The sequence below is a fragment of the Schistocerca piceifrons genome, chromosome 4, assembly GCF_021461385.2.
Source record: "Schistocerca piceifrons isolate TAMUIC-IGC-003096 chromosome 4, iqSchPice1.1, whole genome shotgun sequence".
Taxonomy (NCBI): Eukaryota; Metazoa; Arthropoda; class Insecta; order Orthoptera; family Acrididae; genus Schistocerca; species Schistocerca piceifrons.
In genome coordinates this window covers 489,301,423-489,589,780 of record NC_060141.1, presented here as the reverse complement: position 1 = coordinate 489,589,780, position 288,358 = coordinate 489,301,423, and the positions used below count along the sequence as shown (strand labels likewise).

General features: G+C 40.1%; 1 protein-coding gene and 1 pseudogene across 1 annotated transcript; one reads left to right on the top strand and one right to left on the bottom strand.

Moving 5' to 3' along the window:
- The first annotated feature begins 198,898 nt into the window (after positions 1–198,898).
- Positions 198,899–199,016, top strand: LOC124796801 (annotated as a pseudogene).
- Positions 199,017–212,425: 13,409 nt separating this feature from the next.
- LOC124795940 (putative gustatory receptor 28b) lies at positions 212,426–212,992 on the bottom strand. The gene has a single exon (XM_047260021.1). It carries the CDS (start codon positions 212,990–212,992, stop codon positions 212,426–212,428), a length of 567 nt encoding a protein of 188 aa, XP_047115977.1.
- Between the last annotated feature and the right edge of the window lie 75,366 nt (positions 212,993–288,358).

Below are 288,358 nucleotides of genomic sequence, written 5' to 3'. Positions count from 1 at the left end.
AGTGCCTATCCGCTGTAAATCTTCCTGAATTTCGCTGCAATTTTCTAATGCTGCAACTTCTCTGTATACTACAGCACCATCCGCTAAAAGCCGCATGGAACTTCTATCTACTACGTCATTTATATATATTGTGAAAAGCAATGGTCCCATAACACTACCCTGTGGCACGCCAGCTTTAAAGAATTTGCTATTTTCCTCGGCAACAGCAGCAAATTTTTCCTCTTATTTCGTTCCTGTTCGGCTTCAAGAGAATCGAATTTCGTATCTCTTTCCCGATCTCCCTGCTCCAGTTTCATCATCGGGAAAGGCGTCCCGAGATCTAGCCACAAAGTCGCGGGTCCAACCGTTTCAGAATTTTTCTGCGTTCATTCAGTTAACTACGACGAGACGTAACCTGACGTCTCGTCATCTCGATGTAAATGTGACGTGGATTCTTCTACGTCGGCTTCACCTCCGAGAGCAATTTCTACCTGATTTGCCACTGGAATTGTATGGATATCTGAACTTTTAAATTACACTGGTGTCCAAAATGAAACCAATAAACCGGTATTTCCCCGTCCTGTGCATAATTCGCGGTATAATCATACAAACTGTCAATAGATGTCCGTACGATCGCGTCCCGCACGGAAGATTTTTCGGTCGACGGACAACTACACCAACCATGATGTCAGGGCACTATCAAACGGGGTAGAGTTTGCCGTGTAGTCCCACATCCACAGTTGCTGTGTACCCAGTCACAGAGGGTGCAGTATGGTGCAGAGGAGACTCCTACCAGGCTCTCTGCGGTGAATTGCCATAGGAAGAATGGAAACAGAACAGTCGCAAATTGATGTGGCCCGATGGCTTCATGTGAATCGTTCTGTTGTTTCTAGGATGTTTATAGAGACCGAAACTGTAATCCGAAAATCAGGTCAGAGCCGGCCACGTCTGACATCAGACGGAGAGGACCGTTATTTGGCTGTAAGAGCACGACGGTATCGCCCTAGTACTGCACGGCAACTAGCATCCGACCTCCGAGCATCCATTGGACGCGTTGTATCGAGGTAAAGTGTGTACAGAAGGCTTCTGCAGAGTGGCCTTCCTTGTCGGAGAACTGTTGTATGTGTACCTCTGAGGCGTCTTCACAGAAGGGAACGTCTGGGGTGGAGCCATCCACATCCCACCTCGACGGTCGAAGAGTAGGCCAACGTTCTCTTTACAGATGAGTACCGATTTGGTCTGGAGAGTGATTCTCGACGGATTAGCATCTGGAAGGAATATTGAACATGATTTCGGTACCCGACCATCGTGTAAATATACCAATATCGCGGAAAATCGCTAATGATTTGTGTAAGGATTACGTTGACCGTCGAATACATCGTCATGAACTTAACACGAGTGAATCGGCAAGATTTAATTGCTGTCAGTTATTGTGACGAGATCTTCGGACCTCATGTGTAGTTACTGCGAGTTACCGTGGGCACAGATTTCATATTAACGGATGATAATGCTCGACTTCCTGTAGCACGGATGGTTGACGTTTTCGTGGAAATGATATTGCACGCATGGTGTGATCTGCTCTTTCTTCCTCTTTGAATCACATAGAGCTTGTCTGGGGTCCACTTGGGGGACAGTTTGCACCACGTCACCTTTCAACAACCACTCTCCAAGACTTGCGAGCAACTCTGCGTGAAGAATGTGCGTTATTGCTCCAATATGAGATTGATGACATAATTCAGAGCATACACTAACGTTGTCAGGCCTATACTGCTGCCAGAGGTGGTCAAACTACAATCTGAGCACATTAGCCAACTGTCGAAATGTGTCTTCAGATCCGTTAAGTAGGAAAATACTAACTTTTTTGTCTTCCGTTATGCGCATTGGAGTTGTTTACGTTCTGTATACTTTATATTATTTCTGATGTAAATAACTATGTGATCAAAAGTATCCGGTCACATGGATGAAAATGGTTTACAAGTTCATGGTGCTCTCCATCATTAATGCAGGAATTCAGTATGGTGTTGGCCCACCCTTAGCCTTCATGAAAGCTTCACTCTCGCAGGCATACGTTCAATAAGGTGCTGGAAAGTTTCTTGGGTAACGGCAACCCATTCTTTACGAAGTTCTGTACTGAGGAGAGGCATCGATGTCGGTCGGTGAGGTCTGGCACGAAGTCAGCGTTCCAAAACATCCCAAAGGTGTACCATAGGATTCACGTCAGGACTCTGTGCCGGCCAGTCCATTACAGGGATGTTATTGTCGTGTAACCACTCCGCCACAGGCCGTGCATTATGAGAAGGTGCTCGATCGTGTTGAAAGATGCAGTCGCCATCTCCGAATTGCTCTTCAACTGTGGGAAGCAAGAAGGTACTTAAAACCTCATTGTAGGCCTCTGCTATGATAATGCTACGCGAAACAACAAGGAGAGCAAGCCCTCTCCACGAAAATCACGACCACACCATTACACCACCGCCTCTGAATTTCACTGTTGGCGCTACACACGCTGGCAGATGACGTTCACCGGGCATTCACCATACCCACACTCTGCCATCGGATCGCCATATTCTGTACCGTGATTCGTCATTCCACACAACGTTTTTCCAATGTTCAGTCGTCCAATGATAACGCTCCTTACACCAATCGAGGCGTCGTTTGGCATTTACTGGCAACATTTGTGGCTTATCAGCAGCCGCTCGACCATGCGATCCACGTTTTCTCACCTCCCACCTAACTGTCACAGTATTTGCGTGAATCCTGATGGAATTTGGAATTCCTACGTGATGGTCTGGATAGATGTCTGCCCATTAGACATTACGACCCTCTTCCACTGCTAGCGGTGTCTGTCAGCCAGCAGACGAGGTCTGCCTCTACGCTTTTGTGCTGCACGTGTCCCTTCACGTTTCCACTTCACTATCACATTGGAAACATTAGACTTAGGGATGTTTAAGAAGGTGGAAACCTAGCGTACAGACGTATGATACAAGTGACAGCCAATCACCTGACTACATTCGAAGTCCGTGAGCTCTGCAGAGCGCCCCATTCTGCTCTCTCACGATGTCTAATGACTACTGAAGTAGCTGATATGGAGTACCTGGCCGTAGGTGGCAGCACAATGCACGTAATATGAAAAATACTGTATATATTTTTGGGGGTGTCCGGATACTTTCGATCACTTAGTGTAATTACGGAGGCATATCCCTACTTCAGCTCACATACGAAGTTCTATCATCCTATCTTCTTCAAAGAGCACAAGAGCAGCTGGAAAAGAAAACTGGTGAATACCAAGGTGGCTTTCGCCCCAGTAGATCCTGCGCAGAACAAATTTTCAATTTAAAGACTGTTTTAAAACACAAAACAGTGAGAAACAGCCCAATAGTTTGCACGTTTGTTAACTTAAAAAGGCATACGGTTCAGTTGACCGACAAGCACATTTTAATATTGGAGCTATGAATTAAACAACGCCTTCAGGCACTACTTTTTCGTGTTTTAATTACACGATGCATTTCGGACCCTTTGGATCCATCATCAGGTGTACTTTGTTTCAATACATGTTTTATTTCTTCTCCTGAATGAGGGGAAATGCATACTCCTGTGACGAAAAGGTTTAATGTTAGGTTATGAATTTCGTAAGTCGAACACCGAAAATTTGTGCAAAATAGTGGAAAATGAATAGTGTCAACTTACCACGTAATCCAAGGAAAGCATTTTCAACGTTATAGTGCTGGCAAACATTTTGTTCTCCTTCATTTTTTCACATGTCACTTCATTAGGGCGTACATTTGCACACACATGTTTATAAACTCTTCACAGATGTTTTTCTACCTGGTATTGTCAAAGATGAATCTATAGGTAGTACTAAAGATATAACTACAAACAATTAACATATGCAAGGAATAACTTTAGAAAAGACCTTTAAGATTACTGAAATAACTATGGCTTGCGAAATCTGTTTGTTCATTTTACATAGATTCTGATTTTGTGGGGGTATATCTCCAGTTGTTCTAACAGACTTAGGTTCGTTATGTAGTATTACCAAATTGTTTTCTAGACTGCTGATGACATGTTTAGTTTCCAACATATGTTGTGCAATGACTGATTTTTCGAAATGCTTGAAAGCATTTACATGTTCAGGAAAACGGGTCTTGAAGTTTCTGCCTGTTTTCCATACATAGTAGGCAGGACAACTAGGGCATGATACTTCGAACAATCCGATGTTCTTGTATGTTTGTGTATTTGACATTAAATTATGGGTGAGTATTTTTTCGAACTTATTACTGGTTGGGAATGCAACTGTTACAGTTGTTTTTCTGCCAAAGTTGGCAATTTTTTTTGATAAGGGGCCCAGATATGGGATACTGGCGAATATTTTCTCTTCTTTCATAATGTGTCCATTCGTTGTCTTGCTTTTGTGTATTTGTTTGCTTATATTGTCAATTGTTTTGGCTGTGTAGCCATAGCTTATGGCAATGCTCTTTATTGTATCTATCTCATTCTTGTCAGTGTTTTCTTCTAAATCAAGGGAATGTACTCTGTGTAGCATGGACCTAAATGCAGAATGTTTGAGTGTGGTGGGATGGTATGATGAGTTGTCCAGTGTCATGTCTGTGTATGTGCGTTTTCTGTGAATGCTGAACTTGTGCTTTTGTTGGCGGTTGGTGATTTTGAGATCCAGGAAGTTTATGCTCTTATTGGCCTCATGTTCTATTGTCTATTTTATGTTTTTTGTGGAAAGAATTGAATACTGCTAGTAGTTCTTCGAGCTCATCTTTTGTTCCACCAAATAGCAACAAGGTGTCATCAACATATCTCCGGTATTATACTAATTTACTTTTGAGTCTATTGTCTTCATTAAAGAACTTACTTTCCAGATGATTGAGAAATATGTCTGCAAGAAAACTTGAAATGCTACTGCTCATGGCAGGACCCTCATCTGTTGGTAAACTATACCATTAAATGTAAAGTAATTGTGAAACAATATTAGCTCTATCATGTCCTTGACTTCTGATATTTCAGCAATTGACAATTTTGTATGTTTTATTAAGTTTTCAATGATTATGTCTATTGTTTCTTCAGTTGGTATATTTGTAAATATGTTAGTTACAAAATGGTCAAAAAGACTCAGAAAAAAATTATCATTACTTGTTTAGACAGTAAATTTTTGTGAAGGAAGAGAGACTCACTAATAACAAAATGATTCAAATGGCTCTGAGCACTATGGGATTTAACTTCTGAGGTCATCAGTCTCCTAGAACTTAGAACTACTTAAACCTAACTAACCTAAGAACATCACACACATCCATTCCCGCGGCAGGATTCGATCTTGCGACCGTAGCGGTCGAGCGGTTCCAGAATGTAGCGCCTAGAACCGGTTGGCCACCGCGGCCGGCTAGGGTAGTTATATGAAAAGAGTCAAACCTGGCACCTGCAGGAATATTTATCTCCGTAATTTCAGTTGATACTTCATTTGTGTTCTTAACTGAGTATGATTTATCAAATGGGTAGTACTACTTCAGAATTTTATTCAGTAAGTGGGAGACTTTGGAGGGAGGTGTGTTTCTAGAATTAACGATGGGTCGTAGTGGAATATGCGGTTAATGTAATTCAATGTAATGTAATGTGTGTAATATGAAAAAAAAAGATTCGGATTCTAGCGAAGAAAGCGAAACAGATATCGACAAATTTATAAAGACGATTTTCCACACGAAGAGGTTGTAAGAGAGCACAGTGGTGGTCGAATTTACAGAAGATGGATTTAAAGTTTTATGGTTCTTTAGGTAGCACTATTTTGGTGCTGCCAGATTTGGTCGATAAAGCAAGACGTGAAGATATTTCCAGACTCCTACCCAATAGGGGGCTAGTTTACATATTTTTGTTACATTTATTGAATGGAGAAAGAGATTAAAGTAGTTAATTCAGAATTCGTGATCACGTTAGAGTAAAACATCAAAAAATTTATGAGAATTTAAAGGGGACCGAATCGTTTCCCTTAAGCACTAATAAAAAGTCAGCTATTCTATCTTTCCTATAACGATTTCGAGGTGGTCACTGTTTACCACCTGAAAAATTAACACAAAAGTCGACCAATAAACACGAAACGAAGATAAATTAATTAAATTCGACAGGAAGATAATTTAACTTGAAACAAAGATAAATTAAATTCGAAATGGCAATAAAACTACCAAACTTACACAAATGTTATGCAGAAGTTGGACATCAAGCTAAAGATGAACACTAACATAAATTTTAACGTCCAACAACTGTTTAACGTTTAACATCCAAAGAACGCTAAGGGGAGCGTATTGCTCCCTTTTGAACTTTCTAATTCTTTAAGAAGATTTCTAAGGCGTCGGTCGTAGCTACGTACATGTATTGTTCCAGGTATCTAAATTTTTAGGCACCTAATATTCCATTCAAAAATAATAAAATTTTTATTAGTATTCTAGGCCAGCCGGTGGGGCCGAGCGGTTCTGGGCGCTTCAGTCTGGCACCGTGCGACCGCTGCGGTCGCAGATTCGAATACTGCCTCGGGCATAGATGTGTGTGATGTCCTTAGGTTAGTGAGATTTAAGTACTTCTAATTTCAAGGAGACTGGTTACCTCAGATGTTAAGTCCCACAGTGCTCAGAGCCATTTGAACCATCAAAGACTTTTGTATCAAAGCCAGGCCACTCCATGAGTTGTGGTGGTACTCAAGAAGATTCTTTCGATGTGCTGCGAAAAGCTCTGACGACTGACCCTGTAATTGGCCTGTATGATGAGAGAACACCTACAGAACTACACACAGATGCCAGCAGGTATGGGATGGGTGCAGTTCTGATGCTAATTTCGTATGGAAAAGAGAAGGTTATAGCCTATGCTTCTAAGCCGAGAGAAACTACTCAAGTACAGAAAGAGAATGTCTTGCTATGAACTGTGCCATGTGCAAATTTCGACAGTATCTCTATGGAAAGTCATTAACAGTTCTTACAAACCATCATTCACTTTGTTGCTTGACAGGTCTTAAGAATTCTAAAGGACGACTCGCCAGGTGGCCACTACGTCTTCGAGAGTATTACCTAGTTTAAAAAAGTGGAAGGAAGCACCAAGACGCCTACCGTCTCTCAAGAAACCCTGTGCAAGACCATCAAGACTTTCATGAAGATAGTGACTGTCTCGCTGCACTCCAGGATTTCTCTACTGAGCAGAAGAAGGACGCCAAGATATCTCAAATTATGCTTGCCTTAAAACTGTCAGAGGATGTGAAAGGACAATTTAAGGTATTTGATGGATTACTTTGCAAGAAAAACTTTGATCCCTTTGGAAGGGGATGGTTCCAGTGATTCGCAAACACATGCGCTTAGATGTTGTACAGCTATCCCGTGACACACCTGAGGGGCGACACTTAGCATTTATTAAGACATACGATAGAACCCCCAAGAGATTTTTCTGGCCAGGTTTATTTAGATGTGTCCGTCACTGTGTGCCGCACTGTCGAGAGTGCCGGAGGAAAAAGGCAGTTCCTCAGAAACCACCTGGTCGTCTCATACCAATTCCACCAGCCGAAAAACCTTCCCTGCGTGTTTTAATTGTCCTCCTCGGACGATTTCCAGCGTCTGCTAGTGGCAATAGACGGAATATTGTTTGAACATTATCTGACACGCTATGCCATTGCAAAAGCCGTGAAAACCGCAGAAGCATCCGAGGTAGCCAAATTCATCGTGGAAGACATTGTACTAAAACACGGTGCCCCATCGTCGTTAATTACGGATCGAGGGAAAGTTTTACAATCGAATCTTGCGACAGAGATATACCGTCGGTGCAACATTAATCATTACATGACGACTGCCTACTATCGTCAAACCAACGGGCTTATTGAACGCCTAAATAAGACCTTGGCCGACATGCTATCAATGTTCGTCAATGTTGAGCAGAGCAACTGGGATGAGCTGCTACCTTTCGTGACGCTTGCCTACAACACCGCCAAACAAGACACAACAGGATTTACGCTATTTTTCATGGTGCATGGGCGTGAGGTGACTACGACGATGGACACTGTGTTTCCGTCGCATCCTGATGACGTAGACGTCGACTGCATCGGCCAGGTGTTGACGAGAGCTCAGGAAGCTCGGCAGTTAGCTCGACTCCGCACGCTGCAGGCTCAAGAAAACGACCGCCAAATGTATGACGCGACCCACCACCCTGTTGTCTACCAGCCTGGTGACCTCGTCTGTATCTTCACTCCTGTTCGTAGGTTGGTCTCTCTGAGAAGCTCCTCAGGTGCAAGGTTGCACCTTATGAGGTTGTAAGACAGTTGTCTGATGTTACTTATGACGTTGAAGATTTCTTCCCCGACAGAAGACGACGAAATATCAGAGATACGGTCCACGTCCTTGTAATGAAGCCCTATAAGGATGCTGCAAACCAGGGTAAATTCGAAGCTCCAGCGACAGGCAACAAGCGGAAAGATGACGAAGAGCGTAGCGGCAAAAGAAGTTCTAAGAAGATCACCGTCAGGGCGAGAATCCGTCATCAGGAGTCGGAGTATGCAGGAACGAGACGCTACTCTGTTAAGGAGGGAGCAATGTCGCAGAAGAAGCTGCGTAGCTACGGGATGTAGTGGTTATGATACAAAACTGCTGCACGTAGGATCGTGAGTTCAAAACTCCCCTGGAGAGTACAAATTTAATTTCTATGTTCGGTTCGAGTACATTCTAGAAGTATGCACAAATGTCAGGAATCATTGTTCTGGAATGTTCTGTAGCTGTATACATACTGTATGTTTTCTGGCCGGAGCCAGTTCGCTCCGCGCTCTTGTTTGTGCAAGTGCTGAATAAACCTCCGTTACGTGAAATTAGTGTTCCTCGGTCTTCTAATTACACCTTCTTCTACGTTACAAAATTATAATGTAATTTAACTGGGATATTTAGACATAGTGATCCTGGATTGTGAGGAGTGCCTAATAGTTAGTCGTAGAACTAAGTACTCTGGCTTACTACAATTTTCATAGACGAAGGTCAGTTCAATCGGTATTTGAGTGTAAAGTGAATTTACATCATTTCAAATAATCAGATGTTAAAAATTGTAGCAGATATCACAAAATCAGACCATCGTCTACGTTTTCTGAAGTGGAAGAAGGGATAGGGAGAATTATAACACTGAAAGAGAGTAGGGACAGGTTTATATCATCAGGCTTACTGCAACTCTAGTCATCAACTGTGTTTTCCCCATTTGCGTTTAGCAGCAATAAAATTAGATGTTTCATTTTGTTTATGACTTTTTGAATTAAAAAATGCCTTATGAAATCACTATCTCCTTTTTCTCATCGTTTATTTCTAAAGTAATATTTTGTAATACTGACTTAAAATCAAATGTTATTCATTATGATGTTTTTGCAGCCTTCAGTCTGGTTTGATGCAGCTCTCTGTGCTACTGTGTACTGTGTTAGCCTCTAAATCTACGGACGACTACTGAAAATTACATCCTTCTGAATCAACATACTGTATTCATCTCTGGGTCTCCTTCTACAAACTTTCCCCCCCCCCCCCCGCTTCCCCCCCCTCCCCCCCGCCACCCCACACACACGCACACGCAGTTCCCTGTGTTAGCCTCTACATCTACGGACGACTACAGAAAATGACATGCTTCTGAAATACTGTATTCATCTCTTGGTCTCCTTCTACAATATTTACTCGCCCCCCCCCCCCCCCCCGCTTCCCACCCACCCCACACACACACATGAAGTTCCCTCCAAAAGTGAACTGTTCTGTTGATTCCTTGATGTCTGCAATCCCGAAGATCCCACTATGGTTCAAATTTGATGAAGTAAACTGGAAGATACCCTATATTATAAGTCATATAATTAGCTAGAAATTCATTTAACATCAATTCCTGCAGTTTCGTATGTAATCACCTATACCAGCAGTCTTCAAGCACTGAGCTAGGTGTCAGGCGTACTGAGAAGCCTAAAGCCTACCTCTAACCACGTCTACTGTTATTCATAAGCTATACGTTCAAGCATATCCAATAGGCGGATTTTTGTTTTCGAGCGTGTAAGTGAGTCTAGAACTTCCATCATATTTGAAGACTTTTTAACCACAACATTTATGAAACAGCCGACACTGAATAACATTATCTTGTATCACACCCGTTTCTGTCCACTCGGCCATTTTCAAGTGTTAAGAAATTCTTCTTGCACGCTTGTGAAAGACTTACTTGTTCTAAGCGACCATAATACGAAATTCTGTTTTGCACATGGTCCATTACTTAATCCAATAATTCTCGATGTTTCTCTTCTCTTTCAGGCCCAAGAAAATACATCGGCGTTAAGATATCAAACGACACTGGGGGGACATAACGAGACTAGATAGCGAAGAAATTTATTTAAGAAGCACCATATCTAGGAGCTGCGTAAATGGAACATATTAAGCCCTCGTGAGTATATTCAGAGTAAAGGCCAAATACACGAATTTTGCAACGGATGGTAGCTAGTGTACAGGGAGAGAACAGAGAAGCCAGTTCAGGGATGTCAAGTACGAGAGAATGCGACTTTCAGTTGAGTTAACCGAGTGTCAACGGTGATGTGTGGCCATGCGTCGTAACTCCTACAAATTAACGGTGAGAAAACTGGGGTGCGTTTCTCAATTAACTGAGTAATTAATTAATCTGGACAGGACACTACTCTTGTTATTTTAAGACAAATAATAACAAAAATTTTCAGTATTAACTATATTCTTGTGGAGACGACCGTACTACATATTTCTAGCAAAATTAATTTCAGTTCACTATAATGAAAGCTTATTTACTCAAATATCCGACATCTTAAAAATTAGTCAATAAGCATACAATTTTCATCAATTTTCTCGCGAGAATTAACATCATTAATGATCACTTGTCTTAAATATATGTGCAGTTCTGTAGAAAGAGTTGCTAACGACAGTTTCTTCAAAGGAATCCTTCCTCAAATACCTTTAAAATATTTTCTCCTTCCTATTTACAATTAATGAATAACGACATACAGCATCTGGCTGCCCTTAACAATTAAACAGTTTTCTTTCACATCCCTTGGATTAAAATTCTTTTAAATGACAAGTACTTGAAGTATATTTAAAAAGTTAATACTTACGAACATAAACATATTCATAAGTATTCAAATTCGAAAAAGGGAGTCTGTGATTTCACATTTAAAGAACAAAAATAAAATTTTTCCGGAACGTTAAGTCTTGGAGAATGAATTTTGTTGCTAACACCGATTAATCATCCCTGTGTATTTGGTAAGTCTGAAGACGGGTAGCGGTTTCTAAAGGAATTTCGTCGTTTTGATTCACTGTTGCAGTAGCTTCCCAGTGACTACACTGAATTTTAATGGCGAAGAACATTTTCACTGTGTGTGGCGTAACGCGGTTTTTAACTTACAGCGCAGCTGGTCAAGCAGTGTTATTGTACAATATCGTTCTCTTGGACAGTGCGCGAACGATGCAGTACTAGTAGTAAGTTACCCATCAATTTAATTCTTTCCTGTTATCTACTGACGTTATTGCCGTTTGCTTAAGTTTTTATTGACCTTCTGTACAGTCCATCTCTACATCAACTCGTAACTGCTATGACCTGGGTCTTGTGATGTCAAATCCTGACTGTAAAGCACGTTCCGCTCCAGATTAATTATTGGTTTGTCCCATTCGAGAGTTTCCCTCGGACTTCTATGTCCAATTAGGCCGAGATCGTAGGTCCTCAGGAGCAAGAAACAGCAATGCCTGATGTCAGACAAGCATGCTAGCTAATCGATGGGGAAAAAACATGAGTATGCAGCACGGTATGAACCATGGACCTTACCGTTGGTGGGGAGGCTTGCGTGCCTCAGCGATACAGATGGCCGTACCGGAGGTGCAACCACAACGGAGGGGTATCTGTTGAGAGGCTAGACAAACGTGTGGTTCCTGAAGAGGGGCATCAGCCTTTTCAGTAGTTGCAGGGCAACAGTCTGGATGATTGGCTCATCTGGCCTTGTAACACTAACCAAAACGGCCTTGCTGTGCTGGTACTGGGAACTACTGAAAGCAAGGGGAAACTACCGCCGTAATTTGTCCGAGGGCATGCAGCATTACTGTATGGTTAAATGATGATGGCGTCCTCTTGGGTAAAATATTCCGGAGGTAAAATAGTCCCCCATTCGGATCTCCAGGCGGGGACTACTCAAGAGGACGTCGTTATCAGGAGAAAGAAAACTGGCGTTCTACGGATCGGAGTGTGGAATGTCAGATCCCTTAACCGGGCAGGTAGGTTAGAAAATTTTAAAAAGGGAAAAGGATAGGTTATAGTTAGATGTAGTGGGAATTAGTGAAGTTCGGTGGCAGGAGGACCGAGACTTTTGGTCAGGTGAATACAGGGTTATAAATACAAAATCAAATAGGGGTAAAGCAGGAGTAGGTTTAATAATGAATAAAAAAATAGGATTGCGGGTAAGCTACTACAAACAGCATAGTGAACGCATTATTGTGGCCAAGATCAAGATAGACACGAAGCCCACGCCTACTACAGTAGTACAAGTTTATATGCCAACTAGCTCTGCAGATGATGAAGAAATTGGTGAAATGTATGATGAGATAAAATAAATTATTCAGGTAGTGAAGGGAGACGAAAATTTAATAGTCATGGGCGACTGGAGTTCGAGAGTAGGAAAAGAGAGAGAAGGAAACATAGTAGATGAATATGGATTGGGGTAAGAAATCAAAGAGGAAGCCGTCTGGTAGAATTTTGCACAGAGCATAACTTAATCATAGCTAACACTTGGTTCAAGAATCATGAAAGAAGGTTGTATACATGGAAGGATCCTGGAGATACTAGAAGGTATCAGATAGATTATATAATGGTAAGACAGATATTTAGGAACCAGATTTTAAATTGTAAGACATTTCCAGGGGTAGATGTGAACTCTAACCACAATCTATTGGTTATGAACTGTAGATTAAATCTGAAGAAACTGCAAAAAGGTTGGAATTTAAGGAGATGGATCCTGGATAAACTGACTAAACCAGAGGTTGTACAGAGTTTCAGGGAGAGCATAAGGGAACAACTGACAGGAATGGGGGAAAGAAGTACAGTGGAAGAAGAATGGGTAGTTTGAGGGATGAAGTAGTGAAGGCAGCAGAGGATCAATTGTGTAAAGAGACGAGAGCCAGTAGAAATCCTTGGGTAACAGAAGAAATATTGAATTTAATTGATGAAAGGAGAAAATATAAAAATGCAGTAAATGAAGCAAGCTAAAAGGAATACAAACGTCTCAAAAATGAGATCGACAGAAAGTGCAAAATGGCTAAGCAGGTATGGCTAGAAGACAAATGTAAGGATGTAAAGGCTTATCTCATTAGGCGTAAGATAGATACTGCCTACAGGAAAATTAAAGAGACCTTTGGAGAAAGGAGAACCACTTGTATGAATATCAAGAGCGCAGATGGAAACCCAGTTCTAAGCAAAGAAGGGAAAGCAGAAAGGTGGAAGGAGTATATAGAGGGTCTATACAAGGGCGATGTACTTGAGGACAATATTATGGAAATGGAAGAGGATGTAGATGAAGATGAAAGAGAAAGCTTTTGACAATTTTGACTGGGATACTCTCTTTCAAATTCTGAAGGTCGCAGGGGTAAAATACAGGGAGCGAAAGGCTATTTACAATTTGTACAGAAACCAGATGGCAGTTATAAGAGTCGAGGGGCACGAAAGGGAAGCAGTGGTTGGGAAGGGAGTGAGACAGGGTTGTAGCCTGTCCCCGATGTTATTCAATCTGTATATTGAGCAAGCAGTAAAGGAAACAAAAGAAAAATTCGTAGTAGGTGTTAAAATCCATGGAGAAGAAATAAAAACTTTGAGGTTCACCGATGACGTTGTAATTCTGTCAGAGACAGCAAAGGATTTGGAAGAGCGGTTGAACGGAATGTACAGCGTCTTGAAATGAGGATATAAGATGAACATCAACAAAAGCAAAACGAGGATAATGGAATGTAGTCGATTAAGTCGGCTGATGTTGAGGGAATTAGATTAGGAAATGAGTCACTTAAAGTAGTAAAGGAATTTTGCTATTTGGGGAGCAAAATAACTGATGATGGTCGAAGTAGAGAGGATATAAAATGTAGACTGGCAGTGGCAAGGAAAGCGTTTCTGAAGAAGAGAAATTTGTTAACATCGATTATAGATTTAAGTGTCAGGAAGTCGTTTCTGAAAGTATTGCAACAGTTCTGATACTAAATGTAACTGGGTTTTCTCTTTTGATGCTAGTCAATTGTCAGGATGAGCATTCTAAAGCATTATGTCAGGGTGAAAATACTACTGCTGCGGCAGCGACGGCGTCTGATTACGTGTGGCAGTGTGTATCTCGTGTCGCCGTCTCGCCCAGCTGACTGGAGACGCGCAGCGCGAGGTGGCCCGTTTAATTATTGCGAGCGAAGTCGTGCATCGGATGGTGATACCTTGGATGTGGCGTCCCAGTATTCCTCTTCTCTAAGCGGCCGCGTGTGTTGTGCGTCGGCCAGCGGAGCGGCGCGGCGGGGGAAGGCCAGTGTCCCGGACTCGAACAACGGACTCCCGCTTGCCAGTCTTCGGCTGTCAGATCTTCATCCCAGCTCACAGGTGACTGCTGATGTGAGGCTGTCTCCTTCCCGTCCTCACGAGTCACCCGGGTACGTAAAAATCAGTCTTCAAATACCTTTTAACTTCTGTCTTCTGGCGCCGAGGCTGCTGCTTGCTACTCCATTACAGCGGCGGACTTGGTGCGTCTGTGCATGCTGTAGTCTCTTCTTGCATGACGGTCTTCAGCACCGAAACTGACTGAAAACTACTGCTACGCTTCTTCACTTCTTTGTCTTCTTCGTCTCTCGTCTCGTCTGTCGGGCCCACTGCGTCTCGCGTATTTATTCACTTCAGTTTACTGGAGGTGAACGACTTCACGGTCATTGCCTCTTCTGTCACGTTGAAAAGCTTCTCGAAGAATCTTCTTAACGTCGGTCATTGGCTCTTGGAATGTAGGCGAGGGCCTTTGATCACATGTGACGACTGAGAAACACGTGAGCCGGTCATTGCCTTTTCTGTCAGGTTGAAAAGCTTCTCGAAGAATCTTCTTAACGACGGTCACTGGCTCTTGGAATGTAGGCGAGGGCCTTTGCTCACATGTGACAACTGAGAAACACGTGAGCCGGTCGGGCAATGCCCTGATGGCTGAATCGACAGCGTCCGCTTATGTGGAACTTGCTGACTTCATGGTCATTGTTTCTTCTGCTCTGCTGTTCTGCCCGCTGTTTGCCAGTGTGTAATTCTTCTAAAGTAAACTAAGTTTCTCATTTATATTCTAATTTCTACTTCACTTTGATTTCACTAATTTATTTACTTAAGTACCACTCAACAGTATTTGTATGGAGTGTAGCCATGTATGGAAGTGAAACATGGACGATAAATGGTTTGGACAAGAAGAGAATAGGTTTCGAAATGTGGTGCTACAGAATAATGCTGAAGATTAGATGGGTACATCACATAACTAACGAGGAGGAATTGAATAGAATTGGGGAGAAGAGGTGTTTGTGGCACAACTTGACAAGAAGAAGGGACCGGTTGGTAGGACATGTTCTGAGGCATCAAGGGATCACAAATTTAGCATTGGAGGGCAGCGCGGAGGGTAAAAATCGTGGAGGGAGACCAAGAGATGAATACACTAAGCAGATTCAGAAGGATGTAGGTTGCAGTAAGTAGTGGGAGATGGAGAAGCTTGCACAGGATAGAGTAGCACGGAGAGCTGCATCAAACCAGTCTCAGGACTGAAGACCACAACCACAACAACAATGTAGTTGTATGCATTTGTACGCGAGAGCTAAAAAAATCTGAGAGTTTTTTTTAACTTGCAAATAAGCTAAAGCAAAATGTCTTAACATGTCCATTGAAATGTAATAATATTTCCGTGTGTGTTATATATTCAATGACATCTACGTCTCGGCTTCCATTTCCAATATCTGTTTGTATGGTAACTGATGAAAATATGTTTGTGACATCGAGTGAGGAATATTCAGAATGTCCTCAGCGGTGCAAATACACCCGAAGTACGATATCACGTTGGTGAGACCTGTTTGTGTAGGGATGTTTAGTATTTGTAGAGACACATTTATAACTAAGCAACTGAGATTTTCTTCACGGTATTTTGTTACAGGTAGGGAACTGTAGCACGATCATTATTCTGTAAACAAACTAGGAGGAACGAGGTGTACTAAAATGGTACTTGAACTGACGCCATGAAACACAAACAAAAACGCCGTGTCATAGCTATTGAAGATAAAATTAAGCCATTTTCGCTCGATTCTAAAGGACAAACTTCTTCGTAGTTCTACTTCGTACTACTGAGATGACGAGTACAAAAATTCTGAGAACTGGACTACATTTATCTGCATAACTCAACAGGTAGTTAACGTGATTGAAAACTTCTGGGAATCGTACAGTTACTCCGATACATGTAGCAGTGACAGACTATACGATCTTCTAGGCATGGACGACCCCACGTTGCCGGACCCGAGCACACTTCCAGATGATGACGTGGGCAGGCCACGGCACTAACCACGAAAGTACTAAAAGACAATCGATAGAGCCCCCAACCACATACCATAGGAGAATCACGTGCTTGAAAGAACGCAGAGGGACACCCGTGGTCTAGGAGATACATTGGACTGCAACCAAGACGGATTCCACCAGATGCCTCATCCGGTGGCCATCCCTGAGTTGTTTCAGAAAGGAAACGCACCCACCCAACAGACGGAAGTGGACTAAACACAGAAAACGACACTGAAGGGCCGCCCCTGCAGCGGCGGAACGGCGGAACGGTGTCGAGATAAGTCAATAAAACAAGCAACTAAGCAGGTGATGTGGAATGTGATATGTCGGGTGATGACATGAATGAAGGAACGACAAGAAAATACTTGGAATCAAGTGTCATATGAAAGGGGTAGCTACACGCCTGCGTGTGAGAAATGTAACAATGGCCACAGGTAAGGGCATGAAGACGCTGTCTCCCTTCAAAGAATGATTCCGGTACCAGCATAGAAATTAGTGATGGTCGACATCAATAATATAAGTATCTGCCTGAAGCTCCAGACTTTACATGACATATTTTACGCCAACGAGTCAGACGAGTTCTACTACAAGAAATGACAAACGTAGATCTCCACAAGATTTGTAGATGTACAGCTTTCACTCCTCCACGAGCTGTACAAAACCTAAGGACTGCAATACTTACAAAGGAATGAATATTGGCTAAAGACGTAGAGTACCTGGTAACAGCCCCAAGTATTGTGCTCATTATGCAGGACACACGATTCATTGACGTCTATGCGCCTACAGGCTCCTGCAATAAACGGAAACGGATGGAAGTTTTCAAACAAGAAATTTCCCCATTATTTGACAGCAATTGCGACCAAATTATCTTCCGCAGTGAAAGTAAGTGCGTACTGTACCCGTAAGACCAGACACCACGTTTTCACAAATTGTCTGGACCTGATAAATATAATACGTACCTGAGTTTGGGCGATACTCGAGAGCACACAAATGGCTATCAGCCAGGATTCACACATGTCATGAACGACTCAGTTAGCCGACTTGACCACATTTACGTGACTCGTCTTTAAGTCAGAAAGTTTTGTATACAGAGATATGGTCGACGGTTTTTCTTCTGATCACACGGTGTACTTTTGTACGATAAATCTCCAAAGACAAGGAATGTACCTCAGGAGGGGAGACTGGAAGTTAAACATCTCTTATTTGGACGAACCGGTATGTCATGAAATATTTGACATGACAAAACCTTCCTCATTATCCCTAGGCGCTAGACTGATGGTTAAATTCTGCAAAACCGATCATCAAGAAGCCCCCCTGAGATACTTCGGTGAGAGAATGGTATAGTACAACCGCCCTGTGAGCATCTATTGCCAGGTCCTCCACGACTTATTCCGGTCGGAAGCTTCGGTCTCCGACAATCAACAGGAAATACAACGTATAAAGGCCACAATAACGCAATTCACACATAATAATAAAGTAGGGGCTCGGAACAGAGAGCGACTTCGAGACGGGTTTCAAAGTGAACGACTTCCACATATCAGGTAATTAAGGAGCAAATAGGTAGCCGAAGGAACCTCATCACCGAACTACGAACGGCGGACGGACAACAGCGAGAGATAATAGCTGTGCTGAAAACATATTTTATCTTTGCACAGCTACACCTCTGGACCGGGCGGCGATGGAAGAACTACTGTCGAGAATATGCTTCAGTATCTATCAGGTGAAGGACATCCGTTTGCTAACTGGCGGAAGAAGAAATAGACGACGGTTTTGAAAGAAGGACTGGAGTAGAAACCACTTGAACCAGATTGTATACCGGTGGAATTCTACAGCAAATTTAAACATCACCTATTACCGAAAATAAAAAGGAACTGATGGGGCCAGACATACACACACACCACAAAAATTTAGCGATGTAGCCTATGGGGAAATTTGCAGTATACCATTGCCCTTGAAACGTCTTAAACATTGACTATGAGGTGTTGCTATGTTTTTAGTTGGGAGGGTAAAACCGCTGATGAGCACAGTCGCCGTCTTGGAACAAATTAGTGGAGGTAAAGACCAACACATTCTGAAAGCCCGCAAGATAATCGAGACATAATCGCGGTCTCCTGACACAACCCTTACACCAGGCTTACGCTGGATTTTGACAAAGGCTTTGACAAGATAAACAACGAGTATTTAGTAAATACCATGCAGGCAACGTACTCCCCAAACGTTTCCTGACAATTATCGCACGTGTTCTGCGAAACTCACAGTCCACAACACTTATAAACGGTCGACCGGTGGGCCCGATAACAATCATTAGCTCACTGAGACCTAGGCTGTCCACTATTCTCTGTAGCCATCGAGCCTCTGTTAACTGTGTTGAACAGACAGCTCCAGGGAGTCATGAGACGGGATCGTCAGTTCGTCTGCGGCACCTACTAGTGTGACGTGGCCTTTCTGGTCAGAACCACCACTGAGATACGTACGGCGAGGCGACATAGTAGAGTAGTGTACGAACCCGGCGGGAACTCAGATTAATGTGGTGAATTCCAACGTCCTAAATATCGGCGGAGGACTGGGAGCTCCCATACAAAGACACGCAAACGAGATGACGGTAAGGAAATGCGTGGGAGGGAAATTCATATGAGACATTCGACGCACGGCTCCAGTGAATTACCAATATTTACTTGAAAAACGTCAATATGCCTTTCGATCTATGGCCTTCGTGAACGTTTACCTTATTTCGAAAGTAAACTACATGGCTCCAGTATTCCCACTATCCTGACGATAGCAAAGAAATTACTAGCAGCCAACGGTCACTCTGTTAGCCACGACCACATTTTCAAGTTCACATACTCTACGTTCACGCTTCCAACTGCAGCTGGCCCACTAAATCGGAACGATGTACACATAAAGGCGCACACTGTGTATGGAAGTTCCACGTACAGAGTTTATAAGCATTCGCCGAATACTGTCGCCGCCCATTTATTGAACGAAATAATGCCTGCCCAACGCTGAAGCGCCGGCGGACGTTCACCAGACACCAGATGACCTCCAGCGTATCAAATATCTTTTGGATGAATACAGCTATAACAGCATGGGGATGCCCGAGACTCAGCTAGCCATAGTCCGAGCAGTGTGCAAATATCAGATCACGGCGCACGCCACAAATGATATGGAATGTAAATACCGTGAGGTCGATAGGAATGTTATACGGGAAAGTGTCTAACGCCTACATTAGCCGAAAAGTGCTAGGGCCTTGTGGTATTAAGTGATCAGTAGGAAACTCACTATGAATTTCCAACTGCATGCGACGTACCTGGCGGCCTCTCCCCTCTGGTCAGCTTGTCGCGTGCATGATACTGATGAACACAAGTCTGTGTGGGTAACAGCCCATGAAATATGAAAAGCGGTTACAAACCTCTCATCATTTCTCCAAAGTACGTCACCACACACCATCAACCTTAGTTGAGTATTATTCCCGGAAGACGAACTTTATTCTAATGCGAACAGAAACGTCGTTCTGAGTGGAAGATCAGGCAGTAAACAGGTATTACATTATTTCCAAAACGTAATTAGTATTGGAGATTTTAAGACATACCTGAAATTACAGCGCTGTTGACTTCAACACCTTCCGCATTATTTATTTTTATTTATTTATTTATTTATTGTTCCGTAGGACCACATTTAGGAGAAGTCTCCATGGTCATGGAACGAGTCAATACATGAAATTATAACACGATTGTAGAAACAGATAAAAATAAATATAAGAAACAAATTCAGGCGACAAGTCGTTAGTTTAAATAAAGAAAATCAAGAATGTAACACTGGAATTTGCTTAATTTTTTAGCTCTTCCAGGAGCTCCCCGACAGAATAGAAGGAGTGAGGCATGAGGAAACTCTTCAGTTTAGACTTAAAAGTGTTTGGGCTACTGCTAAGATTTTTGAGTTCTTGTGGTAGCTTATTGAAAATGGATGCAGCAGAATACTGCACTCCTTTATGCACAAGAGTCAAGGAAGTGCATTCCACATGCAGATTTGATTTCTGCCTAGTATTAACTGAGTGAAAGCTGCTAACTCTTGGGAATAAACTAATATTGCTAACAACAAACGACATTAAAGAAAATACATACTGTGAGGGCAATGTCAAAATTCCCAGACTATTGAATAGGGGTCGACAAGAGGTTTTCGAACTTACACCATACATAGCTCGAACAGCCCGTTTTTGAGCCAAAAATACCCTTTTTGAATCAGAAGAATTACCCCAGAAAATAATACCATATGACATAAGCGTATGAAAATATGCGAAGTATACTACTTTTCGTGTTGAAATGTCACTTATTTCAGATACTGTTCTAATGGTAAATAAGGCGGCATTTAGTTTCTGAACAAGATCCTGAACATGGGCTTTCCACAACAGCTTACTATCTATCCATACGCCTAGGAACTTGAACTGTTCCGTCTCGCTTATAACATGCCCATTCTGTCTGATTAAAATGTCAGTTCTTGTTGAATTGTGGGTTAGAAACTGCAAAAACTGAGTCTTACTGTGATTTAGCATCAAATTATTTTCCACAAGCCACGAACTTATATCATGAACTACATTATTTGATAATGTTTCAATATTACACACAAGATCCTTCACTACCAAGGTGGTGTCATCAGCAAACAGAAATATTTTTGAATCACCTGTAATACTAGAAGGCATATCATTTACATAAATAAGAAACAGCAGTGGCCCCAGCACCGACCCTTGGGGAACGCCCCATTTAACAGTGCCCCATTGAGACTGAACATCATTACCACTCTCAATATTGCGGAGGATTACCTTCTGCTTTCTGTTCTTAAAGTAGGAGGCGAACCAATTGTAAGCTACTCCCCTTACTCCATAATGTTCCAACTTCTGCAGTAATATTTTGTGGTCAACACAGTCAAAAGCCTTCGTTAAATCAAAGAAAACACCTAACGTTCGCAACCTTTTATTTAATCCGTCCAAAACCTCACAGAGAAAAGAGACTATAGCATTTTCAGTTGTTAAGCCATTTCTAAAACCAAACTGTACATTTGACAGCAAATTATGTGAATTTAAATGCTGCAGTAACCTTGTATATACAACCTTCTCGATAACTTTAGCAAACACCGATGGCATAGAAATAGGTCTGTAATTGTCAACATTATCCCTGTCTCCCTTTTTATAAAGTGGTTTCACTACCGAGTACTTTAATCGGTCAGGAAACCGACCACTCCTAAAGGAAAAGTTACAGATATGGCTAAGTACTGAGCTAACATACGTGGAACAATACTTCAGTATTCTACTAGATACCCCGTCATATCCATGAGAGTTCTTGGTCTTTAGAGATTTAATTATTAACTCAATCTCCCTCTTGTCAGTATCATGGAGGAGCATTTCAGGTAACAGTCTCGGAACACTTTTTTCTAAGAGCGCTATATGATTCCCTGTTGGGACTAGGTTTCTATTTAGTTCACCTGCTATATTCAGAAAGTGATTATTAAGTACTGTACATATATGTGACTTATCAGTAACACGGACATCCCCACTACGCACTGATTCTATATTCTCGACCTGTCTCTGCAGACCAGCCACTTCCTTTACGACTGACCATATGGTTTTAATTTTATCCTGAGACTTAGCTATTCTATCTGCATACCACATACTTTTTGCCTTCCTAATAACTTTTTTAAGCACCTTACAATACTGTTTGTAATGGGCTGCTGCATTTAGATTTTGACTGTTTCTAACGTTTTGATATAATTGCCACTTTGTTCTACAAGATATTCTTACAGGGTTATATTCGCAAACTTTCTCTTCAAATCAATTAGAAAAGACGACTTAGGAAAGTATAGGAAGGAGAATGACCGTAAAACGACGGAAAGAAACCGGGGTGAAGACAAAGCAGCCTGAGAGGACGAACTTCTAAAGTTACACTGGGGGAGGGAAACGGGGGGGGGGGGGGGGGGAACACGATCAGATAGCAGAAGAACATCAGACAGCGAAAGGACATGAACTTATCGGTGCTTTCGAGACGGCGAATCAGATCGTTTCGTTTTGAGAGGCGGCAGTAATACGGTGATGTTCCCGTCCCCCTCTCCCATTTTTCTTTTAGACTACATTTTATTACTCATTTTCATACACTATAGGCCACGTAAATTTCGACACTGCCGCTGAAAAAACGAACTACAGCCAGTAAGATAGCCAAGGAGGGCAAAAATGTAGTCAGCGAACATCGGACTCTTGTTTAAAGCGCCCGTGTTCAGTTAGCGGTATTGGCGGAGATTTTTACTTTGTGCGAGGACTTGAATGACGACAACTCATCCTTGTGAGGCCAACTGAGAAGCTACTTAAATGAGAACTGTAGGTTCCAAGCTCTGCAACGTCGACAACGGCCTGGATAGCAGTGCGCTGACCGCACGCCCCCGCGCCTCTTCACACCGCATCCACATAAACCCGCATGCAAACGATGACACGGCAGCTAGCCGACATTGAGGGCCGGATCCCGGAAGATTGTTGTTAAGTGTTTAATTTACACGTTTTGAGATTGTAACATAGTAAAAGTTCACATTATTTTAGTTATTTAATCATACATGCCAATCAAATGATGCTATCTGCGAAGTCAAATTCAGTACGATGGCGGGGACATAAAATTATTTTGTGTTATTTGTGTGTAGCGATGAAAAAATTAATTACACGAATATTACATACATTAATTTCCTCCAAACTTACAATTATAATAAAAGGTGCTATTTAGGAAAATCGCAGCTGACCATCTGATCTCCTTCTCACAATTTCATACGTCTTTCGGAACTAGGTGGACGTTTAGTGAGTTGTAAGGGTCTGAAACACTGAACAAAAGGTTCCTTCCAGCTGACACACTCATTATCTCGGCCTTTGTTGTCAACATAACTGCAACAGATAAATCAATATTCCCTCGAAACTCAAGATACATCTGCGTTTTGTCTCAGTTTGTGCATGTTTGAGCGGACACGGTCGGCTGCAATTTGACGATCACCAGAGATGCATGCACTCCACAGGTTATTTAGTGAATTTCGGATTATCCTGTGCCTATGTAAAATGTTAGGTTGTGCTCCAATTTCCGTTAATAGAGAGCATATGCGAGTAGTAGTGTCTATGAAGGCTAAATTTTACAATTTATCTCTTGCATTGGTGTTTTTCCTTTTGTCTGTTTATGATATAATGCATAGGCTCATTGACCTTATCTGGTCCCCAGACCCTTTTACAAATTACTGTTTCTTCTTTAGCGCCGCTTTTACAACAAGTTCATGCTTGATATTCATTCTGTATAGCTGCACTTTGAAACAAGGAGATGTTGATGCTTTTTGTCGCATCACTGTTTCGATAGAAACATTTATGTATGAGCGAGTAGGAACAGAGAACTGGCATTTCAAATCTCTTCACAAATGGACAACAATCGCACTAGCTATATATTGGACCCTTACATACAGTGTGTATCTTTGGATTAATCTAAACTCATTGGCTTTGGTGCCATTAATGCGTGTTCTTTTCACGCATTCCTTGTTGAATTTCGTACTGGTACAGTTTATTGTTTTTAACATGGTGGTGAGAAGTTGGTTTGGACAACTGAATATGTATTTACTTCAGTGCTTTAGCATGTCTTCAGAAGGCGACCTCAATGTCAGACTTACAGAGGCACTACAATCTTCCTCAGTAAAGAAAGATACACAACATGAAGCCCATGTGATTATCAAGCAAATCCATGTACATGAAATGCCAACACTTCCTAAAGCTGAAATACTTTCAATTAGACCACATCAGAATACGTCAAATCGCGTCGAAATACTACTTACGCGAAATACACTCCTGGAAATGGAAAAAAGAACACATTGACACCGGTGTGTCAGACCCACCATACTTGCTCCGGACACTGCGAGAGGGCTGTACAAGCAATGATCACACGCTCGACACAGCGGACACACCAGGAACCGCGGTGTTGGCCGTCGAATGGCGCTAGCTGCGCAGCATTTGTGCACCGCCGCCGTCAGTGTCAGCCAGTTTGCCGTGGCATACGGAGCTCCATCGCAGTCTTTAACACTGGTAGCATGCCGCGACAGCGTGGACATGAACCGTATGTGCAGTTGACGGACTTTGAGCGAGGGCGTATAGTGGGCATGCGGGAGGCCGGGTGGACGTACCGCCGAATTGCTCAACACGTGGGGCGTGAGGTCTCCACAGTACATGGATGTTGTCGCCAGTGGTCGGCGGAAGGTGCACGTGCCCGTCGACCTGGGACCGGACCGCAGCGACGCACGGATGCACGCCAAGACCGTAGGATCCTACGCAGTGCCGTAGGGGACCGCACCGCCACTTCCCAGCAAATTAGGGACACTGTTGCTCCTGGGGTATCGGCGAGGACCATTCGCAACCGTCTCCATGAAGCTGGGCTACAGTCCCGCACACCGTTAGGCCGTCTTCCGCTCACGCCCCAACATCGTGCAGCCCGCATCCAGTGGTGTCGCGACAGGCGTGAATGGAGGGACGAATGGAGACGTGTCGTCTTCAGCGATGAGAGTCGCTTCTGCCTTGGTGCCAATGATGGTCGTATGCGTGTTTGGCGCCGTGCAGGTGAGCGCCACAATCAGGACTGCATACGACTGAGGCACACAGGGCCTACACCCGGCATCATGGTGTGGGGAGCGATCTCCTACACTGGCCGTACACCACTGGTGATCGTCGAGGGGACACTGAATAGTGCACGGTACATCCAAACCGTCATCGAACCCATCGTTCTACCATTCCTAGACCGGCAAGGGAACTTGCTGTTCCAACAGGACAATGCACATCCGCATGTATCCCGTGCCACCCAACGTGCTCTAGAAGGTGTAAGTCAACTACCCTGGCCAGCAAGATCTCCGGATCTGTCCCCCATTGAGCATGTTTGGGACTGGATGAAGCGTCGTCTCACGCGGTCTGCACGTCCAGCACGAACGCTGGTCCAACTGAGGCGCCAGGTGGAAATGGCATGGCAAGCCGTTCCACAGGACTACATCCAGCATCTCTACGATCGTCTCCATGGGAGAATAGCAGCCTGCATTGCTGCGAAAGGTGGATATACACTGTACTAGTGCCGACATTGTGCATGCTCTGTTGCCTGTGTCTATTTGCCTGTGGTTCTGTCAGTGTGATCATGTGATGTATCTGACCCCAGGAATGTGTCAATAAAGTTTCCCCTTCCTGGGACAATGAATTCACGGTGTTCTTATTTCAATTTCCAGGAGTGTAGTTGCACGCTTCTGAGAAAGCTACGGGCAGTGTACAGCCTCCTGTACCAAGCTGTAACAACGCTAAATAGTGCTTATGGTATACAAAATCTGATTGTAATAACCTGCTGTCTTATGAGTATTGTCATGTACATGTACGCAATTACATTCAACTTGTTCAGTTTAAGCAATGGTCTGTACGGAGACAGAACACACACTATAGTTAGAATTTCACTATGGGCTGGCCTGCTGGTTTGGAGGATCATCGGCATATGCTACAGCAGCGAGGTGGTTATTCGGGAGGCCAACCGTACACAGCGGCTGGTCACCAAACTTCAGATGCTGTCGCTGCCTGCTAGCTGTGGTGTTCAGGAAGAGCTGCAGCTGTTTGGGGAACAGCTGGCATGCAGTCCACTCCACTACAGCGCAGCTGGGTTCTTCACTCTGGACTTGACATTGTTGAAAAGCATTGTGGCGGCTGTGACGACCTATATCGTCATTCTCATTCAGTTCTCTCATAGTGATACAAATATGGAGTTAAGTTGCAAGTAATACTTTCGATTACAAAAAACAGATTATCACTATATTTTCAAGCGTATTTCTGTTTGTAATGGACGTATTATTTTTGAATCCAAAACCATCTATTAAATGTCGATCTTGTATTCAGAAATGTACTCTCAATTATTTTAGATCGAAGTAAATGGAGATAACAGGGAGAAAAAATTGATATTAAACTTCATTTTCTACATGTTGTTGTCGTGGTCTTCAGTCCTGAGACTTGTTTGATGCAGCTCTCCATGCTACTCTATCCTGTGCAAGGTTCTTCATCTCCCAGTACCTCTTGTAACCTACATCCTTCTGAATCTGTTTAGTGTATTCATCTCTTGGTCTCCCTCTATGATTTCTAATCTCCACGCTGCCATCCAATAGCAAATTTGTGATCCCTTGATCCCTCAGAATTTGTCCTACCAGCCGATGCCTTCTTCTAGTCAAGTTGTACCACAAATTTCTCTTCTCCTCAATTCTATTCACTATCTCGTCATTAGTTATGTGATCTACGCATCTAATCTTCAGCATCCTTCTGTAGCACCACATTTCGGAAGCTTCTATTCTCTTCTTGTCCAAACTGCTTTCGTCCACGTTTCACTTCCATACGTGGCTACACCCCATACAAATACTTTCAGAAACGACTTACTGACATTTAAATCTATACTCGATGTTAGAAAATTTCTCTTCTTTAGAAACGCTTTCCTTGCCATTGCCAGTCTACATTCTATACCCTCTCTACTTCGACCACCATCAGTTGTTTTGCTCCCCAAATAGCACAACTCAATTACTATTTTAAGCGTCTCATTTCCTAATCTAATTCCCACAGCATCATCCGATTTACTACATATGTAACTGTAATTTCGTGTGACATATGTCCACACACTTTCATTCGCTGATATCAATTTTCCTATCATCAGATTTTCACGTTTTATAAAGAGTGAATCAGGATATCGTATCAATACATGCCGGCGTATTTCTGTTCTTCTCTTATTTGGAATTCGTAATATTCTCAGTAGTGTACTACATAACTTGTAATTAGAAGTACTGATAGGGAAAACTTGCATATGGTATTAATGAGATTCTTACTTTTGTGTTATGAATAGGAAATCTCATACGCCACCATCAATATTTGAATAATTTTCAACGGTAGCAGAGGTTCTGACTTTATTTTGTGGCACAACACACTCATCCGCAAAATTCATCTTCCTTCTCTGATGTGATACTGTAATTAACCCAAAAGCCGATGTGAGTGTGTGAAAACAATTATGCTATTATTTGCAACTAATGTGAGAAGATATCTGTAACTGTTACAAACAATTTCAGAATAAATTGCTTACTGTAAATTTAAGGTGGAATAACTAATATCCTGCTCTAGTGCTACTCATTTTACTAGTCAGTTTTTGACTAACTAGTCTTTGGCTTATTGGCCCATCTTCAGGAAACAACTGCCCAGCGACAGCAATTTTATGAGCAAAGAAACAATCCACTTGCACACGGAATGTTGTGCACCAAACCTTTTTAAAGTTATAAATTACACTTTACACAATGGACAGCATTGAATGCAACATATAACTAATCTACACAATATTAAAATCTTACATGTTATATGGTTATAATGCTAAAGGCTCTGAGGTCGTGACATTGGTTAAGAAACTGTCAAATTGAGCACACTTATTTTACATTGTGAGCCAATTATTTTAAAAAATATATAAATTACATTTTGCACTATGGACAATATTAAATGCAAATTATAATTTAGATACACAGTATTTCAGTATTTTATGTTAACTGGTTTTGATGACATAGATTGCGAAGTGTGGCATATGCTGAGGCCTAACTGAGAACTAATTACTCATGCTATGCAACAAAATCTTTTACTTTGTAAAATCCGTTTATGAAAGAGGAACTATTAAACACAGCACATTATTAAAATTCACAATATTAAAAAATTACAATTGATATTGTTATATTTTGAGGTTCATGAGGTAAGCGAGGTAAGTAATACAAAAGTCTATTACGTTTTAATTTTGTGTAGCTGTATGTGTCATTGTAACGATCTGGGAGTATGCGACTGGTTGATTGTGCCATGTGAAGTTCAGATGTGCTGAGCTGTAACTGATCATTTAGAAGCAGCTAGAAATTTTGTGCTAAATGTTTGTTTGCCTCAAGTGTTTCTAATGGGCTTAGTTTTTATCTTTTGTTGGTTACATATAGAGCTTCTGTGTGGATTTGGTATCTGTGTTCTCTTCCAGCACACCTTCACCAAACGTAGAGTAGGACTTATATAATCTCCAGCTGGGTTGCTGTTCAATCAGCCTAGTTGCTGTATAGTCCAGTCAAACTGCAGAAATACCTTGCAAAAGCTGGTGTAGAAGAGCTTATTTTTTCAACTCATTCATACGGTTGGAAATATTAGAAAAACAAGTTTTGCCAACAAAATTTCGCTTGGGAAAACTTTCTGCAGTCAAAAAACTTGGAAAATTTTTTGCTCGAAATTTGAAAAATTGATATTTTTTGACACGCTGTAGCGCCTTAGATATTGGGAGTAGAAAGAAATGGTAAAAATCAAATTTGTAGAGAATTTTGTGCTCTTTAAAAAAGGAAATAGACGTCAAAGCGATAGGAGCAAATGCAACTGAGATATTTTGAAAAAACTGAAAAAAGTCCGAAATTTTCAAGTTTTTTGACTGCAGAAAGTTTTCCCAAGCGAAATTTTGTTGGAAAAACTTGGTTTTCTAATATTTCCAACAATATGAACGAGTTAAAGAAATAAAATCTTCTACCCTACCTTTTGCAAGGCATTTTTTCTGATAGTTTCACTGGACTAGTAGCCTTACCTGTTTGACCAATACAGTCTGTTGCAGTAAAGTGATTTTATAAACACCACTGTTACTTATTCTTGCTGTTGAGTGATTTATGAGCTGTAGAGTCTTTTGATAAAATAAATAACCTGATCTGAAAGATCTTATGCTTTTTTCTGCCTTAGATTTGGAATACTGTTTCGACTGATTTTATTTATAAATCGAGGAAAGGAATATGAAAGAAGCTCGAAATTTATAGCTGTGTACTGTGTCACATAATACACTTTTCATTCATAAATTGCTAATCGCATCACAAATGGCGAGTAGCGAAATGGCTACCATTATGGTAGGATAGCCTCACATGCTTTCCTGCTCTCCTACCTCCTATTACAGTATTCGACTCCAAATTTCTTTTAGTAAAACTGTTGTTGTCTTAGAAGTGTGTTTCCACCCTTTAGATTACAAGATGTATAAAGAATGATATTGCAACAAGGCTAGAGGTCTGATTGCAGTACTGAAGGAAACTAGGGTTTTATGGCTAGGAAGTAGTAGATGACAAAAGTTTGTGAGCAGTATCGAGAAGAATTTTAGTTCTGAAAGTACAGAAAGATAAAGAGCGCTGAAATATTGTAGAGACAGACGTAACAGAATCCTTTGTAGACTTTGGTGCCTTCAGGTCTTTTAGAGATGGAAATGATGGCAATATAATAACCTTCTGAACTGAAAGGGTGACATTTGTAGGTATGAATTATAATGGGTGGCAGATTGTGCGTTCAGTAAATTTTCTGTCATACATGAAAGATGCTTACAACAAATGTCAGCAGTGACCAATCAAACGGAATCACCGTCAAGAATATGTACACAATAGTAACGTGCGTTAATGTACAGTAAAGGAGGTGAATGTACTACCAAACATGAAAATATTTGAGACTTAATACAAACATGAATGTGGAACGAAACCTGGTGACCTAATTTCCAAAGAAGCACTTGCTGTTGGTGATTTATTGCAGCAAGCGGTTACCCAACTCCAGTCAGCTTGTAACACAGAAAATGCAGATAAAATACCTTCTGCACTAGTCAAATTTTTCCACATTTAATATCCGTTGAGAAGTTGTATTGTATCTCTGACCCTCAATCTGTTACAGTTATTACGGAAAGTGTATTGAATACGTAGTCGGTGTAACAGTGTATTGATTTATGACTCTATATAATTGATTGTAAATGTAATGTAAACTGCTGGACAGTAGCCATGGGAACTTTATTTAAATGTATAGATAGCAACGACGAAATGGCAGGAGCTGTGCCGTTGTTTATCTTTGTGTATGTAGAGCAGAGCAGAAAGGAGGCAGAGCAGGTTGAGTCATGAAAGAGTTTGTTGGGCGAGGGGTGTCGTTATGATTGCGCCAATGTAGGAGCGCCTAATTCGTTAGGAGCTGACAAGCGGAGGACACTGCAGTTCTAACTATTGCCTGTTCCACAATAATCCGTGGCTCAGACGACGTGGCGTTCTCATCCCTTTTTTCACCTGTGTGATTCGTGAGCGATTGCACTATATTCCACCGATTTCAAAATTATCATGAGCATTTAGCTTACGTACAGAATAGATTATTCCTACAGAAGAGCCTGTTGTACACTTTTCTCCAACTAACCAGTGTTATTTTCCTTCGGTAACGGTAGCCTTGCACATTGTAAAATTTCAACAGCCTTTGCGATCACGGTCAGTTATATCGCAGTCCAGTAGGCCGATTAGGAAGGAGGAAGGTACAAGCTCACACAACCAGTGTAATACAATTAAAGGCTAGTAACGACAGAAGGTTACTAATCACACTGCAGTTAACTAACAAATCTGGAAAATACGAAAACAGTTTTTTTCGGATGTACATAACAAAAATATACAATAAGTGGATTGCGTAGACAGACCTCCAGGAAAATGATATTGGAACTCAACAATTAGCAATTCTCAGCAACTCACATCTCACATTTTGCAAAAAATCCCAATGTGTGGCAAATATTAGCAATCTCTCAACTTTACATCAAGTATTCATCAGTTCTAAAGTGAAGCTATCCCTCTCACTTTTCACTATACCAAGGCTAAAAAAATAAAAAGTAAAAGAAAACTATCATTGAAAAATAACAGCAATTATTTCGTTTCATACAAATTTTTAAGTACTGTAATGTAGCAAACTAATATCGAAAGTGACTGCATTTCCTGGTTTTTATTACTAAAACGTAATACTTCCTCCAGTATGAGTAAAGAAAAATGATAGTTCACAGTAAGACAGGATATTAAAATGCACCATCATCCTATTTTAGCTATCAATGGCAAATTACTTTATAACATCTCTACGTAATGTTAATAATTTGTGGATGATAGGTGTGGGAGGGTTACATAATATTCACTGAACATTAGTTCTTACAAAATAATAGTTAAGTGTGAGTTAAATACACAAAATGTTTTGTTAAGATAGACTGCTATATTATTTTAATACACTCCATCAATGAAACACTAACAATCTATTTTGGTACTATGAAGTATTTTAACTAGAAAATATAGGCACAGAAATTTAGAGGAGCTCCTAGTATCTTGTGGACAAAATATAGTAGAATAGTACTCTGTCCATTGACAAGGTTTAATTTAATTAGGTTTGGAGAAAAACATAAATTTACGTTATTTCAAATGATCAAATTAAAAAAAATTAGCAGAAATCCGAATCAGACTATCCTCTTATGTTATTTGAACTCTATATAAGAAGAGATGAACAGAATTAGAACAACAAAGAAGAGTAATGACAGTCATATATTACCAAATTTACTACAACGACAGTCTTCAGTTGCGGTTTCCACATTAATTTTAGTAGCCATTAAATTAGGAGTCATAATTTATTTATGACTTTGTAAATTAGAAGATGCTTTATGAACTCATAATCTCTTTCTTTTCATGATAAAGTTTTGTTATTCTGACTTCAAGTCAAATGTTGTGTAGTATGTTGTTGTCATGATCTTGAGTCTTCACGGTTTTGATGCGGTTCTCAGTACTACTCTGTCCTGCACAAGCCTCTTCACCTCTCAATACCTACTGCGATTTACATCTTCTGAATGTGCTAACTGCTTTAATGTCTTGGTCTCCCTCTACAGTTTTAACCCCCACACTTTCCACCAGTACAAAGCTGGTGATCCCTTGATGTTTCAGAGCATGTCCTGTCAACTGATTTCTTCTTCTAGTGCGGTTGTGGCACAAATTTCTTTACCCCTCAGTTCTGTTCAGTGTCTCCTCATTAGTTACATAATCTACTGACTTACTCCTCACCAATCTTCTTCAGCACCACATTTAAAAAGCTTCTATTCTCTTCTTTCGATAAACTGTTTATCATCCATTTCTCACTTCCACATTTGGCTACATACCACACAAATACTTTCAGAAAAGACATTCTGACACTTAAATCCATTTTCTTTCTTCAGAAACGATTTTCCTGTCATTACTGTCATTACCAGTCTACGTTTTATACCATCTCTGCTTCAGGATCATCAGTTATTTTGTGGCCTACATAACAAAACTCGTCTGCTACTTTAAGTGTTTCGCTTCCTAAAGTATTTCCGTCAGCATCACCTGATTTAATTCCACGACAATCCATACTCCTTGGTTTGATTTTGTAGACGTTCATCTGATATCTTGCTATAAAGCCACTGACCATTCCTTTCAATTGATTTGCTGTCTCTCACAGAATGACAGCGTTACCAGCAAAGATCACAGTTTTATTTCTTCTTCCTGAACCTTAATTCCTACTGTAAGTTTTTTCGTTTATCTCCTATACTGCTTGCTCAGTTCTACAGATTGAGTAGCTCCCTCCTCAACCACAGCTTCCGTTTCATACCCCTCGTTTCTTAACTGCTGTCTTGATAATGTTATAACTGTAAATAGCCTCTCGCTCCCTGTGCTTTACCTATGCTACCTACAAAATTTCAAACAGACTATTCCACTCAACATTGTAAAAGCTTTCTCTCTAAGCCCACAAATGCTGTAAACGGAGGTTTAATTTTTCTTAACCTATATTCTAAGATAAGTTGTAAGTTCAGTATTGCCTCGCATGTGTCCACATTCCTTCGGAATGCAAACTGATTTTCCACAAGATCAGCTTCTATCACTTTTTCCATTCTTTCACAAAGAATTCGAGTTGGTATTTTCCAGCCATGGCTTATTAAACTGATAGTTCGGTAATATTTACACTCGCTGTCTTAGGAATTGGAATTATTTATTCTTCTTGACGTTTGAGGGTATTTCGGCTACGTCGTACATCTTGCACACTACATGGAACAGATTTGTCATGGCTGGCTCTCCAAAGGCTGTCAGTACTTCTGACGGCGCGTCATGTACCCCCAGAACCCTCTTTCGTCTTAGGTCTTGCAGTTCTCTGTCAAATTCTGGCTGTATCAAATCTCCCATCACATCTTCATCTACGCAGTCTTCCATTTCTACAGTATTGCCTTCAAGTTCATCTCTATGGCATAGACCCTCTATATACTCTTTCCACTTTCTAACTTTCACTTCTTTGCTTATGACAGGTTTTCCATTGGAGCTCTTGGTAACCATACATCAGCTTCTGCTTTCTCCAAATAGCTCAACCATTCTTTAACCAAAAGGAGGGGGAGCATACACACTTCATGAGGAAATATGTTAAGATAGTCATCGAAGATTAAGACAAATCATATTTTAACTCTTCAGACAACACAATTAAGTTCTCTGTTCGTTTGGAGCTCGACTTACGCAACATATGGCCATTATAACTACGTCGAACTATATACATTCGTATCTTGAGATGCTTTCCACTTGAATGCAATCGATAGAACATGGGAGGGATTTAATTATTTTTAGCCCATCTAAAGATGATATTCTGATTCATATTTGACAACACTAGCTAGAATTCAACACTTTATTGTAAAAATCACATCATCAGATCAGTCCCTGCTGCATCATGTATAGTCTCCAGTACGACAAGTCTTCACGCCCTGAGTTAGATGTGAAGGGTACTGAGAAGTTTCTCTCTCAAATAGTCTCCTTTAATTAGTCAGTTATACTTCCAAGCATATCCAGTATTATCGAACTTGTAAGTGAATGCAGTATTTTCATCATAAACCAAAACATTTATAAAGCAGCTGACACTGAATAAAGATATTTTTCATTACGTCCTTTCCCATCCATTAGGCCACTTATACGTGTTGAGAAATTCCTGAACACTTGTGAACGACATACATGTACTAAAAGAAGGTAACAAAAAATACTGTTTTTGCAGAGGGACCAGTTATTTATTCAAATAATACTGGATGTTTCTCTTCTTATTCACTTTCTATGCACATCTAGGGACGTATTTAGGAATTACGATTGTAAGTGAGATTGGGAAAACATGACGAGACTAGGTTGGGAAGAAATTTATTTAGGAAGGAACGTACCTACGAACTTCCCAAATTGAGCATCTTACATCCTTATATGGATACTCAAAGATAAGCACCTAGGAAAATAATTTCACAAAGGATAATGGTGCAGTGCGCAGGGAGCGAACAGAAAGCCTGTTAACGGTTGCGCATGGTCAAGTACAGAAAAGGGCGACCTTCAGTTGAATTACCAGAGGGTCAGCTGTAATGCGTAGCCATGTAACGTAACATCTACTGGTTAACTATGGGAAACCCACTCAGCAAGTTTTCGATACTACTCTCTTACGTCTCTTCTGAGATGCAATAGCTTTAGAAATCAAAAATTTTGGAAAGAAAAATTAAGTGATTATTGAAAATGCAGGCGGGTGGGTTACAATTTCCTTTCATCTTTCAATGGATCCATGAAATGTGGACGCCATGTTCCAAATTTACCACCGGCCGCTGTGGCCGAGCGGTTCTAGGTGCTTCAGTCCGCAAACGCATTGGAGTTACAGTCGCAGGTTCGAATCCTGCCTCGGGCATGGATGTGGGTGTTGTCCTCAGGGTAGATAGGTTTATGCAGTTCTTCAGTCTAGGGGGCTGATGACCTCAGATGTTAAGTCCCATAGTGCTTAGAGCCATTTGAACCATTTGTTGAACAAAATTTACCTGATTGTCTAGGATAAGCATTTTATAATTAAAGTGCTAATTTACGGTTGAATATAGTAGGCCAGTCTCCCAAAGTAAAAGTGTTTTATTGACATAGGTCAAAATCGATGAAGACCCATATAACTTCCAGGTTATGGCTCTCTCGACGGCTGATGAGCCTGAAAATCTTAACCAGGGCTGCACTGAACTTGAGGCGTTGACGAGATTGAAATGTAATAAAAATGATGAAGCCTACCGATTGTGGGGAGTGGCTTAAAATCAAGCCTGAACAAAATCATCCATATCTATGGCAAAGATATCGTCATAAGGTAAAAAAGTGTTCTTCATAAGTGAATCACATACTTTACACTGAAAATATGGTAACTTAAACAAATGGATAACGAGATCGCTATAAACATATCAACAGATTATTCTGATATGTTGCAAAACTGCTGTTACATAAAGGTTGATAATAACAACAACTGTCAATGCTAATCAGTTTCACCTGGATATAAGAATATTACATACTTCCAGTAAAATGAATTTCAGGCTACTGTAGTAAATGTTTACATACTCTAATTTCTGAAATCATTTAAATTAATCGATAAGTACACAATTTTCCTCAACATTTTGATGACTATAAACAACATTAGTGACGACACTGCTCAAGAATCTCTGTAGTTCTCTGTAAAGAGTAGCTAACAAAAATATGTCATTAACAGTTAATTAGTTTTGTTGTATATCATCGAGATTAAAATTATATGTAAAGTAAGTAAGTAAATAAATAAAGTATTATGAAAAGTCAATAGTCAGGCATCAAATATATCATTGATAAATATTCAGACTCGTAAATATGGCTCTATGTTTTCACCTCTAAAGAGTATTTAGTCTTCAGGGAATGGATCTGAATGCTAATCATAATTAAGGGTCTCCTTTAATGGGGGGGTGGGGGGTACTTAAAGGAGTGACACACGTTTAGAAGGAATTTTTGTGGCTTTGATTGTCTGATGCAGTAGCTTTCCACTATCTGAACTGAAGCCCCTTGGGGAAGAACATTTCCAATGTAGTATGCCGTGACGTGTTTTTTAATGTCAAAATGTACAATGTTATTGTATATTATCGTTCCTTGGACGGAGGATGAACAATGCACTATCTCTTCAGAAATGGTAATCAGAAACCAGTGAGTCTAATTTTTCATATTATACACTGAATTCATTGCTGTATGTTTACATTTTAATGTACAGTCTGTCATTATACCAATACGTATGTGCTAAAACTTTGGTTTTATCACATTAAATGCTGATTATACAGTGTGTTCCGCAACAGATGCAGTAATGGTTTTTCCTTTCGAGAGTTATCCTCGTGCTTTTATAGTCATTTTGGCAAGGTTCATAAATTCTCAGGAGCAAGAAACCGCAATGCCTGATGTCAAACAAACATGCTAGCCAATGGATGGGCAAAACCAAGATTATGCAGCACACCATGTGGTTGTGTGCATTTTTATCCGAATACTACAATAATTTGAGGGTTTTCTCCCACTTTCTAATAAGATAATTCCAAATGTGTAGCATGTCCACTGAAAGGAAAAAATAACATTTCTACAAGTGTTATATATTCCATGATATTTATGTATTCAATTGGATTTATAGTCTCCGTCTCCTTGGTAATAGCTGAAAATAGGTTTCCACTATCTGGTGTGGAACATGTGGAATATCGTCTGTGGTGTAAATACACACAAAGAAGGATATCACATGTACAAGCCATTAGTCTGACAGGATGTTTAGTATTTGGAGAGTATATTAATGAGCAAACGCTTGAAATATTCTAAACGGTATTTTGTTACAGGTAGTAATCTGTAGTGCTGTCATTATTCTCTATGCAGGAGCAGTGCGGTATACGAATATGATATGTCAATATGAAATATAAACTAAAATGACGTATCAAAATTATAAATTATAAACGTAAGTCATTTTCGATGAGTGATAAAGAATAAACTTATTCTTAGTTGTACTTCGCAACATCGAGGTAATACATGCGGATTCTGAGAATTGGGCAGTATATCTGCTTCTAACTCAATAGGTTGCTAACGTAATTAAGAATTTCTGGGAAACGTACAGTTATCCCGCAAAAGGCCGATACTTGCAGCAATGACAGACTTAATCATCTTCTAGGCATTTACACGACTAAGTCAGTACTTTTACTTTGATAGGTAGAAACAAGACAATGTACAAGGTGATGACATATTAGACTGTCACAGAAAATTTAGTTTTGCAGCTTAATTGAGCAGCAGACGTCTAAATTTACAGTTAAAGTAAAGTTATTTATTCTTGGGTATTTCCGTCATTGCCAGAAGACAATGCATCGATTACCTTCCTTAGTGGGCGTTCCTCGATTTAATTTGTGCTCTGAAGACGACGCACTTAGGGACGGTTATTATGTCGACGCATTACGTTGAAATATCGTCATTAGTACTGAAGTACACTACACTCATTCAATTTAATTTCCGTAATTAGCTATGAAATAAATTCAGCATGACTGACACTGAACGGGAACACACGATAATGAATATTAACTGTTTGGGGAAACACTCCCTCAAATTACATCGTAGTTGTTCGAAACACAATTTTTTACCAGAGCATTTCTTCTCATAACCGCAGTTTTTAGCATATAAAATAGTGGACACTTTGAAAATCTGAGGTACTTTCAGGAATTTTGAACCTATCGGAGTAAACCTAAGCTCAACACCGCATTAGTGGCAAGAAATGACTTCAGTCTACTTGGAATCGACTGGAGACACCACACCTGTGTTGCTGAAGACATAGAGACATTCTAAGTAATTGTGAACACGTAGGATACAAAATTCCTTAAATAATTTGTCTACCATCCACTTGCATTCACAGTATTGTCACCTCATCAGTACACTCAAGTCCAAATTCGAAAGCAGGGTCGTCAATGAAATATAACACTTAGCACTAAAATCACATTTATTACAAACACCAATGTACAACAAGAACAAAGCTAAAATCCTGGACGGAGAGAGGTAATTTTTATAGAAACATCGAATTTTCTAGAGTATGCAAGTTTACAAATATAATAAATTTCGAGAACCTTCCCGAAATGATACATACTGTATGACGAATAATTGTGAATGGAAAGTTTTCAACTGTTGACTGGCAGCAGCGGTTCCAACTGCTAGGCCACACCACATTCACCAAAGCTCACAGCAATATTTTAATTCTCTTATCTATAAAGGGACATGATATTTTCAACACTGTCGATCAATTGTCGAGGATTAAAGGTAATGATGCTGGTATAATGATTATCATTATAAAACATCAATTCTTTACCAAGATGACTTCGATAATGGTGATGATGATGTTTGGTTTGTGGGGCGCCCAACTGCACGGTTATCAGCGCCCGTGAAAATTCCCAACCTTTTCTCAGCCCAATCTCGCCACTTTCATGAATGATGATGAAATTATGAGGACAACGCAAATACCCAGTCATCTCGAGGCAGGTGAAAATCCTTCACCCCGCTGGGAATCGAACCCGGGACCCCGTGCGCGGGGATAGCTTCGAGTTGTACATTTGATAGGCAGTTACTAAAATCACACAGACGTAAATAACTATTTTTGCCCGAGTCTGATAAACATAAAATACTTCTGCATGAGATTCAGACACTGGGCTCGAAATAAATGGAAGGACAAAACAAGATTAATGTTCAACTTACTGTTGTAAACAATGTTTTTACTAGAGCCCGGCTTTTTAAGTTTCTAAAATTTGGATTTGTGCCTTTTATTTTCTTGAAAATGCCTTGTTTATATTTAAACGAATTATTGTAACCCTTCTTAGTCTTTTAACGAAATATATAATGAACACTTACACTAACATAGCAAGGTTTATTAAATTTAGAAGAATTATTCTAGGTATTTGTGAAAAATAATCAGCTATTTTCTATGCTGGTACTCGGAAAATACACAAACAACTGAAATATTTAACTGTGATAAAATTATTTTCTCATTATAAAACATTTTAATGAAAAGCCTTTTACGGAAAATTTTTTTCATGTGTCATTCACACAAAAATACACACAAAGCATGACCACATTACAACTAACAAGAAATTTTATATTATATTTTGGTGTCACAGAACACAGTTAACCATATTTATAAGTTTTGGAAACCGAAATTATTTCTACTTCCTGTCAGCATATTTTTGTATGTTGAAAAAGCTCAATGGTGCACAGTTGATCAACACACTTGCTTATGGTCCCCAATACGGCCCGTTTTGGAGTTTCTCTCCCTGAGTAATGGCAGACGCTTTCTTCACATCTTCATATCTGTGACCCGACAGAAGAATACACCTTCATTTGTTGACACATACTGTAACCACTGAACCAGGTGCTTCTTTCAGATAAATCTGCGCATTGCGACAGCCAGATGTTGGAAGTAAACTCTGAAAACGCAAAGGCAGCAACATTCTTCTTATTCATAAGGAAGACCGTGGCTTCATCAACAGTAGTTGAAAGACACGTCCTCGAAGGTGTTCTTTAAATTTTAGTAGCAGATGAAAATATGGGCCCAAGTCGTGACTGTATGAACGATGATCGATGGCAGTGAAGCCAAGACGTTGGACTGCTGTAGATGTCGCTGCATTGTGTGTGGTCTAGCACTGTTATGCTGAAGGAGAGAATCCTCTATGTGTTGAGATGTTGAGTGATACTTTCTAAGGAGTAAACTAGTATGAAATGGGTGCACCGTCGATATCGATGGTTAAACAATTTTATAGTAGCATGTGACTATCAATTACTATTCTGTACAGATAACAAGTGTTTACATTAAGTGCTGCATATCCCTAGAGAGATGGGCACGACAGTGTAGGAAAAACTACCTCTCTAATTATTAAACAATAAATGAAAATGAGTATAATTATTTTTAAATGATCTTCATAGAAGTGATTATTGTTAGCATCTGAGCTATATTAATATGCATTGAACGATGTGACTTGGCGAGGAAACGCTTTTGTAGCATACACAATTTTTTCTGTTAAGTGTAGTAAAAAACCTAAAGGATAAATTGTGGAGCGGGATTTTTCCTTAAGATGAGGTCATATTATCTTATCATAAATTTCTCCTCACTACTGTTAAGACTACAGTACAATAGAAAGAGGGTTTTTCCTCTTTCCCTGGGACATCACATTCCAATACTAAATATCTTAATACAACATTTTAATTAAAATAACATACTACTGATCTGATAGTACGATGTGTTTCGATCTGTTACAAAGCGAAAATTTTCCTTAGGTCCGCTGTCGGTAATAGCTAATGGTCAAAATTCAGTGTGTTCTTACGTATTTACGTAATACATTTTGTCTTGAAATCATGTGACTCTCAACCGCTGCCTGTATATATATATATATATATATATATATATATATATATATATATATATATATATATATATATATAAGGAGCCTACTTTCTGTTGTATTTCATTCTCCAATTCCTGGTACGTATGGCATTTTTTTATAGATCATTGACACATTGACCGTCACCCTACATCTCAACCTGTTTCATCGACCCAGCAAATTCAAGTGAATTTACTTCCCTTATTCTGAAGACGGAAATACCTGTCCGTTTGAAGAGGTTCTTTTTATTCTCCACTAAAACATAAAAGTGTAAAAATTTCCTTTTGTTAATAATTTAATGAAATATTTGTTGCAAGTACACTGCAAAGAACATCCGAGCCGCCGTCCAGCTTCGCATTTCTGGGGAATGAAGTGCTTGGGAGACTGGTGTGGATGTGGCGGAGGCGCAGAACAGTGATACGGGAACAAGAGGTACAGCACACACAGTCAGCCATCGTTTTCACAAGAATCAAGTTATACATGGCTCTGCAATGTGTCCATACCCGGACTGACGTGTTAATAGCTGCGGCAGGATAAAGCTATTGCAGTTATTAATGTGCTCAAAAACTGTCTGGAATTTTAATACCATAAGACATATTGCTTGCGATATTATTACGAAAATATATTACTTTGTGTTCAGTAAAGTATTGTTTCTTTTTTTTGCTAATTGATCTGAGGTTAAGGTGTTCTTATTTTAATTTCAATCGATTTGCGTACAATGCTATTTTTGTGTCCTTGCATGAAAGTACCACAATTGCATGATCTCTGAAAAGAGCCATTTTTGATTCGATCGATGGTTATCGGTACCAATAGTGGAATAATACTTACTTCAGATACGGTCTGATGCTAAATGTAGGGCCCTAGTTATGAATTTTATATTCGTGATGTAAGTTTCTGAGCGGAAATTTTTTACTTTGGGTCCTTAACTAAGCGGTTCACCGAAGTCAAATTATAAGAAGTAACTTTAGTTTTTACTGAACTTTTGTGCTTGGGATTGGAGGCAAACTTAAATAATATTTAAATCAATTTAGTCATCATTGAAAAATACTGGCAGTGAGCCACCACAACATCTGGACTGAGAAGTTCTACTTTGGGCGTCTCAAAGACGATTTAATGGCTTTAATGATCCAGGATCAGAAAAATCGTCTCTCGGCAGGCTATATCTTAAAGTTAAACCAACTAATTTCGAAAATAGCCCTTTTTCTACGTAAAGCGAAGAGTAAATTACGAAGGGACCCTGTAACAATCAATTAATACATTTGTATGCGTACACATATATTTAGAAGGTTTCATTGCTATGTATACCTTGAGAAGACGTTTGCCTGACAATTTTCAGTGGCATTTGGTGACTTTTCAAACCAAATATATAGAACAACTCCGTAATTATAAGAATAAGACAAGATCTGTATTTAGACATATTCGTAATCTTTTTTTTAGGAATGGTCAGTTACTCAGTAGTAAAGCTGCTTTGTAAAAAGGGAGAAAAGGACAATGTAGATAATTTTAGACATATTTATATACGATCAGTGTTTGCAAAAGTTATTGCAGATGCTGTGTATGTAAGGATAATTGATCATTTTATATCACACGATTTGCTATCAAATGTACAGTTCGACCTTAGAAGTCGTTTAACAACACAAAACGCTATATTCTCCTTTAATAACTATTGCTCCAGAAATTCGACCATTACAGAATACAGGGAGTACCTCACAATTGGTTCACCTCTTACTTTAGCAACAGGCAGCAAAAGGTCATTATTTAAAATGTTGATAATGGCTGTGATGTGGGGTCTGAGTGAAGTACTGTCAAATGAGTGATGCCCCTGGGATCAGTACTGGGACCACTCCTGTTCCTTATTTATATAAATGGTATGCCCTCTAGTATTATGGGTAACTCTAAAATATTTTTGTTTGCTGATGACACTAGCTTAGTAGTAAAGGATGTTGTGTGCAACATTGCCTCGCTTTCAAATAGTGCAGTACATGGCTTGTAGAAAATAAACTAACGCTAAATCACAGTAAGACTCAGTTTTAACAGTTTCTCACACACAATTCAACAAAACCTGACATTTTAATTTCACAGAATGGGCATATGATTAGTGAAACTGTACATTTCAAATTTCTAGGTATTCAGATTGATAGTAAGCTGTCGTGGAAAGCCCACATTCAGGATCTTGTTCAAAGACTTAATACTGCTATTTTTACTATTGAAACGGTATCAGAAGTGAGTGAGCGTTCGACACGAAAATTAGTCAACTTTGTTTATTTTCATTCACTTATGTCGTATGGTATTATATTTTGGGGTAACTCTTCCCATTCTAAAAGAATATATTTGACTCAGAATGGGGCGGTTCTGGCAATAAGTGGTGTGAGTTCACAAACCTCTTGTCGACCTTTGTTCACGAGTCTGAGTATTTTGACATTGGCCTCTCAATATGTATATTCCTTATTGTCGTTCCTTGTTACCAATATTACTTTAAATTAAGCTGATTCTTATTGTATTGTTGATAGTGTTTACTTATACTTAAGGACTGACTTTAAGGTTCATGAACATTTATTTTTATCTGTTATTACTTTTATGTTGTAATTTCATGTACTGACACGTTCCATGACCTTGGAGATTTGCTCCTCAATTTAGTCTTACGGAACCTGACGTGTAATTTAAAAAAATAATAAAAAAATAACGTTAAATAACAAAAATTGGCAGTTTCAGAATTCAAACGACATATACCTAGGAGTATGGAAGTCGGACAACAATTTCAGAAAAGTGTTGAAGGGATACATTAAAAATGACATTTGAAATAATTAACTAGGAGAGAGAGTAGAGTGGAAGTTGTAGAGGAAGATCTGGTAACACTGATTGGAGAAACAGTAACGTAGGGGCTTACAAGGGTCAACCCTTGTGTGACTCTGACAGATAAGAAACAGTGGACCCTGAGACAGGGACAAAACGTTATTTAGATGGAAGTCGATCATGACAGAGAATAGAAAAAACATATGGAACCACAGAGAATTGACCATTTAACAGATAGGTTGTTGTAAGTATTGCCACTGGAAATACATAATCATAAATATAGCATCAGCTAAAAGGCAGACTGTGAATAACGTGTCAGTGAACAAAAATTCAGGGGAAAGTTTTGTGGCAATCTTTTGTAAACTTAAACTCTCACATCTCCTGTGACGAACACAATTTAAACAGTGATGTAAAAAGCAAAGTAGAAACTAATGAATACATTAACAATGATTTTAGAGTCTGTTACCTGATACAGAATAACTCTGCCTCGACCTCCATAGCTGAGAGCTCAGTGCAGCTGATTGCTATGCAGAGTACTAAGGTTGTCTTCCCCTTACTGCCACGGATTTTTTTCTTGGTGGGAGGACCGGTCTGGGCCTTGTGAGGCCAACTGAGGAAGCACTCGACCGATTAGGTGCGGTTCCAAGGTCAAGAAACCCGTCAACCACCGGAAGAGCAGAGTGCAGACCACATGTCCTTCAATAACGCATCTAATTAAACGATTGGCGGAGGATGACATAGTGGTCAGTGGGGCTGATCGGCCAAAATAGGGCCAGAATACAGAACCATTATATTTGCCTTACAGAATAATTATAGAGGTTTCAAAATTTATTATTTGATCAGGACTGGTGCTGTGATGTTTATAATGTTGATGGCCTATATAATAATGAAGTGCTGCTACCTGTCAAATAAAGGATGATGCATATAATGGGGAGTTTTGTTATATTACAGACGAACCTTCACAACTATTTGAATTTAATGATGATGCATTGACAAGGGGTAGACGCTATTAAAGTAAAAGTTGCCAAGATATATCATCTACAAAACACATACAACCTTACTTAGATGTAGATGATGATGATGATATTTGGTTTGTGGGGCGATGAACTGCGCGGTTATCAGCGCCTATACAAATTCCCAACCTTTGCTCAGTCCCGTCTCATCACTTTCAGGTGAGGACAACACAAACACCCAGTCATCTCGAGGCAGGTGAAAATCCCTTACCCACCGGGAATCGAACCTGGGACCCCATGCTCGGGAAGCGAGAACGTGACCGCGAGACCACGACCTGCGGGTGTAACAGGTGGGCCTCTCTTAGATAACTAGGACGGCAATAGTGAGAAGTGTATGTGTATAGAAACTGTAGGGAAGCAGCCTACTCACACTGTAGTAAATTCACATCAGTCTTTCCATTGTGTGCCAGCCAGTCTGCTGTAACTAGCTCTGACGCCATAAATGTTGCGCAATACATTAAAAATCAAGCAAAGAACCTAAAACTTTTCTGGCATGTCAGAAGTAATACTAAATTAATATGTGTTAAATATCAGTTCGATAACTTCACCCATTTTCGAAATTTGGACGTTTTTCTGAAAAAATCATTGGCGCAACAGAAAAGAGCTAGAGACTTCAAAATTTATATTTAGATTCATCTTTCAGAATGATTTAATAAAAACAGTACTTTGGATTTCACAAATTAAGATTTTAGTGGAAATTCATGATTTTCTGGTTTTCGTCTCAAAACTGAAGGAAGCAAGATAGATTAAGTAGGCTAATAAATAAGGCTAGGATTTTTAGATTTAAATAGGTTGGAGGTCCGCTATGCCTATGAAGATGTGAAAAGTTTCTTTTGAATACCTATAAAATTATAGCGATAGCGGATCTCAAAAGGGCCAGTTCAGAGCTCATCTACTGTGTGCTATGTAATTAAATTAATTCTCTCGCCCAAAATATTTAACTTAGCCACGTCAAAATTTTATTATTAATACTTACCTGCGTGCTGAATGCACGTTTAAATTAAGAACTTCATCGGCCATCAGCAAAAGAAGCTATAAATTATTATGTAACTTGAAGTGGTGTGTTACTAGCCCAGCGGCTAGTCGGGAGAGCCGATTTGATCAGGCGTTCCCTTAGCCGTCCGCACCGCGGCTTTATATATAAGAACGTTGCGCGAGGAAGCAAGGCCCCAGTTCTCTCCAGACGCTGAATAACACGCCATCTGTGTCGGGAGTCGCGTCGCATCGGTATCACTGCTACAAACAGCCTCGGGTGCCGTATTAAGTTACTAGAGATACGCGGAACCATGAAATCATTTCAAGTGAAGGGTTAATTCTGGGATGATTTTCATTATCTAGCTTCAGTCGTATTTTCACGTGCCGTCGTGGGACAGACATTCTACCAATTATTTAGCGTGGCGTTTGATGAAATACTCTCATCAAATTATGGCGAGCATTCTTTTTAACATTTAATTCGGACATTTATAGTTGCATCAGTGCATTAGACTCTGAACTGCTCTGTTAGTTAGGTTGTAGGGATACTTGTGTTTTTTATCAGTGAATTTCAGAATATACTCAACTATTTTGGAAAATCGTTTTTGATTAGTAATCCCGGACAATCTCCTAATTCCTCAGAGCTATAAGCTGCAGCTATTATGGTATTCTCAGATGAAGTGGGCACTAGGAACTCTAATTACAGGCTTCACGTTTTGTTAAATCACTTTCTGGGTGCTAAAAAAGTAAATAGAGAGCCAGTGTTGAGAACGGCGAAAGACAGCATTAACAACACTCTAAAAGCCTGAAACGGATTCAACATTTCAAACATTTGTACTGCAACAGTTAAACGATTCATTTTTCTAACTGCCGCCCCACAAAACGTCAGTTTATTCATGTGAAAATTGGCAAAAGTTAGATATATTTTGCACTCTGTGTATCCAAAATTTTGTCTCTAATGAAAAAGGCAAAATTCGAGAAAATTAGAAAGCTGAAAAAGTAGGGAAGTAATGTGAGCTGCTGAGAACGGTGTAAGGCACAGTGAACTCTCACCTTAAATATTTCCGCATTTACATGTAAGTAATCCAAGGGTGATCAACCTGATGCCGTGTTATGGAAAGTACTGTCCTCACCTAACGTGAGCATTAGTTGGGACCATACGTGTACGTACCCACTTCATTTATTGCTGTTTTGAACGGAAGTTTAGCTTGGAAAAGACTGCTTGCTTGGAGAATGGGCGTTGCCCAAAACTGATCACTGACTAAATAAACAACCATTGTAGTAGCAGCTCCGGCTGTATCTCTTTGCATTATATATAATCTCCTGCATTATAACTCTGCTAAATATGTTTGTTTTTTGATAACAAACAATGTGGAAAATAATAGCCGCTGCAGCATTCTCATTTATGTAAGTTCAATTAACATAGAACTTAGTGTTAACTTAGACAGAGCTTCATTCTATAAAAAACCATAGCTTTTTTTTATTTTGAGTAAGCCCGGCATCAAAAAGTTTATCTTTACAGAGTCCTCTTAATTGTCATTATTGCTTACATTTCACAGCTGCCTTCATCCATTGACAGTTCAGTTTATTGTCGTGTTTCACTGTACAGGCTGACATTCTTTCGTCTGTCACCGTATTTTACTGCATTGTAATTCCATTTCATTTTAATACGTGGACATAAAACTCCATTATGGTGACCAAAATGCCCACTAAATTCCATTTGACACTATTCAGTGACAGCTAATGTTGGCTTTTTGAAAACAAAGACAAGTCATCCCCAATTTCTTAAACCGCTTCTGTACAAAATGCAGATTAAAAAAAACTTTAGCGTAATAAATTGTGCAGGCTACAAACCAACAAGGAACGGACGCAAACAAAACACAGTTCTGTGAACAGAATATGGTCTCAGTATCGATTAATCGATATTACAGAACGTTTTTTTTGAAAGGTTATGTTGGGGCACTTACTAAAGCAATCAACCTCAATCTAACAAAGTAAAGGATGTACTGCGTTCTCGAACACTCTTCTGACATTATCAGCAGTGCCAGTAGTTACTCTAATGGAAAGTGGGCTGCACAACTCACTATCGACAAGATGACTGCGATGCAGACGTTGCATAGAGCAGTACAATTCCTACCAAAAATTTCGAAAATGCTTGGCACTACTCCAGTTCATTTCGTACATAAAAAGCAGAAATTTATTGTTTCCGTTGGTTGTAAACGTTAATCTGCTCTTGCGGCTTCACTTCTTATAAATTTTACATTTTTTTTTGGTCATCAGTCTACTGACTGGTTTGATGCGGCCCGCCACGAATTCCTTTCCTGTGCTAACCTCTTCATCTCAGAGCAGCACTTGCAACCTACGTCCTCAGTTATTTGCTTGACGTATTCCAATCTCTGTCTTCCTCTACAGTTTTTGCCCTGTACAGCTCCCTCTGGTACCATGGAGGTCATTTCCTCATGTCGTAGCAGATTTCCTATCATCCTGTCCCTTCTCCTTATCAGTGTTTTCCACAGATTCCTTTCCTCTCCGATTCTGCGTAGAACCTCCTCATTCCTTACCATATCAGTCCACCTAATTTTCAACATTCGTCTATAGCACCACATCTCAAATGCTTCGATTCTCTTCTGTTCCGGTTCTCCCACAGTCCATGTTTCACTACCATACAATGCTGTACTCCAGACGTACATCCTCAGAAATTTCTTCCTCAAATTAAGGCCAGTATTTGATATTAGCAGACTTCTCTTGGCCAGAAATGCCTTTTATGTCATAGCGAGTCTGCTTTTGATGTTCTCCTTGCTCCATCTGTCATTGGTTATTTTACTGCCCAACCTCCATCCCCACTCGCTGCTTCAGGTGCAGTTTCAGGTGTGAGTAATTGGAATAGCTACTCTCACTCTTATTAATTTGATTGAGTACTTAATTAAACTGATCAATTAATTAACCTCTCATCCACTGGTAAACCCCTCCCCCCAGAAAATGAGGCGAATTTCAAATTCCATCAGGACTATGCAGCACACCTCTAGTGACCTAAGAAAATGGCGGGAAAAATGGTCACCTGGGCTAAGTCCACCAACCTGTCATCCGACCACCACCTCTTCCTAGGGACTGGCGGAAAGTTGGGCTATCTCCACTAACCTCTCATCAGACCGCCACCTCTTCCTAGAGATAGGTGGGGAATTTGAAATTTGGAGGGAAGATAGGTCAATAGAGCTACCTCTAATAACCTAAGAAAATGGTGGGAAAGAATGAGCACTCGGGCTACCTCCACTAACCTGTCTTCTGACTGCCACCTCCTCCTAGGAATTGGCAGGAAAAGGACGCAGCCTGTGCTGGATAGGATGGGTGTAAGTCTTTATTTTGCAGACAATATTTATTTAAATAATTTTAGGCAGTACTACTATCCAGTGTGTCGACCATACGGTCTGGGGTCCTACTGGCTTAGTACATTGTACCACCACCAGAATGTGCTGTCATCCATTATGAGACGTAGCCCAAGATAGTTATCTGGAGGAGAAAATGACTCAGTCTGAGCTGGGCTTCTGGAGAGAGGAAGGAGTGTACTTTATTTATTTTGGAACAATTTATTTAGGGATGCATTTTGAGAGATATTATATTTATCACACTGATACAAAACACTCACCCTGAAAAGCTTGGTGTCACGCCACACAGCCTATAGACCTGTAAACCACTTGTAAATTACCGGAGTAACAGACTACAGACATACAAAGAACTTCTAATTTACCGAAATAATTTCAGCACACAGAACACAGACATGAAAACTCCTCCTAAATAATGCAGTACACGGATGTGCAGAGACGAAATCAATTCGCAAACTGTCCAAATAACGCGTGGCACAGTCTACACACCTTCTCGCAAAGTAACACAACAGACACGCAGTTAATGTGCGCAAGCACCGCCCACTGCCCCCTGTCTTCTGAACTGCACGGGAGGCTACTGGCAACCCCCTCCCCCCCCCCTCCCGCACACACACACACACACACACACACACACACACACTCTGCGAAGTTACGCAGCCGTTGGCTGCCAAGCAACGCACAGGTCCCTGTTCGGGTCCCTCAAGCATGATGCGGCGTCATTTCTTTTATACCTGACACCTGAGAAATTCTTCTAGAAGTACGTGATCACATAGACACCGTTGCAGACGTGACCGAACGAAAGTGAAGACCTATTTGCAGAGCGCCGATGCTGCAAGGGCGCACGCGCGTCGACCCCACCAGCAGACGCAAGCCAGCGCAAGCCATCGCTCTCACGCCGCTGCTGCCTACAGTGAGCAGGTGAAAGTCGCTTCTACTTTAGGGTAAACGGTTAGAGTTCTTCAGGTCTTATACTGACGTCACAGGCCTCCATGGTGCGCTCACGCCGGTCCCATATGCGAGGCGCCTCTGCTCAGCACGTGTGTTTACCATTGCTGGTGCGATACCTATGGATAATGACGTCACAGTATAGCACGGAGCATGTGAGGTGCACCTAGCCATGCACACTTACCCAGCATGGCTGAGACATCATGCGGAATGTTCATCCTGCTATCAATATATGTCTTAGGAAGGGTAAACGTTCTCACCTCTATAAGCCTGTGCACGCTAGCGAAAACACCGTCAATCATAAAAGCATTCTTGTTCTTTGGAAAGAGGGCACTGTCTAAGCACAGACGGGGGGAAATGAAAACAATTGTGTACACAGAATTCGAAGCACTGCCTTACAGAATAGAAAAAATAGTTGGAATTTTCGGTATCCTACAGATACAGGTCTCGAGATGTCCTAATGGCACAGAGGTGGATGAGTGACGGCATCCCCACCAGAGATGAATGGTCTGCTTCAACTTATTTTTGAACATTTGCTTTCACATTACTTCCCGTACATATCTTGCCTCCATCTTGCTCGAATCAGTCTGTAGATGCTCCTACGTCCTGGCACAAAGGATGTATGGAAGTGAATGAATAGAAAATTATGATTGTGATTGTCTTTTATACGGATCACCATATTGCACCTACAATTAAACCCTGACATCGTCAAATACGGAAAGACTCTTACTCAGTTCACTCCTCTCTCACTGAGCACAGCAGCTTGAATATTAGAGCACAAAACAGTTCTCCAACCCAGGAATATATCACCGCATACCACGTCAGTGCAGTAAACATACAATTAGTATCCAGCGTCATACAAAATCAGTCGTTTTACATCATTTGTACATATACCGCACAGACAGCACCGTATTCACTCGTCGCAGAACTAGATATTTCCCTCTGAGGTCGCGGTCATCGTCCCCCCTCCGCACAAACGTGTTACAGTTTCTGGTCCGGACCTGCTTGCTTACTTGCTCTTCTACATCCACCTCCAGACTCTGGGATTACAAGAACACATTTATTTTCCCATGGTTTGCCATAATATTATACAAATTTCGCAGTACTTCTCGATGTCAAGCACACAGCAGTGTACTACCGATCGCTTGCGCAACATAATTCGGAAGATATCGACTTGAAACTATTTCTCTAGAAAGCCGAAACTTTAGCTAGGTGGGGCGATCAGTAAACAACTCACTAAGTAGAAATCTGGCATGTCAGTGAGGACATTTACTCGGAAACCCGTAAAAAAATTGCGAAAACTGATATTTCCACTCACGAATACCGATGTCAGTGATGTAGCACATTCCAAATCATCCCTATAATTTACAAAGGCAACTAAGGTGTTTCTCATGTCTAGAGACTGGGCAAATGTGTCTTCCACATGCTAGATGCACACACCATAATGGATTTTCTCTCAACTAAATAAAGGTGCGGAATGTGCAGGAGCAATCAACTGAACAATTTACATCAGAGGTGATAAAGGTCCCCTGCAAACACACCTCATACTTTCACAAGCTCTCTTTGTTCTACAGGTGCACTCAAGTATCCATTTTAAAAACTATACTTGCCTTATAAATCGAGGTACGACATTACCTCTGAATGAGGTGGTCTTTTGTCCAGACAAATACCGAGACGGTGATCGCTGGCGTGTATATTATCAGACCAGAGGTCCGGTTACACCTTGCCCAAGATGCAACCTCGTGATAACATCACTGAATTTTGAAACTGATTCTGCTATGGAACATGGTAGATAAGCGGTATTTTCGACTCCCTCACGCCACCCCAGCTAGATATTGCTATAATATTTCTAACGTATTCTGTCTCGATTCTATGTCATAAGTTCTGTGAAATATCCACTTAGTTATAGGCGATGACTGATTGAGAAGGATCATAAACAGTAGTAGTAGATGGTGTGCTGTATCAGGTCATAAGAAAATGTACAGTAGCTTTTCAGATCGCTAGTGTTGCGCTATCCGCTAGAAATGATGTCTGTGATTTGGAACCGTGTCTTTCTATTCAAGCACACCTCATTCAGAGATAATGTCGTACCTCCATTTATAAAGCAAGTATAGTTTTTAAAAGGGGTAATAGAGTGCACCTGTAGAACAAAGAGAGCTTGTGACAGTAACATAGAGTAGCTGTTTCGATCGGGTTTTTTAGCGTAAGAGACGATTACGCCTATCTTTCTAAGACACAGTGGTATCACTCACAAGAAAAACTTATTAGACATGTCCACCCATCGCTGATTTTCTCTCGGTATTATTTCGTATCAGAGGCAATCAGTTACTGACGAAGTATTATACTTAGTAGTAGTAGGGGATGCGTGATAGGATCACCTTGAGCATCAGGCTTAAAAAGTACGTGTTTGTGTTCTGACATGTACAAAAGAGATGACTGTGGAATAATGTGATAGCAGAGGTAAGAGTATGTCACGTCATAAGAATGGTACAGATATTTCTATATTCACAGCCACAGCCGTCAGCAGGATGTATTTCTGATACTTCATTCCTTGTCAAATGTCATTCAACTGAAACAGCAACCTTAACATTTAATTGTAAGTATAGCGATCAAATATATATGTGAGCGATTTCGTAGGCTGATTCCGTCTATGTGTGCCCTGTAGTGGAAATGATTCATGTTTCCAGCTAACGACAGAGGCCGTCCGAATGGAGACAGCCGAATAGGAAACTAATACTTAGTATGCCTTTGATAGCTTTCGTGATCGCGTGAAAATTGGAGAAGATTGAATATGAGGTGTGTTTGCGCGGGACCTTTATCCCCTCTGATGTAAATTGTTCAGTTGATTGCATCTGCACATTTCGCACCTTTATTTAGTTGAGGGAAAATCCATTGTGGTGTGTGCATCTAGCATATGGAAGACACGTTTGCCCAGTCTCTAGACATGAGAAACACTTTAGCTGACTTTGTAAATTATAGGGATGATTTGGAATCTAATACATAACCAACATCGCTATTCACGTGTGGAAATATCAGTTTTCTCATTTTTTTCCCTATTACCAGGTAAAAGTCTTCACAGACGAGACAAGTCTCTTGTAAGTTATTTACAGATGGACCCACCTAGCTAAAGTTTCAGGTTTGTAGAGAAATAGTTTTAAGTCTACATCTTCCGAATTATTACGTTTCAGTCCTGACTAGCTAGTATCCTTACTTTACTTTAGGACCACATTACACACAGATTGGCTGGATACTGTCTATCTACAGAGTGATAACTTTAAGGGTTACATAGACTGTCAGGTAAATTCAATACGTGTGTTACAGATAGGGCAGCTAAACATGAAAGAAAATTAAGGCTCAGTGCTGGCCAAGATCATAACTCGCGAAAAGCTAACCAATCGTACTCACAGAAAACTTGTTTGGTTTGCTAAATATTAATGTTTACAATGTATTGCATAGCACTATAACTAAATCCTTTTCTACAACTATTTGTGGTAACGTAAAATGTATAAGTATACATAAGGTGGGCGACTCTAGCGCCTTCTCATTGAACCAAGATTGCTATTTTCTGACTCCAAAAGTAATGGAAAGATATTTTCATTAATTGTTCGTCCAGTTTAACTACTAGAGACGACATATCTTGTAAGAAAGTGCTCACATCGCAAAATCTTACTTAGATACATAGATCTATGTTATGGTTTTTTTACCTTTCAGTCAGAATTTCAACATCTTGAAGAAATAGTAGTTTCCATATTACTTAAGTATTATGTCTAAATGTCTTGGAGAGACAAGTCTTCTCATTATGTTCATCAATCAACATGGTGAAGCTACTTATCATCCTTCTAACACTTAGGCTCCATTCCACTCCATACTGCCCAACTAACACGCTCAACATTTTAGTGTTTGTGTGCAGTCATCCCACAAGTACTATTTACGTAATTACTTGCATCTGTTAATAATATAATACGTTAGGCAGAGTAATGCGATTAGTAGTGCTCACTTCAACTTCTCTAACATGGTCTTTCTCCTGGAACATTTAGCTACTTTCGCTATGAACATCTTAAGTCTTTCCTTAGTCGATACAGATACCCTCTCAAATATCATCAATATTTTTGTCATTAACACTAGCTAATTCAGAATCAACTCATAACTAGTTGTACTAAGTACTAAAGATCAATAAAGATAAGCTTGTTTTTACTTATGAAAGTATATGTTCCGCTCATGATGGACATACAACCTCTCAATCTTATTGATTTTAGAGTGTCCAAGAAGATAACTCCCTTCATGCGAAATACTAGCAGTCTTAAAGAGACCTGTGTATAACAGTTGCAATTTGCAGACTTTTTTTGAAGAAGTTGTGACTTTGGGTCAGTTTTCAACGAAACATATTCTCCCAGCAGGTAATTCTTTGCTCAACGTAAAACTAAAATTAAATTCTCCTTACCTGATTAGCGACCTCTGTTCTCTTGCCGTTCCGAAGGGCAGAGTAGGTGTGGTGGCAATAGTTTTTGTGGGGATGGATTCCCATGCTATGTTGGTACGATTTAATACCAACAGGTTTACTTACGAGAACATGAACAAAGCTCAACAATAAATCTCTCAGTTCTCCTTGTTGCAGTGTATCAGTGCTAGTGGACTGAGCAATCCTACCTTTCACTATATTTTCTGTATCTTGAACTTGATCACCCTCTGTAGATCTCTATCTTAGACAATTTTTGGCCTAAGTAATCTTGCTCTTATATCCTGATATTATTTACCACATTCCCACTGGTTTTTTTTTTCTTTTTCAAAGCTACTACAATTATCTGGCCATCAAAGTTATAAGTACATTTCTTCATAGGAGTCGATAAGTGTATCCTTCTCACATAAGAAATCTATGCCCAAAATGTATTTTACCACTAATTTACACTTGATTCGAAACAGTTGTTTTACCACTCCACTTCCTAAATTCGCATCCACTTGTGACCGTTCTTGACATTTTGTGACTTCACACCAATAGCCCCGGTAATCCTGCAGTTTTGTACTCGATAGGTTAGTAACTAGTCTCATGTACTGTAGTATTCTAAATTAGATAATAAACCACATACCACAGCACCCTCGTCTAGTACCACTTTTGCTGGTATGCTGCCTGCTTCTGCGTGAACTGTTGCCCGTGCAATGTTTTCGTTAAGATTAAGGCATTCAGAATGATCTGTGCTTAATTCCTCTTGAATGTCGATTTCATCAGTAAGATGTTTACTTTATGGTTTGCGTTACCCCCAACCAATTCCTTCGTTCAAGCAGTTGTTTGTTCTTGAATGTCAGTTGGTGTTTATAATGATCAGAGCATGGTCCTAATCTGGGATGACAGTAACTGTTTGGGTTTCTGACAAATTTTATTGCATTAACGCGTAGCGGACAGCACTCAGTGTGTCACATGTAACACAGCGGGGATGTCATCAGTTGGATCACAGGATTGACATTTTCATCTCATGGCATACCATGGCATGGACTGCAACCGTGGCGTACGTGAATGCTCTGCACCACTATTATTATTGTAGTTCTTGTTGTTGTGATTGCTTTTGTGAGTCGAGAACGCCAGAAATTGTTCTTTCTCAACACGTATCCACAGATCAAAAACAATGTAAATATTGCACGCCCCCACTCCATGAAACCTATGTGTGGACGACTGATGTGCTTTCTCCGTCTCTCTACTGTTTTGAGATCCATAGAGGCACCAATGTTTCCACTGCATGGAATAGGCATATATTTCAGTCAGCCTTGTATTGTTTTTTTTTTTTTGCATTGGACTGATCTGGATGTACACTGCTGATTTACATTGTGTCATTTCGATTGCTGATGCATCTAATAACATTTCGCTTAAGGCACGCTGAGATAGATCAGCTTCCGGTTCAATGACCATTTCCAAACTGTCATTTTGTAATATAGGCTGAACAGTGGAAGACTGTACTGCACATACTTGTTTCAGTTCTGTTTTCTCATTGTTGTGAATTGAATTATTGATATTTGATTGTTTATAAGGTAAGCCATTATAAGCTTCCTCCAGATCCATGACATCAGTGGCTGATGTGCTAGAGTGTAATCTCAGGTTTGACACTGTCGTACTCAAGATGGAAATTTGAGAAGAAATACCCTTACATGAGGCATACATTTTAATATGTAAGGTACTTAACTTATTCTACACATTTCATCAAGCAACGTAGACATTTCACCCTGTGTTTGAGATGACATCAAATTTAATATTTCCGCTAAACTATTAAGTGTTACTTGAACTTGGCGTTTGTTTTGTGGTGACACTAACAACACGATCTATCGTCTTGTTTTCAGTTCGTGATTCAGGTTCGTGAGGTGGACCATCTATATCATGTACAACGATCTCACAATGTTCTCAAGCACATCATCAACAAAGTGCAACAGTCAAGCACCGCTATGTCACTACGCGTATTCGTATTATGATTTCAACCATCTCGTTCAGCTGAGTTAATACTATTGCTACGGCTAGATACCATTAAAAATTTAAAGCAGAAGCCAAATTTTGCCTGAGTACTCTACACTCAGAAAAGAGGAGGAGGTATACTCTGTGATCAAGTAAAATAACAGACTAGATACTCCTTACCTACTATTTTATGATGACATGTACACATTGAACAGTTTTCCGATTTTATATTTATGATTCAAAACTCCAATTTTGTTGTTGTGTAATTATTATCTTTACATCCTACTTTCATGTATCTGTATTCTTATCTTGATCATACTCCCTGAATTGTCTCCTTGAAAAGAAATAAGAATTATTCCAGCAATGTGACATGAAAAATTAGTTTTCTGAAATTTATAGTGCCCGTGTTAAAGAGATCCTGTTTCGGTATAGGCAGTGCAGCTCACCTGATAAAAAAACGCGGGAGGAGATGGAAGCTGAAATGTTTTTCATATTATTTTAAGAATTGAGAAATTTACTAATGTAGCATTTTCTGAATGCTAATTTTTTGGAGACTTTATAGGTGCTTCCCATCCTTGGGATCTGTGGAAGTGGGTCTACCCACTCGTTTCTTTTTCATTCTCAGATCAGTAATTAAATTGATGTGTACTGGTTAGAGGCGTGTGGCAAAGTGTTGACTATTTGTTCGAAAGGTCATAGGTACACAGCTGTTTTATATCGTAAATATGAATGAATCGTTTAAATTCTCTAGATTTCTGGCCATGGCATTTACATCTTGATGAAATTTTAGAACAAAGTTTGCTTTGTATGTTTCTCATGTGGGAATGCTAACCATCTTGTATTAGTAAAGTTACAAGCATTGTCTGACAGTAATGCATCAGGCTTACCAATTCTTGTTATACAATCATTTTTAATTCTTTTAATAAATGCTGCTGTAACTTTCTTTGTGTACAACATGATACAGTCAGAGAATGCATCATAAAGTGTACCCAAGTATTTTACTCCACCAGAAGCTTGGGGGAGGGGTCATAGTCATCAGTCGACCAAATTAGCAGTGGTTTTGTTGGCAATATCGAATGTAACTCTGTTTCGCAGCATTTCTGACAGATGCTTCAACGTTGCTGCACTCCTTTTCACATGTCTCGAATGTAGCAGTAAAGATTGATTTGCCTCAAAAACTTTGCAGCACCATAGTATTCCTATGTGTGATGAGTGTAGCATGTTAGATTACCCTGACAGCCAGTGAGAATGCACACACGCCAGATATTCAGATTGGGGATTACATCTAAACAATAACACGTCGTTGTAGATTCCGTAGCGTACTCATAGACTATCATTGGTATTTTGTAGTAGTAACTGTTTAACTCTTTTCCACCTCTCGTAGCATCGTGGAGAGTTCCCATACTCCAACAAATGTATATGTAATATTGCCTGTAATTCTTATCTTTCATACGCAAGTTCCGGTATTCTGAAACTTGGTCAACTAACTCTGAAAATTCTGGGAATCCTTGTGAAAGGATAAGGGATCTGCCACCATATCACTTTCTCCTGTAACATGGTTAATTAAAAGTCTTACTCTTGCAAAAATAAAGGCAACTGCACTAGGTGGCAGTGTAAGAATTTGTAGCTTATAAGAAAATTCAAAGTCTAATAGTCACAACAGATTTTGATACGATTTCCACAAACATAGTAATGAAACTTTTTAAAAGCCCAGACAACAGCAAGTGTTGGTAACTCAGTGAAAGAATATGCTCGTTCACACTCAGAGAAAATATGACTAGTAAATCCATGACACAATCTTCAGCGATCTGAAATAAACAAGCTCCAAATCCTTAGCAGGAAGGGCGTCTATTGCAAGACAAAAGTCATTAGACATATCAGGATGGAGCAGCAGCTAAGAATTCATTAAGCCTTGCGTAACACAGTGAAAAGCTGTCTGACATTCTCTCGATCAAAAACATAGTGATGTTTGACTCAGTATCTTCAGTAGTGGATCATTATTCAATAACATACAAGAAACTAGGATAAGCCAGAAATTCTCTGAGTTATTTCGTCAACCTAGATAGATTCCAGTAATGTAATCAGCAACTAGTGCCACTCCTGTAGGAGAAATGACATCTTTGCAGTAACTCCTGTCTCAAACAACCTCTGTGAAACGTTTTCGAGTGAAATGAAGTGTTCTACCTAAGGCAGAGTTTCGGTGAGTAAATCATTGACGTGCTATAGTTAAGAGTTCAGGTCCCACAACCGTGACTAGTTCAGTAATAAAGATGTCCCAGCTGACTTTCAAGCCCAAAGGCGGAACACAAAATTGGTAACTTCTACCTGCAAATATAGACCCCTTTATTTGAGAGATTCCTCTGTCAATAAGAGCTGCCAACAGAGGTCTCATATCAATGCATGTTAAAAATTTTGTCATATCAAACGTTTGTCTTTGTTCATCTATGTTCTCATACCCAGTACATAAAAGAACAATAATTAGATTAATTGCGCTAGCATCGATCACAAGCCGAACAGTACCACCAAGTTTCGCTACGGCTAAAGAGCAGCTACAATATGGTGAGAATAAAGTTCAAAGGTCTTCCAAGATTATATTTTGCATATTTCTTTCGTACTGCGTCTCTATAGGATAAAGGGATGGAGTAACACTTATGACAATCGGTTTCGTGAAGAGTTACCTCCATATGATACTCATAGCATCGGGTGATACTTGGTTTCTCTTAAAATATGTCTGAATGTCTTACTAATAGTTGAACAAGTTTGGCTTGCGGCTGTGAATTCAAACACCTGGACATTGCCACTTCGTCACTAACACTATATTTACTAGGATACATCTCCATGCAGCAATAGTGCTGATTGCTGATATGCAGTACTATTGTTTTTAGAAATTTGACCTTCATATCTTGATACAACATGCAATGTCTGTTTTTATATCAATAAATGTACAGTAACCTTCTCTCCATCAATACATAGGCAGTATTCGCCATACGAGAGGTTGTGCAGCTCGGCTGTTGCGGCAATCACCTGTTCCGCTTTGACTGTTAACATGATTACTCAGCAGAATGGACTGGCCAGTGCCATTGACATTATTCATTTGAGAATCCACATCCAATCTTTATACAATTCCACAAACGGGTCAATAGTGTGGCTGGTTTCCCCAAGTTAACTCGTCAACTTTAGCTTGCAGTTTCGTTTCGCCAGATGAACGCTCTACATTATCAAGTGTCACATCAGGAATTTCGCTGCCGTCCTGTCTATCTTTACAATGTCGCTGTCTAAACAGCAGTATCCAAAGAATAATTGCTCCATCAGTGAATTTTCAATAAAAAATATGGAACTGCAGAACAAGATAGCAACATAATTCCATACTATTGGCACTGCGCACGAAGTCGGCCATTTTTCTAAAGATAATTCCAGGAATCCTAAGTAATTAACAAATCAGAATAATAGATTTCACAAAATATGGGCCATGAACTATCAAATTGATTGAGATAATTTTATCACATCTACATCTACATTTATACTCCGCAAGCCACCCAACAGTGTGTGGCGTAGTGCACTTTACGTACATGAGTAGGCAGACGAATAAACATCGATATCCTTATCTTAAGTGAGGTGGCATACTTCAGATAACTGAAGAAATGTTCCTGGAGAAAATTTTATCCAGGCAACCCTTTAATTTCTTTTCTTCAGATTATGTATTCTTTCTCAACTTATTCATTTGTTATTCCCTTCGTTCCTCCAGATTGGTTAGTTTCATCATACAATTTACGTGAACATAAAGAAGAATAGAGTTCCTTGTTATATGGCTACAAAATTTGAAAACACATGACATTCAACAAAATATATAAGTCCTAAGGAGTGGTCGCCAATTAAAAAGGTTCCCCAGATGTAAAATGGTAGTATTTTACATTTGTGTGTATCACGAAGTTTGAAAGGAAAGGAAGTCACTTGAAAGGCCGTAAAAAAGAGAAAGGCAAAATTATTGTCATTTACAGTTAAATTTCTTATAAATTCTTACATTCCGAATTTTGCATACAGTCAGAATTACAGAACTTAGCGCCAAAAATAATTGAATTCAGGCGAAGACGATTTCTATTGGTTAACAGGGTGCTTGGTAATGAGAACCATGTACGTAGTTAGAGTTATTACAAAAAAAAAGTTTTTAACAATTTAGTCAGTCTTCATAATAGATGGAGATTCGACTTTCAGAAGATAAAGTAACTAATGATAGAGCACTTACTGCTCACAATTGTTGCGCCACCAAAGAATACCATTGCAACTGAAATTAATTGGCCAAAAAATCACAACCTTATATAGTTAATACAGAGGAACTGAAAGGTTGATAATTTCACACAAGAAAACACATTTTTGAAATAAAATTATCAAATTAATATCGGCCAAAAGTTCACAAAATAACGCACTTACATCCTCTACCGTGCTGTGCCGAAAGGCGCAGAGGGAGACGTTGTTTTTTACGTTTAAAAAAATTCAGATTGCCCAGGACAAAGTTTAGTATTACATACGAAGTAATTTTTATTTGTCTTTGTTCACTTGTAAGTGTAGTTTATTACTGTTCATTTAGCCTAGCTATCGTAAGTTTGCAAACATCTTATTTAAAATGATATCAGGAATTATGACAAAGAAGTCCTTAAGCAGAAATACACTGATTACACTGATTTCGATCGTGCCATTTTGCAGTGCACGGTATCTTTAAGCATGGAGACAAGTAAAATGTTTCAAACGTAGCCTTTTCGAAAATGTCTCCGTCCTTGACCCGAAAGCCAATGATCATGCCCTTTTGGAAGTCATATAAATCACTCCATTTTCGCATTACGACAACGACTGCATTGGTTTCCGCCTTCCACCTCCCCCCCCCCCCCCCCCCCCGTCACAGTTTATATAGCCTCCACTACTAGTGCTGCCATGCATCAAACAATCATGCCAAAGGCGTCGTCAGTAGTTAAAATTAAAAAAAAAAATAATTCTAGCTAATGACGACGCGTTTGGCACGATTGTTATATGCATCGCCACTGCAGGATGTAATTTTATTATATTTTTGCTTCTGATGAAGGTATAGTTAGATATACACGAAACCGTAGTCAAAGATTTCAATAAAATTTTATTCTGCAACTGTTTGGCTGTTATCTTTTACCGTGAAGATTTTCAACAGTTACTGCTGCAGCCATGTTTAAAATTTTGTAATATTATTATGTCTATCTGAATAGGGAACTTCGGTTTTTGATGTATATTATTAAACAGTGCTAATAAATTTCCTGTCTCCTCTTCTTTACAATGAAATAAAACATTTGCGTCATCCACATACCTTCTGTGATACGTATATATTACTTTTTTGACAATTTCTGGTTGACATTTCGTGATCTTGTCCTTTGTAGAGCCCATTATACTATTGGACAGAGGCCCAAGAATACAGCCACCATTGCATAACACCCCTTGGTGTCTGAAAAAAAGAGCTATTAAACGAAAAAGGATTTCTTTAAAGGATAGCATTAGGCCATCGGCGAGTACATAGATCATTGGTAGAGGTGTGTTCTTGTGGTAAATCTCTTCTGGCTGGTTCAACAGATTCAGTTACTGGAACATTCTGTTAAGGTTCACGACATCTAAAGAAATGAGCCCAGCTTCAGTGGGGTCACTAAATTATTTTTCCTTTCTCAGTAATTTCACATATGTTTTTAAGCATGTAAGAATCTTTGAAGATATTGTCATGTTTTTCTTTTCCGTCTTTCCTTTAGTTGCTTTAAATTCTTGGAGGTATGGAACGTTCATGCAACCAATTGAAGGCAGTTTGTTTGTTGCCATATGCGTTTCCCTTCATTTATTTGGGAAGCATCATCAGTGGCATGTAATACATGTTTCCATTTTCTGCATATAGTAAACGTATTTTTTGGTAGATATAATATGCTGCTATATTACATTTTGTCGTGTCTTTCTCTTGTTATTAGGTTGAAACCCACTTTTGTAGCACAAAGTCCGTAATGTTAACTTATTGTTACGTGTTACATACGATTTTCAGCGCATACATGAGTTAACAGCGCTGGAAATCGTAAGTAACATCGAACCATAAGTTCACATTACGAACTTTGTGCTACAAAAGTTAGTTTTAACCTAAAAAACTAGAGAAAGACACGACAACATATAATATAGCAGTATGATATATCTACCACACGATACGTTTGCTGTGTGTAAAAAAGGAAACATGCATCACAGGCCACATTGATGCTTCCCAAATAAATGAAGCGAAACGCATGTGGCAACAAAAAATCTGCCTTCAGTTGGTTGCATAGACGGTACACACATCCAAGATTTTGAAGATATATTTCTCTCTAATGACTGAGTGCAACTTTTGACTCAGCAAATATGTAGGATTGCTGATAAAATTTACATTTGGTGGAATTTGGTTTGTTTTCCTTGTGGGTTTTAGGTTGAGTACGTAGTTTGGGGTCTAATTGGGTTATCACCACCAAATGTTTCTGCTCCTATTCGTCGCAAAGGAGCAATTCTTCACAAAAGTACAGGCCTTTTCTTGAAATTTATGTGCAGGATCTCTGTCGTCACCGAAAAACTGGACAACATTATTATTGTAATCGCATGAATACATGATCATTGTTTAATTGCGTTTGTCCGCCTCCACTATTAAGCTATCACAGTTCTCAAACTTTTTAAACTGTCTGTGTCTGCTGCTTGTTCTGTCTTATAGCTACCTTATCTGCTATTTATTTATCGCTATATTTGTATCTTTTAGTTGAATTTCGAAACTTTCTTTGTCAACGAATTTTATAGCCTATTGAGTCATTCACTTGATCAGTACCAACTCTTGTATGAGAAAACTCTTAATATGTATTGGTCTAGCGAAGTTGAACTTCAAGCTTCCTTGTGAGCGAAAAACATCGTCTTTAGAAAACACTGTGTTTGTTAATTTAACTAACTCATCATGAAACTGAGAACTGGGAACAACAGGATCTACACTGGTTCACTTTTCTGTTTCATAATTAATCTACTAACTTTTGAACTGTTTTTGTCTTAAATAGCAGTTTCTCTTTGGAGACGTATAACATATTCGATGACGCTAATCATTGTATTTTAGTCGTTCAGTTTTCTCATTTGTAGACGAAACGCATACGTTTCCATTTCCAACAAAGCTAATATCCTCTGTTGTTCCCTTAACTCATTGGTCCATCACATTTATCATTACAATCTTTCACTTACTTATCCACATTACTGTTTTATTTTATCTTCACTGTGTCGAAATTTAGAACAACATCAATGGCCATACATTAGTTAATTAAATAAATCGTTTGCGTGTACTTCATAAATTTTAGCTCAAAACTTTGGTAAGAGGAAGCTATCTGATATTTATAATCACGCACTGTTATTAAAACATTCATTAGATGACTGTCTACAGCTGTTAGTCAATATCAAAATAGCGTATTTGTGCCACCAGCTGTACAGCTGTATACTTTTTCACTACGATTTCCAGCCAGAAAACAATCGTCAGAGGAAAACTGTAAGGTACAAAAGAGAGACGAATACGAAATATCTGAGGAAAGTAAACAGGTTTTGTAGAAATTTAGTACATACACTGTTTACAGTACATCAATGTTTAATAATACACTTTTGACAAATTCAACACAACCAGAAGCAGAATTTACACTATTGTCATAACAGTCAGTCTGAACATAACAGATATCAACATGCTGTACATTAGCACAATTATAGTAACGTATACTTGCCGAGAACTTCACACTTAATAACTGACACATTAAATTTTAAAGGCACAAATACCATGTGATCGTCGAAGACATCTGTTGAAACGTATTCATTTTTTGAATACCTACACAGTTATAAGTGTCCTTTGGCCTAGTTAAAGATAACAGTAACAAAGAATAATATTGAAAAAGGTGTCCATACTCTGAAGAATCTAGATATATGACGTTATTAAACTGAAAACCACCATAGAGACTTTTAATTGTACTATATTCTTCAGCGTTTAACATTCAGTGAATGGATGCAGAATGGGTAACTCTTCCTGTTAATAGAGAGTAAATTAGCCTATACAGTTACGTAAACAGATATATGAAGTTATATCATTAAGTACTAGGACGCCAGCATTTCCTTAGCTGAAATGGAATGAACAGTAACATTCATTAGAATACCAAAATTTAATACCTGGACTAGAGCACTGCAAATGTAGATATTTTGTACATGATATGTACTACTTAATTCATACAAGGAGATTAGAACTAGGAAATCTTGGAACTTTTGTTGCAACAGATACGTGTGTAGTTTGGATTACAGCAGGGGCATAGACAATGTGAATTAAAATAACTTCATTTTGTAGGCACTGTGATAAGGCAAACGTGAGGCAGTAATAGAACTGAATTGTGAAGACTGATTCATAAGGCACTGCCTGAAGCATCAGCTTCCCGATATATAGCTAAGAAACGTAGCTACCAGGGATACATTTTTATAGCATATCGTTTGTATTTCCAAAAGGTCACATACATGTCCTGTGAAACATAATTCTGTTCAAAGAGTTACTACTAAATAAAATGAAATTGTTAAATTAATGTGATGGTGCCAGCAAATATCCATGAAGTGGATCGACCATCCTCTGTTTGATTTGGTACGATGTGGTACTACTAATTCACGTTTTGCAGTATATTGGGTGTTCCTGGAGGAATGATAAACATTCCAGGATATGATCCGAACGATCATTTGAAGCAAAAGGGTCACGTAAATATTGGTTGTAAACTGCATACATAAGGAGCTATGAAAATATGTGCATTTTTGCTACTGTGAAACATATCTGTTCTACTAAACAAGTGCTGATACCTCCTTCTGTCTGCATTTTAAAGCCTATGTTTAATAGAATTCTTTGTATAGAAAGATTATTCTTGTCACATCTCTGAATAGTAACCATTTCTATTTGTAATTTCCAATTAAATTAACTTTTTGTTCCAGAATTAATGAAACTTATTTGTCATAGTAATAGATATAAAACCATTTACATTAACGGAACTCTACTGTCCCGAAAACGAAAACAAATGTACGAAATTTACAATTCATCTCCTAATGGTCAGCAATGTTTTTACTCAGCTGTAGATAATTTTGCAATCACATACTTAAACACAGTGTATTGCAGTCGTTTGAGCAGTCGATAAAAAGCGGGATCCACCTGAGGGAAAGATTTAGAGAGGTAATGACTTGACTACTGAATATACTTTCGAGTTACGTGATACCTATTTGGATCAGTTAAACAGATTTTTTATATTTGTAAATATACAAATCGAAGATACTAATTGTTCAAAATTTGTGTACTGATGACTGGGAGTACTGAACGTTTCAACGAAGCAGTCTAAATGTTCGATCGCCTGCGCTGTCCATCTGGAAGTAAATCAGATTCGTTTGTTATTCGAATGACGCTTCTAGTGGTAGCAGAGATACTCTACTCGCCACAGAAAGCCAGACTTTCGTGTTCATTGCAGTTCGTACTACCGTCAATGAATTTTACAATCCGTAGTTTACAGGCTTTGAAATTAGATGTTTGTAATTTTAGTCTCTACCACTGCTCACGATGCGTAATTTATTAATCCTGGAATATTTCCTACGTTAATGTACACATTTTTGATGAATTTACATTTATTATTATCATCGATTTGTGCTTAGGATTAACGATATAGACAAATACCAACTGCCAACAGCTTCACACTATTCTTTAACGATGCAAATTCTAGATGACTACACAATATGATATTTCTCTAAGGATTTATTGAAAAGCATTTCATTTTATGTCATTGTGCCAATGTCTTGGAGGTGGCAAATCTTTTTTCAAACTCTTATCCTCCAGTGTGATGTCTTACAGAGTAATCAGGAAACGTTTCCTTTGGTTATGTTGCACTCTCTCTCTCTCTCTCTCTCTCTCTCTCTCTCTCTCTCTCTCACACACACACACACACACACACACACACACACACACATACACACACATAAACACCCAACTGTAGAACCATTGCAAGATCCGTACACCGTGTAGATACTTAATCTAATATTTTTTATTCGATGAAAAATATTTCTATCATTATTACAAGTCGTATTACAACAATTTACTGTAAAGGAATTTTTACTATTTACTGTTATTAGTCTCATACTTCATTTCTGAAAATTCTTTTTGTGTGAATGAACAGAAGGGTATATCTTTGAGTGACTTTTGTCGATATGGTGGCGGAATAACGTTACATCGACTGGTCTGTACAAAAATAAGGTAAACAAAAAAAATTACATCAGTGTCATACACCGAACATCAGAAAGTTGCTATGATAAAACGTGCTGAATGCTACTGAACTGTTGCAGTTTGTAAGAAATCACGTGTTCACCTATGAATCATCTTTTTCCATCTTATGTACTTAGACTACAGTGTGTTATTACTCTCAACATGGTATCTGAATAAAATACGTTAGCATTGCTCAGCAAAATCTGTAGTGTGTACTGCATTTTGCGGTAGTCTCAAGAACTGCAGTTATTACTTTGTTGCCTACTGAACTTTTTCAGAGAGAACTGTATGAGGATCACCAGGTACGTAGTGATGGTGGCCACACAGCTGGTTATCAGCGACCTGTCAATGGTGAAGAGTCCAGCAGCGCTGTAGCTGAGCCGGCTATGGTGCAGCTGGTGGGCGAACTTCCGCAGAGCCTTGCGGCGCTCGTAGTCCCCATAGGACGGAAGCAGGAGGAGCTTGTTGACCAGCTCCAGCGTGTGATTGGACTCCTGGACGACCGCTTCACTGCTGCACGCTATGATGGCCAGCCGACAGATTGACATCACAGCCCAAGGTAGACACGCCAATAAAACCACTCCTGTCAGTGGACCACATGAAACTGCTCCATTCCGAAGAAAGTGAGCCAGCATGACGTAAGTGTTTATCACAATGTTCAAAAAAGAAAACGTTACCTCTGCGACAATCTGTACGCCAAATGCCTCACTGACACTCCTTGTCATGCCATGAAGGAGGCAATGAACCCTCCGTATATGAGAGACAGGTACGCTACTCTTAAACTGTAACGTCATTGGTGCTGCTAGTCCCATTTTACGTGTAATTCTATTTTCTAATAGCTCCCTTCGTGTTAAATTGTATGAATCTTGCGAATACAGTTTACATTGAAAGTCTGGAACATAATTTCTTGTATTTGTCTTCTTCAAAGGAGAAATTACATGATCAAGATCAAACTCTGAGTGAACGCAGAATATATCCAGCAAATGTTTATTCAACTGCAGAAACTTTCGGTACAGAATCATGTTAAATGCGAAAAATTGAAGTGTGACTGCATACCTTACACCGTAACAGAAATAAAATGGAAGTAGTAGGTCAAGCTGAAACCGGTATTCAGGGAGCCACATATATCCACCAAACAATACAAGTGATAAAAGCATCACCACGAAAAGCATGCGTTGGAGAAGTTTAGAGGGTCTGAAGTATTCAGGTTCACTATTTCTGTGTAGAAATATATCAACTGAAAGTAGATTCAAGCACCACATATCAACGCATCTCTGCTTCAGGCTAATGCTTCGTAATATTAATACAATACCTGAAACATCTCCGAGAAGAATATTAAAAGTGTCGATAGGTAATACAAAGTCATCCATAGTTATGTGCAGTTGTGACATTCGTCTTTGCATACCGCAGTATATCAGTACTATAAGCAATGAAGTGACAATGGCAGAATAACATTTCCAACCCAAGGAAACAATAAATTTCCCCTTTTTATCTTTGAAAGAAAGCGGAGCAGTGCCAAACATTTTGCTAACCTTGAGCAGGAACTGTACCGCTCTATGCATCGTTCGCATGGCGTCCATCTTGTCAACTGTTCGTTGCCAGATTCGACTTTCATTGTAAGGTGTACAGGTACATTTCAAAAATTTACAAGGCAGTTAGAGGAGACAATACGTCCCGTTACTTAGCTAAATTAAACTTGATAGACCTCTGAAGTGCCCCAGCAAAGCCTTAGTGAATGATGTTCTGTAATTTCGGTTAATCAATGTAGAGTTAATGATGTATATACAGATTAGTTGCTTTGTATGCCTTATTTTCTGACTCGCTTTAAGTCGTGTAGAAGTAATTTGTCATTTCTTTTAGAGAGGACCAGATTTTTACAGAAACGCTGCGTCATTGTTTCCATAGTACCAGCAGAAGAAAAGGACACGCATCAACTGTCTCTGAAAATAACAATCCGCAAATAAGACCACACGAGACAGAGAGAAGACAGTTTTAGCTGGTGAAAAGGAATTACAGTACATAACATGAAAAGAAAACGGAATTAAAACGCCACATAGCACGAAAAAAGGTGAAAGTAAATCAACCCGCATAACCAAATCCAAAAATACATGTGAACGATACGATGAGAAAAAAATTTTGGGATCGGAGGTATGATGTTGCTTTCAAGGAGATATCGAAGAATGACCGTTTCGTGCTGACAATCTTTCAGTTACAAATCTATTATATCTCGCTTAATTAAGATTTTCTGCTGAACAGACTAAAGACGACTATTCATTTTGAAATTCTTGTTACTGAGAAATAAACACACTTAGCTGAAAGAGAGCCACGAAAAATTTTCGTTGTGTGTGTGTAAATAACATTTTAAGTAGCGTTACCCACTTACTTATAGCCAAGGAAATATTTAAATTTGTTTTTCATACACTTGACTAAGTAGCATTAAATTTGTAGAAATTAAAGTACGCTAGCTAGAAATATTTGTCAATTACTTGGTTTCGTTTTATAAGGTATGGGCTCAATACAGTTTAGTTATCAATCGTTTACTGGTCTTGTATGAGCTTGCACGTGTGACAAAACCCTTCACGACCCATTTCTGTCAACTGTAATAATGTGACATACCAGTCGCAATGGTATCTGTTACGCTCTATATGTTGTAACTGAACAGCGTTGTTAACTAATTTTTGTAGTGTTGTTTGGTCCAGCAGCGATGTAATGTATTTTACTTGCTCAGTCTAACGCTCTCAGATGTCAGTTAATGCTGTAAATCGTACGCACTGAGAATAATAACGTTTCTCCTGCAGTATTGGAGCTAACACAAAATGGAACTGAACTGATTTTTCGAAAGCCTGTACCAATGGAGTTTTTTTCAGTTTTGTTATATGCAACTGCTGTCATATTTGTAAACAAAGAGAAATTAAAGTTCTCCTTGTCCCACGTGTTCTGCAACACAACCATGTGGATATGAATGTTTCAGTTTATGGTTGTACCACTGCGTGATGTTCTCTCTGTGTGTCTTTTAGATCTGCATTTTACAGTAATCGGTAACTAACAGAAGTCCTTTCCTAATAAGATCAGGAGGAGGATTCTTCATAAGAAAAGTTATACATTACAACCTAACGGAGAGACTCATAGCACGCGGAAACTACTCAGCGCCGGCCTTCCACATATAATGAAACCTCCAGGAGAATTTAGGTGCATTGTGCATGAAACACCACTGTACGACAGGACGAAGATGATAGCGGGTTAATACTATCAGATAGTACGACAGGTGAACATCGGAAAAGGAGGGTAGTAAGTCAGACACAGCTACACTCCGGAAAAAGTTTACATACAAGTAAAAGCCGCATGACAAGCACCTCCCAAAATAAAACTTGATTTCTGGACGATGTATCAGTAAATTATTTTCTAACCCCGTAGAGCAATGGTGACGTTCGGTGCATTCCGAGCAACAAGGACCATTTCTTTCTGTGTGGAGTGGGTTCTAGACAGTAGGAAGTCTGGTCTGAGTGCCAGGTTTTAAACGGAAACCCATCGTAAATGGTGTCAACCATGTCTAAGATTTGTTTCAAAAAATACATTACAACCATTTCTAGTCCCTGTTTCCATTCCTGTGATGTTTACCATTATTTATAATACGAAGAAATTATGACACTACGCTAAACACGAACATTAGTCCTTCAAAATCTTTGTCTGGCCAACTAATCATGGGTTAGATCTGGCCACACTTATAGCAGACGCCAGAATGGTTCCTTTGAAGACGTCACAACTAATTCTTCCTTTGAAGACGTCACAACTAATTCTCCTGGTGTCAGCGTGCTTACTGCCTGTAAGACTTCGCCGCCCAACAGGAATCAGACTCTAATTTTCCTCTCTCACCTACGTAATAGCTGCAATTACGCCTACTTATGAAGAATCAGTAGTTGGATCTGTCAATCAAGAAGCTCAACTGGAACAAGCTCCTATCGCTATAGATATGGGTCCAGCCACAGTGAAAGATTGGAAACCCACATTGAAGTCTAGGAAAACTGAGACTTAAGGCCTTGATATTCTGGGGAGTAACGGTTCTTCCTCGCGTTCGCTTACCACACACTAAACTGGTTCTAACTCCAGTTACACAATCATCATAAAAAGGTCACAGCTACTTCCACTGTAAAGGAATGCATGTTGTATTAGATTCACATCGAACCAAAATTCGTAGGGTCCTGGAGTCTAATATCGAGACTTATCCTTAATATAAAACAAATATAAAGTGCTCACGACGCCGGTACCCACCTAACTTCATCATACGACGTCCTAGACTTATAGACAAACTCACCGTCAAAATATTCCTGAATAGCTCGACACCTCCCAATCCACTTGCACGTTCGCTAGTTCTTAAACTGTCCTAAATTTCTTTTCTTCTTGAAGAAAATTCAGATCCAATAGGGTAACTGAAAAAGCCAGTGACAGAACCTATTAACCTATGCAAAACAGTCCCTAAAGCAAATACCCTGCCTTACAAAAAAACAAAGCATGTACCCCATTAAGCCATTGCAAACAAATATCATTACCTCTGCTATTCTACGCCTCTCCCAGCACCTTCTCTTTGTACTGACAATGAAATTCACTTCAATATATCTTCGCAAAAGACGCTGAGTGGCACCGTGGTGTAGTGGTTATGATGCTAAACTATTGCATGGCGGGACGTGAATTCAAAACTCACGTTGACTGTACTATTTTAATTTCTATATTCGGTTCGAGTACATTCTAGAAGTATCAACAAATGCCAAGACTCATTGCACTGGAATGTCTTGTAGCTGTATGTATATTGTATGTGTTCTGGCCGGCCCGACTGCTGTGGCCGATCGGTTCTAGGTGCTTCACTCCGGAACCACACTGCTGTTACGGTCGCAGGTTCGAATCCTCCCTCGGATATAGATGTGTGTGATGTCCTTAGGTTAGTAAGGTTTAAGTAGTTCTAAGTCTCGGGGACTGATGACCTCAAATGTTAAGACCCATAGTGCTTAGAGCCATTTGAACCATTTTTTTTGTTCTGGCTGGGGGCAGTTCGCTCCACGCTCTTGTATATATATGTGCTGAATAAACCTTCGTTGTGTGAAGTTAGTGTTCGTCATTCATCTTATTACACCTTCTTCTTCGTGACATTATTTTGGTGGAGGCGGTGGCTGTTGGAACTTGTGATAGCGCACATTATCGACGACACAGTGGCTCCCATCAACAGATCGCAATCTAACAGAGACAGAAGAAGAAGAGGACCTTACAATCACAGCAAGTGTGTGCCACCATGGGAGACATCCTCCCAGGTTCTCTGGTGACGATAGCCAAGATCCAAACAAGTTGCTAAAGGTATATGAGCGTTTAGCCAAATTTAACAAATGGGATGACACCATGTGTTTGGCTAACGTTTTTTCTACTTGGTGGGCACTGCCAAGCAATGGTATGAGAACAACGAGGTGAAGTCCACCAACTGGGAAGTATTCCAGGTGGAACTGCGCAAGTATTTCGGCGACACACCATGACAGAAGTGCAAGGCTGAAGATTAATTAAAGTGCAGGGCACAGCGCTCAGGAGAAACTACAGTATCCTACATTCAAGAAGTCTTGGAGCTGTGTAGAATAGTGGATACTAGAATGAAGGAGGGAGATAACATTGCACATCTCATGAAGGGTGTTACTGAGGACTTGTATCAAGCCCTACTCCTGAAGTAGGTTTCGACAGCAGACGACTTCATAAAATGGTGCCAGTATATCGAGACAATGCATCAAAAAAGAATTACACGCAAGAAGTTTGAACGGCTTCCAAATGTCGTATCGACATCTGTGATGGAGGAAGAAACTGATTTCACAAGTGTTCTTCGATATACAGTGAGAGAGGAAGTTCAGAAGGCACTTGGATTGCACGGCGAGCAAAAAACCGAGGCGCTTCAAGAAGTCACAAGGGAGAAAATGGAACAGACGTTGAATCCAATCTCTGGCCCTTCATTTCCCTTTATAACGGTGAAAAAGTCGAGACCCAGGCGGAGTTACGTTCCTACAATGCCGCAAGAGGAACCTGTTTGAGCTCCAAGGAAGACTGACGTCTGGAGGATCCAGGATAACTAACCAGTATGTTTCCACTGTGGACGACCGGCACATGTGGTGCGCTATTGTCGAGAAAGGCGCCGGGTATATGATGACGCCCGCGCTAGACGACAGCCGACCGATCTTAGTCGACGCCAACTCCGGGACGACGAAGATGAACAAGATGTTCTATGTACTGACTTGGCAGAAAATTCTAAGAAATTTTGGTCTTATGTCAAAGCGGTAGGTATATCAAAGCAAAATGTCCACACACTCTGTGACCAAAATGGTACTGAAACAGAGGATGACAGACTGAAGGCTTAAATACTAAATGTCTTTTTCCAAAGCTGTTTCACAGAGGATGTCTGCACTGTAGTTCCTTCTCTAGATTGTCACACAGATGACAAAATGGTAGATATCGAAATAGACGACAGAGAGATGGAGAAACAATTAAAATCGCTCAAAAGAGGAAAGGCCACTGGACCTGGTGAGATATCAGTTCGATTTTACACAGAGTACGCGATGGAACTTGCCCCCCTTCTTGCAGCGGTGTACCGTAGGTCTCTAGAAGAGCGTAGCATTCCAAAAGATTGGAAAAGGGCACATGTGATCTCCGTTTTCGAGATGGGACGTCGAACAGATATGCAGAACTATAGACCTATATCTCTAACGTCTATCAATTGTAGAATTTTGGAACACGTATTATGTTCGAGTATAATGACTTTTCTGTAGAAATCTGCTCTGTAGGAATGAGCATGGGTTTCGAAAAAGACGATCGTGTGAAACCAGCTCGCGCTATTCGTCCACGAGACTCAGAGGGCCATAGACACGGGTTCCGAGGTAGATGCCGTGTTTCTTGACTTCCGCAAGGCGTTCGATATAGTTCCCCACAGTCGTTTAATGAACAAAGTAAGAGCATATGGACGATCAGACCGATTGTGTAATTGGATTGAAGCGTTTCTACACAACAGAATACAGCATTCTCAATGGAGAGAAGTAAGAGTGATTTCAGGTGTGCCGCATAGGAGTGTCGTAGGACCGTTGCTATTCACAATATACATAAATGACCTTGTGGATGACATCAGAGGTTCACTGAGGCTTTTTTGCGAATGATGCTGTGGTATATCGACAGATTGTAACAATGGAAAATTGTACTGAAATGCAGGAGGATCTGCAGCGAATTGACGCACGGTGCAGGGAATGGCAATTGAATCTCAGTGTAGACAAGTGTAATGTGCTGCGAATACATAGAAAAATAGATCCCTTATCATTTACCTACAATATAGCAGGTCAGTAACTGGAAGCAGTTAATTCCATACATTATCTGGGAGTACACATTAGGGGTGGTTTAAAATGGAATGATCATATAAAGTTGATTGTCGGTAAAGCAGATGCCAGACTGAGATTCATTGGAAGAATCCTAAGGAAATGCAATCCGAAAACAAAGGAAGTAGGTTACAGTACGCTTGTTCGCCCACTGCTTGAATATTGCTCAGCTGTGTGGGATCCGTACCAGTTAGGGTTGATAGAAGAGATAGAGAAGATCCAACGGAGAGCAGCGCGCTTCGTTACAGGATCGTTTGGTAATCGCGAGGGCATTACGGAGATGATAGATAAATTCCAGTGGAAGACTGCAGGAAAGACTCTCTGTAGCTCGGTATGGGCTTTTGTTGAAGTTTCGAGAACATACCTTCACCGAGGAGTCAAGCAGTATATTGCTCCCTCCTACGTATATCTCGCGAAGGGACCATGAGGATAAAATCAGAGAGATTAGAGTCCACACAGAGGCATACCGACAATCCTTCTTTCCACGAACAATACGAGACTGGAATAGAAGGGAGAACCGAAAGAGGTACTCAAGGTACTCTCCGCCACACACCGTCAGGTGGCTTGCGGAATATGAATGTAGATGTAGATGTTGGTGCAGGATGACGTAGGTCACCATCGCCTTAGGCTAGTCGTTGGAGAGGACGCTCCCCAACACGCCGATCAAGCTCTCCATCGCCGTTTAGAAGCTCCAGCCGATCACCAAGCCGGCGCAACCTGGAAAACTAAAGGGTGCGACCTTCCTTGGAGGTGAGGCCGTCGAAGAGAAAAATCCTCCGCCGTCGACCACTACAAAAATGATAGGAAACTACGTCGATAACCTGATCGATGGCCGACCAGCCCAAGCTCTTGTGGACTCTGGAGCGTCATATTCAGTCACTTCGTATAAGTACCGTTGCCAGTTGCAGAAAACTGTATTCGTCGCCAGCAAAACAGCTCTCCTGAAGGTGGCTAATGAGAAATATGTAAAACGTACAGGAACATGTACCATTCGTGTGGGTGTAAGTGGCCATACAGAGACCTTAGAATTCATCGTCTTACAAGAGTATAGTTATGACGTCATTCTCTCTTGGGACTTTCTGAAAGCTCCTCAGGCAATTATAGGTTGTGGTCGCTCGAAGATTATGATAGGCGAGATGAGATACTGTGGACAGGAAGATGCGCATCCGAGTGTGTGGAGGTTATGTGTGCTGGATGAAGTGATTATTTCTGCAGTCAGCGCTAGAAAGGTAACTGTTACGTGTCATGCCATGCCTCTAACCCATGGATCTTCTGGTGGAATGTAAGAGAAGCATACCACTGAAGAATTACTTGTTCATCCCGGCCTCTGCCGTCTCGTTGAAGAACGGATTCGGTGAATTGTGGATAGTTAACTGTCGCCGAGAACCGCAGATCCTTCCAAGATGCGTGCGCGTAGCAAACACTGAGCCGTTAATTGAAGAACAGCTGGGCATCATAGAAAACTCCCATGCCGATTGTGTGGGCGAAATTAGCGCTACCACTACGAGACAAGATCTTCTAGCTCGATTATCACCAGATCTCACTAAGGATCAACAGAGGAGGTTACTTGCCATTCTTCAAGAGTTCCCTGAATGCTTCAATCCACAGGTGAAGAGCAAATAAGACAAATCGACGGTGAAACATCGGATTAACACGGAGACCATCAACCAATAAGCCAGAGAGCATACTGTGTGTCAGCAACGGGATGTCTAATAATTCTCGACGAGGTAGAGAAAATGATTAAAATGACATCATTCAGCCTTCGCAGAGCACATGGTCGTCACCAGTGGTCCCCGTCAGGAAGAAGGATGGCTGTTGGCGCTTTTGTGTAGATTACAGGAAGCTTAATAAGATAACTAAAAAGGACGTTTACCCTCTTCCGGAGTAGACGATACACTAGATTGTCTGAAGGGGGTTAAGTGTTTCTCAACCATGGACATGTACTTGGGATACTGGCAAATCGAAGTAGATGAGGCTGATCGTGAGAAAACTGTATTCATCACCCCTGAGGGCCTGTATGAGTTTAAGGTAGTACCGTTTGGTTTGTGTAATGTACCAGCAACTTTTGAACCGATGATGGATAATCTTCTAAGGCACCTGAAGTGGACGATGTGTCTTTGTTTTTAGATGACATTATAGTGTTCTCAGACACATTTGAAGAACATATAAAAAGACTGAGAGCCATTCTTAAGTGTCTCCAACAAGGAGGACTGAAACTCAATCCAAGAAAGTGTCTCTTTGGAGAAAAAGAAATCAAAATACTTGGACACCTTGTGTGAAACGAATGTGTGCGGCCAGTCCCAGAGAAGGTGAGGTCTATAACGGAATTTCCTATTCCTAAAAGTATTAGTGATGCAGAAAGCTTCCTCGGATTGTGTTTTTATTACCGTCGTTTTATCAAAGACTTTTGTATCAAAGCCAGGCCACTTCAAGCGTTGTTTCGATGTGCTGCGAAAAGCTTTGACTACTGACCCTGTACGTGGTCTGTATGATGAGAGAGCACCTACAAAACTACACACAAATGCCTGTGAGTATGGGATCGGTGCTGTTCTTGTACAAATTTCGGATGGAAAAGAGAAGGTTATAGGCCTATGCTTCTAGGACATTTACAAAAGGCGAGAGAAACTACTCAACTACAGAAAGCGAATGTCTTGCTGTGATCAGGGCCATGTGCAAATTTGGACAGTATCTCTATGGAAGGCCGTTCACAGTTGTTACAGACCATCATTCTCTTTGTTGGTTGACAGGTGTTAAGGATCCAACAGGACGACTCACCAGGTGGGCACTACGTCTTCAAGAGCATGACATTACCATAGTATACAAAAATGGAAGAAAACACCAATATGTCACTGTCTCTCAAGAAACCCTGTGCAAGGCCACCAAGACTTTGATGAAGATAGTGACTGTCTCACTGCGCTCCAGCATCTCTCTGCTGAGCAGAAGAAGGATGCGAAGATATCTCAAATTATGCTTGCCTTAAATCGGTCAGAGGATGTGAAAAGACAATTTAAGGTAGTTAATGGATTGCTTTGCAAGAAAAACTTTGATCCTAAACACATGCGCTTAGATGTTGTACAGAAATTCCATGACAGACCTGAGGCCGGACATTTAGGATTTATTAAGACATACAATAGGATTCGTAAGAGATTTTTCTGGCCAGGTTTATATAGGAGTGTCCGTCACTATGTGTAGCACTGTCGAGAGTGCCAGCGGAGAAAGGCCGTTCCTCAGAAACCTCCTGGCCGACACATACCAATTACACCAGACGAAACGCCTTTCCATCGTTTTGGGATTGACCAACTCGGACGATTTCCTACGTCTGCTAGTGGCAATAGATGGATTATTGTTTGCGCTGATTATCTGACTCGCTATTCCATCATAAAAGCCGTGAAAACAGCCGAAGCATTCGAGGCAGCCAAATTCATCGTGGAAGACATTATATTAAAACATGGTGCCACAAGGTCGTTAATTACGGATCGAGGGAAAGTTTTTCAGTCGAATCTTGTGACAGAAATAAACCGTCGGTGCAAGATTTCTCATCACATGACGACTGCCTACCATCCGCAAACTAAGGCCTTACTGAACGCCTTAATAAGACCTTGGCAGACATGCTATCAATGTTCGTCAATGTTGAGCAGAGCAACTGGGATGAGGTGCTGCCATCCGTGACGTTTTCCTACAACACCGCCAAACAAGAAACCACAGGACTTACGCCATTTTTCCTGGTGCATGGGCTTGAGGCGACGACGACGATGGATACTGTGCTTACGTTACATCCTGATGACGTGGACGACGACTACATCGGCCAGGTGTTAACCAGAGCTGAGGAAGCTCGGCAGTTAGCTCGACTCCGCACGCTGCAGGTTCAAGAAAACGATCGCCGAAGGTATGACGCAAGCCACCGCCCTGTTGTGTACCAGCCTGGTGATCTCGTCTGGATCTTCACTCCTGTGCGGAAGGTTGGTCTCTCTGAGTATCTCCTCAGGCGCTACTTTGTACCTAATAAGGTTGTAAGACAGTTGTCTGCTGATACTTAAGAAGTTGAAGATTTCGATCCCGACACAAGACGACGAAAGATCAGAGATACGGTCCACGTGCTTCGAATGAAGCCCTATAAGGATCCTGCACCCCGGGGTAAATTCGAAGCTCCAGCTACGGGCAACAAGCGGAAAGGTGACGAAGAGCGAAGCGGGAAAAGAAGTTCTAAGAAGATCACCGCCAAGGCGGGAGTCAGTCATCAGGAGTCTGAGTACGCAGGACTGATGACTTTTTGCCCGACTGTTCTCTTAAGGAGGGAGCCATGTTGCAGAAGAAGCTGAGTGGCACCGTGGTGTAGTGGTTATGATACTACTATTATGGACTACGCCTTTGACTCCTTCATATCAAGGACTCCATGCTTCTCTTAGAGGAACGATCGTCATGTTGATTGATACGGATTGTCTACTGCAGAGACCCATGTATGCATGTAAACATACAATGTGAATCAAGAGGGCCGAGCGGTTCTAGGCGCTACAGTCTGGAACCGCGCGACCGCTACGGTCGTAGGTTCGAATCCTGCCTCGGGCATGTATGTGTGTGATGTCCTTAGGTTAGTTAGGTTTAAGTAGTTCTAAATTCTAGGGGACTGATGACCTCAGAAGTTAAGTCCCTTAGTGCTTAGAGCCATTTGAACCATTTTTTTGAATCAAGAGCTGAAAGAGCTGGTAGTTGGGTGTCAGATGATAACTGAAAGACATGACGGCATTCTAGTGGGATTGCTACGAAAATCTACCACCTTTGTGATTTTGCTAAAAGTGTGATTGGGCCATATTGTATGCACAACATGGTAGAAGTATCAATTTCTTTCGTGAACGTATTCTAAACACTTACATGTTAGTAGCGTATTTAATAGGGATAGCAGCTTATTAAGCTGCTATCTACTTGCGGACGACGGCGCTACTGAGTTGACGATGGGTAGTGATGTCTTTTTTCTAGCTGAGTAGCATATCACATAGCAGCGACGCAGTTATCCAGGAGGCCAACCGCACTTAGCAGCAAGTCAAGGAGCTGTTGCTATGAATAGGCCGTAACGACCACACGGAACTGTGCGTGTTTTCTCGCCAACCGCGCCGTGGCCGACTCACCAGCAGTGCCGCAGGACTTTTCGCTATTGACGGACCAGTGGGGACAAGGTGTGTGGCTTCCATGACGACAGGATTGGTCATCGTTGTACGGTTTGACCTCTCTGTCGTAAGTACTTGGCAGAACTGTACATGTTACTGTTAGTAACTGTCCACTTCTAAATGGAAGTTGCAAGGCTGTTGTACGCACACTGCTGTACACTCTTTTAGAAGTTTCCAATTCCTTCAATATTTATTGGTACAACAGTACATATGGAGTACACTGAGGCGTAGCGCCATATGACGATCCTGCCTTGGAGGCGGTTAAGTGGGAGGCGTGTTTCGGAGCTGGAGAGTGACAGATGGTGACGCGAGACTGGACGCGCACGTAGTTTATGTATCAGCCGATAGACGACAATATTGGATAGGGGGACTGTGATTTTAGTTTTGATTGTGCCCACTAGAGTGCACTAAAGTAATAGAATGTTTTTCATAAACTTTTATAGTATTTTCATAAAATGTTATTATGTCTTGTTGTGTATGTAAAATGTTATAAATGTGTTTTAGCAGTATGAATGATGCGTGAGTGTGGATTAATGTTAATATGAAGATAATTGTTTAACGAGTTATGTAATAGGATTTAGTGTGGGAACATTTCGAAGAATCATGGATATGGACAAAGGGGATTTTTGTGGAATAGATTTGTAAAGTAAGTTTATGGTAAAGGGAAAGCTAATTCAGGTATAAATAACAATAGTAAATAACTTTATGCATAAACAAAACTTCAGCACATTAGATAATTACGTCGGTAAAAAGTGCAGTCGTGAGGTCTACTATTTTGCGATTGGTTATGGATGAAAAGCGCGGACTGACGCGGGAGAATGTTGTTTTGCTATTGGTTGTTAAGTAAACTGACCAATGGTAAAGAAATATTCTTCGCGCGCCTTTCTCTGCTGGTAGAGAAGACTTACAGTATTCTAGAGAAGAGTGGAAGCCTAGCCATGAAACAGATCGGACGTGTGCAGTAGTAGTTCCGATGGAGATGATAACTTGCCTGATATAGCAGTGTTTCATACATCAGAAGTGTTGGAAAGTGACGGCATAACTGTTCCGATGTGTGTGTAGAAATTTCGGAATTTTTCAGTGAATTTTGTGACGAGAAAAGACATATATTCCGCGTGGCGTATTGAGCAGGTCGGTGGCTAAAAACTGTGACTGCAGTTGCTATCGACAGACTTAATATTTGGCGAGCATTATCATTCAAAAACAATCAGTATTTTTGTTGTTGTGTTGTGGTCTTCAGTCCTGAGACTGGTTTGATGCAGCTCTCCATGCTACTCTATCCTGTGCAAGCGCCTTCATCTCCCAGTACATACTGCAACCTACATCCTTCTGCATCTGCTTAGTGTATTCATCTCTTGGTCTCCCTCTACGATTCTTACCCTCCACGCTGCCCTCCAGTGCTAAATTTGTGATCCCTTGATGCCTCAGGACATGTCCTACCGACCGATCCCTTCTTCTAGTCAAGTTGTGCCACAAACTTCTCTTCTCCACAATCCTATTCAATACCTCCTCATTAGTTACGTGATCTACCCACCTAGTCTTCAAAATTCTTCTGTAGCACCACATTTCGAAAGCTTCTATTCTCTTCTTGTCTAAACTATTTATTGTCCATGCTTCACTTCCATACATGGCTACACTCCATACAAATACTTTTAGAAACGACTTCCTGACACTTAAATCTATACTCGATGTTAACAAATTTCTCTTCTTCAGAAACGCTTTCCTTGCCATTGCCACTCTGCATTTTATATCCTCTCTACTTCGACCATCATCAGTTATTCTGCTCCCCAAATAGCAAAACTCATTTACTACTTTAAGTGTCTCTTTTCATAATCTAATTCCCTCAGCATCACCCGATTTAATTCGACTACATTCCATGATCCTCGTTGTGCTTTTGTTGATGTTCATCTTATATCCTCCTTTCAAGACACTGTCCATTCCGTTCAACTGCTCTTCCAAGTCCTTTGCTGTCTCTGATAGAATTATAATGTCATCGGCGAACCTCAAAGTTTTTATTTTTTCTCCCTGGATTTTAATACCTACTCCAAATTTTTCTTTTGTTTCCTTTACTACTTGCTCAGTATACAGATTGAATAACATCGGAGAGAGGCTACAACCCTGTCTCACTCCCTTCCCCACCACTGCTTCACTTTCGTGCCCCTCGACTCTTATAACTGCCATCTGGTTTTTGTACAAATTGTAAATAGCCTCTCGCTCCCTGTATTTTACCCCTGCCACCTTTAGAATTTGAAAATGTCTATTCCAGTCAACATTGTCAAAAGCTTTCTCTAAGTCTACAAATGCTAGAAACGTAGGTTTGCCTTTCCTTAATCTATTTTCTAAGGTAAGTCGTAGGGTCAGTATTGCCTCACGTGTTCCAACATTTCTACGGAATCCAAACTGATCTTCCCCGAGGTCGGCTTCTATCAGTTTTTCAATTCGTCTGTAAATAATTCGCGTTAATATTTTGCAGCTGCGGCTTATTAAACTGATAGTCCGGTAATTTTCACATCTGTCAGCACCTGCTTTTTTAGGGATTGGAATTATTATATTCTTCTTGAAGTCTGAGGGTATTTTGCCTGTCTCGTTCATCTTGCTCTCCAGATGATAGAGTTTTGTCAGGACTGGCTCTCCCAAGGCCGTCAGTAGTTCTAATGGGATGTTGTCTACTCCCGGGGCCTTGTTTTGACTCAGGTCTTTTAGTGCTCTGTCAAACTCGTCACGCAGTATAGTTTCTTCCATTTCATCTTCATCTACATCCTCTTCCATTTCCATAATATTGTCCTCACGTACATCGCCCTTGTATACACCCTCTATACACTCCTTCCACCTTTCTGCTTTCCGTTCTTTGCTTAGAACTGGGTTTCCATCTGAGCTCTTGATATTCGTACAAGTGGCTCTCTTTTCTCCAAAGGTCTCTTTAGTTTTCCTGTAGGCAGTATCTATCTTACCCCTAGTGAGATAAGCCTCTACATCCTTACATATGTCCTCTAGCCATTCCTGCTTAGCCATTTTGCACTTCCTGGCGATCTCATTTTTGAGACGTTTGTATTCCTTTTTGCCTGCTTCATTTACTGCATTTTTATATTTTCTCCTTTCATCAATTAAATTCAATATTTCTTCTGTTACCCAAGGATTTCTATTAGCCCTCGTCTTTTTACCTACTTGATCCTCTACTGCCTTCACTACTTCATCCCTCAGAGCTATCCATTCTTCTTCTACCGTATTTCTTTCCCCCATTCCTGTCAATTGGTCCCTTATGCTCTCCCTGAAACTCTGTACAACCTCTGGTTTAGTCAGTTTATCCAGGTTCCATCTCCTTAAATTCCCACCTTTTTGTAGTTTCTTCAGTATTAATCTACAGTTCATAACCAATAGATTGTGATCAGAGTCCACATCTGCCCCTGGAAATGTCTTAAAATTGAAAACCTGGTTCCTAAATCTCTGTCTTACCATTATATAACCTATCTGATACCTTTTAGTATCTCCAGGGGTCTTCCATGTATACAACCTTCTTTTATGATTCTTGAACCAAGTGTTCGCTATGATTAAGTTATTCTCTGTGCAAAATTCTACCAGACAGCTTCCTCTTTCATTTCTTACCCCCAATCCATATTTACCTACTATGTTTCCTTCTCTCCCTTTCCCTACTCTCGAATTCCAGTCACCCATGACTATTAAATTTTAGTCTCCTTCACTACCTGAATAATTTCTTTTATCTCATCATACATTTCTTCAATTTCTTCGTCATCTGCAGAGCAAGTTGGCATATGAACTTGTACTACTGTAGTAGGCGTGGGCTTTGTGTCTATCTTGGCCACTGTAATACGTTCACTATGCTGTTTGTAGTAGCTTACTCGTACTCCTATTTTTTTATTCATTATTAAACCTACTCCTGCATTACTCCTATTTGATGTTGTATTTGTAACCCTGTATTCACCTGACCATAAGTCTTGTTCCTCCTGCCACCGAACTTCACTAATTCCCACTATATCTAACTTTAACCTATCCATTCCCCATTTTAAATTTTCTAACCTACCTGCCCGATTAAGGGATCTGACATTCCACGCTCCGATCCGTAGAACGCCAGTTTTCTTTCTCCTGATAACGACGTCCCCCTGAGTAGTCCCCGCCCGGAGATCCGAATGGGGGACTATTTTACCCATGAGGACGCCATCATCATTTAACCATACAGTAAAGCTGCATGCCCTCGGGAAATATAACGGCTTTAGTTTCCCCTTGCTTTCAGCCGTTCGCAGTACCAGCACAGCAAGGCCGTTTTGGTTAGTATTACAAGGCCAGATCAGTCAATCATCCAGACTGTTGCCCCTGCGACTACTGAAAAAGGCTGCTGCGCCTCTTCAGGAACCACACATTTGTCTGGCCTCTCAACAGATACCCCTCCGTTGTGGTTGCACCTACGGTACGGCTGTTTGTATCGTTGAGGCACGCAAGCCTCCCCACCAACGGCAAGGTCCATGGTTCATGGTGGGGGGGGGGGGGGTGAGGGGGGAGGGAGTATTTTTGTAGCTATTACGTTTTCGGGAAATGCAATACCATCAACTTGCTAACGTGAGTGAAAGGGATTGTGAGTGACTGTGTTAATACTAGCACGCACTTTCAGTGATACTTGTTCACCTAAGTTTCAGAGTATATTAATTGAGGAAAAAATGTCCAACCTTTCATTTCGTGTTTCTCCCGAAACGTAGATTAGTGACTTTAATTGCAGCCTGGTTCACGTCGAGGTGCAGTAGGTTTCACTCGGCTTTCCTACTGATGATCTGCTGAGACAATGTTCACAGGTAGGTGCAGGTCAGTCGTAAAGGTACGGAAAGAACCGTGCCACCGAAACCGAAATGATTACATTTACAGATCAATATCACAAGAGGTTCTGAGGTACCAGGTATCGACCAATGCTGAAACACACACGTTAGGATGTGGTGTAGCACCCAGGAGCGGCATACAGGTGTTGACTCTGGCATCAAGTCGATGGGATTTGTTATTCCGCCCCTGCTCGACCTTTTTGCGTAGTTCTGTGACTTGCTGTTTGCTGAGTTTCACGAGTCACTACTCGTTCCACCATACTCTACATGTCCTCGACTGGATTCAAGTCCAGAGATTGTGCTGTCCAGGGAACTTATTGCAACTCTTGCAGAGCACATTGACTTTCACGGGCAGTGTGCGGGCGAGCAGTCATGTTGGAACACCATAACTCTTTTTGCTGCAAGATTGGTAAAAGAATGGATCTAACAACATCCTGCACACCATAACGCTGGTTAGCGTCGCCTCTAGAAACACCAAAGATAAACAAGAACAGTAGCTTATCGCATCCCACACCTTACTTCTTAGGATGGGGCCAGTGTGTCATGGCCAAATGCAGTCTACAAGACAGCGCTCACTATCTCAACGTCGTATGGGCAGATGACGATCACTTGCATCCAGGCAGAATCTGCTTTCATCGCTGAAGACCAAGACGCGCCATTCCATCCTCCAAGTGACGCTGTGTCGGCACCAGTCGAGCAGTGCAAGTCGATGTTGTGGCGTGAGTGTAAGACATACTAGAGGTGTACTTGCTCGTAGTCACACTGCTAACAACCAGTTCACAACATTTCGTGTTGACAAGTCTGGGCTCACCAGCCATCTTATCTGTGCTGTGAAGGCTGTACAATATGCTGCCCTTACAATGGCCGGCGCCCATGCTGTGTGGACATCCAGAACCTCGTCTATGGGTGAGATAAAGTTCACGTGGCTTCTGTTATCACCATCGCTGCACAACTGCCGCTGCACGTTGAACTCGTGTGGCAATTCTCTGAAAGCACAATCCCGCCACTAGGAAGGTATCATATTGAACTCTTACAAACTAGCTCAGTTGGCTGTAGGTATCACGAGTGCGTCTCCATAACATAATTGCCTGCTTGCTTCACATGTTTGAACCATATTGAGCCTTCTGGCTGTGAGCGTTCCTTATTGAAGGGTAGACACAGAAAGCACTCTGGAAACTATTTAAATACACTATCTCTTGGCGGACGACGAGGAAACCATTATCAGTACATCAACTATCGCCTAGCTGTCAAATTCTGTCATCGGATCAAAATCAACGTCTCTTACCGGTGTACTAACTTTTTTCCAGCAGTGTATTAGATTACATAACAGACGCTTACACGTGCCCACTGTGTACTTCCTACATTATGTATATAATCTTAGACATCATTGCCCTTAGGAGATCAGCAACCTGGTACTAGTGTTTGCTTAAAATAACAGTCTAGAGAGAACGGTACTTATTAATTATGAACAGTTTCGACTTTACCTTGAAGTCCTCTTCATTATGCGAGCCCTGCAATTACGTCAGCGCCACCCAATGGTTAACGTTTCGCAAAAAGTGAAATGTCGGTGTTATATGGAATTTATAAACTAAGTTCTCCTAGGCCAGGAACGAATATATAAGAAGGCAAACCATTAGACAAGTAATTTTTATGCTGAACATAGGCGACCTTACAGAATGAGCGAGGAAGCAGTATCACCTAGTCACATAAGTAAGAATGACCAAAACATAGTCGTTATCAATATTTTGCAGATAAAAAAATAAACTAGAAAAATATAATTACAGGCACATGCAGATATTATATAAAAATATAACTAGAAAAAAATTAATTTTAAAGATGCACCCATTAAGATATATGTCGCTCGTCTGTTTCTTACTAGACAGTGTATATACGAAAATGACGTTATTTTCAAAGCAACGCAGATGACAAGATGTCTGTCATGAAATTGCAAAAGTGTGTACTTGAAGGGACGCCGTTTACATGGTCACGTAGAAACCAATATGGCAGAGGTACAGATGGGGACACCGAATGTAGCCGTGGTAACGATCTAGATCGATGTCTTCAACGACGATTCTCCAGACAACTCATAACATTGGTTAGTGGAAGAACTCAAAACCATCGTTCTCATGTGACGGCTTGTGACTGAGAAACTGGCGTAATATTAAGAAAACAATATAATGACAAACTAGGTACTAAAACGGAAATAAACATATTACAAAATGTTGTAAAACTGTTACATGGCACGTTCTAGTGATGCATTAAGCTCTGGACAGGGTGCTATTGTCAGGGTGCCATGGTGACAAAAACTGCGGGTAGAAAAATAGAAAACTGCACTCTGTAATGACGATTTTGGCCATGGTAACGACTGAAAGTCGATGTCGCAGAGATCTCTGAGTGGAAGTTTTCATGGCATGGACTGCTAGGTAGCTGAATACATATATGATGACTTGTCACTAGTAATCAATCTGATGATAAAAACAGAATAAAGAAATCAAAGGCCAAACAATGCTTAGCAGCAGTAAGATGCAGAAATCTCTTTTATTAATTTAGAGAAATAGAATGATATAGGGTTAAAACGATAAATATATGAGCAATGAAAATTAATCTAGGTAGTCCCAAATTAAATGATAAAACGTTTGTGTGAAATTTTAGAAAAAGGAAAGGAGAAATTGTTAGCAATCAAGAGATAGAACTCAGAAAACGTATCACGTATCAGTGGGTAATAACGAAAGCAAATTAATGCAATACCCTCATTGTAATTTCCAGGGATGGTTGTATCTCGAAAGTTACAACTTCTTTTTCGAGAAACTAATATCAATGAAATAAATGAAGACACACTTCCAAAATTGCAAGCAAGAATTAGAAGACTGATTGATGAAAAGGTAAAATTATTTTCGCAAAAATCCAAGCAACAACTAAAAATAATCGCTCTGCCTTTTCCAAAACTTAGGACCCAGACAAAGCTTCATAAACAAGATTGGGCCATTTTCCACTAGTGAGTATTATTGTTTGCCCTTCATGTTATCTCAACAGAAAATGGCATGAAATTTTGAAACAATTTTAGATTTTCGAAAGCAATATCTCCGTTAACACAGTTATGAAATGGCAGCAAGTGTTTATACAGTTCCTGTTTTTCCAGGTGCACGCTTAGTTTCGCTTGATGTAAAAAAGTCTGTACACAAATATCCTCGCAGCTGAAACTGTTCGTATCTTCAGCGGAGAAGTTGTTAACAACAAGCTGATTATCATGGTGAAACCTCTGAAATAACTAAGCTTCTAGAGCCATCTTTTGGTTTTGATTACTTTTCCTCTAGCAACCTCATGTTTTTTTTAAATAAAGAAGGCCTAGTTATGGATAATGCCTGGCTGGTGTCACTGCCGACATTTTTGTTAATTACAATGAAATATCATTTTTAGAGACTATCGACATACTCTTGGAAAAGTTGTTTATTATAAATGTTATGCTTATAATAATCTCCTTCTATTTCATTGCTCTAAGAAGAACTTAGTGATCCGACTGATACGTTGAACAATTTTGCACCCAAACATTGTTTTTACTGTTCAACATAAAAACAAAAAGTTATTAACTTTCTCGATTTAACAGTCTCCAATACTGAGGGACAACATGCATTTGCTGTATATAGAAAACCTGTAACGCCCGATGCAGTAATTCATGCTAAGTGATTTCATCCACAGAAATGTAAAAGAACTTCCTTCTGTTCGGTATTAAATAGAATGATTAAGCTACCGCTCTCACCAGATCAAAAACGCAGAGAAGCTTCTGTTCTAACAAGTTGCTGCTGCTATTGGCTATGATTTTAAAATGTTAAATACATTTATCTGAAAAAATGCAGTCAAAACAACTTCAGGTAACTACGGAAAAGTATTTCTCCAAAATGATCTATATGGGAATCGCTTTTGATAGGATGTACAGATGGTTTAAGACTACCAACACGTCGTTAGCACTCTGTGTCACAAATATATTTGCAAATAAATTGAAACACACTGTTGGTCATTTTAAATATCCATTCTCAAGATTAATATACATAAATAAACTTGTAAGGATTGATATAAGATATACAGGGTGGTTCCAATTCAACTTAAACTTTCAAAACGCTGTAGAAATAACACCACTGGTCAAAATGATGTCAAATTGCAACGGAATATTATCGGAGAACGTGGAAAACGTATGGCAAGAGAAAAAAATTGATCAATAGATGGCGTGAATGTGTCGCAATACGTAAATGAAAACACCTGTCATGTGTACGACTCACTGAAGTTGGTATAAGCACGCCGGGTACACGGTTTTTCCTCCTTTCGCATCTGCGACGTTCGTCATGACTGTCTCAATGTAGGATCGCGCTCTGCTTATAAAACTGTATTACAACAATGATGACTTTGAACATGTCGCTCTGCAGAAGTTCCGGACTCTGAAGGGTTTGAAAAAAAGGCGTTTGGTCCGATGACTGCCGTGGATCGGAAGATTATCCGGAACTTCGAAAAGACGGGTTCTTTTGGTGTGCAAACTGGTAAAGGGAGGAAACGAGTTGATTCGACGTCAGTGGCAGGAGATAACGAATGGTGGTGTGTAAACACGTAGTTCACGGAGAATTGCCCGAACATTGGACATGTCGTTGAGCACGGTAAGTAAAATGCTACGTAATATCCTTCTTTGCTATCGATTCAAAATTTCCTTTGTGCACGAATTGCTCCCAGTAGACCTGCGAGTAAGAGATACCCTTACATTAGAATTTCTTGCTCGCATGGAAGTGGACAATGATTGGCCATTTCGGAAATGCTAGAATTATCAGCGGCCATTTGCCTACAGCCTAACCATCTCGATTACCTAAAATTAATCCATGTGACTTCTGGTTGTGGGGCTATCTGAAAGACGTTGCGTTCCGTGTTCCAATTGCAGACTTACCTGCATTGTAGGCACGCATTGCGCAACACATTCTGAACGTGACCCCGCAAACACTTCTATCAGATATGGAACATGCTGTTTCTCGATTTCAACTTGTTACAGAAAACGGTGGACAGCATATTGAACATGTTTTGCGACACAAGGAAATTAATAATGCGATTTGATTTAGATTGATGCTTGTTATGCGGTTTATGCCGTCAGGACAATTAATATCAATGTGATTGATGCTTTTGATGCTATTTTTGTCCTCAGGACAATTAAAGACCGATGTGGGTGGTGCTTTTTATGCAGTTTTTGGCGTGAGGACAATTAAAAACCGATTTTCCCATCCGATATGATATGACCTTGCTGTGGTGGATGGACTTATATGACGAATAGAATCACACCTGTACACACATCCACGCTGAGTAGTGCAGTTTGTTTAACGTCGGACATACAGCTTAGGCATTATTGTATGTTTCATTTGTCATTTGCAGTCGACCACTATTAAATTAGGATACTTACAGCGACATCTATTGCTAAATTTTGTACCTAGTTATTTTTCTTGTGCCACACGTTTCCCCCTTTTCCGATAATATTCCGTTGCAATTTGACGTCATTCTGATCAGTGATGTTATTTCTACAGGGTTTTGAAAGTTTAACTTCAATTATATTCACCCTGTACATTGTGCAGACTGGTGGAAGTCTTAAAACAAGATTTAAATAACATATAATGGGTGCACCGTGTAACTAATCAGTGACTGGACATCATCTGACCGTGGATGAACATTCAGCATATGATGCAGAAAATGATATGCAAATCCTACATACTGTCCAAAACTGCTTTCTGATAAATACCTTAGAAGAACTTGAGACTTGTTTCACCGAAAAAACGATCCGTGAAGCATACGTCGATGTGTTCGAGAATATAATTTGAACGAAGGACCCTGGCTTTCCCTTCTCGACCTACGATTTTGTCATGTCTACCATCTCGTCTTTTTTTGTATGAAAATCGAACAATAGTACAATTTTATTCACATTTTATATGTATTTTAATGCTGTGTTTTATTTTACTAACAAGCCTTCTCTATCTCATAAACATTTTATCATTTACTTTGAGACCATCTAGAGTAATAACTAATGGCGCAAATATTTATCGTTTTAAGGCTTTATCTTTTCATTTCTGTAAATTATTAAAAAACATTAGCGTAACATAACACTATTTAAGGTAGTTCCCATATAGAGCATTTTGGAGATATATTTTTTCGTGGTTGCCTGAGGTTTTTGTGGCTGTACTTTATCGGAAAAGGATACCTAACATTTTTAATAAGCAGCAGCAATTTGTTTGCGAAGTGATATTTCTCTTTGTATTTGATCTGGTGAGAGTGGTAGCTGACTCATTCTATTCGCCGGCCGCGGTGGCCGAGCGGTTCTAGACGCTGCAGTCTGGAGCCGCGCGACTGCTACGGTCGCAGGTTCGAATCCTACCTCGGGCATGAATGTGTGTGATGTCCTTATGGTAGTTAGGTTTAAGTAATTCTAAGTTCTAGGGGACTGATGACCTCAGCAGTTAAGTCCCATAGTGCTCACAGCCATTTGAACCATTCTATTTAATATCGAACAGGAAAAACTCTTTCATTTTTGTTCAGCTGACACGACTAAGCATGACTAATTGCATCAGTCGTTACAGGTCTTCTACATATAGCAAGTATATGCTGTTCTTCAATATTGGAGACTGTTACAGGTAGAAAGTAATTAATTTTTGTTATTCATGTTGAACAGAAAAAACAAGATTTTGGTGCATATTGTTCAATGTATTAGAGAGTAGACTAACCTATTCTTAGAGGCATCAAATAGTAGAAGAGTAACGCATAATGTTTGTAATAAATAAATTTCTCAGAAATATGTTGACCCGTTAAGACCAATTTGGCCATTAATTTTTTTTTGTGTTCTGTATTTATCACCACATACATTACTAATGGCACGTCGTCATGCATGTATTTAGCCGCGAATGCCATGGAAACGTCGACACAGAGGTCACTGAGGATATCGACTTTCTGTCGTTCCCACAGACCAAAATCGGCATCAGTGGGTGCAGTTTTCTGTTTTCCTAGTCGTAATTTTTGTCACCATGGCACCTTGACAGCAGCATCTCGTCTACTGCTTAATGTTTCACTAGGAGGTACTATGTAACAGCTTTGCAGCATTTTGTAATATATTTGTTTTCATTCTACTACCCACTCTGTCATTATATTTTCTGTGCAATATTTCGCCAATTTTTCCATCGCACACAGTCACATGGTAACGATGATTTTCAGTTCTTCCAGCAACCTGTGTCACGATTCGTCCGAACAACCGTAACCCGGCCGCGGTGGTCTCGCGGTTGAGGCGCTCAGTTCGGAACCGCGCGACTGCTACGGTCGCAGGTTCGAATCCTGCCTCGGGCATGGATGTGTGTGATGTCCTTAGGTTAGTTAGGTTTAAGTACTTCTAAGTTCTAGGGGACTGATGACCACAGATGTTAGGTCCCATAGTGCTCAGAGCCATTTGAACCATTTTTTTTGAACAACCGTACAGTCGGCGTTCTCTTCTGCACTTCTTTGGCATCCAAGGTGCCCTATTGGTTTCTATGTTACCATGACAACAGCGTCCATTTCAGTACACACTTTTTGCTTTCATCGCTGCCATCTTGGCCTCTGCCTTGCCTTGACAACGGCGGTGTTTTCGAATACGCAACAGAGCTCACTGTCTAGCAAATAGAAGATGGCATGTATATATTCTAATGGATGCATCTTTAAATGTAATTTGCTTCATAATTATATTTTCACGTTATATATGCATGTGCATATAATTACTTCTGCCTAGTTCATTTGCTTAGCGGTAAAATAAGGATAAGGACGAAGTTCTTGTCAGCGTTCCCAATGTCACTATGTGACACTGATTCCTCTCTCATTCTGTAAGTTCGTCTATATTTAGCTTAAGAGACTACTTGTCTGGTGATTCGTAAGACACTGTGGCTTTGTATACATTGAAGCGCCACAGAAATTGGTATAGGCTGGCGTATTCAAATACAGAGATGTGTAAACAGGCAGAATGCTGCGCTGTGGTCTGCAACGCCTAATAGGAACAGAAGTTTCTGGCGCAGTTGTTAGATCGGTTACTGCTGCCACTGGCAGGTTATCAAGATTTATGTGAGTTTGAATGTGGTTTTATAGTTGGCGCACGAGCAATGGGACACAGCATCTCCGAGGTACCGATGAAGTGGGGAGTTTCCCACACGACCATTTCACGAGAATACAGTGAATATCAGGAATCCGCTAAAACATCACATCTTCTTCGTCGCTGCGGCGGGAAAAAGATCCCGCAAGAACTGGACCAACTGAAGAGAATCGTTCAATGTGACAGGAGTGCAACCATTCCGTAAATTGATGCAGATTTCAATTGTGGGCCTTCAACAAGCGTCAGCGTGCGAACAGTTCAACGAAACATCGTCTATATGTGCATTCGGAGTCGAAGGCCCACTCATGTACCCTTGATGATTGCACGAGACGAAGCTTTACGCCTCGCCTGGGCCCGTGGACACCAACATTGGACTGTTGATGACTGGAAACATGTTGCCAGGTCGGAAACGTCTTGTTTCAAATTATATCGCGCGGGAATTGAAACAAATGAGCCCTCGGCCACAACATTTAGTCTTATTAACCAGGTTTCAACTTTTCTAAGAGTGCCTTCATGAGAATTTAACCGTTGAAAGTGGCCTGTAACATCCGTTGGAATGTCAGTAACAACAGTGGCTGTACAAGTATGAGCAGCCCATAGTGTCTCGCCTTCATGTACTCTTTTAAAAAAAATTTGTGACTAAAGCCCTATTGGCCGGTTATTTATTTTATACGTGACATGTAAGAACTGTCTCTGTCTTGTGTTGTTGGTCAGTACTTACACTTTTATATAAAAAATTTCTTTTCCTATAAATTTCTAATTGTGTTATAGGCCACTTTAAAAGTTTAAATTCTGATGAGGGCACTTGTGGGGCGGCGGGTGGAATTAATTGGTATAAATGTTCCAGTTATTTATTTATTTAATGCTGTTGTTTGCCGTTCTCCACACTGGCTCTCTAACTACAATATTGGCAACCAGAAAGTGATTAGCAAAACGTGAAGCCTGTAATTAGAATTCCTAGTGCCCACTTCATCTGAGAAATACATTTATAGCTACAGCTTGTAACTCTGAGGAATTAGGAGATTGTCTGGGATTCATAATCAAAAACCATTCTCTCTAAAATGTTCACTATATTCTGAAAGTCACAGACCAAAAAGAATCCACTCAATCCAACTACCAGAGTAGTTCAGAGTCTAATGCGCTGATGCAACTATAACTGTATAAGAAAATGCTCGCCATAATTTGATGATAATGTTCATCAAACGCCACGCTAAATAATGGTAGAATGTCTGCCCCGTGGCGGCACATGAAAATACGACATACGCAAACTGAAGATAGATCATTAACACTTCACTCGAAAACGATTTCGTGGTTACGCGTATCCCGAGTAACTTATTATGGCATCCGAGGCTGTTTATAGCAATGATACCGACGCGACGCAACTCCCGGCACAGGTGGTGCGCTAATCAGCGTCTGGAGAGAACTGGGGCCTCTTCTCTCTCGCGCAGCGTTCTTATATATAAAGCCGCGGTGCGGACGGCTAAGGGAACGCCTGATCAAATCGACTCTCCCGACTACCCTCTGGGCTAGTAATGCACCACTTTCAGTTATTGGGTAAATCATTGCTTCCGTTGCTGATGGCCGATGAAGCTCTCAATTTAAATGTGCAATCAGCACACAGGTAAGTAATCATAGTAAAAGTCTGATGTGGCTAAGTCAAATATTTTGGGCGAGAGAATTAATTTAATTACACTGCACGCAGTAGACGAGCTCTGAATGTGCCCTTTGGAGATACGCTATTGCTATAGTTTTATAGTTATTCAGTTGAAACTTCTCACATCTTTATGATTGTAGCGGCTCTCCCTTCTACTTAAATTTAAACATCCTAGCCTTATTTATTTGCCTACTTTATCTATCTTGCTTCCTTAATTTCTAAGACATGAACCAGAAAATCATGAATTTCAACTAAAATTTTAATTTGTGAGATCCAGAATACTGTTTCTACTAAATTATTATGAAAAAGGAATCTAAATATAAATTTTTAAGTTTCTAGCTTTTTCTGTTGATTTTTACAGAAAAATGTCCAAATTTCGAAAATGGTTAAAGTTATTGAACTGATATTCAACACATACTGATTTAGTATTGCTCCTGACATGCTAGAAACGTTTCAGGTTATTTACATGATTTTTAAAGTATTGCGCAACATTTATGACGTCAGAGCTAGTTACAGCGGACTAGGCTGGCACACAATGTAAAGACTGATGTGAATTTTATACGGCGTGAGTAGGCTGCTTTCCTTCACACTCTTAGAAGTGTTGAAATCTGGTTCATAAGACAAAAAATTGTGACTGAGTGCTCATTTGTTTGAATTTTAATTTATAAATGGTCACTGAACCAAGCAGGCACGTTTAAAACTATTTATCGAACGGATTGACGTGTACGGGTATGGAGACAACCACATAAATCCATGAACCCTGCATGTCAGCAGGGGACTGTTCAAGCCAATGGTGTGGTGCGTACGCAGTTGGCATGATATGGGGCCCCTGATACATCTAGATGCAACTCTGACGAGTGACATGTTCGTAAGCATCCTGTCTGATGACCTGCATCCATTCGTGTCCATTGCGCACGACACTTGGGCAATTCCAGCAGGACAATGCGACATCCCACACGTCAAGAATTGCTACAGAGTCGCTCCAGGAACACCATTTTGAGTTTAAACACTTCCGCTGGCGATCGGATTCCTCGAGTTAAACATTATTGAGCATATCTGGGATACCTTGTAACGTGCTGTTCGGAAAAGATCTCCCCCTCCCCCCTCGTACTCTTACGCATTTATGAATAGACCTGCAGAATTCATTATGTCATTTCGCTCCAGCACTGCTTCAGACATTAGTGGAGTCCATGCCGCATCGTGTTGCGGCATTCTGCGTGCTCGCGGGGGCCCCATACGATATTAGACAGGTGTACCAGTTTCTTTGGCACTTCAGTGTATATTCGGACCTGGTCTACGAAGTCTTTGTTTGCAAATTTCATATAACACCGCCGTTTTACTTTTTGTATAGCGTTTGACTTTGCCTGGTGTTGACGTAAGCCATATTCGGCGAGGAAATTCCTACGGCCATCAATCGCAGCTACGATCGTGAAATCAGTATTGTAGTATCCACATAAATCCACTATATGTTATAAGTGATGAAAGTATCACTCAAGATAGCATTATCCACATAAGTTTTCAAATTTCTGGGTATTCAGGTTCATTATTTATGTATAGAAATAAATTAAGTGAAAGTAGATTCATGCACTGTATATCAACGTATCTCTACTTAAGTGTAATAATTAAGTCATATGACACAGACACTTCAGTTTTAATCAGAGGATAGGAATGGCAAGTACTTAAATTGTAGAAGAATGGATTCTAAACACGTTGGAATAATCCGAAACAGGATATACAACCCTCCTGCACAAAAATACTCAACAGTACATATCAGGATACGGGAAGAAGGAAGAACAAAATATGTTTGTGGCCAATCACATCTGTCGACTCTATGATTGCAGTGCTGACACAGACTGAACAGCAAGCAGCAGTAAGACTCACTGTTGAACCCAGAGATGGATGTATTTGGTGTCGTATCAATTTAGATGCAAGAATGATGATGTCAAAACCTCGTGAGAAATATTAACCAGTATGATGGAGCCAAATATAGTTTTCACACACATGTTAAATTTCAACTCCCTTGCAGCACCAGTTTTGAAATGTATTTAGCGGAGCATATTTAACTCTCGCTTGAGAAGTTCATTACAGGAGTTCCCTCAGAGTATGACAGGAACACATCTATTCTCCATGTTGGCTCTATTAGTTTCATTGCCAAGCACAATTTGTTTTGGAAAATTTGTGAAATTCAGCACATAAATTCAGCAGGAAGATATTGGGCGTTGTGAATATAATTTGTTTACACAAAGCCAGTTTGGTAATTGCTTGTAAGATGACAGACCCCTTCCCTGTCCTCTGCTACAATTTGCGATGTTTGCAACTGCAAAGCCAACGGCCATGCCACTGTGGTAACATCAGATCACAGAAATTGATTGCTTTCAGGCTTGGCAAATACTGAAATTGGTGACATTTCGGGTCTGCAGAGTGTTGTTGGCAGGCGTAGTGCACACAACCACCGCGCGACTGCTACGGTCGCAGGTTCGAATCCTACCTCGGGCATGGATGTGTGTGATGTCCTTAGGTTAGTTAGGTTTAAGTAGTTCTAAGTTCTAGGGGACTGATGACCACAGATGTTAAGCCCCATAGTGCTCAGAGCCATTTGAACCATTTGCACACAACCCTCATGAGGCCAATAGAGGAGTTACTTGATAAAGAAGTAGCGGCTCCGGTCACAAAAACTGACAATGATCAGGAAGGTGGTGTGCTGACTGCTTATCCCTGTATGTCCACATCTCGTGTTGTCTATCAGCTGAGTATGGCATGATAGCCAGTCGGTACTGTAGGGACTTCCAAGGCCTGTTTGGACAAAGTATGATTTCCATAGCTGCACTTGGAGAGCGTTCACCTTCCAGTTAGGAGGCAGACGAATATGTGCAAGAACAGATAGAAAGCCAGCAGTCTGCATGCCGACTCACTGCACTGTCTAGTGAAGCTATATGCACTTACAGGCGCACACAGAGAATAACGATTAAGCTGTCAGTCAAAGTGCAGCCGTGTCTTTACGAATAGATTGCCGCTTGTGCACCATTAGCCCTATAGTAATTCTCACTCGACTGTACAGAAACTATTAAGTTACTTACAGCTTTACACGTCATTTTCATGGTGAAATTTTCATCATTCCGTTAATGGTCGTAGTTATTATGATATGTAACATATAAGCAATATTTTGCAAGAAATTCGAAAATGTAGCAATGAAAAATAGCGGTCGCTATGAAATGACATTTGATGCATAGTAGATCATATATTGCTGCATATGAAATGTAGCTAACATTTTTAATTTTTCTTTATACTTGGTAGAGGGTCAATATCTGCCTCCAGTCTCAAGAAAATGACATCATGCAAGGAGGAGAGTATTTTGCCATATACATACAAACGTGTAACTTTCTTATCTGCAGCAATATATTCGTAGCTACAACTTTTTCAGTGAAATATTTTAATTTTTTGAGCGTCATTAATAGTTGGTTAAATTATCGTTACGGCGGTTTTGCAATAACGAAAGCAAATACATTACACTTTTATTTTATCACAGAAGACGTGCTTTTCCAAAAAATACTGAACTATCTTGTTCTTACTTTCTTACTCAATAAACCACTCTTTCAGTATGTTCAATGCACAGAAGGAGACAAAAAGTTATGAATAAACGTACCAAAAGAGAATACTGAAAAATGACTGACTCAGAAAATTAAAAAATCTAAAATTCGCCAGTGAAGCGGTTCTTCAGGTTTTAGTGAACTGTTGTGTTGTGAGACATCAGGGAAACATGTGATTGTGAAGAAATGAAAGGACAGTTAAATGAGTCATTGACTGAGTATTTTGAAAAACTCTGTTCTCAATATTAAAAAGGAAATGAAAAGTCAGTCACTGGTACTAACCATCAACTATCATAGAGCATTGACTTTAGTTCAACTTTTTACCAATGTTCCTACTGAAGTGATTCCTCTCCCTCTGACCCCTTATAGCTAGCTTTTCAAAACCCATTCCAATTAAAGCTTCTGTATTAACCATTTTATAACACGACATAAGCTGTGAACATAGATGTGATTATCAAAACAGTCTAAACTATGAAAAGTTAGAGGAAAGTAAATCATGAATTCCATTGAATTTCAGGGGAATCCTGTTATCCTTTAATGTTTAATCATGACAAACTTATCCAGTGGATTTTCTTTCTACACTTATGCAATGACATAGCAAATAGTGTACCACCTTTCTACTGAATCTTCTTACTGCAACTACCTATTAATTCATCTTTGATATTGACTCTGATGAATAGTTGGCAAGGTTCTACAACTCATGAGTGTGTTGACTGCTTCAGAGTGAATGAAGAGTTTAATTAGTTGAGTTCTAGTCTGCAGCAAAAATGCAGTATTACTTTGTAAGAAATAACCATTATGTTGCCTGTTCATCTATGGATAAAAAGGTTACTAAAACATGATAATCATAACTTTTTGAACCACATGAGACTACTCATTAATGTTAAAATGCATTATGAATGTATGTGATCTATGTTTAACACATCAAAAGCAAATTATCGAGAAAAAGGACACCATTTCAGTTTCAATGATGACAGGGAGAAAAAGATGGCATTTTATTTGCTGCTAATTATTTTCATGTTTCTCAGATGAACAGGCAGAAAATGCTTGGTAAGTTTCCATTTCAGTCATTCACGGTTATTAATATGAAGGGTTAGAGGATTCCGCCAAAACTGCAAGAGAACTGGCCATTAATTTTTGATCGAATTTTTAACCTTTTCTCATCTGACGAGAGGGCACCACCACTCATGAGTAACACCTATGTGTGTCTCTGTGATAGTTTTAATTTTGCTTCTTTAGTCAAAGCGTGTTGTAATTTGCACACAGTGCAGTAGCTATTGCGACAGAAGCGTGAAAGAAAATCTCTCATTGAATAAGCAGCTGGTGAGCAGTGAGGTCAGTAGCTTATGGGAAGCCTCATTGTGTCAGTTTATAGTGACATGAGACAAGAAACTTTTGAGTCTTAAAAAGTTACAGTATTGGACTGAAAGAAAAGGAATATAGCTTTTGCTGTCTCACTGCAGATAAGAAAGTTCTGTATGTTAACCATATGGAAAATCATTCTCCTCTTGTGGCAATATAATTTGCCAAAATCTCGATTCGGTATCTTTGAAGGTTTACGGAAGACGAGGAATGTTATGAGCATTTCATTCTCGCTCTCAAGTGATCGGAAGTGAATCCACTACATAAAACCCATTTCCTCCAGTTTGGTAGCAGATATTGATCCCCTACGAAGGCTCAGCCAAAATTATAAATATTAGCTATATTTTATATTCAAGTAATATACGGTCAGTTCTCTCAAGATATCCTATGTAGTGTAGTCGAGAGCTTTTCTTTCAAGAAAATTATTTATTGCGCAGAGTTTTAAAGTCGCAGCTGGAACTTGTTTTATGGCTACGCACAAGTCAGATTCGTCTTCCAAAGTATTAAAAATATTCCATACCACCAAGTCTAGCCCCCCTAGACTTCCTACAAACTATCATAAGGGCGCTCTTCATTGACTGTAACCCCTGTTTTTCATTGGAAGGTTTTTGAATTTCATACAGTATGTTACTTGTATATGAAGTATCAGAATATCTATGATCATTAGTGTAATGATGGACACTTCACCAAGAAGCCAACATATAAAGCCATAAATAACGTAAAAATCAAATTTTTGCGTAATAATTTGCAGCTTGTGTGCCTCTATTCTGTTAGCACAGTGCGCCACCAATCGGCGTGCCGAGAGCGGACAAACCTCGTTCATTCCGCCTCACGCAGTCTGCGCCTCCCACAGGCTACCAGTGTGTTCTACCTCATTACGTAACAAGGGGATAGTTTCGGTGCTTGTTGCAACCGCTCTCTATCAGCCTCCCTAAGCATTCAATCTACTTTGTTTTCGTGAGCATCTTGAGGTTACAGGGTATTGACTGGGATCAAAATGGACCAAAATTCTCGTTATGTTCAATAATTACCGTTGTTCCTATATATAGAGGCACCAATAATTGAAACTGACCCTGCGACAGTTAGTATTAGAAGCGTTCAAATATCCAACAACTTTTAACGTTTCAATTCGCAAAATTATTTTTCTCTTATGTAGGGGTACAGAAACGGACTGAACACGAAGGCCTAACACGACAGTTCGTGGCAAACATCAGTTGCAAACAATAATTTTATTAGTAATGTATGACAAATTTATAAAGAGAGTGATTATTATAGATTTACTTAAGTTTTTAAATTGCACTGTAATATGTGATGTTGCGTAGTTTTATTGTAAGCTCTCTATAAAAAAAATATTATCTGTATGTGAAAATGACTGATTTCGGAAACTTTTTCCTCATGTACCATGTACTTCAGATAATGTACTCAACTTCTGAGAAAAAATGACTGTTGGTTGTCCCTGTATTGCGCGTGAAATAAAACTTTTAACCTCATCAAATGCAAAACTTGAGATAAGGAAAATAAATCTAATTGAAGGCCGAAAGAAAGTAATTATGTGCTCAGTGAAAACCACGTACCCAAAACTCAGTACTGAAGCACATCATGAATGATACATAATATGAAGTGCAATATTAGACTACGAATACCAACAAAAAATTAATTACTGCTCTAATTCAAAGAAAATAACTGTTTGAAATTACCAGTACTGTTTTCTGGAAATTAATCTGCTTGCCAGCACGACACCTGAAAATTCTTGTTACACACTGTCTGCACAAGAATGTATAGTGAGATCTGACTTGAAATATGAGTGATTTATGTATTGCTCAACATGATGTTGTTGTATCTGGAATACTAACGTTTTCGGAAGCAAATACAAATACTCAGATACACCAGCAAAGATAAATAATCTACTCCTTTTTTTTTTTTTTTGCTTGTCAGAAATAATCTGTTACTGCTTGTATCCTTCCTACTTTGTCCAGAACTTTTGTTAATTTATTGAAAAAAGCGTAAACACTATCACTGGGAGATCTATACACACGCAAAATGATTACTTTCTTGGTGATACCAAGCCCTGTTAAATCAATAGCTGATATTTCAAAGTGTTTGTCTTCAGTTACTGGACTGAGGTCGTGTCGTGATTTTAAATGTATTCCTGTTCTGATATAAAGGCCCTCCACCCCTTGAAGCAGTTCTGCTGTAAGAGTTTGCCCTTTCATACAATGATAATACTACATGTTGGATTTCTGAGTCTCTACACCAGTGTTCAGTAACACAAAGTACTGTGCAGTTCAAAGATTGGAGCTCAACTTCTAATAGCTGTATTTTATTTTTTATTGATTGCATGTTTTTCTGGAGGATTGTTAAGCCTGTAAAACTCCCCATGTTACTCTTTCCAATGGCTTGTTTTTCTTTGTGACATCTGGTATGTGAGATATTTGAAGTGTTAAAATCTGTCTTGTGAGTGATTGTTTCAGTATTTTTTAACTGCTGGAGTTACTCTTTAGGCAGGGGAACATTTTTGTCTGGATTTATCCTAAAATAAGCCGACTTTTCCTACCCATGACAACAGGTATTTGACCATGTGTGGCCAAAGATCCACCCCTATATTTTTATAAGTCAGCTGCATCAATCGTCCCTTCCCAGTCCTGTTTAGGTGTAGGCCATGCATAGTGAAACCCCATCTGTTGATAATCCCGACAGACACCAGAGAAACGTGAGTAAAGTTGGCTGTCCTCAGAGCCATCCCCAATCTCTCATTGATTCTCCTCATAGTTCCATCAAGGTGTGGTCGATCATGATGTCGGAACAGCTCAACAATGTGTACGTTGGTGTCATGAGTCAGGGAAGCTATCTTGCCAGGTCACTACCTATGTCATGTGCCCCATCCATGTAGAAACTGTCTCCAGCCCCACCCACTATAACCACATAGTCCTGTTTTGCAAAGTCCTATCACACGACTTATCCACGCTTTTGGTTTGAAGATACAGGTGGCCTGGTACGCTGCTCCAAAACTTTCCTGTAACTGAGGAACTACACCTCGCCCATGGCTACTACCTAGTAGCAGCATTTTCTTCTTCCTAACGCATTGTACATTCCTAGGCTTCTTGGCCTCAGTTGAAGTGTGCTGCACATTTCCTGCTCCTTGTCCTACCTGAGGCTCTACTCCACTTAACTTTGGCAGTGTAGATACCTATTTTTGGTGTTGATGTTAAAAATGTACATATATTCACAAAAATATCACATCAGAAAAACAGTACAGCCGAATTCATTGTCATATACATATACAGTAAACATGGCACATATTTTATCACAAAGGCAGTTCATTAAAGTATCTTATCATACACATATACAGCAAAAAACATTACTCTAAATTAGTAAACAAAATGATGAACACATTCTTAGTTTAAGATAAATCATAGACAACAGTTTCATCATGAAAGCGATGCAGCAACTAAAGCCACGTATGATATTACAAAAAGGCACCATAAAATGCCATTAAGAAGTCACTGGCAGAAGATGTGTGGCTGCACCAGTAAATGAGTACTGGATGACCTCACAAGAGGCAAAACCCATGATAAGCAAAACCCATATTAAGCAACTGGATTACAAACATTTCACAATACTAACCTAAGCCATGGCAGGAAAATTAATTAACAAGTGCAAAAATGCAAAAACAAAAAAACCATTAAAATGCTCATTTTATCACAAAATACATCTTTATTTCGCTTAATGATCTTCTCGTTCATGTTTTCCACGTTTGCCTAGGGCCATAATAAAAATTTGTTATTCAACAGTGAATCCTCTGTGCAATTGTGTCTCATAAATCTGGAATAACAGTTAGTAGCCAAATTCATTTTAATATACATTTATCTACTACTATCTCTGTCATTACCTGCCATAATTTTTCAACAGTGTATCATCTGTGCAATTGTGTCTCATAAATAGGGAATATAAGGATAGTTGCCAAATTCTTTTTTATGTATATATGTGTATCACTATCTCTGTCATAATCTGACCTGAAGACAAAAAGGTATGTAGCTAGTTACAGAAGCAAATGTACATACTTCAACAGTATAATATTCTCATATGCAGCAGATTAAAAAAGTCACAAAACATAGTACATAAATATGTCAGAAATATATGACATACCCATTGCAGCTGATGAACCAACAGACTTCACATGGAAAATACAACTTACCATTTCAGATCTCTGCTGTGCTACCAGATATATTTTTGTTCATTACCTTTGTTTCACTACATGCAAGCTAATGAAATATTTATATGAAGAGGAAGACGAACTTCTAGAAAAACAGGGTCCCCAACATATGCCCTAACCATTAACTACTCATTCCTCAAAATACATCAAAATTCCTAAACATTGCATCTACCTATCATATTATCATCATTATATTCATAATCCTCATCGATTATCATTACTACCTTCAACATATTTACTCAACTGTATCACCCATCATAACAATCTCAGATCTCATCCTCAGATATTGTAAATAATCAATAATTAATAATCCCAGCTCTATTTCATCCAGCAGTCATTACATGAGAAACACTCCACAGTCACATTTCACAACACTACTGAGCAAACAAACTTTCATTTCTGTACAACTGATTATGAGAAGAAAATCACAAAAATACATGTTACCTGGGACATTGATAATTTCCTACAGACAACACAATCTTACCTTTATCAATATGTAATTTTTCTTCAAACTGATAGAAAATCCTTCATACACCAGTAAGTCATCAGTACCACAATTATTTGCCTAACTGACTTTCTATTTGCACAACACAACTGTAATCTCAATAATACGTACCGTACATGTCATTAGAACCGGTACTAAAGCTTTCATTTTGTAGCTCATGATTGCTACTGCTGTATGCAAAAAAATGATGGCGCTGAAAGCTGTATACTTGTTTCGTCAATATGTGTTCCACTTCAAAAAACTGTCGTATTAGAAAATGTTTACTGAAAGTACAATACATATCTCTATTTTTTGTGGTGAGCAGTTTAACTTAATGCCTGGGATGACGAATAAGATGTTTTAACTGAGGCCGACCTACAATTAAACCTAGGAAAATGCATGGAATTCTGATTGACACTTCTTTTTGTAAATCCTTTGCTCCAGTGCAAAGTAAAGCAAAGTGCGGGCTCTTCACTGTCTTGTCTGTGGGTTTTTGTACAAGATAATAATCGTACAAATTAACAGTATGAACACGTTTGGAATCGTATCTGTAACCTTTCTGTATCTATTAAGCGTCTCTGGTAAATAGTCACGGCCTGTGAACGTAAACGAGACATGGTTTTGCATTAGCCCCACCACGTCATCCTAGCTCTCACCAAGCGAACAACGAAGATCAGAATTGTAAGCCCAGTGGGAAAGCGCTATGTTACACCCTCGTGCAAGTAAAGTGAGTTAAGTACCAGACAGGAAACGGCTGACATTCGTTGATCACCTAAAGTTCCTATGAAAATTTGTTTAGTTATGTATGAAAAATGTTTCCCCTGAAAGTTATGTATATCGTTTTTCCGTACTGCTGTTTTATATAGTGAAATAAGATGAACTACGGGGGTATGAAGTGAAATCCAAAGCGTCTATAATAGTTCCCACGGGAAATATTTGGTGTAATTTGTAGATGAATGTTAGCTAGCCCTATTCGCGAATGCTCTGAAATGGGCCGGAAATAAATTATATGAAGAGCAGTTATTTATACAGAGTGTAAACCAATAGCACTATGTGGGAAATTGGCTTTTGTCGTAGTAATGTTTGAAGGAAGAAGAAAGGAAGATTGGGTTTAATTTCTCGTCGACATCGGGGTTATTAGAGATGGAGCGCAAGCTCGGATTGTAAGTAGCATGAGAAAGCAGTTCGGCCGTGTCCTTTAAAAGTAACCATCCCTCCCTTTGCCTAGAGCGATTTCGGGAAATCACAAAAACGTTAATTTGGTTGGTCGGGTGCAGGTTTGAATCGTCACCCTACTGTATGCGGGTCCATTGTGCTGACCACTGCATCGTAGCAATGTTCGATACAGTATTAACACACAGCATGTCAGTTGTACTTTGATACATTTTTTTTACCAAACCTTTTTACAGAAACTTTATCACACCATTATATTTACAAAAGAAGATGTGATTTCAGAGCGAGAAAGTATTAGGTAACCTAAAAGTTAGTTGTCAGTACCCTGTATCTCCGGCGAAGCACAGACACCCATAACTGCTACGAGACCATAGTAATTTCCGACTTGGAATTAAAAAGTCTTACCTGTAAGTTATATATTTCTATAACATGAGACGTCAAATGGCCTCTGTATTGTTTCATATGTTTACACAAAAGTACCAAAAAGTTGCTAATTTCTGAATTTAAGCACCAGTATCCACGCAAAGAGTAAGAGCAGTGATGCTGTATGTTGGAATTTACTATAGTTTAATCATAGTGTGAAAGACATTTTAATAACACAGGCGACTATTGAACTACATTAAAAGTAAATTTTGTTTATGCCTAATACTGTGGTGATTTATTTTTCACAGTTTTTTTAGCTGTCTCATATCGTTAACAATTATGTTAATGATTTGTTGAAAAAGATAGGAATAGATACTTCTAGATGGTGAGGACCTATGTTAGCCTATCATGTGACATGTAAACTCTATTCCCTCTCTTCTTTTATGATGTAATGACATTCTAAGATCAAAGTTATTAAGATTTTATCCAGCAAAGACTATTCAACTATACACTAGTAAATCACAGACTGTCATAATTCTAATCACTTGAAGCAAGGCTCCATGATTCTTTGCGTGCTAGTCCCACACTCCATCTGACAACTTTCTTCTTTGTAGTTTTTGATGGACTGGAATTTATCGAAAGTAGAGTTGGTCATATTCTACTAGAGTCACACGTCACAAAATACCAGTTGTGATTAAATTAGTTAATTTAAAAATTAATTTGCTGCACACACAATCTGTAGCGTAGCCCAGGTAATCGGTACTAGGTTCAGATGTTTGTTTTCAAATCAGAAAGTATGTTCAGTGTACCGTTCGAGCAGCAAGCTGTTGCTACAGTCAGGCATATATTCTTACAGAGTTACTAAGGTACATAATCCAGAAGAGAGCGAAAAAAGGCAATGTATGTGTATACAGTAAGTTTGTTTTGCTATCTACAGTCTCAGCTTGCACTGCAACACTCAATGGGTTTTGTACTTCATTGTTCATACCTTACGGACAGGTTCTATTTTGTACATTTTTAAGTTATGTGGGTAAACTTTTAATATGTTGTTTATAATTTTTGATAAATGCATTATTATTTATTTCTTATATGTGTAACAAAATTAGAACGCCGAGATGATTCTCAGTTCTTGATTTACTGATGTTGGCTACTGAGTCAAGGGGTTATGCAGATCTACTCAGATTTCTTCCCTGCTTTCCTTCATAATGTAGGCGGTAGTGCTTCAGCCCTGCCCACATAATCCTCACCTGAACAGTCGGAGAGGAATAGTGAAATATGTAAGCAACTCATCCATAGATATCTGAATACTCAGTTTTTCTTTTGATAACTTGTGTTTACTTAGCATGCTGTTCTACTTTTATTTACTTACTTAAAATTTATCTGACATTCACTCTGCCCTTTCCTGCCTTAATTTTAAATTAACAATCATCCCTCGCTATTGTGACTACTATCTTCTACTTTACATTATATGTGTACAACATACAATGATACAGTAACAATAGTCATAAACCATTTAGTTGTACCATACACTACTTTTAGGTTTAGAAGTGCTGTTCAAGCAACAGTTTTTCTTGTATTGTCTAGTACACATTTTTTTTGAACTTTTTCAGTTAGTATATGTGATTAGTTTCTTGCTGTCATTAGGTTTAGGGTAGTTTAGCTTTTGTCCATCAGTTGATCTAATACCTTCATCTGAATACTTATATTACTATTCAGGGGTGGTCTCAGTCAAAACTCTTCATGATTTGAAACACATAATTTAACTGTATTAGTTTGGCTTTCGCTGAAGTGAAAGTTGGGATATACTTTGATTTCTGGTCGTTTCCATACTCATGATAATTACAAATTATTATATTAGAACAAAGAAAGCTTAGTATTTTATGTCCTGTTGACAGCTAAGGCTATAAACGATCGAAGTGGGCTCAGATGTATTGTTACCCGAGGGAAGGAAAGCAGTAGTGGCCTTACCAAGAAACTATCTCTGTACTAGCTCTAGTGATCTGAGAAACCATGGAAAACGCAATTCTGGATTGCCAGCTGAGGGGCTAAGCTTGTGTCTGCTATATTATCAAGAGGCATAGTGTAAGAGACTAGTTATTTACAAAGTAAAAATTAAATAATGTCTTATGTAAAGAGTTCAAATCCACTTTTAAATTTGCCTAAGTCTGTGGTGCTTAGGTTTCTGATTTGTGAAAACAGACAGCTCCTTGCCAAACATGTAATAGAAATGGCAGCAAACAAACAGTCATTAGCTTACGAACTCTTTGGCCTTCCACAGGAATACAAACACTTGCACCTTGATAAGGACTGTACTTACCTGTTTTTTGTGTTTACACCATACCCTGTAACGTAAGCAGTAGTTTCTCTTCAAAGTCAATAACGCCTTTATGTCATCATTCAATGTTTTTGTTGCTACAGGTCCAGACTAAGATTCTAAAGACACACTTAATAAATATTTATTGTATTGCAATGAAAATTATTGACTGGAGCAGTATATAAAATAAGGGAAAGGCAATCACTGCCCTAGAACAGCTGATGCATGTTTTCTGCTGAGTCTGTGTTCCATGCTCAGTCCGCTGCAGGTGAGTGGTTCCCTTTCCCTTATTTTACATATAAGTCTTACTGTGATTAGAAATGCAATATGTAGGAGCAGACATTGTTTTTAATAATGCAATGAATGTAGCTGCAAAATGATTTAGTAATGAATACTTAACAATAACTCCAAATTTTCATTTCTTAAATTAATGTAGGTGGATTCGCCGTGTCTAACATCCGTTCTACAGTGAAATGTGCTAAGTTTCTAACCATTTCGCACATCGAATTCTATTTTTCTATGGGACCGTTAATGCTCATTTACCATCAAGTCAGCTTCATTGTTCCAATTACTGCCAAAAGGGTGTAATGTCCCGATAGAAAATACCCTCTACCACGCACCAATTAATCATTGTCAATCAAACCATCCACATTCATTCACTCTGGAAAAGTATCTGATCTGATTTTCTCGTAACATATGCGGCGACAGCTCGACGACGCCAAAGTATTTTCTAGTGCGTTTATTCTTTGAAATAACAGAGATGCATATATGCATTCTCCATGGTTGTTAGAGAGGGGTAACTAGGACAGCTTCTGGAGTATCGATTGAGGGATTGACGTGTTTCTGAGAGATACATATTCTGCTTTTCTTCTCACTAATGCGAGCCAATTAACATTTGTGCCGCTAGCGGTTTTTTTGAATAGAAAGAGACTGTAAACGGAAAAAAATTAAGACGTGGAATCACCGGAGATCCGGACATGTAATGGAGATGCATTTAATACACAATTTCCTTCTTAAATAAGGTTTGTGACTTTTTTGTTCCGGAGTGAATGAACGAATGAGTTTTTTCTGAATCATTTGATGATCACGTTGGCCCTGTAATTAGTGGGGAAGTTTCAGCTGTGTAGAAGAGAGCCTGCAATCACTGAGTCTGTGTTAAATCGTCCAAAAAGGCTTCGTACACATCTGGAATTCGCAATCTTTCGTAAAAGGAACAAATTGTCCACACGATTGATTCTCCCGACTGAATGCAGTGTTTAACAGTGTTAAAATGGCCAATCCGTGACAGGACACGTTTTTGGACGTTGCGAAAATAATTTTGTTCTCTGTTTCATTTCAACTACGACGAGCTAACCTAACTGACGCTTGGAAAAGAGAGGAAAGACTCGCAGGTGATATAATTGGATATACCAATAAAGCCGAAAGACAGCAGGCTGGGCGCAGGGTAAAGGTAAAGTCTAAATTTTTATTATTAAAGCTTGCTCGTATAGTTGAAGTATACGCTTCTCTGTTTGGTGTTATTTGATATTGGAACATTGATTAATTGAGTTCATGTTAGATGTGATTGACCTGTCCCAGTTGCATTTATCTGTATATGTATATTAAGAAAGTAGACCCAGAAGTACTCTTGGGTGAACGGAGTTACATATAGTGACAGTAGAAGGGAGTTATATATAGTGACAGTAGAACATTTATATGGTTTAACTAGGGAAATGTTTAGTATGAGTCAAGCAGAGCATAGCAGCACGCAACAGCCTTCAGCTGTTAGCACTGATAATAATGATGCAATAAGAAGTGTTGTAGGACCGATGGCTACAGATAGCGCTATAGAACGCACTGTAGACACGGCTGGAGGTGTAACAGCAAGTACGCAGCATGGATTAGATCCGTTGGTAATTATCATGAGACAGATGCAGATGATAACCGAGAGCATGAATACTTTGAAAACCGACATCAACGCGAAATTAGTCTCAGTTACTGAAGGACAAAATGATTTGAATACGAAATTAGCCTCAGTTACTGAAGGGCAAAATGATTTGAATACGAAATTAGCCTCAGTTACTGAAGGGCAGGAAAATCTGAAAACCGACATTAACGCGAAATTAGCCTCAGTTACTGAAGGGCAAAATGATTTGAATACGAAATTAGCCTCAGTTACTGAAGGGCAGGAAAATCTGAAAACCGATATTAAAGCACAATTAGTGACAGTCACTCAAACTCAAGAAGAAATGAAATTAGTCCAGACTGAGATCAAGCAGCAGTTACAAGACAGTTTTTCCGAATTAGAGCAGCGGATAGAGGCGATGACCAAGGAACTCAAAGATCAGGCCGAAGAGACGGAACGAGAATTAACTGCACAAATGTAATTGGTGAAAGCACAATGTGAGGAATCTACTCACCGCGTACGTGTCGAAGGAGTATGTGGCTATTAAGATAGATACTGTACGGGAACAAGTGGAAATGTTTCCGCATTTGGTACAAAAGCAAGACGCCATGTCACGTGCAATTGCGCAACTTCCTGAATTGGCACGTACACAAGCTAACCTAAAGGAAAGCGTTGAACATCTGACAGAGCGTCAATACGTTATAGACCACCAAATTAATGTATTAACGGGTAAATTATCCGAAATCACATTAGAAAACAAAAGGCTAATGTGTGAAAACGTTAAGCAAAATGTTAAGGCAGCATTCCAGAGTTTATCTGGCAAACAGGAAGAGAATTTGTTTGCGAAAGGACTTGAGGAGGTGCGACAGCAGTTAGGTGCTGATTTGGAGCATTGGAAACAAACGATAGAAGAGTCGATGCACGCTTCACAACAAAGCTCAGAACAAATGAATACAGGGTGGCAGCAGAAGTTGTCAGCGACTATAGAGCCAGTTACTGCACATTCCCACACAATACCGACTTGTGTAAGTAACTCAAAAATTAAATTCCCACAATCTGGTTGTTCGCGTGAATTCTTATCTAACGGAGATTACGAAAGCCTTTGCCATGCCGAAGAAAAAATGATTAAGCATCGGCAATTCCAGATTTTTAACCCTGACAAAAGGGGGGTCCATCCAATTGTTTTTATTCGAAGTTTCAGAGGAGTGCTACCCAGAAATTGGTCGGAGTGGCAGAAGATCAGTTTTGTTACAGGATATATACAAGGTTTGGGGGCGATCTGGGCTTCGGACATGACTTCTGTTTGCTCGACATATGACGATTTTGAGAAGGCGTTTTTAGCAAAGTTCTGGTCAGAAGGGGTACAGGAACGCCTAAGGCAGAAGGTGCTCTACCCAGAGCCTTTCTCCTTTTCGAAAGGAAGCCTTAGAAAGTATTTCGAAACATATATAAATAAAACGAGATACTGGGACAGACCTATGCCCTTGCCAGACATAATAAACATACTTAAGGCAAGACTACCAACTAGCATCCGGAATCAATTGATTTACGGCAACGATAAAGACTTGGAGTCGTTCCTCACGACGTTAGACCATATAGATATTATCGAAGAGAACAACCAGAAAGCCCGTAATAACAGATTCCAATATAGGGAGATAGAACCTCCGCCAAACGGTAGGCAAGGTGGAAGTATGTGTTATACCAATGGCGATCAATCGACACTTAGAAGGAATGAACAGAGATCGTTAAGTAATGGAGAAACCCCTCAAAATCTCAATAGTAATCCCGGCAATCGTCTTGCGAGGGGCTATTCAAGGAACAACAGGAACGGGAAAAGATACAATCCCGTGTGGGGGAACGAAAGAAATTTCAGACCCCAAGCCTGGAATAATAACAATAATAGAAATTGGAATCAACCGGGAGGAATGAATTCAAATAGCCAACATCAGTCGGGACGGACATCTGCGAATCAACCGGTAATTACCGAAGTGACGGATGATGTCAACCAGCAGAAAAATCAAAATCCAACAAACTTGTAAGGACCCACTCGTGCCCCGGAGGAGCGGTCAACAATTGGTTGAGGGGCAACAGGATATGTGTACTCATGCTAACGTATAATGATGGACGATTACTGGCAGATGAACTGACCGAGGACTTAGAACCACAAGATGAGGTTAAGGAACAGGTGGCAGTAGCCGAAGTGCAAGTCATTATGGAGACCATACCTATAGTGGCGGTTTTAGACACAGCTGCAACCACAAATGTTATTTCGGAGGCACTATTTAACAGGATCAGAAATATAAGACGAGTACCAATTTTTCCAGTTCAAAATTGCAGAATAATAGGCGCCGTTGGGGCTCGATCGGCTAATGTAAAGGTGCAGTCACTACTTGGTGTGGAATTCGGAAATGTAGCAATATTAAGCACATTCCTTGTTGTGAAAAATTTGGTGGTAGATTGCATTATCGGAGTCGACAGCCTACGTCAATACGGATGCAGAATAGATTTTAAAACAGGAGAAATTTGTTTGAATGTTAATAAACAAGAAATTGAGTTGGAGTTGTTGAGAAAAAATGCGTTACGAGAAAATATAATTGTGGGATCAGTGTGCAAGTAATTAGGACGGTCCAAAATTCGAAAGAGCACGTAATTAATGAGTTCCAAGTCAAAGAAGATTTCGGTCAATTAGTGTTTGAAAAGTTAAATGAATCCAACTGCATTATCGAAGATCAGAAGAAGCAGCTCAATGAATAACTATTAACGTATGAAAACGTTTTTGATGAAAGGCCTGGAGTTATCAAGGGATACATATACCATCTCTACGTTAAGCCGCACGAAACGTATTGTAGAACTTTCTATCCTGTTCCCTGGAGGTTAAAGGCTCAAGTTCAAAAGGAAATAGATCGCATGTTGAAATGGGGTTTGTTCGAACCCTCTGCAAGCCCATACTGCTCCCCATTGCGAGTGACAGAGATGAACGCTTGTAGAAACATAATAATAAACTGTGTGTGTTTAGTGTTAGAAAAGTTTAAACTGAAATATTTAATCAGTGACACAGATTGTAGAAATAGTGACTAACTATTACTATCGAGTGCTGCAAAGAAGACAGTGGAGATAGACTTCACCTGTGTTTAGGTAAACATGAAACTTTAGCATTGCTAATGTCATCAAGAATTATAAAGGATCTGAATGACCTTCAAGAAGAAAGAAATATCTCCCGAAAATGACGCTGCATAATCAAAAGAGGTTCCCAGAGAATGTTCATATATAATTTCAAGTGCACGCTTAGATGTGTAAACGTGTGAAGTGATGCGTTTAGGCAGTGAATCATGAGTGACGGTTAACGCCGCAAAGATAATTTCCCGCGCAAAACAATTGACGTCGGCGCGAGAGTTAGAATCGATATAGACGACACAGATATGCTTTGTAAGAGACTCGCACCAAACGCGAGGGGAAACTGATTGATGTTGAACTTCAAATTAGTGTCATAATTAGACGTTAAGAGTTCTTGATTTATTGTTGACTGTCAAAAGAAACTAAGATTCATAGAATTAGTAGTTATTTAATGGGTCTTGTTCACTTTGGAATTTTGTTTGAAAATCCATTTCCATATATGCATGTATGAATGCCGGACGAATCAGAGAATAAATGAAAGAAGTGAATCCACATTCCTCACTACTAATAACTTTTACATTACAGCAATCAAGCGGAGAAATATATGTATTGAGGATAAAAATTTTACCAGTATAGATAAATGATATGACTTTTCAAGGAAATGATGGATTATGTCTTTGTATAAAATGAACCACACTTTCCATTATTCGATGATTTGAATCCAAAATCTACTGCAAGTTGCATGAATCCTTTAAATTACGAAGAATAAATCATTGACAGAAAATGTGTCAGAATTTTTGGACTTACAAGCACAAGTGATGATGCGAAGTCCAAAAGAAAATTCAAACTAGAGTAAATATTATGATGTTTTCGGCAACAGCATTAGTCAATGGATAAATGGAAACTTTAAGTCAATGGCTAAATTCCTTGCAGTACGTCGTAAGAAAAAGGATGCATGAAGCCGTAGGGATTTTGTTTTCAAAAAAGAGAATCTTGGACGGTGCAACCTAACCAGTTCTTTTACAGGAAGAGTTTCCCTTTCGGCCATTGCTAATTCTTTTGGAATGAATGTTGCATGTGAAATCTGGTATCCCTGTCCCTTCTACTCTTCCCATTGTGGGCCGCGTAGAAGACCGACTACAAATGTGGACGTCGGGGACATGCAAGATCCGGGGGAGTTTCAGCATCGCAAGATGTTGTCCTGGGAACAAGATTGTAAAAAAAAACTCGAGTTATTTATTGTAATTTCTTTTTTTTTTTTTTTTTTGCTAGAGGCACAAATCACTCTTCTCCAAATCGTTGTATAAATCGATCCCTATCTTTCCTTTAGAGATCAATTTCAAACTTATTTTTCCTCTTATGTAGGCATTCCTATCTTCTATGTACCGTAGGCTGCGGGTCTAGGCTTAAGAGGTTTTCCAAGGTTTCCCTGCTTAAGAAAGTTCCCGAATGGGTAGACCCTGATAACAGTTTCACGAAAGATCATCTTCCTTGGTTGTGCACAGCAAACATAACACATTGATGCACGTAAAAGCAATACAGCCGCGATACCTGTCTCTTCATTTCTTCTGTTTTCAATGTTTCTTTTCTTCGTCTGTCTTAAACATAATTTTTTTTTCAGTCGGAGGACTGACACTCATCACTTCCGGGTTACCCACACTAATAGATAGTTCGCGAAGTGTGTTCGGTAAATAAAAATTAGGCTCACAAACTTCGCTCGCTGCGAGGGGCATTGTAATGTCCCCATTGAAAATACCCTCTACCACGCACCAATTATTCACTGTCAATCAAACCATCCACATTCATTCACTTTGGAAAAGTATCTGATCTGATTTTCTCGTAACATATGCGGCGACAGCTCAACGACGCCAAAGTATTTTCTAGTGCGTTTATTCTTTGAAATAACAGAGATGCATATATGCATTCTCCATGGTTGTTAGAGAGGGGTAACTAGGACAGCTTCTGGAGTATCGATTGAGGGATTGACGTGTTTCTGAGCGATACATATTCTGCTTTTCTTCTCGCTAAAGCGAGCCAATTAACATTTGTGCCGCTAGCGGTTTTTTTTAATAGAAAGAGGCTGTAAACGGAAAAAAATTAAGACGTGGAATCACCGGAGATCTGGACATGTAATGGAGATGCATTTAATACACAATTTCCTTCATAAATAAGGTTTGTGACTTTTTTGTGCCGGAGTGAATGAACGAATGAGTTTTTTCTGAATCATTTGATGATCACGTTGGCCCTGTAATTAGTGGGGAAGTTTCAGCTGAGTCGAAGAGAGCCTGCAATCACTGAGTCTGTGTTAAATCGTCCAAAAAGGCTTCGTACACATCTGGAATTTGCAATCTTTCGTAAAAGGAACAAATTGTCCACACGATTGATTCTCCCGACTGAATGCAGTGTTTAACAGTGTTAAAAGGGTCTTCTTTGTCAAATATGAACTTGCAGGAACATCGAAGTTTCATTCTCAGCTGGCATAACTACTTCAGAAAGTCGTAAGACCTATGAGCACATAATTTGAGAACAGTGATGTGTTTTAGCACTGAAATGTTTCATACTGTTTACATTACACTGTATATCACAATCAACTTTTACGCCTGTCGGTCGCATTTTTCTCCTTTTTCTCCTACACAAAGTACAAGCACGGAATTTTCATCAGACGCTCAGTATAAAACATGTATGTGTCTTGAGAAAGTGCAAAATTAAACAGTTTTCTATTCAGTAAATTCATGGATCAGTTTTAAGAGACTGTGTTAGACTTTAAGAGTGATTTAGTGTTCATAAATTATTTCTAGCAATAGCTGAGTATCTGTTCTTTTAAGTGCATGGTCTCGGGTTACAAACAAATTACCTTTACCATCCCTCAGATTACTCACCATTAGCCATAAAACATTTTCACAGTGGTCGTACATTTATTGGAAAACATTAGCAAACACTTTCTGCGGTGTTACCCAAAGCATTGTGGTCACATAGCAGCGGCAAAGCCTAAACCTTTCAGGGCTCATTTAAGGCAGGTAAAAAGAAAGAAATCTGTTGATGCCAAAGCTGTAGAATAAGGAGGACCTTTATGAACAGTCATTGGCATTGCGTGAGAAAGTTGACTACACAGATGTCGCGGATATTTATCAATGCATGACCATGGTCTTGGGAAAGATATCATGAGAAGCATTTGTTGACTGTCCAAAGGCTTTATGACCACATTCTGAAATGTGCTGTAGTTAATGGTGACTACTCTGAAAGCCACTAAGGGTAATTTATTTATAATTCTCTTTTCCTTTATTTTCCCAGATCATTCACTGAACTTTCCATATATACCTTGCACTGCTATAAAAAACAGTTTTATTTGGACAGAATAGCACTGAAAACAAATTTCGTATATTTTCATTGCAGGGAGTGGTCAGATTAAATTTATTAGCTTTCTTGTGTTATATACATTGAAAGATACATAACCGTACATTAATACAATGAGACATAAAAAAATATGAAATGGAATATGCCTCTCATGCAGGGAGGCTGATATACACTATTGGAAACTGAACTGTTTAAAATATTGGTCAGTTTGGAATCCCTGTGTGATGATCTGGATAAGTGTCCCTCTGTTACACTTTAAGTCCGGTTTCAACTGTCAGGGATCTCTGTCAGTTAACAGACGAGATAGGCCAGTATACTTTTGTGCTGTACGTGTCCCTTCAAGTTTCCACTTCACTATCACATCGGAAACAGTGGACCTAGGGATGTTTAGGAGTGTGGAAATCTCGCGTACACGAGTGACGCCCAATCACCTGACCGTTTTTGAAGTGCATGAGTTCCACAGAGGGCCCCATTCTCTCACGACGTCTAATGGTTATTGATGTCGCTGATATGGAGTACCTGGCAGTAGATGGCAGCGCAATGCTCCTAAAATGAGTGTTTTTTGGGATATCTGGATACTTTTGAGCACATAGTGCATGTAGTAAACTGTTGCTGACAACAAGCAAGAGATGAAAGTCAAAACATCATTGTGACTCCTCCAGCACATTCCATAGCAAGTGTTATAGCCAGTCCGAATACAGACACATCCCGCTCAGAAGCCACAAATCTCTAATCAAGAGAAACGTCCTTGAGCACAAAAACCTATCAGTGGCAGAAATAATTGAATTCTTGGACCTATTTGATTAAGTATTAAGCCATACAAAAATCTGTGCTGTAAGAATCGCTATAAACAAAATAACGGTCTTAATGTGAGTTCAAGCATTGCTGGAATTATGTCTGTCATTTATCCACAGAAGCGCCAAAGAAACTAGTATCGGCATGCATATTCAAATTCAGAGATATGTAAACAGGCAGAATACGGCGCTGCGGTCGGTGGCACCTATATATAAAAGAGCAACGTTTGTTAGATCGGTTATTGGTGCTCCAATGGTAAGTTATTATGATTTAAGTGAGTTTGAACGTGGTGTTATAGTCGGCGCACGAGCGATGGGACATAACATCTCCGAGGTAACAATGAAGTGGGAATTATCCCGTACAACTATCTGACGAGTGTACCGTGAATATCAGGAATCCAGTAAAACATCGAATCTCCGACATCGCTGCGCCTGGAAGAAGATACTGGACGAACAGGACCAAAGACGACTGAAGAGAATCGTTCAACGTGACAGAAGTGCAACCCTTCCGCAAATTGCTGCAGATTTCAATGCTGGGCCATCAACAAGTGTCAGCGTGCGAGTCATTCAATGAATCATCATCGATACGGGCTTTTGGAGCCAAAGGCCCACTCGTATACCATTGATGACTGCACGACACAAAGCTTTGCGTCTCACCTAGGCCTGTCATCACCGACATTGGACTGTTGAGCACTGGAAACATGTTGCCTGGTCCGACATGTCTCGTTTCAAATTTTATCGAGAGGATAAACGTGTACAAGTATGGAGAAAACCTCATGAATCCATGGATACTGCATAACAGTAGGGTCGGTTCAAGCTGGTCGGGGGTCTGTAATGTAGTGGGGCGTGTGCAGTTGGAGTGATGTGGGACTCCTGGTACGTCTACATAAGTCTCTAACAGGTGACACGCACGTAAGTATCCTGTCTGATCAGCTGAATTCTTTCACGTCCATTTTGCTTTCCGACGGACTTGGGCAACTCCAGCAGGAGAAAGCTATACCTCATACGTCCCGAATTGCAAGAGAGTGACTCCAGGAATATCCTTCTAAGTTTAAACACTCCCGATAGCCACCAAACCGCCCAGATACGAACATTATTGAACATATCTGGAATGCCTTGGTGCTGTTCAGAAGAGATCTTGACACCCCCGTACTCTTATGTATTTATGGACACCCTGCAGGATTCATGGTGTCAGTTGCCTCCAACACTACTTCAGACATTACTCGAGTCCATGCCACCTTGTGTTGCAGCACTTCAGTGTATTCACGGAGGCCCTACGCGAAATTCGGCAGGTGTACCAGTTCCTTCGGTCGTACAATGTATATTTCAATCCGAATGTAGGGTATTGCTGTGTGTATGTGAGCTGTAATGTTTAGTAATCAGGTGTTGTGCTAAGTTTGTAAAGTAATAGTTAAATTTGTGAGCCACTTCCGCGGTGTCGGTTATTTTATTGTTATTTTCATGAAGTTCTACGTTTTCGTGGTCTAATGATGTAGTATCTGTTACTTTATGGTGATATTCGAGGTTTATTTAGTTTTGTTCCTGCAATTTTCTATGCGTTTGTCATTTTTCGTTTTCGATATAACTTTTCTAAGTATTTATTTATATTATTTAAAATAATTAATACAAACTAGATTTGTGTGTCCTCTGAGTATCCATTTAACTTTCCTTTATTCTGGCATGATTTTTTATTCCATCTGTGATCCGTTTATTTGCAATGTGTATGGAATTTATTACTGATGTTTCTTTAGGAAAAGCTGCTTCAAAGAAATGTTTGTATGTGGCCATAAATTTATGGATCTTGTCATCTGTGTCGTTTGAACTGTAAACGTCATCCCTGTTTCCTCTTTTTGAGAGAGGGAAAAGTTAATCTACATTTTTATCATTGAACTTCCTGACATTAGTCATTAGCTCTAGAGTTTTGGTTTTATGTCTCCTGGAATAGCTTTTGTTAGTATTTGGGCGTGGTAATTACCATAACCAGTGTTGAACGTTTGTATGTGGGAGGTATGGGTATCAGTATTTATAAAAACTTGATGAACAGTTGATACAGAAGTACTAGTTATATGGGTTGGGTTAGTAGCAATTGGTTTTAAGTTAAAGAACTTCAGCAGATCTTTAATTTGATCTTTAAATTTATTGGATTTGGAGAAATCCAGGTTGAAGTCTCTGCAAATGAAAATTTTTTTTTTTTTTGAGGATAAAATTCTCTAACAGTTCATCCATATTATTATAAAAAGCTTTTTCATGGCCACCTGGTGATACACACACACACACACACACACACACACACATATATATATATATATATATATATATATATATATATATATATATATATATGAGAACTGTATTCTGATTTGGCAGTTCTACCACTGACAGTTCTACTACTGACAGTTCTATGTCTCTTTCTCTGAATAAGCTATCAAATTTCGGTATATTATTGAAATCTATATTGTCTTTGATATATATGCAGCTACCACCATGCCTGCGTAATTTTGTACAGAATGTGCCTGCTAACCCGAAGTGAGGTAGGTGTGTCAGTATTAATAAAATAAAATACAGTGAAACGATTTAGTTCTAGTTGGACTAAAAATTAAAAAAGAGCCATATTTCCTTACAATTTGCGGGTATACTAGTCAGCAAATCTGTGTCATCATATATACTATAATCAACTAAGCGGAAGTTATATACATGTAAGTCGTCATGTCCAGAACACACATTTTGTAGGTCATAGTAATATAGGACTTCATTATTTTAAATTAAAATAAGAATACTTTCCAGTCTCAGTGAAAATAATGGACATTACGTTCACTGGGCCTGAGATTATGCATATTTCTTCAATTTCAAACTGGAAATCATACTTTCGAATGTAAAACCGAAGTTTTCAAAAATTTTTTAAGATTGCGGACATGGAACTTTTCATTAACCTATTCCAATATCTGATTTGGTTTTCGCTGTGTCTGTAACAGTTACTGAGGCAATCAATACGAGACTTGGTAGATGGCCTACGTAGTGTGATTGTTAAGGCATTGAACTCAAAATTGGGGAGACTCTGGCACATTTTTAAGCTCTCCCATAACAATTTGCACACGACAAGGTTTATTTAAAAGTATTGCAGCTGCTACGCTATCCTTATTCCTTTAAAACTGAATTAGTGTCACAGCCTAGTATGTTTACCACTGACAGTATGCAGTATTTTTCTCTTATTTTCATCGCATTTTAACTCCAGATTGAAAACTGATCTCCTGTAAGGAATATTTCACTTATTATATGGTAAATTTCAGATGATGTTACAACGCCTTTATTTGTAATTATGGATATTCTTGGTCTTCAACCAAGATGACTTCTGCGACCTGCCAGGTTATTTTGCCTTCTGTTGGTTACAAGACATAAACAGGAATGTAATTCACATGATTTTTTCTTAATTGTCCTGTAAAAAATAGAAAGACTGTTAAAGAAAATACGCAGTTTTCTTCTCTCTGTAAATTATATTTGCATTTGTGCCTTACTTACCTTCACTAAAATTCAAGAAATGAGATACGTCTGCTGATTACGTTTTCATCTTTTTCATCTTTTCATGTATTGCTTCAAGACCCTCTATTATTTTACAAGGTGACCTATTTCAAAAATCTGTATGAAGGGTTTCAATCCCAATTATTAGGTCATTGATTCCTTTGTGTCGAATTTCCGCCACATGATTTGTTTCTGACATCTTGTCTTCAGTTTCATGAGTTATCTCTTGTGTGTCTATGGATTTCAAATTATCATTTAGCCCTGTACCAGTTCGTGACACACACAGAGACTCTAGCCAATTTTCTCAAGGTTCCTCCCCAGTTACTATGAAATAAATAATTTTATGTCAACAGTTAGTATTGACTGCTTCCATATCTTTCTCTAACAGGTGAAAGGTACCAGCCCAGTGTATATATGTTTGCAGATCTTCCCAGTATTGTCCAGAAAACAAGTACAAATAAGTACAGCCATGTTTATTATATAATAATGGTTCCTTCTCTCTTCACTGGTAACCAAGAGAATTTCTCCGTTAACCTTGTTTATTTGTGACAGTATTTCTGGTGAAGGGTTCTTAATGGGTTTACAGAATGATCTGTGATTTGCTCTGCTTGCAGCATCAAGGAGCGTTCTCTGAAAATACAAATTCACTTTGGTGAGAATAAAATCAATCATCTGCACCACATTGAACGCTCAAACTCTCTCAAAAATTTTGTCTTTCAAAACCTTCATAAATGAGTCACTAATATTACTAGTGAAGTGCCTATTTATCAACATACCCACATAAAACGAAATTGCCAATTTCTCCTGCCTTGCCCAATACTCTTCTAAGTATTTAAAAAATGTTATTTGTCACTAATACGTGCTTTAGCTACTTTATAATTAGCCTCACCTTCATTTATTGTTTGAGAAAACATAATTTATTGGAAATTCTGGAAGAGTTTAATTTGTTTTCCTTATGGTATACCATTTTGTTGATTCAATAAGTCACCACCACATTGCATGTTGCACATGAAATACGCACCAAGTTTTTGAAGCTGGATAACATCTGTTAGCATTTTGATCTAACTGATTGTCATCAATGAGAAACACGCTTGGCCCATAGAGGATTAACCCAAAAATATTTTTTGTTCCTGCCTCTCTCTAACCTGGAAGCCTATTTAACAAACTTCACAGTTTTATGATGAAGTCCCTATAAGGCACAGTGGCGTGCCACCACACTCCCTATGGGTAAGTAACACAAAAACTGTGCTACCATCATGATCCAGAGAACGCATGGAATTTTTAAAAACCATTTTGGATGCAGCCATTCTGTGTAAGGGCCCTTTCCGAATCAGTGATAAACATATGCTGATAAGAAAATACATTAATATTCATCATGTCCGAATCTATGCAAAATACACTTGATAGACTATAGACAGCTGAACATGCTCTCTTACCATATTATGTAATCATAACCATCAACCTTCAACCTATCACCATATGATGCTTGCTTGAACCATGTCCTAACCAGTTATTAAGAATAAGAAAGGTCATTCAAAAGTTAAGCTCTGTCGGGCTTGGCTTGCCCTTGGATGAGTCACCGACCAGGTCTGCTGTGGCAAACAGGGTGCACTCAGCTCCTGTGTGGCCAATTGAGGAGCTACCTGCTTAAGAAGTAGCAGCACAGGAAACGAAAACTGTAAACGGCCAGGAGAGTGGTGTGCTGACCACATGCCCCTTCACATCTGCATCCCGTGACTTCTAAGGGCTGAGAATGATGTGGCGGCCGGTACATATTGTTGGGCCTTAGAGGCCTGTCCAGATGGTGTTTGTTGTTTTGTTTGTAAGTAATATCGTTGCTAGAACAATGTAACGACTTTCGCAGTACATTATGACCTTCAGATACTTGAGGCCCTACCAATGTTACTTAATCAGATGGGACTCCTTAAACATAATAATGCTAGCGACCCTTTCAGGCTTCGCACGTGTTGTGCTACGGCAGAACGACCTGTCAGGTGGAGCAATAATAAATTATACACACAAACCTTCCTCATAATTCAGTGTATCTATTAGTGAAACCTGTATGGAAATCTCTACAATAGTTCCTGAGAGTTGCCTACACTTTTTTACAAAAATGAGCTCCCACATAATAAGAACAACGTTGAAACACTTACAGTATTGAAACAGTAAGTCATTTTAGAAAAGTACGGGTACAAGAGGGATTAGAAAATAATGTGGTGTGTGCGGAGGAGTTGAGGATAGAGGAAATAATCCTCGCTGCGCTATAGTATTTATCAAATGAGAATGCTTCCTGGGTCGCGCAACAAGGAGATCACTTTATCGTGCTCACGCTTCAATGTTTGGGTTCTTGCTTGGTTAGCCCATTTTTTCCTAAGCTGTGACAGGTGAGCGCAGCCAGTCCCATGTCTCCGTGTGTGCTTCAGCGGCCACCTTGCGCTCGGCCGTGGAGCGATGTGTGACACAGAGGGAGGGGCTCATCGATTGACCGCCTGTATCTCTATTACAGAAAGCTTCAATCTCAAGGAGTTCTGCCCACTGAGGAGATGGATGGCTGTTGATGTGGTACAGTCGCTAGCGGTAAACATCTGGGGAACTGGCCACACCTCGCTAGTATAAGGCTTACCCAGGCAGGCATGGCTTTGCGTAGTTGGCCTCTTCTTTCCCTGCCAGCCGTTGTGACCGAGTGGTTCTAGGCGCTTCAGTTTGGAACCGCGCTGCTGCTACGGTCGCAGGTTCGAATGCTGCCTCGGGCATGGATGTGTGTGATGTCCTTGGATTAGTTAGGTTTAAGTGGTTAACACATAACCCGCAAAGAGACCTTTTGTGTCCCGTCTACCTCCGATGTCTTTCAGTTCCGCCACCAAACCACATCCTGCAGTGAACTACATGTTCGTTTAGAGCCACTTTCAATGCTTTTTAACCTCTTTAGGGATATTGGCACATACGTGACCATTAACCTTATGCTGAGTAAATTGAAGACAATGAGGTCCTGTAATGGACAGTGGTTACGTTTGTGGCCATTGTGTGGATAGTCAGAGGCTGCCTGTTGTTCAGTACGTGCATTTGAAATCATAATGTACACTTTTGTGCAGGAGAATTTTTCGTCTACAATTTTTTATTGTTTGCTTTGAACATTTATTATTGCAATGTTACTGTTGAAAGTGATATCTGGGAACTATTTTGTATAAATCGACTGTTTACAAACGTACACATTTGTGGAGACAGTGCAATAGGTAACATAACCCGAAATACAACGTATCCACCAGTGTCTCAAATATAAAATACCGTCTTTGTCATTTTGTTACTTTCATTTATTTTACAGTGCTTCTTCCAGCATTATTAAAAATGAATCGAAGGAAAACATTGAACCCAGAGGAAATTTTACTCATTTTAGATTCTGTAGGTAATGCCAATTGTTCTGATTTGGACGTAATTACAAGTGATGAAGACAGTGATATTCTTCATGACGATTCTGATGATGATAGTGTTGATATTGTTTCTAGTCGTGATTTAGCCGTTGATAGCGCAATTCAGTCAATGACAATGGAGACCAATAGTGCAACTACAAGTAAAAGTTCCACAGTTTCGAATTCTCCAATATCTTCCCGTATTATACGGTATCCAAACAACGACAGTGACTTCCTTGGTAACATTCCTGCATTCTGTGGCGTTTACAAAAATAATAGTGATCCTTCACTAGAAAAGACACCATATTTTTACTATTGCAACATGCTCACTCCTGAAGCACTGAACGTGACAGAGAGACAACACGGTATGCTTTTTCAAATGGTGAATGCAATTTCTCTGTCTCAGTAAGTGAAATTCTTTGCTTCTTAGCGATTAATTTGATTATGACACGTATAAAGTACCCAAACTATCGTATGTACTGGTCAAGTAACCCAGCTTTGAAATGGATCTTATTGCTGACATTATGTCACTAAAGAGTTTTGAGAAAATAAAAACGTATTTACATTTTGTGGACAACGACGATGTCCCTGAAAAGAACACTGACATGTTTGTGAAGGTGAAACCCACTTTGGACATACTGAAAGAGACATTTTCACGGACAGTAATCCTACTGAATATAAATCTATAGATGACATGATTATCCCCTTCGAGGGTAGAAGCAGGGCAGAACAGTAATAAAGTCTACACCCAAAAAGTACAGATGGATATGTGACATTTTTTGAGATGTACCAAGGGAAAAAGCAGGAACTGGATAACACATTGGATTCTAACTTTCGTCCTATTGGCAACACTATCGTAAGATTGTGCAAGGGGCTAGAAGGAAAGAATCACATGATCATTCTTAACAATGTATTCATAACAATCCCATTGCTTTTGTATGTGAAGCAAAAGAAAATCCATGTATGTTGAACCATAACGTCGAACGTACTGAAGGGTTCAGAGAGTGAATTGACCAACAGCAAAGCTCTAATGAAATCAGGTCGAGGTTGGATGTCTATTGTTACTTACAATGGTATTATTACAGTTGAGCGATGAGTGGATAGAAACATTGTTCACATGGTATCTACCTTTACTGGAGGGACACCAACAGATACTGTCAAAAGATGGAACGTGAAGAACCATGCTCGCTTAGGTATAGAGAGACCATATGCTTTACCATGCTACAACAAATTCATGGGCGGAGTAGACATAACTGACCGGATGGTTGCACACTACCCTCACGCAGTGAAGAGAAAGAAGTTTTATTTGAGAATATTTTTCCTCTTTTATAATGTTGTACTAGTAAATGCACGGATTCTTTACAAAAGAGACACTGAAATAAATATTTCTTTTGTGGAATTCACGGTATCAGTTGCTACAACAGTTATGGAACTTGGAAGCCGGCAAAGAAAGCGTGGCAGACCATTAAAAACACCCCTAGCCATGCTCACTTCAAGAAAAGGCAACGCACTGGATGTTCTTTAGGTATAAGACTTAATGGAATAGCCCATTACCCTGAAAAAAGGGAATGTAAGAATCCTCCTAGGTTTAGAGATAAAAACTACAAAAAAAGAACAAGATACATTTGCAAAAAATGCAAGGTTCCTGTTTGCCCAGAATGTATGGACTTCTTCCACAATACATGATGTGAACAATTTCTTGTTACGTAAATTTTGCCATCATTTGTCTCATTTTTTGATTTCTTTATGTTTTCACCACGTTTGCTCTCATGCAACGTGCTATGCACCATGTACTCAAATGTGACCGCTTCCTATATCTTTGTTGTATTGTAAATTGAAGCATTTGTTGAAAAAATATATTTGTAATGACTTCCTTACATCTTAAATGTAGTGTTAAAAAATAATTTTCAAAATTGAAATTATTAAAAAATCCGTCACTGAAGAGGTTAAATAATTTTGTAGGCTGCATAATAATATGCATTCGAAAAAGCTATTAGATAATTGTCTTACAGGTGCAAGACACAATGTATTTCTTATTCTATTTGTCTTAACATGTATCGAGTCTTACGTGCCATCTTCTGTGAGTGTCGATTTGTTGCTGTAAATATATTATATAAAAACTACAACATGTGCATCTTTGTATTTTGTTTTGATTACTAACCTGAAACTATGCTGATTATCAAAGTGGATATGTACAGATCGGCATTTTATGCACCTCTCCGTAATTTGACAGCTTGTCATCTGCAAGGAATTCGAAACAATTTCATTAAAATACTACGATTTTTTAAATTCTTTTGTGAGAGTAATACTTCTGTAGGTTCTGAACATCGAATCTAGTCACATTGCATAGTGCTCAATATGTTTCCTATCCTGTTCTGCATCTTTCCTTCTAAGACACATTGACATTATAATCATAGAATACAAGGTTTTCGATTTGTGAAGTGTATAATACTACATATCCGGATATTGAGAGTGCACTGCCAGTCTTTGTACCACTTCCAAACGCTATCAAGCTCTGACTGAAAGCACTTCATTGAAGAAATGCATAATCAAATAAAAGTTGGACTTTACTTTTAATATTTCCCAGTGGTGATTAATATATGACATGTACAGCAAAGAGTACCAACACGCTTCCCTGGGGTAGTCCCAAAATTACTTCCGCATCTGACGATGATTCCCCATCCAAGGTAACATGACTTTTCTCCCCACCAATAAATCTCCAGTTCACTCACAGATCTCTCTAGACAGACCATATGACGGTATTTTCCATAGTAAGCGCTATTATGATAGTGGGCCACATGCTTTTCGAAAATCTAGAAAATGTGTTTATACCTGACCGTCTTGGTTCATGGGTTTCAGAATTTCGTGCTAAAAAAGTGTGAGTTGGATTTCACGTGATCGCTATTTTGGAATCCACAGGGGTTGACTTGGAGAAGGTCACTCCTTTCGATGTACATCATTATGCCTATCGAGAATGGCAAATACCAAATACGAATCGCTCGCTGAAGTCAGAGGGGAATGTTTGTGCACCATTGCTTTTAACTGCAAATATAAAAACGTGTAGATATTCGTCAAACCTTTTTTGAATGCAGAAAGCCATTTTAAACTGAAGCGCCAAAGAAACTGGTATAAGCATGCGTATCCAAGTACGAGATATTTAAACAGGCAGATTATGGCGCTGCGGTCGGCAACGCCTATAAAAGAGAACTAGTGTCTGGCACAGTTGATAGATTGGTTACTACCGCTACAATGGCCTGTTATTAAGATTTAAGTGATTTTAAACGTATATTATAGTCGGCGCACAGGCTGTGGTACGCATCGTGCCCGCGGTAGCGATGAACTGGAGATTTTCCGGTACGACCATTTCACGAGTGTACCGTGAGTGACACGAATGCGGTAGAACATGACATCTTCAACATCGCTGTGGCCGAAAAAGATCCTGCAACAATTGGACCAACGACAACTGAAGAGAGTCGTTCAACGTGACTGAACCCTAGCGCAAATTACAGCAGATTTCAGTGGTGATCCATCATCAGATGCCTGCGAACATCATCGATATGGTCTTTCAGAGCTGAAGGCCCACTCGTGTCTCCTTGAGGACACAAAATCTTACGCCTCGCATGGGCCCGTTAACACCGCCATGGGGCTGTTGATGACGGGAAACACGCAGCCTACTCGGACAAGTCTTGTTTCAAATTGTGTCAAGCGGATGGACGTGTACGGGTACGGAGACAACCTATGACACCACGGACGCTGCATGTCAGAGGGGACTGTTCAAGCTGGTGGAGGCTCTCTAATGGTATGGAGCGTGAGCAGTGATAGAGACCCCTGATATGTATAGATATGACTCTGACAGGTGACACGTACTTAAGCATCCTGTCTGGTCACGTGCATCCATTCATGTCCATTGTACATTCCGACGGACTGGGCAATTCCAGCCGGACAATGCGACACCCCACACGCCCAGAATTGCTACAAAGTTGCTCGAGGACCACTCTTCTTCCGCTGGTCACCAAACTCCCTAGACAAGAGTGCGGGATGCGATGCAACGTGCTGTTCAGAAGGGACCTCCACCCCCTCGTACTCTAACAGATTTATAGACAACCCTGCAGGAACCTTGGTGTCAATTCCCCCCACCACTACTTCAGACATTAGTCGAGTCCATGTCACGTCGTGTTGCGGCACTTCTGCGTACTCGCGAGGCAGGTCTACCAGTTTCTTTGGCTCTTCAGTGTAGCAAAAATGTAGTATATAATAAATCAAACAACTGAGATGTGGAACAAATGGTTAAAGAATATCCTCTACGTTATCAATGTAGATTAACAAATTAGTTTAAAGTTCAAGCAAAATGTTTATTCAAGATTCATGTACTTAAGTATGCGAATGGTGACCTTACACAAATAAATCATAATTCGGTTCAAAAATAGATAACTACGCAGTGAAAAATGTAGTTACGTAATCCGTGCTGAGCACTGAACACTGTAGCATGAGCGATTTACTGTTCATGCAGCTGCGCCACGCGGAGTGGCCGCGCTATTTAGGGCGTCATGTCACGGATTGTGCGGCACCTCCTGCCGGAGGTTCGAGTACTCGCTGGGGTATGGGTATGTGTGTTGTTCTTAACATAAGTTAGTTTAAGTAGTGTGTAAGTCTAGGGACCGATGACCACAGCAGTTTAGTCTCTTAGGAATTCACGGACATTTGAACATTTTTTTCATCATGCAGCCGCGCATTAACTCTCGGAAATCATAAACTAAATAGATCTCACAAACATTACGGTCACAGCGAAAACTAAATTTCATTAATTACTACTACTAACGCGGCAAACCACTAAAAAGTTTGTCACATTTTTATCATTAACAGATGCAGAGAAATATTACACAGCTGCCTTGAAGTGCTTAAACAACGACAGAGTTCACATAGTCGCAGAGAAACTGAATGCTACACAAAATCTGCAAGTGACGGTAGAATTCAGACTCCAGAACTCACTCTCAAGAACCTCTTCCAAGTGTTCAAGTTGCGACTACCAAAAATTCAATAACCCAATGAACACGCAGCTCCTTGGTGGCCAATACCAAATCACCAACATCTTGCCACGAACGTTCGCCATGCAAAACGACAAGTGCGGCTGCGCACACTCCTTTAGGCTTTCAATTACGTGATTATTGTTGCATTCGAGGCACGTATTTACAAATTGTTCACTATTGAATTCTAAAAAATAAATAGGAGCGTAAGACGTGAACTACGTTTTGAAGAAAAATAGAAATCTTCCCACTACCGTCAAAGAAACGGGCCAACATCACACAATATCATACAGCGGAGCTGAGAAAAAAAGTACAACTGTACGGGTAGCTGTAATAACTGATCGGCAATGGAAGAATAAAACATATTATTACACGTATATTAATGAGAAGATAATAACTGTGTACTGAAGGCGTTTATGTTACATATGATGGTAGGGATGCGTAAACAAATATCTTCTATGAACAGTTACAACAATTCTTCACTCAGCACAATAAAATTGACCATCTTTTAATAGCCGGAGACCGGTGCGCTAGAGTTGTCAAAACAACATTCCAAGAAGTTGTAGGAATATACGGAGAAAGCCACATGAAAGGAAATGGTCAAAAGCTCGGAAACTTCTCCTCATTCTACTATTAACAAACGTATAAGGAGCGCAAGGGAACTGGATCCCATATTGATTATGGAACTGGTAACATCAGGATAACCTCACAACAAACAAATTTTTAGAGGATTTAATACTGGCTCAGATAACTTCCTGGCATGCTGAAAAATTCAAATTTTGGCTAGATGGAGGGAAACAAGACAAAAATCTCCCCTAATAGCGTAGAAATATACGAGATTAATCTTCTGCAAATGGAAAGTATTAGATACCTCTACCAGACAAGACTAGCTGTTAAATTGACGACAGTAAGCTCAAGAGATTCAGTTTAAGAAGAATGGCAAACGATTAAAAATAGCTGACGTGATTCTTGCCGTAAAACCTACGTACTCAAGAAGGAAATGGTAGAAAAACTTAGACGAAAAAATACAGCAAGCAGTGAAAGAATAGCGATCATGTGTTACATACATACAATCATACTCTCAAGAACATCTCTGATACATCGTAGAAAAAGAAATATAGCTATAAATATAACAAGGAAAAAGCAACAGGAATCATAAGAGAGTTTCATTAACGAAATTGAAAGTGACGTTCATGGAAGACAGTCAACAGAATACACATTAATGAGACACGTGTACCGTAAAGAGAAACATACAGCCCAAATAAATGTAATAAGTTTAGAATGCTGAGAACAGCATTACAAAAATCTCTGGATTGATGACTCAGCGACAAAGAATACTGTTTAAAACGTCCAGCCAATAGAAACATAGACCTCATCAAAACGAATGAGTTAGATTTAACAGTGGAAAAATTTAAGAACGGGAAAGCAACGAGTACAGACGGAATAGATACAGGATCGCTTAAATACGGAGGTCTTTCTTTCACTGATGAAACGCGTGCTACATCTCATTAACCTATGTTGGCTGAGATACCTGAGCAGTAGAATATGGCCAACATTTTCTCCATTTGTAAGAACGGCAACAGAAGCGACCCTAAGAAGGTCCTTGCTACTTTAAAGAAAAGAAAAGAACTCAACTTAGAAATACACATAACATTTGTGGATCATGTAAAACCTTTTGATAAAGCCAATAGACGGCAACTGGAGCAGATCATGGAAAAAAGATGCTTCGCAACGCAGCTAATTAACTCTGTTAAAACTCTTTACAAAGAGACCAAAATTTTAATCGAAGATAACGATAACTTGTCTAAATTGGTTAACAGCAACACAGGGAATTATACAGTAATATGGTATGTCCCCAATTCCTTTCAGTATCTACGTTGATGATCTAGACAGAGCATGGAAACAAAGTATGATCTATGGCATAAATGTGTGGCTGGTCCCGCCGGAGGTTCGAGTCCTCCCTCGGGCATGGGTGTGTGTGTTTGTCCTTAGGATAATTTAGGTTAAGTAGTGTGTAAGCTTAGGGACTGATGACCTTAGCAGTTAAGTCGCATAAGATTTCACACACATTACATTATGGCATAAAAATCAACTGAGAGAAACGTTTTAATATGCTATTAGACGTGGATGATGAAATAATATTCCAAAGAAAAGAAGATAATCTTCGAAAAGCCGTCTACCACGTGATTTGCTGGCTTCTAAATATAATACAAGTGAAGGCGGGCCAGTTTGAGAAACATGAAAGTTACTGTGTAACCCAAGTACTCTGACCGCAGTCATACACATCACATCAAGAAGCGGTTCAGTGACAAATACACACCTCAGGCTGTCTGAGGTAGCTGAGCGGGCAGTGGTTGAGGATGGCCCCTAAAAGCTGTTGACATGTCGTTATGGCGTTATGGTTACCATCAGGGAGAAAGGTCCTGCAGCTTGTTACTATCAGACAGTAGTCTCTCATCAGTTCTGCCTTGAGCATACGGCACTAGAATGGTGCGACAAAAAGTTTCGCTAGTAAGGCCGAGAGCATTATTCTCGTATAACAGCAGATCACCATAATGAATTGCCTCGAAGGCTTTTCAAAACTTTATCTTCCGGTGAACAAAAGACCAATTGACGCCTTCCTGCCGGGCACGGAAGGACCACAGAAAAATCGATACACTCTCCTTACACAAAGTACGCTGTGTGCTGATTTCTGCTCGCCTATGCGCCACATCACATTCTAAGGATTCGTGATTGGGCGTACTTAGTTTTCGAGCAGATATATACGTTAAGTAATCATTTCACACAATTCCGTGTTACCCTTTTCCTTTGCAATCAGTTGGGCAGTGTCACATTAGACAGCGAAAAGGAGTGAATCGTTCTGCACGTCATGGTTAGATTGTACAGTATATCTGTTGCTTTACTGCTTCTTCTTTCTGTATCTTTTGTTGTAGTATGGAGAGTCGGTCATCCCAACAACAATGTGGGAAACGTTTTGAGGATTAGTTCCATATTCTGTTACTTTTTCATAGCAAGTTCCTCTATTGACTGTACTATATTGAATTTTACATCGAAACAAAATGAAGGTACTTCCTTTTTCGGAAATATTGTTTCAATTTGTAAATTTTTGTATTGAAAGGCTGAGTTCTTGCGTCTGAATACTTTTCTGCTAAGGATAACACATGCAGTAATCGTATATTCAGCATTTTTGTATGGTAAGACTTTTTCTAATAGCGGTGTTACAGTACAATTTCTTTCAGCGACACCTACATATATCATACATTTCTTAAGAAATTTGGTACTTCTGCAGTTTATCATTCTTAACATCGCTGTGGGAAGAAAGTTTTCTCAGATGGATAAGAACATGCTGACAGTTTTAAGATTTGTGTCAGAGAACGAACTTGACGCCAAGATCTCAGAAATCTTGTAACACTCGTTATCAACACAATATCCAGAGTGATGATAATCAATTTATGAGAGAATATCGTCTACCTTTAACCTCAGCGTTCTCTAATGTTCAATCATCTTTAAACCAACTTGCATACAGTATTCCAATCTGTGATCGAATGTATGTGCTGACTAACAGCTGTGTTTCGGTAAAGGAGTTTAGTAAAATCTATTACCTTTTGTGTGATCTCGTAAAAACTGTCAACAGTGCTCATAATCCAAACGATCTCTTAGAAGTGACTGGTTCTTTTTTGGGTATTGTCACACTGTTCTATGCAACCATTGTTTTTCTGTTACATTTTGGTGGCACTTTACCCACGTTATTAAATGAATATATTATATTGTTACGACGGATTATGATGCTGGTTTGTCGATTGTTCAGCATAGCCTATAGCTACCAGATTGTTATTCATTAAGCCACCCGCATGCAGTGGCTGATCAACAAACCTGAAATGCTACTTCAACCTGTTAGCAGCACTTCACACCAAGAGCTGCATCTTTTATCGGAACAGCTGACGCATTGTACAATCCGCGACAGCGCAGCTGGGTTCTTCGTACTGGACCAGTCACTGTTGAAGAGCCTCGTAGCAACTGTGAAAACCTAACTCGTCCGAATAAGCTTTCTGATTGTAAAAGCTAATTCGGAAATTTCGTTGAACAATGAGATGAATGCTGTTACAAGTTGATCAGCAATGAGGGGTTATTGGAAAAGAGAATTTGCCTTCATAACTTGAACATAATTTTTAATTTTTTCACATTGTTAAAAGTAACTAGTATTTAACCAAACTGCTCTTGTATGACATCTTTCATTACCATTATGAATAATTCTTGCTCATTACGCATCTAAATGAACGCAAACTTGAAATAATTTGTGATTTTAAAAATCTGTTTCAATTTTCTGTACACAAATAGATTGCCTGACAAGAAACGTGAAGTACCCACAAGATGTGCTCAGATGTCACCATAACTTCGTACTTGTACGTATCACCGGTGCAAGTTTCAATGACAGGTAGAACGGCCTCTAACATAGTAACCATATTATGTAGTACTGTGTAGATGAACTCATTCTGTTTTTAATTTTCAGTTTCATTTAAAAACTTCAGGAATATATACTATAAAAGCATAAGGGCTTCAGCCATAATTGTACTGAAACAATCCACGCCGTTCGTAAGGCGACATGTATTGTTTTATTTGACTTATTGTTCAAACAAATTTAATGAGATTATTACAGTGGCCTTCGACAGGCATTCGTCGGAACGATATGTGTAGAAGGCTCTGAGTCATATAGAGCGGGCAGGCGAACTGGTTGACGAGGCCGAATTTATTAGTGCGAGGGAAAGTTTTTCATCTCTTAGATTTCATATTCTTTCTTTTAGATTCGGAGTAACTACCTGATTACTCGTCGGCGCGGAGGTATAGGTTCGGTGGAAGGGGTGCCACCTTAAGGGTTGGCGCGATCGGTCCAGAGCGTCGGTTTTGGACCGTCACAGAGGCCAGACCAGTTTCCGACCACTAGGCTAAAATGTTCAACTCATGCGGTCATTAAGTACTTACAACGTACAGAAGCTATCCAGACTCTGCTCTGAGTATCTGGAATAGCATTCGATTAGGGTCAGGTCATTAGGCTACTAGTACACACTAGTAAATTATTACACGAGGAAGTGACTTCCATTGCGTGGTGCAAAGGTTCATTAAACTTTGACAAACTTTGGAACAACGATATGATCACGTATCGCATTCAGGATGCTGTCTCATCGTCCTGGGTAAGTGATTTTACACATGGCTCGAAGCTGGTGTGAATTTCCGATATGTCTTCTAAAGTACAGCACGTAAGATGGTCGGCTGATTGAGTGCGTTTAAGAGAATCACAATTCATTGTTTCGTATTTCAATATGTAGGCGAGCAAGTACAACTGTAATTTTATTCTTAGAAGACCCGCGTGGCCGTGCGAAATGAACAATTTACGATTATTCTGAGTGAAATTGGTATCCAAGTTCAATTTACTTACAGTATAGAACTATTGTTCTATAAGTGGCTAACATACAAAACTTATTATGTAAGCAGTAGGGTCTGATTCATAGCGAAGAATAATATGAACTGAGATGGTGGATGTGTCATCATATAAAACGGAAGGATAGATATTAGACTGCTACTCTGTCATTCGTGTGCTCTCGGATTCAACAATAGGTGTCAAGTACTACTGCAGTAGCACTTCCTTGCAGATGTAACATGTCCTTTCTTAGAGGACAGTGTTCCTCTCAGCTACATTTCACTTATCATGGTAGATCTGTTTTCTTATGTACAACGATCCCTCTCATTTGCTATATTACTTTATTTATTTGTTTCGTCCCACAAGAGAGTACAGTGAGTACGTTGAGAGCGGAAGAGCGGGACGATTTGAGGGCATGATATCTTTGTGAAATATGAAGATCGTGGTCTGTGGTGCTCGCGACACTTAACAAACGGTAGGTTGCCGTTAGCACGCTGTACGCCCTAATTAATGTAATTTGTTTGGTACCACTGCTCTCAAGGACTAACCAATAGCACCGGTACACAGCAACAACAATCATAATTATTTTCGGTCATATCACAGCAGTGATCATGGTATCCAGGTGGAATAAATCTCAGAATAATGAATATATACACTGAGCCTGCTAACTTCCTGGCCACCACAGTGCTTTAATGTTATTTGTGTTTAGTTAAGTTACCATGCCAAGTAGTTTACATAAGGAGTGTGAAAAGTGTAGAATGTTGAATGATCTTTGCAAAATACAGAGAGATGCCGTACGCTCATGTGAGACAGTGTTATCAACATATGACAAAGAATGAAAAGTGCCTCATTATGGATCTCCATTTGGTTGGCTGGTTAAGTCCTGTAATATGCAGATTTGTGAGGCATTTGGACGTGACAGTGGTCTGATGGTGGATTGCGTGTTTTGAGATATCGAAAAAAGTGCAGTACCAAGCGACCATAGGCTATGAAGTAAGCCTATTTACTTCCCCAACAACACAGAGAACCCACCACAATTTCAAAACTGTAAGTTACCCACAAAAAACGTGGTACAGACTCATTTCCGTTCGTAAATGCATAACAAACGGAAAAATGAACTACGTTTTGCTGTTTGCAGATGACAAGCTGTATATTGCGTAGCTGAATAACTACCAAAATAAATGGACTAACATCATGTATGGTGTGTTATCTAATCCTTACATCCACTTTTCGCCAATTAAGCTATAAATGGAACTTTTACATAATGTAAACAACATAAACGTTGATACCTCACAACTATTTTACAGTTAAAAATAAAAATTGCACCAACTGATGGTAGGACAAAAGTGCTGAAACATGTATGGGTGAAACAAAACAAAGAAGGTGTCTTGCACAAGGCGGAACTTCTCATCCCATTTTCGTAGCAAGCACGGAAACAACAAGAAGAACTGCACCACAAGATGATTATTGCGTGGGAAGTTGAGGGCATGTGTAGTCATCATAAAAGTTCCTGTTTACCACATTTGACCACCACAATGGGGGTTTACCGTATTGTGTACCTATTACATCGCAACCTTACGCATTTTGACTGCCATCTGAGATCAAATAATGGAATCAACACTCAGTGTCTTTCGAACTCTTCATCAGAGATTTGAAACAGCCACATGAGGGAATCGCCATTTCATTCGTAGGCTGCAATTGACCTCACAGCACTTGTGGCTGCATCTGGAGTGGTGCTGTGACTGGGAGGCATGGACCACGGGTGAATGGCGTTGCATTGGGCTCTGCAATGAATTGGTGTTCTGTTCTATCGCGGCTGACCAAAATCGACAAATGTTGTGGCGACCTGGTGAGAAATCTCTTTCTACCAATTTTTTGGAACGCCACTGGTGTCATGGTGTGAGAAGCCATTTCACATAGGTAGTAGTGATGGATAACTCTGTAAGTGACGGACGCCCTGCATTCTCATGTGTTACCTCTCACATGACAGTACTGTGGTGCCTTTTTCAGTAAGACAATGCTTGATCACATTATGGACTTGACTCTATTTGATGTTTGTGTGATGCTGATGTACTGTCACGTTCGGAATGATCGCCAGACCTGATCTACATGTGTGAGACCAACACTAATATCAACTCCATTCCAAAGCCAGTATTCAGTATTTCAAGGACTAGTTTCAACATTTGTGCCCCCACTTACTTCAGGAGATGATGCAACGGCTTTATGGCATCATCCCAACTGAATCAGTGCATGTGTCCAATTATGAGGTGAAGCCATTAATTAATGTCATACGGCGAGGTTCTTTGTAAATTTGGCAAGTTTGTGTAATCACTGCAATAGTTTCACATACCCTCCCAACACTCGAGGTTTCATTTAATTTCCTCCTAATTTTCTGGGTGCTGACCTCTGTTTGTGAGACAATGTAAGACAAAAATTTTCCCAATGAAGCATATTTCTGCAAAAATATTCATTATTATTTTTCACCAGTATAGTTTGTCCAGGTATGTTGGCAACAAATTTTTTCCCATTAATATCTCACTGGTTTAATTATTAGTTTTAGTTTGCTCGGCAAATATTATAAATTTTTTCCCGTATAGACTTGTATTGCTACAATTGTTTTGATTACTCAGTGCTGCTCATATAGAGGTATTGTATCAGCGTACTCTGAAAGGAAACTAATTGGTATACAATCTGGGCCGGATGCCCTGACGTTATTAAGTGATTTAAGCTGCTTTGCTACACCGAGGATATCTACTTCTATGTTCCTCATCTTGGCAGTTGTTCTTGATTGGAATTCAAAAAATTTTACTTCGTCTTCTTTGATGAAGGAGTTTCGGAAAACCGTGCTTTATAACTCTGGTTTTGTGGCACTGGCATCAGTGACTTGCCGTTGTTATCGCGCAGTGAAGATATTGATTGCGTCTTTCCTCTGCTGTGCTTTATGTATGACAGCAATCTCAATGATCTAGACGAGCAATATGTGACACACGATTTCTGACAGCTAGTCGCTTGGTAAGAGGAGAGAGGAAGTAGATTACTCAGTAACATGTGACTTGAGATGATTGATGATCATCGGTTTCTGAGGAGAATAAAGATATTAATCTCAACAGCAAAGAAGACGGACGAGTCATTTTCTTCTGGCAGTGATACGTCAGTGGTACTAAAGGCGGAGGGGATGGCCCACCCATATTGGGCGTCCTGTTAAGACCCATCTGGTGATTTGATTGCAGATGTAACATCCGACGAAGGAGCTAACACCGCTTCCCAATTTACAAACAAGACATGATGGTAAACAAACACTGAACGGAAAAGTATTCTAGGAGATAAACAAGCCCCCATCGCTGGTAACAATGAGGCAAGCAGGCCACTGTATACGACCTAAGGAGAACCATCTGCTAGGCACATTGAACATTAACACTTTGCTGAAGACTGGGAATCTTAAACAACTGATGGATGTGTTAAACAGACGCAACCTACTCAGACTAACACTAACGGGAGATACGGTGTCAAGAACGCATTTGGATCAGAGATCTATGGGATCTACAAAGGAAAACCGGACGTAAAGAGTAAATAGAAAGTCACTATGTTTGGAACAGCTTCCATGGTCACATAGATTCTCACAGATTCTATAATGAATATTGCTTCTCCATCTGAGCGAATATCACTTCTCTCGTGTAGACCAGCAAACAAGGGATATACATCATAATTGCATATGCACCTACCAAAAATAACAGAAAAGAAATCCAGAAAACGTGGAACAATTTTGGAAAACATTAGAAAATGAGATTTCAAAAATACCAGAACGCCACATAAAACTACTCTTAGGAGACTTTAACATACAGATCGGCAGATAAGAAAAATACAAGGCAATAGCAGGAAATTTCTCCACACGCAATCGCACCAATAAGAATGGGAAATGGTTCATCAACTTCTGCAGATAATTTAACTTACAACTAATGTCAACCTTTTTCAGAAAATTACCAAGGGAAAAGAAGACCTGGTCTTCTCCCAATACACAGTTAGATTCATATCAACTGAATCATGTAGCAATCACCAAGCAGAACCATAGAGAAATCATGAACATATGGGTGAAAAGAGGACTAGGCACAAATTCAAGGAACAAATTCGTTAAAAGTTTTCGCACAAGGAAGATGAGGAACTGGGATGAAGTCAGAGAAGCAGTGATAGAAACGGCAAAAGAACTACAACTACCATGAAGAAGAAGGAAACATAGGTGGTAGAATAAGATATATGACGAAGCAATAGGGCATAGACTAACGTCTTGAGAAGAAATGGAACTCTTTCAAAAAGGAAAGAAACTGGAACACATTCACTGAGATCAAAAATAGACACCTAAAGTTATTCAAAGAGAGAAACATAAATATGACAAAATACGGTTAGAGGAAATAGATACAAATTTCAGACGGAACAACACTAGGGGCTTTCATGAAGTTTTCAAAGAAGAAATAACAGGTTACACGCCAATGAGACTACACTTCAAAGATTCAACAGGCAAACTGATTATCAACAACAAAAACAACCGTGAGTTAGTGGCAAAATACTAAATTACTTCAAAAATCTTCTAAACTGCGAGGAACCAACACAATGACTAATTTTCAGACAGCCTCAAAAGGAAACCCATCTTCAGAACCACCATCACTGCAACAAATCGAACAGTAAATTTTCCAGCTGCAAAGCAACAGAGCACCAGGTGAAGACAGAGTATTAGCTGTGATGTGGAAAAAGGGAGGGAAGCGGGCAGCTGAAACCATTTGTAAGATTATTAAAAATTTCTGGGAGCAGAAAGCAATACCTGACGGTTGGAAACAAGCCATAATCCATTTGCTACAGAAGAAGGACGATATGACACACAGCAACAGTTACTGTGGCATGTCTCTACTTCTAGTCACCAACAAAATAATATCCAGAAGTCTACTGAATAAGATATTAGATCAAGCAGAACACGCAATTAGAGAATACCAAACAGGGTTCAGAAAAAATAGACTGTGATGAGAGTGTATTTTTAACTTGAAAACTATCCTGAGGATCAGAATAATGTGGAACCTTAACACAATTGTAACACTCATTGATTTCAATAAAGTATACGAGTCTGTAGACAGACAGTATTCCCAACGCTTAAAGAAGCATTTATCGACAAAACCAATACAAATAGTCGAACCGACATTCACAGACACATCTTGAAAAATTAAATTTGTAGGAGAACTTTCTGAACACTTCAGAATTAGCAACGTGTTCAGCAGGGCAATGGGCCCTCACTGATTCTCTTCAATCCGGTCTTACACAAGGTCATGAGAGAGTGGGATAAAGAAGGACAAGAGAATACATCTCGGACAAGGAAGAGAAGCATTTGAGGTGAAATGTCTCGCTTTTTCTGACGATATGCAATAATTTCCAAGGACAAAACAAATGCAAAGATAATGATAGAAATGCCTCATAAAACTGCAGCTAAGTTCGAGTTACTAATATCACATCAGAAAACGGACTCCATTGAACATAAACACAGTCGAGGATATAATCAAATGGGTGACGTAACACCACATATGAGGAAAGATCGAAGAAAATGGAATTAGCATAAAAAAGCAATATAATGAAAGATCAGTATCATTCCAACCAAAATTTAAACCCCTTTATCATTGCAGTTTCCGTACCTGTGAAAGGAAAATTGAGGAGTCTATTGATTTCTATGACAACTTACCTGAACTTTAGAGAAGAATAACAATTTTCATCAAACACTATTGACAGGAAATTTGAAGCCAACGTTAGGGAATGAACCTATCCAATTGATTATGTGAATGGTGGGAGCAAACATCAAAAATAACAACAGAAGATTGCTTAGAGATTATGATTCTTTCAATAAACTACAGATAAGCAATTCTTTCTCCCACAAAAATGATATCCATAAAGATGTATGGTCAAACAGAGGATTAAATCTTTTATTGGCTACATAATCATTAATGAAAATTTAGAAGGTGAAGTAACTGGCACAAGAGTACAGGGGACATGATACACCTTCCCACCATTTCTTGGTGATCAAATAGACCAAATGGAGCACTTTAAGCACTCCGTCTTCAGGCCACGAATGGCCTACCGGGACCATCCGACCGCCGTGCCATCGTCAGTGGAGGATGCGGATAGGAGGGGCGTGAGGTCAGCACACCGCTCTCCTGATCGTTATGATGGTATTCTTGACCGAAGCCGCTACAATTCGGTCGAGTAGCTCCTCAACTGGCATCACGAGGCTGAGTACACCCCGAAAAATGACAACAGCGCATGGCTGCCTGGATGGTCACCCATCCAAGTGCCGACCACGCCCGACAGCGCTTAACCTCGGTGATCTCACGAGAACCGGTGTAACCACTGCTCCAAGGCCGTTGCAGACCAAATGGAGAAAGAACAAAATTTTGACAGAAGAAAATATTAGACAAATCTGAAAACAATGTCTAATAAATAAACATTGCATACTACGTCTTTACCAGAGGAGACTGAGTCAACAACCAGAGCAGGCAAAAGAAGCGGAAGAAACACAGAGAGAATGGAAAGAAATAGAAACAGCAATTAAGAAAGCAGCTGAAGAAATTTTTTAAAAAGAACTAAAGAATAAGAAAGAGGAAAGGGTTAAAAATTTTGACACCAGAATCACATATAGTTATAAAGATAAAGTAGGACACTTTAGTATTTCAGTGAACCAACTGGAGATAATTGAGAAATTTACGACCAAGATTAGAATGCAGCAAATCGAGCAGTAAAATGAGTTCTTCAAGAATCTTGGGATAGGTTTAGAAGTGTTATAGAAGAGGATATTCACAGAATGCAAATGATAGCTTATAAAACAATGTAAATGCTCGATCAAACAGAAAAGGAAGTAGTTTCTCAGATAAGTAACATGTCACAAGAAAAATGTATACAACAATAAAAGAACATATAGTATGAAGAAACATGCTACACAGTAAATAAACAGCATGCATTGAAACAGGATGGGTGGATCATTTATGAATAGATGAATTAAAAGAGGTCCGCAATTCCTCAATGACTAGAAAAGCTATTGGTATGATCGTAATGAATGGGAACTGCTAAAATATGTAGGTATATTGTTGAAAATGAGATTACTAAATTTATTTTATATGTACTGGAGAAAATAAGCTATTCAGGAAGCATGGTCACAAGCAAATTTAATATCACTCTTTGAAAAGTATTTATAATTAAATAAATAACCGAAAAACGTAGGAAGTATAACTGGGAAACCCATTCAGCATTCATGACTTTGTTAAGGCATTCGATGATGTTGATAGATGGAAACTATGGAGAATTATGATAAGAGGATATCCACACCTAATAAACGTTTTAAAAATTCTGTACAAAGACATAACTGCAGTTTTAGATATAAATTGCACTCTGACAAAGACTGTAGCTGTAGACAAAGGAGTTAGACAAGGCGGCAGCATTTCAACCACATAACTTAACATTTATTTAGATGACACATATCTGAAATGGGAGGAGATTTTTAATTGGGCAGTTAAGACTAACAGAAATTTCCGCTTGAATTGCGTTTTGTATGCAGATGATGCCACGCTGGTGGTGGGGAATTATAATGGCCTACACTTATTAGATGAGATTTGTGACGAGTTCTAATTCACCATTTCAGAAATGAAAACAAAATCATTGGCTTTTGAAGGAAGAAACTCCACTATGGGGAAAATTTTTTACTAACAATAGAACAATAGACCAATTGAACAGGTCAGACCTTGTAATTACTTACCTTGTGACGTCACATATATGACGGAGACATAGAGAAAAAAATTAGCAAAGTTCGGGAATATATGGAAAACAATAAACAGACGTCTAAAAATACTAAAAATGAAACAAGATTGAAAATTTATTAGACAGTGATACTTGTTTAAGGAAGTGAACCGTGATTTATAAGTACACGTCAAAAGAGTCACATATAAGTAATATGTCTAAGGTTCTAAGTTCAAGGGGATGCACAGAGTCCGACGGATTTCGAAATTCGGTAACTGGGGAACTACAGAACGTATTTAACAACGTCGATAAAATACAAGAAAATAGGAGAAACTGGAGTGAACATCTCGAAAGAGTGAGTGGAGAAAGGTTACCTCGCCAGATAAAAAAATTTAAGCCATTTGGAAGAAGAAGAAAAGAAAGACTGCGGAAGCGATGGGTATCGTACAGGCAAATCAGAAAAAGACCTAGTGCTTGAAGTGAAGAAGATGATGATGATAATGAGCTGAGAGAACTGAATCACACCTTTCGTGCCAATGGATATGATAACAACATTATGAGAAAGACAGCCAAGGCTAGCTGAAACTTAACAAGATAAGGCAACAAGGAGAAGCTTACGCTAATGCACTTACGCCTTGCGATGAGCGTCAGTGAACGGCTAGGCTATATTTTTCGACGGCGAGGTTTAAAGCCGATTTTTCGTAGTAGTCACAAGATCCACGACATGATAGGTTCCACCAATGGTGCAACGAATAACCTTCATGTTGCCCTACCACGATGTTACTGCACTTGGCCTGCCGTGGCCGTTATCGAAAAAAACGCGGGGCGTTATATTAAACAAGTACAGTGGTGGCTGAGGGAAAGGTATCGCACTGTGAATGATTTCAAGACAATTGTGCACATACTGTCAGGTAGTTCAGAGTGTCTTCGTGATATATCACTATAAAAAATTACGTTAAGCCGATCGAAGCGCCCTCACTCACGGGTGTAATAATCGTGTAGTTGAGTAAAACTGCAGGAGTCGCCTCCACAGGTGAGACAGGGCATTCTGTGGGCACACGAATAGTAGAACACCTAGGCTACGTACAATTAGCATAGGATAATAAATCGGCGACAGCGGAACACCACCGTGTCTGTCACAAACAGTTCTGTTCCAGGAAACCCGTGTACTGGCGAAAGAGCCGTGAAATTATTAAGCAGTCTGGCAAGATTAACAAGATGGTTAAAAACTTCCGGTGTCACAGCTACCGGCCATCCCTGTTGGCAGGCCGTGAGTGGGGGCAAAAGCCTAAACAAACTGCTAAAGGCGAACTGTCAGTGACTGGGAAGAAAACATGGCCACTAGAAGCCAAGCTTTGACTTCCAGACTGTTGCCTATCATTTACAAGCCAGATAGACGACGATCAGAATCCTTCCTACCCTCTCGTTCTCACCATCACTGTCGTGCTATAGTCTGGGACCTATAAAGTTCTATAAATTTCATGTATTGAGACTTGACTGTTGCCAATAGATAGGGAAACCTGTCCTCCTGCAAAAACAGTCTTGGCCTGAGGAAGGCTGATGTAATACGGCTAAAACGCTTGTTTAAAAGTTTATATTTTAAAGCATTTTATACAATGACGCGACACTACACCCAGAATAATTTTAATCATCTTAATACAATGGAGCAGCATAAATACATGTTATACATCTCATTGCAATATCACATGCAGCATTTCTTAACTAACACAAGTACCGATTCTTTGCAGTATATTAGTCTGTTTGATTCATCGGTGAGACCCCTGATTCGATTTGTTTTCAATAATTATTCCTTTTCTATTTTGTTCGGCTTCAGGTATCGCTACGAAACTCTTAGACCTTGTCGACTTTCTCCCTGCGTTTCTTCCAGCTGTCATTTCCCTTCCACTACCCCAATCCCCACCTCCTTCCCTAATCCTAAGCGGTTCTTTCCTCGCCCTTTTCTCGCGTGACCTCCCTACTGCATCGCTCCTACCCCCTTCTCCCCTCCCCCTGAAACCATTTCCTACATGACACACAGATAATTACAATTCTTCCCACACTATTGCAGCTCGCACCATTAACATTCATTGTCAAAGATTTTCAAAATGAGAGTTAAAGAAACAAGAAATAGGGCATAAGCTTGATATCGAAATTAGTGAGACTATATAACATGTGAGAGTTCACTATGGAAATGTTTCGCGTATGTAAACTAAAAGTAAAACCAACACAGAAAGTACACATGCCAGCATTTATGTATGGAGTATAAGTGTACAATGAATTAGCGTCTATGTATTTTTAATCGTTTTGGTGTAAGAGCTTTATTTAATAAGAAGAATTTATAGCTGTGAAAAACAACCTAGATTGCATTGGAAATTCGAAATTAGACGAGATATTTGCTAAAAATGTGTTGTAAACATTCAAAACCTTACTTGCCTAATAGTAACAGATACTTATGAGTGTATTTTCAAAAAACAGTATTAAAATGAGCAACCAAAAACTCTTAAATACGCATTACGAATGCATTACAAATACCTATGAGTCTCACTCATCTGCCGTTTTGCAATTCGTGGTGCAAGTGTTAATGCAAATTGTTTCAGATATGGCAGGCTATGATAGTAGAGGATGTCTTTGAAATACGAATATATGATGGAATTTTAAATAAGATAACTATAATTCAGGGCTCACAAAAAGTCTGTGGTATAGTTACTAAACAATAACGCTGAATACTAACGACGGTACAGCATTAGTAGTCGGTATTGGCAGTGGGCGTGTGGGGTGGAAGAGGGGAGGGAGAGAGTGAGCTGGCGCATACCCACAGAAGTGGGGTGTGAGACTCAGCGGCTCTGATAACTTCGCTAGTGGATTCCGAGAGATACATGTGAGCATTTTTGATTTGTAGGGGTCATATCGCACTTATGATGTCAGAATTTTGTCTGTAGTTAAGCATGATGTAATAAATGACTGTGTAGGTAGAAAATAAAAAGGAGAAGAAGAAATCTTGGCCGTAAAAAGTGGCAGTAGTAATGCTGATTTCCAACACAGCAAGATATAAACTCGTAAAAATGATGTAGAAGGCCACTCTCGTTTTTCTTCCAAATTTCGAGAAAAACAGACTTACAGCTTAACTGGCCCAAAACCACACAAGTTATTATACAATAATTTTTTAAATAATGAATTTACTACGTTCTCCCTCTTTTAGGTTGCTCATATTACAAATTTAGTTTTTGAGGTACTAACACATTATTAGAGAAAAGTGTGGAGATTACAGTTTATTTACAGAAAGTCAATATTTTCTGACGTTGTAAGTAGAAATACACCAAGAAAGTTCTAAGGTGTACAAACAATATTTCTTAACCACATCCATATACACTGCCAGAAAGAAATATTCGTACACTATTTGTTGCTGCAGTACAAGTGGAGTACATGAAATGACTACATTTACAGATCAACAGCACAAGTGGTTCTGAGATATTCAGTATATACCCATGCTGAAACACGCACAACGACGGCAATGCAGGCACTGAGTCTGACATCCAGTCGATTGTACAGAGAGCAAATACTGTCCAGGGATACATTATGATACACCTGCTCGACCTGTTCATGTAGTTCTGCAAGAGTTCTTTGATGGCTAGTCACATGAGTCACTTCTCGTCCAAACACATCCCACGCACGCACGACTGGATACAAGTCTGGATATCGAGCTGGCCAGGGAAGCTGCTCAACCCCTCACAGATCTTTTGTGGGCGTCAGTCGAGCCGTGCACGTCGATACTGTGGCTTCAGTTGAAGACAGGCTAGAGGTATGCGTTTCAGTAGTCCCACTGCTAATAACAGTTTCCCTACAGTCAGAGTTGATACGTCTGGGCTCACAAGTTCTCCTGTCTGTGCTATGGTAGCTGATCGATCTGCCACTGCTGTCTATAGAGTACTACGAATCCGGTTGGCGTCTGTTCTGTGCGGACGTCCACCACAACTCACGCAGAACGTGGTAATTCTCTAAAAGCACCATCCCACCTCTCGGAAAGCCGCTGTAGGAATCACGAGTGCCTCACATTGGTATGGTTGCGTGCCTGCTTTATACGTTTGTTCCACAATGAGCCTTCTGGGGTGTGACGATTCACTATTGAAGAGAAGGCCCAGATGGCTCTTAGTAGCTACTACACTACGTTATGTGTTACCGGACGACACTGAAACCTATATCAGTGCACCTGCCATGCCCCAGGTGGCATGTGCCGTCATCGAATCGGATCGACGTCGTCTTCCCAGCTGTACTATTTTTTTCTGGCAGTATATATTATGACAATCACTCATCATTTGAAAACTTCACATTCTGTATACCATATACCCTAGGAGCGCTGTCTGTCTATGTAGTTTCCAGTTTACTATCTGAGAACCAAGATACATCTACTGCGATATTTTTCACATATGATTTGAGAAATTGTGACTGTTTTGTTTTAACATGAAAGGAATATATGATTTTCACAAAGGTTGATATATTTACAGAGTGACACAGAGGTAAAAAAATAATTTCGTCTGTTCTTTCTGTACTGATATCTCATATTAAAAATATTAATTTATGTGGAAATTAATTCTTTCTTCTCCTATTCTCATTTGTAGGACATATATTTGACACTAACTCATGTTACTTAAAGTGTTTTCATTCTGTGTTAAGTCAGTATCATTATTGTCACTATACACATAACATTAAACATCTCCTACAATAAAATTATCAAACTTTTCAATTTGACTTGTTTATTTAAGGTCTGAAGAATTTCTGCTTTTTGTTCTTAAATAGTTCTAAAATTAGATTAATTATTTTTGAATCCTTACAACTGCCTTATTTAATTTTCATCTCATTTCAAAATGCTAGATAAATACATTCCATATGATTCGATCTTATCTTTCCTATTTCTTTGTCAATACTGATAGTGATCAGGGCTACAATATAGAATATGACCTGGTAAAAATTGCATATGCAACGAACCATACAAATATTAGCTTGGTTCCTGCTTTTATGCAGCATGGTCGGTCCCAAATGAACAGCTCCATCCGCAGGGTCAATATGGAGCTAGATCAGCTGCTTCAGGCAGCTACTTTGTCAGGTATAAGTTTGGTTCCTTTTGATGGTATTGGTAGGCCAGACTGTGAAAGACATGGCCTGCATATCGATAGGAAAGGAAAGGGTAAATTGACAGGGATGATAGCAAAATCTTTAGGGGGGGGGGGGCACTGAAACTCCTGGGAGTACTTTTTTAGGCTAAGATCGGTGTCCAATTATCCTACATTGATTTAAATTAAGGTTAATGAGAAGTTCAGACAGGCAGGTACTAGAGATGTTAAAATATCACAAAATTCTCATAACAGTACAGTGGCAAATAATGTTAGTATGTCATAAGATACACATAAAGCCACAGTGAATAGTGATGTTAAAATACTGCATCAGAATGTCAGGGGATTTCAATGTATATTTTCTGAAAGAGTCCTATAGAAAGCTTGACCTTCAAGCATTACTTGGTTCTTTCAATCTGACATCAGTTATTGATTTTACTACTCGCATGGTATAGGAAAGCAGCATACTGATAGATAATGTTTTCATAGACCAAAATAAATTTAATTAAATAAAAACTTACTCTGTTAAGAATGGTCTGTCTGATCATGATGCACAGGTAGTTACAGTTTATGAAATAACTTCACACAGTAATGCAAAAGACACCTCCAAAACGGCACATTCAGTTAAAGATTTTACCATTCAAAATTTTAGGGAAAGCTTGCAACAGATAGACTGGGATGAGTTGTACATGGAACATGATGCTAATTTAAAATTTAATCTGTTTCATGATACCTTAGTGAATATATTGGAAAACAGTTTCTGAAAGAGAACAGTGAAATATCATTGTAAGAAACCATGTAAAAATCCATGGCTTACTAAAGGGATAAAAATATCTTGTAAACAGGAAAGGGAGATGTATCTTATATCTAGGAGGAGTAACGATCCTGAAATAGCGAAACATTATATAAACTACTGCGCTGTATTAAGAAAAGTTATTAAAAAGTACAGAAGTATGTGCATTATGTCTGAGATTAGCACATCTGTTTAACAAAATGCTAACTTGGTTTTCAGAAAGGCTTTTCGACAGAAAATGCTATATATGCTTTCACTGATCAAATATTAAATTTATTGAATAACCGAACATCACCCATTGGGATACTTTGTGATCTCTTGAAGGCTTTTGATTGTGTGAATCATGAAATTGTTCGAGATACACTTAAGCACTGTGCCATGAGTGGGACAGTGTACAAATGGTTTAATTCATATTCAACTGAAAGAATGCAGAAGATTGAAATTGGCAGTACAGATAGTCTGCAAAAATCAGTAGACTCCTCTAACTGCAGAGGTATCAAGAATGGTGTCCTGCAGGGTTCAGTATTTGTCCCCTTATGTTCTTAATATATATTAACGACTTGCCACTCTATATTCATGAAGCTACAAAGCTAGTTCTTTCTTCTGATGATACAAGTATAGTAATCACACCCAACAAGCCAGAATCACCTGAGAAGATTGTAATTAATGTCTTTCAGAAAATTATTAAGTGGTTCTCTGCAATCGGACTCTAACGAAATTTTGAGAAAACACAGTTGATACAGTTCTGTGCAGTAAATAGCATAACACCATTGATAAATATAGACTATAAAAAGAAGTCTTTTGCTAAGGTAGAATACGCAAAATATCTGGGTGTGTGCATTCATGATAAATTGAATTGGAAGAAACACATCAATGATCTGCTGAAATGGTTAGGTTCAGATATTTATGCTGTTAGGGTTATTACAAATTTTGGTGATAAATATGTTAGCAAATTAGACCGCTACACCTATTTTCATTCACTCCTTCCATATCACATCATATTTTGGGACAATTCATCACTAAGAGAGAAAGTATTCATTGCACAAAAGCGTCTAGTCAGAATAACAGCTGGAGACCACCCAAGATCACATTGCTGACATTTATTTTAGGAACTCTGGATATTCACAGTACCTTCGCAATACATATATTCACTTATGAAATTTGTCATTAATAACCCATCCCAGTTAAAAAGTAGCAGCGAAGTGCATAGCTACTAGAAGAAAGGATGATTTGCACTATTGTGGATCAAATCTCGCTTCGGCACAGAAAGGGGTTAATTATGCTGTCACAAAAATCTTTGGTCATTGGCCAAATAGTATTAAAAGTCTGACAGATACCCAACAACATTTAAAAGCATATTGAAAGAATTTCTGAGTGACAACTCCTTCTACTCAGTAGATGAATTGTTAGATATGAAGTAATAACTGTATAAAAATTAGTTAATTATTTTGTGTAAAGCAAACCTTAACGTAAGTGATACATTTCAAATCATTACGAAATGTCGTATTCATGATCTAAGAACAAGGATTAATGAATGTATGTATGTACCATATACAGATTTTGTATATATTTTGATGCCTTGTTCTTTTATTCAGATATTAATGCATTACGAACCTGAGCAGCATCTCATCCATAAGGGGCACCTTAAGAACATTTGGATAATTTCATATTAGAAATGAAGGGCCATTGAACAGGCTACTTTCAAGAGAAACTTGACCATTAGACATCTGTACCGCAAACACTTCCATTTTATCGATGTCATTGTATTATTTGCGCTGTTACTGGTAAACTTAAACATTAAATGAAAGAGAGTAATGGGGGAAATTTTAAAAAATGCTAAAAATGTTAATAATGAAATTAATTTAACCTCCTGAGACCCAGAGATATTTTTCTATAATTTTGTGTCAAACACTCTCTTTTCAGAATAAGTGGTAGAATATACTGGACTTTGGGGCTCAAGCACTGTATTTCTATTAGTAGAATATTAAATTGTATTTTGAAAAAAGTATGTTCAAAATTGTTTGTTTATGGTCAAAAATACTGACAGTTACATTTCTGAACTCATACACATTAATATCACATTTCTCTCAACATATTCCACATTAGACGCTATATTAATCAAAACTATGCAAATATTACATGAACAAACGTTGGCATTGAAAAAATGATTACAATATAACTGTTAACAATATAAACTATTGTAACTGGTATTGCAGTTCAAATCATACTCAGTGATCCTGGCGGAATTCAGCAAACAGTTTCGATTCAGAACCAGATGCAGGAAAGCTCTGCGCCTTTGGCATGAAGTTCTGATTTTCCTATGAAACCTGGTTTCCAGTATTTTTTTCCAGTCCTTTATGTCAGCTGTTTCTGGCACAGGATCCGCACTGCTTCTCCTTTTGCTCTCACATGACATGGGAATTGGATGACATCTCCTTTTGGCAGACGGTTCATTAAGTCTATTTTCATTTTCTAGATCTTCCTTTGGTTTGAGGGAGCTTTTTCGTTACTGTAGATAAACATTTCTCCCAAAGGAATCTTCTTCCTAGGAACTTCTTGGTGCCCTTTATGCTGCCGAAATTGCAACCATGAATTTGCAACACTTAGATCTAGAGGACATAAATGTCTGTTTCTTAGTTCACACTCGCTTAGGACAATAAGACATAATTCTCTCAGCAAGATCCACTTCGCTCGTATTTCTATTATGTTCATTCACACTAGCTGGTCTTTCAACTTCAATTCTTTTCCTTTCTTCTTTATTATATCTTGTGTGAGAATCCATGAGTTCATTGCCATATATTGATGACGTCATGGTGACGCTTGTTCCATCCTCCACTTTAAAATACAGATATTCTCGTTTTGTCGAAAAAACATAGGACTTCTATTCTCATTTCTTTATCACTTTTTCGTCATGCTTCTTTTGAAACCCTAGGATTGTCTATTGTACCTGTAGATAAAAATCCTCAATTCAGAAGATCATTGACAGGTTTCTCATTTGTGAAATTCCAATAATGGTAAATTCTATGACCAGTTGTAAAAGTATCAGCAAATTTTATTCAGAAGAATCTCCCACTAAAAATCGAGAAGCTATTAATTGTGGGAAAATACTTTTGCCTTGGTAGAAAATAAAATCTAAGAAAATTTAATTTGGATTGGCTAAAACTAACAGTTTCAGGCCAGCTCGATTGGATTTGTTCGAAATATGTTGTTTGAGATTTTACACACCAGAAAAAGCCACCATCATCTCATCCATACGTATGCCTTTGTCCCTGGTTTTCGTCAGACATCCATTCCAGACTCTGTCAATAAGTGGTCAGAGTTTCCAAAAGCGAACTGTTTTACTTTCATTCTCTGGAACAGATTCATCAGCCAACACTTGCAGAGACCGACAAGACAACAAGCACACAAGAGGATAATATCACTATTCATTTAAATGTAAAGGCTGTGACTATTCAGTCACTGTAAGTAGATATGATTAATAAGTATTTTGTAAATGTGCTACAAATTATAGGGATGAAGAATTGAAGAGAAAAATCAAAAGAGTACACTGAACAAGCAGCTTACATAAAATTCAATAATAAGGATGTCTCACCCACTTGTCTTTCTGAAATTAAGAATACTTATCTATTCTCTCATAAATAAAAGTTCATCTGGATTTGATGGAGCTTTCCACAGAGGACTAAATGCTTGTTGGCATATAATAAACAGCGAATTTTTTGGAATGTATAATGCATGACCAATTCATGTTATTTCTTCATAGAGACTGCAATGTGCCATTGTTAAACCCCTACACAATAAGGACGAGAAGAGACATTTCATTAACTTCCGACCTATTACACTACTGACATAATATGATTGAATTTTCTCAAGTTGAAAAATCAGAAGGAGCCATGCACCATGACCATGTACACACATTTGAAATGTTTTATTTGTGACCTACCTGTACGTAATGTGCTACATCTTATTCAGTAAAATAACAATTTGGAATGAGGTTGCAACACAAAATGAACATGCTTTAGAAGAAAAAGGTTTGAAGATCTGAAGATGACAGCAAATTCAGTGGAAACTGGCTATTGTTAACAAAGAAAAGTGTATCTTGGCTTTAAAAAGTTTTTAGTGCTGACACAATTTTATGCAACAGTATCCTGTCAGAGCAACAATAATATTCTGAGTAAATCAGAATTTGTATTTCAAAAGAGTTACACAACTGAGGACCCCATTTACACATTCACTCGCCAGATTTTCGAAGCACGAAATAACATAACAGCACTAGTTACAAATTTGTGTGTCCCGTCTAAGGTATTTGTGTGAATCACAATATTCTTCTGGATGGAGTGAAGTTTTAGGGACTTAATGGTATAGCCAACCAACACACAATTTCATATGTAACTAAAGGAATGCAGAAAATTATAGGTAAAAATTCAGCCAGTGTAACCAGGGAAGATTCTACAGACTAGGGAGAAATCAGTTGTAGGGGATCCAAATGGATCAAGCTTAGTTCCACAATCGTTTCTCAAGTATGTAAGAAAGTATTTCTCTAACATACAATAAACAGAATTACTTCTTTTAATGGATAACACTAGTACTGCAATCAGTTAAAACATACATACTGCAACAACAGAAGTTGTAAACAATATTCTGACAAGTATTTTAAGTGGTTCTCTACAAATGAAGTCATTATTAATTTAAAAACGTCTCAATATATCCATTTCTGCACATTTAGAAGTAGTACACCAGTGATAAGTCTAACATATGGCGGGGACATAATAACAAGCACTGAAATTTCCATATTTTACGTGTCCATATTGATAAGAACGAACACTGGAAAAACACATCTTGGAAGTCCTGAAACAATGTAGCTGAGACCGGTTTGGGCTTCACATAATCTTGGGGAGAGGCAAATAAAATAGTTGGCATATTTTGTGTATTTTTATTCAGGAGGCTAATATTGTAGGGAATAATGTTCTGTGGTAGTTCATCTTTAAGAAATAAAGACCTAATTTTTAAAAAAACATGCTGTAAGAATGAAACAGGATCATCTTGTGGATGTCTTTTTAAGGAAAATGGGCATTTTGACTACGGTTGCTAGTATAACTATTCCCTCACGAAATTTGTTATAAGTAATCCACTGATGTTCAAAAGGAACGATAATGTACATAATTACAGAACCAGAAGAAGAAGCCCACTCATTGCTGCCCTTTTAAGTCGACTTTAGCCCAACGAGTGGTGCACAATATTGCTACAAAACTTTTTTTATCACATGCTCAATGACGTAAAATATCTGACACTCTACTCCAATAAAAAAACCTGAAAATTTTTCTACTTGACTACTACTCCTATTCTGTAGAGGAATTTCTGTGTTTGTGATGTGTGAAAGGTGGTGAATAGAGATTACTAACTCACAAGTTATTAAAAGATTGAAAATGCGTAGTGTGCAGCCACATTAACGTATTTTCCCATTCAATATTTTCATGTGTTACATATCTAAAAATTAATGTAATTCATAGATTACTCTTGAACATCGTCAATGAGTATGCAGTGACATAAATGCAGTTACAAATAACTTACTGAATTACTGTCTGGGTAGCTATCAGCTAGGCCGCAATTAATTTCTATTACAAAATTTGTTTCATGTATATGTTGGCTATGTTGACTGAAATTAAGTGTAGAGAGGTGGTGAGCTTCTATTTGACAGTCAAGTACAAGAATGACTAGACTGGGCTGGGATTAGTTCAAAATATTAAACTATTCCAAATAATTAACACTGAATTACCAGGAGAATTTTCCCCTGTTAAGAGTGTAAGTACTTATGGAACTTAATTTTGCGACATTCCTGTGGAAGATACTTTGGCGATCGTCAAAGAGTAGACAGTTTTCTACGAACGACATATGAAATACGTACTAAGGGAAACCAGCAGTTAACTAGCAACGCAATACTCTCAGTTATGATGCAGTGTTGGTGTAATCACTTGCAAGTAATTGATTTTATCTGTAAAGTAGCACGGAGCTTACAAGTATTTTCGAAATTGACAGCTTGTTTGCTAACGGGGCTTGGGCAGATCGATATGGTCCCATTTACCCAATTACAGTTGTGAAGTATCCACCTAGTGCATCTGTGGGGTGCAAGACCAGGAAGTGCTGTGAAGGTGCACACTTGCCAAAAAATGCTCCTAGTGACGAGGCTGTTGTTCTATATATCTAAAGTAGTAGGTACTGCACCATTGTTCTTCGACTGCAGCACTGAGAAGTTTTATGTGTCTACAATAGGAAAACTTTATAATGTGGGTGTGGCCGCAATATTGGGGCCACTTTTTTACGTTGTGGTTACGTATTTGGTTCGATCAAATCAGTATGGAGATAATGTTGGGAAATTTTCTGACACTTGCAACGTAATCATGTGTGCAGCAGCTACTTTTCTGTCAATACTTTGCAGCTTAACGTTAAAACAACGACATGTCGACATTTGGCATTTACAAATTGCTACAATTAACAAGTTGCTGTTTGATAGCCGTTTGACAATATGTTTATATTCAACACTACTTATCAAGTGGACTGTTGTAGGCTTGATCAGTTTCCCAATCTATGAATATGTGTGTATGGTGTACTGTTGTGCAGATACAATTTTGGTGATGATACCATTCTTATTCACAGATTTCATCAGAAATTTAGTTGTACTACAGTTCTTCATATTCAATGTAATGCTGCAGAGAAGTTTTCAGCGATTGAATGAGGAACTACTGCACGCCTTCGGAGTATCTGCAGAGGAAGAACTCGACAGAGCCATTTCATGTTCAGTACGTACAACTGCCAAGAACTGTGGTACGCAATGTTTAAGAAACCCACTCGAAGAAGATTTTATCATACGTAATGAAACAATTATCTGGTCTCGCAGGCTCAGAAAGGAGTTTTGTTACGGCGAGGCATATGACATCCCAAAAGAATTATCTGCTAATAAAACCGTTTGTATAGTGAAGTTTAGGAGGGTACACCAGCTCCTTTGCCAGCTTTGTAAAGCTATCAACACACCATACAGTGTTCAGAATTTAGTTCAGTTGGTGAGTTGTTTTACATCCATTGTGTTTTTCGCTTATTATCTTGTTGTGGTCTTCATGGATATGAACTTACAATGGGGACAGCACGCTTTGCACATAGATGTGCTTATGTCCATGACGTGGATTATACCTAATGTGTGGCGCGTGTGTAGCTTAACCTACAGCAGTGAAATGGTCGTACATGAAGCGACCCGTACTGAAACATTGATCGACAAACTGATGCTGTTGACACTTTTGGGAGACTACAGGCGCTGCGTGGAACTTCAGCAGTTTGCCAAACAATTGGCTCACAGCGATGTCAGCTATAGTGCCACAGGATTGGTGACAATTGACTTGCGATTGTTGACGTCCTTTATAGCTACAGTAGCTACATATATGGTCATACTTATTCAGTTCGTGCTGTCTAATACAAACACACAGTAATATCTACAGTGTATGGGCATTGGTACGATGTGCTCATAATTCTCACATTAATACTTTAGTTTCCTATAATACTGGTGTGAGTGAAAACTTATATCTATCGTCTTAACCCAGAAGCAAAACATTTTATAAGCTTATTGCTTATTTGCACTTGCTACATAATTCTGAAATCCACATGTATTACCATTAATTTATACACGTCACTATCGCAGCAATTAATGTATCTTAGTAGCGTTACACAACTATCCAGTTGTAATTAGTTAAGGAATGCACCATTATTTTTTAAATAGTGATTATATCTAGTGTAAGCACAATAATATGTATCGATAATAAAATGTGGAAATCTTAGTTTGATTTGGAATAGTTACTGGTCTCTTAACATTAACGCAGTAAGTCCATAGAAATTCTCAAAGAAGACAACTCAGTTAGTGATTATCTGATAACTAGATCTTAAGTCTCTACAAGTTCATGAATGGTAATACATACGTTCTTGTTGTGATCTTCAGTCCAAAGAATAGCATGATGCAGCCTTCCACACTACTCTATCATGTGCAAACCTCTTCATCTGCAACTAACTATTGCAACCTGCATCCTTCTGAATCTGCTTAGTGTATTCTTGGTCTCTCTCTACGATCTTTACGCCCCCCCCCCCCCACTCTCCCCTCCATTAGCAAACTGGTGACCCCTTTATGTCTCAGAATGTGTCCTACCAACCGACCCCTCCTTCTAGTCACATTGTGCCACAAATTCCTCTCCTCCCCAATTAGTTACGTGATCGACTCATCTAATCTTCAGCATTCTTCTTAGCACCACATTTGGAATGCTTCTATTCTCTTCTTGCCTAAACTATTTATCGTCCATGTTTCACTTCCATACATGTCTACACTCCATATTAATACTTTCAGAAAAGACTTCCTAATACCTAAATCTATACTCAGTGTTAGCAAATCTCTCTTCTTCAGAAATGCTTTCATTGTCACAGCCGGCCTATATTTTATATAATCTCTACTTCGACCATCATCAGTTATTTTGCACCCCAAATAGCAAAACTCATTTCCTACTTTAAGTGTCTCATTTCCTACTCTAATTCCTCAGCATCGCCTGATTTAACTCGACTACATTCCATTATTTTCGTTTTGCTTTTGTAGATGTTCATCTTACATCAACACACTGTCAATTCCGTTCAACTGCTCTTCCACGTCCTTTTCTGTCTATGACAGGATTACAATGTCAACGGCTAACTTCAAGGATTTTATTTTTTCTCCATAGACTTTAATTCCTACTCCAAGTTTTTCCCTTGTTTCCTTTACTGGTTGCTCAATGTACAGATTGAATAACATGGGGAATAGGCTACTATCCTGTCTCACTCTCTCCTCAACCACTTCTTCCCTTTCTTGCCCCTCGATTCTTAGAAGTGCCATCTTGTTTCCATAAAAACTGAAAACCGCCTTTCGTTGCCTGTATTTTACCCCTATCGCCTTCAGAATTCGAAAGAGAGTATTCCAGTCAACATTGTCAAAAGCTTTCTGTAAGTCTACAAATGCTATAAATGCAGATTTGCGTTTACTTAACCTATTTTCTAGGAGGTTGGTAGTATCAGTATTGCCTAGCGTGTTCCTGCATTTCTACAGATTTCAAATTGATCTACCAGTTTCTCCATTCATCTGAAAAGAATTCATGTTAGTATTTTGTAACCGCGGCTTATTAAACTGATAGTTCGGTAATTTTTACACTTGGTAGCATATGGTTAATTTAGAATTGGAATTATTATATTCTTCTTGATGTCTGAGGATATTTCGCCTGTCTCATACGTCTTGCTCAGCAGATGGAAGAGTTTTGTCATGGCTGGCTTTCACTAGGCTATAGGTAGTTGTAACGGAATGTTGTATACTCCATGTGTCTTATTTCAACTTAGGTCTTTCATTTCTCTGTCAAATTCTTCACGCAGTATCATATTTCCCATTCCATTTTCATCTGCGTCCTTTTCCATCTCCATAATAGCCCTTTTATAGACTCTCTATATACTACCATCGCTTTTCTGATTTATCTTCTTCAGTTAGGACTGGTTTTCCATCTGAGCTCTTGATATTCTTGCAAGTGGTTCTTTGTTCCCCAAAGGTCTGTTTAATTTTTCTCTAGGCAACATCTATAGTACCCCTCGTGACACAAGCTTCTACATCCTTACATTTGTCCTCTAGGCATTCATGCTTAGCCATTTTGCACATTCTGTCGATCTCATTTTTGAGAGTTTTGTATTCGATTTTTATGTTTTCTTCTTTCATCAATTAAATTCAGAATCTCTTGTGTTATGTGAAGGTTTCTACTAAACCTCGTCTTTTTACTTACCTCATCCTCTGCTGCCTTCCCTATTTCATCTCTCAAAGCTACCCATTCTTCTTCAACTGTATAGCTTTCCCTCGTTCGTGCCAATCATCCCATAATGCTCCCTCTGAAACGCTCTGCAACCTCTGGTTCTGTCAGTTTATGCATGTTCCATCTCCTTACATTCCTACCTTTTTGCGGTATCTTCAGTTTTAATCTACAGTTCATAACCAATAAATTGTGGTCAGAGTCATTGCCTCCGGAAATGTCTTACAATTTAAAACCTAGTTCCTGAATCTCTGTCTTACCATTATATAATCTATCTCAAACCTTACAGGGTCTCCAGGCCTCTTCCACGTATACAACCTTCGTTCACTATTATTAAAACTAGTGTTAGCTGCGGTTAAGTTTACTCTCTGTGCAAAATTTCACTAGGTTGCTTCCTCTTTCATTCCTTGCCCTCAGTAGATATTCACTTACTACTTTTCCTTGTCTTCCATTTCCTACTGTCGAATTCCAGTCCCCCATTACTACTAAATTTAACCATACAGTAGAGCTGCATGCCCTCGGGAAAAATTACGCGTGTAGTTTCCTCTTGCTGTCAGCGGTTCGCAGTACCAGCATAGCAATGCTATTTTAGTTGATGTTGCAAGGCCAGTTCAGTCAGTCATCCAGACTGTTGCCCCTGCATCTACTGAGAAGGCTGCTGCCCTTCTTCAGGAACCACGCGTTTGTCTGGCCTCTCAACAGATACCCCTCTATTGTGGTAGCACCTACGGTGCGGCTACCTCTATCGCTGAGGCACGCAATCCTCCCCACCAACGGCGAGGTCCATGATTCATGGGATGGGGAGGGGGGAGGATAGGTGTATCTCTTACTTAAGACGTCAGCCATAAAAATAATAAGTCAGAAAATGGTCCCTTTAAGGTGAATGTTATCATGTGAGACTGAAATTTCATTCTTTCGAGTGTCATATCTTGCATGAGTTTGATCGGTGAAATGTTTAGCTGGTTCGATCGTCTGAGAATTCGGACGCAGATCTTATTTATCGAACGTAGTCTCAACTGTATTAAAAAGGTTATGTATCTGAAGAGCTACAAGAAAGCTAACTGTCCATTCCTTTTAAAGTTATTATTGAAATTGTAGCAATAAATTTTTGTTCTTTATATGAAGGGCAGTAAGTAAGCTTTACCAGAGTAAAAGTGGAATTTTTAAGTTCTTTATTCTTGCATGAAAATGAACTACGAAGAATGCAGCTATTGATGTATAACTTAAATTTTCATCTCGTGTTTTTTTGTGTTGTAAATCTCTCTTTTTACCATTAATGTCTAAAAGGTTTAACGCCACATAACAAGAGTGAGCGTTTATACTATGGACAGCATACTTAATTTGCTGTATGTGAATAATAGTTTAGCACTTCTGATCCCTAAATCCGCTGTTTAGCATTGACTTGTTCTTTCTGAGTAGCTGTGTTTCTACTGTTAATTGGCTTGAAGTTATGCTGTAAGAGACCAGAGTAAGGATACGATGTCTCAGTTCACAGCAATGACGTGATGTAAAAACTTAAGACGTTGTGAGAGATCACGTTAGCTACTGACCAGCTTTGTTATTTAAGAACCGCTAGCTCCGGATACACATATACCAGTCTACGTACTCGTTTCATTACTGTGCGCATAATAATTTATCGGAAATTCATATATTAAGTTACTTAATTTCTAACATTTATTGAAAGAGCTATATTTACTGTAAACAGTTGTTAGCAGGTATGTAATAACTTGTCCCACAGCTCTGCAGAAGAGCAGTTACGCTTATTTTTAATGTGTGGAACTCTCTGTAACTGTTCAGATTAGAAGCGGTGAGGTTAGTCTTCTTTACAGCGTGACTCCTGTGTTTTCGAGAAAATAAATGTTCCATATCGATTTTGCGAATGGTGGAAACGTCACCATAAAGTCCTCACTATAGCGCCACTGTCGGAGTCCAAGTAAAATCTCATAATATCATTCTATCAGACACATTAACTACTGATGCCAACACCATGGGGAGAAAGGAAAGGAGGTAAATAACGTCAAGAGATGCATCGTCTGTTGACTCCTATTTATTAATATTGTTTCGTATGACGAATTATTTTGCCTCTGACGCAAGAACGAAAGCTTCCCTCATGTGTTTGCCTTTTAATAACGTTTTCATCAGTTTCGTTGTCAAACATAAGAAAAATACTAGAAAGCTGTTACATGCCCAATCCTATTTCCCGCGGTAGTTAGAAAAGAACAAGGTTCAAGATAGCATTGACTTCGTTCCTAACATCAACTTTTCACGGGATCTAAAAAGAAATTTCTGAATTAAGCCGATCAGCCCATGTTCAGAAATAATTATCATTTTAACTGAGCAGACAACAATGCTATCAATTTAAAGACCCTCTTGACGGTTCCAGGAGTCGAATCTCAAACTGCATGTCTTGACTCCATTTTCCATTATATCGTTACGTAACTCAACGTCTTTACGAAGAGTAGGAGTGTCCGCGAGCCCAGGGCCAGTTTAAGGCCCATGCGACAAAAGAGACCGCTTGGGGCAACAAGCTGAGAGTGACGACATGTGCACCCAAGTACAAAATTTGTTTGAAGGAGGTACCATAATTAATACTGATAGTAGCAGAGAGGTCCCAACAAACATGGTCAGTAAATTAGCCGTTTACGAGGTAACTCCCAACGCATGTGTAGGAGCCGCCGATGAAATTAAAACGTCCCCTTAGAAAAATTATAAATGAATGTGCTGAAACTGACACACAATATTTTTAGCGCAACGCAATCTGACTTTCAAACATCCCCACAAAAGAATGGCTCTTACTAACAATAACCTATACCTTTCATGAATCACTTACCTCACAAAAATATTCGTTACTCGAACTACTGCAATACAGCGAGCGTCAATACTGCCAACTAAATAAAAGATTCTAAATACTGAAGGCACTAACTACTGATAGGCATACTTAGCAAATGAAAGATTTTGATGGAGAACAAACAATGTATTTACCTTAATAGTGTTCAAAAGTCATAATATATACGAGGGTTGTTTTTTAAGTAAGGGCCGTTCGCGCGTATAGTCCCGTAGTTCGCGCGGACGCCGCAACAAGCCACCGCGCCACTTGCCGCCACCCTTCCCGTTCACACTGATGCAAGTTGCAGCTCTGTAGCTGACGTGTACGCATCGCTGTGCTACTTTATCATGTCTACGATTATTGACTCGCCCGCCGCGTGTGAGATACGGTCAGTGATACGTTTTTTGACCGCGAGAAGCCTATCAGCTGCAGAAATTCATCGTCAGTTAACAGAAGTTTATGGCTTGAATGCAATGAGTGAAGGTAAAGTGCGTCAATGGGTTAGAGAGTTTAAAAATGGCCGTCAAAACGTCCATGACGAAGAACGCTCAGGCCGGCCCTCTGTGATCACTGATGATTTGGTGGCTGCAGTCGAAACAAAGATTCGTGAGGACAGAAGATTCACAATTTCCACTCTTTCTTTGGAATTTCCACAAGTTTCAAGATCGGTTTTGTACAAAATTGTGTCTGAAAACCTAAACTTTAAGAAACTGTGTTCTCGGTGGGCACCCAGACTCCTCACAGAGGACCACAAAGGGAAGAGATTTGCCACTTCATTGCACTTTTTGATTCGTTACGAGGAAGAAGGGGATGACATGTTGAGTCAAATTGTCACTGGAGATGAAACATGGGTATCCCATATCACTCCAGAAAGCAAGCGACAATCGATGGAATGGCGACACACAACTTCACCCGTCAAGGTCAAAGCCAAACAGACGCTGTCAAAACGCAAGATTATGGCAACTGTGTTCTGGGACTGGCGTGGTGTTTTGTTAGTGGACTTTATGCCACGAGAAACGACAATCAACTCAGATGCCTACTGTGCAACTCTAAAGAAGCTCCGCAGAGCAATTCAAAACAAAAGGCGCGGCATGCTGACAAAAGGAGTTTTGCTCCTCCACGATAACGCTAGGCCTCACACGTCTCAAAAGACTCGGGATTTGATTGATTCTTTTGGCTATGAAGTTTTGGACCATGCACCATACAGCCCCGACCTTGCTCCTAGCGATTTTCACCTTTTCCGGTACCTGAAACACCATCATGGCGGGCAGCGCTTCAATGACGACGATGAAGTGAAAGCGGCCGTGAACTCTTGGCTGTCGGAGCAGGCGGCCGAATTCTTTGAAGAGGGAATTAAAAACTTAGTTGTACCGTATGACAAGTGCTTAAAGAGACAAGGCAACTATGTAGAAAAATAGGTAAAAGTGTGTAGAATCAGAAAATAAAAGTTTTTTTACAAAAGTATTAGTATCTTTTTTTAAAAATAAAAACGGCCCTTACTTAAAAAACAACCCTCGTATATATCAGTTCGTGACATCCAGTCCTACAAATTGACTGTCTCTGATGGACACACGTCCAGATCATCCGCTCTCAAAACTCCGCTATCTCTCTCTCTCCACATCCACCACTGCTGGCGGCTCACCTCCAACTGCGCAACGCTACGCGTTGTTAACGGCCAACTGCCCAACACTACAATAGCAAATTCCAACAATGCGAACCAGCCACAGACTGCACACAGCACAGTCAGTGATTTTGCTATAGAGCGCTACGTGGCGTTACCAACATAAATACCTAAACAGCCTACCTACAAAATCAGTACAAAAAAATTTGGCTCTGAGCAATATGGGACTTAACTTCTGAGGTTATCAGTCCCCTATAACTTAGAACGACTGAAATCTAACTAACCTAAGGACATCACATACATCCATGCCCGAGGCAGGATTCGATCTTGCGACCGTAGCGGTCGTGCGGTTCAGACTGTAGCACCTAGAACCGCTCGGCCACATCGGCCGGCGAAATCAGTACAGCAGAGCGTCGATTATCCTACATATCATTCGGACTATCGAGCTTTAGACCTTTATTTGCCAGTTGACGAATAAAAAGTACATGCAGCTGAGGTGACAAATATCATGGTATACCTTGAATGTGGTGCCGGACCTGCTTTCGTCCGGCATTGTGCCGCGACTTGACGTCGCACGTTTTCAGCAAACCATTAGAACTCCCCTGCGAGATGCTGCTTCTACAGCCATCCATAATTGTGCAAGTGTTGCCGGTGCAGGATTTCGTGCACGAACTGACCTTCCGATTATGACCGAAGAATGTTGGATGTGTGGCCAAATCATTCCTTAGAATGGTCCAGAATGTTCTTCATACCAGTCGTACGTAAATATTTGCGACATTGTCATACATAAAATCTCCATCGCTGTTTGGAAACACGAAGGCAATGAATTGCTGCAGATTGTCGCCATGTAGCCAGACATAACCATTTCCAGTCAACAGTCGATTCCATTGGACCAGAACACCACTATGGAGACACCACCAGCTTGCACAGTGCGTTGTTGACAACCTGATTCCATGGCTCCATGTGGTCTGCGTCATACTCGAACCATACCGTCAGATCTCACCAACTGAGACGGGGGCTCATCTGACCAGGCCGTGGTTTTCCAGACGTCTAGGGCCCAACCAATGTTACGAGCTCAGGAGCGGCGCTGCAGATGATGTGCTCTTAGTAAAGGTAGCCGCACCAGTCGTCAGCTGCCATTGCCCATTAATAACAAATTTCACCGCAATGTCCTAACGGATAGGTTCCCCAATGATTTCTACGGTTATTTCATGCAGTTTTGCTGCTAATTCACGACGTGAATTAAGCTTTCCATTTGATTCCAGTTTCGTCGGCATTGTAAACGGTTTCTAGGACATAATCGTCTTCCCTTAATAGGCCCTACGACTCTTAGTTTGCTTATGAAAAAATAACTGCGGAAGAATCAACATACAATTTTTATTGATGTAGTTGAAGCTCATTACTGCCGTGTCTTGATTTACAGAGTTTGAACCAGCTCGTACTTTCCTTAAAATTCGACGGCCCTCCAAGATTTTCTTTAAAGTAATTGCCTTTTCACGTGGTTTGGGACCAGAGATAGGTTCTCCTTGTGACATTTTTTGTTGGAACCACTTGTAAATATCATTATCTAGATCCGTGTTCGTGGCGAACGGTATAGTTTTAACGGTATACTCTGCTCATCATAAGAATAAACCTGATGTAGACAAACACAGACGCAGTGATTGGTCAGAAGCCGTAGCACACGTGCACTGGAGTTAACGCTCTTGGATGTAGGTCCTACTTATATATCAGATACTACTAAGGTATTACTAATTTACGTTAAATGAAAATTTAAAATATTCTAATGTATTAACAGCCATCAACATTTTTCTGAAACACGCTTTAGCTATGTAGGTTTCATTTCAAAAATCGCGTACGGTCAGTCTCTGTACTATTGTGCTCTGATTGTCGCGCTGTTAATACGCAGTATGAAAATACCTGAGTCTGCTTGCTGCTACGTAGTGAAGCATGCGTGTGGGACAGTTATAAATTCCCGAGAAATGGGTTGTTCTTGATGTTTTTCATAAGTTTACAGAGAAAATCGGTTATGAAATTTTTCGAAGGACTGTGTTTGATACAGTTGGTATAGAAATATTCATTGAAGGTACAGCGGAATCACTACCGATACTGATATGGCACGCTTCATGGACAGCTTGTTCAGGCCTCGCCATGGCTATTCTTTTTTTTTTTTTTTTTGTTCAATCTGAAACACCTACATGTCGTAATCGTAACATTCATCATGATTTTTACGAATAATGTGCGTCTTCTTGTTTCTAATGACATATTTCACGCGAAATACCTGTTTTCATTTCAAATTGAAATTCTTAATCATCGATACTTTACGATAGATTGTTAATATTGGTTGCTCGAATTATGAAAACGTAACAACTTAATTTTTATGACAAAAATGAAAAACAAAGACTCTTTACTTGGATTATGTCTATTGTTTTGTACCACAGATGTAGTCTCACACGAACTAGAAGTGTCGTAGGAACATGAGAAACCATCATTTTCACAGAATCGAGCACACCATACAAATGCTGCATTTTTACATTCGGCTTTGTACTGTTGCAGCATGAAACCCAACAGATCTGACCTTCAGCCAAGTTACTGGATTTGTTGAGCGAAATAAGAAAACTATTAACTTGCTAGGCGCGCTGGAACTAACAGCCGCAGCTTTTTCACATGTCACTGCCGAACGCTGGCGTAATGTAGGACGACAAGTCAAAAAAGAAGAGGAAAAAAATGTGTTGTCTGGGTAGCTTCGTGGATTCCTTTGCTGATCGACCCGTTATCAACGTAGCAGAAGACAATTCCAGAACTGAAACGTATTTCTCAGATTTGGATAAGGAAGGAGCTAAGAGATTACCAGACGACTGACTATATCAGCATTCAACAATACGGTGAAATACCTGCAATATGCTTTTACATCACACAAAACTCGCTCAGAAAAATTAGCCTGTGCTTAAATTAGCAGTTTTCAACTCTCTTGTTTGTATTTATTACACTATTTTAGGCGAGAACAAGAGCATTTTATCCGTCTGGTCACCTAACAAGCGTGCGGTAGTGCTGGAATTTTGCCGAATATTATGTCATTCAGCGTTATATTGTTTCTCTGCTTGTCTCTTTTTACGTCTCAACTGTAACTGCTCACATCATTGCATGTTAGTTGGACCAGCTGGCTGGCCAATGCTGTCCAAATTAAATGCGCCGGGAAAGCTGTTGTCCTACGTTATCGTTTAGTCTGTGTGAGTGTAGTGAGTGTAACACAGCATAAGACGTGTCATAATCGTAATTGACTGTAAGTATTAGACACATGGTGTAATGTTTACATCAGATTTATTCTTATGATGAACACAGTATACAAAAATCAAGGTTAGGTATGTAATATCTAATGCTCGTTTCTTTCTTTATCCTAATTCTAGATGTAACATACCAACCTCGTATTCATTAGATAAGTTGGATGCCGATACACTTTCCACTAACATTTTATGAATCTCGTATTTATCTCACATAGAAAGGACAAGACGTTTACGTGTATACGTTGTATTTCACAAGTTTACGTTACGTGACAAAGCTAACAGACGTGATCTTAACGTAGCGTAAACTATTTTCGGAAACTCGGCACTGGTGTGGGAGAGCAAGTAACAGCTCAGTTCAGCGATCGCTCGGCTGACCGACGTGCGGATAATCCACACTCTTCTGCGTCATATGTTGTCATGGTTCAAAAATGGTTCAAATGGTTCTGAGCACTATGCGACTTAACTTCTGAGGTCATCAGTCACCTAGAACTTAGAACTAATTAAACCTAACTAACCTAAGGACATCACACACATCCATGCCCGAGGCAGGATTCGAACCTGCGACCGTAGCGGTCACGCGGTTCCAGACTGAAGCGTCTAAACCGCGCGGCCACACCGGCCGGCATATGTTGTCATCGTTAGTACAAACGCATTTGATATGTAAGCTTTCCGACGAAGTCTCCACTTCATTGGGCTCAAATTTCACCAGCGGGCTACCTTAACAAGACATTCAATATTACTTGAGCGCGTAATATGTTACAGTGTACTGTGCACTCGTACCAGCTATAGGTGCTTATCATCGGGGAGCCCTCACTTTTTGAGGCAATGCTCCACCCGTTTCCTCTGCGACTTACGGATCTTTCAAACAGCGCTGGTTCATTTCGTACAGATTGTGCGAATCACTGTTAAAGTTCTTCAGTCGTATTAAAGGCAGTGCTGAATAGTTATCCAAACCCCAGCGGAAAAACTCAGAGGATTCTCGGGTAACTTCGGACGCAGTGGTACAGGCCTTGCTCGATCTGCGCTTATGTCCTGTCCTAGAAAGAGCTTCAGCCTTCTGTTCGACATTCATGTGCCGGCGGGGGGGTGATATAAAAATAAAAGCCCCATGCATGACTCTTCACACTGCGTTAACCGATGCTGGTGAGTGTGACATCAATTGGAAGTTCTCCAGAAAGCCCGTTATATTATGTTACAAAAGGTGGTTATACTGGTACATTTCCGTATACTTTGGTAAGCATATGAATCCTCCTGGCTTTGTCCATATCTGTAGCTAAAGGTGCAAAGAGTTTTTAAAGACAAAGTGATAAAGACGTACATTAGGTTAAAACTTTCTGAAGAACGATTTCAGCTACTGAAAGTAATACCATGAAAATAGATTAAAATTCCATTCCGTATATTTTTGCTTCGTTAAAGGTTAGATCACATACATTATAACGTTTTTAAGCTAAAGAATAATTGTAAGTACATCTGCGAATTTTCGAAATTATACGTGAGTTGGTTAGGAGAATATTTCTCTGTCGTATTAATCACAAATTCGTTCTCCTTTTCAGTTACATATATAAAAAGTTTCAGCATGTGTATCACTTTTCAACTATTTTCGTGGCAGATTTTTTAAACTTCAAGTGCTTACAAGTGAATTTACTTCGCCTGTAACGCTTGTAACTCACTACTTACGCAGTTAATTAGCGTCAAAATAAAGTTGGATTTTTGTTTCTTTGTGTTTCTGCTGCTCTTTTTCGGATAAAAATTTAATAATTTGTAAATCATAGAAATTAAAAATACGTTTTTAAACAATAATTTTATATTTTCTTCCTTTGCACACTGTTTAACACATCTCTCACTTTTATTGAAGCTAGAACGATACAACTGGTACAGTTCTTTCCTACTTTCACTTTTCTGCTGATCAGGATGTCATGAATTACGCTAAATAGAAATGAATAATTTTTCCTTTTAATATGTAGCACTCGGATAAGAGTCAGAAATTTATTTCTGTTATAGAGGAATATGCAAGTCTTATTTGCTTTAAAAGGAAAGAATCACGTATTTCTGACGTCACTGGGTTTAGATTTATTTTTAAAACTATAAGGCCAAGGGAACGCCACTGATGCCTGAAGGAGGGACTGGGAGGGGGGGGGGGGCGGTGGCGGGAAGGTGATAATGATGATGTTCTAGAACAGACCCTGCGTAAGCCACAAGGATCTCAGGCTCAGAAAGCGTCCCACATTCGGTTCAGATGGCTGCCAGAAGTACACTGAATGCAATGTCCATATAGTGACAATTGAAAATTAGAATCAGCGAATGAGCTGAGAATGATATCCTGGTTTTCCGTGAGTACTCGCCGCAAACACTGGTCGATGAGACCAAGCCTTCGGACTTTACTGAAACTATCATTAGTCACGACATTTTCATTCCACAGCAGGTTCAATGTAGTTGAGTGGTTTGTACAGAGATTAATTAATATCACTACATATTCACTGGCTTCATTCACATTGACTTATTTCATTTCATGGTGATTTACTTGGTGAGTTCCTCTGCTGTTCGTTAAAGCCACTCAGCAAAGTTATTTGAGAAGATTGTTACCCACCTCACAAGCAACTATTACACTGTAGCTACTCAGCTGGTCTTAAATACATTGTTACTACTCTGGGAAAATTCATGTCCGCAGTACTGAAGAAAACATCACGGGCTCATTATTGGTGACCTAGATTTTGTGATAAAATAACGTTGTCGTAACGGCTATGTAGGCCAAACAAATACGTAATTAGTTCAACAATATTCACAATGCTAACAGTGTTTTTTGTCACGTAATTCACGTTAATACAAGCTGTATCAACCAAACAGTCTGCTGCTTTTAGATAACAGCTCCCACTCACACTATGAACGTCGATGCCACAGCAACGTAGTTCACTGCTAAAACCTACATTGCTCTGTGTAACACAGTTAAGCAGAATGCTCTGTACATGGCTTTCTGGTTTTGGAGTACCTTTCTTTTGAGTTCTGCAGCCCACCCTGTGAATCACACTGTTGTCTTTCTCGATCAGAGTCTGTGTGAATTTACATCTAGATGCTAGCTGAGCATACAAGATCGTTGTGGCACTTACTATAAAATAAGCTCTCGAAACAACCTAGATTGCCACGACGGTTCAGCGGGACGCAGTAGCGAATAGCGTGGAAATCTGTGTATGTGTATTATAGAGAAACATCAAACCTTTTATAGTAAAACGCTGTTAACATCTGTAGTTATGTATTCTATTGTCTGATATAGTCCATGCGTAAAGGCACAATAAGCTGTGGATCAAAGAAATGCTGCTTATTTCAAATCCATTTATAATATATGAGAGCGTACTGAAAAATTTTGCCTTCGAATTTTTTATTCTGTTCTTAAAATCGTCTGAGGTTTTACATGTCACGCTTTTTACTCGGTCGACTTTTCTGCATCGCTGATCACAGGTTCCAACCCTCTGCTGCTAGGAGACTCCGAATTGTAGAGTGCGGTGTGTAATGTAACTGTGTCGGTGTGTGACAAACGGCGTGTCGTGATGAAGTTTCTGACAGTAGAAACTGTGTCTCCAATAGAAATCCACAGGGGTGTGAATGCTTTGTAAGGTGATGTCGTTACTAGGGCCTCCCGTCGGGTAGACCGTTCGCCGGGTGCAAGTCTTTCGATTTGCCGCCACTTGTGCGACTTGCGCGTCGATGGGGATGAAATGATGGTGATTAGGACAACACAACAGCCAGTCTCTGAGCGGAGAAAATCTCCGACCCAGCCAGGAATCGAACCCAGGCCCTTACGATTGACATTCTGTTGCGGTGACCACTCAGCTACAAGGGGGCGGACTGTAAGGTGATGATTGTATGGACATAGTAGTGTGAGACAAGGGTGGTCATGTTAGTAATGAAGGAAATGGTGATGCCAACTTCAGTGTGCGTGACACACCTCAGAGTGGGTATCCGTGTAAGGCAACTGACGAGACTCATCGGAATCGGGTTGACGAACTCAGCTGAGAAAATCCTCAGATAACACAGACTCAGCTGTCAGGTAAGTGTGGCATAGCACGAGAGCGTGAATTACTGCAGAATAGCGCTACAGAAAACTGAATGCTCGGTGGGTACCCCGAATGCTCACTCCTGTCAAGAATCGTATGAGATTGGAATTACGTCAACAGTTTCTTTTGCTTTTTGAGCGTGAGCGTGTGGATTCCTTAACAACGTTGTAACAGTTGACAAGAGATGATTTAACCATTTTGGCCGGCCGCGGTAGCCGAGCGGCTCCAGGCGCTTCAGTCTGGCGCCGCGCGACCGCTACGGTCGCAGGTTCGAATCCCGCCTCTGGCATGCATGTGTGAGATGTCCTTAGGTTAGTTAGGTTTAAGTAGTTCTAAGTTCTAGGGGACTGATGACCTCAGATGTTAAGTCCCATAGTGCTCAGAGCCATTAACCATTTTGAGCCCGAAAACAAGAGAGCTTGAAGGGAGTTGTACCCCCAAAATGTTCAAGACCATGCCAACAGCTGGATCAGTCATGCTCACAATGTTCTGGGATGTTCAGAGTGGGATACATTTGGAAATCATGCCTAAAGTCACCACCATAAACTCTGCATCGCTCTGCAAGACCCTCAGAAATCTGAAAGCACGAATACGAAGAGTTCGCTCAGAGACGGAGCTGGTCTCCTTCAGCACGATAATGCCAGACAACACGCGAGTGCTTCGACACCCGAAACAAACCGACGCCTTGTTTCACTGTCATCGATCATCCTCCATACAGTTCCGTCTTGGCACCACCCGATCTTTTTCTGTTTCCAAACCTTAAAGAACAGCCTCCAGGGCTTCACTTTCATGCAGATGGAGCGGTGAAGCTGAGGTGAGGTTATGGCTCCGCCGCCGAAGTATAACATTCAATAAACTGGTCTCCCGTTTGGAGAAATTTGTTAGTCGCTAGGGTGACTGCGTTGAGAGATAAGTATGTAGAGCTGAAGAAAAAACATACAGATTGTTAATGAAGTTTGTTTTATTTAAAAAGCTTTAAAAGTTTTCAGATCAAAAATTCGGAGCCACTATTTTCAAGTATGCTGTAAAATGTTACCCATCAATTATATAAACAAATGAAGGATTTTTCATCACTGATTCCACCTACGTCACAGTGAATTACTTTCAAACAGTAATGTACACTTTTCATCAAAGAAAACGTCTTAATCCCAAAAATTACCTATTGCATACAGGGTCAAATCGAGACAGATGATAGTGGGTCCACAACCGATTATACTAAAACAGGCACCAATGGTCGGAAATTCATATTTCTTATGTTAGGGATATACTCAGCGTACAACTACATAACAACAATGTAGCTCATACTAATTGTTCAAAGTGACCACCGCAAGTCTCAATACATCAAAGGCAACGGAGCGTGAAATGCTGCTGCACTCTCTCGAAGAACTCTGGTTTCTGTTGTACCAACAGACAGGCATCTTGGACCCTGATAAGCAGGTATTCATCGGTTTTTATAGGAGTTTCTTGAGATAATCCCAGAGGAAAAAGTCCAGAGGTGTGTGTGAGAGAATCAGAGGACATGAGAGGTCCCTCCACTTGCAATTCAATGGTGAGGGTACATGTTATCCATATATGAAGATGATATCTATTCTTTCTGACATGTCTGAAAGAACAGATACCATTTTCATTTATTTAAGGCTAACTGGCCATTGACCTTCTTCTTCCGTGCTGGATGCACACGCTTTGCCCGAACTCTTACGGGACTCGGTAACATTGTCTGCCGCGAGTAATGAGTGTAATGGGCAGGGGCACTACGAATGTAGTGTGTGGACATTAAGTTGGGAATGTGGGTCTCACTTGGAGCGTGCAAGGGATAAATCCCTGCAGTCGCACTATTCTCTGGGCCCTCGGTGGCTCAGATGGATAGAGCGTCTGCCATGTAAGCAGGAGATCCAGGGTTCGAGTCCCGGTCGAGGTACATTTTCAACTCTCGCCGTTGATGTATATCAACGCCTGTCAACAGCTTAGGGATTAGATTAGATTAGATTAGATTAGATTAATACTAGTTCCATGGATCATGAATTTCGTAATGATGTGGAACGAGTCGAATTTTCCAATACATGACATAATTAGGTTAATTTAACAACATAATTAAGTTAATATAACAACTTTATTTTTTGTGTTTTTTCTTTATTTTTATTTTTATTTTTTCTTATTTTTTATATATTTTTTTTTCTTTTTTCTTAATTTATATCTAAAAATTCCTCTATGGAGTAGAAGGAGTTGTCATTCAGAAAATCTTTTAATTTCTTCTTAAATACTTGTTGGTTATCTGTCAGACTTTTGATACTATTTGGTAAGTGACCAAAGACTTAAGTGCCAGTATAATTCACCCCTTTCTGTGCCAAAGTTAGATTTAATCTTGAATAGTGAAGATCGTCCTTTCTCCTAGTATTGTAGTTATGCACACTGCTATTACTTTTGAATTGGGTTTGGTTGTTAATAACAAATTTCATAAGAGAGTATATATACTGAGAAGCTACTGTGAATATCCCTAGATCCTTAAATAAATGTCTGCAGGATGATCTTGGGTGGACTCCAGCTATTATTCTGATTACACGCTTTTGTGCAATAAATACTTTATTCCTCAGTGATGAATTACCCCAAAATATGATGCCATATGAAAGCAATGAGTGAAAATAGGCGTAGTAAGCTAATTTACTAAGATGTTTATCACCAAAATTTGCAATGACCCTTATTGCATAAGTAGCTGAACTCAAACGTTTCAGCAGATCATCAATGTGTTTCTTCCAATTTAATCTCTCATCAATGGACGTACCAAAAAATTTGGAATATTCTACCTTAGCTATATGCTTCTGATTAAGGTCTATATTTATTAACGGCGTCATACCATTCACTGTACGGAACTGTATGTACTGTGTCTTATCAAAATTCAGTGAGAGTCCGTTTACAAGGAACCACTTAGTAATTTTCTGAAAGACAGTATTGACAATTTCGTCAGTTAATTCTTGTTTGTCAGGTGTGATTACTATACTTGTATCATCAGCAATGAGAACTAACTTTGTCTCTTCATGAATATAGAATGGCAAGTCATTAATATATAATAAGAACAACAAAGGACCCAAGACTGACCCTTGTGGAACCCCATTCTTGATAGTTCCCCAGTTTGAGGAATGTGCTGATCTTTGCATGTTACGAGAACTACTTATTTCAACTTTCTGCACTCTTCCAGTTAGGTACGAATTAAACCATTTGTGCACTGTCCCACTCATGCCACAATACTTGAGCTTGTCTAGCAGAATTTCATGATTTACACAATCAATTGATTTAATTATCATGGCATGTTATTCAGGTGCTCGGAGACGTTAACATCGAGGGGCTTGGTACATGGTCGTGTGGAAACCACATCCCTTCGTGGGTAACAAGGGATAGCGTCTCCAAGAACTGTGGCAGCACATCTCATAGGAACACCACGGAGAGGCAATGCCTGTCTATACGTTGGCAGATAATCGTTGCCGCTGGTCACCAATGTGAGTGGCGTTGAAATTATCCTCACTCCAGGCAAGGCTGTTGCAGCTGTTGGAAACGCTATCACAGGTGAATGAGGCCTCATCCGTAAACAATGCAAACTGTACTGCACCAGTGTGGTGGGCAGCCCATAGACCGAAGTGAATGCGGGGCTCAAAATCGTTGGCCACAGTGCTTGCACATGTTGTGCCTGATGTGAGTGTAGTACCTGTTCCTTCACTACTCTCCACACTTTATCCTTCGAAGTGTGCGCTTCATATGAAAGCTGACGATAGATTGTTGCTGGGTGGTCGGTAACACAATCCAACACCGTCTCCTCAAAGTATGATGTTGGGACATGTCTTTGGCGGGAATCTTGGCCGGCTCTGTGTGAAGTGAGCGACTCCTCTTGTGAGCTGGTATCCACGGAGATAAACTTCTAATTATGATGACGCATGCTGGTAAAGCATTCTCAGTACATTCGTGCTGCTTTGCAGGCAGTACATTCTCCTGCAAAATACATTAAGTGCGTGTCTGTCAACGTTCGAGACGAGTAACGTTCCATATTTGACTACGCATCATGCACTGTACACAGCAACGAGACTCATCATGAGCACATCACAAGCTGTCTGATGCAATGGTAAACTGACACCAGGGATAGTCGTGTGTGTGTTCAAAAATGGTTCAAATGGCTCTGAGCACTATGGGACTCAACATCTTAGGTCATAAGTCCCCTAGAACTTAGAACTGCTTAAACCTAACTAACCTAAGGACATCACACACACCCATGCCCGAGGCAGGATTCGAACCTGCGACTGGAGCAGTCCCGCGGTTCCGGACTGCAGCGCCAGAAAAGCACGGCCACCGCGGCCGGCCGTGTGTGTGTGGCAGAGGTTAATGCGCCGGTGCGATGTACGCGGTCGTCACATGCTATAAACAAAGTTTTGCACAGTATGCCTGTTTCGTGGGCAGGGATGTACGATGTTTATTGTCTGTTGCCTATTCCAAAGTGAAACAGACAGCCGGTATCTTTACAAGCGTGCGGCGGCCGGCCGGTGTGGCCGTGCGGTTCTAGGCGCTACAGTCTGGAACTGCGTGACCGGTACGGTCGCAGGTTCGAATCCTGCCTCGGGCATGGATGTGTATGACGTCCTTAGGTTAGTTATGTTTAAGTAGTTCTAAGTTCTATGGGACTGATGACCACAGATGTTAAGTCCGATAGTGCTCAGAGCCATTAGAGTGCGGCAGAACTCCACGCATTGTTGCAATACGTGCATTGAGATTAGCAGTCGCCGCTTTGAAGAATTACTGTGAGCTGTGTTGTTGTTATGCGGTGAACACTTTGTATGTCCATAACACAATAAATATTCATTTCCGACCCTTGGTTCCGTATCTCAATAAACGCACTACCACCTCAGTGTGACCTAAAATGTATAGAAATATAGTTCGCCACAGACGGCGTTTTCTCAGGAAGTGGTGGAAGGGAATTACCGAACGTTTAAAAGCAAGAACACTTTAGAAATCACACTCAGTTTTAGGTAAAACTACTACCGCGATGAAGTCTCCATATAAAATATTGGTTGACAATCATGGAGTCACTGATTTTTTAAACTTATTTGGAAATTGTGTACGTACCGAGCTTAATTAAATTACATGCATCGAGAAATTAACCGCGTAACATGAGGAGGGAAAAGGTAAACTTTTGTACGACAGAGAAGATCCTTCATTACAGCACTGACAGATACAAAATTGCTCACAACAGATAAGATCAGATATGAACCCATGCGAATATTTGGCAAAGAAATCTTTGTAAGTAGATCTGTAATTAACAATTACACTTCTCACCCTGTTGTTTTCTCATATTTCTCAGATATAACTGGAAAACTGTCATTAGGTATGTTGTAATGGCGGCTACACAACTCAGCAGCGAACGGTTAACAGATGACAGCCCAGCAGCGGTTAGATGAGTTGGTAGCAGCTCAGCTGATGGATGAAGTTCTGCAAAGTCGTCGTTGGAACAAAATTCTCCATCGGCGACAGCAGCAGTAATTTGCAGTCAACTGTTGTCTGCGGATGGCATCCTTAACGACCGTGTCACTGCTGTAAGCTGCACTTCCCGGTCCCAGGCTTCCATTTCTGGCCCCGTCAACTGATCAGAGAAGAGAGCTTCATTTCCACGTAAATGGTCTAACTTAATGTAAGTGTGCATTACAGTGTTGAGAAGAAACGTTACCTCTGCAACATCGGCTCTCCGTATGCCGCATTGGCAGATCTTATCACGTCCTGAAAGAGACAATACATCCTCAGCAACTCAGACAAGGAAGCGTGGTCCTCAAATGTTGTCTCGACTTGTACAATAAATCTCATGTTATTGTTATCTTTTGTAGTTGCTTCCTACATGATAATAAAGAGATTCTTCAGACATTACTGTATGGGGAAACATTGAGGAAACTTTCATCGATTTAGTTTTCAGGTAAGGTAACACAATGAAACATAGCTTACTCTCAGAATTCAGTCTGAACACAGTCAAAAAAACCTTTATTCAAGTCTTTAAATCTTATGTGCCATATTAACTGAAAGAAGCAAAACTATAGAACGGCATTGTCCCTAAAACAATAACATACAAAAACTGGAATCATGAAGTCAGTTTCAAACAGGGGATATTTTAGGAATACAAATAGAAAGTAGAAACAGACTAAGTTTACCATCACCTTAACTGTAGCTTGAGGCACGACGATAATTTCTAAGCCCTCCATAGAATTGCTTCTGTGCAGGAATGCATGAACTGAATGTCCATTTGTGCACCGGGCCCTGGTGTGTGTTTACGTCAGTGATAACCCTTTCGCTGTTACAAACGAGCTCTTTGCATTCCACGCTGAGGAGTCTTTTGTTCCGGCTGTGCTGCTCGCCAAATCCTGGTGCCTGTCCAGAGAGACAGCGTTCGGGCCGATATGAAATACTCTCACCCGATTCTTCAAAAACTAATGGCTGAAAAAATTTGATTTTGTATATGTCGTAGTCTGAAATCATCACTCGGTAAAGAACGGAATGTTTTTTTTCATTATCAGTCATACTTATTACGCAGCATCACAGTAAGTAAACCATTGCACGAAATTTTCAAGAGTTCGAAGTGGTAAAAACGCGTTGCGTAAACTTTGCGTATGGTTGAACTGAGCTCATACATTACAGGGAATGGAATGTAGATAAGACACGGAAATTTTATTTAAAACTAGCTGACCCGGCGAACTCTGTTCCGCCTTAAAGCCAATAAATAATCAGATTTTGGATGTTAAGTTCAATTTTTTATTAGGAAATACAAATTAAAAAAAATTGTACTTGAATGATTCTTTATTCTTTATGTTTTTTGGTGCATAGCTTCCACTCTTCAATTAAGTACCTTGTGATACACGACGCTTTTTGTTTTATTATCAGGCGCAAGAACAAACAACGCAGATGGTCTTCCGACCCGTGAACATGTACATATAATTGACCATGTGAGAAACATGGATATTCCAGATTTAAACCACAAACCTTAAAGGATTGTCCTTGTGATTTGTTAATGGTCATGGCGAATGCAAGACGGATCGGAAATTGAAGTCTTTTAAACTCAAACGGCGTATCGGTTGGGATCATCGAGATCCTCGGAATGAGAACTTCCTCACCTTCAAATTTTCCATTGAGTATCGTCGCGTAAATAACATTGTTCATCAATTTACTGACCACCAAACGCGTACCGTTGCACAGCTTTGGTTGGTTTATGTTTCGAAGCACGATTACTACGGAGCCAACTTTTAGGCGTAAATTGTGCGGCGGTAAGCCAGGCACATCCAAGGAGTTTAAAAATTCAATTGGATAGTTGGTGGCTTCATCTTCATTTGTTACACAGTCAATAGATTTGAATGAATGCATTTTACCAATGATTGATTCTGATTTATGTAGTTTAGGTCATCTACGTTATTATTCTTAGCCGCTAAAATTGCTCGCTCACTCAACCATTCATTACTTTTGTAGTTAGTAATGATGTTTGGGAATACTATGTTGATAAGTTCGTCTTTCGATGAGACAAAGTTGCAGAAATTATGAGGAAATGAAATCAATCCGCTCTATTCTTCGACAGGTACTCGACCATTACCGATAGTCAGCAACTGCTCAGAGAAATCTTCAGCAGATGTATCATTCAGCAATGCAACTCTCATGTTTGTTGTCAGCTGAAGTTTCTTCAAGTAGCGCCACAGATTCGATTATTTGAGGCGAGCATTTATTTCGTCTGCAGCCGTTGATCTTGGAAGTACTGGCAGTGTTTGGCGGAAATCGCCAGACAGCAAAATAATTGCTCCTCCAAAACATTTCGAGTCATTGCGTAGATCTTTCAATGTTCGGTTAAGTGCCTCTAATGCACGTTTATGCGCCATTGTGCATTCGTCCCAGATGATTATCTTGGATGCTGATAAAACTTTGGACATTGCTGAGTTTTTTGTAATATTACACGTTGCTTCTTCAAAGAAAATACAAATTATTTCTTTAAATTTTTAATTAATGATATATATTGATACTTAACCATAGACGTTTATCTGTCATTTGCGTTTTGTTATTCCATGTCAGATGCGTTTTTGTTATACCTCGTTTTATAGTGATGTTTAGCTGACATATGCGTTTTGTTATTCCATGCCAGATGCGTTTTTGTTATGCCACGTTTTATAGCGGTCGAACGAAATAAAAAGTGTCCTATGTCTGTCTCCTGGTTCTAAGCTACCTCTCCACCAACTTTTAGCCAAATCGGTCTAGCCGTTCTTGAGCTATAAACAGTGTAACTAACATGACTTTCTTTTATATATATAGATTGAGAGCAGAACGATATCTCATTTCATTCTCATGTTACTGGATTTTATATCCGACGGACGGTCTGGCCCTACACGCCGAGTTCCGTCAAAGTAAACTTCCTGGCTGCTGTGAAATCCCTATCATCCGTTTTTAAGAAAACTGTTTCGTGGAAAAGTTTGATATCTGTCCGCCGTATAGACTGATACCTTCCTCTGGTAAAGGACTGAAATATTTTCGTCACATGCCGTAGTCATTGTGCTGCATTAAATTAAATAAAACATTTCGATTGTTTCAGCTTTTCTTATGGTTGATTTTAGCTCATACGTTGTAGTAAATAAAATGTAGATAAGATATCAAAATTTTTATATGGTTTTATATCCGAAGAAGAATTGCTCGCAATGCCTCCATTCTTGTCCTTGTGCATTGCAGCTCATGTGGTCATACCAACCGTCATATCTTATAAACGGTTCAGGATATCGAAACGAGGTATTTGGTAAATTACAGACGCAATAAGGCACATATAATGTATTATAAATACTTGAAACTTTTTTGTTCACCGAGATATTAAAGTAACTCGTCCGCAGTAATGCGGTCGTCGGTTCAGGATGTATTCAAACGTTCATAGCACTGCAGGAAAACCCATGTGGCTCGCGTACATAGGGAACGACATAGTTGTACGTGTACACACGCTCATAGCAGTGAAAAGATTAAGATGGACTCCATCAATTCTACGAGAAGAATGTTAAGGCTGTGGGTATGCCACAAAACATCCTTCAGTATGTAGTACAAATACGATATGTGGTCAGCTACACCTTAACTTGATCAAACAAAAATCACTAAAGCAACACATGTGCAATAATATTTTCTGCATGCAGCCACACAGAATTCAGTATTTTTCTTGTCGAATGAAACTGGAGAAGTGCCATGAATTTTACAAAGTGCTAGGAAGAACCACATAGTAATAACGAATGTCCGCTTTGTGTCCGTCTTGAACAAAACACACATGACAACAAAGGCGTCAAAAGGACTACTGACACGTTGGACGCTAAGGGAAAAGTAAACATTGTGCCACTTAATTTTCTAAATGCAAGCTGATCGATTTCATACGTAGGTAAGCAAAGACGTATTGAGCATTTCCTGCGACGCCCTTTACTGGATTCTGGAACAACGATCTACACAAAACAACTTAAATAGTAATTTCTACATATTTATTTCTTGAACGTCTTATGGCAGCAAATCAAAAGTGGATTTACTGAAAGGACATTCCCTTCCAAACAGCTTGTTTGTGAAACTTCTATATAAAGATTATACTTAAATTGCTGGATGCTTACACAATGATTTTAAACTGTGTAAATGAGTAAAATTGTATACGCCAATACCACATTAGCTAGGGCTCCTTGCGCTTGCCACATGCATGGTACCCATAGTAGGTGTACCCCCATGAGGGATAATGTAATTATACCCTCCGATGTTACAGATGAAAGCTGCAGAATGAAATGTATCGCCGAAAACCTTCTCTGTATCATAGTAGTTCAAAAAATTCCAGATACAAAAGGTGGGTGTCATGTAGCGGTAAACTACAGTTCTTGCTGTAAGATAATTTCTGTCATTGCCCAACGGTAAAAATGTGTCAAGTGTTGTAGTCATCGTCGTTCATAAGCAAAGTTCTCCATAAGACAAAGTAGTTACCATGTTATTCACAAAAGTGAGGTGCTATGCGCATAAATATCGTAGTTATTACGTTCAATGTCGTGACCCACAAAGTACTATACTGTAACGTATTGTTGTGTTACGAATAATAACTGTCTCACTGTAGCAACGCCACAAAAGTCATAACTAAAACATGTTTTTCTTTCCAGAAGAACGTAGAAAACAGTGCCGACATAAAATATATACAGCGCAAAAGTAATAATGAAAATTGTGTCACTACTAGCTGTCAAATAAACCAAATACTGTGTCATCTGTAACCTCTCACAAAGTACACTAGTTAAAAAATGTCTTTACAAGTAAACCAAAATGTTGCAGTAAACCCTCATTATCAGTATACGTTCCAAGAATTTTGACTTTATAGTCATGACGTAATCGTGCAACTAACAAGTAAAATGAACACACACTGAGACCGTATTGTCTGTTCCCCATAAAAATGAACTCGTAAAATTACTGTATTAATTGATATTCATGCCAGCTACGTCGTCAGTTTCATAGGTACGTTTTATGGCTGCCTGAGGTGTGAGTCAATTATCTTTGTTCTCGCGCGTCATTACTGGGATTTGGAGGTCTAATTTCTACAATGTCAGATTGTCGAGAGGGCCCTGCCCTATTTGAATCACGCCAGTTCTGATTGAATTCTGATCTGTTGTCATAACTATAGCGTCTGTCACCATGTCGGTAATTTCTAAAATTTCTTTCTTGTCGATCACGTGGTGGAGAATTTCTTCCTGAATCGTAATTACGAGGTGGACCGTTGCGTCTGAAGTTATTTTCTGGTTCCTATATTGTCTGTTTCTACGGTTATCTCTGTCGTATTCATTACCACGAAGAGGTGATCTTTCCCTGTAACTATTTTTATTGTCATACGGTAGGTGTCTGTTTTGGTCACGATTTGCGTTATAATAACAGCCTTGTCGTGTTCTGTTATTATTTCTCTCGTCACGGAATTGTGACGGATGTGACCTGTAATTATTGTTGTCCTGTTTTCCCATCATGCAAGAGTCTGTGCCGATTTCCAGTTCTTGGAACAGTCCCTCAAAAGCTCAATGTCATCTTTGGATCGTCCTTCCGAAATAATATGTCTTAAATATTCAGGCAATTTAATCAAACAAATGTGAGTGAGTTCTGAAGGGCTGTCAGGTTATACATATACTGATGTTTATGCAACATATCTTCAAAATATTTTACTGGGTTGGAAAATTGAGATTGTTCGAAACGTCTCATTATTGTGATACTGTGTTTTACTCGATCTTCAGTAGCCTGAGAGCAATATGCAGAAAGGAAGGCATGATAGAAATCTCCTTCATTGTGACAATCGTGAATAACCTATCGCATTCTTACTGCTAGTTCATTATCTTGATAGCCACACATAAATTCTAATCTATGTTCTAATGACCAATTAGGGGGAAAGTAACGAGCAATCTGATGGAGCCAAGCTTGTGAATGGATGTCATTACCGGAATTCTTGAATGTTTTAGATTTACGAATAGTGATGAAGAGCTTGTAGTCAAAATCATCATGACGGCGAGTTGCAAATCGGTCATTGTTACGTCGTGTCAGCGGTTCCATTTCAAGATTTGGTGCACCTTGCCAACTCCTTTCTAAACTCCGTAATATCCAGTGTTATTACTTTGTGATTCTTCAGTATTTCTAAATCCCACGAGTATCCTCTGAAATATGTGACTCTAGTATTATGTGTACCAACTGATCTTGTACTTCCCGCAATCCTCTTTTGTGTTACGTATTGATTTGTTTCTGACTTTGTTTGAATTTCCTAATTTCTTCGTACTCGTCTGTATCAGTAAAGGCTGCCGGTCTTGTATCATTCAGGTCATAATCTACTTTAGTAGATGAATTTGTTATCTGATCCCGAAAATTCTGCTACTTTTTCCGACTATGAGCTAATTTCCTCCATGTAATTTTCTGAACCAAATTTTAGAGTATCGATTTGTGTCGAAATCGTACCTACTGTGTCCTTTAAGTTTCCCTTGTTTATGGCAAGTTGCGTATCCGAATCGATAGATGCAACTGAGTCAATTTCAGCCTGCAGGGTGTCGTGATTTTCGTGCCCAACAATCTGCAGTTCTTTTATGGCTGCTTTATGATTCTGTAATTCGTTTTCATGACGCGAAAAAATAGGCTGAAAATGCTAACAAATTTGTGTTTTTACATCTTTACACACTTTTTGACATTTCCATTCGATTTTAAGTAACTCGGTAGTTAAATCTTCACGTGTTTTTCCAAGCGTTGTGTCTAACTTTTGAAGCTGTTTCTGTGTTAGTTCCTGATTTTGTATCATTGTGTCTCACTTTTGAAGCTGTTTTCTGTGTTTGTTTCTGATTTTGTTCCATTTGTTGCTCTGTTTGTTTCTGATTTTGTTCCATTTGTTGCAGTGTTTGTTTCACTTGTTGCATTAATTGCGGCAACATTCGCATTTGGAAAAGCAGAGACTGACTCTTGACTTAATTGAGAAAAGGGTGATGACGCAAAACCTGAATCTACGGTATTTGCAACATTTGATTCTGTTATTTCACATTCGAGAGGCGACCTGTTACCGACCCATCGATCGACAATACTTCCGTGTTCACTAATTGTTTCACTATCTACATCATAATTTACTGCCTGGTCCGTTTCCCTATGCACGAGCACCAAATTATTGTTTTGAATATTTGTCACTTTTTTACAAGGTGGTGCTGACAAGCTACTCTCGTCGTCACTGTCATTTCTCAATTTGCTTTGCAGCCTGGTGTTGCGTCTTTCACACGCCATTATTATCATACTGTTTCACACGACAACACAGAAAAAACACAACTTGAAAAGTAAAAATAAGAAGACACACTAAAATAGCACTAAAAATAGCCAATATCTAATTAGTTGCAAACGCGACTGCGAAGTACTTGGTGCAAATCCACATGCATGCCACAACTGCTTTGCTCATTACAATACTGTACAACAATGAGAAAATAAACTACAAAGGAAATTCTCTATACAATTACGAGCTAGCAATAATAATAACTAATTTCTAATCGTGCACTAATTATTCAAACTACAAGAAAAATCAGAAGATTCAGTGCTGTATCCTCGGCTAAGGGTTGACAGATGAAACTTCTTTATAATGATTTTACATAAACTGCTAGATGCTTACTCAGTGTTTTTAAACTGCTGAGTGAAATTGAATGCAGTCACTTTTCTATTATATCATTTCAACACTGACCCACAATATCCTAGCGCAAAGCAATCTGACTGCTCAAAAATTATAACCTGACTTCAAATAATTAATACGGAAGAATGGCCCTGAATAAGAAGAATTCCTAACAATAACCCACACGTCATAAATCAATTACCTCACAGAAAATCTTCAAGACACGATCTAAAGTGACACAAGCGCCAATATTGGCAGCTAAATAAGAGATTCTAACTACTGAAGGCTCTAACTACTAATAGGCATGTGGTTAGCAAAGAAAAGATTTTGTTGCAGAGGAAACAATGTATTTAGTAGATTTTACCTTAAACAAGTGACAACCAGTTCAAAAAAATTATGTAGTCATCAGTAATAAATCTCCAGGCGGATACACATTCAGACCGTCCGCTGGCGCTAATACTGCAAACCTCCAACACTGCTAATTATTAACCTCTAACCTCCATCACTGCTGACTAATCACTCCCAACTTCCATCACTGCTGGCTGTTCACCTCCAACTGCCATCACTACTGACTATTCAACTGTAACTGCTAGTCCGACCAGCCACAGAGTATCTTACAGAGTGCACACAGCGCTATCAGAGTAACTAATGCAGAGCACTACATAGCGCTGCCAAAATGCAAACACATAAACTGCCTACTTACGCTTGATATGTTACAGTCATAAGCATTTTCATTTTTTGTTTTAATGGTTGCTTGGGTTGAGAAGCATCAGCCTTCACTGTCCTCTCTCTCCTCACTCTTTCCCATAGGTAAATCCGATTAATAATTATCCAACTCATGTTCAGATCGACTGACTCTTTCTCTGATTGAATAATAGAGTAATAGCGGTGATAGTCAGATCATCTTCCTCTTATCTTGCAATAGGGTCTTAGATAGATGTTGGATTTCACTAGAGAAACGCAGTTTTTAGTGGAACGGTGACCTCGCGAAACAGAAGGTAGCCTCCCAGAAAATGCAACCCGTTGCGGTGTCAATGTTTGGCCTGGGCCAGCTTTCGCTAGGTAAATAAAAATACTAGCAGACTCACCATTCATTGAAAAAGCAATGTAGTGAGTCATCCCAGCATAGGAACGACCACCTTTACTGTTTGGCTTTTCTACGAAAACACACTCCGTCTTCTGAGCTTTGTTGCGTACACAGCGAATTCACAGGAGAGTGGAGTAGGAGAACCCATTTCTACAGGTGTCTACCTTTTCTTCCGGTCTGAGAGAATGTAAATAATTCCGATGGATTTCCTATGTGCCGTATTCACCGTCAGATACAGATGTGACTATCTGGCACCACGACGGTGGAATGGGAGGTATTTCGCAACCTACAGAGTGAAGAAAAGCGTCCTGAGAACTCTTGAGAAACAAAGTGCCGATTTGGACTATTTTTCCATGCGTAACTACCACTTATTGGCCAACCAGAAGGCGGACGTTCATGGTAAGGCACCGAATTCTCAGAGGAGATCAGGCTGACAGGGATGCTGTAGTTTTGATAGCTGCGTTTCGGATAACCAACGGTGGGACTTAAGCAGCAAACTAAGAGGGTGGAGGCTAGGGGGGTCTTGCCAATGGCGGGCGAGGTTTTGGCGAGGGGTCCCACGGAGGGAGGATGATGGAGTGCAGCGTTCACAGGTCGCCGGTCGCCTGCTCACGGCAACAACTGATTTAAAACTGTTCACCCTCAGAGTGTCTGCGAGACTGTATCTCGTCCGATATTATTGGGCACGATGTGTCCTACCGTATACGCAAGCTCTTCGACTTCTTCTTTTGCTAACTCTTAATATTCTGCTGATTTTGAACAGCTTGCCCACATACTTCGCAAGAGCAGGAATTTTCATTGTTAATTATATCAAGCAACTGCCTTTCGCGCAGGCCTATAGGCGTGGACAAAGATATGGAAGCACTGCACGACATACATGCCAAAACTTAAATACAGGTGGTAGCCAAGTACATAGGTGACGCTGTTGTATTTGACCACGAACAGAGCCTGTGCAACGTTTTCAATAAGTTGCAAGTGTCAGCCATGGTCAAAACAGTGTCCTGCGTCATTCTCACTGCATTATGATGGAGTTAAGTTAATTCTAACGTGGGTGTACTGTTGGTCCTCGTATGGTGGGTGTTTCCACAAACAAGCTAACCGAAATGTTTGGTGTTTCAGATGGTACCTTATCGAAGATTTATACCTCATAAAGGCAAAGCGGGAAAAACATCGTCCGGTAAGTCATAACGGGAATATAAATGGGTAATGAGTCATCGTGATGCGGGGTCATTGAAGATAATTGTGGTGAAAAGTAGTGGGAAGGCTATTGGAAATGTCACTACAGAACCGAACGGCGCACTCGCGAATTGTATGAGCACCAATACAACACAACCTTTATACCCTGAAAATTGCCGGGCGAGTTGGAATTCCAAAAGCAATCATCAGTGATGTAAATGGCCGTAACAAGAACTCGTATTTCCGGAGTAATAAAACCTGGACTATGGAGCAATGGAAGAAAGTCATTTGGTAGGATGAGCCTTGATTCACACTGTTTTCAACTTCTGGCCGGTTTGCGTTTCAAGAGTGAAACATGGCCGACATTCAGTAATGATTTCAACAGCCATGTCTTGGTATTCCTGTGACGCCATGTTTACTCTGCCTAAGATTACGTGACTGTTTTGTCTCATTAGATCAATCCCATGGTACAGTGTTTGCTCCCCAAAGATTATGCTGTGTTACAAGACCACAGGGCCCCTGCCCAGACCCCTTGCATCGTCCATGACAGGTTTTCTGAACTATGAGGATGAAAAGTGGTATCTTTACTGGTCATTGCAGGCATCAGATCTCAACGTTATTGAATCTTTGTGGTCCACTTTGAAGCGGAGCGTGTGTGATCACCATCTATTTTCATCGTCGTTAACTGAACTTGTCACTGCCGGCCGCTGTAGCCGAACGGATCTAGGCGCTTCAGTCTGGAACCACGCCGCTGCTAAGGTCACCGGTTCAAATCCTGCCTCGAGCATGGATGTGTTAGTTAGGTTTCAGTAGTTCTAGGTCTAGGGGACTGTTGACCTCAGATGTTATGTCTCATTGTGCTTAGAGCCATTTGAACCATTTTTGAACTTGTCACTATTTCATCTTTCAGAGTCGACTGGAGGCTTCATTGGATGCTAGTGGTTTTCCTACACTGCATTAGGCACAGTGGTGTGATCTGCCGCAAGTAACTCTTTGTCAATTGTATATCGACTTGCGCAACAATTCGTCTTTACTATTTATTCTCCTCATTTCCAGATCCGCTGCTCGTTCCTGCTATTTCTGGGTCGCTTCTTCATTTACACGAGATTGGCACGTTTAAACTTCCTCGGTGTTATGATCCTGTTTCCTGTTGGCTGGTTGATTTGGGGGTAGGGGACCAAACAGCGAGATCATCGGTCACGTAGGATCAGGGAAGGATGTGGAAAGAAGCAGGTCGCACCTATTCAAAGGAACCATTCCGGCATTTAGGGAAATCACGGAAAACCTAAATCAGGACGGCCGGTTCCGGTTTGAACCGTCGTCCTCCCAAATGCGAGTCCATTGCGCTAACCACTGCGTCACCTCGCTCGGTCTTGTTTCCAGTATCTTTGGTGCAGATATAAAGGGTACGGAGAACCTTGTTTCTTTGTAAACTTTGTTTACTTTTGTAGCGTCAATTTGCAATGATAAGGCTTCATTTCGGAAGTAATGTTAAATATTCTGAAATATATTTCAAACTCATCTGTTTGCACATTGTGAGGAATCAGATACCAGTTTATATGCTGTCGACAAGGGATTTCAGATTGATTCCATATCCCTAGATTTCCAGAAGGCTTTTGATACCGTTCCTCAGAAGCGACTATTAATCAAATTGCGTGCATGTGGAGTATCATCTCAGTTGTGTGACTGGATTCGTAATTTCCTCTAAGACAGGTCACAGTGCGTAGTGATAGGCGGTAAATCATCGAGTAGAACAGAAGCGATATCTGGCAGGTGGCACCAAACAAAGAAAAGCGCGAGGACATCCGCATGGATATTAAAATAAATCCGATAAATTTTGGGTATACGATAAATCGCACAAATCTACGGGCTGTCAATTCGACTAAATGCCTAGGAATTACAGTTACCAGCAACTTACATTGGAAAGACCACATAGATAATATTGTGGGGATGGCGAAACAAAGATTGCGCTTTGTTGGCAGAACACTTAGAAGATGCGACAAACCCACTAAGGAGACAGCCTACATTACACTTGTCCGTCCCCTGCTGGAATATTGCTGCGCGGTGTGGTAGGATTGACGGAGGAAATCGAAAAAGTGCAATAGTGGTGAGAGTGTCACTGATATTATACGCGAGTTGGGGTGGCAGTCACTGAAACAAAGCCGGTTTTCTTTGCGGCGAGATCTATTTACGAAATTTCAGTCATCAACTTTCTCTTCCGAATGCGAAAATATTTTGTTGACAGCCACCTACGCATGGAGAAATGATCATCATAATAAGATAAGAGAAATCAGAGCTCGAACGGAAAGATTTACGTGTTCCTTTTTCCAACGCGCCGTTCGAGAGTGTATGAAAATGGTTCGCTGGACCCTCTGCAAGGCACTTAAGTGTGAATTGCAGAGTAACCATGTAGATGTAGATGTAGATTGTGGCATCAATAGAACGCCTGGACGGTAGAGCGTACCAAGGCAGCACGCCGACGGGTGCAAGCATCGAGAAAGTTAATTCAAATTTTAATAGAAAAAATTACAGATACTGTAGAGGAACTTAGAAGAATAAAACAAAAGTTAAGTAGGAAACGGACGGTTACATTACACCAAATACGGGTGTGTCAAACCAATTGCCTAAGATACAGAACTAAATCAGAGGAAAGGAAAGGTACCGAAGCATCCAGAGCCTCTAAAAAGAATAGATAAGGGCCGTGTGCTATGTGGCTTCGCAACCAGGTTTGAGGACAGAGGTTTGAGTTAGACGGAGTCGCCTCTTGAGTGTGCAGAATAGTATAATTTTGGTTAAATACAATGGCTAATGATGTGTGAAGGAAAAAAGTGCAATATTTATTTTAAATATGCGCCGCTAATATTACTACAGCTGATGACGAATGGAAAACAGTGACCTGTGGGTTACCTACGACAAGTTGGTGAAAATGCGTGAACGAGAATAAAAGAACGTGAACAGTGATGGTCATGGTTTAGAACGGTTTTATTGATTTCGGCGACAACTGCAAGAGTTGTCGCGGTCTGGTTACAACAGCAAACATTCACGTAAAGGCGTTCGTAGAAACTCAGACGCAGCTCGCTTCTTCACTCCATCCAACAGATATGGGTTCTGCACGGCTGGTAAACTGTATAAAAGTGGCAATATACACTGATGAGCCAATGGAATTGGTCCACCTGCATAGTATCATGTAGGGCCCTGGCGAGCACGAAGAAGTGCAGCAATGCGACGTGGCATGGACTCGGCTAATGTATTAAGTAGTGCTGAAGGGAACGGGCACCAAGAATCCTGCAGCGCTGTCCACAAATCTATAAGAATACGAGGCGGTGCAGATCTCTTCTGAACTGCGCCTTGCAAGGCATCCCAGATATGTGACTTCGTAGACTCTCCCGGAGTAACTATTCTTGAAAGTCTCTTAGGGTTTACTGCTGGTCTTAAAATCAACTCGATTCGATATTTCGGCGATCCAACTGGTCGCCGTCTTCAGAACAATGCTACTTCTGCTGATGAGACAGTTGAAGTCGTCCAAAGATCTACCAAGAGCATGTGGCCAGACGAAAAAGGTATCATCAACACATCTCCAGAAACACGTTGCTTGCAAAGCCTAAGTCCTCAGGGTCATATCTTCGAAGTCCTCCATTAATAAACTTGCGACTATGGGCGATAAAGTACTACCCACAGACACACCATCATTCTGTTCAAGAATGTTGCCGTTAAAGAAAAAATACGTGGTTGTCAGCACTTGACGACAAAGCTTCGCCAACTCTACATCCAGTGTAGTCACTAATCAAACCAAGGGACTCTTCCAGAGGGACTCGTGTAAACAGAGATACCACATCAAAACTCACTAATAGATCTGAAGGACTCAGCCCCTCAAAGATTTCAATCGTCGAATAAAATCCACTGAATTGGAGACCGTTGAAGGCCCCAATGGCAAGGAAAAAACGATGTTCTGGTGATTTCCTCCTGTTGCCATATACTTGGCATATGATTAAATAAATTTTGCTTATAGAATGAATAGACATATTAATGAGTGCAGAGTACAACAATATGTTCGTTCATAGCGGATTGCACTGTTTTACAACTATCAAAATGATGAGAAACAAGTAATGTTATCCAAAACTCAGTAGCAGCACTGTTTCTACATTATGATCGCAGTTAGTGTATTTAAAGTAAGTTGCTTCATATGATCAGATCATAAATGGAAAAAATTACTTGACCCATACAAGAAGCAGAAAAATACGATAAAAAGTGAAACGTACATACTGGAAACAAGTAGATAGTCGTTGAATTCTATCAATTAATTTAGCTCACAGGCTTCTCAGTACTCCCTTTTATCAAGATGTGCATTCTCGCAACATACCGAAATACTTGGAATACCTATCTTGAGCCGCGCGGGATTAGCCGAGCGGTCTCAGGCGCTGCAGTCATGGACTGTGCGGCTGGTCCCGGCGGAGGTTCGAGTCCTCTCTCGGGCATGGATGTGTGTCTTTGTCCTTAGGATAATTTAGCTTAAGTAGTGTGTAAGCTTAGGTACTGATGACCTTAGCAGTTAAGTCCCGTAAGATTTCACACACATTTGAAAATTTTGAACCTATCTTGATCAGACTGTATAGTTCAGTACTCCGTGAAACTACAATTTCCCTTTTCAGTGGAGGTGTGTGCAAAAGTAACCAAAAATTTCGTTTTCCAGTTTTAGTTGCACTCAGTACTGAAATTTATTCACACCTATTTCCCAAAGTTTCAGTTTCGTAATCTCATAGCAATTGATGAAAAAGAACACCTACGTTGCTCAGTGTTTTCGTGTCTCATAAGTTGGTGCAAATACAAACAGGCCCAGAAGAATAACATTTCCCGCACACGAAAGAAATGAATTCATGAATGCTGTCATACCCACATTTAAGTACCTGGCAATTCCAGATCTACGAAGGATGTCTGTTTGTGGCAAAAGCAAAAGCCCAAATGAGTCTTCGAAGGTGCTCATCTTGCAATGTTGCCCCAAGACAATATTTTCATCACCTAGAGTTGTAAAACTTGGTGGTGTGATGGTTTTTATTGATGGTAACGTAGGGACAACGGAAGTATTTCAGCATTTGGGTTTCCAGATTGATACATTCGCTCTAACCATTCTTAAGTGAATTGACCATCATCATGCAGTAAGAGGAGTAATATCTATTAAGGACCTAGCAAAGCAAACAAGACCAAAGAAAAGAGGTTAAAAGAGAAGTCTTAAGGAGAAAGAAGATCCTGTCTGCAGTCCTGAAGCCTTCTGAAAAGCACTATTTGAAGAAAATGTAAGTTTAATCTTTGAATTGATTTTCCCAGAAAATACATTTTCTCACGTTCAGTAGCTTTTTCGTATGACATTTACGAAATAATGCCGTGTAATTTGACCAAAATATTTATCATATTGAAATAAACAAACCTATAGAGCTAAATTTTGAAATGTTTTCTTTAAGCATATAAACGCAAATAAATATCCTGAAATTCCTACACCAATTCATAGCAAAAAGACGTAAAAATGATATAAAATCTTCTTTTCACTAAACATATTGATAATTGCTTATGTAAAGGTGTATATGGATGCAGACATAGCACAGTTCAACTTTGGCAGTGGCAGTTGAAAAGATTGCAATGAAAAGGAACGTACACAATTATACAACTATTAAAATTGACAATTTTGTAGTAATTTCAAATTTCGAAAAACATTTTCGAGACTGAATTTAAAGTGTGTTGTTGTACGTGAGCCGTGCACGGCTCCTGTTCATGACATTTATTGTTTGTCATCTTCTACTCGGTATTGCCGCCTCGTTTTCTTATTCCATTTACTGGCGTCACTAACTTCCTGCCATACTTGCCTGTGCACGGCAGCAGCAGCGCGTATCGATAAGTGCACTGTCGTACCATCTCTGGAGCGACCGATAGTATTTCCGGGTCGTCGTATGTCTGGCAGTCAGTTGGAGACGGACCAGTAGGGCGGTCGGGACGCAGCAGCAGTGCAGTCGGGGACAGAGTCGTAGTGAGGTCCGCACAGCCAGTAACAACGGGGACGAGCGTTGGATGGTCGTTCATTCGGTCGCCTCTTCGACGACGTGTATTTGAGTCGGTTCCTTCCTGTGCAAAGATGTCGGTCGTCTTCACTCTGCATGGTTGGGTCCGAGCCCATGTCGCCGGTACATTGTGTGTCTGAAAGACGTCAGTTGGAGATGGACCAGGAGTGCAGTCGGGACACAGCGGCAATGACGCCGGGCATGGAGTGCCAGTGAGACGGGGAAAGTCAGTGCTCTCCGATCGCTGGCGACACATATGAACTATCCGACGGAGGTAGATTGGAGCAAGACGACCGTTGGTTGGTCTTTCGGTTGGTGGTCTCATCGGCTGACGTATATTTGGTACTTTCACCTTTTCCGGGATTGGGCAGTCGGTTGGTTGGCATGGCGAAGCAAGGAAGTCTCCGTCGCGCGTGCTCTGGCCGGGACCGCTGGCGGTGTGCACGCGTGGTTGGAGTATGAGGTGCTGCTTGCATGTGCTACAAAGTTCAGCGCCCACCGATCTTGGACATGAAAGTTGAGTCCTCACTTAAACTACTAACGAGCCTCAACTGTTTACATTTCTTCATTTGATCCTGGATGTCACTTTTGGGACATTCCCGAGAGCAAAAATGTGTGTGTATTCAAGTCGGCAAAGATTCCAGCCGTCTTCCTGTGGAATTTAACTTAATTTATTCCCTGTTATTGAAGTTGACCAGCGGTATTTTCTGCCTCGTGGCCTTTGACGTTCCGGTTACCTGTCCTGGTCGTTGACGCAATTTTCGGTACTGTATTTCCCTCATCGTGTTGTTACTGTCCAGCGGGGCGTGTAGCTCGACAGCTGAGGTGTTATTGGTCGTTGTGGGCGCCGATATTCTGTGTGTCGTCGTATTAAAATCTTGTGGTCGTTTTGCTGGTTGCGAGGAGCGGAACTGATCTTGTTGATTTGTCAGTCGGCTGTCTGTTGGTTGGGTTGCCTTCGGATTAAGAAGTCATTAGACAGGCTGCCTGTCTCAACTAAATGGGCGTTAGTGTTATAATCTCAGGCTGACCCTTGGAAACGTCTGAGCGCCATTACTTGGGTATTACATAGTAATTTCCCTGTTTGGGTTTTAGTTATTTGGTTGATGTGTGGCCTTCAGCCGAGTATTAATATCTCTTAAATTAATGTTCTTGTCTCGCCCTTAAGGCAAGAGATTGTTATTATTTTATATGGGGCCCCCAGCTGAATTTTACATGGAAAGTTTTAAGATAAGGCCTACTGCCTTTTAAATTGAAACTCTTCTTTCTAGGGCTTAAGCCGTTAAATTATTTACTAATGTGCGGCCTTCAGCCGAGTTTTAATATCTCTTAAATTAATATCCTTGTCTTGTCATTAAGGCATAAGGTTGTTATGCTTTTGTATGGGGCCCTCAGCCGAATTTTGCACGAAATATTTTAAGCTAAGGCATTCTGCCTTTTGATTGAAACTCTTCTTTTTGCTCAATATGTGGCCTCCAGTCAAGTTCCATTAAAATTAAGTTGCTAGGGCCTTCAGCCTATTTAGATTGACGATTTAGAAAACATTCTCGGGTGAAACCTCCAGATGAACCTTGTATTTCAATTTCTTGCTTAGGCATTGTGTCTTGGATTTTGAGTATGGCCTTCAGCCGATATAAAGGTAATCAAAGTAGGTCGATTAAAGTTTTGATTGTTTTGCATCCTTGTTTTAATATTGTGTTTTGATAAATAAAGTTTGTATGTAGAGTGCAACTGACAGCAACTTATTTTGGCCCCTTTCCTCAACCTAATACGCTCTACCCTGCTAGACCAGGCATTTCAGTACTGTTGCTAATCAGCATGATATATTCTTCTTATTCGTCTGTAGCATCTTAAGCGCACCACTTGATTACAATACTGCCATGTCACAGCCTTTGTTCACATACGTACAGACATGTTTGATGGACTTCACTAAATTGCAGTGACCTATGTTTATGTGTGGTCATAACATTTTGAAATCTAGTACTACCCATTGATTACGTATTTCCAGTTTATCGCTACCTCGTATTCATATTTTTGCTGTCAAGCCACCGTTTTAGAGGGATAGACTTCTGTATTTCAGATAGCCATGAACTCCGTTTAGTTGTCGTCCAAGTATGGTTTTAGGCTGTTTTTTGTATATTTTCCATTGCTCCTACATGGCGAATTGGGGTTTAATGGCCCCCATGGTCTGTCAATCATGTTTTCCGCTACGAAGTCGGACAGTTTCGGATTCTCTTGTGGATTGGGACATCCAGCTTGAATGATTTGTCGAAATCCATGGGATGAATCCTATCGTGTAGCCATATGTGGTTTTATTAGTGAGGCAGTCCTCGTTTTTACAATCGATTGTATGTACACGGCACCTAACGGATCTAAGGATGTGTCATTTTATGATGACTTCAATAAATGTCTTTTGTTTGTATTGAAGAAGTCGGGCTATTGTGTCGTGTCGATGCATTGGACTTGTCCGTGTCTTTGTTGGTCTTTGATTTCTGGTCACGACGAGTTGCATGATAATGTTATGAAGATGTCAGGTCGCCCATATTTTCTTATGCAGGTCTTGGCATCTTGGTGCATTCGTGCATTTGTCTCGGCCTTCCTGTGTATGATGAGGGTAAGATGACCATTGTTCCAATGTCAATGTTTCCGTCATTTATGTTGCGACTCGAAAGGGAATGTATTCTTCCGTGCGTTGTTTCTTCTGGTTCAGTCTTATATGAAGTATGCGTTCCGCTTATACATATTTACCAGGCATTGTTGGAATAAACGCCGAGTGTTGAGGATCTGAGTGTTTGTTCCATTATCTCTGATCATTAAGCGGTAAACAGAGAACACCTTGGAAGAGACTTTTTTGTTCGTTTCTACCTCTTTTTCAGGTTGGATTTGTTTCACATTAAAATGGTGTCAGTCCTCTCCGTCAGAAATATTAATAAATATTGTAGGGCATCCTATGACCGGTGTGTCTCTGCAGTGCGTTGTAGTCCTTTCCTTCTTCGTTGTACAGTTGAAACAGGTTGTGCTCATGACGATGGCGACTTCGTCTATCTGAGCCACATTGTCCAGGTCGTCTTTTGTCGGCATGAATTAAAGCTTTATAGTCATCAGAAATCATTCGGCCTAGTGCTGTTTGAATAAGTTGATCAGTTGAATGTATTTGTGAAAGATCCTATATACATTCTGGACTAGTTTCGTTCCAGTCCACTGATAATTGTGCAACGTTTAACAATTTCCGTTTCTCCACTTGCGATGAAATACACTTCCAGAAATGTATGGTCTTTGTTGGGTAATGGTAGTAACGCTCCTGTGTTGTGACAGATTTGTCCTTGAATGGAAGAAACATAATCCGTTTCATCTCTGTTAGTGTTGATCTACGTGACACCTAAAGAAGTAATCTGGAAGCAGGCATTGTACGATTTTGTATTTTGCGGAAAGTGTTTCTATTCTGGAGTTTCTTCGGTCTTTTAATATAAAATTTCTTGAGGAGGTGCTTGCAACAGAAACCTGGTGTTTCTCCGCCGAATTTTTTCGCGTTGCAAAATTGGCAGATGTCATAAATATGCCCGATTACAACGCGTTTGTGTTTGTTGTATTCTTTCGTCGGGCCATAGCGGAATGCTTCATCTGTTACTTTGTACTGATTACTTGTCCGTGCTACTCGTAGAGTGATATTTTCATCGCTGGCTTGAGTTCTCAGTCTTTTATTCTAAGGTTGTCTCACAATTCGTTGTTCTTCGGTTTCTATGCTTCTCAGGGTGCTCATTGTCGTTCGTTGACAACTGAGACGTGCGCTCTTCGTGTATTTCGCACTTCCGCTGTTCTTTCTTTATAGCCGTTTTGCGTCAGAACTGTCATTTTCAGAAATATATATCAAATCGACTTTTTTAAAACAAATATGAAGCTCGTTTTACTAGCTGATCATGTGGTCTCCACCACAAAATTATTTTAAAAATTTTTGGGTTCTTTTTTGTTAGTATGTATTATTTGTAAGATTTGTCTTAATGAACGTATATGTATGGTTTCTCTGTTGAATCCGTTAGCCTACGGTATTCCTTATAAAAATGATAACCTGCCGTTTTAGGTCTAGTTTTAATAAGATTGTTGATTATAAATTATTTACATTCTTCCCATGGTTTTCCTGACCCCATTCTTGGCCTCCATATCGACGCTTCGCCTGCCTCCCCCCCCCCCCCTTCTACCACTTTCTCAGCCCTCCATCCTCCCCCATCTGTTTCTCCTCCTCTGTAGTTATGCTATGTCTTTCCTCAGGAAGGGAATCTGGTAATACTATCTTGTTGTTTGACTAAAAGCTTACAAGTGATTTTAGTGCCGTCAAGGCCCGCAACTTTTAGCGCTTTATGAGAGACAATTTTTTGTTTTAACGACAGTTTTTACCTGGGAAATGTCCGCCTCCGTAACGCAGCAGTAGCGTTACCCCCAACCACGCAAGGGGTCCCGGGTTCGATTCTCGGCATGGGTCTAGGTGTTGTGTGTCCTTCATCATCATTGTCATCATCATTAACACGCAAGTCACCGAAGAGGCGTCAATTAAGAAGACTTGTCATACGGTGGCCATACCCCGAAGGGATATCACGGCCAATAAAGTCCACACGATCATTTCATTTTAGCTGGGAAGTGTCAAAAATTGTCTTATCTTCATATGATTCTGTAATGGTTGTTATGGTAAAGTACTTACGCTTGTGACCGTTGGAAGCCATGATTTCTTTTTTGCTGTCCTGTTGTTTCTTTTCTTTTGGTGTTAATGTTTTGGTTCACATTTAATGACTTTTTGCGTGGCAACTTTGCATTTAACTCTGTGATATTATGTGGTGCTGCTGTACCTTACTGTATGGTGATGTTAAGTATTTTATTGTTTTTGGTAAAAATTTTGGAAGTATTAATTTTATTATTCACTAGTAATTTATTATTTGTTGTGTTCTTGATGATTGGAAATAACGCTAATGAATGAAAAATTATCTGGGTCTCTTAAAAGGTAAGGGTTAATTAAACATGATATAATTAATAACGATGTTATTAATATAAATGTGATAGAATCCTTGAAAGTAAAGTATGAGTGAAATGGAATTTTTTCGATATCTCTGTTTAGCCCTAATGGGTTATTAGACCCCATTTGATGAAGGAAGAATAAGCGAATTGCCGCCATAGCTGCAATAATAAATGGTAATACAAAATGAAATGTAAAGAATCGATTTAATGTTGCGTTATCAAAAGCAAATCCTCCTCACACTCATTGCACTAAATTTGTTCCTAAGTATGGAATTGCTGATAATGAATTAGTAATTACTGTTGCACCTCAGAATGATATTTGACCTCAAGGTAAAACGTATCCTATAAATGCAGTTGCTATAACTAAGAATAGAATTACTGTACCAATTATTCAGGTGTGCATATATATATATATATATATATATATATATATATATATATATATATATATAAGATCCATAGTAAATTCTTCGTCCTACATGCAAATAAAAAATATAGATGCTCCAATTGCATGTAAAGTTCGAATAACTCAACCGTTATTTACGTCTCTGCACATGTTTACTTCACTGCTGAATGCTATTTCAATATTTGATGAATAATGTATAGCTAAAAATAGTCCAGTTGCGATTTGACTTACCAAACGTAATCCTAGTAGGGACCCAAAATTTTATCAAAAAGAAATATTTATTGGTGCACATAAATCAACTAAAGAGTTGTTAATAATTTTACTTAAAGTATGTCTTAATCGTAAGTGTTTATTCATTAGTAAATTATCTTATTTTACAAATAGGCCCCTGGTTAATATTAGTAATTTTAAGTACTGCTAATGGTGCTAAAAGTAAATAAATTATTATTATTGTAATACTGAATGTTGGTCTATTATATAATTTTTCTAATGATACGTCCTGAGGTGTAGTCTGCCAGTTATCTGTATGCTCTGTAACTGTTCATTAGCGCTTTGTTATACATAATTTTTGTTGTCCTAATATGGTTCCTACATTTTGGGAAATACCATTTTCCCTCCCCAGTGTGTTTTTGTTGACATGATACCTTCTGTATTTTTTATGTGTACTACGTAATTTGGTAATAGCAGTATCACAAATGATTGTAATTGTGGTTTTCTCTCCTAGAGAATGATTTTAAAATGTCGCCACCCGAAACTAGATATCAGGTAAATAAAAGTGAAATAAGCAAACTTTGGTTGTTTTTCCATTGTCCAGACTACAAAGAATGTTTAACTGAAGTTTCTGTTAATATGGAAAATTTACACATATGCAAAACATCTATTTACACACTTGATATACCGTTGTGTGACGTTCAAACATCCCACAATAGATTTCAGATGTAGATTTTCACACAGACCTTCAGCTTAACAGGGCAGGAAGGGAGGTCAACATCTGTGAATCCAGTGATCTTGGAGTGAATCGCAGGATGATAGTCCTCACATTGACATTGAAAGGTGTCCTATATTGATATCGGAGGTTAACTTATTGTCAAGGCGCATCGTTATGACTTAATGAGTTAGCAGTCTTTCTGAAATAAAATTTAACTGCTCATCGTGTTTTCGTATCAGATTGTTAAAATTGTGTAGTTTCCTTACAAGTGTTCAGCCATTAAATATATGAATTAACTAAAAATGAAAGCTGATTTTACATTTGCATTGTTGGTACAAGTTAACAGGCTACCCTGTTCATAAATAAGATTATATGTTAATAAAAATTTTAAAAAATTAAAATTATTTTAATAATGAATAATTCAACTATACTACTTTTTCTATGGCGTTTAACTGGTAGCTAGAAAGAAAATAAGAAAAAATGGATAAAGTAAAAAGGCGATATTTACTGCCTTCTGTATACTGTTTCGTGTGTTTGTATGTATCAGATTTTCTCCAGCAAATAAAATTTTGTGGATGGAAATGAACATCAATTTTCCTATTTTTCAGTTCCTACAGGTGCTGACAATTTAATAAACGACCCACACTGAGAATATCCTTTATGAAACTCTCTCTGCTAAGTAAATTGTAATATCATTAACACTCATGATGCCAATACCGTATTATGTTCCAGTCTGTCTTGTTCTTTAATAGTCCATTGACATCCAGTGTGCATCCATCCATAATCGGCATAGCGTACCGTAAAGTATGGGTCAGTTGTACTGTGTTTATTGCCAGATTTGTTACAATGCTTTCATCTTGCGTTTTAGCCTGAAAAATCACAATTGAGAACGAAGAGTAAATTCTGTATCCAGCTTCTGAATATGCCTAAATACTTACTAGAAAGATAGCAGAAATCAGATGTATAAATGCATTGTATTAACGCGGTATATCTTGCAAATTTTCTATGGGATCAGAATGAAATTTTCACTCTGCAGTAGAGTGTGCGGAGATATGAAACTTCCGGGCAGATTAAAACTGTGCGCTGCACCGAGAATCGAACACGGGACATTTGCCTTTTAAAGGTACTTGTTCCAGCACAGAGTTTTAATCTGCCAGGAAACTTCATATCAGCACACACTCTGCTGACGAATGAAAATTTCATTCTGGAAACACCTCTAGGAAGTGGTCATACGATGTCTCCGCTACATCCTTTCTTCCAGCAGAGATTTTCTATGATGTTTAGAAGGTAGAAGAGGAGATACTGGCGGAATTAGGGCTGTGAGGAGTGGTAGCGGGTCGTGCTTGGGTAGTTCAGTCGGTAGAGCACTTGGCCATGAAAGGCAAAGGTTCCTAGTTCGAGTCTCGGTCCAGCACAGAGTTTTAATCTGACAGGAAGCTTTAGTGTGGTATGTTCTTGATCTAATGCGTCAGAACTTTGCGTCAGTGTATGTAAGTGGTTCTCACAATCCGATATTCGCCATTTTAAAGCCATTGTTCTACCATTATAAGACATTTGAGGATACCTGATTTGAACAGCAACGCAGTGTAGCCCTACACTCCACTGCAAAGTCTGGAATACCGTGCTAGCCATCGTCCACCACGATCGAATTACAACGTGTACAAATCGAGCATGTATTAAGGACTTTTTGAGTAGAGCATGAAAATACACAGGATGTTTGACAGAGGGTGGAAGGTGAAGAGTTCAAATATTCCTCAGAATTTTAATCTGCCGGAAGATTTTAACACTTTGCTGTCTCTAAACTGTTATGTAGCTACAATTAGGTACATTTCTAATATCCACATCTTGCAGCCCTAAAGAATTATTTAAATAATTATTTCACACGTAACATCATGTTAGTGGATAGACTACGGTCCAAAACATTCCGTATAATTCACAATGTCCTATGATTGTAACGTTAAGTACTTTTGTTCAAAAAATGGTTCAAATGGCTCTGAGCACTATGAGATTTAACATCTGTGGTCATCAGTCCCCTAGAACTTAGAACTACTTAAACCTAACTAACCTAAGGACATCACACACATCCATGCCCGAGGCAGGATTCGAACCTGCGACCGTAGCAGTCGCGCGGTTCCGGACTGCGCGCCTGGAACCGCTAGACCACCGCGGCCGGCAGTACTTTTGTTTATAGCTACCACTTCACTAATTGTACGCTTACTAGTACACTCGGCGTGTCATTTGGTGGTTTCAGATTACAAACTAGCCAATAGCCTTGCCGCAGTGGTAACACCGGTTCCCATCGGATCACCGGAGTTAAGCGCTGACGGGCTGGGCTAGCACTTGGATGGGTGACCATCAGGTCTGCCGAGCGCTGTTGGCAAGCGGGGTGCAATCAGTCCTCGTGAGGCCGGCTGAGGAGCTGCTTGATTGAGAAGTAGCGGCTCTGGTCTCGGAAACTGACGTACGTCAGGTAGAGCGGTGTGCTGACCACATGCCCCTCCATATCCGCATCCGGTGATGCCTATGGGCTGAGGATTACACGGTAGCCGGTCGGTATCGTTGGCCTTCATGGCCTGTTCGGATGGAGTTTGGTTTAGTTTTATATTACAAGCTTTAGTGTTGTTATGCTGATAAGTGCCATTTCTTTCCTGCTAACCGCCTTAATGTTATATATATATATATATATATATATATATATATATATATATATATGTATATATATATATATAGGGTGAATTAATTCAAGTATTGTAAGAAAATATTATATTGAACAAGAGATGGTCAAATGTAGTATCGATTGTGTAGTAGGGTCGCCGCTCAACAGCCATCGCTGATTCAAAATGTTATGGTCATGTATTAGAGTAACTTTAGATCGAGTGATGTATAGAGGACTCTCAAGTGTAAAGACCTGTTGTATATAATGTGTGCTGGATATATATTTACTCGGTGCAGTCAGTTATGATGTTTTATCTGTAAGATATTATGATGTTAGCTAACTGTAAAAGAAATCTCAACAAAAGCTGGAAACAATATCGATAAAGAAAGTTGTTTTGTTACTAATGCAAGTGATGACTGAGAGAATGTACAGCACTCACATCCAATGATTTTGTAAAGCTAAATGTTAATGCATAATCAGTTTACTGAGTGTTTTAATTGAGGGAATTATTAATTCTGAATGAGTCAAAATGCATGTTTTAAAGGTAGAACCATTATGTTACTTGCCCCAAATCAATACTAGTTTGGTGAACTATTTTTTCTCAAGAAGTTATTGTCTCAGTCATTATAGATTTAATTAAATAGTATGCTACGCAACAGCCTTGCACAGTAGCTGTTTGCTAACTATACAAATTAAAGTACTACCAGAGAGCAGCGCGAAGAGAGTTAGGACGGCGCAGATAAAGGTAAGAAATTTTATTATTTCAAGGACAGCATTAATGAAGCACAGGGACCATTATTTTGAAATTGATCAAGTTTTGCTTCATTACCTGGGGCAACTTCAAATCAATAGTGTTTCAGATTCAGGTGATGTGTTACATAAATTCATGCAGTTTAGGTTTGTCTTCAAGTTCTTGGCTGTTGACACTGTCGCAACTAAATTAAATTTACATTTTCGCAGTCAGAGAATATCGGTATAGGGCAAAGCACATATGCGACGGAATAATACACACTTTGACAGGCGATTTCTATTCTAGCAGTTGTGTTTCAGACCACTGTCTGTTACGTAATTTCAATCACATTTCAAACCTACACGTTCCGCTAGGCGATACCTTTGTTCAGAGCTAAATTCTTTTTGGAATCTTTTAAATAATACAGTCAGGCATACGTTCTGGTCTTTGTTACTTAGTTTGTAAGTGTAGTTAGCAATTTTGCGCTGCACGTTTACTAATCTATATCATTTATTCCTAACGAATCAAAGGCAAACTGTTATTTATTTCTTTTCTGTTTGCTTGTTCTTTGATTGTATTTGTGCATCATACCGCGTAGAACGATTAATACTACTAGGTGTAGCTAAATCATGGACAATGCCGAAAATACTCATTTACCAAATAGCTCTGTTGCAATGAATATCAATTCTGACAATACTGCATTGAGGACAGATCATCACACGACAGTCAATGAAAGTGCAGATTCAATGCCAAAAAGGCGAACTACCTAGAATTTCGCTTTACCTACCAATGTCGAAATTAGACAGCAAATTCCACAAATGCGGAAGACGCTAATACACAAACGTCACATGTACAAAATTTGCACTCTGATCATTTGACTTTAGAATTCAATGAAAACTCAATACTCAAACGTCAACAGACATTTCAGATGCTGCAGCTCTTGAACAGTTTACTCAAAGTACTTTAAACACTGATGATCAATTATCGAATAATGGAATTATGGTGATGTTTCAACAGATCGTGGACTGCAATAAAAAGTCACGGGAGAAAAAGTCAAACGTTTCACTCAAATTAGTGACGCGATGAAGCAACAGACACAAAGAGTCAGTGACAAAGATAATAAAGTATCAAAAAAACAAGGGGAACTGACACACACAGTACAGAATAACAAACTAATGAATACTTTGAACAACAGGAAACGTGACTTAACGAACGCCTCAATGAGCACATAGAGGCAAGTAATTAATTTCAAGAGCGAGTTACACTTACAATCCAAGGGCAAAATGAGACCATTCACCAACAAAATAAAAAGATCGAACAGATACGCGAAACTCTCGTTCACGAAAAACATGAAATCAGTAATACTGTAGTAACTCACGAGGAAAAATACATAGACAATTGCTACTGTAAAGTTTTCGGTGAATTTAAAACCGTACAAGACACGAATACACAGTTTCAAAGCGATTTTACAGAGCATAAAACACAGGTAGAAACTCGTTTGAGTCAAAAGGACGAAAAACTCCAAGAACAAATACAAACTATCATCAGTAGACTTGAACAATTAGAACTTGATATGAATTCTACCGTTGTCAAATCTGACATGAGAAAACTTAACAAGTGTACAAAGAAACTGCAGACACAGATCGAAGAAAATTTGACACTACACCGCTAGAGCACAATCTTGACAGATTACGACGTATAAGAGAATTACACGCCGAACAACGTCGGCAAAACACATCTCTTAAATGTAACATTCCGACCGCAGCGACAGCGACATGTTGTTGCGTACCCAGAGACAGACTCCACAGTGTTTCGTTCGAATTCGAGGATGACGGTTGTCTGCGATAACATGTCGACTAATGAAACTGGGCGTTTACGTTTTGAAGAGGAGGAAGATGATGATTTGTATTTGTACCAAAATTTAAAGAGGAGACGCCCTGTTAACTCGATGTTCACGGAACGACGCAGTGAAGGTTTCTACATGTTAGAAAAAATTTTTGAACGTATTGAGAACAAACCTGATGCCAATGGCCTTGCCCTCGCCTAATGAAAGTACTTTTAAGCACACTGAACAGGATTTCTGGCAGAAAAGGAATGTACCAAACTGTGTGTGTAGTATTGATGGCAAACATGTGCCCATAAAAACACCAAAAAACAGTGGATCTCTTTTTTTCAATTATAAAAATTACTTTTCCGTTGTTCCACTTGCAATAGTTGACGCCAATTACAAATTCATTGTTGAAGATGTTGGTTCTTAAGGCAAAGAAGGTGACAGCGGTAATTTTCAAAAATCTGAGATCGGGAAAAGGATTGTCACAAACAGTTTTAATTTCCCTGCATCTAAATGCCTTCCCAACACTGATATTTTAATGCGCACTTCATAATCGGCGATGAAGCATTTGCACTTAATAATTACGTGATGAAGCCATACTCTCGAAGAATTGTACGATTGGATCGGGGAAAACAAAATTTAACTACCGTTTGTGTCGTGCTCGTCGAGAGAGTAGAAAATGCCTTTGGGTTATTGTCTCAAGTATTTAGAGTGTTTTATACACCGACTGCAATTTTACCAGAATCAGTTGATGACCTGATTATAACAGCTTATTGCCTGCATACTATTCTGCGAGATGTTTATCTTGAAGATCAACCAATTCCCTAATATCAATGTGAAACACCAACTGAGTCAACAAGTGTGATAGAATTGGCGCATATTGGAGGTTTTACAAAGAGTGTTGGATTTGAGGTGAGAGCCAAGCATAAACGGTTATTTTGTAGTGCACAAGGTGGAGTACCATGGCAGGATAATACTGTAAATAATGGTAATTGATCTTCGTTGAATTTTCGTAATTAATTTAAATACTATTTACAGGAAACATACTTAACGATATGTATAATTTTTTTTTATTTACATAATTAATTTAATTATTTATCACGCTTGTGCATAGTTATATAAATGCGAGTACTTGGCAAATAAAATGTGTAGTTAAATAAATAAAACTCACTGTTTTTATTGAGCTCCTTTCCTACATCTTTACATATACTGTCCTTCACAAGTGTATTTTTGTATGCAACTAATTTGACGTCTTATAGCTGGGGGTTGACACAGACCAAATTGATCAGTTTCTCGTCTTCTTCGCGAGTACAATCCATATTTACGCTCGGCAACACGCGACGCAGTGTCGCCCGTCGCGTGCGCGACAGGTGCAGGCTTGACGTGCAGCACGTCACCTGTCGCGCCCTGCGAACGAGCTCACATAAGAAATAATAGAAGCGAGTAGTGTCGCTGTCGCCGGGCGACACTTCTCTCTGTCGTCTATCTCTGTCGACTGTCGCTGTCGCTGCGCTCGGAATGTTACCTTTACAGTTACGAACCAATACAAAATTTCCTACACGATGGTTTCGATTACAAGCACTTCTTGTCAGTACGTAATTTCAATGTATTCCGCAATAACAAAACAAGATCTCAATCCCTTAAACTGGGTACAACAGTCCTCATTCTCGTTACGACCGAATTGCCCTATCACCCATATATTGGAACGCATTTGCAATTTTTTGGGGGGTGAGTCCACCACGAGGATGTGCCCCATTGCAAGACAATGCTGCTCATTAGAAGAATTTCAAAATACCTTTTTGGCAGCTTATTGATCTGAAACTACACAATGGGTAATCAAAGAACAGTTACTCAGTTTACCGTCCTTTGAAAATTCTAACTTCCCAATCATTACTCAATTTTTGAATACATGATTCAACAAAATCAGCACCTTACCGAGTCATATAGTCAATCAGCATGAATATAGCTTTGAATCTCTAAATTATTGCGTTCATTACGAGTCTCCCTGTTAACGGGGCAACAAAAAGAAATCACTCCTGCATTTTGCGATCTTTTACAACTTTTGGAAGTACAAAATTCTGACTATTCCTTTGTCAATAAAAATGTCTCCCAACACAGCAACAGTGATAACACGTATGAATATCAATGCACATTAAGAAATTTTAATGACAGACGTAATAAGAGGTCTAGGAAAGGCATCAACATTCAGAATAATTTTCACAGACGTCAAAATATTATTAATATTCAATATTCACAAAACCAACACCAATACCAACAGTTTGGAGTAGCAACTGACATTTTCAATAACAATTTTACCAAAAAAACCAGAAAGTGGAGTATTCTGGACATAGTCCCCTCAGCAAGGTCAACCGAATATTAATGGTTCGCCGTAAACTTTCGTCAAAACGCAACAGTATAGCAATAATACTACACCACAAGGCAATAATTTCGTGTATAGGAGCCAGACATCGCATTTCAACCAAATGTTCCGTATCAGACTAATTACAATAACAAACGAAGAGGTCATACTCAGAATTCTCATTATAATTATGCCAATCCCAATTTTTTTTCAGACTCAAGGACAATTTGAACAACAACCTCCACTTATTCTGAATAAACCTGACGTACGTTTACACCAACCTCAAAACACTAATTACTACAATAGCATAACAATACAAATCACTGAGACGCCATAATAAGCTTCGACAAGTTATCAAATTGCGTATACCACATGACTAGAGGACAATCCTATTGCTTTAACCTGCAACAACGATCAGCAGCTTGAACCTTGCGACACAGTAATGAAAGCATAGTCACTTTGCGGATGACATTAGAGAAACGCTTTTACTAGAAAAGAATCAGACTAAGAAGACAGCTTCACATCCAATCACTGAAATACAAATAGGTACATACAAATTCACTGCTGAGATAGATTCAGGTTCGCCTGTTACTGTAATAAGGAACGTTGCATTTAATAGGTGTAGCCACGATAATTCAATTTTCCACAAAGCCAAAAAACAAAAACAAGAACAAAAAAAATAAAGCCGTGGCGCAGTTTCTAGCAAAGGCGTCGACCTGAAACTTCAAACAAATTTACCTCTCTCTGTAATGCTCACACATTTTACTCTAATTTTGGGATTGTTCCCTTACTCGTCACTGACGTAATATTAGGTATGCGCTTTCTAATCTACTATAAAGCTATTTTGGATTTCAGAAACTTGTACCTCATATTAAATGAAAATGACAACCAGGTTGCTTTGGAATTTCACCAAACTTCATCTGAGGAACAAAGCATCAGAAGAATTGAACTTACTTGTGTACTTCAAAAATACCCATTTGCATTTAAGTTACCAGACGATGTGGAATACAGCGTTGAACAATTATCAACAAGATAAGTGAAAGCCAAGCAACAACTGATGGCGAACGGCGACAGTTACAAGACGTTTAGCTACAGTATTGATGAGTCTTTGATAACATTACTAGTATTATGACAGGTTTCTTACATGAATTCCATGTCAAACCACACGACCCTTTCAAATCTAAACATTTTTCCATACCATTTCTGTGCAGAGAAGAGGTGAAAAAGGAACTTCAAGCCATGCTCGACCAAGGAATTATAGAACCAGCTATTAGCCAATGTGTAAGTCCACTACACATTGTTATTAAAAAGGATGGAGCATTACACCTAGTTATCGATTCACGCCAGATCAACGACGATATAGTAACAGAAACTGATCAACCACAAATTTTAAACAAGCTTTTACAGAAACTTCATGGTAAATCTGTTTATTCAACACCAAATCTAAAATGGAGTTTTTGGAAGATTGAACTTCATCTCAGCTACAGAAAATACACGGCATTTCTCCATTTGGGAAATTGCTATCAGTTTTGTAAACTACCATTTGGTTTGACAATTTCTTCCGCTGCATTCATACTAGGTATGAACACAGTAAAAGCCAAAAATAGTTTGCTTTCAATAGTAATTATATATACATCCCCAATTAAAAATTTTGAACTGTTTATGAGAAATATGGATTCACTACTGTGATATATGTCAGACAGCAGCAAGCAGTCAACAGTCTGTGGCGATTTAACTGTAGATTTTCTAATTGATTCTGATAGGAAAAATGATCCAAAAACCTTCATTGGCTCCTAAAAGATGATATCATAATTAACTTGTCAACAAGGATGAATAAATGCAGTAGTATCCTAAGTGATAACGTTTTCTTTGATGGAGCTCAAAGCAAGACAATAACTATACACTCAGTAACAAATGCTCTCTCTGATCATGATGCACAATTAGTTATGATAAGTGAGACAGTGCCTTGAAGTATTGTGGAAATAAGTTAAAATAATTAATGATTCCAGGATAAACGCTTTTCAGAGCAGTTCACAAGAGATGATCAAGGATGAAATTTATAATAACCAAATGATAATACAAAATTTACTATAATGTGTGATAATTTCGTATTTCTGTTTGAAAATAGTTTTACACATAAGCTAGTCAATAAGGACGGTAAACAAGCATGTAAAAGAACGTAGTTCACCAGAGGAGTTGAGGCATCTTGTGAAAAAAGATGGGATTTAATTTGTTGGCAAGAAAAAATAAATGTCTTGCAGTATTTGCATACTACAAAAACTACTCAAAATTACTAATAAAACTTATTAAAAATTAAGGATTATGCACATGATGTTAAAAATGAGTAATTCTGACAGTAGACTTACAACTACATGGAACCTGGTGAAATGTGAGACACGACAAAAAGCCACAGGACAAGATAACATCCCTACTAAATTAAATGGAATGGCTGTAAATGATCAGTCACAGGTACCAGATGTGTTTAATTATTATTTCTTAACTGTAGTGGAACCTTCATAAACTTCAATCATATGGACGTTGCACCAGTTTCTCCATCTGAAATTAAGATACTTATATATTCTCTCAAAAATAAAAGCTCATCTACATTTGGTTGGGTTCCCAACACAGCAATAATGACTTGTTCCCATACATTATTCACTATCTTTTCTGGAATACGTAATGCATCCAGAGAGCCTGTAATGTGCCATCATTAAACCATTCTATAGGAATGCTGACAGGAGAGATGCCAATAACTACTGACTTGACTAACAACTGACATCTTTCTCCAAAATTTTTTGGAAGGTAATGTATTGTAGAATAGTATCGCATATGCGTGACAACAGTATTCTCAGTAAATCACAGTTTGGATTTCAGGAGAATTGCTCGACTGAAAGTGGCATTTAAACATTCAGTAAATAACAAAGTAGCACCAGCTGGTATTTTGTGTGACGTATCTAAGACGTTTCATTCTGTGAATCATAGCATTCTCTTCGATGAACTGAGGACTTACGGAACAGATGGCATAAAAAACCAATCCATAACGCCATACCTAACTAAAAGAATACAGGAACGACCACCACCCCACACCAATCCCAGGGCTATTGTGCGGTTCAGCCCCCAGTGGAACTCCCCCCCCCCCCCCTCCCCCCGGGAACGTCACATACCAGACAAGTGTAACCCCAAATGTTTGCATGGGAGAGTAAGAGAGTAATTATGGTGTATGCATACGTGTTTGCACAGCCGTCGCCGACATATTGTAACTGAGGTGGAAAAGGAGAACCATCCCGCATTCGCCGAGGCAGACGGGAAACCGCCTTAAAAACCATCCATAGGCTGGCCAGCACACTCGACGTCGACACGAATCTGCCGGGCGGATTCGTGCGGGGGACGGGGACGCCTTCCCGCTCGGGAAGCAGCGCGTTAGACTGCGTGGCTAGCCGGGCGTGAGAGCTCAATATTAAGTCCACTATTGTTCTTAAGTATGTAAAAGACCTTCTACCTAATATGCAACAAACAGAATTGGTTCTTTCAGTGGAAGACGATAGTTTTGGAGTCAATTCATACATACATACAGCAACAGAAGAAATGGTAAATAATTTTCTTAAAGTTATTATTGAGTGGTTTTCTGTGAATGCTCTCGCTCTCTCAAAAAGACACAACTCGTTCAGTTCTACACATCTAGAGGTAGTACATCAATCATAAGTGTGACACATTGTGAGCAGATAATAACTGGGATTGAAAGTTGAAAACATTTAAAGTCCACATTGAAAAGAATTTAAACTGGAAGAAACACATTTTGCAAATACTAAATCATCTTAGCTTAGGAACATCGATTTAGCACTTTGAATCACTGCAAATCTTGGGAAGAGAGAAATCAGCAAGTCATATGGTAAGAGAATTAAAATATTTTGTGTAGACTTACACATATTTTTACTGGCGAAAGTTCTTGTTATGATGTATCATCGTCACCAGCGATGAATTGACTACGTCTTTTCATATAGTATGTGTATGAAGACCTCATTCCATCGTCTATTAATTGTAAATAATGTGCCTTTGCAGTACCTTTCCTTCAAAATTTTATTTCGTTGCAGTTCCTGTGGAAGAGATTTCTCCATCGACGGGTTATTAAATGTTATTTTTCTGTTATTTGGTATCATGTGTGTCATTGTGCCGTCTGCTTCATTACTCTGTGATCGAATATTACTTGGAAATCTCTGTACTAACATAACAGTAAGATCAAAGTCCTTAGTTTACTACCTGGTAAAGTTAAATGGTGCATTACATCTGTCGTGGGATTGGGTTGTGAGATGCAGAACATTATTAGCACTATTGCTGAGGCAGTCCTTTACTTGCATTTCTACTTCGAGAGCTCCTTTTCAATACTTTACTGGATAAGATTGTTTGGAGTTGCGACTGTGTAGTGCCTTCCGTACACTTAATCATATTTTAGACAGTGATAAACCCATCACTTCTCCTGGCTTCATATATACGTTACACACGAAAGTGTTTGTTTCACTGACACTTTTACCTGGAACCAGTTCCAAAGATAGCAGTTTGAAATGTATTTTCAAAAGAAGAAAAGTGAATGAAAATATTTTGCTCTGAATGCTTGTAACTAACACAGTTCCTTATGCCTTCTAAGCTTCAATTGTTTCCCAAACAGCATGCCTACACAGAACTAACAAATACGAACGCTCCTATTTCTGCCATTAATACCTTTATGGTAGGTATTCAAGCTCAGAGCCGTTGGAAACTTGTTTATATACGTATATTGCTTTCTTTAATATTATGATAGTCGGAAAGATCGACAGGAATCGTTTTCCATGCTTGTTTTACGTAAAAATGTTAGTAGAGCACTTTTCAAAGACTGTACACCACGAATTAAAAAAAAGATATGTAGTTGATATGGTACGCTACAACGATCCAACCTTCTGTATAACTTCCGAAACTAACTGAATTCATCATTCAGAGAGAAGTGGTGGGTCCACATAGCACTGATTTCTTTTTATTTATTTCCACAATTAACTTTATTTTGATTTTTTTTTTTTTGCGTCCCTTGGGTAGTGAATTCGATAAACAGTTATGTTTCTTACTACATTGTGGAGCATCATTGAGCATACATGTATACGTTTAACAATTATAATCTTCATTTGCCACTTGTTAGAGATTTTCCACCAATTTAGCACAGCTGCTGTGGAGGCGAAAAGGATTATCGTTGGCCGCCATTTGATCCGCCATAATGTGTACTTTCTAAATTTCCGTATATTTAAAACCAATAGTGACTCTAAGGCCAAAAAAATGTTTTAAATATGGAATAAATACAAAACTTTGATGTGAATACCACAGCTTGATGTAAACAAAAACGGGTAAAACATACAACGCTTGTTTGACTGCATAAAATTGCGTAAGCAACTGACATTTAATTTCCAGTTATACTGATAGTTAGCAGTGAGTCATTTTACGTCATATGTATGTTATATATATATTGTAATATGTATATATATTATAATATGTTATATACATATTATAATGTTGCACTTGTTGAAATTGATATATGTGGAATCCGTAATATATATATATATATATATATATATATCCCCCAAAATAACTGTTTTTCCAGATGTGAATGTTGCAGGCAAATGTTCTTTAGCTGTCAGAGGGACATCAATCAGCATGACTGCCCTCCTTGTAGCTTTGTTTTGTACAAAGATATGAACAGCGGTATGACATTTTTAAATGGCTCCTTGTATTTTTTATTCGATTATTCATTTCGTTTCCTAAAGACCTATTCAAAAATGTTTCACAGTGTCCCTTCACTGAAACACAACGTCATTAATTACGTTAGACAACATTGACTTTGAGACTGGGATCACAAACTCGTCCACTTGCTGGAGTTGTCAGAAAACAAATGAAAACCAAGTAAAAACATAACACAAATTTGACTTTTGCTCTCCAGTGCCATTGCCCAGGAGTAGAATATTGAAAGGGGCTCAAAGTGGTGACCCTGGTCACCGATACACCGGTGCACTCGTTGAACGAAAGAATTATTTACTGCTTCCAGTGTTGCCTGCTGAAGAGAATTACAAGCAAGCACGATACATTCCTACATGTCATTTGTAGTTGTTGGAATATTGCGATAGACAACGTCTATAAGGTATCCCCAAAGAAAAAAGTCCAGAGTGTTTAAATCAGGAGACCTAACAGGCCAAGTAACTGTTCCTCCTCGACCAATCCATCTGGAATGATACCTTCGGTTCAGAGCATGACGTGCACGCAAGGCTTATGAACTGGACATCCATCCTGTTGATACCACGTAAGTAGTCTGGTTCTTAGCGGCACTTCATCCAGAAGAGGAGGAAGAATTCGTCTGAAGAACTTGGCATACACTGTGCCGGTTAGACTACCATTGATGAAAGGAGGGCCAATAATTGTAGTACCAAGCATCCCTCACCAGACGTTAACTCTCCTTTGATCCTGATGCTCCACCTGTCTAAGCCATCGAGGGTTGTCGCTGGACCAATAATGCATGTTCTTTGTGTTTACCTGTCCTTTATTTGAGAAGGAACATTCGTCGGGAAATAGAACATTGGAGAAGACGTTCGGGTTGGCAAGGATTTGCTGCTGTGCCCACTGACAGAACTGTACACAATTCTGGAAGGCATCCCCAAACAGTTCTTCATTTAGGTGTACTCGTACATGGTAAGGATGGAACCGATGACGTGTGAGAACACGATGTACACTGGTTTTAGGAATGCCAGTCTCGTGTTCAGGTTGTCGTGTGCTCACGTGTGTGTTCATAGCAACGGAAGCGAGAACAGTAATTTCGGCAGCTTCGTCTGTGCGAGTGCTACGACGATTGCGTTTCCTGAAGCGTCGCAACATGACGAGAAAACATCCTTCGGGAAGGAGGGTTCATGTCAGGATATCGCTCTCTGCGCAGTTCCGCTGCTTGCGTAGCGTTTCGCCTACCTTCAACAACAATAATAGAAACGTTATGTTGATGCAGTTTGTAGGAAGGACAGCCTTTACTGTATGCCTGTTCTAAATAACAGCAGTATTTAAAACGACTAAACTACTGTACTAAATGTACCACAACATAAGAAAATAGTATTGCAATTACTGTTCTGCTAACTTACATTCCCCACAGATGAGTAGCATTTCCACCTTCACTTCGTTGGTGTACATTCTACTCACACATCTCTTCAACTGACGATGGTTGACGGAATGACGGGCGTACATTCTACTTATGTTTACATTTGTTCTCTGTCAACGTCAGCACGTGAACGTGTTCCATTATCCCGAGTACCTGCACTAAACGCTGGAGGCGTGAACGTCAATGTTGTGTCGTGTATTCAATAACGTTGTGTTTCAGTGAATAGTACACTGTGATACGTTTTTGAATAGGTCTTCAGGAGAGGAAATGAATTACCGAATAAAAAATACAGGATGTCATTTAAAAAGTCCTACCTCTGTTCATATCTTTGTAAAAACCAAAGCTACAACGAAGGCAATCATGCTGATTGATGTGTCCCTGACGGCTAAAGAACATTTGCTTGAAACATTTTGTAGCTTGCATCTGGATAGCCAGTTATTTAGGGTGGCGAAGATAAATGGGACACCCTACGCATACAACACCGACTCTGCACTTCTATCTCTTCAAACAACTTAACACAACTTTTTATAGGATATACATCACATTATAATATATTGTTTCTTAAAATCAGGTATTAAATGATGAGTAAGATTTTACTTCTTTAACCCTTCTCATCACTGTTAAATAAACGCTTTGTTGAAGTTATTATGAATTCTTTACTTTTGGCTTGTCATATGTAAACATTATTACTCATTATGTGCTACAACCATAAATAAGTGTTCATGAAGTATGCCTGACACTTGATGCCCAAAACAACATAAAACGTTATTCTATAATAATTCGCATAGTATCAACATGTGAAATACTGGGAACATTTTACAAAACAGAAGATAAATATGTCTTCTTTGATTAACATCAGTGCCATGTACACATTAGAACTAAAATACAACTGTCAACAGATAATTTTTGATTGTCATACACAACAAGTTTTCTAGGTGAAAATCAAGAAATTTATATTTCATTGAATAAAAGAAGTTTGGTATGTAAATGGGAATCGGCAGTCGTATGACAAACTGTGTGCGTGACGTCCTCCCAGATACCTGTCACTTTGTCTGCCTGATTAACATTTACATCCAGCGGCGCTGCTGTTCTGCTGCTTGCTCGCGTCTGAGAGTCCGAACTGGACGAGGATGACGACGTAGGTGGTGACGGTAGCTGTGAAGCTCCTCAGCAGAGACAGGTCGAGCGTGAAGAACCCTGCTGCACTGTAGCGCAGCCGACTGCGCGCCATCTGCTCTCCGAAGAGCTGCAGCTCGTCTTGACAGCCGCTTCTAGCAGGCAGCGGTAACAGCAGAAGTTTCTGGACCAGTCGCTGTGTGCGGGAGGTTTCTTGCACAACCATGTCACTGCTGTAGGCTGTGGTGAGCAGACGCCCTACCATGAGTCCAATCCAAAGAGAGAACATGATGATGACTTGACCTCTCGGTATTCCAGGCCACACGGGCTTCAGATCTAAGTAGACGACAATACTAATATAAATGTACGTCACTGTGCTCACGAAACAGCTGACAACTTCTACGAGATTTTGTACTCCGTAAGCCGCATTGACGGCTTTACCCATTTCGACAAGAAGGCAATATACTTTGCGCAAATTTCGCAGCTGGCTCGCGTCTTCCTCCGTTACCATTATCTGATTGCAGCTGTGTACAACGTTTCTGGGTCCGTTGACAAGTCTTTGAGCTTCAGAGTGCAGTGAAGCGAAAGACTTCCTGACGAATAATTTATCGTCACACTGTAGGTCTTTCTTTTCCGGGGTTTTACTTACGAGTTTCGAAATATTAATGTCGAGTTCTCCTTCTGCATCTCTGGTAGACAGGAAGAATAATTGCAGAATATACCTGTTCAGTCTTGACAACCTCATTTTTAATGCCATATTGAGAAAAAGGTATTGTAAAATAGTGACGTTACTCATGAAATGCATGACACAAATAGGTAACAGAAAAGAAAATTTCATAGTAGGTAACATAAGCCAGGTGAGGTGACCAAACAAAACCACTGAATAAAAGGTGACTGCTACAACACTCCATACCAAACGAGTTGCGAGACGTAAATATTCTGACCCATCGTCTTCATACAAAAATGCATCAACTGAAATAATTTTTATGCAGAAACTTTCGATGTGTCTTTGTTTTAAAGTAGAGCTGCGAAGAATACACGTTAAAGCTGCAGCAGCAGCGAAGAAAATGTTACACGCGTCCGAGTACTTCGCGAGATTCTCCACAGTTTTATAACTCTCTGGTAAGCGCACCAGAAAAGTATAAAGGGCAGAGAAAAGGGTCAGTAGACCGAGCAATATACAATAGAGTCGCGCCTTGATTGTCACCGCTATTTTTGCGTGCTTCTTGTCAAATGAAACTGGACATGTACCGAACACTTTACACAGAAAGCAGAAGTACCGAATTTCTGTATAGCGCTTCCATAGTCCATCCATCATTACACAGACTTTACTCCAACTGATCAGATCACCGAGTGTGAGTTCCCAATAGGGTGAGTCGAAGACGTTACCGACAGTAATATTCGTAATGGAAATTCATCGATCCGCTCGTAGCCCTTGTTAACTTTCACGAAGAACATTAATTCACTTACGATATTTCAATGTCTGTGTTATTCCGAATTACAGTGCAAAAGGAACTTTGAACAGGTACTACTCTATCGCATTTATCCGACGACATCGGGCAAGCGACTTTTAAGTAAAATGTCACAGTATATACATAATGGATGTACGACTGTAGGTAGTAGACACGTGGCTGATGACATATGCAAGTATGTGTTTGACCGTGACTCTTGCTGTGTAGGTATGTGGTAAGGCGACCGCTGTCGGTAAGAGCGAAATCATTGTTCGTGTCCCGGTCTGGCACAAGTTTTCACTGTCGCCGTTACGTTATACAGTTGATGGTAGTCCATATTCGCAACTGCGAATATATTTCATGTATTAATTCTCTTGATTATTTCTCGAAAAAAAGTTATCCAGGAAACTTCAAGATAATTACCTTTCCCTCACGAACGTCTTACACACTGCAGCCTCTCGGTTGTTAATACCGCGACTATTACATTGTCGTTCATGTATTCCTAAATGATTTGGTACAGGACGTGTCATGTTGAAAGGGACAAAATAACTAAATTTTTCATTAAGTATGTGTCACTCACACTGTCATCCCTTACGCTCGTAAGTGCTGTAACTTTCACTGAAAATCGCACGTAATATGTAGTCGTACACGAGGGAAGAAAACGAGATTTAATTTGTGAAGATGGGATGTGAATAATAGATGTTCTCCAATATGGACTAGTGCTACCCTAGCAACAGCGAGTGACGGGTTGCTTCTTGACATTGCTATTCAGACAGAAAGACTTCTACAACTTCTATTGCCTTCTTAGAAATGCTGGAGATCACATCAAGGTCTGACAATACCATGTCCTTTATCTTTCATATAAGTGGCAGCATTTTATAGTATTATTCAACACATCATATAAATGCAACTTCCCTTGTATAAGTTCTTCTTTGATCTCTATATCTCAGTGTACAGCGTACTTATAATCAAACTTTCCGCTGTTTGAGCCTTTGTAGATGAATACTGCTGCTGCTACATCTCAATTAGCGTATGTTGAATTGTAACTGCACCGTATTAAGAACTGCTTTCGCAGTGATAGACAAGCAATCAATCAATTACATGGAGTTTTACAGAATTTTAAGAAGTAGGTCAGAAATGAAGATTACAATGAACAAATCTGTTATAAATAGTATAACAACATACAGAGGAGAAATATGAGAAAAACCTGAAAGAAGTAAAAGGAACTTACTCTCAATTCAGATAAGTTTCTGGAGGTGTGACTGTAGCTTGACAGTACAGGATAAAAATAAAAGACATATGCAAGAGAATAATCCTGGACAGCTCTGTAACGGACATACACACATACATATTCCTTGTTTCACAGATCATGAATTCGACATTTCGTAATGATGTGGAACGTGTCACCTACGTTAAAGTTTTCTTTACACAAAATAATTATTTTTTTTACAGTTACTCCTTCATATCTTAGAATTAATCTATTGAGTATAAGGAGTTGTTATTCAGAAATTCTTTCAACTTGCTTTTAAATGTTGGTTGGTTATCTGTCAGACTTTTAATACTGTTTGGCAAATGACCAAAGATTTTTGTGGCAACATAATTCACCCCTTTCTGTGCCAAAGTGAGATTTAATCCACAATGGTGAAGATCATCCTTTCTTCTAGCTTTGTATCTATGTACGTTGCTGCTATTTTTGAACTGGGATGGGTTATTAATGACAAATTTCATAAGTGAATATATGTATTGCGAAGGTGCTGTGAATGTCCCGATTAGCTTAAATAAATGTCTGCAAGGTGATCTTGGGTGGGCTCGAGCTATTATTCGGATTACACGCTTTTGTGCAATGAATACTTTCTCTCTTAATGACGAATTTCCCTAAAATATGATGCCATATGAAGGCAGTGATTAGAAACAGGCATAATAAGCTAATTTACTGATATGTTTATCACCAAAATTTGCAACAACTCTAATAGCACAGGTAGCTGAACCTACTGTTTCAACAGATTATCAATGTGTTGCTTCCAATTCAATTTCTCATGAATGTACAAACTCAGAAATTTTGAGTATTCTGCCTTAGCAACAGAGTTCTGTTGATAATCTGTACCATACTTGATATCTCACCAGCTAGAGGATTCTACTGGTTTGGCAGACAATCGGTACTGTTAATTTCAACCTTTTGCATTATTCCAATTATGCATGAATTAAACCATTTGTGCACTGTCCCACTCATACCACAATACTTAAGCTTACCTAGAAGAGTTTCATGACTCACACAATCAAAAGCCTTTGGGAGATCACCAGGTATCCCAATGGGTGATGTTCAGTTATTGAAGGCATTGAATATTTGATCATATATAGCATTTTCTGTTGAAAAGCCTTTCTGAAAACCAAATTGACATCTTGTTAGTACTTCATTTTTACAAATACGTGATGCTACTGTTGAATGTATTACGTTTTCAAGAATTTTGGATAAAGCTGTGAGAAGTGAGATTGGGCAGTAGTTGCTAGCATCACATCTATCCCCCTTTTATGCAATGGTTTAACAATAACGTAATTCAGTCTATCTCGAAAAAGCTACTAAATATGTGCTGAGAATCCTATTTATTTGTTAGGAACAAGCTTTTAGTACTCTGTTGGAAATGCCATCAGTTCCATGTGAACTTTTACTTTTAAGTGAATTTTATTATTTTCCTAATTTCAGTAGGAGAGGTGGGTTGAATTTCAATTTTATCAAATTGCATAGGTACTGCTTCTTCCATATAAAGACTTTCAGTTTCTGATGAATAGCTGGGTCCTATTTTCTCTACAACACTTCAGAAATTATTATTAAAAATGCTTTCTACTTCTGACTTCTTGCTAACAAACTTTTCATTGTGTTTGATAGAAATAGAGTCTTCCTGTGTTCTCAGTTGCCCTGTTCCCTATTAATCATACTCCAATTTTTCTTAATTTCATTATCAGATGTGCTAATCTCAGACATAATGCACATACTTCTGAGCTATTTATTAACTGTTCTTAATACAGTGCAGTAGTTTTTATAATGTTTCACTGTATTGGGATCATTACCCCTCCTAGCTGTAAGATAAATTTCCCTTTTCTGTTTACAAGATATTTTTATCCCTTTAGTAAGCCAAGGCTTTTTACAGGGTTTCTCACAATTAATTTCACTGTTTTCTTAGAGAAACTGTTTTCATATATACTCACAAAGGTGACATGAAATAGGCTAAATTTTAAATTAGCATCATGTTCCCTTACATCTCATCTCAGTCTAACTGTTGCCAGCTTTCCCTAAAATTTTGAATTGTTGACTCTGTAATTGAACACACTATTATGGAGGACTGTTTTGCCTTACTGTATGGAGCTATACGATATACTGTAACTAACTGCGCATCATGATCAGACAGACCATTCTTAAGAGGAAAAGTTTTTATTCGATTGAATTTATCTTCGTCTATGAATACATAATCTATCTGTGTGTTGATATCCTGTACCACTCGAATAACTGATGTCAAATTGAAAGAACGAAGTAAGCTTTCTATTGGACTCTTTCAGAAAATCTACATTGAAATCCCCACAAACAATAATTTTCTTTTCCTTGCCTGACAAGTAGCACAACAAAGAATCCAAGTTTTCCAAAAATAGTTGAAAATTTCCCACTGGTGACTTATACATGGCTACAATTATAAAAGTGCCATTCACATGCTTCTATATGTTGCTCTATGCAAATTTTTTTAGATTCCAAATTTTTCACACTATGATAGATTTTTAACATATATGGCAACTCCCCCTCTCTCCACAGTTTCTCTACTTACATGTGCTGAAAGCTTATATCCACCTGCATTTACCATTTCCATACCTGTGACTATATGATGTTCAGACAGGCATAGTACATCTATTCCATATGCATCTGTTCCATATACAGGGTGAGTCACCTAACTTTACCGCTGGATATATTTCGTAAACCACATCAAATACTGACGAACCGATTCCACAGACCGAACGTGAGGAGAGGGGCTAGTGTAATTGTTTAATACAAACCATACAAAAATTCACGGAAGTATGTTTTTTAACACAAACCTACGTTTTTTTAATGGAACGGGGAGCAAGGAAGGTGCCTCCACGTATGCATTTTACTTACATGCTACATAGAAGAAAGTAAAATGCCGGCGCTCCCCGGAAACGTTGCCCAATCGGAAAACGGCCAAACTTTCCACCACCGGAATCCAATGCAATCAAACGCCACAAACAAAAACACGTCCTCATCAGGGCCAACCCTGACGATCGTCAGCCTGAACGTCGAGGGAATCACCAAGAATAAGGAAGATGTAATATCGCAACTACGCCAATCAGAAAAGTGGGACGTACTGTGCCTGTAGTAAACGCATAGAGATGAAACAGCAAACGGACCCGATATCAGAGGACTGCGCTTGGCAGTAGAAGCACCTCACAGAAGGTATGGGAGGGCAATATTTACCAGACCCGAGATGCTGCTCTCTTCCCCGAGTAAGACAACCACCAACAACATTGAAGTGTTAGCGATAGAGAGTGGATCATTTACAATATGCTCCGTATATAAACCCCCCGGCCAGAACTTACACACTTCAACGCCACAAAGCTTCAACAACCAAAGGACACACTTCGTTGTGGGAGACTTCAACAGCCACAGCACCACCTGGGGCTACGATGAGACAGACGCCAATGGTCAGCTGCTAGAACAATGGGCTGAGGCAAATAACCTCTCACTTCTCCACGACCCCAAGCTCCCCTGCTCCTTCAACAGCAAAATTTGGAAGCGTGGTTACAATCCCGATATTTGCTTCGTCAGCCGGAACATCTACGACACCTGCTGCAAAAGAATATATGATGCAATCCCAAAGACACAACATCGACCTATTGGAATCCAAGTCTACTCAACAATCAAAACAACCAAAATACCTTTCCGTAGGAGATTCAACTTTAAAAAGGCTAGGTGAGCGGAATATTCCCAAGCGCTGGATAAGGAATTATCAAGTCTGACCCCAACACCAAATAATTACCTTATCTTTGTTGAGACTTTGCGAAAGGTATCTAGATGCTATATTCCTAGGGGCTGCAGACAACACTATATCCCAGGGCTCTCAAATGCCTCAAAGGACATCCTGGAGAAGTATCAAGCATTTTTCGTGGAAGACCCATTCAGCGACGAAACCATCACCTGCGGCACAGCTTTAATGTCAGCCCTCAGTGAGGCACGCTAGAAGAAGTGGATAGCAACCCTAGAAAGAATGGATATGTCCCACAGTAGCAAAATAGCCTGGAACCTGATTAAGAAACTGGATGGTGACTCAAGGCTAAGCAAGACCCCGGCCAACGTAACTCCAAACCAGGTGGCCAACCAACTCCTTCTAAACACCAAGTTCAACTCCAAACGTCAGAGGCCGACCAGAGTGGCCGAGCGGGTCTAGGCGCTTCAGTCTGGAACCGCGCGACCGCTACGGTCGCAAGTTCGAATCCTGCCTCGGGCATGGATGTGTGTGATGTCCTTAGGTTAGTTAGGCTTAAGTAGTTCTAAGTTCTAGGGGACTGATGACCTCAGAAGTTAAGTCCCTTAGTGCTCAGAGCCATCTGAACCATTTTTCCAAACGTCAGAAAACTAAAATCACACGCCTACTGCCAACGGAAAACACCAACTTCCAGAAACCATTTAGCATGAGAGAGTTGAACAATGGCATAAATACCATGAAGAATGGGAAAGCCGCTGGGTTTGATGATATTTGCGTGGAACAGATTAAAAACTTCGGCCTTGGCGCCAGAGACTGGATACTTGGACTTTTTAACGTGTGCCGTGAAACCTTTCAAATCCCGAAACTGTGGAGGAAGTCAAAAGTGGTGGCTCTCCTTAAACCTGGGAAGGACCCAGAGCCTTCGAAGAGCTATCGACCCATAACCCTTCTCTGCCACCTGTTTATGAAAGATTGATCCTCAACAGAATAGAGAAGATCGTTGACTCGAAGCTAATTCCACACCAAGCAGGTTTTAGACCTGGAAAGTCCTGTACCAGTCAAATTCTGGCGTTGACGGAACATATCGAGGATGGGTTTGAGAATAAACTAATCACTGGGCTGGCACTAGTCGACCTAAGTTCCGCCTATGATACAGTAGATCGTCGGACACTACTGCATAAAATCTACGAGACCCTGAAAGACTACCACCTAGTCAAGATAATCGAATCCCTGCTCCAAAATAGACAGTTCTTCGTAATGCCTGAGGGGAAAAAGAGACGATGGCGGAATCAGAAAAATGGGCTCGCCCAAGGGAGCGTGTTGGCGCCAATCCTATTCAACATATATACAAATGACCAACCAACTCCAGACAAAACCAAAACTTTTGTATATGCAGACGACCTGGCAATAACAGCTCAAGGCAACAGGTTTGAAGCCATCGAGGAGAAACTAGAAACAGCTCTTTCTATAATGTCAACCTACTACAAAAAGAATTCTCTAAAACCCAATCCCTCCAAAACTCAAGTGAATGCATTACATCTGAACTCGAGGCAGGGAAAGTACAGGCTCAGTGTTACCTGGGATGGGACATTACTAGAATACACAGATACTCCCACCTAACTTGGCGTCGTGCTGGACAGAACATTGACATACAAATATCACTGCGAAAAAACACGCAAAAGAGTAGAAGCACGAATTTCCCTAATAAGAAAACTGTCCAACAGCAAATGGGGTGCCAAACCTACCGTGGTCAGAACTTCAGCCCAAGCTTTGTGCTTCTCAACTGCCGAATATGCCTGCCCGGTATGGCGCAAATCCGCCCACGCAAAAAAGGTAGATATTAGCTTGAATGAAACATGCAGGATAGTGACAGGCTGCATGAAACCTACCCCCATAGAAAATCTTCACAGGGTTGCAGGTGTCACAAACCCTGACTCACGTACGAAAGCCCATGAACATACCGAGAAGCTAAAACAAACCTTTGGTGCCCGTCACTCAATATTTGGCCTAGAGTGTGGCTCCAGCAGACTTAAATCCAGACGCCGTTTCCTAAGTTGCGCCTTAGATGAGCCCTCCATCTACTATCTACTAAGAGAGGACCCACCAAGCGGCGTTTCTGGTGATTGGAAAACCTGGAGAATGCTTAACCGCATCAGAACTGGGGTGGCTCCTGTGAAATCTAATCTGGTCAAATGGGGTTTGTTGGACGAAAATGACGACAAATGCGACTGCGGCACTCGACAGGACATGGAACATCTCCTACAATGCCCTGCCTGCCCGCACAGATGCACCCTCCACGCTCTATGGCTGGCTAAAGAAGAAGCATTGGACATTGCCCAATATTGGGCAAACAAATTGTAGTTTCCGGACACGAAAAAGTAAAGTAAAGTAAGTTTTAATGGAACCACGTTAGTGGAACCACGTTAGTTTTGTTAGCACATCTGAACATACAAACAAATACGTCATCAGTGCCGTTTGTTGAATTGAAAAATGTTAATTACATCCGGAGATATTGTAACCTAAAGTTGACGCTTGAAACCTCCGACGTTCAGTTGCGTGTTGTAACAAACACGGGCCACGGTCGGCGAGCAGCATCTGCAGGGACATGTTTACGATGACTACCGTGTTTACGAGTGTGGCTGTAGTGCATTGTTGGGGTTTGGTCTAGCTGTCGTAGTGTCCGCATGTAGCGCTTGCTGCTATTGTTATTCTGCATTCGTCTCCGTACGCAGACCAACTGTAGTACACCGTGTTACCAGACGTCTGTGATAGTGTAGTGTTGTAGGAACTGTGACCATGGTGTATTCGAACTCTGAAAAGGTGGAGATGATACTCATCTATGGCGAGTGTCGACGAAATGCAGCTGAAGCCTGCAGGTTGTATGCAGAACGGTACCCGGACAGAGAGCATCCAACGTGCTGCACATTGCAAAACATCTACCGCCAACTGTATGCAACAGGTATGGTCGTAGCACCCAAACGGGTTCGTAACAGGCCCGTCACAGGAGAAGCGGGTGCAGTTGGTGTGTTAGCTGCTGTTGCCATGAACCCGCACATGAGTACACGGGACATTGTGAGAGCCGGTGGACTGAGTCAAAGTAGTGTCATGCGCATACTGCATCGTCACCGCTTTCACCCGTTTCATGTATCGCTACATCAGCAATTACATGGTGATGACTTTAGTCATCGAGTGCAATTCTGTCAATGGGTATTAACAGAGAAAGCGTTGCAGTTCTACCTGTTTACCGATGAAGCGGGTTTCACAAACTACGGGGCAGTGAATCTACGGAACATGCATTACTGGTCCGTGGACAATCCTCACTGGCTCAGACCGGTAGAGCGACAGCGACCGTGGACTGTAAATGTATGGTGCGGAATCATTGGCGACCACCTCATTGGTCCTCACTTCATTGCAGGGGCCAAAACAGATGCAACATACATCGCGTTACTACAGAATGATCTGCCAACGTTGCTCGAAAATGTCCCACTGGAAACGCGTCGACGTATGTGGTATCAGCATGATGGTGCACCTGCACATTACGCAATTAACACTAGGCTGACCCTTGACAGGGTGTTCGACGGGCGTTTCATAGGACGTGGAGGACGCATAAATTGGCCAGTCCGTTCTCCTGATCTTACACCTCTGGACTTCTTTCTGTGGGGTACGTTAAAGGAGAATGTGTACCGTGATGTGCCTTCAACCCCAGAGGATATGAAACAACGTATTGTGGCAGTCTGCGGCGACATTACACCAGGTGTACTGCGGCGTGTACGACATTCATTACGCCAGAGAATGCAATTGTGTGCAGCAAATGATGGCCACCACATTGAACATCTATTGGCCTGCCATGTCGGGACACACTCTATTTCACACCGTAATTGAAAACGGAAACCACCCCTCATGGTAATATGCATGTGCGTCAGTGAAAAAGACCAATAAAAAGGTGTTAGCATGTGGGCGTAATGTGTTGTTCCAGTCTCTTCTGTACCTAAGGTCCATAACCGTTCCCTTTGGATCCCTACGTAATTCGGTGCTCTCCGATACACACGATCGAACAGCGGAGGAGTGGTACTCAAGCGTCAACTTTAGGATACAGTATCTCCGGATGTAATTAACATTTTACAATGCAACAGACGGCACTGATTACGTATTTGTTTATATGTTCAAATATGCTAACAAAACTAACGAAGTTCCATTTAAAAAACGTAGGTTAGTATTAACCAATTACACTAGCCCCTCACCTCTAGTTCCGTCTGTGGAATCGATTCGTCAGTATTTGATGTGGTTTACGAAATATATCCAGCGGTAATGTTAGGTGACTCACCCTGTATACATATAATGGAAACAAAACGGTTGAGATACTATAGGCAATGTACGCCGTTTGAGTGGCGACACATGACATAAGAAGACGATGGAATTAATTCCAACTGGTAGTAGAAGGAGAGGACACCCGAATATAAACAGAGAAGAATGAGACAGAACAGCTACGTCAGAGAGGAATTAAGAGGCGACAGTGGAAAGACAGGAGACTTTTGAAGGTAGGATGAGAGAAACAATCATAATGTTGTATTAAATCGCAAAAAATACCAAGTTACGCAGCTTTTATTAATTCACAATTAAAAAACAATAGAAGCGAGTTAATGTTCACAAAACCCGAAAAGCTGGGTCTGCGTAAATGATCGGACAGAATGGTGGAAGAATAATACTAGAGTCCGTAACTCTTATCAGCACAGCAGTTCATAATCCGTATAGTAATCCTTAGTCAAATCCAGTAGCGAGAATCTGGACGACGTACAAGAGTTCCTCTTGTCAGATTATAATATAAGACTTCATTCTTAAAAAACTGTTAATCAATTTTGAAAGTAGGGTAGAAACAAGCAGAATATATTAATTGATAACGCTACAATCTTTGCTCATGCAACGAGCGCGGTGGTACAGTGGTTAGCACACTGGACTCGCATTCAGGAGGACGATGCGACGCTTCAAATCTCTGTCCGGCCATCAAGCCCTAGGTTTTACGTGATTTCAATAAATCGCTCCAAGGAAATATTGATGTTGTCCTATGATAAGGTCGCGGCCGGATTCGTTCGTCAGCGTTTCGTAATCGGAGCTTGCGCTCCATCTCCAACGACCGTGGTGTCGACGGGACGTTAAATTCCTCTAAGCTTCCTTCTACTTCCATCACTCATGCCTCACACTACTGGGTTCCAGTAATCAACGAGACAAATATGTGCTTCCCTATGTTCCTGTGAGGAACAGCTGTTTTATCTTGAATGTGGAATAGAGCAGGCCGCCGGTACTGGAACCGTGATGGAGAGGTCAGTTTGGATTTAAAAATAATACTGGTTGGGTTGTTTTGAGGGAAGAGACCAAACTACGAGGTCATCGGTCTCATCGGATTAGGGAAGGAAGTCGGCCGTGCCTTTTCAAAGGAACCATCCCGGCATTTGCCTGGAGCAATTTAGGGAAATCACGGAAAACCTAAATCACGATGGCCGTCGTCCTCCCGAATGCGAGTCCAGAATAATACTGCTAGCAGTTCCACTAGTACTGACTAATGGCACCTGCGTTGCTGCTGACCATGGTGATACTAATCATAGAGAAAATATTCATCGTCGTAGGGTGGAGGTTATACTTAACACCCGAACTAAGTTAATAACTGGCTCCTTCTACCGACCCGCAGACTCCGATGATTTAGTTGCTGAACAGTTCAGAGGAAATTTGAGTCTCGTAACAAATAAATACCCCATTCATACGGTTATAGTTGGTGGGGACTTCAACCTTCCCTCGATATGTTGGCAAAAATACTTGTTCAAAACCGGTGGTAGGCAGAAAACATCTTCCGAGATTGTCCTAAATGCTTTCTCCGAAAATTATTTCGAGCAGTTAGTCCACGGACCCACGCGAATTGTAAATGGTTGCGAAAACACACTTGATCTCTTAGCCCAAACAATCCAGAGCTAATAGAGAGCATCATGACTGATACAGGGATTAGCGATCACAAGGTCGCTATAGCTAGGCTCAATACCGTTTCTTCCAAATCCACCAGAAACAAACGCAAAATAATTTTATTTAAAAAAGCGGATAAAACGTCACTAGAAGCCTTCCTAAGAGACAATCTCCATTCCTTCCGAACTGACTATGCAAATGTAGACGACATATGGCTCAAATTCAAAGATGTAGTAGCAATAGCAATTGAGAGATTCATACCTCATAATTTGGTAAGAGATGGAACTGATCCCTCATGGTACACAAAACAGTTCCGAACGCTGTTGCAGAGACAACGGAAAAAGCACACGAAGTTCAGGAGAACGCGAAATCCCGAAGATTGGCTAAAATTTACAGACGCACGAAATTTGGCACGGACTTCAATGTGAGATGCCTTTAATAGGTTCCACAACGAAACACTGTCTCGAAATTTGGTAGAAAATCCGAAGAAATTCTGCTCGTACGTAAAGTACACAAGCGGCAAGACGCAGTCAATACCTACGCTGCGCAGTGCCGATGGTACTGTTACCGACGACTGTGCTGCTAAAGCGGAGTTATTGAACGGTTTTCCGAAATTCCTTCACCTGCGAAGACGAATGGAATATTCCAGAATTTCAAACACGAACAGCTGCTAGCATGAGTTTCTTAGAAGTAGATATCTTAGGGGTTGCGAAGCAACTCAAATCGCTTGATACGGGCAAGTCTTCAGGTCCAGATTGTATACCGATTAGGTTCCTTTCAGATTACCCTGATACAATAGTTCCCTACTTAGCAATCATATACAACCGCTCGCCCACCGATAGATCTGTACCTGCAGATTGGAAAATTGCGCAGGTCGCACCACTGTTTAAGAAGGGTAGTAGGAGTAATCCATCGAACTACAGACCTACATCATTGACGTCGGTTTGCAGTAGGGTTTTGGAGCATATACTGTATTCAAACATTATGAATCACCTCGAAGGGAGCGATCTATTGATACGTAATCAGCATGGTTTCAGAAAACATCGTTCTTGTGCAACGCAGCTAGCTCTTTATTCGCACGAAGTAATGGCCACTATCGACGGGGGATCTCAAGTTGATTCCGTATTTCTAGATTTCCGGAAAGCTATTGACACCGTTCCTCACAAGCGGCTTCTAATCAAGCTGCGGGCCTATGGGGTATCGTCTCAGTTGTGCGACTGGATACGTGATTTCCTGTCAGAAAGGTCGCAGTTCGTAGTAATAGACGGCAAATCATCGAGTAAAACTTAAGTGATATCAGGTGTTCCCCAGGGAAGCGTCCTGGGACCTCTGCTGTTCCTGATCTATATAAATGACATGGGTGACAATCTGAGCAGTTCCCTTAGGTTGTTCGCAGATGATGCTGTAATTTATCGTCTAGTAAGGTCATCCGAAGACCAGTATCAGTTGCAAAGCGACTTAGAAAAGATTGCTGTTTGGTGTGACAGGTGGCAGTTGACGCTAAATAACGAAAAGTGTGAGGTGATCCACATAAGTTCCAAAAGAAATTCGTTGGCATTCGATTACTCGATAAATAGTACAATTCTCAAGGCTGTCAATTCAACTAAGTACCTGGGTGTTAAAATTACGAACAACTTCAGTTGGAAAGACCACATAGATAATATTGTGAGGTAGGCGAGCCAAAGGTTGCGTTTCATTGGCAGGACACTTAGAAGATGCAATAAGCCCACTAAAGAGACGGCTTACACTACACTCGTTCGTCCTCTGTTAGAATATTGCTGCGCGGTGTGGGATCCTTACCAGGTGGGATTGACGGAGGACATCGAAAGAGTGCAAAAAAGGGCAGCTCGTTTTGTATTATCACGTAATAGGGGAGAGAGTGTGGCAGATATGATACGCGAGTTGGGATGGAAGTCATTAAAGCAAAGACGTTTTTCGTCGCGGCGAGATCTATTTACGAAATTTCAGTCACCAACTTTCTCTTCCGAATGCGAAAATATTTTGTTGAGCCCAACCTACATAGGTAGGAATGGTGGTTCAAATGGTTCAAATGGTCCTGAGCACTATGGGACTTAACATCTGTGGTCATCAGTCCCCTAGAACTTAGAACTACTTAAACCTAACTAACCTAAGGACATCACACACATCCATGCCCGAGGCAGGATTCGAACCTACGACCGTAGCAGTCGCGCGGTTCCGGACTGCGCGCCTAGAACCGCTAGACCACCACGGGCGGCAGGTAGGAATGATCATCAAAATAAAATAAGAGAAATCAGAGCTCGAACAGAAAGGTTTAGGTGTTCGTTTTTCCCGCGCGCTGTTCGGGAGTGGAAAGGTAGGGAGATAGTATGATTGTGGTTCGATGAACCCTCTGCCAAGCACTGAAATGTGAATTGCAGAGTAATCATGTAGATGTAGATGTAGATTAGAAAGAGAAAATTTTAATGTGGTATTTCTTAATTTCAGGACAGATCCTAGAGTTAATTCACTGCTTGTTGCTATTGTGGTCTGTTGTCCGAAGACTGGTTTGATGCAGTTGTCCATGGTGGTCTGTGCTGTTCAAGGCGTTTTGTCTCAGTTCATTAGCAATTCCACCAGCTTAGGTGCCTCAGCATGTGTCCAATCCTCCTTTCCCTTCTTTTGATGTAGTTGTGCCATAAATTTATTTCAGTATCTCCTCATTTGTTATTCGATCCACCCATCTTCATCAACCCGTAATAATGCCCACACAGTAGTACTAGGGACATAAAGCCAGCAGAAACCAAAAAAGAAATGTTAGCGAAATCGTAAGTTCAAATTGGAATAGTGTGTATTTGTAGCAAGTGTAGACAAGACGGGTAATCAGATTATTTTACAATAGCCTCTCTTATGTTTCGTAGTACCAAAACACTTCCGAGAAAGTTAGGAATCGCTTTAATAGGTAGAGGTTTCTGTTTGTCAGCTGCAGAGATAGTGAGTCACAGATTAAAATGTGTGCCATGGAGAGGAATTCGTATGGGTTTTTTCTCAATGTGTTACCGAAAGAAGGAAATGTGAGATTACGCCAATGGTTATGGATCACTGCAAACTGTCATAAACGGATAACCTGGGCGCAACAGTCCGCAGTGCTGGATATATCAGACGAAAATTGTAGGAGAAACAGAAGTAAGGCCGATATTAACGGCATGAATCCCAACGTGGAAATAATAAGCCAAATAGCAAGTGTCTGTGGAATGCGTTGTGGCCATTTAGTTCTTCGTTGCGTCTTTTGAGGAAAAGAGCTCGCCGCAGAAACAGGAAGCATGTTAACTAGGTGTATCATTTCCTGCAGCAAAGAAATACCAATGGCGCTTTTGTCGCTTTTCACAATGAGTTAAGAATCTATGAGGATAAACTTTGCAACTACACAAAAATGTCAACATCTTCCTTCGACGAACGACTTTCCAAAATTAGAGGAACAATAACTGGAATGACAAAAAGGTTAAGCTGTTGTATAGACCATGAAGGCAAGCGCGTAAGCACGTTACCATTCCGTTTAAATACTTTAATATCATAAGGGTTCTTATAAATGAGTACATAGATCAATAATACCAACATTTCCATCGAAGCTTAATAGTAATTGCTTACATTATTACACATGTAAACAGTTCGTAATAGTCACATGCTTGAGAATGACCCAATATAAGAGATGAAATTGCTGGAGATCTTACGTCTCTTACAATTTACATAATACACTCCTGGAAATTGAAATAAGAACACCGTGAATTCATTGTCCCAGGAAGGGGAAACTTTATTGACACATTCCTGGGGTCAGATACATCACATGATCACACTGACAGAACCACAGGCACATAGACACAGGCAACAGAGCATGCACAATGTCGGCACTAGTACAGTGTACATCCACCTTTCGCAGCAATGCAGGCTGCTATTCTCCCATGGAGACGATCGTAGAGAAGCTGGATGTAGTCCTGTGGAACGGCTTGCCATGCCATTTCCACCTGGCGCCTCAGTTGGACCAGCGTTCGTGCTGGACGTGCAGACCGCGTGAGACGACGCTTCATCCAGTCCCAAACATGCTCAATGGGGGACAGATCCGGAGATCTTGCTGGCCAGGGTAGTTGACTTACACCTTTTAGAGCACATTGGGTGGCACGGGATAGATGCGGACGTGCATTGTCCTGTTGGAACAGCAAGTTCCCTTGCCGGTCTAGGAATGGTAGAACGATGGGTTCGATGACGGTTTGGATGTACCGTGCACTATTCAGTGTCCCCTCGACGATCACCAGTGGTGTACGGGCAGTGTAGGAGATCGCTCCCCACACCATGATGCCGGGTGTTGGCCCTGTGTGCCTCGGTCGTATGCAGTCCTGATTGTGGCGCTCACCTGCACGGCGCCAAATACGCATACGACCATCATTGGCACCAAGGCAGAAGCGACTCTCATCGCTGAAGACGACACGTCTCCATTCGTCCCTCCATTCACGCCTGTCGCGACACCACTGGAGGCGGGCTGCACGATGTTGGGGCGTGAGCGGAAGACGGCCTAACGGTGTGCGGGACCGTAGCCCAGCTTCATGGAGACGGTTGCGAATGGTCCTCGCCGATACCCCAGGAGCAACAGTGTCCCTAATTTGCTGGGAAGTGGCGGTGCGGTCCCCTACGGCACTGCGTAGGATCCTACGGTCTTGACGTGCATCCGTGCGTCGCTGTGGTCCGGGCCCTGGTCGACGGGCACGTGCACCTTCCGCCGACCACTGGCGACAACATTGATGTACTGTGGAGACCTCACGCCCCACGTGTTGAGCAATTCGGCGGAACGTCCACCCGGCCTCCCGCATGCCCACTATACGCCCTCGCTCAAAGTCCGTCAACTGCACATACGGTTCACGTCCACGCTGTCGCGGCATGCTACCAGTGTTAAAGACTGCGATGGAGCTCCGTATGCCACGGCAAACTGGCTGACACTGACGGCGGCGGTGCACAAATGCTGCGCAGCTAGCGCCATTCGACGGCCAACACCGCGGTTCCTGATGTGTCCGCTGTGCCGTGCGTGTGATCATTGCTTGTACAGCCCTCTCGCAGTGTCCGGAGCAAGTATGGTGGGTCTGACACACCGGTGTTAATGTGTTCTTTTTTCCATTTCCAGGAGTGTATATAGGGTGGTCCATTGATCGTGACGGGGCCAAATATCTCACGAAATAAGCATCAAACCAAAAAAATACAAAGAACGAAACTCGTCTAGCTTGAAGGAGAAGCCAGATGGCGCTATGGTTGGCTCGCTAGATGGCGCTGCCATAGGTCAAACGGATATCAACTGCGTTTTTTTTTAAAATAGCTACCCTCATTTTTTATTACATATTCGTGTTATACGTAAGAAATGTGAATGTTTTAGTTGGACCACTTTTTTCGTTTTGTGATAGATGGTGCTGTAATAGTTACAAACGTATAATTAGGTGGTATCACGTAATATTCCGCCAGTGCGGGCGGTATTTGCTTCGTGATACATTACCCGTGTTAAAATGGACCGTTTACGAACTGCGGAAAAGGTCGATATCGTGTTGATGTATGGCTATTGTGATTAAAATGCCCAACGGGAGTGTGCTATGTATGCTGCTGGGTATCCTGGACGACATCATCCAAGTGTCCGGACCGTTCACCGGATAGTTATGTTATTTAAGGAGACAGGAAGTGTTCAGCCACATGTGAAACGTCAACCATGACCTGCAACAAATGATGTTTCCCAAGTAGGTGTTTCAGCTGCTGTCGCGGCTCATCCGCACATCAGTAGCAGACAAATTGCGCGAGATCCGGGAATCTCAGAAACGTCGGTATTGAGAATGCTACATCAATATCGATTGCACCCGTACCATATTTCTTTGCACCAGGAATTGCGTGGCGACTACTTTGAACGTCGTGTACAGTTCTGCCACTGGGCACAAGAGAAATTACGGGACGATGACAGCTCTTTTGCAGGCGTTCTACTTAGCGACGAAGCGTCATTCACCAACAGCGGTAACGTAAACCGCCATAATATGCACTATTGGGCAACGGAAAATCCACGATGGCTGCGACAAGTGGAACATTAGTGACCTTGGCGGGTTAATGTATGGTGCGGCATTATGGGAGGAAGGATAAGTGGCCCCCATTTTATCGATGGCAATCTAAATGTTGCAATACATGCCGATTTCCTACGTAACCTTCTACCGATGTTACTACAAGTTGTTTCACTGCATGACAGAATGGCGATGTACTTCCAACATGATGGATGTCCGGCACATAGCTCGCGTGCGGTTGAAGCGGTATTGAATAGCATATTTCATGACAGGTGGCTTGGTCGTCGAAGCACCATACCATGGCCCGCACGTTCACCGGATCTGACGTCCACGGATTTCTTTCTGTGGGGAAAGTTGAAGGATATTTGCTATCGTGGTCCACCGACAACGCCTGACTACATGCGTCAGCGCATTGTCAATGCATGTGCGAACATTAAGGAAGGCGAACTACTCGGTGTTGAGAGCAACGTCGTTACACGTATTGCCAAATGCATTGAGGTTGACAGACATCATTTTGAGCATTTATTGCATTAATGTGGTATTTACAGGTAATCACGCTGTAACAGCATGCTTTCTCAGAGATGATAAGTTCACAAAGGTACATGTATCACATTGGAACAACCGAAATAAAATGTTCAGACGTAACCCACATTCTGTATTTTAATTTAAAAAAACCTACCTGTTACCAACTGTTCGTCTAAAATTGTGAGCCATATGTTTGTGACTATTACAGCGCCATCTATCGCAAAGCAAAAAAAGTGGTCCAACTAAAACATTCATATTTTCTTACGTACTACACGAATACGTAATAAAAATGAGGGTTCCTATTTTGAAAAACGCAGTTGATATCCAATTGACCTAAGGCAGCGCCATCTAGTGGGCCATCCATAGCGCCATCTGGCTTCCCGCTTCAAGCCAGACATGTTTCATTCTTTGTAGTTTTCTCGTTTGACGCTTATTTCGTGAGATATTTGGTCCAGTCACGATCAATGGACCCTCCTGTGTATATTCTGGTTCGTCAATATGTATATATTTTTGTTCGTCAGTATATATACATATAGTGTAAATCTTTAGTTGACAAACCAGAATAACTCAAAAAATAAGCTTGAAACGAAAGAGTCTAATCAAAATCTATTTAAACACTTAAATTTTAACCATAAACAGTAATTTCTGACGTAGAGGGGTATGGAAATATGTACCTGTGAAAAATTTACGAAGAAAACAATTACAGAATCTTAATTACACTAATGTACAGAAGTCCATTAATTGGTAGGAACATTTTATATGACATGAATCTTCTGTAATTTGTAAATATATCAAGTGTATTGTTAACATTTGATACCTAAGCGTTTATACACACTACAATGAAAATAGTAGGTCAGTCTGGTTTGCATGCAATGAGCATGTAGCTACTCCTTTTGTATTGAAGTACTGTAGGCTAACTCAGTAACACTTTGATTTTGTTTTGAAAGTATGATAAAAATGATGAAACTTAACATAAGATTGAACTGAACTAATTCCCCAGTAGTTAATTTACAGTGACTGTCAATGCACTCAAGACGACGACTGTTGCACATCATGAGTAACTATGAACAACCTCATTATTACGAGTAGTTGAGAATGTTATAGCTAGAATGTTATAGGTTAGTAAGTAGGATATCTGGTTAGTTAGTTAGCTAGTCAGATAATTTGTTCAATTGTTAAAACTTGCGTGGCCTCATGACCACAAAACAAGCAAAACGTATGTGAATCTGCGGGAAAAATTAATATTTGGGTCAACATTTGTAAAACTCTAATTCCTCTCTCTCAAACCCCACCCTATGGGGATAGAGGGAAAGTTTTAGTTTTAGTGAATCAAAATTTACGAAGTAAATAAGTTTTTTTAATTTATCCGTAACCATTTTGCAAGTAAAAATGAGAACATGGATTTTCTTGAATTACAGCGCTAACTACCAAGAATCAAAACAAATGTTTATGAGAAATGTACGTAGTTTTTTTTATGTAGAATCTGATTTTGCAATAAAAAATGTGGGTTCCCATTTGAAATTTTAAACTTGCCTCCTGCACCACCCCCAAGGGGCTGGGGTGGCGGGCTAATTTTAGCACCAGCAATGTCCCCCACGAAAATAATCAACTTTGGAGTCTACAAATTTTTTCGTGTGAAGCTCATTTTTCGAGTTATTCTGGTTTGCAAGCTTAAAATTTACACCCAGTATATATTTGGTGGCTTGCCAGTATTAACCGGTGTTTCGTGGGTAGTTCTGGGGTGGCGAGTTCTATTGACAAGAGCATGTATGATCAATTTCATAATACTGATTTTGGTTATTGCCTCCAGGTGCTCAGGCACTCGTTTAAAATAATTCACCAATGACAACAGAAAGTGGCGGTCTGGATGATAGTCGCTTCGTGTTAGACATTCCGTCACTGTCCCAACAAACTGTACTTCTATGTTTCCTGTTTCTCTATTATTAGCACTTCTCTTTTTTGGTCTTGACTTGCATTCCTAAGTTCTTCAGTGGGCTCAGTTTCTATGTACTTCTGTCCTACTTCCATTGAGCTCGACCTATGGTATGTATTATTTCTTGCTACAAAGTCTGAAAGAAACATAAGCTGATTGAGGTAGATGTACGTCGTTTTTAGCACCTGATCCACTTTTGAAACTGCTGACTTTCCAATATTCTTTCACAAAACTGTCTAGTAGATTATTCCATTTCTTTTGCAGCGACAGACTTGAAAACAAAAGTACTGGGTGATCAAAAAGTCAGTATACATTTGAAAACTTAATAAACCACAGAATAATGTAGATAGAGAGGTAAAAATTGACACACATGCTTGGAATGACATGGTTTTTATTAGAACAAAAAAAAATAGTATTGCTAGACGCGTGAAAGATCTCTTGCGCGCGGCGTTTGGCGACGATCGTGTGCTCAGCCGCCACTTTTGTCATGCTTGCCTCCAAGGTCCCCAAACCTCAGTCCGTGCGATTATTGACTTTGGGGTTACCTGAAGTCGCAAGTTTATCGTGATCGACCGACATCTCTAGGGATGCTGAAAGACAACATCCGACGCCAATGCCTCACCATAACTCCGGACATGCTTTACGGTGCTGTTCACAACATTATTCCTCAACTACAGCTATTGTTGAGGAATGATGGTGGACATTTTGAGCATTTCCTGTAAAGAACATCATCTTTGCTTTGTCTTGCTTTGTTATGCTAATTATTGCTGTTCTGATCAGATGAAGCGCCATCTGTCGGACATTTTTTGTACGTTTGTATTTTTTTGGTTCTAATAAAACCCCATGTCATTCCAAGCATGTGAGTCAATTTTTACCTCTCTATCTACATTATTCCGTGGTTTATTCAGTTTTCAAATTCATACTGACTTTTTGATCACCCGGTATTTTTCATGTTTTAGGTACTTCTGGATACTATTTTGGTCACATACACCACGCCAATCGCTTGGGAAGAACTAGAGTGAGCGAAATAGTGGAACAATTTTGTAAAGCGATGTGGGTCACTGTGAAAACAGAATGTCTTCCCCTACCGACAACAGAATTTTGGTTGGGTATTCCTGAAATATTTGAATGAAGAGCAGAGTTTCCTCTTGTTGTAGGAACTATAGACGGGAAACATATCCGTGTAATAAAACCAGCAATACAGGATCGCTTTAATACAATTTTAAACATTTTTCTCAGTAGTTTTAGTGGCACTTTGTGACAGCAATTATAAATTAATATATGCTGATGTTGTGGGCATACGGAAAATGTAGCGATTTGTCGGTTTTCTGAGATTCGCTCTTGTACAAACAACTGATGGTTGGAAATTTACGAATACCTAACTTTGAGGATGAAGGGATCCAAGCCAAAATTCCTTACTTATACTTTGAAATACTGTTCCTGTATTTCTTCACCCTCATATTCCAGATGGTTGGACGATTTTCCATTTCGAAAATAAGTTTCTCTGTGTCTAAATTTACCCCAGTATGGCAGCGGCAGAAGTTAGGTGTGAAACGAGGCAAGGTGTGTCGTCACCAGTGCACGTTTGTGAAGTCGACAACCCCGGCACCGCATACAGCGCGGTAGTCGGGTTTTCCGCAAACAACAGCGTCGACTGCGTGGCAACACCCTTAAGAACGGTAACCAATGCGTCGTTGTCTTTCATATTGTTGTTGTTGTGGTCTTCAGTCCAGAGACTGGTTTGTTGCAGCTCTCCATGCTACTCTATCCTGTGCAAGCTTCTTCATCTCCCAGTACCTACTACAACCTACATCCTTCTGAATATGTTTAGTGTATTCATCTCTTGGTGTCCCTCTACGATTTTTACCCTCCACGCTCTTCCAATACTAAATTGGTGATCCCTTGATGCCTCAGAATATGCCCTACCAACCGATCCCTTCTTCTAGTCAAGTTGTGCCACAAATTTCTTTTCCCTCCAATTCCATTCAATACCTTCTCATTAGTTATGTGATCTACCCATCTAATCTTCAGCATTCTTCTGTAGCACCACATTTCGAAAGCTTCTATGTCATCGGCGAACCTCAAAATTTTTATTTGTTCTCCATGGATTTTAATTCCTACTCCGAATTTTTCTTTTTTTTCCTTCACTGCTTGCTCAATATACAGATTTAATAACACAGGGGATAGGCTACAACCCTGTCTCACTCCCTTCCCAACCACTACTTCCCTTTCATGCCCCTCGACTCTTATAACTGCCATCTGGTTCCTGTACAAACTGTAAATAGCCTTTCGCTCCATGTATTTTACCCCTTAGGATTGCCTTTTCTTAACCTTATGTTACAAGTCGTACGGTCAGTATTGCCTCGCTTGCTCCAGCATTTCTACGGAGTCCAAACTGATCATCCTCGAGGTCGGCCTCTACATGTTTTTCCATTCGTCTGGAAAGAACTCTTTTGCTTATTTTGCAGCCGTGACTTATTTAAATTGTAGTTCGGTAATTTTCACACCTGCGAACACCTACTTTCTTTGGAATTGGAATAATTAAATTCTTCTCAAAGTCTGAGGGTACTTCGCCTATCTCATACGTCTTGCTCGCCAGATAGAAGAGTTTTCTCATAGCTGGCTCTCCCAAGGCTATCATTAGTTCTAATGGAATGTCCTCTTCTCCGGAGCCTTGTTTAGACTTAGGTCATTCAGTTCTCTGTCAAACTCTTCACGGAGTATCATGTCTCCTATTTCATCTTCATCTACATTCTCTTCCATTTCTATAACATTGTCCTCAAGAACACGGCCCTTGCATAGACCCTATATATACTCCTTCCACCTTTCTGCCTTCCCTTCTTTGCTTCGACCCGGGTTTCCATCTGAGCTCTTGATATTCATGCAAGTGGTTCACTTTTCTCCAAAGGTCTCTTTAATTTTCCTGTAGGCTGTATCTATCTTACCCCTAGTGATATACGCCTCTACATCGTCACATTTGTCCTCTAGCCATCTATGCTTAGCCATTTTGCACTTCCAGTCGATCTCATTATTGAGACGTTTGTATTCCTTTTTGCCTGTTTCATTTACTGCATTTTTATATTTTCTCCTTTCATCAATTACATTCAGTATTTGTTCTGTTACCCAAGGACTTCTATTAGCACTTACCATTTTACCTACTTTAGCATCTGCTACCTTCACTATTTCATCTCTCAAAGCTAACCATTCTTCTTTTACTGTATTTCTTTCCCCCATTCTTGTCATTCGTTCCCTAATGCTCTCCCTGAAACTGTCTAAAACCTCTGGTTCTTTCAATTTACCCATGTCCCTTCTTCTCAAACTACAACTTTTCTGCAATTTCTTTAGTTTTAATCTACATTTCATAACCAATAGATTGTGGTCAGCGTCCACATATGTCCCTGGAAATGACTTACAATTTAAAACCGGGTTCCTGAATCTCTGTCTTACCATTATATAATCTATCTGAGACCTTCCAATACCTCCTGGCTTCTTCCATGTATACAACCTTCTTTTATGATTATTGAACCAAGCGTTATCTATGATTAAGTTATGCTCTGTGCAAAATTCTACCAGGCGGCTTCCTCTTTCATTCCTTACTCGCATTCCATATTCACCTAATACGTTTACTTCTCTTCCTCTCCCTACTATCGAATTCCAGTCACCCATAACTATTAAATTTTCGTCTCCCTTCACTATATGAATAATTTCTTGTATAGCATTATACGTTTCATCAATCTCTTCGTCATCTGCGGAGCTAGTTGGTATATAAACTTGTACTGCTGTGATAGGCGTGAGTTTCGTATCTGTCTTGGCCACAATAATGCGTTCACCATGCTGTTTGTAGTAGCTTACCGGCATTCCTATTTTCCTATTCATTATTAAACCTACATTAAAGAGCCTTCAACAGTTTGAACAGTCCCCCACTGACATGCAGGGCTCCTGGATACATGAGATTTTCTCCAAAACCGTACACGTCCTTTGACTCGATACAATTTGAAACGAGACTCGTACGACCAGGCTACATGTTTCCAGTCATCAGCAGTCCAATGTCAGTGTTGACGGGTCCAGGCGACGCCAAAGGCTGTTGCACAGTCGCCAAGGGCAAACGAGTGGGTCTACGACTCCCAAAGCCCATATCGATGATGTTTCGTTGAATGCTTCCCACGCTGACACTTTTTGATGGCCCAGCACTGAAATCTGCAGCAATTTGCGGAAGGGTTGCTTTTCTGTCTCGTTGAACGAACCTCTTCAGTCCTCGTTGGTCCCGTTCTTGCAAGATCTTTTTCTGGCCGCAGGAATGTCGGAGATTTGATGTTTTACCGGATTCCTGATATTCACGGTGTATTCATGAAATGGTCATACGCGAAAATCCCCACGTTCTCGCTACCTCGGAGACGCTGTGTCCCGTCACTCGTGCGCCAACTATAACGCCACGTTCAAACACTTAAATTTTGATATCCTGCCATTGTAGCAGTAGTAAACGATGTAACAACTGCGCCAGACACTTTTTGTCTTATATAGGGTTGCCGACCGCAGCGTAGTATTCTGCCTGTTTACATAAAAAATGGTTCAAATGGCTCTGAGCACTATGGGACCTAACTTCTGAGGTCATCATCCCCTAGAACTTAGAACTACTTAAACCTGACTAACCTAAGGACATCACACACATCCATACCCGAGGCAGGATTCGAACCTGCGACCGTAGCGGTCGCGCGGTTCCAGACTGTAGCGACTAGAACCGCTCGGATAGTCCGAACGGCCCTGTTTACGTATCTCTGTATTTGAGTACGTAAACTTATACCAATCAGTGTAGTAAGCAGTATTGGTCATTTACACAGTTTTTGTAGCACATGGAATTTAGGTCTGAGTGCGTATATCACACAAGGCTTACACTTCTGAAGCACTGTCATATATGGCAGTAGTAATCTGCACGAGGAAAGTAGGTAGATATTTCTCCTTACCAATAAGCGTTAGTAAGCAACGCGATTTTAATGTTTGGTATACCTATCCTATAAGCTGAGTCAGTCCTTCCGACAATCATTTCTGTTTCGATTTCTTCACATTCTTCATGCAGCCACTGCTTATTAGTCTCCCTGCACTTCCTATTTATTTCATTCCTCAGCGACGTATATTTCTATATTCCTGAATACTCCGGAACATTTTTTACTTCCTTCTTTCATCGATCATCTGAAATATTTCTTCTGTTACCAATGGTTTCTTCACAGTTATCTTCTTTGTACCTATGTTTTTCTTTCCATCTTTTACGATCGTCCTTTTTAGAGATATCGATACCTCTTCAACTGTACTACCTTGCCGTATCTGTAGCCTTAGAGAACTTAAAGCGCATCTCGTCGTTCTCAGTAGTTGCGGGTACCACTTCTTTGCATATTGATTATTCCTGACTAAACTCTTAACTAATCTCTTAAAAACAAAAATTTATTAGGAAAAACATGGTTTAGGGAGTTACAAATTTCACATCGAAGGATACTGTATGCAGCCAGTCTTATATCAATATATGATTATACCAAATATTGTGAGTAATTAGGATGCTATCTGATTATATTTGGGCGATTAGTTTGTGCACCGCCTTATCATTTTAAGCATAATTTCTTCAAACTTCCATTAAAGACCACGCTTTCTTTATCTCTTTTCTCTTTCTGCCATATATTTCATACATTCTTTTGAGTTCATATCATTTAGCTCCGTTACCCTACCTGACCGTTTGTCGTCTTTGCCCTGCCTAATCATACTTCATCTGATATTTACTCTGTCTAATCATTTCATCTAAATTTCATCTTTGTAACCATTTCTTTGCCAATGTATATATTGTACTACTTCCTTACTAACCTTTTCCTCTTTAGATCCTCCCTATACAACTTTCATCACTTGTAACATATGTCTCATGATTTATGTAAACTCACTACAGTGCTACACTTAACATAATTATTATACTAATGGCGTCACATTTTATAGTAACAATTTATACACAGAATACGCATTATAAACAAACTCAGTAAATATCGTGAGCATAAGAGGTAATTACAACCTGAAAATACCCAAAGACAGTTAGTCCAATAAGTCACATGTGTTAGCAGAAAACATATATAAAAGAATCTTATCTATGCCACTGCAAAACGATTGAAACTGAAAAATAAAAAAGTAGTCATTACTATCACACATACTTTCTGAATGCCCTTTCTATGATTGCAGTGTACTGTCTGTCTGTGTCATACTCTTTTCCAAAATTTCCCAAACACCTAGACTGAAGGACAATATTGTCATGAAATTGCGATATTTGTATGTAAAGTGTATGTGTAAGGCAAAGAAAAGGCAGATTAGTTCTACAGAATTCAGTAGAAACTAAATTTTGCGTGCATGCAGCTATATACAAACCAGAAAAATATCATTCATAAATATAAACAAGGAAGTAGACACTACCATAAAGACAAATTATAAAACGTTCAATCAATTGCCTTATGCTGGAAGGCAGTGTCACAAAAAAGTTATATAATTTGCATCAGGTAGCCATAAATACCAGAGCAAAAAAAAAAAACTGTGTTTTCACAAATCAAGTTACGTTCATTCACTATTGTTATCTAACCATATCTTCCCAAAAACTTACCTTCTATGCTCTTACGCATATAAACAAGGAATGCATCCACATGGCATAAACATTGACTATAACAAGAAACATGGTCACTGTGTCAGAACCGTTACTCACTCACACTTCCTCTACATTAATCATCCTAATCATTGCCTCAATCTATTACAGTATGCATCATAAATCATATAATTATTACGCCATGTACCTAACCATCATAAATCACATTATTCTACTACAATACTAATCATATTCGCTGTCTTTGTTTCACTATACACTTCAAATAATTCCCTGCCCTGATCTCGTCCACTTTCTTCCACATAGACAACACCTCATAGCTATAACTGCAAATTTTCACTTCAGTAAGCAGAACTTCACTACCTCACAATAGATCTGAAAAACTTCGTTCTAGACAACACAATTACTCATCAACAGTCGTAGAAAATGTCATACGTTTATGTGCAGTCATCACTGTGTTTAGCTAAAAATATTTCTCATGTGAACAGCATGTTAATGATAACCTGTATATCCTCCCCTAACAGGTTTTAAAAGCACCAACAATGTTCATTTTATTAGAAAAATGCTGATCTTCTTTAAATTCTAGATGAAATTTCGTAGTTCTAGCAGTTTGTTTGGAGTGCGTGACATGGCAGAAAATCGCTTAATATGTTTCGCGATAAATGAAGGTTGTTACGCCAGAAAAGTCGCCCTATTACTGCCAGAAGCTCCCTGCCACGCGTTGAGAGTCAGTATGGCAAGTGGTGCAATAGCGTTGTTTACCACTAACTGTTGCTGTGCGATGTAATGCAAGGAACGTTTTAGAAACAGGTGACATGTTGATCTATCACCTGAGTACAATTTTAATAAATAAAATTATAGTAAATATTGTTTGATATGCGAAATGCAATGAAGTCCCTAGCTATTATGTGTCCGAATAGTTTCAGTTTCGTCCTTATTGTTTCATCGACGGTGACCATCTCTTGTATTTGGTCATCAGACTTCAGTTATTTCTATGTGTCGATCTTTGCTTGCCATTCCAGAATTTTGTCATTGTAAATCAAGATGTTGATTACAGTGACTATGTTGGTTGCTATTTGCATAATATTTGTGCCATGTATTTAGCGGATTTGACCTACCTGAATTGTCCCTCTGAAAATTTGTATGATTACTATCTGAGTTACAGTGATATCCGTGATTAATTTGATTGTTCATATTCTCATTATTTTAATACTACCGATGTATAATATTTCGTGCGTTATCGTTTTTTTTTTTTTTTTGTTACAATACAGCATCACCGGTCTATTGCGGTCTAACTGTGTTGGTGAGGCAGTAAATTTATCCACTGCAATTCAATTCACTTTGGAGGTGTGGCGGTGGGACTTGTAGTCCCGTACCACCCTCTGACGGTGACAGTACTACATGAGTCAGGCAGAAAGATTTTGCCCAACGTGGGCAGGTATGATTGGAAAGTATTGGACGTAGAATGGGGCTAGTCCCGCCAAAGGATGCGTCCGTGGTGGGCGTGCCAGACCTATCGTTAGCCTTGGTCGCAATCCGAGTTCTCTAGGATGGTTGGGGGAACCGGATGTCGATGCCAGCGGCGTGGAAGTGTGGTCCCAACGTGGCGTAACCCATGGCTCCCGCAAGCCATCCACTTTCTCATAGAGCCGCCGCGCGTTGTTGCGTATGGTCGTCTTTAGGGGGACGATATCCGCTTCCTCGTGGAAAGTGACAATTCTTATGAGTGGGGGGCGGCAGGGGGGGCACAGACGCTCCACCTGGAGACATTGCTTTGCATGCACTACGACGTCCGCATCCTGATGACACTAATAGTCTGGACATTACTTCTACCGCAATATTCATTATTCAGCTGCGAGAATTGTGCGTTTTTCCATCTGTAACTGTTTCTGTGTTTGGGTTTGTTATGAGAGTTACTATAGTTTTTGTTTTCATATAGTACAAAAGCGTCTAGCATGTAATAGTTTTCGATGTTATTAGTATTGCATTTTTTCGCTAAACTGTTGTCACAGTCCAATTCCAATTTCTGAACTAACGTTTGAAATACTTCTAAGTTGTCTTTACATCCGCGGGCCAAAATTACATGTCACAAATGTATAGGTTCTTTGTTAAACAAACGCGTATTAACTCCGATGGACTGTATGGATTTGTAAGTACAGATTTCTGCATACCATATGTCCGAAGTACTTTTCTGGGCTACAGAAGTTAGACTGTTCAAACTCTCGTAACATTATAATTCTATGTTTTACACAATCCTATGGGGCCCGGGACCAGGAGGCTGACAAAAACGCTCAGTAGAAATCATCACGTTTTGACAATCTCTCACTATCGAACGCATTATTTCTGCATTTTTCATTTTGCGTATAACCACAGAGAATTTCTAATTTGTGCTAGAGTGAACAATTTGGTGGAAAGAATATAGAAAACGATCAATCCAAGCTGGGTGGTGAATTTCGATACTGTGACTCCTGAAAATTAACGTACTGTCAAAAAGAGTTTGTATTTAAACTTACAATGTTTTGTGTGACCCAGATCGTTGTCTATTGCATCACGTCGACATTCACTGTCATATCTGGATGTGTCGCACTTTGTATGGTCACCAAAGTTTTCTGAACATGAATGTCAACGATCGAATTCGTTCTTCTCGTCGTCGCGGTTAAACTTACTATCAATACGGTAGACTTTCTCATGCTTCGTGTTTCTATATCGCTTATTTTCCCGATGACATTTCTCCTGGTTTTCTCTAAAATTTACTAATGAGTGGTATTCTTCTGTGTCTGAAAGCTATACTGGTCATATCTCATTTGAATCTCTATCTGCACTTGGTTGACAAATTTGTCAATTTCACTGTCTGATCAGCCTGTTTTTTTTTTTAACTGTGCTTAACTGTTCTTTTTGCTGAACGAGATTTTCACTCTGCGGTGGAGTGTGCGCTGATATGAAACTTCCTGGCAGATTAAGACTGTGTGCCGGACCGAGACTCGAGCTCGAGACCTTTGCCTTTCACTAGAAAGTGCTCTACCATCTGAGCTACCCAAGCACGAATCACGCCCCGTCCTCAAAGCTTTACTTCTGCCAGTACCTCGTCTCCTACCTTCCAAACTTTAAAGAAGCTTTCCTGCGAACCTTGTAGAAATAGCACTCCTGAAAGAAAGGATAATTGCTGTCACATGGCTTAGCCACAGCCCGGGGGGATGTTTCCAGAATGAGATTTTCACTCTGCAGCGGAGTGTGCGCTGATATGAAACTTCCTGGCAGATTAATCACTACTTTCACTGCGTGATAACAACAGTGAAGTCACTGATGACAGTGCCACTAAAGCAGAGTTATTAAACACGGTTTTCCGAATCTTCTTCACCAAAGAAGACGAAGTAAATATTCGTGAATTCAAGTCAAGAACAACTGCCATGATGAGAAACACAGAAGTAGATATCCTCGGAGTAACGAAGCAGCTAAAATCACTTAATAAAAGCAAGGCCTTCGGTCCAGATTGTATACCAGTCAGGTTCCTCGCAGAGTATGTAGATAAAATAGGTCCATATTTAACAATTACGTTTCAACCACTCGCTCACACAAAGATCCGTACCTAATGACTGGAAAATTGCTCAAGTCACACCAATACCCAAAAAGGGAAGTAGGAGTAATCCGCTGAATTACAGGCCTATATCACTAACGTCTATTTGCAGTAGGGTTTTGGAACATACACTGTTTTCGAACATTATGAAGTACCTCGAAGAAAACGATTTATTGACACATAGTCGGCACGGTTTCAGAAAATATCGTTCTTGTGAAACACAACTAGCTCTTTATACTCATGAAGTAATAAGTGATATCGACAGGGGATGTCAAATTAATTCAATATTTTTAGATTTCCAGAAGGCTTTCGACACCGTTCCTCACAAGCGTCTTCTAACCAAACTGCATGCCTACATAGCGTCGTCTCAGTTGTTGGACTGGATTAGTGATTTCTATCAGAAAGGTCACAGTTCGTAGTAACAGATGAAATGTAATCGAGGAAAACAGAAGTAATATCCGGCGTTCCCTAAAGAAGTGTTATAGGCTCTCTATTGTTCCTGATCTATTACAACGACATAGGAGACAATCCGAGTAGCCATCTTAGATTGTTTGCAGATGATGCTGTCATTTACCGTCTTGTAAAGTCATCAGATGATCAAAACGACTTGCAAAATGATTTAGATAAGACATCTGTATGGTGCGAAAAGTGGCAATTGACCCTGAATAAGGAAAAGTGTGAAGTTATTCACATGAGTACTAAAAGAAGTAAGCTAAATTTCGATTACGCGAAAAGTTACACAAATCTGAAGGCAGTGAATTCAACTAAATACTTAGCGATCACAATTACAAATAACCTAAATCGGAACGATTGCATAGATGATATTGTGGGTAGAGCAAACCAAAGACTGCGATTCATTGGCAGAACACTTAGAAGGTGCACCAGGTCTACTAAAGAGATTGCTTACACCACGCTTGTCCACCCTATTCTGGAGTACTGCTGTGCGGTGTGTGATCCACATCAGGTGGGACTGACGGATGACATCGAAAAAGTACAAAGACTGGAGGCTCGTTTTGTATTATCGCGCAATAGGTGGGATACTGTCACAGACATGATACGTGAATTGGAGTGGCAATCATTAAAACAAAGGCGTTTTTCGTTGCGACGGGATCTCCTCATGAAATTTCAATCACCAGTTTTCTCCTCCGATAACGAAAACATTCTGTTGCGACTCACCTACATAGGGAGAAATGATCATCACGATAAAATAAGAGAAATCAGGGCTCGAACAGAAAAATTTAAGGGCTCGTTTTTCCCACGTGCAGTTCTAGAGTGGAACGGTAGAGAGACATCTTGAAGGTGGTTCATTGAACCCTTAGCCAGGCACTTAATTGTGAACGGCAGAATAATCACGTAGATGTAGATTAAAACTGTGTACGGACCGAGACTCGAACTCGGGACCTTTGCCTTTCACGAGCATATGCTCTACCATCTGAGCTACCCAAGCAGGACTCATGCCCTGTCCTCACAGCTTTACTTCTGCCAGTACCTCGGCTCCTACCTTCCAAATTTTACAAAAGCTCTCCTGCGAACCTTGCAGAACTAGCACTCCTGAAAGAAAGGATATTGCGGAGACATGGCTTAGCCAGACGCTGGGGGATGTTTCCCAATTGAGATTTTCACTCTGCAGCGGAGTGTTCGCTGATATGAAACTTCCTGGAAGATTAAAACTGTGTGCCTGACCGAGACTCGAACTCGGGACCTTTGCCATTCGCGGGCAAGTGCTCTACCATCTTTCTTTCAGGAGTGCTAGTTTTGCGAGGTTCGCAATACAGATTCTTAAAGTTTGAAAAGTAGGAGACGAGGTACCGGCAGAAGTAATGCTGTGAGGATGGGTGTGAGTCGTGCTCGGGTAGCTCAGATGGTAAAGCCCTTTTCCACAGAAGGCAAACGTCCCGAGTTCGAGTCTCAGTCTGTCACACAGTTTTAATCTGCCAGGAAGTGTTCTTTTTGCTCTTCAGATCTCAATGTCAAAGTTTCCAATTGTTCGCTGACTTCTTTTACCGTTGTGTTACGCAGTTCGTTCCGTTCTTGTATCTGTGTAACTAAAGCACTCGAAACTACAGTGCTGATTTTAGGTAACAATTAGCCCTTGTCATTACGCTCGTTTCTTTTCATTCTTTCGTGCTGTATTTCAAGGTCACGTATTCTAGTTGTAAAACTGCTAATTACTGGCGAAGGGCTTTTTAATTTCTTCCCTAATCTCAGTTTATAAACTTTGTATTTTCAGTTTCATTTCTTCCTGCAATTTTTTTCTCTTCCTGTGATTTTCTGTGCTTTTCCTGTGATTTTCTGTCCTCTCACTTCGATTCCTTCATTCTTCTACTAAGTGATATACTACTTTCTTTCTGTGATTTCCTGTTGTCTTCCTGCGATTTTCTGTTTTCATCTTGTGTTTTTTTAAGCATCTGACGAATTAATTGTAGAAAATTTTATCAGATGCTTGCAGTAGAGTTCCATATTGTTGTTCACTGAAGGTGATGTATGTTATGCTCGTTTAAAAGTCATTCACACAAAACCTGCTTCGAGGTGTCTGTTACCAGTTGTGGTGAAATTTCGCACGACTGTGTAAACTACAGTAACTTTCGCTAGATTCTGGCAACTTATCGGCGACCGATTCCACTTCAGAATTTCCGTGTTCATTGCCCATTGTTTGTTCTGTTTCATTATACTTCGCTAAACTGGATAATAATCGTAGATCCGCTCAATTTCCTGCAGTCTCAAGTAAACAGTTGGTAGTTGCTAATTGCTCAGTGTGGTTTATCTGGTCCTGTACCGAATCGTTATTTTGTAACACATTGTTTGGCTTGTGCTACGACGAATTCCCATAATGTTTTCCGTTGTGCCAAACATGATGATACACTATTTCTCGAAAAAACGAAATTGCTACTATGACCAAACAACCAAAAACTGAAACTGTACTGCTGTTCACACAAATGCGCAACAATGAATGAAATTCACACAGATACTATACTATGAACTCAACTGTTCATGTAATAAAATAACTGATAACCATCACACGAGACAAAATGCTTAAAATGTACACAAAATTTTAAATCTATTGTCTGAAAAAGAAGTACTGCTTTAGTAAAGTTAGCGCAGCAAGTTTTTTCAGCTTTAGAGAAATACAGCGATATCTGACTATGTATTAACAAAAAACCATCGATTATCCTAGAACTGTCGCCAAATGTATCCTCCCCACTATATGTTCCTGTATGAAATCAAGGCCAACCTTACCTCCCATTCTATAAAAGAATCTATGTACTACCAATACCATGTAACCACAGAGTGATATTCAATTTAAACTCGTATGACAATCTTTGGCTAAACAGAGCCTAATTTGAACTGAACAGTAATAGGTCTGAATACAACTAGTCTTTGTATTAAATACACAACTGAAGTAAATCAGTTATCTGGCCCTAATCAAAATTTCCACCTATCTCGCATCTTGACAAGATTGTAACAGATTTCTCGAAGGCACAACAATAAACAGGAAGCCGATAGTTGCTAAGCTACATTTCTATTTCTAAATGAATATACAAACTGTTGCGTGCCACTTGATGCAGAATGGCAATGCGTAGTGATAAATCTTCTTTAAACGGTGTGTTTGGGGGGGATGGGGGGGAGAGTAATTATTCATATGAAATTGAGAGGTTCCATGCCTTCTTTTACATGTCGCCTCTCATTTTCATCAATTTTATTAATGCTTCATGTCATTGGACGGTGGTAACAGTCCTATTAAGGTTATCGTAATGAGAGTATGTGCTCAAAATGTGCTCAAAATACTTTTCATTTGATTCCCGTGCATGTTGGGTGGCCTGTGCGAGGGACGCGGCACACTGCGGTTCCGGTTGGGGACTGCACTTCTGCGAATACTGAGAGGATGATACATCAATGGGCTTAAGCGCCTGGAAGAACCACTGACGTCGGTCGAGTTTTTCCCATGGTATTCGCGGGGCGAAAGGACCTGTCGCCGCAGTTTATGTGTTTACTGTTCCGGTGCATCTGGAACGAAGACTGCTGGCACCGACTGACTACATTCTCCTCATGATTCTGAGAATACTTGTGGACCGTGCCTTGCTGGGCGAGACTGTCTGGCGCCAGATGGCCGGTAGTCTAGGCAAGTTGTTTTCGCAGCCGGTCAAATGGCAAGTTCAGTGCTCTCAGCTGAATAGCAGAGGCATGATTGGTCAACTTAAACTGAGGCTAGTTGACGTCATAAAGCCCTGCTATATATTGGAGGGAACGGTCGCTATTGGCGCGAATGATATTTTGAGATAGTGTGGGGGAGTTTTGGAATCAGCACTGAATGCTGATTCGAGGTTTTCGAGGATAGTAGGTAGTTGAGCAATGTTTGCTTCTCTCTTGCGTTGCGCGGACGCATTCGGGATCTGATCTCCGTAGGAATCGCTGACGGTCTTGCGACTTAGTCGCACTTTTTCGGCAGAACTTAGAATTCTCGGACAGCCTTCGAGGCCAAGGGTATAAACAGAGTTGCTGCACACCAGAAGTCGGCGCCTTCATCAGAACATTGCCTAACGACGACCTGCTACAGATTTCAGGACTGGTAAAGTATTTTACGATTCCGGCATTGTAAGACCTATCAATTTTGTACTGAAGTCCTCAACAGATCGCATTACTACAAGACCACCTTGCTTGTTTCTCCATGTGATCCTATTTGAGCTCTCACTACTATTCGCGATGCTGCAATATAGTCGGAAGAGTAATTTTTGATTCATTAGGACCTCCAGTCATTATCGTGAATCTATTGCATCACAGAGAAGGAGCCCCCTGTTCTCGAGCCAGCTCTTATTCTCATAATTGTTCAGTATACCCTATCCTTTAACCTACTGTTTGTGTCGAGAATCATGTGCCTTTATGTTCTGATGCACAATAAATCTCATTGTAATATTTAATCTGCATATCTTTTCGTAGATATACGCAGAATCCCATTTCCTGTTGTTTATTAAGCTAAAGTTCTCTTTTTTTCTCTAGATTATGATTTTATTAAATTTTTGTGAGTGTGCACTCGTTATTTTACCAACTAGCAGGGTCCACCATCATTTCCTTTCGTTACGGTTTGCACATAATAAATTAGGTCATAGGTAAGGAGGGGGTCGAGTGCATGACTCGTTCTCATGCGAAATTTGTCAGAATTAAAGAGGTACAAACTGTTCTCCACCCCGGCACCTCGCAAAATGATATTCCAATGATTTAATGATAAACATTCTTTAAACAGTGAAATGATATTCCAAGATAACGATTTTAGAATGAAGTATGTATTAAGAGAGACAAAGTAAATCTTTGCTTAACCTTCATACACAACAGTGCTCTGGGAAATAGTAAGCTTCACAAAGTGGACAATGACTTGAAAAGGATACAATGTTAACATAGAATTTCTATTTCTACTAAAACCAAACAGTTTAATTAGTTGATATCTTAAAGCATGTCTCAGGAAACTCCGGTGGTCATCCTCGCAGCTCTGAGCAAGTTAAGTAGCTGACGAGAATTATTGTAACAAGCTAGCTGCACAGGGCTGCAGTCTTACCTTGAACTTCTTCTCAGAAATAATAACGTTTTTCAAAATTTATATTTCTTCGCTTTTCAACATACATCATATTTATCTTTGCTGTTCTTTATAGTAAATATTTCTTCATCTAACAGATACCATCACAAATGAACACAGCCCTACTGAAACGTTCATTCACCTACCACATTTCAACTAAAAATGTGTAGAGGCAAAGACTGTGCCACAACAAGACCACAGATTGTTGAACAGTAACGTAACTAGCTCTCTCTGTGACGTGGACTTCGATAACTTACAAAAATAGAAATGACCTTCTCTCCTTACAGTGGTATACACATGAATGTGACTTCCAGAGTATAGAGTATACGTAGAATGTAATTTCTTAAAATTACATCAAGACACTAGGTCGACAAGCGAGTCCCAGGGTCTCAGACATATTAATAACAAACATACCGGATTCAACAAAGATATTATTGAGATGGAGCTTAGCCACCAATGACCTCAGCAGTTTGCTCCCGTAAGACCTTACCACAAATTTTACAAATTTTTACCTACAGAGATAAATTTTCAAATGTTTTGTTTAAGCTTATACATGTAAAAAAAAGCTGAAATTCCTTCACCCATTCATACCAAAAATATGTAAAATAAAATGTTTTTATTAAAGATATTGGAAGTTGATTACGTAAATATTTATATGGATTCAAGATAGCACAGTTCAACTTTGGCAGTTGCAGTTAAACAGATTTCGAGGAAAACGAAAGAAAACAATTATAGATGTACTAAAATTACTAATTTTGTAGTAATCTTAAAATTCGAAAAAAAATTTTGTAAATTAAATTTAAAATGCTGATCACCATGCGCCATTCTACTTGTTCATCTTTAATATCTTAGGCATACCGTTTGATAACATGATAGTATGCGTTTCGCACGCGTTCCCCCTGAGCTTTCTGTCTTCGTACTGATGCCATGCACCAAACATCCCCTCTCGTTGCTACCATTTCGTAGCGCTAATACGAGGAGTTGTTCATCATCCGAGCTACTCATTTCTGCTCTTATACCAAAAATACAGAATTAAGTGACTCTATGAACGGATGGCGCACACAAAGATAACGCGTTCTGAGTGATGTGACCAAATAGTCTACCAACACGTCAATTTCACTACACATGCAAGCAGCTGTCAAAGCCGTTTCGGCCGCTTCCAAGCAGCAAAAGCTGGCACAGCGTCATAGGTCGCCGCAGCCAGCCGCTCTTGCCTATTGCTTGACGCTCTACGCCCCCCCCCCCCCCCCCCCCGCCGCACAACCAGGTCGTATTCTGTCTGGCCAGGCCTTAACATGGGTTAAGTGACTCGATATACTCACGTTAACACGTCGCGAATGTTGCCACGGGCAAACCTTAGCATTTTTAAATTTGTTGGCGATGAGAAGGAGAAAGAACTTTTAATGGTTGTATATTTACTTCCTACTCGCAAATTAGTAAAGTTTCAAATGTATCAGTTATATGGCATCTGTAAAACTAAAAAGTTTTTATAGCATCTTGAATGCCTATGAGTTGTTCATCAGGACAGAGTTTACCTAGCAAGCTTTAAAGGCATTTCTACATTACTTGAATTTTCACAGTCGCCGTAATCTGAAAGAGAATGGTGCTCAGACGTTGCAGCTTGCGTTCTGCTCTGCTCTGCTGATGTTACAAGTCTCCGTCGTTCTCTGAAACATTCTATACTGATACAGCTTAGATATAGACAGACATGACAATGAGGTAGGTGCAGCAGTACACTCCTAGGGTTCTTGAATACTGGCGTCAGACTGGAGGAAGATTATTGATAAAATTGAAAGAGCTCCGAAGAAAGGAGATCTATTCCGAAGGAAATGCACCGTGCGCAGGCTCGAATCGACACTCACATATCAAGGGAGACCACTGTCTACGCACATATATGTGAACACTTACACATTCCACTTAAGTTCGTTGTGAACGAAAAACAGCTTATCTCTTCACAAGCTTTTATTTATTTAATTTCCTTGTAGTCTTAGTAACATTTTATTACACTTAAGCTGACTTTTAAACATCTTAGCGCTAAATAAAGTTTCATGTTTAAAAAATATCACAATGGCGCCTTCTCAACAACAGAAAAATTTCCGCATCCTCCCCCATGTCTCACCATCACCTGAAGACAAAGGTCACAGTCACCATTACATCTCTTTTCCTCGTCCCAATAACCTCTCAGAGTAGTCCATATTACAGAAGCATCTTGCTCGTAGTTGATAACGTGTCTCTGAATGTTACGTTGATATCGTGACCTTCCTTCCTGCACTAAACACTTAATTCGTTTATCTACAGCTCTTACAAGAAATATTTAGGGAAACTGACACAGTAATATTTCATGACAGTTGCATTTCTCGTTGTCAACACTCAGATGATTTATTACAATGGCCCTCTTGGGAATGAAATCTTTAATCTAACAGATTTCGTTGATACTACAGACCATTTAGAGATAAGTGTCTTTCAGAGTGTTCCATTATAATGCTGCGGTTTCTACAGTGGCCAAAAACAATATGATACTTTCACTGGTATAGCAGAGAATGATGAGGTACCACTTACTCATGGCTGACTGTACAAGCTGTTCAGTTGACAGTCGAACAATTAGTTCGTTATGCTACATTTACTCTCAAGTCTTACTATTCGGACAAGTCTCGAAGGAAAACCATAGAAAACTCATAAAGATACCCATCAAGCTTGTGCTTGTATATCTCTTAATTCAATTAAATTTCGTAAAACAATTTGGAAAATTGGTGGTAAAGCCTTATGGGACCAAACTGCTAGGTCATCGGTCCCTAAGTTTACACACTACTTAATCTATCTTAAGGCGCCCTAGACCACGCGGCTACCGTGCGCCCCGTGAAAGACTAAAATGCAGTTAGCAGAGACTATTCAATTCCAGATTAACCTATATGGGTTGCTGAACCGATTAAACAATTTAACTTTGGTGTTAGAGTTGCAAAATAAAACATTATACCACAGTCATCTGTTTTATTGTAACTGTGTTTCAACTTCAGCAATTGTATATCTCTTGTTTCGCTGTCAGAGCCGGAGGTAACCATAATTTTCAATTCACGACATTCGTACTCAGAGTTCGGGGACGAAGTTGACGTCGGTGGGGCGTGGAGGTGGGTCAGAAGGGAAGTCTGCTCCAGGACCGGATAAAATTACAAACTTACATATTAAACACCTACCGAGGAAGCCTCTTGTTCTCTTGACTAGACTTTACAACAGTTGCTCCTTGAACGAATACTTTCCTACTCAATGGAAAATTGCTCGACTCTCACCTACTCCGAAACCAGATAAAGATATACAAGACCCAAGGAACCATAGACCTATTAGCCTGCTCCCAACCCTTGGGAAACTTCTAGAGTGACTCCTGCTGGCACGAATTCGTCCCACCCTGTTGGACAATGATATTATCAGACCGGAACAGTTTGCATTTCAGGAAAAACTATCAACTGAGAGTCAACTCCTACGGATTTCTGAGTTTCTTTCTTATAACATGAATCGGTCAAACTACACGGCTGCAATATTTCTAGATATCCAGAAAGCTTATGACAAAGTGTGGCGGGACAAGCTCATAGCCAAACTACACGATACCACAGATCTACCGGAATGCTACCTGAAACTAATAGACAACTTTCTACAGGACAGACGTTTTTTCGTACAGATAGAAGGTTACAGGTCTGAAACGAAGACCAAAGAGAGGAGATTCCGCACGGATCGGTGATTTCACCAATCCTCTTCACAGTCTATGTAAATGATCTACACAAATGACAACACGCACTATTAGTAGAATTTGCCGATGATACAGCCTTGATAACGAGCGGCCGACAGATAAATACCGTTATCAACAGACTACAACACCAATTGGATATCCTGCAACTATGGGCTAACGACAACAAGATAAAGATCAACCCTACCAAAACGAAAGCTATTTTATTTACCAGTAAACGTCCGACCTTAGACAGAAGACTTACGATACAAAACTACGAAGTGGATTGGACCACCAGTACCCGCTACCTTGGCGTAACGATCGACAACAAGCTAACATATAATCTACACATACAGATCAAACGTGAAAAAGTCATCCGCACCATCCATGGCCTTTACGCATTCCTCAGTAGCACAGACATGTCACTGCACACGAAACTGCGATTATACAAGGCCACGATAGTCCCCATGATGCTATATGGTTGTGCCTCATGGGGTATGATATGCAAAAGCAACATACAGACATTGCAAATTCTTCAAAATCGCTGCCTCCGGATTGTACTCCTCGCTCCCAGACAGACTCGAACACGCACACTGCACCAAGAAATAGGCTTACCAAGAATAACAGATTTCATCATTAATAAAACTAGAGCACTTTTCGAAAAAATTGACACCCTACGACCAGCCACAAGGCAGTTTGGAGACGTAGGAGTAGTAGATCAAGAGCCGTGGCGCAAAATCAAGGTGTCACGACCAATAATTTCCTAATAAATAGAATTTGAAGTAATTGCAGGTCTAAAGGACCTTGAGCCCAAAGCCCGCCAACGATAATAAAAAGATAATCTCTACCTGACCATACAACACGAAGTCCAGTCATCGAAGATGGTAGCACTACCGCCACACCACACACATTAAAAAAAGTGAAGTTGTGGACTGTCTGGAAGACGGTAGAAGGGACAACATCCTTGATAGAGAAACAGGTGGACAGAACAGGAGCTGCCACTGATCGTCAGGAGACTGAACACCACCATTATACTCGAAACAATGTGGGATAGGGTACTTTGAAAAAATATTAATTGTGTAACTAAAATTCTATAACTCGGTTTCTGAAAGAAAATTGGGTTGGTTCACACTTGGCATGGACTTGCCTCTCCGAATCCTCCGAATGTAAACGTAGTTTACAAGTAAGTACTCTTTATATATCTAAGATTGTCACAATTCAATTGTTGGTTGAACTGTTACGTATTTGCAAGTTATTGATGCATAGTGGTTCTCCGTAAAGTTTATGGAAGTGTCACATATCCACCCACAGTTTCATTATTGTGGTACATTCCTTGTAACGCCAAAGATCTTCTGCATACTGCTGAATCATTCAAAGTTCGTATTTTAAGAGTATGGATCTGATTTTCCTCTAGGGTAAAGAGTTGTACCATCACCACAAACAATACCGCATCTTTACTAGAAGTTTGCAGCAGTCTGCACTCTGACGTACACAAATTCTACTGAAGTTCGTAAGCCAAACATCTCACAAACGCTTCTTCAGATAAGATTTATTTGATTTAGATTACGACTTTCGAATCGGAAAAATATCATTAAGGCATACTGTATTACTCTGTATGGTACATGCTGATCTGATGGCTCCAGCAAACCGAAATACTGACAGCACAAGACACAGATTAAGACTCTTCCACAGTAAATCACCTGTACTAGGTACTTTTAACGACAGAGGTACCGATTTACAGCTCAAAACTTACGAAATTCCTTCCTACATCAGCTACCACAGTTGGTACACATTTTCATTTCAACGAGATACATAAAATGACTAATCAAAATGAAACTAGCCAATACTATCACACAATTACTTATTGAATTTATGAAAGAATATCTTTTCATCATCAAACAAAACTGAAGTTGAAAATAAACATCTCAGAAATTAAAACTTATCACTACGTACAAATTATTCGAAATTCCTGTATTCTTAGCCAAAATATAAGTACACGTATATTCATCACATTTACAACAAACAGTAATATTTTTCAGTTATTTGTTAAAGGAAAACACTCATTATTAGTGCACATATATTTACAGACATACTGTAATACAAGAATATTCAGACCATCCTTGTGAATGACACACACATTAACTTATACTACAACCTTACGGAGATAAATCGATCTGACATTAGCAAAATAGTAAAATCCCTTGTTTGTTCTTCTACAGCCATTTGCTGATTGAGCCCTTGTTGCGATCGAGATGGGACATCCGCAGCTACATTCTCCTTTCCACTAATATATACAGTCTGAAGAGCATACACCTATAAAGTCGATATATATCCTGCAAGACTTGAATGGAATAACTTACAATTTCGTAAAAATGTTAAGAGCTTAGAGATCACAATATACAATCGTGTGTTATCTATACAGATAAGAGTTAAAATCTCGGAAAACCCAAACGACAGCCACCGCTTCTTGCTCTGTTGACTTATAACCTCACCCACATGGAGAAAATGTCCTACTCGCCAATGCTATGGGGCAAAATGTCGGTATTCCATCAATTATGCTTGTTTGGAATATACACGCATTCAGTCCGTCCGAGGATGTGTTCACGTCATCAAACCGAATGATATAATAATCTCGAATTCACTAATGCTGTTTTTATGTTACTGAACGCTTCTTTACATGCACTTATCCACAGCCACGCTACGTTTTTTCTCAGTAGGTTCAACAATGCTTCGGCACTAAACGATTGTCGGTCTCTGTGACCGAGCGGTTCTCGGCGCTTCAGTCCGAAACCGCGCTGCTGCTACGGTTGCAGGTTCGAATCCTGCCTCGGGCATGGATGTGTGTGATGTCCTTAGGTTAGTTAGGCTTAAGTAGTTCTAAGTCTAGGAGACTGATGACCTCAGATGTTAAGTACCATAGTGCTCAGAGCCATTTGAACCACTTAACGACTGATCTGGAAAGGATCAGTGGAAAAATGATGGGAGACCGAGAAACACATTTAGTGGTCCTTGATGCGTGACCTAGGATCTTGATCTTCTTTAACGTGAAATGCGATTTTTGCAGGTTAACTGTCACTGCGACCTATTTGAAAGCTTCCAGTACACGAGCTAATAATTCTACATATTCTTGTTACGCTGATGTGGCTGTCAACAAATCAGCCACAAATAGTCAGACGAACTTCGCAAGGCGGATCGTAAAACAAGTCGACCACCCCCATTAAGGTCGAACAGAGGAACTTTGAAATGGTAGCTTCTCCATGAATAAATTAATTCTGTATCCTTCCTTGAAACTTGTCTGGCACTTATTTCCCATTAAGAAGCGCTCATTTCGATACTGGTTAGGTACTGAACACGGTGAAATTTTTGAATAGACTCTATATTTTCTGGATGTGTGCGTACTGGAACAATAATTGTACTCACGGGCACTAGACGAGTTACTAGTGCTACTAGCGCACCAATATAGGGACTGCTCGAGGGTGCAATCAAATCCGATGAAATCAAGCGACTAATCTCCCCTTCTATTGCCGGTTTGAGCTTCCAGGGAATGGGATAAACTCTACGGCAAAACGCTTGGTGTTCGAAGACTTCAAGGTGGCAAATGTATCCTTTTACACGACCTGGCCTTCCGTCAAAGATCTTGTGATAATTATTAATTAAATTTGCTAATTGACTTCCGATCCCGTGTGAGATTCTCGGGCTCTTCTAATTTCTTCGACTTTATCATCCAAACTGCCTGTCTTTTCCATTTGTTCCAGTCCCTTGGAACACCTTCAGTTACCACCAATAATCGATTTTATTCATGCCTCTCGACAGCATCGCTGATGATTTCTCACCTTTCTCAACAAGTCTAGCTGAACTTCGGATACCATCTAAGTTAATGCTAAGCTTCCCAGCAGAGAAGTTGCTTCTTACGTCCTTTGGCATATACTACCCATCCTACAGAACAATCGACCATCAGTTTAATAATAACGAAGAACGTGCATGTAATCGCTACATTTCCTAGCTTTAGAGAAAGCATCGTACGTCTCCTCAGTATTTGCCACCGGTTGCCGACAGCTCCAACTGTTCCACAGTTATTAACGGGTAGATTACGCAATTCCTTTTGAAACCTCCCATTAGAAGAATTTATGAATGATTGTGCTGATAAACCCCTTACGTTATTTGATTTTCAAACAGCTGAGCAAAACTGAACGTGCACAGTCATTTCTCTCTTTACTTATTCGGATCATCAATAAACTGACACACAATATTTTTAGCACAACGCAGTCTGACTTTCAATAATCCCTACAAAAGAATAGCCCAGACTGACAATAACCTATACCTTTCATGAATCACTTACGTCACAAAAATCTTCGTTACTCGAACTACAGCAATACAGCGAGTGACAATACTGCCAGCTAAATAAAAGATTCTAACTACTGAAGTCACTAACTACTGATAGGCATAGTTAGCAAATGGAAGATTTTGATAGAGAACAAACAGTGTATTTACCTTATAGTGTTCAGAAGTCAAAATATATATATATATATCAGTTCATGACATCCAGTCTTACAAATTTACTGTCTCTGATGGACACACGTCCAGATCATCCGCTCTCAAAACTCCTCCATCTCTCTCCCCACATCCACCATTGCTGGCGGCTCACCTCCAACTGCGCAACGCTACGCGCTGTTCACATCCAACTGCCCAACCAGCCACAGACTGCACACAGCACAGCCAGTGATTTTCAGAGCGCTACGTGGCCTTACCAATAGAAAAACCTAAACAGCCTACTTACACTTTCTTTGTGACAGCTTTTCAAGGAGGCTGTGCGAGTTCGCATTTACAGAAACAACAGAGTCCAAACCAACAGTAACTGGAAGTCCTTCAGTATCTGCTTTTACAGCTGAGATCTGTACTGTAGGGTAATCTCCGTCACATTTATTTGTATCAAATCAGAGGGCCTCTTTCTGTGCCACCATTACACCTGAAACAATTCGCTTTCACTAAATAGCCCCAGAAAGATTCTTCGGCCGCTCCTCTGGGCAGCAATACGGTCGAGGATAGTTTAACGCTTGAGCCCCTCGTTGTGGAGCACGTTCATCCGTTATAATACTTCCATAATATTAGGTGACTGCTCCCTCTAGTCCTGATTCGTTTTGTTGCTGTTCAACCGTGTAGTTGGTCTGATGGCACTGGTGGTTCTGATTTGGGCTCAGATGGTTACTATACTCAGGATTAAATCTCCTAAGCGGTCTATTTTGCTTGGTCCGGTTAGGCTTAAGACCTGAACCATTGCTTTTCTGGTTGTATTGACCATGATTTGCATTATTCCTATACTGCAATTTATTTGACTGATTCATACTGATAACAATGTGATCCGTCATTTTGTTGTGGTTGTAGGTATGTACATTATATTGGTTTGCATTTGGCATATACCGGTTTCATTGTCCCTTGTCCTTTCTCCTGGATTATATCTGTGGAATCGAAGTCCGACATAAACTCTTCACCTTACCTTCAATATGCGTAATAAGTCTTTCTGTGAAATTGGTTCATACCGATAATATGATTTGCTCATATACTTCTCATAGTATCTTGGCAAATTACCATTCTTACATGAAAACACTTCTTCAACTGTTCCTGTATCCCACATGACCAGAATTTTGAGAGGAAGTCACGTTCAAATTCCTGATAAGACTGGCAGTAATCCATCATATCTGTTGCCTAGAACGCTGACTCCCCTTCAAATTACCCCGCACCGTAGATGATCTCTTAGGTCTCTCTCCAAGATCGACTTAAATCTCAATGAAATTTTCTAATAATTACAATTTTATTTATACTTTTCTGATGAGAAAGTCAGAAATTATCTATGCCTTAAAAGATTGCCTTCCATCAGCATTGTTGTACATAAATTAGTAGTTGAAAGCACATCAGTGGCAGCATCAGAATTGTTAGCATAAAGTGTCTGACACGCCTGCATGTTGTTTCGATCGAGCACGGGGTTCAAGGCCTGTGATAAATGCTCACCTTCCACCTCTAGTTTCAGACTCTATATTGCTCTCCGGACCTCTTCTGTTTTGCTAGAAAACCTGTCGAATGATGTATTTGTTTCTTCCACTGAACAAAGTGCGGCATGCAAAGGTGACGACGAAATGTGCAAGCAAGGGTTGAAGTTGAAATTGTTCATAAGTACGGAAGGTGGAACACGACCCACAACAGAGCAAGTTATTACAAAATTGCACATATATAAATTTATTACTCAACAATCGCTGCTCATCCACGTCGAACAATCTATTTTAGCCGTCTTGTCGCTGTCCACGAAAAATGATTGTTTCCCGGTGCTTCCACGTCAACTATTTCTTGTATTTCTTTTACTGTCACATACTCGTTCCCATGTACAGGAATTTTCCTTCACCAAGCAGCCATGCGAGTATGCCACATTTTCCATTGATTTCCCCGCATTAGGGCGTAATGGAGTCCACACTGAATATCAATGTCATTAATAAAATCTATGTTGTTGGCAAAAGTTTCCGTTTGTTCTTAATTCTCGCAATATCAACCGGGACCGGAGGCGGGTGGGCGGGGGAGGAGGTCATTATCATTGTTTTAATGAATTCTCCTACCAGATCTAAAAACTGTTTTAACCTTCTAAGGTAAAGTAGATCCAAAGATTTATGTCTTAGCAACACATGTCACTTTCTAGAATGAATGCCATTCAACTTGTTCAGGTTGAGTGTCCTACTTACATATCAAAAGCTCTTTAAAAAGTACGTTGTGAATAAAGGTCAGCGACAGTTAAAGAAATTTGCATTTCATAAATTTCTTTTTGTGTTTGTCATAGTGTGTCACCACCTTGCTAGTACACAGTATTGAAAATGCATTGGTTAAGGGTGTTCAAAACTAAAAGGTATTTATGATTCTGAACCAGAAAGTATGTAGCTTATGTGTGTCAGATTTCAGCGTTCCCGCGGAGGACACAGTAACGCTACACGCCAGCTACCTACCATTACTTTGCAGAACGACGAGGAGGTCCGCTTGTTGGCCGAGGTACAGCTATATGGCACAGGCAACGCTCAAAGCGACTGTCAAATCAGGTACAAGATACCAAGAATTAATTTTGCAACTATTTCCTACTAGTAAGACCTCGATTCTCTAACGAGTCGTGCTCAGAGATAAAAAACAGTTTCACACTTCTTGTTGCTTTACAAATTTATGGTGTTTTTATTATTGCTGTGGTCTTCAGTCCTGAGACTGGTTTGATGCAGCTCTCCATGCTATTCCATTCTGTGCAAGCCTGTTAGTCTCCCAATAAAAACTGCAATCTACATCCTTCTTAACCTGCTTAGCGTTTTCTTCTCTTGATATCCCTCTACGATATTTACCCTCCACGCTTCCCTCCAGTACTGTATTGATGATACCTTGATGTCTCAGAAAGTGTCTTACCAACCTATCCTTTCTTCAAGATGTACCACAAATTCCTTTGTTCCCGAATTCTATTCAGTACCTCGTCATTAGCTACGCGATCTGCCCACCTAATCTTCAGCATTTTTCTGTAGCACCACATTTCCAAAGCTTCTATTCTCTTCTTGTCTAAAGTATTTATCGTCCATGTTTCGCTTCCATAGATGGCTACACTCCATCCAAAACTTTCAGAAAAGACTTCCTTAGTAGATGTTAACAAATTTCTCTTCTTCAGATATGATTTCCGTGTCATACCCAGACTACATTTTATATCTTGTCTACACCGACCATCACCAGTTATTTTCATCCCAAATAACAAAACTCATTTAGTATTTTAAGCGTTTCATATCCTAATCTAATAACCTTAACATCACCTGATTTAATTCGACAACATTCCACTATACTCATTTTGTTTTTGTTGAAGTTCATATTATATCCTCCTTTCAAGACAGTGTCCATTCCGTTCAGCTGCTCTTCCAGGTCCTTTGCTGTCTCTGACAGAATTACAACGTCGTCGGCAAACCTCAAGTTTTTATTTCTTCTCCGTTGATCTTAATTCATACTCAAATTATTCGTTTGTTTTCTTTACTGCATTCTCAATATACAGATTAAATAACATCGGGGAGAGGCTACAACCCTGTCTCACTCCCTTTCCAACCACCGCTTCCCTTTCATGCTCCTCGACTGTTGTAACTGCTATCTGTTTTCTGTACAAATTGTAGATAGCCTTCGCTCCCTGAATTTTACCTCTGCCACCTTTAGAATTTGAAGGGAAATATTCCAGTTAACATTGTCAAAAGCTTTCTCTAAGTCTACAAATGCTAGAAACGTTGGGTTGCCTTTTGTTATCTTTACCTTATAAGATAAGTCGTACGCTCAGTATTGCCTGTCTTGCTCCAGCATTTATACGGAATCCAAACTGATCATCCCCGAGGTCGGATTCTACATGTTTTTCCATTTTTCTGGAAAGAACTCGTGTAAATATTTTGAAGCCTTGACTTATTTAACTAGTAGTTCGGTAATTTTCACACCTGTAAGCACCTACTTTCTCTGCAACTGGAATAATTATATTCTTCTTGAATTCTGAGGGTACTTCGCCTGTGTCATATATCTTGCTCGCCAGATGAAAGAGTTTTTTCATGGCTGGCTCTCCCACGGCTATCAGTAGTTCTAATTGAATGTTCTCTACTCCCTGGGCCTTCTATCGACTTAGGTCTTTCAGTGCTCTGTCAGACTATTCATGCAGTATCATATCTTCTAATTCACCGCCATCTACGTCGTCTTCCACCTCCATAGGCCTAATATTGCCTCTCAAGCTACCCATTCTTCGTTTACTGTATTTTTCTCCCGTTCTTGTCAATCCTCCCTTAATACTCTCTCTGTAACTCTCTATCACTTCTGGTTCTTTCAGTTTATCCAGGTCCCGTCTCCTTAAAATCCTAGCTTTTGGGGGTTTCTTCAGTTTAATCTACAGTTCATAACCAATAAATCGTGGTCCGAGTCATCATCTGCCCCTATAAATGTGTTACCACTTAAAAATTGTATCCCAAATCTCTGTCTTACCACTACGTAAGCTGCCTGAAACCTTCCCGTGTCTCCTAGCATCTTCCATGTATACAGCCCTCATTCATGATTCTTAAACCGAATGTTAGCTATGCTTAGGTTTTGCTTTGTGCAGAATTCTACCAGGCGGCTTCCCCTTTCATTCCTTAACCCCAGTCCATATTCACTTACTACTTTTCCTTCTGTTCCTTTTCTTAAAATCGCATTCCAGTAAACCATGACTATTAAATTTTCGTATCCCTTACATACCAGAATAATTTCTTTTATCGCATCATAGATTTCTTCAATCTCTTCATCGTCTGCAGAGCTAGTTGGCATATAAACTTGTACTAATGTGTTAGTCATATGCTTCGTGTCTATCTTGGCTCCAATAATGCATTCACTATGCTGTTCGTTGTAGCTTATCCGTGTTCCTGGTTGTTTCTTCATTATTAAACCTACTCCTGCATTACCTTTATTTGATTTTGCATTTGTATCCCTGTATTCACCTGACCGGAAGTCTTGTTCCTCCTGCCATCGAAATTCATTAATTCCCACTATATCTAACTATAACCTATACACTTCGGGAGTAGTCCCGCCAGAGATACGAATGGGTGACTATTTTGCCTCTGGAATATTTTACCGAAGAGGACACCATCACCATTTAACCAACCAGTAAAGCTGTATGCCCCCAGGAAAAATTACGGCCGTAGTTTCCCCTTGCCTTCAGCGGTTCGCAGTACCAGCAAAGGAAGGCCATTTTGGTTGATGTTACAATACCCTATTAGTCAGTCATGCCGACTGTTGCCCCTGCAACTACAGAAAACGTTGCTGCCCTTTTCAGGAACCACACGTTTGTCTGACCTCTTAACAGATACTTTCCCATTGAGGTTGCACACACGGTACGGGTATCTGTATCCCTGATGCAGGCAAGCCTCCCCACCAACGGCAAGGTTTATGGGGGGGAGGGGAGGGGGAAGGCAGGGGAATAATTAATTAGTTAAATATTTGATGTTATGCATGTAAGCGGGAAAAAGTTCAGCAACGTTTGAAATTAGGTTTAAATTCTGTTGGAAGCCGATAAGTGCTCCCATTTTCAAATAACGGATACGTACAGTCTCAAAAACCTGCGATCCGGTTCAAACCAAAGCTAGTATTAAACGCATCTCCTGAACTATGTTCATTACAATGACACAGTTCTACAGGTACATTTAGTGGTATATGTGTATACTGATTGCAAAAAGTTTTGTGAGTAGAGTTGGTAGTAAAGAAATGATAAATTAAAACGTTTTGCCTGATGCTGAAGTTTTACTGCACCGAAACCAAAAAATGTACTAAACGTTAACCTTTATTGATTTCATCATTTTCTGGAGTATGTCGGCAAGTAAAAGTTTTGTAAAGGTTTGAATACACAATGATCAGACAAAAGATGATGACCACTGACCAACGTGACGTTGCATGCCGCCTGGTGGAGTTGTGGGCTGCAATTGGGGACACCCACTGAGATAAGCGACTTTGACAAAAGCCAAATTGCTAATACTCAGAACCTGTGAACGCGATGTCGAAAACTTCGAAGCTGGTCGAATGTTCACGTGTTACTGTCGTGAGCATCTACGGAAAGAGGTAGAAAGCCAGTGAAACTGTCACTATGCTCTACTTTTTTGGACGTCCATGACTCTTCACAGAAGGTAGGGTTCGGATGCTTGTCTACTCTGTGAAGTAGGATACATGGTGAAATGCGATATCTCTGCCGAAAGAGCGCAATGCTGGCATGCCCACAAGTGTTTCAGAGCGTACTGTTCGTCGTATATTGTAGAACAAGGAGCTTCTTAGCAGACCACCCTTATGTGTTCACGTGTTGACTACACGACATCGTCAATTACGATTGCTCGTTATTTATGTTACTAATGCCACGTAAATTCATAAACCTACCACTGTCGGATACCTGATACTCCGTCTGTGATGTATTTCGTTCCCAAGACGGACAAACGTGGTATTTAGCAGGTGATCATAATGCTATGGCTCGTCGGAATAAGTATACACTTTGTTGTAAGAAACTATGTTCTGTCATTCTCAAATACTTGATGAAAATATTAAGGGTATTTGCGTATGGTGACTTACACAGTTTAAAGTCATGAACCTCACTTGGTTTACCTTTAAACTACCCCCCTCCCTCTACCTCTTTCAACCATATCCCCACCTCCATATGCCCAGATGTGTTGGTACGCAATGCCTTCCCCCACACAGACAGTGTGTATCTGGTAACCCTTTCTTGTTGTAAGATTATATGGAAGCGTGTGATGTTAGTGCCGTTATGGGACCTAATTTGTGGTACATAGTGAAAGACAACATTGCGGTTTAGTGTCTCTTTGTACTGTCCCCTTGTACTGTCATTATAATAATTTTTGGATTTTTTGCGATTGGAGAGTGTTATTAAAAATAAAAAAGATCTTCTTTCATCGTGATATGGTGCTCCCTTCTCGATTTTTCTTTGTGGCTGCTGGAGGTGTAGACTGCCAGTTAGTTGTATGTTCTGTAACTGTGCATTTGCCCTTTGTTACGTGTATGTGTTTGTTGCCGTGATATGGTTCTTATTTTTTGTGAAATACCCTCTTGACTGTCTGCTACGTATTTTTTTAAACAATGTTTCCAGGTTACCTTTTTTTAATTTTGTATTTAATTTTATTTTAACATGCTATAATCTACATCATTGTAATTTTGGTTTCAGTTGTGTAGGATGTTTAGAAAATGAGTCCCAACTCAAAACTAGTCGTCAAGTAAATAAAAGCGAATTAAGCAATTTTGGCTGTTCTTCCATTGTACTGATTATCGTAAATTGCTGCCCTGCACTTACTACAGTATGTTGAAACATCGTAAATATGTGTCACATCAGGCAATTAGATATACATATGCCTAAGGGGACAGAAGGATGAAGTTGGAAAGGGCATATGCCAAGGTATAGTTAAATCAAAGATGTCTCCAACATCGTATTGTTCTGAAGCATGCAAAGATGATTATTGACAACAAGTTAACAAATGCAGCGACGGTAAAATGGGGAGTGGAGGACATATGGGTTAGGAACGAGTTAGGATGGCCTATGATACGATAGAAAAACTTAATGTCTTTATTAACTTTTTGCATTTGGGATTGGTATTGTATGTTGGACATCTAGAATTCCAGTTATTTAGCGAATGGGTTGACTCATGTTGAAACTAGCTCTTTCATTATTTTTTTTTAAATTATACATTGACCTACAGAATTTTTCCTGACAAAGACAACTCAGACTTAACCTATTCATTTATTACCAACGACATATAAGCCCATCGAAATCTGCTATATGTTGACAACATGACTTCCAATAATTAGTACAGAAGAATGGCCCTGAATTTTTTTCTTCTTTTTCTTCTTTTTTTTCATTTAAAATTTTTTTTTCATTCGCTCACACATTCACACAATATATACATTGTACACACTCATACATATTACAGTTAACATATTCTCACACTCAGTCATTCACCTTTTTATATATAAAATAATAATAATAAATAAATAATAAATACAATAAATAAGATTTTTAAATATAGTTAAAATAAAATAAAATGAAGGCTAAAATTAAAAGAAAATTAAAATTAAAGTTAAAAAATTAAAACTATTAAAATTATTAAAATTAAAATTAAATTATATAAAAAATATACACAAGATGTGTAGTCTTGTTATTCGCGTAGATCATTGGGCCATCTGGTGGAGGCCAGGTAGTGAACCCTGCGTCCAAGTTCTCGTACAAGTTCGTTATCTGACTGTTGAGTGTTTTCGTAAAAGGTTTTGGCAGTGGTTCTGAATCGGTCTTTCAAATAGGGTACCCCTGCGAGTTGGTGAAGTTCATTCGTTGGGAACCGGTATGGGAGATGGAATGCCCTTTTCAGAGCACGATTCTGAATTCTTTGTAGCCGTTGTATGTGGGTTAGAGTAGCATTGCCCCACACAACAGTGGCGTAGTCTAAGATTGGTCGTACCAGTGTGAGGTACAATATCACCCCCAGTCCTGATGGTAGTGTTGACGCTGGATTTAATAATGGGTAGAGCTGTACCAATCTTCTCCTGGCTTTCTTTCGAATATTTTCTATATGAGGTTGCCATGTCAATCGCCTATCAAGGGTCACACCCAAGTATTTTGCTGTTTTTGACCTAGGACTGTGGTGCCCCTTATCTCAATGGGCTAGATGTTAAGCGCAAGTGGTCTTCTACAGATTGCTATTGCCTGCGTCTTTGTGGCGTAGAAAGACAGTCGCCATTTCGTCGCCCATTCACTCAGCTTATTACATGCTTGTTGCAGTCTTGCCTGGAGGTGTGCAGCATTCAGACTTCGGGAGTAGATGGCTGTATCATCGCCATATAAAGATAGGTGAGTTCTGGCCGTCGATGGTAGGTCGGATGTATACAGGATATATAACAGTGGTCCCAGAACACTGCCCTGAGGTACTCCTGCTTTAATTGGTCTGGTGGACGATGTACCATCTTGAGTACGGACATGAAATGTCCGGTTTTCTAGATAACTCTTCAGGAGTGTTGCGTGTGACACGGGGACACCTACATCTAGGAGTTTATACAGGAGTCCCTCGTGCCACACGTAATCAAAGGCACGAGAAACGTCCAGAAATACAGCCCCGAAGAATTCTTTTCTTTCCATGGCGCTGAATGCTTCCTCAACTAGGCGTAGTAGCTGCTGGGTGGTGGAAAGGCCTGGGCGAAAGCCGAACTGGACGTCTGGTATCAGGTGCTCTGCTTCCACATGCTGTTGAAGTCTCTTTATATATAAGCGTTCGAAAAGTTTCGATATGACAGGGAAAAAACTGATTGGTCTGTAGCTAGCAGGTGATCGAGAGTCCTTTCCTGCCTTCGGTATGGCGACGACCTCGGCATGTTTCCAGGAGAGGGGCAAGTCGCCAGTTTCCAGGACCTCGTTAAAGGCGGCCGCTATTAATAGTAATGCGGTAGGTGGTAGTTTCTTCAACAGTTCATTTGTTAGAAGGTCTGGTCCTCCAGCCTTCTTTCCATTTAGTTCTTCGAGCTGTTTTGTAACTTCTGCTGTCGTGATCGGTTGAATATGGTCATCTTCGGCTCGATTGGCGAGGAATCTTGGAAGTCTCTCGTTGACTAGGCTAATGTGGGCTGCGTCGGCGGGGTTATTCATCGGCGTGAAGTTTTTTGCGAATACATCTGCCAAAGCATATGCTTTGGCATCTGGTTCGCTAATTATATTGTTGCCCACATGTAGTGGGGGTAACTTCTGTCCGCTCCTTGGTAGAGACCTCGTCGTCTTCCAGGCCGATTGGTTCTGTATTTGTAGCAGTGCAACCTTATCTGCCCAGACTTGATTCTTGTGTTTTTCTACTTCTGCCTTAATTTCTCGTTGCAGTCGATTTACTAGGCGCTTTGTGGCTGGATTGCGCGCTGCCTGCCATTCTCTGATAGCTCGGTTTTTTTCCCTGATGGCTGCTATGATAGGTGGAGGCAGTTGGTGAGTTTTTGGTAGTGTAGGCCGTCTCGGAGGCGTAGCTTCTGTTGCAGCAAGTGCTTTAGATGTTAGCTATAATAGAGTGGCTTCTGCTCCTGCTGTCTCTGGGTCTGGTGTATCCGGAAGGTCTCTTTCAAGCAGTTGGCGATAAGTTTCCCAGCTGATTCCTCAAATATCAAGATGGTGTCTTAGCGGTTTATTGATGCCGACGAGGTCGACGTCAAGGATGACTGGTTCATGGTCTGATGTAAGGGCCCTTCTGGTAGTGGCAGTAAGATCATTGGGAAATCCCTTAATGATGGCTATATTCAGCACGTCACTCTGGCCTCTGTTCGGAAAGCTAGTGGGGTCGTATGGTCCCACGACGATGGCGCGGTTTCTTTCTGCAACTCGTAGGAGACGACGTCCACTGATGTTAGTGATACGGCTGTTCCAGTTGGTATTTTTGGCATTAAGGTCGCCAGCAAGAAAAAGATTTCCTTGTTGTGACAGTAACACCTCAAATTATGCTTCTTCTAGATGGTCACGGGGAGGGGGGGGGGGGGGGGGGAGCCTGTACTCTGCAATGAATTGTATGCAGCCCTTGATGTTTGGACTGCAACTGATGTGGCTTCTACTGTGGCTAATGCTGGGAGTGGCAATTAGTGATGCATCAAGGAGCTTCTTACATATACTGCTGTTCCTCCACCAGCAGTCAGTCAGCTGGTCCTTCTGGAAACAGCTGTAGTTGGTGACTCGTACTTGGATGTCAGGTTTCAAGTGTGTCTCGGTGACCAGGCACACGTCGATTCTTTCATCTTGGAGGATATGACAGAACTCTCCTATTTGATTGCGGATTCCATTAGCTTTCCATGTGCACACGGTTAGCCCAAATCTAGCTGCCACATTGAGTGGTGGAGGTTGGCTTTGGAATGGCCTGTAGGGCAACTTGAACTGCAGCAGAAATCTGTTGCGGAATAGTGGCCATGATAGCCTGAAAGGCGTCAGTGATAGCTTTCGTCATGACTTGCATGACTGAGGTCAGATTGAGCTCTTGGGGGGAAGTGTTGTGCCTGAGGTGTTGGCGATCCGGCACTGATTATGTGCTGCTGAGGTGCAGCAATTGTCGGATGGGGTTGGGCATGCGCGATGGGGAATAAATTGAGTACGCCTATGGTGGTGGAGGTTGATTCTCTGTATTCCTGCAGTGGAGGCATTGGCCTTAGAGGATGAAACATTATTGATGTTGGTTGCTGCTGCATTTGTGTTTCTTCTGGCAGCTGCAATAGCAGCATAGGTGAGACCCTGGTGAGTGGTTGCCTTTTCTAGTCCTATAGGCTTTAATGACTTCACAGCCAAGGTGGCTGGCAGGATGAGCTTTGTTGCAGCGAACACATGTGGGAGGAGTGTCTTTATCCTTAGGACAATCTTTGGAAGTGTGTTCTTGGCCGCACTTCACACACTTGAAGGGCATTGCACAGTGTCTGGCTACATGGCCAATGCCTTGGCATCGATAACAGATGGTGGGGCCACGTTTGACCCGAGGTTCCTAAATTGTGACGTCTGTGTTGGCTATGATCTTCATTGTCAGTAATTTTCGGTTATCTGGTGTGTTGGTGAGCACTACCATAAAGAGGGGGTGCCTTTGTGAGTTCTAGGTGATTGTACTCTGGAGATTCACCTGGGAACAATTCCAATGGCTTCCAGTTCTTCCGTCAGATCATCGCACGAGAAACTGAAGGGAAACCCTCGAATGACTTTTTTGATGGGTTTGTCAGGCTAATATGTGTAAAATCTCCATTGCCTTTTTGAGATTTCCTCTGTGACTTTCATAAAATCAGTAGTAGTTGCGGTTTGAAGCTTAAAGAGGTCTTTACCAGCTGTTCTGAATGGAAAGGGTTACTGAGAAGGCTCTTAATAGTTTGCAATAGGATTTTATACGCCTCCTTGAATTCAGTGCTGTGCTTTTGTATAAGTCTGGGCCGTGGTGGCCAGGGTGTCACTTTGGTCGGTTGGGTCGGCGTCCATAGCCGCGAAAGAGTGGTTTCTTGTTATCGGAGCAGCACTCGTGATCTTGCGGGCAGGAGTCGTCCGAGTGGCTGGAATGAATCCCTCCTCATCTTCGATGGGGCGGGACTTCTTCAGTCGGTTTTCGCTACCTGACGAGTTCGGGGTTGTCTCGTCCGTCTTTTTCCTCTTGGCAGGTCCAGGAACTTCTTCTGTTGGCGTAGAACACATGGTAGTGGTTGGCATTAAGTCGGTAAGAAGCTTCAGACTTTCATTTGGTTCTTGCTTGGCTTTATTGGACGTTACATTGCCAGTCTGGTGCAAGTCAGTGTCTCTCTTGCCGCCGAGTTCTTGCTTCTTCTTAGAAGCCTCGGACGGACGGGGCGCCTTTCGCGTGTCAGACATAGTGCCGGTAAAGGCGAAGAGATTTACACATAGAAGAGGGTAAGCTAGCCTTGGCCTCCGCGAGCGCGGGCTTAACCCATGCGAAGGGGGCCCTGACTCGCAAAATCCCTCACTATCGGTCGGTCCCTAGGTGCACACTGTTTTATTCCTGAAGAAAGCACTGCACAACCAACAGGTACAGGAACACAAGTTGCGTCAACACGCACCTCCCGAGACTTTGCGGATGCCGGTCCCTTTATACCTGCGGCGTGTCCCCCACCACCTGGCAGCGGGAGGCTGGATCCAGTTGAGCCGGCGGGCGGGGCGGAGGGGGAAGCGGGGGCGCCGTTCGTGTCTCCGTCAGAGCATTCCGGTCGCGTCTCGTGAGCTGGACGGTTCTTGGTGCGTTCCTGGCGTATTGCGGCTAATGCTGAATTCCAGTCCGCGCTCAGTTGATAACCTTCGTCCCTGTTGATAAGATTCCCGTGGACCCGTAATTCTATTGAGTCTTTAATGACGCTGTCCCAATAGCTCCCGGCTCGGCACAGCACCCTGGTGTTCTCGAAATCAAAGGTGTGGTTTTCTTTGATGCTATGTTCAGCTATAGCAGATTTCTCTATCTGGCCAAGTCGGACATGCCTGGTGTGTTCCTCGCACCTTTTCGAGATGCAGCACTGCGTTTGTCCAATGTACTGTACACCACATTCGCAGGCAATGCTGTATATACCAGGTGTGTTGAGTTTGAGTGGGTCTTTAGCTGAGCCCAGCTGCTCTTTCATCTTCAGTGGTGGTCGGAAGACGGTATTTATGATTGATTTTCTCAGTAGCCCCCCGATTTTGACTGACATTGGCCCCAAATATGTAAGAAAGGCGAGTCTCTTGTTAACTTCCTCTTCCTCTTCTTCCTCTTCCTGAAATTTGTCAGCCTGTCTCCTCTTGAAGGCCCTACCAATCTGTGTTTCACTGTACCCGTTTTTCCGAAATACCTCTGTTAGGTGGTGTAATTCGTCTGAGAGGCTTTCTTTGTCACAAATGACGCGCGCCCTATGTACCAAGGTGGTCAGTACTGACTGGCGTTGCACCGGACGGTGGCAGCTGGTTGCATGGAGGTACAGGTCTGTGTGCGTCTTCTTTCTGTATACTGAACGGCCCAGCGTGCCATCCGCTTTCTTCCTGATCAGTATGTCCAGGAATGGAATACAGCCATTCTCTTCTACTTCCATCGTGAAGGTGATATTCTCATGTATGCCGTTTAGGTGGTCCATAAACCCCTCCAGTGCCTGCCTGCTATGCTGCCAAATCTGAGAAATGTTAAAAATTGTCTTATGTTAAAATGATTCTGTAATGTTTCTAATGGTAAAGTTCTTACACTCATGGACGGTGGGAAGCAATGAATATTGTTGGTGTCCAGTTGTTTGTTTTCTTTTAATACTAATGTTCTGGTTGACATTTAATGATTTTTACGAGCCATCTTGGCATATAACTTGGTCATATGCACTGTTTGTGGTGCTTCTGTACCTTACTGTATGCTACAGTTATTTATTTTACATTTTTGGCAAACATTTTAAAAGCATTAATCTTATAATTCACTTGCATTTGTATTATTTGTTATATTTTTGATGACTGGAAATAACAGTACTGAATGAAAAAGATATTTCCTATGTCATGATAGGGCGCTCCCCTTCCCGACAGTTCTTTATAGCAATGGGAGGAGAAGACTTTGTAACTTTTCATTTGCACTTTGTTATATGTATATGTTTGTTATTTGGTATGGTTCCTATATTTTGGGAAACACGTCTTTGACTCTCCAGTATGTAGGCTATGTTTGAATTGATATCTTCTGTATTTTTAAAATGCACTAAATAATTTTGTAACAGCACTATCATAAATGACTGTAATTTCCGTTTTATATCCTATAGGATGATTTGAAAGTGATCCTGAACCGAAACTAGTAATCAGGATAGTTACCAAGAATGTTCAGCCAAAGTTTCTTTTGATATCTGAAATTTACACGTATGCAAAACATCTCTTAAGACACTTGAGATACTGTTCTCTGACATTCAAACACCCTACAGTACATTTCAGATGGAGGTGTTCACACAGACCTTCAGCTTAAGAGGACAGGAAGTGAAGTCAACATCAGTGAATCCACTGATCTTGGAGTGGATCTGAGGATGAAAATCTTGACATTGACATTGAAAGGTGTCTTGTGTTAACATGGGAGATTAACCTATTCTCTCAGCACTCAATCATGACTTAGTGAGTCAGCGGTCTTTCTTAAATAAAAATTTATTACTCATCATGTTTTCATGACCGATTACGGAAGTTCTCTAACTACTTTACAGTTTGTTACAAGTGTTTTTCCAGTCAATATAGGAATTAAATAAAAATGAAAACAGATTTAAGACCTACATCTGTGGTACAAGTGAACTGGCTAATATGTTTCAAATGTTTAAAATGGCTTTAATAACGAATAAGTCAACTTTGCTGGTGTTTCTATGACGTTATTTGGCAATTAGAAAGAAATTAAGAAAAATGAATATCGCATAAAGGCGCTTTTTACTCCCTTCTGTATACTGCTTCATGGGTTTGTAGGTATCAGGTTGACAATCTACTATGCGACCAGCACTGAGAACATGCCTTACGAAACTGTCTCTGGTTAAATAAATTTTAGTGTCATAAAGAGTCGTGATGCCTATATGGTATTACATTCACATCTGTTTTGTTCTTTAATAGCCCATCGACATCCCGTGTGCATCCATCCATAATCAGCATGACATACTGTAACGTGTGGGTCAGGTGTACTACGGTGATTGCCAAATTTGTTACAATGCTGTCATCTTGAGTTTCCACCTGCAAAATCACAACGATGCGTATACTTAAATGGTTACTAGAAAGAGAGCCGAAACTATATTTATATATGCACTGTATTAATGCAGTATATCTTGCGAATTTAGTCTGGCATGTTCTTCACGTAACGTGCCAGAACTTTGCATCATTATATATGAGTGTTTATCGCAATCCGATATATACCATTTAAACCCTTCGTTCTGCCAATGTGAGGTATCTGAGGTTACTTGACTTTTACAGCATTACTTAAGGTATATTTGTCCCGAGGCTTTAGTGCAATATAGCGCTGCAATCATTGGAAAGTCTGGAGACGAGGTACTGGCGGAATTAAAGCTGTGAGGACGGGGCGTGAGTCGTGCTTGGGTTGCTCAGTCGGTAGAGCACTTGCCCGCGAAATCAAAGGTCCCAAGTTCGAGTCTCGGTCCGGCACACAGTTTTAATCTGCCATGAAGTTTCATCATTCACCATGTTCGATCTACAAAGTGTACAAATCCAGCAAGTATTAAAGACATTCTATGTAGAGCTTGAAAATACAAGGGATGTTTGAGAGAAGGTGGAAGGTGATGAGTTACAATACAACTCAGAATGTTAATCTTCCAGAAGATTTTAGCACTATTTTCTCTCTAATCTGTTATGTAGCTACAATTAGGTACATTTCTAATATCAATTTTTTGCATCTCTAAAGACTAATTATTGAAACGAGTATCCCTAACTGCGTGTTTAGGGCGCTCTGTATGCACTTGATTTCACTCACGTCATGTTAGCGGATAGCCTGTTGTTCAAAAGATTCCGTGTAATACACAATCTCCTATGATTATAATGTTAAGTACTTCACTGACTGTACGCTTACTAGTACGCTCACCTTGTTATTTGATGGTTTCATATCATAAACTTCAATGTTGTTGCACTGATAAGCACCATTTCTTTACTGTTAAACTCTTTAGTAGCTCTGTACTTACTCTTTTCTTGAAAGTACCTCCTTACACGAAAACTTATTTCGGTTTCATCTTCTTTCTGAAATTACTCCATTTGCTCGGTAGGTAATGGAGGGTTGTATCTGAGTGCTTTGCTGTCTGGTGCACACAAGAAGTACTCAATTAGCAGAAAAGAACGATATAAATGAGGAACAATAAACATAATGGTAGTTACATAATCAGTTTTACAAAAAAAAAAAAAATGCGGAACCAACATGACTGACTAAAATAATGACACTTAGTGTGCAGCTAATGGGCTGAAGCATTCAAGTAAGCGTTCATCTTGTAATGTTATCACAAAATTAAAGATTACAGCGTTAGCAGCACGTGTGATATTATTTTAAATCTGATCTCGCGATTCAGTTTCCTGTGTGGGACGTTGTTCCATGTTACAATCGATGCAGCTATTGTAAAACAGGCACTATTCATTACAGACGACACTAACCATTGAATAAAGTTGCAGGACAGTCCCACGAAAATGTTTTGGGAATCCTACCAGTAAAACATCACAAAAATATGCAACAAAAGGATTATATGTTCCAATTCACTTTTATTCTTTGTACATTGTAAGGATGTCGCAAAGGATAGCTCATTCATAGATTATTCTCACAATGATTATTTGTTGATTAAAGTGTTCTTCCTACATTGAATTATTTGTCAACTGTAGCAAACATGCGCAGTAGACATTGGGGAGAATGAACCATAGAGATATCGTCTCATCAGCACACAGTGACTGATCTAAAGGCAGTTTTTCACGAGACAGATGTTCAAAAGAGACTGTAGAATGAGCTTATTGAGTAGTGAATAGTTCCAGGAAGTACACACACACACACACACACACACACACACACAGAGAGAGAGAGAGAGAGAGGGTGGGGGGGGGGGGGTTGCAGACCTCACAAGTGAACATATGGCAGACCTCACAAGTGAACATACATCATCGTGCATTATCTTGCAACGAAGAACTTCTCATTAATGTTACCACTTGTTTAACTTTTTTTCAAGATGTGGCTGTGCAGGTACATCGAAACTCTAAGAACCATCAGTATAAACACCCAGAACAGTAAGTATACATGTAACTGAATGTAGTGTATATCAAAGAACTAGGGAACATATGTACTTTCAGTGGCATAATTTTTTTATCCTACAATTATCATATGTTACGTACCATCTTCTGTAAGTTGTTAGGTACAAGAATGTTTTGTGTGTTTGGAAAAGTTAGACAATTCTGAAAAGACAGATATTCTTTTGCCTATCTGAGCAACACATAACCACAGGTTTAGAGCAGTTAAACGTGAAAAATTACACTGTAACATCTTTTTCATAGAGAACTAATATGGGAAAGGGATAAACTGTGGCATAGACAGACCAAAAGTTCACAAACATTAAGACAATATCATTTTGCAGTGGTCAGCTCATAGAAGAGTGCACTTTTGTCTTAATACTGAAAAATAGTTCCCTTTTAATTGTAATCGTATATAGATCTCCACTGGAAAGTTTATGAGTAATGTAGGTTCCTTACCGTACTATTTGTCTGACAGCAGCAAACAGTTAATACTCTGTGGCGATTTCAGATTTTCTAATGGTTTCTGATAGGTACAATGATCCCAAAACCTTATTTCGCTGCTGCAATTTGACCTCAACAATTTACTTTATATCAAGTGTGGGTAAATACAGTAGTACCCTAACTGACTATGTTGTCTTTGATGAAGCTAAAAGAAAGACAATACCTATACTCCCTCTGATCATGATGTGCTGCTAGTTATGATAAATGAGACAGTGGCTCACAGTATTGATACTCCCCAGTGGAAATAAGTTAGAATAATTAATGAATCCAAGACAAACGCTTTTAAGAATAGTTTACTAGAGATGACCTAGGATGAAATTTATTTTAAACAAAAGGATGATATAAAATTTTATTTATTCTGTGATACAATCATATTATCGTTCGAATATAGCTTTCCACATAAGCTAGTCAAAAAGGGCAGTAAACAGCCACGTAAAAAAAAAAAAAAGTTGACCGAAGAGTTGAAGGAGCTTGTGAAAGGAAACGGGAAGTGTATCTGTTGGCAAGGACAGGTTATGATCTTGCAGTAGCTGCACACTACAAAAACTACTCCATACTATTAAGGAAACTCATGAAAACATCAAGGAATGTGCAAATTACGTCAAAATCAGTAATGCTGACAACAAACTTAGAACTACATGGAATGCAGTGAAATGAGAGACAGGTTAACAAAACACAGAAAACGATAATGTCATTATTAAATTAAATTAAAAGGCTGTACATAATCAGTCACAGGTAGCAAATACGTATAATAATCATTTCTTAAATGTAGTGGAAACTTACATTAAATTTAATCATATGGACGTGTCACCTATTTCTCCTTTTGAAATGAAGATTGTTAGATATTCTCTCAAAAATAGAAGCTCATCTGGATTTGAGTGGGCTTCCAACACAGTACTAGAGACGTGTTCCCACATAATAAGCACTGTCTTCTGTGAAGTATATTATTCATCACTAACACATGGAAATTTTCCGGACATACTGAAATATGCGATTGTTAATCTCTTCCATAAGAAAGTTAATAGAAGAGATGCCAATAACTACCAATCCGTTTCACAACTGACAAAATTTTTGAAAAGGCCATGTATTCTAGTATCCAGCATGAGCATCAATAGCATCGTCATTAAATCAAAGTTTGGCTTTTGGAAGAGGTTCTAAACTGAGAACGTCATTTAAATATTCACCAAATAACAAAATGTTCTCAGGTGGGATTTTATTTGACCTAGCTAAGGCATTTTACAGTGTGAATCACAGCATTACCTTGGATAAACTGAGACTTTATGGAACTGGTGGTATAAATACTAGTCGATAACGTCATGCCTAACTACAAGAATGCAGAAAGTTACACTTAATAAATCAAACAATGTAAGCAGGGGAGATTCTTCTGACTGGGGAGAAATCGCTTATGGGGTTCCACGAAGCTCAGTCTTAAGTCCAATATTGTTCTCATATATGCAAAAGACCTTCCACCCAATATACAATAAATAGAATTAGTTATTTTTGTCGAAGACACTAGTGTCATAGTTAGTTCATACAGAAGAACTGGTATATAATTTTCTTAAAGGTATTATTGAGTGGTTTTCTGCAAACGGTCTCATTCTCAGTTTGAAAAAGACACAATGTTTTCAGTTCTGCATGTCTAGAAGTGGTATACCAATGATAAGTGTATGTACAACATGATGAAGAAATAATAATTAGGACAGAAAAATGAAAAATTTTAATGTCCATGTTGATGAGAATTTAAACTGGAAGAAAACACTTTTTGGAATTAATAAAACATCTTAGCTCGGGCAAATTGACTTTGTATTTAGAATCACTGCAAATTTTGGGAAGAGACAGATAGACCGATCAGTAAGCAGACATTCATTCACTAACATCATGTGGAATAATGTTCTAGGATAGCTCAACTTCTGAGAAAAATGTTCATAGTTCGAAATTGTGCTGTAAGACTAATGTGTGGTGCCCACCTGTGATCACCTTGTTGATAGCTGTTTAAGGAGTTGGTAATTTTGGCTTCTGCCTTACAATGTATTCTTTCCCCTCATGAAGTTTGTTGTAAGTAATCCAATGCAGTTCAAAAGGAATAATGATGTATGTAACTACGATCCCAGAAGGAAAAATGACACTTATTGATCCACATGAAGTCTGTCTTTATCACAAATGAGGATGCACAATGCGGCCTCCAAAATCTTTACTGACTTACCCAATGATATAAAATGTCTGACACATAGCAACTTTAATTTAGGAAAGAAACTGGAAAAGTTTCTCCTGGACAACTTCTATTCCATAGAAGAACTTTTAACCTTGCAATGTGTCAAAGTTGATGGGTAGGAGCTATTAATACTCAACAACACAAAAAAAATTTAAAAATGGGGAACAGCTGTACATGATCATAATGTAGTCATATTTTTTTAGATATGAGTGAATAGTGTAAATGTAAATTTACTTGTGGTATATCATTACTGCAGTTTGTACAAATGATTCACAATACATTAGATTAACTAACTGTTGTTCGTGTCTTGTTCACAATGATAGCGCAAAACATCAAAAACTGTGCAATCTTCTGTATTCTACCTGAATTTATCATTCAGAGAAAAGTGGTGGGACCATATTGTATTCATTTCTTTTTGTTTGTTTCCACAATAAACATTATTTTGATTACAATACATTGTTTCTGAGAAATTATGTACTAAATGATAAGTAAAATTTTACTTTTTTACTTTTCTCATCACTGCTAAATAAATACTTTGTTGAAGTTATTATGATATCCTTGTGTTTGGCTTGTTATATGTAAACATAAGTGGAAACTATTAATACTCATTATGTGCTACACCTTCAAATAAGTATTCGTAGAATATGCATGACATTTGATACCCGAGGAAACATAAAATTTTACCATACAATCATTCACAAGGCATAAATTAATCTCAGTGACAGCTATGAAACAGGTAAAACACTTTGAACATTCTATGAAACAACACACACACACACACACAAACCGGTGATCTCTGGGCCATTTTCTCTACCGCAACTTCCAATTTGCTATTCTGAAAAACTCAGTCAGCATCCGTCCCTAATCAGTGAGATGTTGAGCTCAGAAAGAGGAAGAGGTGTCAGTACTGTGCTATGCATAGCAATATATATTGCCTCACATACTGATTATTTCTTTCAGATAACACTATCTTACCTTTTACAACCTGTAATTATTCCTTCAACTGGTATAAAATCCTTCACGCACTTATAATTCGTCAGTGCCACTACACCTGCAAAACTGACTTTCCTTTGGACAACGGAACTATAATCACAACAGTCTGCATATATCACCAGAACTGGTATTAAATCTTTCATTTTAAAGCCCTGATTGCTACTGCTGTATGTTAAAAAAATAGGGGTGGTGTTCAAAGCTGTTTATTTGTCTCGCCAATCTGTGTTTCACCTCCAAAAAGTTTGAATAGAAGATGTTTACTGAGAGTACAATTCCTATTTCTATTTTTTTTTTTTTTTTTTGTGGTGTGCGGTTTGACGTCGTGCTTAGGACGATCAGTAACATGTGCCAGATATTTCTTTATGTGAATGGAATTTAGTTTTGCAGCAGCGGTATAGTCTGTGTGATTTGACTCATTGTTTGCTGCCAGAACTTCTCAAGACACTGTTCCTTAGTGGTACCCTGTGCAGGATTGTAACGTGGTCGCCATGGGCGAATTTCAAAGAAATACAGCTTGCGATGTAATCGAAGTTTTTAGTTTTATCAGAATCGGAATGTAATTTGTCGCCAATATGACCCATTGTTAATCAAACTCGCAAATCATTAACATTACTTTCAACACTTTTGCGTTAGTATAGCAGAAGAAAATTCCTTTTACTTAGCGACTAAAAAGGATAGTAGGAGAAGACGAGTTCACAAAGAAAATGAAAAATAATTAACAGCCGGTTCGGCGAAGCATCATTCTCTAATCGATGTAGTCAGAAAAGTATAATGGATCCCCTACCTACTTTTAAACGTAGGAAAATATATGGAATTCAGATTGTCAATTCTTTTCGTAGATTCTTTTGGTAAATACTCAGTATAAAAGCGTCCAGACTGTTCACAGTCCTTTGTGTAAGCCCAGATTTGTACAAGAAGATAATCGCCTAAGTTAACTGTATGAAAATGTTTGTAATCGTAATTGCAGGCTTTCTGTGACCGCAAAACTCCTTTTGTATGCCACCAAGACTGCTCACTGTTTCTAATGCGACTTAAATTCTGTTCTTGCGATACGTCACCTAAAAGCCATGAATACATACTTTTAGCGAAAGTGTCAAAATACGAATAAGAATGGCCAAAATCATCGCATTTGCAGTTTTAATGTCATTCCTAATCTCTTGTCGAATTTCTACGGAAAGGTTTTGCTGTCCTTTCTGTAGTTTCTTGAAATCCCAATTATCATTAGCATTATTCTATGATTAATGACGTTATTGTTTCCTTATATTTAACACTGATGTCTGTCAGTATTCTTAATGTTCTGTTCCCAACCCCCCCCTCCCCCTTCTCTTTGTAAACTGTTTTTTCACTAACGGTCTCTTTTTTTTAACAGATTTTGTATCCTTTAATGTTACAGGGGCTATTCCCGCATCACCATTACTTTACACAATATGATCTATTATATGAATTTATAATCATTTAATGTCTAACACGAGATGTAATAGAGCTATGTATATCTAAAACCTTATGCTGCCCTTTGTGTCTATGTTTCCTGCCTACATACCAAGCAAGATTGGTTGTTAACTAACACCCCATGTTTCGCTATTCTGCCATTCATATAACTATGTATAATCTCTAACGGGTATTATATTCACTACTATAGTTTCTATTTATTTTGGTGTGTCACATCGATAGAGGACGCCGTTTTTACGGCAACCCTTAACGTTTTACATTGATCGTCTTTGCTGTCGTTACAGCACTCTGGGGCAGCTTTTCAGAATGTCGCATCGATATTGGACGCCGTTTCTACGGCAACCCTCAATTCCCATATAGGTTATCTTTGCTACCAACTTCTCTCTATCGCTATAGCAAGCTTTGACTGCTACTCTATATATCTTTCCCAATATCACGTATGTTACGGAGCGGATAAGAGAGGGCAGCCTAGACTACTTTAATTTTTTGACGAATAGCTATTTCATAGCAATTTTACGATGTATTTTACCTATAACTCTTCTTCAAATCTTAGTAATATTGACTATTGTAATACATTTTATGCTGATAACAAACACTGTACTTCTGATTGGTTAGCACTGATGTCATACACAGGATGGTGAGTAGGACTAGTGCTATTTAAGACCATACCCTGCCTATCCATTTAGCAGTCAGTTCAGCATCGTGGATTTGCGCAGCCCTCTCCATGGAAGTCCACCTGCCGTTCTGGGTAGATGTAGTTTGTAATCTTATTTCATTGTATTGACGTTACTGTAGGGATCCCGCTATCTGTACGTGTGTTATTTCAGAGTCTGAAGACGATCCGTCAGGATTGAAATCGGTCACTCTGATTAAAAGAAATTTGCGATCAAGACTGTCTTTTTAAGCATCATATTAATATAAGATTGATGATAATGTTTTCAAAAAAATTTATTTTCCTTGAGGGTTTCAGAGTTATATTCATGTCTTGTATAAACTATTGATTTTCATTTTCGTGTTTTCTGGGTTTCATACGACTGAGAGTGTATTGTCAGTAATCGACATTGGCTCGTGAACTGTCTGATTAAAGAGAATGAAAGCCAAACCCGAATCGGCTGTCTCAGAAAATAGTTTTTGCAAAATTTAGCATAGTAGAGCCAAATAGTCTTCTGAAATTTCTTGTTCACTGATGGATATCTGTTCCGTTTCATTTACTGACAGGGAACTTAATATTGTTGGGAAGTTATTTGCATTCTCTGAAATCTCAGATAAATTATTTATAAGTAACCCCTATTGTCTTCGTTCTGTTTCATTAATAAATGAGCTATTACTTTGTAGTGTGGTTTGCGATCTATGAGTAGTACATGGCTCGCCATAAAGTTGAAATATAAAAACTGAATCACTAAACCAAATTTCTATTTGCATTTAAATAAGCGAATGTAATTAAAAGTTCTGTTGAAATAATAAAAAAATAATAAGTGAAAGTTATCTTTAAAAAATAAAAATTGTATACTGGAGTATTCTGTTTCTGATTGTAAGCCTGGGCTGAGATAAAAAATGAACGGTCGTAATGAAACGAGTACTGTCGTAAGATGAAAGCTAATCTGCACTGTAATAATAATTAACTGTCGTATTGAAGAGGAAAGGCTTCCATACTGTAAAAGTTAGCAATCTGACTCCAAGAATTTCGTGCAGTATAAACTGCCTGAATAATTAACTTTGACATGAAACCTAGATCTCTGAATAACGTAAGTTGGCCCTGATTGAAAAAATAATAATAAAAAAATTTCTTCTTACCTCTATTCTGTGCAAATCTGGATATCGCGTTGCAGTACTGCTCTTTCTTGCACACCGCTGTGCTAAAGCTGCAAATGACTGTAGCTGCACAGACACACTCGAGAGGTGCAGTTAGTTCTCTGTTAATTGCAAATCGAACTATTTATCGAACATACTTGGCTGAATGATCCATTAAAAAAGAATTGTAGGAGAAAGGTTGGTAAGAAAATGAAATATGAGCATAAATGACAACACTATGTTTTTTTTTTTTTTGTTTTTTTTTTGTATATTGAGAAAAGCGCTCAAGGCAGATTTTAAAATTTAATGAAATTCTCAACATCCAAACAATACACTTTCCTATTTCTCAAATCTAACAACTTTCAGTACAATAACCAAGTTAGATCGTTGGCGCGGCAAAAGCGGAGAAAAAACTAACTTAATTATTGTATTTACCTGACGTCGCATTAGATTTCTTCCTTCACCGCCGGCCGCGGTGGCCGTGCGGTTCTAGGAGCTTCAGTGCGGAACTGCTACGGTCGCAGGTTCGAATCCTGCCTCGGGCATGGATGTGTGCGATGTCCTTAAGTTAGTTAGGTTTAAGTAGTTCTAAGTTCTAGGGGGACTGATGACCTCAGATGTTAAGTCCCATAGTGCTCAGAGAAATTTTTTTCCTTCACCCATCAGCTCTATAATCATGTCGATTGAATAAAAATGATAAATTGAGACATTAAATTTGAATCACAATATATCCCTAGCTTCCTCACTCTAATACTGTTTTACATTATCAGCCTAACCCTAACGCAGTTGAATTTCGACTTTCTCTCTACCAAAGTTAAACATTGTCTGCTATACTGCGCCCTCGTACAGCTCAAAGATACTCACTTAACTTTTGCATTACAGCTTACAACATCACAATCGATTCAGATACCATAGACTCATATACCAAAATTATACATGACACCCGTCATTACCCCGCGGTCCGGCGGACGAAAATTCAGAGGCGAGGTGATGCCAGTGATATTGCTGAGACTGGGAGATTTTTCTTTACAAAAAGATGTAGATATAGTGAACCGTGATTTTAAACTTTCAAAATCATTTCTTACAGAATATACTTTATTTACTAGCGGTTCACCAAGAGCATTAACTTTTTTTTTACAATAGGAGCCTTCGGACTGAGAAGCTTCCGCCCCCTTTCAACACGGCCGTAGTCACGACCGCTCACAACGACCTCTGAAAAATTACACTGGTGCAAATCTGCAACATACCATATTACTTTAAACTAAAAGTTTTAACAACTCACACATCAACTATGTACCGCGTAAGAGGGATGGAAATGGTACAAACACACTAAGAAACTATTTGCCACCAAAAGTGCAATTTGTTTTTAAAAGGACTCTTACGGTGGAAGGGTGGCAACTTTATAAAAATGACTATTTAAATAAAACTCATGAAATTCAGACTTACATAAAGTGTACAACATGCTCTACATTACACATATACCGCCTCGAAAGATGATAGGCAAGATAAAAACGTATTTTAGGAATTCATCTTTTACCTTAAATTCGTTAACACCGAATCCGACAAACATGATACAGGCAGCTATTAACGTATGGCAGATTGACTGGGGGGGGGGGGGGGGGGGGAGAAGGGGTGTTACTAAACAACCCGAACCGTATATTGCTCTAAACCTCCCCAATTCCACAAGGGAAAAACGGACCACCCAATTCACCAATAACCACCTTCCCGCAGGTGGACAAACGGAGAAGAATGGTGGGACGACCCCAAAACAAAGCGGCTGGTCACCTCACCAAGAAAACAAGTAGAATTTAACAAGTAAATGAAACAACATATCTCCAATCACATAACTTCTCTTAAACTGCGATATCTGGTGAAGATCTGGCGCAGCACCCCCAACGCTCTCCCGAACCTTCCGCTACCAGCCGCTTCAACGGACGCAGGAAGGCGCGCCGATCTCCTGTCTCACGGCGTCGCAGCTCGTCCCGGCCAGCCCGAAGTCGTGGTTTCGCTCCTGTTGCTCTCGTGTGAACCACGAAGCCACTACCCCTTTCTATACGGTGCTGCCCACTGGATTCACTTCGGGACCTCACATGCGCCGACGCTCTAGGCGGACAAGTCATCTCGTGTCTCAGTGCGCGACCGACCAACCGACCGATCCAACCATCAATGACCATTGCCCGAGCAACTCGAGCAGACTGCCGGCCTAACGCGCAGACTCAGATGCAGGAATTCAACCCTGACCGGGCGACCACTAGCTGAGTTCTGTTACTGGCGGAGTGGCAAGACTCATTTTCTGGCTTTAAAGTTTGATCCGAACGACAGACATACTAGCACTCCGACGGCAGACAGACACTAACTGCCGCACAAATGCAAACGAGAGACCGACCAACAACTCGTGACGCGAGACTGACCTAGCCTGACTCCGACTGACCAACTGCCAGACTGGCGGTCTAACACACACTAACACAGCGGACGACCGACAGACACTGACTGCCCCACACTGACCCGGATGACCAGCTGCTGGAGACTCGCCCCTAGCTGACGACTGACCGACTGCCGAGTTTTTTTTTCCTTTATTGAATTTCGATTCCCCCCGAAGGGGGCGGGCTGGCAGCAGCTTAGTACGTTGCTCTATAGCCTACAGACTTTTCAAAAACGTAAGAAGAAAATAAACAAGAAAACAGGTGATAGAACAGTGACTTAAATTGTAAAAACGACGGAAAATTGTGGAAAGTTGAAACATAAAGCAAAGGGGTTGGCAATGTTAATAAAATACACAGGAATCAGACAAGTAATATAGGAGACACACAATTAAAAAAAAAAAACAATGGCGAAAGTCTGGTTTCAGTTCGCAAGAGATAAAAAAATCACACCCAGCGACTGTATGATGGCCGTTCGCAACACTTCCCAAAAGACAAACGACACTGAACACTCACTGTAAAACACTACACGAAAATGTCGGCACAAAGGGGAGGGGGGACCTGGACGAGGGGGAAAAATAAGGAGGGAGGAGAGGAAGAAACGAAAGGGGAACCAAAGGAGGGAGAGGACTCATAAGGGGGAAGAGGGACAGGGCAGACACAAGAGGGAATGGGAAAAGGCAGTGGAGGGAAATGCAAAAGGACTCAGGGGAGAGAAGGGGGGCAGAGAGAGGGTAGGTGGGCAAAAAGAAAAGAGGATGGAAGGGGGGGGGGGGAGAGGGAGCCCGGAAAAGGACAGAGGAAAGGAGGGGGAGTGAGGATCAGAGTTGATAGGAGGGATAAATGGAGGGAGAGAGGGCATCATCCGGCAGGGGAGTTGATGGAAGCCACCTTGGGAAAGGAGATGAAGGGTGTGGAGATGGAGGGTAGGGGGGACACAACAGTGAAGGCGTGGCAAGGGGCAGGGATGGGAGAGGAGAGGAGCAACCAGGGGGTGAGGGGGATCAAGGCAGCAGGAGGTGTAGAGTATGCGAGTATGTTCGAGGAATAGGAGCAGATGGGGGAAAGGAATGAGGTCATAGAGGATCCGCGTGGGGGACAGGAGGCATATACGGAAGGTGAGGCAGAATGCATGATGCTCAAGGATCTGGAGGGACTTATAGAGTTTGGCGGGGGGGGCAGGTATCCAGGCGGGACTGGCATAACAGAGGATGGGATGGATTAAGGATTTGTAGGTGTGGAGGATGGTAGAGGGGTGCAACCCCCATCTCCAGCCAGAGAGGAGTTTGAGGTGTCGGAAGCAGTTGTGGGCTTTGGATTGGATGGAGCGGAGATGAGGGATCCAGGCGAGGTGACTGTCAATGGTGAGGCCAAGGTAGGTGAGGGTGGGGGTGAGGCTGACAGGATGGGTGCAGACAGTAAGAGAGAAATCCAGGAGCTGGAAGGAGCGAGTGGTACGATCTACAATGATTGCCTGGGTCTTGGAAGGAGTGATTTTCAGTAGCCACTGGTTACACCATGCGACAAAAAGGTCAAAGTGATTCTGGAGAAGGCGTTGGAACCGTTAGAGGGTAGGAGCGAGGGCGAGGAATGCAGTGTCATCAGCATATTGCAAGAGGTGTACTCTGGAGCGGGGGGGGGGGGGGGGGGGGGGTGTTGGGCATATCGGCCGTGTACAGAAGGTAGAGGAAAGGGGAGAGGACAGAGCCCTGGGGAACACCTGCAGAGGGGTAGAAGGTGTGGGAATTGGCATTATGGATGGTAACATAGGAGGGGCGGCGGGAGAGGAAGGAGGCCATCAGATGGATGTAGTTGCCAGGAAGGGTGTAGGTTTAGAGTTTAAACAGGAGACTGGGATGCCAGACATGGTCGTAGGCCTTTTCGAGGTCAAAGGAGACAAAAATGACGGAGCGATGGGAGTTAAGCTGGAGGGAGAGGAGATGAGTGAGGCGGAGGAGTTGGTCATCAGCAGAGAAGGATGGTCGAAAGCCACATTGGGTGTCAGGGAGGAGGTGGTTTTGGGGGAGGTGGTGATGGTTGCGCCGGGAGAGGATTGATTCCAAGATCTTGGTGAACGCTGATGTGACACAGATAGGACGATAGGAAGAGGCGTCAGATGGAGGCTTGTTGGGTTAGGAGAACATCAGGATATGGGAGGTTTTCCACAGGTCGGGATAGAAGCCAGTGGCAAGGATGACATTGTAGAGGTTGGCAAGGACTGAAAGGAAAGAGGGAGGGCAGTGTTTGAGGTGGTAGTAGGTAATGCAGTAGGGGCCGGGAGCATTGTTGCATTTAGTGCGGAGGCTGAGGCTGATGTCCTGTGTAGTGATGGGAGTGTTAAGTTCAGATGGTGGTGTGTGGCCCAAGTACTGGAAGCTAGGAGCAAGGGGAGGAGCAGAGGTATTCGTATGGTGAATGACGTCAGGGAAGAGGGAATAATCAAAGTGGGGATCATCTGGGATGGAAAAAACATCTGAGAGGTGAGAGACAAAGTGGTTGGCTTTACTGAGGTTGTCAGGAAAGGGACGGTCATCAAGGTGGAGAGGGTACTGGGGGGGTGGGGCGGTTCCCAGTAAGGCGCTGAAAAGCAGACCAATACTTGGAAGAGTTTATGGGGAGCGTGGTGTTGAGTTGTGTACATGTCTGGCGCCAGGCACGGCGTTTCTTCGCAGTAAGCAGGTTGCTGATGTGTCGTACTTGCCGGTGGCAGGTAAGTGTATCCCGGTCACGAGTGCGGAGAAAAGAGCGGTAAAGGCGGCGGGACTAGCTAAGGAGAAGGATGGCCTGTGGAGGCAGGGCGGGGCGGTGAGGGTGGATGGCTTTGGTAGGGATATGGGTGGCGACGGCGTCAGACAAGGTCTGGTGCGGGAAGGCAGCAGTGCGAGAGATGTCATCAGGAGACTGGAGGGTAAGGTCGTGGCCGTGAACATGGGTGTGAATGGAGTCCCGGTAGGCTTCCCAGTTGGCACGGGGGTAATCATGGACAGGTTTAGGAGGGATGTCGGGGCGAGGAGCGTTGCGGGGAGGGCGACCATTAGAGATACCGAGAAGAACAGGAGCATGTTCACTGCCAATGAGGTCAAGGACATCTGTGGTGATGCGCCCAAGGAGGTTGGGGGAGGCAATGACCACATCGAGAGTGGTGTTGGATTTGGGTTGGGTGTGCTGAGGGAGGGGAACCAGGTCTCTCTGGAGGGTGGTGATAAACTGATGCCACCGCTGGAGTTCATAGCGCCCCTTAAATGCACGTGAACAGGCAATTTTTCCCTTTTCCCTCCAGAGGGAGACACCAAAGCGGCGATTGCCACAGCGGCGCCACCGCCAGAAACGGAAGGCGACTGCTTTACACTACGCGCTGCGGCGTGCTCTTCAAAACGGCACATTTTACTAAGGCTCATGTAGAAAGGTGAATACAAAAGTTTAGAGATACAATACGAGTACATTTGCATAACTGAAAATACGTACAAATCATTGCTGCACATAAACATACTGTCAGAAGAATAGTCTTTGATAAATATTCGGGCGCACTCACTGTAGGGCACAGTGCATTACATGTGTAGACTCTTTGTACAGAGAGTCGCTAAAATACATATATGCACATAATATAGTAGTGTCTGAAGGGCAAAGAAAATGTTTATCACCACCCTATGTCACGGCACAAAAAAGTGCCCTAAGAGCAGTAAACTTGTAAATAACGGCCAACCATAAGCGCGCCGGCAAACTATATGACACACTGAGCGAAAATCTTGCAGTCCCACTGAAAATGACAGTATGAATTTTATTTGAAAAGCACAGTGAGACAATATTGCAGACCCACTGGCACTCTCATCAGACTATCTCGTTAGAACTGACCAGTGCAGGACAATCTTTCAGTCCCACTGACACCAACATGAGAAGTGTTTGATATCACTGACCAGTGCACGACTATCTTGCAGTCCTACTAGCACCAACACCAGAGGTATTTGATATTGGCCATAAGGAGAAGGTAGCAAGCTGAGAATGTGCAAAAAAATCCACAGTATAGCAAGAAACTAACCACTTATTACAAACATGTCTCCACGAGACATCCACAGTATGTATAGTCTTAAGTGCAGTACAGGCTAATCACTGGCCAGTGTATAATCAAATATGAGAGCTAACAGTGGCATCCAATGAAAGTATTTCAAAATCTGTGCACAGTGAAGATAAAGTACAAATGTTTCATATAAAACAAGAGGGTATGTCCAGGCAATGAGGTACTATGGTGAACTAGTATGCATTTTACATCGAGAAATAAAATGAGAAATAAAATACCAGAATACAGTACATCTGAACACTGTCGAAATGGCTTAACTAAGCAAATAACTAGTTTTTCGAAATTATTTACGAAGTCCATATGTCAGAGTAATATGCAAACTTATTTTTT

Bases quoted from the DNA above. Each gene is read 5' to 3' on its own strand.
- LOC124795940 (XM_047260021.1), bottom strand. From the start codon at position 212,992: ATGGTAACGGAGGAAGACGCGAGCCAGCTGCGAAATTTGCGCAAAGTA.